Raw genomic sequence first — 288,358 nt, 5'->3', positions numbered from 1 at the left:
AATCAATCCTGTATATAGAACAGTTACACTGAAGTTTAAATTAAGCTCACACATTCAATTATTAGCTATTAGTACTTACTTATATATTATGATAGGGAGCTAATAAGTATCTTCATGGCCCATCATTTCAATCCCTAAACTACTAACACAGACTACAAAAGGTACAAACACAGGAACAGAACAGTCTTGATATGTGTACCCTGTTGTACACTACATTTTATTTGATCGGTGCTCACTCCTTGCAGTTTTCTTATATACATATTACCTACATTCTGTACTATGCTGATAATCTTTTTCTATGTATCCGAGTTAAATATGAATCAGAGAACAAGGAAACTATTTTGTTAGGCCCAAACAGCAGTAGCTGATACAAATATGGGGGGAACACCAAAAGAATAATGTGGGATATTTCCCACCTTCTATAGTACATTACCCACTTCCATGACTTCGTTTAATTCAGGAGTTAACTACAATAGTTCTGCCTGTAGTACAACTGAGAGCAATATCATGTGGCATGTGCGGGAAGGTTTATTCATTTGTAACCACCTAATTAGAAGTTTTGGCAGCAGAGAGGTAGCAAATCGTAATAACATTTCTGTAATAGCCCCTGTCCCTGGGATAGAGCATACCTAAAATCCCCTCTATGTTATAATCAACAAGGAGCAGACACTGACTGGTTAACTTACTGGAGCAATTTCCTGAGCAAGCAGTATCCTTCGGTTGCTGAACCTCTTTTAGCAATGTTTGATGCACACGAGGTGCACATTGATTTTGAATGTTGAGACCTATTTATTTCCATTTGTTTCAATGACCTATTGGCTGAACATCACTGCTTTGTGGAAATCAACCCATTTTATTTTCCCTTCTTTAAGGGTAGAGAACATGGCCATGCGACTGGAAGAAGTAAATGAGCGAGAGCACTGCATGAAGGCTTCTCTGCAGACTGTTGACATCAGGCTTGCTCAGCTGGAAGATATGATAGGACGAATGGTGACAGCCTTAGAAAAACTGACTGGCATAGAGAGAGGTGAGACAACCAAGATACGATCCAGGACCTCATCTGACTGTACAGATGCAGCCTACATTGTGAGGCAGAGTAGCTTCAATAGTCAGGAAGGAAATACTTACAAGCTTCAAGAGAGCATAGATCCTACAGGAGAGGAGTCCATGTCCCCAACATCTCCTACAATCACACCCCGCATGCGAAGCCACTCTTTCTATGCAACAAATATGAAGGACAAGTGTGGGTTGGAAAAGTTTGAAAGCATTTTTAAGGAAAGGTCTCCAAGCCTGCACCGGGCTAGCAGTTCCCACTCGATAGCAAAAGAAGGAAAGGTTCCCTTAGCCCCTACCAGCACTTTGTCAATTGCCCCAGACTCCAGAAGGCCTTCGTCTTGTATAGACATCTATGTTTCTGCGATGGATGAGATGCATTCTGACACAGAGCCTCTTGACAGCTCCATAAATATTCTTGGTACTGTAGATGCAGCCCTACAGGCTCACATAGCCTCTTCCATTTTAGCTAACAGTGCGTATATTAGCAGTACACCTAGTGAAAAGATTTCTGGCAGGAGTCTTGATTATGAGGAAACATCTGGAATAGAAACAAGAGCATTTTCTTCAGACTATTCACAAATCACAGATTGCCAAATCCCCTGGGATTCGGACCCTCCCTTGTACCACACTTTAGAACGATCCAAAAGCAGTCGTTATCTGGCTACAACTCCGTTCATTCTGGAGGAAACACCAATTGTGAAATCTCACAGTTTTATGTTCTCACCATCTCGAAGCTACTTCAGCAGTCTTGGCGTCCCAGTCAAAACAGCAGAGTACACAAGTATTACAGACTGCATAGACACAAGGTGTGTGAGCGCTCCCCAGACCATCGCAGAGAGGGCCAGTTTTCCTGGAAGCCTTGGGGGCAAGGTGGAAGACTTGGGATGCTGCCACCCAGAGAGAGAAGCAGAACTAAGCCACCCAAGCTCTGATCATGAAGATATTGAGTCCAAAGACAAGAAGGGAATCCCCTTATCTCCTCAAGATGGCAATGCCACAAGAACTCTGACCAACAGCATCCCACTTCCAAAAATAGAGAGGGCCAACAGCTACTCTGCAGAGGAGTCCAACATGCTGTATGCACAGCACACACGGAAGAGCTATTCAATCAGTGATAAACTTGACAGACAGCGAAATGCAACGAGCCTGCGGAACCCCTTCCAGAGGAGCAAGTCCTCGAGGCCAGAGAGCAAAGGAGACAACATGTCTATGAGGAGACTATCGAGAACAGGAGCCTTCCGTAGCTTTGAAAGCAAGCACAGTTAGGCCCAGACAAAGCTTGCAGGCAGGATCATCTGCTCTCCAGTCCATTTTCCTTAGAAGAATTAACACACCTCATATCATTCCATGTCAACTCCAGTTGGCATCAGCCACCGGTCAAGGGAGCACATTTGTCAGTCTCAGCAGCTCCTGCTGAGCTACTGCATCTTGACCCAGTTGACATTTGCACTTAAGGAAAAAAGGAGGGATGAAATATTTATGAACACCTCAGTAAACAACAAGAAAAAAAAAAAGCCCCCTTTATGAAGTCTCAAGTAATAACTGAGTTCAGAAATCTGCCTTTTACTAGAAGACATCCTAAGATCTATTATTCACAAGTTTTTAGGACACAGGAATTAACTGGCAAAAAGAGATGTACAAATTAGATGTTCTAAACTTCAATCATGACTTCCTTTTCATCTGTTTCACCATTGTGATGACTGATGAAAAGCATTTGTTATTTCTGTAGGAACTGGCAGCAAATAAACCTAGTCTCCCAAATACCTTACTTCCCTCCTCTTGTGTAAATGAAGAAAGATGAACAAGATAACAACCATAAAGTTCACTTGTCTCTTTTTGCATCAACTTATAGTGTCACAAAAAAAAATAATAATAAAAATAAAAATTAAAAAAAAAAATCAGAAAGGGAACAGAAATACCTTTTGTAGTGCAACTTAAATGGAGGAAGAATTTATGTTAAAATATCAGGTGATTTCCTGTATAAAATAGGCATTCTAGATTCTAGGACAGCTGAGCAAGCTTAGGATGAATGTAATTAAGCGGAATAGCATATATTTATTTTTTTACCACATTTGTCATCAATATGTTGTCTCATTAAATCAAAGGATGTGATGGAACAGTAAGAATGGGGTGATCAGAGCAGAGCACAGCAATACTGTCAGGTTCTCACTGCTCTGTTTAATTAATTGTACAGACTGGAGAGGTTTACCCATGCGGTTGCCACCAGGCTCTTCTTGCTGTTCCATTTGAGCTGCCAATTTCTCTCACCTAAAACTATACACTTTTTTTTCTTTTTTTTTTTAATGATGACGTTGCTGTATTCGAACATTTCAAACTATATAAAATTTATCAAGATTTACCTGGTCTAAATCCAGATTAACCAAATTAGGCTGAGGTTGCTTAAATGAAAGCATTCTTGGCAGAATACTGTAAAACACTAAAAGGTATGTAGTACATGTTTTTAAGATAAGTTAAAGAACCAGAATGAAACCGGAATTGTCTGTTAACAACAAATTACATCAGTTGCAAGTATGCTTCCACTGTTCACTGTTCAGCAACATATTACACAACACGCATTTTAGTGGGAGAAAGCATATTTGATCTGTAATACAGTTGTGGGTTTTGTTTAAAGACAATAGACTCCACTGACCTCACTCACATACTTTCTAAGGGTCCACAGTATCAACAGGAATTTCAAACTTATTAAGAAAAGATATCACTGTGGTCAGAGGAGAAAGGGTGTGCAGAAGACAGGAAAATGTTAGCAAAGCATAAAAAGCAACTGGACTAAATTTCACATCCTCTATGAAGGGACTTTTAAGCTTGACAAGAGTGAACCTAGTGCTATTAAAAATTAAAACATCTCTACAATGACCAACATCTGTGTAGAATCAGGTCCTTTTTGTTATTAAATAAGAGCACATGCAAGTGGGGTACATGCTTCCCATTTATTTAAATGGGAATTATCTTCCAAACCTCTAAGGCAGCTTTGAAAATGTAGGCTGACATTTTCTCACTAGGATCTCGCACTGGGAGACACTAAGGATCGTGTGAGAGTAAAGTCTGTAAGGCAACAAATGCAGACATAAAAATAATCATCTGGCTCAAGACGAGGCAAAGAAGGTGAATACCTTTAGGTACTGAGTCACTGCGTTGGAAAGTTCATTACATAGAGAACTGCAACATGAGAACTGCTAAGCACAATGTGTTTCGTGCTTCCTGCACCAATGTGTTCCTTTCTTTATCCTATTTGACCAAGCTTTCAGTGAGCTAAACTCCACCAAGACACCATGTTTATGCAATTGCCTTGCAGTCCATGTGCAGCATTATGGTCACATGGCAACACCAAGAAAGGTCAGAAACCTTTCTGTGCATTATGAAGCATGCTTGTAATAGGCTGATTGTTGAACAACAGCAAAAAGCCCAGGGACAAAGGAACTTGTGTTTAACAATCTGCTTCAAATGTGCCAACTTTTGTTAGCAGCCTTTTACTAAGGCTTCTCCAAATCTATCTGTCCTTGATGAGTATAGGGGGATCTTCTTGCTCTGTTTTCTTTGTTACTTTTACGAATGTCTTCTAAAACTATTCGTGGACTCTTCCACCTCCACCATATTTCTGGCCTACTCTAGAGGAACTTCAAATTCATTAGAAATTTGTCAACAGTGATTAGTTCGAGGCATAGGGCTCTCCTCTGGGGTAGATTTTATCGCTTAGTTTGTCAGGGTAAAGGAATTTGCCAAACCCAGAAGCTGTATAAACATTTAAGATACAGCACTTTATTGATCTGGAACACACATTCCAGGTAAAAGGAAACAGGACACTTTATTTACCTCTTAAAATTTGCCATTATATATAAAATGTAAATTCAGATGTTAAAAGTGTGATTGCAAGATGTCAGAACACTTCTTTTCCTGAATGTTTCCCATTTATTCTACAACGTGGTTTCTATAGAATATATTATGATGGATGTTATGTTATTTCATCGTCATCTCTTTTTTATGTATTGCATCAAACTTCTCCTTTCTGAATTTGGTGGTAAGACACCCATTTCTTGCAATGGGACCAGATTGCCCCCTCCCAATGTACTATGACCATTTAGTGACAGTAAAAGTCTTATCATCCATCATCATGTACCTATAGCTTGTGCCATATGACATATTCTGTATCAAGGGATAGCGCTTATGAATTATATATCTACACATATATACATATCTCCCATGTATAAACCAGTATAGTTGTGACATGTGATAATATTAGTGAACGTTACAGGACAATTTTAATATCACATTATAAGGTCTTGTTTGTAAATCTGTAACATTCAATAAAATAGCACATGTTGCATCAAGCATTAAGTTCCACTATCCAGTTATTAGCATACATATGGAATATGCATTTCTGGTCACAGTGTGTGAGTTAGGTATATTTCACACATTTCTCTGTATAGCTCCACTTAAATGTCTGTATGAGCTGATGTGTAAACCTCTAATGAGCCACTGTGGGTTGTTACAGGTGAGCTGTGGTAGTGTGAAAGATGAACTGGCATGTTATGCAAAAGATTATAAGATGAATGAACTTTAATAATATTTTGAAACTCAACTGAACTTAGTTGTTTGTTTACATATGCTGGCCAACTGAGGAAGCAGTGTACAGTATTTTATAAATATTTTCCTATAGTAATCTGTTCTGTTGTTACCAGTTTAAGTGATGCTATTCTACAGTTGGGGTATACACTTGTCCTAGGTATTGGATTATAGCACATTATTCTTTCACAATAATCGTGTGGTATGACTGAAATGGTTTCTCTTCCTTACAGTCCAGTCTTTTTTTGTGTCAACGAAAATGCATGCATTGTTCCATGAGTTTCTTTGGACTGCTATGAAACTTAACATTTTGCTATTGCCTGCCTGTAAAGACGAATCCAGTTAGGAATGAATTCAAGCTTTTGGATGTTTACATTATTTCCATTATGTTTGATCTTTAGCAAAGTAAGTGACTTTTTTATTATTTTTAAATGACAATTGTATTTTATGAAATTGAAATATTCAACACAAAATGCGAACCTACAGCAGTCCTCAGACATTTGGCTCTCTTTTTTGGAAGAGATAAGGTGCTACATTATTGTTCTTAGCACAAGTGCCAGTTAATAAATGGCAGTGTGGGGATAATTTAAAAATATAATGAACACCCAAAATATCCATTCATGCACATAAGAAAAGCCCTCTGGGTTCCAAATATAGACCGCTTTTTTTCATTTTCCATTTATAGATTTTTGGTAAAAAAAAAAAAAATGATTTGTACCTTTTGTGGAATGGATAGCCTTTTGTCAGGGGATAAATATCTTAGTTAGGTATATTTTTTGTAAGAGAAGAAAATGATTTGTTTCCTAGAAACTGTCAGCATGTGGAAAATGCAACTACACATTTAACTACTAAAAAAATGTGCTGGTAGCAGCACACAGCCTTAGTCCAATGACTGCAGTCGGAACAAACAAGTATCTTTGTCCTGGGAACAGAATTTATCAAAGGTATTAGTTTAGAGTGAGCCAGTGAAACAAAATTACCTATAAACTCATGGTGCAAATTTTTAAAACAAGCATAAATGTCTTGTTATGTTGCTCAGGTTATACAGTTAAGAGGATTTGATAATCACCAGAAGGGAAAATGTGAGCTTGTCATTCCTGGATTTCCCTAGGAATACTTAGGTAGTTGTGAGTCTCCCCCCTGCTTCAAAATAATAGTATATTTGCATTTTTGCACAAATATTCACAATTGTTTCAAAAAAGACAACATTTTCAGTTCTGTTAAATGATGTCATGTATAGATCACCTTCTTCAAAAGAAATAGGAAAGCTTTATAGCATTAATTTTCCCTCATCCACTTTAAACAACAGCATAGTCCAAACTGGGCAGAAGTAAAGCATTGAGGTGTCTGCTTATATAAGGAAACACTGCATTACTCTGGATGGTATTCACTGGCCTTGCCACACTTTTGCATAGAAACGCTAGTGCTGAATGTGGAGGGACCAACTGTCTGCACCCCAGTAAGAGTTATGCAGGTTTATAGCTAATCACAGGGTGAACACTATAGGTAATATGATTTTCTCTTCTGCAATATTGACTACAGTTATGGTCTTATCACTGCTGATGCAAATCTGATGAAAAAAAAAATTCTAAGGAGTTACTCTGACATTTGTCAGAGAATGGACTTATTCTGCTATCTCTATATTACTTTGAGTCATGGCACAGCTTATCCTAAGTCATCATCAGGTGGCCAGTCTAATGACTGAGCCATTGAGCCAGAGCAGTTGTGAAAGTCTCTAACCTATTAATTTTTGCTATATGCTTTCAGATCTATCATAGAGCCACAGAGTACTTATTTCAAAAAAAAGGGATTAAGAAAAATGTTTGATTATGAAATTGCTGCTGTTTCTGCTGCAGGGAAGTGATAAGTCTTGTTTATTGTAGTATTTGGTAGGGAGGGGGAAGGGGGCAGAAGTGGGAATTGGCTGTGAAATACAATTTTATGCCTTCACAAGAGTAAATTATATTAAAGTTATATTCTTCTTCCACCACTGCAGTTGTTGTACATGAGGAGAGTCTATATGCTGCTACTGCTGTCTGGAACAGTGTTTGCAATATACTATACTAATAGCTATTTAATCGTTTATTATTTGGGTTATCATTTGTAAGTGTATAACAATCATTTATAAAGGGAGAAAAAATGATTAAAATGTCATTTTAAACAAATTCCTACTAATATGAAGCTTTTCAAGTATGATTTGTCTAAATGTATATCACTAGGGAAAATGGTATTTTCCAAAGGTCTACTGGATTCACAATGCACTTTTAGACTGTGTTTAGATATGTAATAAAAAGCAGAAGTTGGCAATTACTACAGTAGAACTTTCTGAAATTTCTGTAACAATTGTTTTGCAATAAAAGAAAAGACGTAGTTCAAAACATCTGTACTTACTGGTACATTTATTCATGGTCATTTACTTCAGAGCAATAAAACAGCAGTGTGATGGAAACTGCTTTTCTCTAAGACCTCCCAATGCTCTAGTTCTAACTTAACAGCTTTAAAAAAAAGAAAAAAAAAATGGTTTGCTGCCTTGCACACGGACACTTTGAATGTTCTAAGTTACTTCTACCTCTGAGATGGGCTGTCATTCAGGTATCCCTTCTCCTGGTCATTATCAGACCCAAGTTTGAACCCAGACAGACAGACATCTTGATGTCTTTGTTGAAAAGAAGTGATAGTTTCTTTTATTTACAGCTACCACTTCAGCAAGTTGGGAGATGTAAGTATTGATTGCAGGTCCACTCTAAGTTGCTTCCACACAGTCATGAAGAAACACACTCATTTGTATGGCACACTACCCAGATGGGTGGCATCATTGGCTCTTGTAGCTAAAGAAGGTTCATTGAAAACAACAGAAACCAAGGAAGCCACAAGTACCCATGACCTCCTCTGAACTTGTATCTCAGCTTCTTCAAGAAAGAAGTCATTACCTCTGTCTTCATGCTGCTCTACAACCAGCCCTGGTATTTCTTCACAAAAATGCTGGAAAAAAGAGGCACTCACACAAAGTAAGTCAAGGTCAGGATCTGCTCCTTCGGCAAGTGACTCTTCACTGGGATAATATGTATTTTAACTAAACGCAAAAGAGACACAGGAAACAAATATCCCATTGAACACAAATGTATCAGATACTCAGGGTAGTTCTGCACAAATCAGTCACACTTCAGGAGGGGAATGGTTCAGAAAGGTGTTCTTTATTTCAGATTTCTCAGAAGGAAATGATAAATTCCTTAATCAGATTTTATCTAATCCTTTCTCCTAGAGTGCCATTCAGTAAAGACTGTAGGAGCTTTGAAGCCTTACACACACACATATGCACACAGATCTGTGCAAGACAGTTTCTTTCCAGGTAACACTATGCACCTGGTCCCTCCTGAGATTTTTCACAGGAAAAACCTTCATCTGAATTCAGACAGTTAGTATATGCCTGTAGAAAGTGATGACTTGATTTTAAAGCCCACAAGCCGCACTCTTATTGCTTATAGGGCAGTGGTCTGGTATCTTTTACTCTAGTTAACACATAATGGCAAAGAACTCCATTTGAAGTTGACCGTGACATTCAACCCTGATTTGTTATCCTCACAACTGAATACAGCAAAAACTTAGGGTATAGAAATGCTTCTACATCTTCACAGTCTTTGCATATCAACCTCAAATTTGACCCTGTTTATATTTCTGGAACAACAATGAAAAGAATTATAAAATTCCAAAATTTTGTGATTATGAAATTTTCAAATAATTGATTGCAGCATGAGTAGTTGCAGAATTTTATGAAACAATAATGACAATTAGTATCTAAGGGAAGGTTACTGTAGTATGGTCGTGCAAAATAACAATAGCAGCCCATGAACAGACATCCAACTGCAAATACAGGCAACTGCTGCAGAGAGCTAAGGGTGGGTTGAGATCTATGAAAAAAATGGCCTTTGCTAGTGTGCATTTCAAAACAAGAAGTTTGACAGCTATTCAGACAGATAGAGAAACTGATACCTTAGACAGAGATAGAGATACCTTAGATAAAGAGCCTACCACCTTCAAAAACTTATTTTTTTTGCCACACCTTTCCTTATAACATAAACGGATAGCCAAATGTTAAACAGTCTCATGCACATCATTGAAGCAGCTGTGAAAGACACAGAATTATCCTCACAAAATATTCTGGTGATTTTGGTTCTCAGTGTGTAAAGCTAGAATTTTTTTATAACAACCTCGGGAAAAAAAAAAAAAAAAAAAAACATGCTGAGGTTCTGAAACATTAGCTGAAAATGTTAACAAATAATCTACTTTTCCTTTATTTGAAAGATTACAAAAATTCAACTGCCAAGCACTATCTGTTAATGAAAATTTTGAAATTTAATATACATCTTTTGCCAAAAATCAAATCTTCTGGAAATATCAGTAAAAATAGTAAATATGGTTGAATTAAAAAAAAAAAAACAAAAAAACAGTCCTTAAAAATAGGAGTCACACTCAAACTTGAGTTCTAACCCACAGCTGCTGAACTACAGTAACTGTATTATTATCTAGGGGCAGGAGAAAGGAAACAGTCTACTTAACAGAAAATATGAACAATGAACTCTAAAATTCACATCAGTCATGCTATGTAGCTAGAACCTGCTTCTTCCCATAGAGGATGTTTCAGGAACTACACATTATCTCTGAAAATAGTAATAGGGTTAGTTCATGAGTAACCCATTTCTACAATGCTATTTTACTAATACTGTAGTATGTTCATCAGAGAATCATAACTTAGGCATATAACTTAGAGCTACAATGATTAATTTGTGCTTATTACTGAATGAACAGTCCCCTTCTCAGTGGGGCTGTTGAGTGGCTTTTGATAAATATCTGAAAAGACGTTCTGTCTGTTTGCTCCAGTCTTATCTAAGGGATGGTGAATAGCTGCCCTGTTGCAGGAGCGGGCCAAAGATTAAGAAAATGTGACCTGTTTCCCAGTTCCCATGAAGTTCATTTTCTTCCTGAAGCATTTTGGCTTTCTAACCAGAACAGACTGCCTTCATCTCCACCCCAGACAGACAGGAGTGGCAGCAGACATCTTGGAAAGGGCATCACAATGTAATTCCCTTTCTCTTTCCCTTTCCTTTTCCTCACTATGTAGAGCCATAGCTAGGGTCTTCATTACCACTGCAGTCCTTTAAACATTTATCCCTAACTTTTATATGCTTGCTTGATTTATCAATAAGTCTAGAAAATAAACTAAGACTACCTTAGTCCAAACAATCCCTTCTAAAATATCTGGGTCTTTTCAGGCCATAAGGCACAGTGGACATTGATGGGAAAACAAGTTCTTCTCAATAACAGCAGCTGATGCTACTCACTGGCCACTGATTAAAAAAAAAAAAAAAAAAAAAAAAAAAATTAATCTATGTCTCAATTTTGTTTGAGACAGTGGAGGAAACAGTGCTGTGCAGCACCTGAGCAGTTTCAGCATGGGGCCTTAGTTCTAGGCTAAGTAGAGGTTGGAAACCAGAGGATTTTCTGTGCTCCTGTTCTCTCCTGTTCCTTCCCTTCTGAGATGTGGTGGAACTACATCAGTAAGTGAACTATAACATACAGGTCCATGCTAGGTAAGTCTTAACAAATAATTTTAGTCCAAAATGAAGGTCAAGGGTGTGATTAAAAAACTAAACAAAACAACAAAAAAAAAGTACTTTAACAGTACAAATCCTATAGCAAACAGACAAACAAGCAAATAAAATAAAAATCAAGTGCAGAGCAACAACTTATGGATCAAAAAGGGCTCAATATGAAGCAGACACTGAAGATTCAGTTTTACTGAGAAGTTAGTTCTGGGTGCACCAGGAAGTTAGCCATGCATTTTTTCAGTTCAGATGAGGTTGCACAGAATAATTATACACTAAAAAACTATTAATTAAAAAATGAAGACAACCAACATGAAGAGTTACTGTACTGTTGAAATTTGGCACTGGAATTTCTTTTTTACATGAACATTTTCCAGAGTGTACACTACGATAGAAAATATTGTACAGCATGTATTATTTGTTTAAACTGTCCTAATAATGTTTTCATGTTGCAGAAATGGCTAAGACTTTTGCCTGGCCTTTATTAAAATATATATATATATATATATCCGTTTCTTTCTCTGCTGGTGGAGTTAACACCATAATCAAAATGTTATATTTTATCATGTTTTAAGAGAAACGCTGGTTCGACACAAATGAGGCAAAGCACTTGCAGCGGAGGCTGAGGTGCAGATGGAAATGAGCAGCCCGGTTGTGAGGAAGGTCAGTGTTATGCAGTGCCGTGCAAGAACCAGGTCCCACACCCCGATGGCTACGGGACACTCGGAGGTGACCACTACACCTCGTAACGAGGTGTTAAGGGCAAGCAGGTCCAGCTGACTCGCCAGTTTACCCTCCTATGCTGAGTAGAGCCTAGGATCCAAGTTGCATTAACAGCAACATGTCATGTGAAGTACTGCTGTCTGCAAATCTGGATAGCTTCCTAATTCGAAAGGGGCAAATTGGCTTGCTCCACCTGTGTCTAAAGTTATGTACACTGGAAGCTAGCAGCCTTCAAGAGCAGGATGGAGGAAAGCGTGTGTCCTGCATGGTAAAGCACAGGCACTCACAGCATTTCAAACCTTTCTCCGCTGGTTTTTCCCCCCTCCCAAGACGCGAGGGTCCCTGCTCGCCGCACCGTCCCGACAGCGGCTCTGGGACACGGTGACATTTCTGTCCCAGTGGCCGCTGGATGTCACTGTTTCTTATCCGAGAGGCACCCACGCTGACAGCATTTCTGTGACTCGAAATAAGGGAACTGAGGGCCTTAGGGACAAAGGAAAGAGCGAGATTCACAGCTTGCCCCAGGACAGCCGCTTGAAGCATCCCTTATTGAAGGCCCAGGTGGTGCAGGAGCCACGGGGGACCAGCAGTGGCCAGGCAGGCCCCGGCTGTAACCAAAACTGACCAAGCCACCCTGAACTTTGGTTGGCATGTACTACCAATTAGGACTGTGAACACGGGTAGGTTGAAGTGGGAAGCCCTCTGAAATAAATCCTTGGGGCTCTGTTGTAGGTAGACCTGGCACTATGCTAACAAGTGGTTTTTGGAGGAAGAAGCAGAGTGCCTGATCTATTTGTGTTACCCATGCTCATCACAATTTCTCTAAGTCCAACATGAAAAGAATTGCATAAATAGCATAACTCCTTATGTGGAAAGTATCTGCAGTTTGAAACTTAATCATATATGGGGATGGTAATATTATTTCTTATAAATGGAAATGTCAGGCAACTTTAGTCATGTTTTAATTGTTCAGAATGTTGCTAAACATTGTAATTGTTAAGATTGAAGTTTTCTGGTATGATTCCTGGTTGGAGGTAAAGGTAACCAGGGAAACAAATGAAAAACAAACAAACAACAAAAAACTTACTCATACTAAACACAAACAAATGAAAAAATAAACAATCAAAAAAAAATCTGAATTTTGCATGTATACTTTAAAATCAATGAGTAACAATGTGGGTTTTTTTTATTACTATTATTTTTCATTTTATTTTATTTTAACAGATATAACCTACAGATATTTTGTACCCATGCAGAACTGATGACGACTTACTTACACCTGCAGCACTGGGATATTGGATGCCTTTTTGGAACCAGCCACCAAAAGCAGAAACAGGAGGATTCTCACTACAATTCTTTATTAAATTATTTCCCATAACAGAGTTCTGCACAGCAGACACTGGAGAGTATGATATATAAAAAAAAAAAAAAAAATCACATAATAGTACACCACTTTAGACACAAAACCTTCCATGACAAAAACCTGCTCTGGCTTTACAGTGGGCCTGGGCGCAGAAAGCCTGGAGAGAGGAAGGTTGTCTGTGTGAAGAGCTTTTTCCATTAAGGGGCTTTTGCACATCTATCAAGGTGAGGAGCATCAGAAAGTCAACTGTATTGTACTGACCACACACCAGGCAACTGGCTGCTATCTTAGACTGTGGCACACTGTCTTTGGGAGTTGTTAATCAGAAAACAACATTCCTGAAGAACTTCAAGATGATGTGATAATTATTGTGTCCTTCTCATTTTCTGAATTTTTGGATTGGTTTGTTTGTGTGCCATGGGGCTGATCACACAGGACAGATAGAAATCAGTGGGAACCCTCTGAACATGCAGAGGACTCTATAACAACAAATCTCCTGAAAAATCAGGTCCCTAATTAGAACCTCAGTCCCCCTGACAGAGCAATTCTGCATCTGTCCTTCTGTTCCCTTAGACAAGTAGGAAAAAATGTGTTCATGCTATGTTCACCCTTCGCTACCAAGAACACTTCTTTTTGCAATATTCATACAGGAAAATTGGGTACAATCTCTCCTCTAAGTCCTCTCAACAGACAAATCCTAATCTCCCACCTCCCCAGGGAGCAGTTAATGACTTTTCCATCTGTGAGTATTCCTGGGCAAACCACCCTCAGCCAGGAGACTGTTTGAAGCTGCTCATTGAGCCATAGGGCTCCAAAGCCCAGAGCAAAGCTAGGTTAAGAGCAAAGCTAGGTTAAGGCATTCCCCCAGTGCAGTTTGAAGAGTGTCAGGCAGAGAAAGGATCATAAAATGTGGGAAATCTTTCAAAGTTCAGAGTGCTTTTTATATGCTGTATAATAGAAGGGGACACTGATGACATAACCAGCTGTTTCTCTTGCTCCCTGTTTTATTAGGCATGTTCTGAGTTGACCTATTTTAAGCCTCCTGGGCTTGGAGAGCAAAAGAAAAAGGCAGAGAGAGGGGGAAACCTGTTTAATGATTCCAAAAGAGGTTTCATACATCAGCTAAGCCCACGGCTGTTTGGCAAAATCATGCGTAGAAAGTACAGGGTATGTATCTCCCAAGGGACTATGGGAAAATGTGGGCCATTAGAAACTTTAAGCACCTACTGCATTAGGCAGGAGCTGAGCAGATCTATCGATCTAGCTTCAAGTGGCCATACCATTATGCTGTTTTGGTGATCTGGTGCTAAGCCACCATATCCTTGTTTCACATCCGCCAACAGAAATATCACACAGGGGAAAGCACTGGAAATTGTGAAAAATAACATTAAAGATATTAATCCCCTACTGTGGCAATGTCACAACTTCAGTCAGTCAATTAATCTGGAACTTAGGATGGATCTTCTGCTACCTTCTTTCTACTCCTTCCTATTTAATGTAGTGCAAAAGCTGATACAGAGGAAATCCAATGACTGCCGCCTTCACACAAGCGTCTCAAAGTGTCTCAGCAATCACAAGACTCCCAGGTTTGTTTCTCTCAGGGCTCTGAACAGCATAGGACCACCTATACCACAACTGCTATTGCACTAAAAATTAAAAAAAAAAAAATAACAACAACAACAACAACAATAATAATAAAGTAAGACTACCCATGATTTTAAAAATATATATACCTTGGCAATCTCTGCCTGGTCTGTTCTTCTGAAACCTCTGAAGCCAGATCTAAGCTCTACCCACTCCATCTCAAAAAATAAAAAATAAACAGTACTAAATGAACATTCAGAAATATTAAGCAACCTCTGTTACATTGCTGTGAACCAGCTCATGTTCCCACTGTGGTAAGTAGAGCAGCCATAGCTCAATGGAAATGGGAGCAGAGTGAGCATGTCCAAGCCAGGAGTAACTATGTGTATATGAATAATAAATAAACCTTGCTGAAAGTGACCACCTGACAGGAATGTAAAGATCGAAAGGAGTATTTTTACTACTCAAATAAAACAAAACTTTGAGAAATAAACTTATCATTAAATAAAGAAAAAGTCATGGAGCGAAAGGAACATCAGTGTTCATGTTTTCTGAACAGAGCATCAAAAATGCAAACACACGGAGAAACAGATACTGAGAAGACTGAAGTCTCACATTGGCTAAGCCCAAACTGGTCAACTGCCTTCTCCATTGAAGCAACCAAGTTACCCAGACTGCATGCTTAAATGACTAGAAGCAAAACTTGATACAACAAATGAAACCACCCTGAGCCAGCAATACATAGTGTGATGGGTGGTGATGGCTCTCTGCTCCAAGTAAAGGAGTGTCTAAAATCACGTGAGTAATAGCTGCCTCAAATTTTGCCTTAATAGGATGTATCAGCCTTACATTTCTTATGTCTTTCTACAGAAAATAAAATAAAAATATTTATTTCTGCCCACTTGTCATATATGCTGGTTGTTCATAAACCCTGTAGGCTGCAATGATTCATCAGAATTTACATAGTAGCTGCATGAAAGGTTTTTTATCCCTTCTTCAATAACACAGGGCAACTTAACAGCTCTGAATTTCTGTGTAAAAGCTATTGTTAAGAGTATCAGGCCAAAACACTGCCCTAGCTGCCAGCACTACAGTCCTAGTAATCAGGGCTGTAAGAAACGGATTTATAATTGGCTTTTATTCCTGTTACAGCAGCACGCTCCAGAAACATACTACTTTTGCTGCCATTAGTATTGATAGCCACCTTTCCAAACCTCCTAAAGCCTACCTGTGCACAAAAATGGTAGTGATTCATAGCAAATGATTAGTCAGAGCTGCAATCAATGAAAAGTTAAGGACATAAGCCCCCTTCATTCAGCATTTCCATGTGATTTCCCCAGCCCAGTCTTGGAAATAAAAGAACTAGAACACTTACCCATTGACACCTGCTATCCCATGGCTGCTGCACACACAGATAGCACAGAGAGTCAGACTGCACTTGGTGAGGCCACCTCTGATGCAGGGGTGAACTCAGCCTGCCAGCTGCCACCTTTTCTCGTGGCAGCTTTGGGTGACACAGGAGCTGGGGCAGGCTTCGGGTGAAATTGCAGCTATAGCTGTGCACCACACACTGCAATAATTTCAGCTAGCTGTAGCAATGGTTAAGTACAAGAGAAGCCATGATTATCTACCATCTTCCAACAAGGACAAGCTGAATCATCCCAGACCAATGGTTCACCTGCTAGCAGCGGGCACTGCGTGGTACAAGGAGGTACTAAATTGTGATTAAGCAAGCTTCGGGGCTTCAACAGGTGAGGTGCTGAGGAGTTCACAGGCCATTTGCTATAAACCGAATGGTTATTGTTGTTGTAAATGAGGGCATAACAAATGCCACAGTTGGCTTTCAGAGGGGCAGTGCCGTTAAAATATATACATAAAAATCTTCCAAACCAAAGGCCCAAGGCAGAAATAGCAATCTGTAACAAAAGAGTTAAGTACTTGTTAAAGAGGAAATTTGAATAAACCCTAATTTAAAGGTACTCCCTGAGAGCAATACACTAACTTGCAGTTGCAATTGGAGTCCCACGGCTTCAGGTACCTGTCTGTGGGTACAGGCAATCCTTGCAGCTGGCTTCCCACCATGTTGTTGATTAAGATGCATTCACTTCTTCCAGAGCCACTAATGTGCACCACCACTTGTGGCATCACAGGGCCTCATTAAGCAGATTGCTGATTATCTTTTTTTGGCATAGATTTACTTGGATTTTGATGCACAGGAGTACAATTGTGCTGAGTGAGTGCTTCACAGGCCACTGACAGTGCCCTAACTGTTGTCATCTGCACCAGTGTCTGGTCCATGTACGGTCCTGTGAGTTTTCTGAGCTATGTACCTTTTTCTGTACAGACTGTAGATTATGAACACCAGCTGAAAGGGTCATGCCACTCACAGATCCCGCCGTTCTTCCCTGCAATTTTCTGGTCAAATATTCTGCAGTGCCCCCAACCCAGACCTTCTCTCTCTCCTGTAAAAGCACTGACACATCCATGTACTTCTGCAGGCACCTTAACTGCTTTTGTAGAAGAAAAAAATATATAAACAATCAAACAAAAAAGATTTGAATAATGTCATAAAATTGATCATACATCTTGAAAACTTTCACTTTATTTTTTCAAAAAAGCACTGGAAAATGGGCAAATAACTAAAAGACAGGAAGAGCAATGCCCTATATAGTCTTACAAGAAAAAAGAAATCTCAAACAAGCTTTACATGATTGTAACATTTGAGGTCCGTATTTTTCAATAATACAATAAATGATCTTGATGAAATTCACATCTGTTAGTGAACATGATGTTGTATTAGTCTTCTCAGATCTACTATCTGCTTGAACTATCTGTCAAATATTTAGAAAATGCTTTCTTTGTTTTTGATTATTCACCAGCAGTTCTTTCTCTCTGACCAGATAATAAGAGACCAGGACATTTTAGGTACTCTGACAAACTGGAGTATATCTAAATCCTTTTTTGGGGGGAAATTATTTCTTGTACACATGAATTTGAAGCATGTCTTGTAAAGAGTTTGCAATTAGCACTTGAACCACTGCTTCAATTAAGGCTTCAAGGAAAATTCACTTCTTAGTACACTTGAAACACACAGGTATTTAGGTGGCAGGAAAAAGCCAGTCTTCTCCCCACTCAAGTCTAGACAATAAGAAGATAATATTTCTACTTCTATTTAATCAGTCTGTGACTCAGGATCAAACATTCAAAGATGTTTAGCACCTAAATATGTTTAGCACAAAGATGTTTAGTACCTTCATGGGTGCTTTAATATCAGAATAATTAAAGAGCTGAGCTTTGCTCCTTCAGCCAGTATTTTTGTAATTTAGTTATCAAAGTTATTTAAAAGGGTCACACACTCACCAAAGTTACTTAAATTGTAAGCAGATATTTATTGACATTCGTCAGCTATCCGTCTAGCTCACTATGGGGTCTGCACAACAAGCCTGTTTCAATACAAGCAGGTCACTGGTTCCTGCACAACTCTCAGGTCTCTTAAAATTCTAACTGGTAAAATGAACACTATAATTTCTTTCATTATATTTTGAAGGTACAGGGAACTCTAGTAACAATCCTCAGTTTCTTTATATCCTATAATAAAAAGCAGGATTAATGTTGCAAAGCCCTAAAATCTTAACAAAATAAAGGTCATCTATGCATTCTCTTTCTGCACAAAGTGATAAATTTATTTACATATTCAAATACTATTGTATTCTTCCTCCCCAGGATTGGTTTAAATTGGTGAGCATCTACGTTGTTTTCTCATCAATCCATGCCTTATGCTCCTACTTTTTAAGATCAACTTTCAATTTCATTTTGGGGGTTTCTGTAATAGTCGTTGCTAAATTAACAAATGTTTTTACATATTTATGAATTAATTTATTTCTGCAATAACTCTGACGTGACTAAGTGTCGATAATCTCAGTTTACAAAACGGTTTGTAATGGTGGAAACTCAATTTGAAAAATTTGCCATCTAACATGTTTTATACTGAACGTTATCCATTTGAGATAATCTTGATAGATTTTTTACAGCTGTGAGCATACGCTGCCTTCGAAAATAGCCTCAGGTCAGGTATCTGGAAAATGAGAGACATTTAGTGGCAGTCAGAATTCTAATTGAAATAACTTAACCAAAATCCATTAGAACTTTGTGGCAAAAGTGGTGACAAAGCCCCGTCCTTCAGTGAACATTTCTCCTTCATATTTTCTTTTCTATTCCTTCATGGCAATGACCATTGACTTGAAGCTTTCCACTGGGAAGTATTTTGTGACAGAAAATACCATAATTTAGGATGCAGAAAAGCTACGGAAGCCAAAACAATCCTTCTTCAACAGCCCACCTAAAACCAGAAAATTTTCCTCCCTGTCTGAGCATACTGACATCTGCCTGCTCAGCTGCCAAGGCTGAGCTCCCCCTCTGCCTCCTCCACCTCTTTGTGAAGCAGGCAAAGGAAGAGAGGATTCACAGTCCCCTACCTAATGGCACCAGGGCTGAAAGGGCTTTGTCATCATCAGTGTGTGCCTGCAGGAAGAATCAAAATTAAACTCAGGCAACCAGCAAGCCAAAATACTATTTCTGTTCCTTGGTAACTAAATTATTTATTAAAAAAAAAAAAAAAGAAAGATAAAAAAAAAAAGATAACAGATAACTGATAAGTCTCATTCCCATTTGAGAAGAAATTTTTTTTCAAAAAAAATAATAATAATAAAAAAACACCAAAGTACAAATATATTTTTCCATGTATAAGGGGTTGTTAGATACTAATTGTCTTTCTACACACTTTGGAAAGAAACAAAATCTGATTCCTACAGAAAAAAAAAATATATTTATTCCTTTGTACCACACACCTTTTTATTGATTATTCATCCCCAAAGAAATTCCATCCTGTGCACTGAGTAAAAATTCTGTGGATAGGATGGTATGTAGTCGTATAATTACAGACTGCTGAACACACAAGCCTCAGGGGTCTAATTGAGGTTGAATGGGCACCTGCAAAGGCAACCTTTCTCAACTTCTGAATGTGCAACTTCCAAAGATTAATATTAGCAGCTTGGGACCTTAAACTGTTTGCAGTTTTCCTAAAAGAAAAGAACAACCCACCCATTCTGCCCCACCAGGTACTCCTCGTGTATTTGTACTAGACCATAGTGGAGCTGGAGCTTCTAATGTGGCAGCTCTGTGCTTGAACTGAAGGAGTGAGGGGTGGCAGCCGGTGTCACCCACAGGGCTGGCAGCCAGGAGCACAGGGACTAAGTCATTCCCATTCCCCAGCCAGCCACAGAGGGGGTGCCCGCTCCCCACCAACAGTGTCCCAGTGCTTGCCCCAGGGCAGCTCCCAGCCTACCACTTCCCGCCCCTGCGCACCATACATCCTTGTCCCTGTGTCTTCCCTCTCAGATGCCAGAGATGGCCTGACAGCTGAAAGATGGTTTCCTCAGCAAAAATACTGTTTCTGAGCTTCTAGCAGTTTACATGAATTGCTAAATAGTGAAGGCTCTCCATGATGCCAAAAATATGAAAGGGAATATGCCTAAGAGGTCTCTTGTCTACCTTTAACTTCACAAGAGTTATATTTCATTTCTCTTCAGTGGTACTAATCCTGACTTACTAGGTTAAAAAAGACAAGAATTAGACCGGCATTTAACTTATGCAATACACAGACTCCATAAGGTGATTGATAACTCAAAATTTAGTTTTTGAACTATTATAATTAATTTTTAAGACTCAGTAACTCCTGAATGCCCCTTTACCCTTGCACTGCTGTGAAAGACCCACGTAAAAGCTAACACACTACCCTGAGGAAAAAGTCAAAGGGAAATTAATCTACATGCTACACCTTACACAGAAATGTTAACAAAGCAGCACAGCTGCTTGAGCAGCTGAAAGAGTCTTGTCTTTTATCTGCAGAAATATGGAAAAGTGTGTCAGAAGGAAAATCTGACTTTCAAGTTGTTTGTGACCTCTTTAATTTATGACCTGGTTTAAAATAATAGCCTGTACTGAAAGCATCTGATCTTATCCATCAGCAGAACGGGGGGCTGCACATTCCTCCAGGTTACTGCTCTGCAAAATTATGAACTTCAGTAAAAAGCACCACAGTGGGTATGGAGAGAGTTTAACTCTAACCTTCAAGCAATCCACAACCTCACAGACTCCAAAATCCAAATGGCCACAGTGGGCAACTATCTGTTGAACTGAGAAAAATTTGACTCACTGCCAACACAAGCTCTCAGCAGTGACTAACAGTGACTAATAGAGGACAGGAATATATGTTGTGGATGTAGCTAATACACTTTACTCTAGATAACACGTTTGTTTTTTATTTCATAGAATCACAAAATCATAGAATCATTTAGGTTGGAAAAGACCTTCAAAATCATGAAGTCCAACCAGCCACCTGACCTACCAGGTCATAGAATCACAGAATGGTTTGGGCTGAAAGGGACCTTAAAGGTCATCCAGTCCCACCCCCTGCCATGGGCAGGGACACCTCCCACCAGACCAGGCTGCCCAAAGCCCCATGCAGCCTGGCCTGAAATACGTCCAGGGATGGGGCATCCACAGCTTCTCTGGGCAACCTGTTCTAGTGCCTTTGCACCCTGTGAGTGGAGAGGCATTTCTTGTGAATATCTCATGTAAACCTACACTCTTTTAGTTTAAAGCTATTACCCCTTGTCCTATCACTACACTCCATCAGTCAACAATATCCCTTAGTGCCGTGTCCATATGTCTCTTAAATACCTCCAGGAATGAGGAATCCACCACTGCTCTGGGCAGCCCATTCCAATGTTTGACCACACTCTCCATGAAAAAAATCCTCCTAATGTCCAAGCTAAACCTCTGCCATTGCAACCTGAGATTTTCCTTACATCCTGTCACTTGTCATGTGAGAAAAGAGACCAAGTCTTCTTGCTGGGACCTCCTTTCAGGTAGTTGTATAGAGCAAAGAGGTGTCCCTTCAGGCCCCTCTTCTCCAGACTGAAAAATAAACATTTCCCTCAGTCACTCATAAGTTCCATCTTCTAGTTCCATCATGAGTTCTGTTTTCGGTTCTTTTCTGCACATACTCACACAACTCAATATCCTTCTTGCAGTGAGGGGCGCAAAACTGAGCACAATATTTGTGGTGCAGTCTCACCAGTGCCAGGTACAAGAGAACAACCATTTCCCTAGTCCTGCTGGCCACCCTATCCCTGATGCAGGTCAGGATGCTGTTGGTTTTCTTGTCCACCTGGGCACCCAGCTGGCTCACACTCAGCCAGCTCTCAGCCAGTGCCCCCAGGTCTTTTTCTGCCAGGCAGCTTTCTGGCCACTCTTCCCCAGGCTTAAACTGCTGCTCAGGGTTGTTATGACCCAAGTGCAGGACCCATCACTTAACCCTATTGACTGATCTCTGGCTGGACACGGCCCAGCAATCCAGCCTATCCAGATCCCTCTGCAAAACCTTCCTGCCTTCAAGCAGGTCAACATTCCTGCACAACTTGGTGTCATCCGCAAACTTACTGAGGGTGCACTTGATCCCCTCATCCAGCTAATTGATAAAAATGTTAAAAGGAACTGGGCCCTTTACCGAGCCCTGGGGAATGGCACTGCTGGCCAGCTGCCAGCTGAGTTGAACTCCATTCTCTATGACTGTTTGAGCCCACCACTTCTTCACCCAGCAAACTGTACACCTGCCCAAGCCCTGAAGAGGCTGTTTCTCCAGGAGAGCACTGTAGGAAATGACGCCAAACACTTTACTAAAATCCAGGTAAGCAACATCCACAGCCTTTCCCTCATCTACTAAGCAGGGGAGGGGGTTGTCATAAAAGTGGGTTGGTGAGCACTTCTGCCAGCTCCTTCAGTACCTTTGGATAAATCCCATCTGGCTTCATAGGCTTACGAATGTTCAAGTAATGTAGTTGGTCACTTACAGTTTTCCATTGGATTATAGGAGTTTCATCCTGCTCCATGTCACTGCTGTACATCTCTGGGGGATGTTTACCCTGAGAACAATTGTCCTTACTAATAAAGACCAAGGCATTACCAATAAAAACTGAAATGCCCCTGCCTGTCCTCTGTTTCTCCAGTCAGTCAAAAAGCCAGCCTACCTCACATGCTGCCTTTTATCCCTGGGAAGGACTCCACCAGAAATCTTGCAAAGCCCTGTGCAAGGCTAAATGCCCACAGAAAACTCAGCCAGCTGGGTTGCTGGTGGGGTGGTATGGTGCTGTCAGGTTGCTTCCTTGTACTTGTCTCCTTGTTTCCTACCCACCCTTGTAATATAAGCTCCCAGCCACCTCAGGCTCCCAGATGCTGTGCTAGTGCAAGCACAGAGCAACCACAGCAGCTGCATCCAGCAAGGTAGCAAAAAGCAGCTGGGGACACAGCTGCACTGCTCCCAGAGAGGGCTCTACCAGCGGTGTAAGTCCCTGCAGTGCTTATTATCCATAGCTGTGTGAATGACTTTGTATCTTGTTTTTGTCTTCATGTGGTATTTAAATAGGCAAGGATTTCTATTCTCCCTGTTTGTCAGCCCTCAGAGGAGCTTAGTACAGACTGTCCTGTTTGAGTGATACAGGAGAAACTTGGGAATCTAAAAGGGAAACCTTAACAGCAACAGGAAAAACAAAACAAAATAAAACAAAACAAAACAAACAAGCAAAAAAAATCAAAGTTAGGATAGATCCATCTGTTCTTTTTCAGGCATACTTTGTCACTCGTTCAGTTTACTGAGTATATCTGTTTCATAGAAGAGTTTTCTCTATCATAGGGCAAGACTGTTAAGGAGGTCTTAATGACTTTTCTTTGTTCTTAAAAAAAAAATACAAAATTAGCTTTATTTTCAAGGACAAACTTCCTTTTATCTGCAACTGCAAATAATTATAAACTTATTGGACAGCACAATTCAGCAGAAATGAAGAAAAATGGACAGTCACTCTTCTACCTTCTATTCAAAACTTCTGTGAGATTGCCAGAAAAATGTCTTTGAAACTTCTTCCACCTACGATCACTGAAAAAGCAGGACACAAATCTAGTAGCCAGACTTGTAAACTATCACTACTTTAACATCTGGCTTGGCCAAATTAAATCTAAAATAAATAAATAAATAAATAAAACTACTTCTTTGTGATCTACAACCAAAAGAGAAGAAAAATAGCTCCAGGTGATTAGAAAATTATTATTTTACACATATGGCTCTGCTAAACAAGTCAAAGATTATAACCACCCTAAGTCAATCATCTTTAGTTCAAAGTTCACTCGACATTGCAGATCCATGGTATGGCTTGTGGAAATTCATAAGCTGACTAACTCTTAGCCAGGAATTTCAAAATTAGGCATCTAAATTCATATTCAGACATTTGAGTGAGTTTCCTGAATTTCAACACCCGTACCACCACCACCAGTATCAGTTCCTACTGACTGTTGCAGCCTCTTCTCAGGATGAAGAACTTGTCACAAGAAAATTCTGCTTTGCCAGACTTGTTAAGTCTGGTTTCATGTACATTTCACAGAATATACGTTATATATTCAACAAACCTGGCAGAGAAGAAAAATGTCCTTATACTTGTATCCAGGAGTTTCAGAAAAAATCATGATGATACATGTATTCATATGGAAACATTTATGTCAGAATGTCTGCCAAGAAAATGTTACATACTAAGGTTTTTTAGAGTAAAATTTGAACTTTTAGGCCATCAATGATACCAACAGAAGCCTACTTAGCTGTTTTATCAAAAAAAAAAATTGCTAATTTAACATTTAAATACAAATACAACCATTCAAATATAGGGTTACAACCTCCGATATTTTAGTGTTATTGATTTGTCACTTCAAATATGTGTAACATTTTGAAAAGCAATAAATGTATGTCAGGTAATTCAACACAAAATTTCAGAAAAACAGCCTTTTCTCTGGTACATATCCAGATACCTTCATTACTAAATACACATATATTCCTAAAATACTCATCTATACTCAAATCACAGACTACATTCCCAATATGAGTCATATCCTCTGCATGTGAAAAAGCTACCCAAAAGTAGGCCCACCTCCAACTCAACTCCTTTTAAACAAGCAAAAATCAAAGCACTCCTTTTTGGCATCCAGATCATCCAGGGATGGGATGCCCTCAGCATCCAATGGTTTTCTCCTTCTACCAGAAACTTCTGCAACCATTCCCATTTTACCACCATGGCCTGCAAAACCTCTCCACAACACACCATTGTAATACATCCTGAGATAGCAATGGGGTCTGTTTGCCTTCCCACTCTGGACTAGAAAGACGTTTTGTTCAATGTATTTGCCTTTTCAATGAGCTCTTACCACTTTCATTCAACTAAATGAAAGCCACTTAACTACACAGAGAAATCAAATTCCATCCTACCAAAATCAAAGTTAGCCTTGCAGATTTCCACCAAACTGAATCTCAAATCAGACGTTTATTTTCTAAGTCCGTAGATAGCAAAAACCCACCACAGTAGGTATTCTTAAAGCACTTTGAGCTAAAAAGCTTCAGATCTCACAGGTAAAACCTTTGATCTCAACAGTTAAAAACACAGTCCAGAAGCTTGGAGTGCAGCAGAATCCAGAATTTCTATGTGTGGTCTAGCCTTTTTCTCCTACCCTAGGCACTAAACCCAGGTTTGAATGTATTTGGGGATCAGAACTTGAACCCTATTTTTGACTGTCCTTCTCCAGATGTAATTTGGTCTTAGGTACATTTGTGTATCATGCTTCCTCAGGGCGAACTGTAATTCTGCTTGGCCTCCTGAGAAGGGAGGGAGGGAGGGAGGGAGGGAGGGAGGGAGGGAGGGAAGAAGCAAGGAAGGAAGGAAGGAAGGAAGGAAGGAAGGAAGGAAGGAAGGGAGGGAGGGAGGGAGGGAGGGAGGGAGGCAGCCTAGGCCTGACATGACAAACAGTAACAGATTAACAGATTTAAACTAAAAGAGGGTAGATTTAGATTAGACATTAGAAAGAAATTCTTTTTCTTGAAGGTGGTGAGGCAGTGGCACAGGCTGCCCAGAGAAGCTGTGGATGCCCCATCCCTGGAGGTGTTCAAGGCCAGGCTGGACGGGGTTTTGAGCAACCTGTTCTGGTGGGAGGTGTCCCTGCCTGTTTCCTGGGAGGCTGGAACAGGGTGATCTTTAAGGTCCCTTCCAGCCTAAACCATTCTCTAATTCTATGGTTCTATGTTAAAGTCGTCAGTTATAGGTTCTCAAAAGTATACCTGCATATAGATATAGAGATAGGGATGTTTTCCACATATATATGAAAAAACCTAGGTGCACATAGATGTGTATGTGTACAGGCACATGTATTTAACATCCTAATACACGTATTACAATATAATACATGCATTCCCTATTACTGACATGAAATTTCACACTGTTAGGTCTTGATGAATCTTGATTCTTTGGCTTATCCAACTGTAGTGGGTTTACGTGGCAAGGTTTTGGTAGCAGGGGGCCATAGGGGTGGCTTCTGTGAGAAGGATCTAGAAGGTGCCCCATGTTAGGTAAGGGCCCCACTGCTGACCAGAGCTGAGCCAATAAGCAATGTTGTTTTGCGCCTCTGTAACAGCATATTTAAGACGGGAAAAAAAAAGGCTGCGCCACACAGCAGCTGGGAGAGTGAGAGGACTGAGGAACAGCCTTGCAGGCGCCAAGGTCAGTGAAGAAGGAGGGGGAGAGGTGCTCCAGGCGCCGGAGCAGAAGTCCCCTGCGGCCTGTGGTGAGGACCATGGTGAAGCAGGCTGTCCCCCTGCATCCCATGGAGTACCATGGTGGAGCAGGGTTCTACGCTGCAGCCCGTGGAGGAGACCACGGTGGAGCAGGTGGACCTGCACCGACGGAGACTGCGGCCTGTGGAAGACCCCTGCCGGAGCAGATTCCAGGCCAGACCTGTAGCCTGTGGAGAGGAGACCACGGAGGAGCAGGTGACCTGGCAGGAGCTGCTGCCCGTGGGGGATCCAGGTTGGAGCAGTTTGCTCCTGAGGGATGGACCCTGTGGTACGGACCCATATCTGGAGCAGTTCTTGAAGAGCTGCTGCCTGTGGGCAGCCCATGCAATATCAGTTCAGCAAGGACTGCATCCCGTGGGAGGGACCCCACAGCACAGGGCACGAGAGTGACCGATAAGGAGTGGCAGAGAAGCAGTGCTATAGACTGACCATAACCCCCATTCCCCCTTCCCCTGCGCCACTCGGGGGGAGGAGGTGGAAGAGGGTGGATGGGGGGAAGGTGCTTTTGGTTTCTTTCCTTTGTTTCTGACTTCTCTAGCTTGTTAGTAATTAGCAATAAATCTTACTGTCTCCCTATGCTGAGTCTGTTTTGCCCATCACGATAATTACTGTGCAATTTCCCTGTCCTTATCTCAACCCTTGAGCCCTTTTCATTATATTTTCTCCCTGTTCTTCTTTGAGGAGGGGGAGTGAGAGAATGGTTGTGGTGGAGCTCGGCCACCCACCCAATTAAAACCACGACAGCAACCACAACCCAAGGTGGAGGGGGAGGAGTTGTAGACAGCTATCAGGCTCTGACTTGGGCCTACAGCAGACAAGCTTGCAAAGGATGAAAAAGCCAGGAAAGGCCAGGAAAAGCAGAGAAGCACTCAGTTACTGATTGAAGTGCTGGAACCCCACAAGGAGGGAGGCAGGAGCTGACAGAACAGAGCTATGCTGGTGGAGGAAGGACGTGGTGCTCTCGTCGTCAAGTGGCATCAAAGCAGGCTGCACTGTGTGCATTCCTCCAGGATTCCCAGTATCTGAGTTCACCCTGACCACAATGCCGCTGTCTGGGGACTGCTGACAATATACATCTGCTTCCTCTCCAGACATAGATGAAAGACTGTAAAAAAATTAAAAAAAAATAAAAAATTATTACCTTTTCATTATTTTACATCTGTGAACCTGTAGATAGAGACAGAAGGCAAGAGCAAACATTGTTCATCTAGACTTTTCCACAGTTTTCATTGCTTTCTGGTTATTTTTTTATCTATGCTCTAATACATGGAGGGCAGCATCACCCTCCACCTCCCTGGCTGCTCTGGAGAGCATCAGTTGTCATCACCATAATGATGACTAACTCCAAGTCTTCTGTCAGATTGTCTGCCTTGTGCTGACTGACAGCAGCACAGTGACTGAGGAAGTGCTCATCCCACCTGGCTGGAGGTCCTGCCTGTAGAAAAAGTAATAGGCTATTGTGAACTGTCATTATCAAATGAATTGACGATAATGCCCTCCACTCCTCATCTTGCATGGTAACATTAGTTCACAGTCAACAGTGGAGCTATTCTTTTTTTGTGTCAACTCAGTAATGCACAGTAATGCACCAAAAACAACTGAAAATGGAGAAAAATAAGTTTTCTGCAACTTCCAAACTGGAAAAGAACATGACAAAATTGCTGGAAATGGTCATAACACTTTCCGTTATTGCCCGATAAGGTGGTACTGAAAGAAAATGATTCAGAATTAAATCTTCCACACTGCTGCATGCTGCAAGCCCAGAGCTTTTGGAGACCTATAATCTGTTCCCATGGGTGTGCAGAGAAAATTGCAAACTGCTGGAAGGGATTATTCAAAAAATAGTGGTGACTCCTGCCACCCATGCACAAGAATTCACTTGCAGAAGGTACATTGCCTTTGAAACAGTCACATGCCGGGTCACCCCAATGAATAAGGCTAAGTCTTCTGAATTTCAACTGCTATCAAATGGATTAATTAGGGATTAAATTAGTTTGTAGTGTAGCCAATGGCCAGGTCAAAGCAAAATTATTGTGACAAATGGCCATGGTTCTGTGAAGATTATTAGGCCTTTGCAGGTTTTGTGGAAACTGAGATTCTAAGAGGAAAGCACTGAAACACCAAGTCCATGCAATTGTCCTTGCTTCTGTGTGCACAGAAGCTCATGAAGGCAGACCAGAAGTGTAAAGAAACATACCATCCCATCTCCCAGTACAGAAGTGATCACAGTCTCCCTGATGGAAAAAAAAAAAAAAAAAAAAAGACCTCATTGCAAGTAGTAGAAGTACAAAGAACGTAATGAAACAAATGTTTTGCAAGGGCATGACCCTGTTTTCATAAACTACAAAGAGGCACCAATAAAAAATAAATAAATAAATAAATAAAAGTTAAAAAGATGCAGCTAGTGGGAAAATCTTGAAGTCTAAAATAATAATAATAATAACAGTTCTTAATGAATTCTACAGCAGACAGAGTTAAAGTGGAACTTCCTGCAGAGCAGTGTCTCCAAACACAATGTAACTACAGTCCAGATTACCAAGGACACACGTCACATAATGTTAGAATATAAAAGCCAGCTTGTTTCACAAAGTGGTGTAAAAAGCTAAAAAAAAAAAAAGTAGTCTTTTAGTCTTTGTGCCAAGTCCATAGCTCTGTTATGCACGCTGACCTGCTCTGTAACATACGGAAAGCCAGGAAGCTTTCATAGGAGCCAGGGAGCAGTGTCAGGAGATAGGCAGATAAGCTGAATTAGCAACCAGTAAATAGATAGGTGTGTTTTAAACCATACTTTTTTGTGTGTGTGCGGGGCTTGCATTCAACACTGTGTAGTAACGGGAACCCAAATTTATGGCCTGTAGCCCAATGTGTCTCACCAAAGAGCCTCATTCATCCTACGGATTTGTTCCAGGTTGGTCACTTCAAACACACATGAGACAGGGGAAAAAAAGGCTGACCTACCTCTGTTAGCCATATCTCCAGTTCCTCTCCTTCCCACACCCCACGGTCTGTGGGCTCGGTCAGGTCACTGTCCTAATCTGGACAAAAAATAACTCAGAAAAGAGCACTTCTTAGACAGATCAACTCCCTGATCCAAGTTGTTGTGGTTTAACCTGGTCGGCCCCTAAACACCACACAGCCGTTCGCTCACCCTCCCCCCTCCCTCTCTGGGTTGGGGGAGAGAAACGGGAAAGTGAAGCCTGTGAGTTGAGATAAAGACAGTTTATTAAGACATAATAATAATAATAATAATAATAATAATAATAATAATAATGGTAATAGTACTACTAATAATAATGTGCACAAAACAAGTGATGCACAGTGCAATTGCTCACCACCCGCTGACCGATACCCAGCCTATCCCCGAGCAGCCGGCCCCCCACCCCGGCCAGCCACCCCTATATATTGTTTAGCATGACGTCAGATGGTATGGAATACCCCTTTGGCCATTTTGGGCCAGCTGTCCTGGGTCTGTCCCCTCCCAGCTCCTGCTGCACCCCCAGCCTGCTCGCTGGCAGGACAGAGAGAGAAGCTGAAAAGTCCTAGGCTTGGTGTAAGCACTGCTCTGCATCAATTAAAACATCAGCATGTTATCAGCGCTCTTCTCATCCTAATCCAAAACATAGCACCCTACCAGCTACTAGCAGGAAAATTAACTCTGTCCTAACTGAAACCAGGACACAAGTCACCGCTGAGCTGCACAGATGCTAGTGCTGTAGCTGACGGGGGAAAAGACCGTTGTGTTTTGGGAACATCCGGCACACGGATCAGTTACAGGTGACCACCATCACAAAAAGCTCAAGAGGTCTCCTGCAAAGTATACCCATCCACTTCCCTCCCTGTGAAACCACTCTGCTCTGCTGCCCAGTAACAACTGCCCACAGCTGTCCGTCATCCTGGTCCACAGCCTGAGCAGAGCAGCTCACCCCCATTTCACAGAAAGGAAGTGACCTTGGATTACTTTTGCATGGGTCTTGGATAGCTACATCACAGCAGCCTGGCAAAGCACAGTGGGAGAGGGCTAATGTAGCTCTGAAGTGCTGCAGATAAGATAAAATGCACCAGGCTGTGAAGCAGCCACATTAACTGCCAAGGAGCAGAGCAGTGTTAGGTGCTAGCACCTGAGAAAATAAGAAGGAAGGGCAGTTTTGAGATGAGACAAGAGAAAGAGAGGGAAAAGAGTATCATGGGGACATGGGACAAGGACATGTTTCCTGTGGAGGAAAGAGAACAAGTAAGACATAATGCCTCCACCCTGCCTACCCTTCTTCTGACCCATGGGCTGCACCAGCTGCCAATGCACTGCTGGGGAGCAGATGGCAAAGGGCACAGTGCAGACCAAAATGGGGCTGCGGGTTCACCAATTTTTGGAGCTATGCTTTGAGTATGTGCTACCTGGGAAGTTGTTCTTGCACTGTCAGGGGGCATCTTCCAGGAGGCAGCCTACCCAAGTTTCAGAGGGGGCATGGTATAGCTTTCCTTGCAATACACAGGGAATTAACTTCAAAGTGAGACTGGAGGGGACTTTTTTGCACGTTTCCACATCTGAGAGTTAAGATTACCTTATGTTTTGGGGAAAAAAAGTTATAGCTCGCTGGGGTTGAACAGCAAACCACAAAAGGGTGCATCATCTAGCTATTGAGCAGGCTACAAAAAATATTCTTAAAGGATTTGATGAGGTGCTTAATGGAGTGGAACACACCACGGATATAACACATTGTAGTGATATAAATCCCAGTTTGCTGCCAAAAAAAATATATGCAGATGGTATCTAGTCAGTACTGAGAAATAAATTAGAAGCTAGTTAAACTGGACTAGGTGGTGAGATTAGCTACTGCGAAGAACACAGACATTGAGTGAGCGGGTTAACTCTGTGATCTCCATATGAAAGAAAATTAGAGAAAGGCAGAAAGTCTCTCAGAAGCAATGAATGTGTGAGATTTGCATGAAATACAAGAAATTATACAAAGGAGCTAACAAAGTCTCCTGAGATTCCTGATTCATTTTGATCCAAGATTGGCACGGGGCTGGCTGCACTAAACAAGAAGAATGCCCAAGTGTGCTGCTAATCCAGTCACTCCTTTCAACAATCCTTTTATAAGGACAGCCCGTGGCAGTGCAGTCCCTGGAGCACACCAGTGACAGCAAGGCTCTTCAGGGTGCTGGCGTGCTCACCTGTTGCAGGCTGAAACTCCTCGATTTATTTATTCCTCTACACCTTCCTTTCACGGGCTCCTTTGGTCCCAGCAGCCCCCCGCAGCCTGGCCTGAGAACTGGACCACAGTGACACAAAACTTCTGAGAGACACCGGCTTTGAAGGTGTACTCTCAAAAAAAAAAAAAAATAGTCGTCTGTGGGGGTGAGGTGAGGTGTCCGTCAAACCTTTGGCCTCTTCTCTCTCAGGTGGAGCCAGACACACTTTCAATTTCCTTTGGGAAAGGAACTAAAGTGTGGCATTCAGGGCAGGGGGAGAGGTGCAGCAAAGCAAAGGGACGTGCTCGTTTAACAATGACATACAGTCAAAGAAACAATAGTGCCATAAATCTATTTCTGTGAATGTGGGTTTGCCTTGTCTTTTTTTTACATCTTTCCTCAAAGTATATTTATTTATTGATGCTGATTGGCTTTGTTTGTTTTTTTGCTTGTTTTGGTGGTGGTGGTGGTTTTTTTTAACTTAAAAAAAAAAAAAAAAAAAACTAAATACTTAAGATGAAACAAACCCTTTGGGAACTTCCTCCCTTCCACCCCTCTTGCTTTTTTTAAAACTGGTTCCCCCTCCCTTCCTCCCCCCCTGCTCCCCCCCCCCCCCCAGCCGTATATCTGCGTGGTTCCTGAAACAAAGTGGGCTGGAGAAGTTCAACCTCAGTTCACGGGAGGGAACATTCTGTACTCTGCACAACAGTCAGGGCTGCTGTAAAACAAGATCAACAACATGATCTCAGCCGCGGCGCTACGAGAGGGACATTGGCAATATCTGAGCCATCCAGCGATCGCTCCGTGTACAGACAACACATGCTCGAGCGCTCAGGCACATGCATGTGGAGCAGGGATCGAGCCCGGTGGATTCCTCCATATTCCAGCCCAGGGTGCAAATAGATTATTTTTACCCTCGATCAGAAATGGTGGGGGGGGATCCTTCACTTCTACACCACACCCCCCCCACTGGGTTTAATTATAGCAAAAGCATTTCCAAGGAAACCAGCCTGCCCGTCCCACTTCTCAGCTCCCTCAAACATGACTTGGCCGGGGAATGGAGAAAGTGTATGTGTGTGTCACCAGCACCCGGACCCCTGGACGGCAGCCCCGATCTGCTCCTGGCTTCACCTTGGCGCTGGCTTTGAGGGAACTCAGAGGATAAACTGGGAGCACCTCCTGCCCTGCCAGGCTGTGGGTTGGGGCAGCAAGCAGAGCCCTCGCCGCCAGGCCTCCTCCCGGCCACGAGGAGTGCGACCTCCTCATCTCCCAGCCTGCAGCTGGTTAACAGGATCTGTAACAGGAATGCACACGTATCTGGCTGGAATTGGAGGAGTAAAGGAGAGTGTAGGCTTGGGGATGTTTTCAGCTGTGTGCTGATGTCCTCCGCTGACCTGTATATGTAAATCACAGTGATTCATTACTTCAGCAGTCACTGGATCATGTTATGCTTTAAATATAGAAAAGTAAGAATTGTACTATACCCTCATCATCTAATCTGGCTTTTTCTCCTTTTTCTGAAGAAATACAGAGGTGGGAGAAGCTGCAAAGGCCAGAAGCATTCTACGTACATAACAGCCTTGAGGCTTATTCTTGCATAATCACTTGTAATGAATCCTGGGTCTGAAAAAAAAAAAAAAAAAAAAACACTAACAAATCCCAAATACACTTTTTTCTGACAGCTGGTTCCTAGCACAAGGGCACAGCAGTGAAATGAAACCCGAGGTCACTCGTGAAGGCTGAGATGGAGGAAAGGCCCTGAAGAGGGAACGTTTTTTCTTTCCTAGAATGGAGAGAACAACCTGAGGGTAAAGTTTCCTGAGAGCGGAAGGCAGCCAAGGAGGAACCCCAGGGGTCTGCAGTGCCTCTGGGGGCCCAGTGCCATGCCACAGGCTGAGAGCATTGGGGCACGGGGCGCTGGAGCAGTGGTGCTGGGTGCCTCCAGCCAGCTGGGCGGTACAAGGGGCTCTTCATCTTGGACGGAGGACAGGGCGCTCTGCCAGACATCGTTGTCTCCAGATTTACCATAGGCTTACCAGAGTTGTTGGTAGGTTAAAATAAATAAATAAATAAATAAATAAATATTAATAATAAAAATAAATTAAAATTAAAAAAAAAAAGCATGCGTTACTCATTCTTAATATTTCTTTCCCTAAAAAACATGCATGTCCGGTCCAAACCTGTCATTTCTTCATTTTTCTCCTCCAGGACTGAACCTCTGGCTTATTGGTGCAGGGGTTTCAGAAAGGGTAGGGAAAAACTATGAAATGAATCATGAAATTCACAGCCAAAAGAAAATATACAAAGTCCAACTCAAGCATTGGCATTCTCATTTAGTGAACAGGCCTTGGACATTTTTACCATTTTATTGTACGTACATTATTTTTACATTGTGCTATTTTTATAACTGTCATGCTGAAAGCTGAAAACAACTGGATTCCCACAAATCAAGAGAGAAGTTTATAAGGAAACACATAGTTTACTATTTTCTGCAAAGCTGCAGAATTTTTGCATAACCTCCAGAGCAAATTCCTGCCATCTTTTGTATGTTCATTCCATGTTTCATCTGATATCATTATTTATTTTAAACTGTCGCCCTTTCTTCCCCTCGCTGACTGTCATCTGTCTCCACAAATTTCTGCAAATATACTAAAGTTCTTTGATCATTTTAAGACAGAAAAATATTCCCCCTCAACTCGTCCATGCTTCCCTCCTCAGCTGAATGGATTAAAGTCTCTATGCATATTGCCACTGCATTAGTATCCAGTTTTTCATAATTAATCTCCGGGTGTAACCATGTCTTTATTTCAGCTTCAAAGGAATGATTTCACAAGTGTTTTTTTTCTGTATCTTTTATTATTCACAGTTAATATGCTGCCCCAATTCTGCAGATGCTTGTGAAATACAAGAACGGTTTTCTAAATATTTATTATGTGTAGGAAAAAAAAAAAGGCAATGAACGTGAAAGACAAGTACCTTCTCTTAAAATACTTTAAATTGTCAGTTTCACATAAAATAAATCGAAGAGACTGATACTTACCATACTACAGCAAACCCTCTTCATCATGTATGTGTGCACACAATACACACGCACACGTGTTTTCCATGAACCTGCACAGTGGCTGGGATATCCTTAGCAGTGCTGCAAACAGAAAATAAATTGGTAGCCTACAGTAGACAAAGAAGGTCTCTGCATTTCATCATTTTTATTTTCTAATTCTGGCTTTCATTTTCGATGGTTCCTAAAACATTTGATATGCTGTATATTCCACTGTTGTTTCCTACAATTCTCATGTTGAGCTTTGAAGGCACAGGCAAAGCTGTTGCACGTTTGGCTCTCACCCTGAAATGCAGCTGGAACTGTTTCCCAACCTAGAAACTGCAAGGTGTGAATATACATGTAACTCAACAACCCAACTGCAAAGCAGGGAGGCGATGATAGCGTGGCATAGTAAATGAAAGGGAGTGTATGAGGCTGAATCACAGAGAAAGCTAAAAGTGAGCAAGGGTGTTTGAACTTGTTGTAGCTTGAAACAGCAAATCAGTGGAGAAACCCATGAACAAACTGAATTTTCCAGAAGTATGCTTGCACTGCCATGCACTGAATGGACTGGAGTAGAAGATAAAGGTAGAAGAAAGGCGAAAAAATTGGTGGTCACCCACAAAGCAACATTAGGACTTGTGTCGAAGCATTAGCAATAAAAGCAAATGTTGAGACTGGAGAACGCCCAGTCCTTTTCTCTATGAGGTGCGGACAAATGTTGCAACTCACCCTTCATCTGACAAACGAAAACTGGGAGAATATCTTCTTCTCGAGCATCTTATGTTGTAGGTATTTTATTTCCAGTCTTCCACCCATAAATCTCTGCTTAAGTAAATTATCCTTGGGCTTGCCTTTCCTGCTGGTGGGGTATAATCCTCCATTTTCCCTATGCTCATGGCTGAGCTCCCAGACACCAGATCCCTTCTTTTGGCAGTCTGTTACCATAGAGACAAATCAAAAGAAATATATAAGCATCTATCATGTCACAGTGCTAGAGAACACCCCTTGCCAACATCAGCATAAAGGAAAGGTATGGCTGTTATTCTCCCCAGTATAGATGCATGCCGTCATAACAGGTACTCCAAACATCCTCTGTTGATCTGCGTTTTCCAACAGGGACAGATGCAGCTGCAGTGGTGAAAGGGGAGGCCATGCAACAGTACGGTCTTTAAAGATGGAAATCAATCAGAGTCAACATGGTAGGGAAGACTGCAGGGATGCACAAGTACCATCTGGTAACACAGGAGCACGTGTTGTACTGGCCAGTGCTAATTAGGGGTTCAAGTTAGGTTTAAAGCCCTCTTAAAGTCAATGGCTTGGCCAGCTCTTTCTCTCACGACATAGATGCTGAGCTACACGGTGTTAATAAGCAGTTTACTGAGATCTTTTATCAGTAAATCTGCCCTCACACCCACTATTCAGGATCTTTCCCCATTATGAACAAATGCTCCCTCAGGACAACTACTTCTCTTCTTCCAGTTTTTATAGTCTAAGGACATCCTCCTCTTGGAATAAAAACTCTGAGAAATAGGTCTTGAGCAATTTATGTAAGTTATGATTATTTTTACCTCAATATTCATACTGTAGACAGGAAACAAATATTTGACAATCATCTGGAGCTGGTAAACATATCCAAATACTAACACACTCCAGTATTTATATATATAAATATATATATATTATTTTTATATATATATTTACATATATATTTATATATATTATATTTATATATATATTTATGTATATATATAAATATTTGGAAGAAATAATTTGCTATAAGGGTGGTGAGGCACAGGAACAGGTTGCCCAGAGAATTTGTGGATGCCCCATCCCTGGAAGCGTTCAGGGCTGGATTGGCCTTGCTCAGCAATTTCCTTGATCCTTAGAAGCTGTAGGAATTTGTTCAGCTGCATACTAAAAATATGGCAGGAGTTAGCTTTGACTTGTTCTATTCTGTTTCAGGGAGATCCACATGCTAGCCACAGGAGTAGAAGTAAGCATGTGAATGCTGCCACAGCAGCTACAGACTCCCCTTGCTGTTTTGCAATGACTGTGCCAGAATAGCTTGCAGTCAAAGTTTTATGAATGGCAGAAAGGTGTGAGGACAGGCACACATTTGCACTTGTGTGCTTGTGCATATGTCTGTGTACACATGCAGAAATATGACATACAGGTCAGAAACATTCAGCTGTTTTTAACCCTCCTGTTAGCACCATCTATTCCCAGCCATATAAACTGGCATTTCCATTTCCTCACCTCTTCGGCTACAGACTAGAACTGCATTTGCCCCAGGAGAACGAAAACTCTGGTCATATCAAAGATTTAATAAATAAATAAATAAAACAGATAAATAAATAAATAAAAGATGAGAAGTGAAGTAGAAATATTTGAGTATTGGAGACAGCTCTAAATTTTTTCATAAGGTGTGCTATATTCGGTCTGTCTGAGCAGACAGGAAGCTTATCGGCTACACTGCCTGTAGATAAGTAGACTGTTATCAATAAAACTTTGTGGTTTTGTCTGGGAGATGTTTATGGGAGGGGTACCTTGTAATTAAGCTTTTTTTTTTCCTCCCAGCTCTCTGCAATGTGAATCCCAAACTCAGCACTTCCTGCACAACCAAAAGCAAAATAGGTTATCAGTGTGTCAGATTTTGTCAGTATGTCTCTGTTACATATTTATTAAAGATCTATAAATACACAGTTATGTGGAAAAGTTATATGTTTCACAATCATAGTAACCATATGCAAATAGTTAAAATATTTGGTGACTCAGGTATCAGGTCACAGGCATTTTATCTCAGCTATTTATAATATTCTCAAGCCAATTCTTTATCATTTCCAACCCCACTGTAAGCAGTAACAGAGAACAGGGTTTCTGTTCATCAGCCAACATCCATACACTTTAGGTGTGGATGAAACAAAGATAAAGCACTAATTATTTTTTGTTTTCTTTTCCAAGTATAAATCCCTTGCTAGGGAAGAGCAACACTTTTACATAGTTGTAACACTTGTTTGACAGTAACAAATGGCAGTTTATAGTGGTAGCTATCTGCACAAAGCTTCACGCATATCAAACACCCCAGTCTTCTCCAGGAACAGTGAAGACTCATTGTTGCTGCTACTGGTTTCACAGTTTCATCAAGAGCTTCATTATCAGGCTGATGGCTTAAAAAGGAGTGGTAAAATGAAGCGGGATGGATGTACGTGTACCACACTGTAGGCATAGGCTGAGAACACATGGGGCGGAGAGGGGGAAATGACCAAACACACAAACACACACACACACCAAAAACAAACAAACAAAAAAAAAGAAACAGAAAAAAAAAAAGAAAAAAAAAAGGAAAAAAATAAAAGAGCATGAGCATCAGAAGGTTGGGAGTTAAAAGTTGCTCTCTCCCTTGCCAAAGGCAGCCTGTTAGCACTGCAGAACCAGCCATATGCACACATCAGGAAAGAGAAGTGTTAAAACAATTTGAGCATCAAAATTGCATGCAATTTTTCAGTAAAAAGTGTCTTCTAGCAATACCAGTTTGATGAGTTCAATGGGGCTGATCAGCAATCAAACAAAATACTTTCAGAGAATACACACGCCCTTTAGAAAAATAACTTGAATAATTCAAAAAGTTGCATTGTTCCTTATTGTTCAGAATAAAACTATTTGGAATTAGAAATCTGTAGATTTAGGAAATGTTGTTCAGCTGTCATTGAAGAAGAACTGTCCATACAAGGCAGCTAAAAAGTTGCCATCATCAAAGAAAGATTGGATAATTGAAATCTCCTGTTCAAAATCCAGTATAAACAGTTACTCTCTGAATGTATTACTGCAACTGCATAAAAGGCATTCCTCAGTTCTTGCCCTACGTTTCTGTGTTGCTTGAAAATTGACTTTTCTTCATTGCTGTGAAGAAGTAACTACTTTCAGCAAGGGATGAAATGAAGATTCCCTTGTCTGGCTCTGGAATTATTAGGAGATTCCTCAGGAGGGCACCATACAAAATGAATATCATGATCATCTCATAGTTCTTTCCTATCGTGCATTTTGTTAGCAAATAAAAATATCTGCCTGCAACAGCAGAGGACTGACACTTTTAACTCCATACATCAGCCCCCTACCAGCACTAACTACTACTGCCAACTACACTCACCCAGGATGTAATGGAGTTCATCACATCATGGGTTACTTCACTTTGAGTGACTATCTCTTGGACACTAGAATAAAGTAACTCAAGAAGATCACTTTCTGCTGACACTATAATTTACTGCATGTTTTCAAAGAGAAATAAGAAAATTGATATTAAATTGATGTATTACTTCTGAAGGTTACATTAATTTCTTATTTTGATAGATCAATTAGCATCACAGAAGCACAGAATGGTGAGGTTGGAAGGGACCTCTGGAGGTCATCTGGTCCAACCCACCTGCTGAGCAGGATCACCTAAAACACAAGATGGCCTCCAGGCAGGTTTTTTAGTATCTCCAGAGAAGGAAACTCCACAGCCTCTCTGGGCAAACTGTTCCAGTGCTCTGTCACCCTCACAGCAAAGAAGTGACCCTCATATTCATCCGGAGCCTCCTGTGCTTCAGTTTGTGCCCATTGCTTCTCGTCCCGTTGCTGGGCATCAACCAAAAGAGTCCGGTCCCATCACTTTGACAACTTCCCTTAAAATATTTGTATACATTGATAAGATCCCCTCTCAGACTCCTCTTCTACAGGCTGGACAGTCCCGTCTCTCTCAGCCTTTTCTCAAAAAAGAGATGTTCCTGTCCCCTCATTATCTTTACAGCCCTCCACTGGACTCTCTCCAGTACGTCCATGTCCCTCCTGTACTGGGAGCCCAGAAGTGGACATAGTACTCCATGTGTAGTCTCACCATGGCTGAGTAGAGTGGAATCAGTCAGTGAAACAAAACGTTTGTGATAAATAAATTAATCTGGGGGAGTTCCATGCCTACTGGCCTCTTTCAGCAAGTGTAAGGTTTTATTTTATTTATTGATTACATTAGGAATGTCCTGGTAGCTGACAGAATACCTCAGGAGTTTAATCTGGAGAAGTATACCCCTTTTTCTATTTTCCTAGGAGACTTTTTCACTGTACGCTCTTTCTGGGGAAAATAAAGAAATAAATAAAGAATGATGTTTATTACTTGCATCACCTAAAAATAAATTGCACTGCAAATCCATTGTGCAACACTGAAGAAAAGGATGAAAACATGAGATACTTGGCATGTTAAGTCAATTCAAAGTATTGTACCACATTTTTACAATGCTACAAATCATCCTGGACAGCACTGAAAACACCAGCCACTCACAGTGCAGTAGGACAAACAACCTATGGGAAGATATCAAGTGATCAGCAGACATGGTGACTACAGAAAAACTGCCAGGAATGTACATGGCAGGCTTTAAGAGAACTCTTGAGCGAGCTGTTCCCAAAGGGAGGACATGAACCATCACTAAGAGGATCTGCATTCCCGCAAACCTAGAGGACCAGAGGGCACTGTATATGTGATAATCCAGATAAGACAGGTAGTGTTTGTCATTGTTCCGGTGTTCACCACTGGTAGGAAGAGAAATATTGTCTTGAACTGGTGTCATGCTTTATCAGAGTGTTTCTACATTTTTTACATTCTTGCAGGACAGATTACTCCACTGTGAAATAATATTATCTATTAAATGTAGCAATCACTTTGAAACTATCGGACTGAGACAGAAGATCATTATAATAACAAAATGCCTTTTTGTTTGTTTGTTTTGTTTTAAATCATCTCTACAAGAACAGTGGATTGGAATCCTCTAAAAAATAAGGCTTTTATCTCAACATAGTAAGTACTACAAAATAAGGATGCTCTGTTATCTCCTATATACAAATTTCTCAATGGCAACTACTTATGCTCAGGGTCTCTAACAATTCTGTAAGATAAAACACAGTTTTAATCTGTTGGAAAGAATGAATCCTTTCTATATCCACTCTGTCCCCAATACTTACTTCATAAAGTGCATTTATTTTATAAGCTAAAAGGGGAAGAAGGTAATTAGGGAAATTCCAGCTGCTACCTTCAGCAACTTGAGCAGCAGATTAAATTAGCTCTCAGATTGTGTCCTTATTGGCACCTGCTGAGTATTATTGTTCTCTGTGGACCTTCTCTGTACAGCAGATTGAAAGTCAGCAAACCCTAATACATAAAAAAGGAAGAAAAGTCTTAGTGTTGGTCTTTTTTACACACACTGATGGGAATTCAAAGTTACAATTCCCAATCACTTTTTTGTCATCGGAAATAGGGGCTGCAATAGAAGAAGATAGGCACTGAAATCAACAGCTGTGATTCTTAATAAGCACAGAGAGTAGGCTTCTCAAAGTTGTACATCCATGTAAATCTCCTGCCTAGAATAGTCAGTTGACTCCTGGGAGGAAAAATCAAGATTTATTCATTTCTGCAGAAATACCAGAACTTCTGTTGTCACTTAATAGCCATTGCTGCTTTGAGAGAAATAGAGTAGTAAATATTTTGTTTGTTTTGTTGATGAAATGTGTGCTGAAATTCTCAAAACAGCTGCTGGTGTAAACATTAATAGGCAAATTGAATTTCAGTCCACCGTCTTGCACAAAAAACAGTGTGATGGATACTAAAAGGAACATCATAGTTATTTAATGTCTTTTGCACAGGTAAATGTTTACCGACATTAACCTTCATCATTTGATCTTATACTGAATTCCAGGCAGGACGAGTTATGGATCTGAATGAAGCTCCTGACAGATCCAGCATTGTGAGCAATAAGTTCCTTGTACATGCAACTGCTGGGGGTAGCTTAACACCCACTGCATACCACCAAGTACCACTTGCTGTACGCAGATGACTACTTAATTAGTAAGCTAGGTCATTTAGATTAATATTTATAAAGAACTTCATGCGAAATGCTGGCAGCAGCTAAGTGATAATTTTATTGTAATTCTCTTGCAAGCAGTGGAAACGTGCTTAAATGTCTTTGGGCTTTCGGGTGCTGGTAGTCAAACGAGACAGACAAAATGTATGTTTTCATTATAATCCATCAGAAAACATTCGATATTTTCAATTCAGTGTTACCAGTTCTGGCTGGTGTGACTTCTGATGTCACTAGCTAAACTAACTAATCTAACTAAACTAAACTAGCTAAATATATATGGACTTCTGACTCGCACACATTCGTGACAGGAGGTTCTCAGTCAAGTTGAAACATAAAAAGGTGAGGGGAGCTCCAAAAATTAAGAAAGCCTAAATAATAGATTTCTTCTCTCTCTCTACCCAACTCCTTCAAACAACAAGAAAGGGTATTTCATGCTAGCTTTACATTTGCAGCAGCAGTAGATGGTCCTTGGTCAGCATCAGTGAGGAAATAAGAACTTAATCACAGCGAAGGTTGGCTGAGTAGACAAGGCCAGCAGATGGCCTTGGTACTGGGAGCACTGTGTGATTAGTCCTAAAAGGTTCCCTTACTGCTGTCTTGTTGCCTCACCTGAAAAATAATCCTCTGCAGCCTTTACACTCTTTGATTTTGAGTGTCAGTAGCATTAACTGAACAGCGTAAAGTTACCCAAAATTGGCATTTTGACTGCTACACTCATTCTAAGATTTGTTCTCTTTTGTATCCTAAGGAAGAAGTAGAAAAGATGGTTTAGAGTCAGCTAGATTGACCTAAGGGTGGCCTGGCTACCCTTCAGAGTAGCAAAAGTTACTTGAAATGCCGAACAGCGTGTAACTAAACTCAGAGTCCTGCACTCTGACTTTCTCATGGAGTTCAGAGCCCTTAGCATGATACGTCATCTCTCTGACTCAGTATTGCTATTTGTACCAAAAAAAAAAAAAGGAAAAAAGTAGTACTCACCTTAATGCTCTATTATGAGTGCTAATTACTGTTCTTACTAGATTTCAAACAAGTGAAATGCACAGAAATAGTTGCACAGCTATAAAAATATCTACGTTAAAGAGGAGGAACACACACTCATAAGAGAATCATGTCCTTTCCCACTTTCTCGCCTCAGAAATCAAAGACCTATTAGATCATCTGTCTCTCCAAGTTCTTTTAATGCAAGCTCAGTCAACTAGCTTTCCTTACAAGTTATAATTAAATCCAACTAACTGATAACTCTGTTCATCTCTTTTCCTGTATCTGTACAGTTTTTTTCTCTACACATTGAACTACACAAATCTGCAGTGCTGCCGTGCACGACAATCCACCATGGTGAAGTCGCAGACACAAAAACCTATGTATTTGAGCATGGAGCTTGTTACATTTGTGAAGTCAGAAGTCTTCCGGTGTTGGAGGCACTCATATTTGAGAAAATTAGGTGGAAATTATTTGACAGCTCTGGAAAAAAAAAAAAAATCTCTCTGCTGTGTGCATCAGTGTAACTGCAGTGACAACTTTCTCAGCCCTGAACCTTTGCTTTGACAAGAGCCTGCTTTGCGAATGACTGAGGCAGCGGTGATGCATCATGTGACAATATCTATGCACTTTTCATAGACGTGTGGGGGTTGGAGCTCTGAGGTGGGCACTTCAGGCTCTGTACATCATGTGAAAGAGGAACTGTACATCTCAGGCTGTGCTACAAAGCCTTGCTCTAGTGCTGCTTGTGCTACGGAGCAGAAATTAGGCAGCTAAGTCAGCAGAGTGAACATGACCTAATATCCCCTTTAACCCAGCAGGATTTACCAGCTTATATTCAGCACTGTGACGACTGCCCACACCGGAGCTGACTTGCAGTCAGCCATCTCAGAATCAAGGGCAGGGCATGATTTTGTCTGCCCTGCAACAGTAGCCTTGGAGAGGCTCTCAGAGCAACCAGTGCGCCGAGCAGAGCAACCAAGAAGAAAATTAGCCTCTAGCCACGGTTTTCTCCAGAAATTAGGAATCTCACCCAGCTAAACTGGGGACAGGCTTTGCCCAGCACGCAGTTTACAACCAGCCCCCCCACCCTGATGTGCTCTGAGGCTGTGGCTGACCCCAGCAGCTAAGGGAGCTGCTGTTTCCTGAGGGGATTCACATCCGCAGTTCCCACCTTGAAACCCAGTGCTCAGGCGCCTGGGCAGGGCTGGGTAAGGCGGTCTCCACCCTTCCTTATAAAACCCATCGACTGTGTATGTGAACCTCGTCGTCAGGACCTTGACTTGGGATTGGGCAAGGCCTGAACTCGAGGCTCTGCTCTCAGGGCTCCTGGGCATTTTGCAATCAAACGTGAAGTTGTCACAGCGCCTCCAACCTGCATATGGCCAGAGGCCTGGAAAATGTTTGAAGAAGGATGTCAAACTCTTTCCCAGGCCACTGCTACGGGCAGCATGTTTCGCCTGGAAGGTTTGATACAGCTGCCTTGGTGTTCTTAGCAGGGTCTGAAATCTAGGCAGATGTACAAAACAAAAGTTTATGTCTCGGGGTGTGCACGAGAGCAGAGTATTGGGGAAAATCAAGAGAAGTTAGGGTTTAAGCTCTCTTGGCACTAGAAACCACCAGGCCTTTGCAAATTCGAATTGGAGTAAAATCCAAGCGTCCGTATGCTTCTCTAGGTGCCTAAAACCTCATTTGACTCTCTAAATAAATAAATAAATAACACTACCTATGCTGATCTTCCACACACTTCAGAATAATTCAGTCAAGTCTCTAAAGTTGATTTTAAAGTAAAACTGACTAAAAGAGATTTTGCCTAAAACTCAGTAGAGGTTAACTTTAAAACAGTGGCATAAAAAGAAAGAGTGTGACCACGAAAGTAAATGGGTGACTTAAGTACAAAAGCATTTGTCAGTCTAAACTAACAATCCAATATTTCCTCCAGTTTAGGGCTATAATAGCATTTTTCACATTCTGGGGAAAATGTAACTGTTGAGATAACCTTAATGAGTAAGACAATGTTCTTAACTGATTACTACTAAAAAAAAGCTTGTGTTGGTACAACAAGACCACAAAACAGGATCTTCTGGCATATGTTTTTTTAGAATATAACTTTTTGAGGCAAAACTTTCTGGAATGGGATATCTTGTTTTAGAAAAACAAAGGGACTAAGAGGTTGGGCTTAGGGCACCAGAAACCTTTTTAGTCTCTCCCTTGTGATTAGAGATGATTTCTGATAATGTGGGACATATGTGCAAGCACAGGCACATTCGTTTTGCATTTCTCTTGAAGATTGTGAGTTGATATCTGAAAGACTGTGTCGTAAGTAAATCCTGAAAGCTGACAAAGCAGTAGGGGAATGAGCCGTAGAACACTGCAGAGCCCACCAGACCCTTCCACTGGTACAAGTGAACACATGGGGATCAGTATAAGGACGTTACTCAGCAGTAGTCAAAATTGTGAAAGGAAATTAACGTGTTCAGACTCTTTGCTTTACCTGTCATGTGTTCCCAGACACCAGCTCTGAACCTGCACGGACTGGCCCATACACCGCTGAGGCCCCGGCATGAGAGAGACACGGACCTGTGAAGGCAGGCCCAGAGGAGGGCCACGAGGATGGTAAGAGGTCTGGAGCACCTCTCCTGTGGAGACAGGCAGAGGGAGTCGGGGTTGTTCAGCCTGCAGAAGAGAAGGCTCTGAGGAGACCTTACAGCAGCCTTCTGGTATCTACAGGAAAGAGGGAGAAAGGCTTTTTTACCAGGGCCTGTAGTGACGATGGCTTTAAACTAAAAGGGAGTATATTTTGACTGGATATAAGGAAGAAACTCTTTACTGTGAAGGTGGTGAGGCACTGAAACAGAGAAGCTGTGGATGCCCCATCCCTGGACGTATTTCAGGCCAGGCTGGATGGGGCTTTGGGCAGCCTGGTCTGGTGGGAGGTGTCCCTGCCCATGGGAGGGGGTTGGGACTGGGTGGTCCTTAAGGGTCCTTCCAGCCCAAACCGTTCTGAGATCCTACCCAACTATCAGATCCCAGAAGCACAGAATGGTTAGGGCTGGAAGGGACCTCTGGAGGTCACCTGCTCCAACGCCCTCCTCAAGCAGGTTGCCCAGGACCACATCCAGAAGGCTCTTAAAGGTCTCCACGAAGGGAGCCTGCACAGCCTCTGTGGGCAGCCTGTGGCAGTGCCCGGTCACCCGCACAGCAAAGTGATGTTTAGTCAGAACCTCTCATGGTCCAGTCTGTGCCCACTGCCTCTTGTCCTGGCGCTGGGCACTATCAGAAAGAGCCTGGATGCATCTTCCCTACACCCTCCCTTGAGATACCTATACTGACTTAGATCTCTCTGAGCATCTTTTGTCCAGGCTGAACAGTCCCAGCTCTCGGCTTCTCCTCACAGGAGAGGTGCTCCAGGCTCTGCAGAACCTTCACAGCCCTTTGCCGGACTCTCTGCAGTGTCCCTCTTGTACCGGGGAGCCCAGAACTGGACACAGCGCTCCAGGTGAGGCCTCACCAGGGCCGTGCAGAGGGGAAAGGGAAAGGTCACCTCCCTTGGCCTGCTGGCACCATTCCTCCTAACGCAGCCCAGGGTGTCGCTGGCCTTCTTTGCTGCAGCAGCACGTTGCTGGCGCACGTTCAGCCTGGTGTCCAGCAGGACCACCAGAGCCCTTTCTGCAGAGCTGCTTTCTGGGTCTTTGTTTTGTCCGGAAGGAATTTCTGCTGGGGATGAATTAAACATCCTAAGGAAACCTCTCACCACTGAACTGTGTGATGCCACCAGCAGCGGCAATTACAACATTACTGTAAATTTATTTACAAGTACTCCTGCCGTCACTGCACCCGGCGTGGCTTCCCAACGCCACGGTTCGGAAAGCTCCGGATCCAGCCCGCGCCGATGCCTCAGGACTCCCGCTGCTGGAGGGAGGCACTGCAGCCACAGCAGCACGGCAGTGGGAGACTGCAACAGATCCTCGCTTCCCGAGGAGAGTCAGCCGGGGAGAAAAACACACACGGCTTCGGCTCCAACCGTAATGCTGCAGAAGCCTCACGTAAGCCCAGACAAGCCTCCCAAACACGCATTTCGTTCCCGATACAAAACACCACTCACGGGGACGGAAAGGAGACAAATCTCCGCACGTAGCTGGAAACCCAGCGTTACACTGGAAAACGCCTGAAAAGTGATTTTGATCCCCGGGATAAGGGAGCACGGGCACTGCCCAGCCTGCCTCCCTGCTTCCCCCCCCCGACCCCCAGAGCCCCCTTGGACGAGCAGCGCTGCCCCGTAGGACGTACCCCGTGAGAAGGCACCCGCGCTGCAGGCTGGTCGAGAATTAATGGTCTGGGGAGCCGTGCATGCGCCAGGGCCACCGGTGGTGGCTCTGCCCACACCGGGTGCAGGGGCAGCCCTGGCAGCCTGGCGGCGCTGGGCGAGGCCGGGGCAGCGGGAATCGAACCCGCGGCCCCCGGAGCGGCCGGGACGGGGCGGGCAGGGGGGAGCCGGGGCGCGGGGGTGCGGAGCCCGGGGGGTCCGGGGGGCCCGGGGGGGTCGCCCCCAGCACACACCCGCAGACACCCGCACACACACCCGCACACGGAGCCGTGCGGGCGCGGGGGCGGACACGTTAGCGGAGGCGGCCGCGCTGCCTGTGACATCGCGGGGGAGGGCGTGAGATGGAGGCGGCGGGCGGGGGGACGGGGGAGGGAAGGGGGGGGGGGAGGGAAGGGAGGGGGGGAGCGGCGGAGGGCATCTGAGGTGAGGCGGGGAGGGGCCGGCGGGACGCCCCTCCCCCCGGGGGCGGTGTGGGGGGGAGGGGAAGGAGGGGAGGGGGCTGAGCACCCCCACCACGGCTCCCGCCCTCCTGGTGCCGGGATCTGGGCGCGCCCCCACGAAAAAAAAATAAAAAATAAAAAAAAAAAGAAAGGAAAAAAATGAAACGAAATGGAATAAAATGAAAGAAAGTAAAATGAAATAAAGCAAAATGAAAAAAGGAAATGAAATGAAATGAAATGAAATGAAATGAAATGAAATAAAATAAAATAAAATAAAATAAAATAAAATAAAATAAAATAAAATAAAATAGTGAAATGTAATAAATAAAATAAAATGAAATAAAGTGAAATGAAATGAAATAAAATGAAATAAAATAAAAAATATAAATAGATATATTATATATAATATATGTAATATTATATTATTATATATTATAATATATATATATATAAATAGAACACTGACTCGCAGACGTATGTAATGAAAAATCGTAAAATTTACGGAAAAGATCCCCCTCCCCCCCCCCCCCGGGTGCGGGACGATGACAAAGGACTGCGCTGGCGGGGGCGCCCCCGGCCGCAGCCCGGCCGCCACATGTCACACGCGCGTGTCCCGCGTGCACGCCCCGCGCCCTGCACGCGCCCCGACCCCGAACCCCAGACCCCAAAACCCGGCGGGACGGGGCTGGGCGCGGGGAGGGGGCAGGGGGGAGCACACAGCGGGGGGCACGGGGCCGGGGCCCCCGTCGGGGCTGGGGGGCTGGGGGCGGGGGGCGGGGGCGGCCCCGATGTAGGGCAGGCGGCGGGGCTGCGGTGCCGGAGCGCGATGTTCCCGCAGCGCGGGGATTTCTGAGAACTGGGGCTGTGTCCTCGGCTGAACCCGGCGCGCCGCCTCCCCCGCCCGCCGCCGAGCCTTAAAGCGGCGATGCCGCCGCCGCGCCGCACGTACGCCTGCAGCCCGCAGTGCGCAGCGGGGCCGGCGGCGGAGGAGCCGGGAGAGGGGCTCCGGGCGGCCGCAGCGGGAGCGGGGCGGCCGGAGGGGCGAGGAGGGCCGGCAGGGCCCGAGCTGTCCTCGCCCCGTGCTGCGTGTTGTGCCCCGGCTGGCTGCGTGCCCAGCCCCCCTCAGCACCACCACCACCAACACCGTCGTCACCAGTACCATCATCACCAGTACCATCATCACCAGTACCATCACCGTCACCACCGTAACCGCCGTCATCACCATCATCACCAGTACCATCATCACCAGTACCATCATCACCAGTACCATCACCGTCACCACCGTAACCGCCGTCATCACCATCATCACCAGTACCATCATCACCAGTACCATCATCACCAGTACCATCACCGTCACCACCGTAACTGCCGTCATCACCATCATCACCAGTACCATCATCACCAGTACCATCATCACCAGTACCATCATCACCAGTACCATCACCGTCACCACCGTAACCGCCGTCATCACCGTCATCACCAGTACCATCGTCACCACAGCCACCATCACCACCATCCATCATCGCCACCACCGTCACCATTACTACCACCACCACCATCACCATCACCACCACGACCACCAGTACCATCATCACTACCACTACCATCACCACCACCATTAATATCAGCATCATCACCACCACCACCATCACCGTCACCACCATCACCACTACCACTGTCATCACCGTCACCACTACCACCACCACCACCTGTACCATCACTACTACCACTGTCATCACCAACACCATCATCATCACCACCATCACCACCACCGTCATCACCAGTACCACCATCACCACCGTCACCACCGTCACCACCAGCATCACCACCATCACCACCTCCGCCACCGCCATCACCAGTACCACCCCCCCCCCGTTACCGTCATCTCCGACATCACCACCCTCCTCCCCAGCCTCACCATCACCATCACCCCCCCCCACCACCATTACACCAAGCGTTTCATCGCCCTGCCCGGGGCGCGCTCAGCCACCGGCGCTTCCCGCTCAGCACCATCCCGCAGATGCCCGTCCCTGCCGCTAACACGGGACCTGCGAGGCCCCACCACCGTACGGCAGCAGGGACGAGACCACCGCCGGGCGCTGCCCCGGTGCCGCCCGGCAGAACGGGCCGGGGCCGGGGCCGGGCTGGGCCCGCTTGGTGCGGCCCTGGGGGGGGCAGCGCCGTGCCCGGCCCCGACGGGGCGCACGGGAGGGGGGCGTGGCGGGGGCGTGGCCACCGGGCGGCTTCCCCGCGCGCCGCGCGCCCCCTCGCAGCCCGCCTGCGATTGGCGGAGGGCCGCGCAGTGACGTCAGCCGGCTCACTTCCCATTGGCCGCCCGGTTGCTGGGACGGCCGGGCTCCCGGCCGGCCGCTCCACCCGCCCGGCTCCGCGCCGGGGGCGCCATCGCCGCTTTAAGGCGGCGCGGCGGGGCGCGCGGGCTCGCACGCGGCAGGCGCAGGCGGCGCGGCGATTGGCGGGCGGGCCGGCGGGCGGGCACGCCCCCTGCCAAAAGGCGCCCGCGAGCGGCGGGGCGGGGAGGGGCCGGGCCGGGGCGGGGGCGGGGGCGGGGGCGGGGGCGGGGGGGGAGAAGGTAAACACGGCGTCCGGCCCTGCCCGCTGACCAATCGGGGGGGCGGGCGGGGGGCTCCGAACCTGACGTGATGGGACGCGGCGCGGCCGTTCCCCGGCACGAGCGTGCGGGGCGCGGGGCGGGCGGCGCCAGGCGGGCGCTCTGCTCTCGGCTCCCCCCGCGCAGCCCCGGCCCCGCCGGCCCTGCCGGGCCGCCGCCGCCGCCGCCGCTCCCTTCTGCCGCCGCCGCCCGCCCCCCGCCCCGCCGCCCTGTCCCGCTCGGCGCAGGACGCCCCGCCCCCGGCGCCCGACGGCGGGCAGCGGCGGGGAGCGGCGCCGGGAGCAGCGGCTGAGGGCCCCGGGCCCCCCGCGGGGCGCGGCCGCGGCATGTCGGCCGTGGCCTACGTGGACTTCGTGGCGGCGCAGTGCCTCGTGTCCATCTCCAACCGCGCCGCCGCCGCCGGGAGCAGCGCCGGGAGCGGCAGCGGCGGCGGCGCCGGCAGCGGCGGCGGCGCCGGCAGCGGGGCCGCCCCGCGGCTGAAGGCGGCGGGCGAGGGGGAGGCGGGCGCCCGGGACCCGCGGGACGCCTGGCAGGACTACTGCGCCCTGCTGGCCATCGCCAAGAGCCTGCTGGAGCTGAACAAGTACCGGCCGCTGCCCGCCCCCTCGGTCTGCAGCGACAGCCTCGAGAGCCCCGACGACGACGCGGGCTCCGACAGCGACGCGGCCACCGAGCCGGGCTCCAGCCCGCCCCGCAGCCCCGCGCCCGGGCCGCCCCCGCGGGCGGCAGCCTCCGCCGCCGCCTCCGCCGCCGCCGGCAAGGGGAAGCTGTCGGCCGAGAAGCGGCACAAGTGCCCGTACAGCGGCTGCGGCAAGGTGTACGGCAAGTCCTCCCACCTGAAGGCGCACTACCGGGTGCACACAGGTCAGCCGCGCCGGGCGGGGCGGCCGCGGGGAGCCGCGTGTCCTCGGGTGAACCCTGCCGGCAGCGCCGCGCCGCCTCCCGCCCCGCCCCCCGCCCCCGCCCGCCCCTTTCCGCCCGCTCCTTTCTTCCCTCATTTATTTTTATTTATTATTTTATTTTATTTTTTTATTTTGATCTCACGCCGACCCCTCCCCGGGCAGCACCGCGGGCAGGGGTCCCCGCGGAGGAGAACGTGGGGGGGGGGGGGGGGGGGGGGGGGGCGTGACACCCCCCCCAGGCGGGTCTGCGGCAGCGGGGGACAGGGACCGGGGGTGTGGGGAAATGGGTGTGGGGACCCGGGGGCTTTGGGAAATGGGGTGCCCGGGGGTCGCAGCGAAGCCCCGCCGGGGGGCGGCCCCGCTCCCGCAGCGCCCCGCGCCCGGCCGGTGCCCTTGGCACGCCCCCGCCGGGGATGCGGGGAGGGGGCGGGGAGGCACCGGGGACACCCGGTACCGGGGGGCAGGCGGGGTCCGCGGGTGTCGTCCCGGCGGAGCGGTCCCATCCCGGCTCGTCCCCCCGCCGCCGTCGGGAACGGGCGCCCCGGGTGCCCCGGAGGGTGTGTCGGGGCGGCAGCCCGGCCGTAAGGCGTATCTGCCGCGGCCGTGGTCGTGGTCGGTCGTGGGCTTTTTTTTTAAAAAAAATATATATATATATATATCATTTTTCGGTGTTCTTCAGCCCTTCGGTGCGAGGGGCTGAGTTCAGCACACAGCACCGCGTGTCCGAGCCGCGGCTGGAGGCAGGGCGCAGCGCGCCGGGCTGCCCGAAAGCCGCTCCCCGTGGACGGGAGGGAGGCAGAGAGGGTCGGGGGAAGAAGCCCCTCGGCGGGGCTTATCTCGGTGCTTCGCACGGGTCTGTCTGGTCCTTTTCCGGACTGGCCTGAAGCACAAAGCGAACCTGCCCCCGAAGGGAGGGACGCGCCGCGAGGCAGGGCGAGGCGAACCCGGGCGCTGGGCGAGCTCCGGCTCGGCTCTGCCTCGGTGGGACGGGACCTGGGGCTGGCCGCCTGCCCCTGTCCCTGCCCCTGCCCCGCCGGTGTGGACCTGCCGGCGTCGGGAGGGGGATTGCCGCGGGCGGCTCGGCCGCCGAGCCCTGCCGTAAGGCGGTCCTGGCTGTGTCGGTGAGCCCGGAAAGGAGGCGGCCCGCGGTGCCCCGTGCCCGACCCCGGGACCTGTGCCAGGGCTTGCTGAGTTGTCAGCTCGGGGATTGAGCTCCGGTGCTCTTTCGGAGGCTGGATGTAACCGACGCCTCGCAAAAATTTGGCTCGCGAGTGACAAACGAAATGGGCTAGTACCGGTTCCACCTACTACCCAGCGCTCAGGTACCCACCCCGATCCGAAATAGACGTCGGCCGGGGTAGCGTTCTGGGTGCCGACGTGCAAATTAACGTACAGCACAGCCCACACGGCTTGCGGTAAGCGGCAGCGTTACAACAGGTACCTCTGGGGCGCGGGGGGCCTGAGCTCCGGGCGCGAGACGCCTGACTCGGGCACGCGAACGTGCCGCCGTGGTAGCCCTGTGTGATTAAGGGCACTGCAAACATGCAGCGGTAATAAACTTTCAGAGCTTCCTAATGTGAGCAGTTAATTGGAGCTAACCGAAATGCTGAATGATACCGCTAATGCTAATTATCGTTATAGATGGCAGAACAATTCCTTAGCAACAGTGGGGCTTGATTGGATCGCCAGAGTTATTCATAGCGGTGTTTTTGCAGAGCACTAATACTCCCTCCTTCCTCAGTACCGTTTTCTTCCCTTTTTGTATCAAGTTATTTCTGTCATTTCTGAGCCTTTTGAATCACTTCCATCGGGCAACCAAACTGCTTTCTTGCTGCTTTGCAGCCCTTGGTCGAAGTACGTGCACAGCCACTGGTAGAGGCTTCCTGGTCTTCAGTTGTTAATACTTACCCCTCAATCTCTTGATCTCGACTTACTGTTTCTGTTCGCACCCACGAGCGTGCTTGTGGCAACACCTGCCTGTACTCGTGGATACTCACTAAGCGGGTTGGAAAGCGCTGGTCTGTGTTGTGTAATGCTGGAACCTAAAAGCTCATTGGAACAACTTTGGTAAGCTAATGGAAAGTGAGACATGAAATACCAAATGAAGGTGGAAGAGCAGAAGACCAAAGACTTGATGCCCAGAGGTTGGAGGTCTGGATCTTATTAATCACACTTTAAACTTGCTGGTTCAGAGGCACCCCCACATCAGAAACGAAAAGTATCCATCTTTGTTTTCTTGAAGTTCGGGCCCTTGAGTGTAGTTCAGTTTCCAGAAGACCCAGGTTGGCCATCCATCAGAAGTTGCTTGCCGTGCTGACTTTAACAAGGAAGTCTGCTGACGGCACCGTGCATCCTACCTAGGTCGCCGAAACGAAGAAATTACCGAATTGCCTTGCCTGTCTCATCACTGCTATGCAAAAATAGCTTGGAAGTTGTTACTTAAATTCCGAGGTCCTGAGCAGGAGCGCTGGTCCAGCTGAGTGTTTTGTGCAGGCCGCCTCCAGCAGCAGCTCTGAGGTGCATGGCACTTCATGTAGAAAAGCGTGGTGGTGTCCCTGCCAGCTCACAAGCCAAAGCTGTTTGTCAGGAAGGCAGGTGGAGGAGTAGATCTACAAAGTGACCTTACCTTGGTCCCTGAAGTATCCATCCCGTCCCTCCTGGGACAGTGCTGTGGGAGCATGGGACATGCAAACTCAGCTGAAGTTTGCATGCAGTGGCAGGGATTACAGGAGCGTTGTCTCCGCATGAGAGGGGGTATGACCACGCCTTGCAGGTGTTCCTTTGGGGGCCTCCAGAGCAGAGGAAAAGGCCCAGGCTCATCGTCAAGACGTGAACAAGACCAGAGCCCTGGAAGCAATGCAGAGGCCAGGAGAAAACAGACGTCTGTGCCACACAAGAAAGCAATGAATAGCAGCAGATAGACAGAAGGTTACCTTGAAAATTCAGGGTCTTCTCGGAATAGCTTGATTCAGAGGTTTGGTTATGGTTGGTAATGTGCAGCATTATTATGAGCCTCAAAAATGAAGGGAGGCAGTAGGAAGCTTAGCGGAGAAGGATGTGAAGGGAGCCTTTCCTTGGGCAATGGGGAAAGGCAGGCGAGAGCAAACAAGCCACCTCGGTCAGAAGGGCAGGGCAGGGAGCGTGGAGCAAAGAGCGAGATACTGAAAGGCAGAAGCAGAAAAACTGTCAGGAGAAGCTTAATTTAAGGAACATACGTTTGCTTACAGCGTGAATGCAACCAGTTAAAGGGCTTGTGGCTGCCGAGAACAGGCCCTCCTGGTTAGGAGCAGAGAGGGTACCATGAAGCTGGTTCATGCGGTGCCTCTTACGGGACCCACGGGAGTTCACTTGCCTGGGGAGGTGAATCCCAAACGCTTCTCAACATTTGGTGTCGTGGTTTGAAGAGAAATTCACGTTTACACCAGTTGCCTCTAATGAAGAGGTTAGGCACTCAAAAACCAGCAGTCGTGCGTGAAGTCCTGCCTTGCCAGCCAGGCTTTTTGTCCAGCTTTTCCACCGTGGAGACCAGGTCCGAACCACACAAAGAGTTTCCTGACATCAGGCAGTTGGTAGACCCCGGAGCTCCCCTGGCTCTTGGCTCTAGTGGAGATTCAGCAGCAGGTTGTGGGCAGAGGCGTGGGGCCATGGGTCGGCGTTTGGCAAAGCGAAGCTCAGGAGCTGTCCTGGTAGAAAGGGGAGATGAGCGCTGCAGCTGCCTCGTGCTGCGATCTGGATGCGATGGTGTCGATCCAGCCCCCGTATCAGCTTGGTTTTGACTGTGCTGCTTTGTTAGTTGTGTTCTAGATTATCGCTAGCTTGACAGACTGTACGGATGATGATAGGTTGACAATCCTCTGCCTGCCGAGCGCTTTTTTGGGTGTTTTATGGGAGCATAATCTGAAATTCAGCATTTTAAGCCCCTCTTTCCCAGCTCATGCAATGTCACGTTGCCAGTTCCTTTTAAAAAAAGACTGAAGAGCAGGAAAGTGGAGCCAGCAGGACACTTTTGCCAAAACCAGACCTCCATCTGAAACCCCCGTTCTCAAGGGTTCACAAAATGTGTAAATTGCTAGAGCTCTGCTAGGCAGACTTCCAGGTCTTGGAGAAACATGACTGTACTGACTGGAAGCTCTGCCAGCCGAGTAAGGTAGGCATAGATCCTCAAGATTAAGTTCAATGTTTGCTCAGTTGTTTTTATTTTCCCAGTTTTAAAAATACAAACACTTAGCAAGCGCGTGTGTCACGGTGTGAAAGCACCCCAGAAAGGTGTTTACGGGTTACATCAAACCAAAAGTGAAGATTTAAAGATGTGTAGGACAGAAGCAGTGAGCAGGACGGGACTCCCGTTTCTGGAGGGATGTGTTGGGAAGGCAGCTCTGCCGGGTTGTGCGCACTGTTGCTGTGCACGCTGTGGCATTGACGGCCCTGCGGTAGGTGTCAGCTGCTTCTGTTAGCTTGCACGTCTCGCAGTCCTGGCGGCGTGGATCCGTGTGGGAACAACCATTCCCCACCGTGGGCGGCCGTGCTTCTGCACCGTGCTGTCGTTCCTCGCCTCGCCGAGCCCCCAGGCCCGTGGCTGGAGGAGCAGGGAGGAGGCAGGCAAAGGCCGAAAGGCCGGACTGATGGCAAGGCAGCTTCCAGTAACGTGCATTTGTGATGCGTAGTTCGTCGTCCAGCGTCGAGCAAGGGCGAACAGCCGGGGAATGCTGGCTATAAATGCCTCAACCTGAGGGAAGAGTCAGCTGAATTATTGGCTAATAAATTCACACTAGATTAATGAGAATTACCTTCCCGAATGCATGTGAAGACGAGACCAGTGACACGCTCGGTTTAGTCAGGGTGTGCGCTAAGCACAGTGGCTGTGTGCATTGCCGGCCTCCAGCACTGCCCTCAGCAGCACGCGAGCAGTTTGGAAAGGCAGCCACTACAAAACTTCCCTCCCACGTGTCTCCGGAGAGCAGTGAGCGAGACGGGCTCGTGTCCACCTGGCCCCGACAGACCCTACAGACAGGTTGGCCGTGGGTGCTTTGGTCCAGCCCCGCAGACGGTTGCAGCGCTGGTCTCTGAAGAGCCAGGTCGCCCGGTGGAGGCCAAAGAGAGTCCTTCGTCTGCCACCTGAGGGCACGGGGAGAGGCAGGGAGCCCCAGCTGTGCGCGGGGCCCTCATGCCAGGATGCCAGTAATTGGTGCCCGGCTGGAGAGGGGGGCTCCTCCAGGGCACAAACCTCCTCCTGACGCAAAGTGCCCGTGCCAAGCTGTTCCTTTCTGTGCTAGGGGGGAGGAGCGGGGAAAGTCCACAGTACTGCGGTATCCAGCAGCTCGGTAGCTGAGGGAATGGCTGTGGTCACTGGAAGACACGTTCCCAGGTCCCCGCTCTGCTGGCGTTCGGAGAGAGGCCGCTCTGACTGGGGAGAGTTTCTGCTCCTTCCTCTGTCAGAGCTGTTCCCCCTTAGCAAGTACTTAATCGCCCCGACAGGACAGCAGCCCAAGTCCAGTGCTCTGCAATCCCAGCTAAGTGCCCTGAGCACCAGAGCAGGAGTTGGTCTCCCTCCATTGCTCAGTTAATGTTTAAGTATTACTGTGAGATGCAGGAAGTTCAAATGGAGGTAAGACAGAAAAGGGTAAGAGTCAGAAGCTTATTCCAAGTACCCAGGAGTCTACTGCTGAGGACACTCCTGTCGGCTATGAGAAGTGTGTGTTTAACTCTCTGGTGAGACCTGAAGAGGTCTCTCACATCCCAGGTACCCTCCCTGACTGACAGATACAAGGAGGCACAATCGCAGAAAGCAAGACTTGTAGGAAGGGGGTGCTGGCAGGGAGGCTGCAGGGGCGTACCCCTTACACCTGGTGCTGTTATCAGGTGTATCGGTGGCAGGCCTGCCTCTTGCTGGGCTGTAGGCACGAGCTAGGGCGCTCAGCAGTGGTGGGTTTTAGCAGGTGGTTTTGCATCTGCTCTTTTGAAAGAGACTCAGGCACCTGCAGATACAAGCAGTTGTTGAGTGGTGGTTTTGAGGATGTCACAGCAGTGTAAAAACATGCTGAAAGCAGCATTTTAACACCCGAATTGTCCTGTGGTGTGCAGTCCTGGTGCACTCCTTGGTGCAACCCCTCTGTCCATCGTCTATCCTGTAGGCAGCGTCTGATCTTCTTGCCAGACTGGCTGGCCATGGTCGAAGTGTTCCAGGAACCCTTGTTCTGCACCTAGTGTCCTCTCTGCTGGACTTGCTCTGTGCTGTTTCTCACCAGCATCTCTACCCTGTGATTGCCCTGTGTTTTAACACTCCAGTTCTGGAATACCCGTCTTGGAAAAGCAAAAAGGCAGTTTGAAAGTCTGTCAGCCCAGAATTGGGAGTACAGATGTCTGTAAGAGCCATCTTCATCAGAACACTTTGCGAGAGGACACTTGGTCAGAATCCAGTGTCTCACTGGAAATTGCTCCTTCAGGTACGTGGGGCAAGCAATGACACTCGAGGAAAAAAGAGGCCTGAAATACAGCTGTCTTGTGGCAAAAAGGAGAGACTGCCCTTACTGTTTTTTTTTTTTCCTGCAATAAGCTGGACCATGTTCTTGACACTTATTCTTCTACAGGACCTGTGGTACTTCAGGAGACACTGAGACACTCAGGAGTGGTGGCTGAGTGGGGTCACAGAAGAGGGTTGTGGAGAGAAGCGTTATCGTTGTTGTATCTGAGTCAAGAATTGATGTTCAGGACCAGATCTTCCCAGGGTACCAAGATTGCTTTGGAAAGTTCAAGCTCCAGCAGCCACAGGGGTTCAGGAGTATCTCAGAAGATGAAAGTATAGATTTTTTTTTTTTTTTAATTTGAATCATAAGGAGTTGATCATGCCCACTGAAGCTGTGGGAATGCTTTTTTTTTTTTCCCCTATTTTTTCTTCTGCCTTCCTGCAAATGGCAGTCCTGTTTTCCTAAGTAGTTTTGCTCTTGCCTGATGGAAAAAAGAAAAATCATTCTTTGAGCTTTCCTTGTTTGTGTGCTTTCCCTTCTCAGTCTTTCCCTCCTCATCTCTGACGGGACGGGTCAGCCCTGCTGTCATGCCGTATGGCTGGGCTTTTGGGCTGGTGCCACAGGCAGAGGTGGGTGTTGCTGTGGCAGGAGATGTTGGCTAGCCGTGCCATGTCCTGTGGCCAGAGAGAGAGTGGGAGTCAAGCACAGGCACCACATCCCAAAAGTCGAACTTGGACCCATTCTTCAGTTTTGGTACGTTAGTGTAGGTGCTGCTTTGAATAGCTGGCAGAGCAGTCCTACCATGTTCCCAGTGGTCTCCTCTTTAATATGCAGGTCAGTCAGGGGTGTCTAATTAGCTGTCCATTCCTGCAGGTGTAGCTACAGTCCATTTGGCTTTCTAATTAATATGTGAAGCAGTATCATCATCATTATTTGATGGCAAACTGTTCTGTGTTCGCTAGCGTAGATCCCAGGCTCTACTCATGGCTGCATCTAACTTCATTTCTGTCAGCCAGAAAAACAATACAAGGCCAGCAAAGCGTTCATCTTGGCCAGACTTCCATCCACACCAACAGCAGTCTCTGAGTGTCTTCCATAAAGTCAGTGCTCAAAGCGATTTAGTAATTCTCTTAAAATTAGTACTTCATCACAGAAACTCAGTTTGCTCCGCTTCTAGGACATGCCCTGTTAAAAGCCAAGAGAATAGCTCAAGTGTATGACAATCAACTTTGTCTTCAGCTTTGTCAAAAAAACACAGCACTTTTTTTTTCCCCTGGGACAAAAAAGACACTCCAGACCTTCTCTATCACTCGTTTGCCTGAATGAAGTCATCTTTTCTAAAGCCAATACAAACTGCAGCTCCTAATCTCAGTCATCCATCCACATCTAAATCAGCACTTTTAGTGAGAAGGCAAACAACAAGTCAGGATACCAGTACCTATCTGCCCTGTTAATGAGTCTGCTAATGCCCGCTCCATGTTCTTTCTTTCAGAAACTCTTCCTGTACAAGACTACCATGTGGGAAAATCTGGAATGTCTCTGGGCAGGGCAAAAAGCTAAATAGTTTTCCATCTAGTCAGAATAAAATGGAAAAAGAATAACGTTGAGTTGCCTCGGGTTTTACAAATCAGCCTAGATAGAGAGTTTAAACTCTCAAAAAGAAGTGAACCACATGCAGTGGAGAGTGGGGAGGATGAACGGAGAGAGAAGACTGGGTGAAGCAAGAGAGCACAGTTTGAAAGGATCTGCAACGGCCTTCACATTTATGTGGGATTTAAAGCAAGTCAGGGCTCAGGAGCAGGGAAGGCCTGTGAACAGCCAACATCAGCTTGTGCTGTTGCGCCATCTCAGTGTAAACTGTGCCTCCCGCTGCACTTGGTGTCAAACAGGACAAAGAACGGGAATTCTGCAGATGAGTCGATTCCTGTAAACCAGTTTGTTTCAGTGGTTAAATCTGTAAGCTGCCATGGATATGTCTGGTGAAGAGAATTATTTACACTTTTTATCTCTGCGGTCAGATTCTATTGCACACAGTTTTAATGTCTTGTGATCCATCAATGGCCTTTCCTTCACCGATTGATAGAAATTCCCTCTCAGGCATGTCTTAAAATCAAAGTAGCATACTGCCACCAAAGGCAGCAGTGCATAATAGCACCCTGTTTTAATGGTTCGTTTTGCTCATTTCAAGCCTTGGCGATACTGCTCCCAAAACTAAGGGGGAAAAATCATATGGAAAAAATACTTCTGGCTTGCTTAGACATGGCACAGAAAGGGATGTCCTCAGGTGGAGGCAGCACTATGGGCATCACAGCTCTGTGTTGTGACAGCACGCCTCTGCACTTGTGTGCTCCTCTGCTGCTTTAAGAAATAGCATGTCAAATATAACCAGCAACTGCAAGGTCCAGCTCTGCTGAGTGCACTGTCATCGCGTGCCATCAGGCATCTCTGTGTTGCCTAAAAACCCTTCCAAATTTGTGCTCCACCACTGTGCTGCATCTGTTCAGTTGGTCGCTGAAGCACCATCTCTCTGGGCTCATGCAATGGGTTATGGCTTTGTAACCGAGGAGAACAGATCTTCAGGCTCGGAGACAAACACCCAGGGCCTGGAGAAGTCTCTCTCTTCCCCCTCGTCTCTCTGCTCTTTGAGTTTTAACACTTCCTGGTGTCACGGATTATGCCTGGCCTACTTTCTTTTTTTTTTTTTTTTTTCATGTGTGCGTTTCCAAAGCGTTTGTGACAGCCTCCTGGAGCTCGTACCGCTGAGGTGATGAGATCACTTTCCATCGCTGTACTCGGTGGCAGAAGGTGGCCTGCTGTGGGTTCCCATTCTCGCATGCTTCAGGAAGTGTGACAGTCTGTGTCCTTTGGTGACAGCCCCTGCGCACAGCACCCTGAGCACCAAGCATGCCTCCACCGGGCAAGGCCCTGCGGCCTTCAGGCCTCCATGGCTGGGGTTTTCTGCAGGGAAGCTGTTTCCCCCTGCTCCCTGGGGGGCAATGATCTTGTCTGGGCACTGCAGTGCTGCGAACCGATGTGAGGGATCCCGGGTGAGTGCTGCCTCAGCCCATAGCCTCGTGGATGCCTCGCACCTCAACCGTTTCCCCACGGCAGGTGAAGTGGTTGTGCCGGGCAGTGATGGCGGAGGTCACACCGCTCCCCGTGTGTTTCAGGAGGAACCAGAAAGCAGGCTCTGTTTTTAATTCCCTTCTGCGAGTATTGAAAATAAAACACTGCTTTCGAGCAACTGGTTTGCATACTACAGTGCCTAACAAGTAGACACTGAGCACCAAAGGTCCATGTTACCCAGCCTAGGTACTCAGTCTCTCTCTTGGTCTCTATGAGTTAGGCACTTTGGCAGGCTGAAGAGCTGTCCCGAGGCAGATGATGGGAATGCAGCTTCTGGGGAAGGGTCAAGATGCCTGAGCTGCCTCCAGTGCTCTGGATGGAGCTATATATGAGATGCCTCCACACATGCATGATGTACAGCACTTCTCCCACGTCCCCTAGGGATCTGGAAAGCTTTCTGCACCTCCCACTGCTGCCTGCTTCATGAAGCCGTGACAGAAACCATGAGATAGACAGCAAAAGAGTAGTACCAGTGAAATGCTTGCCTGGGAGGCCGAGTGCAGGCACTGGGCAGAGCAAAGGCAGATGAGATCTGTGAGACCATCACATGGCGCCTGCTGGTGCTGCACTGCCTCGTAGCTATGGCCATGGCCCTCGTGCACGTGTGAGTGAATGCACAGCTTTAGTTTCATTCACAAAGGCAGTGGTTGTTCAGAAAGGCTTCCAGCCATGTTTAAAGGAATACAGCAGGAAGTCTGTACTTAAAATAATAAAATAAAGCTCCATGGGTCAGGATAGCTTGCAGCTCTGTCTCCGCCGGGTTAACATGCAGGTACGGCTGGCATTGTGCTACTTTTGCTTTCTCCTTCCCTGACCAAGGGCAAGCACCGCCGCCAGGTGAGGAGAGAAAACGTGCAAGAAGCAGTTGTGCTGTGGCTGGCCTGGCCTCAGAGGCTGCTTTGATGCATGCGGTCTTGCTCATCTGCCTAAAATTGAACCAAAAGCTTGTCAGTATGGGACAGAGCAGTCTGCCTGGCAAGGAGCACCACATAATAGGAAGCTTAAGCCATTACAGTGTCTGCTTTATTTCGGAGACTTTCACTAGGCCTTCAGGGCTGGTTGTGTGGCATAATCTCAGCACATCTGTCCCGCTGTCATCCTCCTTGGTGTGGCGTCTCTTGGATGCCAGCAGACTAGCCCCCTGGCCCCCGCCTCACACCCCCATTCTCCTCCCAAGAGCTCTGCTGCACTTTCTGCTCATGGTCGTCTTCCTGGCTGCTGGACTGTTCATCCCAGTCTTCAGTCTTTTGTCCAGGCTGCTGTGTCTGGGGAGTTTTCCAAGGCACACTTCCTTGTAAATAACTCCTTTTCTTGCAATCTGCAAATGTTAAGTGAGCTTGTGTGTTGTGCCAAATTGCACCGTACCAGGAAGTACCGGAGCTCTTGAATTTCTTTCCAACTCTTCCAAGCTGGAAATCTCCTGGGATAGTTTCTGTATTTCATGGTTGACTATAAATAGCTGTCACATAGCTGTCATTTATATTCCCTTCAGGAGGCTCTTGAGAAAAGGAATTAAGGCATCAAATGGCTCTGGTACATGATGTATCCTGAGCTTTTTTGATTTCCTTCTGTGACATGGAGTAGTCAGCTTTGCAGGTTGGGCGGTACTGGGCCCGTGGCTGTGCGCGAGGTCCAGGCAGCCCGCAGGGCTGAGCCGCAGGGATCTGGGGTGCCAGGAGGATGATGGTATCATTTGCTCCTCACACCCTTGGTTTTAAAACAAAGGTGTTCTAGGTTAAGGCATTTGGTTTGGCTCTTCACCACCACAGCAAACGTTTCTACTGATAGAGCTGCAAATAACACCACAGTTTTCCTGTCCTCAGATTGGACATGTAGGAGATTGAGGGGAGACCACCACCTGCTGGGGCAGCCCAGGGGAAGGGAGGAGGGGGGGGGGCAGAGGACCTCTGCCGGCAGGCACAGCCTTTCTGCTCTGCAGATTTGCAGCCCCAAGGCTGCAGTGCTCTCCCAGTTCTCTACCCCCTCTCGTCCCTTCCCAGGCAGGTAGTACTTCTTGTAGGTGAGGTTTTTTTTGGCTGCTTTTCTAATGGTTGTGGACGATTTTATCCAGTAGAATGGAAGCGCCAGAGGAGTAATAATGGTGTACTCCTCTCAAACTACCATAGTGCGTTTGACATAAAAAGTGTGGAGGCACGGGCAGGGCTCATCCACTGGGGTCGTGTAAGGCTTGGTGCGGTTGGAGGGTTTTTTGGCATGAGGGTGGTGAGGCTGAAACCTGCCAAGCGAGTCGGCAGCGGCTCGGCAGACCCCGGCGCCCTGGCATAAAGCAAGAGCCATGTCCCTTCGGCAGCACGCTGCCCCCCTCCCTAAACACGTTGTTGTCCTTTCCTCCCCGCAGGCGAGCGTCCGTTCCCCTGCACGTGGCCCGACTGCCTTAAAAAGTTCTCCCGCTCCGACGAGCTGACCCGGCACTACCGCACCCACACCGGCGAGAAGCAGTTTCGGTGCCCTCTCTGCGAGAAGCGCTTCATGCGGAGCGACCACCTGACGAAGCATGCCCGCCGCCACACCGAGTTTCACCCCAGCATGATCAAGCGATCCAAAAAGTCCAGCTCTGGCTCCTTGTGAATGCAGGGCCGGCCCGGGGAGCGGAGCAGGGGGTGCAAGGTGCGTCCGGCAACTGGGGATCAAGCATTTGTAGCCGGTGTTCAGAACATAAGCACCTTGTGCTTCCCACTCACGCTCTCCCCCTCGCTGGGAGCAGCCGTCTTGATGAAGGGGATTCCGGGCAGAAGGACGGGACCGCCGCCTTCTGCCATTCGGCGCATTGAGACTGGCGAACGTACGTCTCACGGGATGGTCCGGCCAGTGACACCACCGTAGCGTGACTCTGAGGTCTTTGTGATTGCTGTGTCATGAACATGTTTTGTTGAACAATGTAATGCTGCTTGTGTTTTAGAGTCTGTCGAGTAAAACCACTTTCCGAGTCACATAAGTAATTCTCAGATATAAAATCCATAGCACATTGTAGAAGTGGGTTTACTTCTATATTTCAGAATGATCCTTCATTTAAAAAGACTGTTAAGAGAAACATTACATGTTACTAATAGCATCTGATTGATACACTGAAATAAGGTGAATTTATACTCAAGAAGACCCATTAAAGCAAACGGGTCTTTTTAATTTTTCTTTGTATTAACTATACTTTTGAATATAAGCTGCACTTTTCCAGTAAAAACATGTATAATTCAAGCAGATACTTAAAGCAAAAAACACCAACACAACCACTCAGTCATTTTCTGACCATATGTGTATTTAGCTCTGTTATTCAGTTACCTGGAAAAATACAAGTCAGCCTACAAAACGTGGCGGGGGGGACGAGGGCAGAAACATACGTCTCTCAATTGATCTATATTTTCATTTGTCAATAAATACAGTACTGTACTAGAGAAATGCCAGTAACAGTTCGTTATTCTGCTGTGTTTTGTTTGACTGGATGGATTACAGCAGCTACCATCTTTATAAACTGCTGACATATATATATTATAAACTTTTTTACAAGTTTTTTCTCTTCATACACTTGCCTTAAAGATTTATTCTCTTCATACACGTGCCTAACTCCTGCCACATCCAATGGGAGTTCCGTGTGCTTATGGAGAGAGTAGACCTTTCCTTAAGAGCGCTAATGGAAACAGTTAAATTTATTGTAAAGAGCACTTCAGAAGGGCTCCCGTATCTCTTGATCACTGTTTCTGTAGAGTATGAGGGAAAACCATGAGCTAATTGGAAATACAACACACAAGGTGTGTCACAATATTCCTTCTGGCATCAGCTTCCCTAAGTACCTTGCAGTCATACCTGTGTCATGCATGACACACCAAATACCGATCAAGGCAATATTATGTTTAACTTAAAGCTATGTTTTGCTCTCTAAAAGGAGCAAAAAGATGACTGAAGTTGAACTTCCAAGTCATGGTCATTATGTATTTCATCTTTTTTCACGTTAAAACCATGCACCATACCAGGTTATCAGTGATTTTTTTTTCCCTTCCTAGCTACCTATAAGGGGATAATTATGTTTACACATTTCTTCCAGAAGCATTCTTCTGCTGTTCTGTTTTTACTCTTTCCTCCAGAAGAGGAAGGGGAGGTGCAGCCCTGCTCTAGAGACCTAGGGCCCAATTCATCTCAGGAGTAATCACACTGAAATCCGAAGTGTTTCCACTGCAGATGAATTTAGGTCATCCTGTAAAATTCTGTACATAAAGATCCTGTTAGTACAGCTGCAGTTACCGTATCTTATTGTTTTAACTGATAAAAAGCTTGCTTCCTAGAAACAAATGTTAAAAAAAAAAATGAGCTCAGAGAGTAGAGTATTTTCTTCTACAGTTGTATAAGGCTTTCAGCATTAGAAATCAGTTTGCATATAGTGTTTTTACCTGTGTAGTTCTTGATAAATTCTGTCTATGTGAAGAGAACTGCTTTTAAGGCATTAGGGATATTGAGCAGTCTGTGGAGTAAAAAGGGATGTGTTTTCTTCAGTGAAGACATCAGGAAACCAAGCACACTTTCTACCTCCGTTTCAGCTTTGTGAAACTTTTATTTTAGAAACCAAACTTTAATTTCTGGTGTTCAAATTGAGTTCCTAACAAAAAATAGGTAGCCTCAGTATTTCTACTGATATAGAAATACAGAAATTGTTCCGCTTACCAGTACTGTTAATGCTGCCTTGTTAAGCAGGGTTAGGGCCACGTGTAGCCCAGTGAGAGTCAACGGAGCATGCATATTCATCTTCCTTCTTCTCTGTGAAGATCACAGTAACCTTTTTGAGTCTGTCCTACAGTCTGGATTGTTGCCATTTTGTAGGACAAATGCAGTACTGGGAATAGTAAGGCCTGGTCCTGTGAAGTACAAAACACCCTCACGTGCTGTCAACCACAATGGGAAGCCACAGTTGATAAGCAGCTCCTAAATCAATAGATAAATGGTTTGGTCACAGCTACTGGGATTAACCTACATGTGGAAGCAAATGGCCAGATTCATGGATCCCAGCTTCAATACTTGGGGTAGAATGCGCATCTATCATCATTAATTCTTCTATTTCTAAAAGAATTAACAGGCAGGGAGTTACCTTGGTCCACGGAACAAAGGGACATATAAACTCATGTCGTTATCACTGGTGACAAGATCTTGTTTCTGAAAAAAACCTTCCTAAGCCGTAACCAATTTACTCTAATGTATGCTGTATTTCAGCATAGGACAGACGGGACTAATGTGATTCTTTAACCACTAACAGAATACGTGGGGAATGATCAGGTTTAGAGATTTCGGTTTATTGTATTGATCATTTGGGTATTTTAGTTTTTCTTCTAGTAAAAGCAAACAACGGATCTAATACATGAAACAAACTCTAGGTTAGTTTTCTGCATCTTCAAGTTAAGTTTCAAAGAGTGCTGCAAATGTTGGAAAAGGAAAAATCGGGTTCTCTAATACCGTTCATACTTGTTGTACTATTTTGGAAATATTTAATAGTGCTGAAGTTAGGACAGCTCCTCTCCTTGGTTAAGAAAGCCCATTACTGTAGTGAAGTCACGGCTTTAAAGGTATAGCTATACATATTTCAACATACTACTTTTTCAAAACAGTTTCTCATAACCTTTATGACAGATCTGTTTTCAGTTTGCAGACGGACTTAGTTCAACATACACCAGACTGGACACATTCTTCAAAATGCTGTTTTACAGATTCATGATCTGTAACACTGTAAGATACAAACTTCCAACAGTTTAATCGGTTTTATTTTTGTACAGTATTCGTATCCTTTATAAGTTATTTTGCTGTCCTGTTTTGTAAATCATATGAAATTGTAAAAAAAAGAAAAGGAAAAAAAAAGTAGGCATAGATGTTTTTGTACATATGTATATATATATTGTCAAAATAAAAAAAATGAGTTAAAAAAACAAAGGTTGTTTTGAATGATTGGAGTCAAAGAGTGATCATGTAAACCAATCAATATAAACCAACCAAGTAATCATCCAGTTTAGATAATTATTTTAAAAAATTCTGCTGCACACAGTGAAATCCCTGAGCTAAGCGGCATATGGACTAGTTTCAAAGGTCCCGGCTTTGCTTGTCATTATTAAGCATAGGTCTTGTTTCTGTACTTTTCCCCAGTATTTTCAGAGAGATTCCTTCTCCCACTACTGCAGCGACAGAGACAGCTTGCGGTGGAGAAAGAGGGTCCCTGCACGCATTTGCCGCAGCACCTACGAGGTTTCCCACTGCTCAGTAGCTTTTGAGCTCAGACTGGTGTTCTCCCTTGCACCACACAGCTGCTCCGTGAGCTAACGATGCTGCAGCCTGTACACCCAGCGCCACTGCCTTGAGACTTCCAAAGGTCTGTGGGAGTTCACTGAGGCAAGGAAATAAAAACACCATAGCCGTGCAGCCTCCAACGGCCGGAAAGGCAAGGAGCCCTCCACCAAAACACTCATTGATGTTTACAGTCAGGACTAGCAAGAAGCAACTCCTTACACAAACTAACTTAACTTGGTGCGTGAGCACTTAAACCTGGCACCTGGGAACCACACTAGGGTGTAACTGCAAGATGGGTCCCTGGAACCAAGGGAACATGTAACCTGTGGCACCGTGGGCAGAGACAGAGGGGTAGATGTGTGCCCTCTGCATCTAGAACTAAAATCGCAGGCACATTTGGCTTCGATACTGCATTGGAACTTTCTGTCCTTGGCTGGACAGCCAAAAGACAAGCACAACAAACTCACCACAGTTTTCTTTTTTTAGTTTGTCATTGCTTCTAGGAATAAAGGACAGAGGGCTCATTCCCCTGAGCTTATTCCACTGCATTCCCATCATAAAGGATGTTCCATGTGTTTTTTAGTCTTCACCTTAAAGTATTTAATATTTGCCCTTGGTGCTCTAGTTGGAAAAGCTACCAAAATCTTCCAAGTGTAGACAATGCCATAGCCTGAGGAGCACGTTTCCAACTGTTGAGATCTAGTACACTATACAGAATAGTCTTTCCAGGAATGATGTAAATCTTGGCTGGAATAGGCAAGGTATGCAAAGACTGGAAGCGCCTCCATGGATGCTGACTGTAAGATTTCAGCAGTGACATGTGGAAGTGTGACCCTGAACACAGCCCAACTGAATCGTAGAGTACAATTATTTCTACAAGGAGAATTTTTACTACTTTCTGCTGAAGAGAGAAGAAAGGAAACATGCCATTCAGTATCATGGAAGTCCAGTTAAATGTCTGCAGAGTGGTTCAGAAAAGGTTCACATGCAACCTGCCTGCTAGGGTGACCAGGCTGACTTTCTTCTCCGTGGGAGTCTAAAACAATGTTGTTCGGCACTCACTCATTCAGGGCTAAGGAGTCAGGCAGGTTTCCTTTCTGCATCAGACCTCCGTGAGAGCCGCTATTTCCTCAAGGGCTTTTGCTTTGGAAGCAAAATCTCTTCCAGCTTGAGCTCCTCACACCTGCCAGCCACATCTGACAAATTACATCAACAACAACGCAAAGTTGCCATTGTCAGAACAATGTACTTACTTACCAAAGCCCTCTTTAATGGACTGCCTTAAATAAGCAAGGGAAGCTTTCCCAATGACAAGAATTTTGCAATTACAGTGTTTTCAGTGTCATGTTGTCCTCAACTGAGAAATCACGTCCCTTAAATTATCTCCCCAAGCACTTCCACAGGTAGTACAGAACTCTTCTCATTTCAACCAGGGATCTTCTTGACTGGCATCAGTTCTAATCCATAACAAACCCTTTTTTTCTGTATCATTATACACTTTTCCCACTTTATACATCTGTATATGGAGCCCATGTATTTCTTTAAGGGTGAGAGTGAGCAGAGCGTCCCTGCTGCATTCAGCTTGCATTTGTGAAGTTGCTGTTTTTCTAACCAGCCTGTTGCCCTCAGTTTACAACTAATTTACAACTGATAAACATCCTATTGCTTTCCACATCAAAAGCCATCCATCCCTCTTTCAGTATTGTCTGCTACCATTTAGGTGATACCCTGTTAATGAAATCAACACCTAGAAGACTGCACTGCTGAACAGAAGGTACAAAGGTAATGGAGTATATACGCCACAGGACTACAAAAAGCATCTAGTAGATGAGATCAACTTACCATCCCAACATCCAAAAAAAGCCCCGTAGGAATTCAGAAGGCACAGAAAAAGAAAGCGAAGTGCACAGACAGTAACAGAGCCCTCCTAACACTCTGCTGAAAAGGAGCAAAAAATTGTCTTAGTCTTTCCAAATGGCCTTTTCTTCTTCTGGCTAATGGGCAGAGGTTGGAAAGACATCAGGTGAAGTTCCAGGAGAGATAAGAAGGAGGAAGGTGTAAGTTAACCCAGTTCCCTGCAGAAACAACATTCAACATTTTGTATTCTTCTGCTGTTAACCACTGCTTCGGTGGTTTCTGACAGTGTTTCCAAGCAAAAAACACTTCAGAGAACCCAAGAAAAGGTGTGCATAACTCCTCTGTCAAGAAACACAGGGCCAGGGAAAACCACAATTATGTTATTAGCCTATGCAATGTTGATGGTAAATCACTGCATCCATTTTACTGAACCACAGAAAGACAATCTTACCTAGAAGCAAAGCTACATTCAGCTTCTACATTCAATGAATCATTTTTCACAGGGCTATCATTTTTCAACTGCTATACTTCAACTGGGAAAGCCTTACTGTAAACTCGTTCAAGCTGAAATAAAAGGAGATTCTCTCAATATAACATACTATGATAGTTTTTCATGAGAACAGCGATTTAAGGCATACTGAAGCTTGGGGAACTGTATGCACTCTGGAGCCTGTACCACTTTCATTACACCGACATCAAACCAGTGCATTACATACAGCAGAGAGTATTTTAAACACAAGGAGAATTCTGAACATAAAAATCCTTCATGAACAGCACAATCAGACTCAGAAGCAGACAGAAAGTGGATCCACATAGGGGCCCACAGGAAACCATTGCATCATTGGCTTTTTACCTAAGCAGACCTGTAAATATCATTGCAGCAGCACAGAGTGGGACTGATACTGTTTATGGTACCTGAGAGCAAGTCCCTTTCCATGCTCTCTACTGATCATCTGCTTTGGATTTACCCCGTGTTCTCAGTTTGTAATTCTTGGCGATCGAGGAGGGAGGAAAAGGAGAAACACACACACAAAAAAGAAAAAACAAAATATTTTGTCATCCATGAAGATAATACACAGACAAACTACTACTAATAGAGTGCAGTCACAATCAAGCAGCACAACTTTTTAAAGCTTTAGTTAGCAACTGGTGAAGGAGGGGAACTAGTTGACATGTGGAAGGTCGCCTCACAGAATTTCTTCCTGGAATCCCGTTTGTTCCTTGACTCTTCTTATGACCCCAGAGGACAGTAATTGCTCTTCAGTTGAAAACACTAGTTCTCCAGTTCTCCCAAAGACACCTGCCTCTTTTATGCTACCTATTGCATAGTGCTGTATGTCAAGTATCTGCTAAATAATATTGAGTTTAGATTTGCTCCTGCTCTAGCTTGTTTCCTCTGCTTGCCTTTCCCTCACTAATATCCTTATTTTCACCAGTCTTTTCTTTCTTAGATGATTTCTCCACAGATGTCTAATAATATGCCTTCCCTCTTTAAATTATTTGGTTCTGATTACTTTGAAGCATATATTCACTTTGAGCCATCCATACTGCATGTTACCTGTATCGTCATCTGCTCTGTTCTTTTCCAAAGTTCCTGCATTTCCTTGATATCTTCTGCAACCATCTTCTCAGTTAGCATCTGTTCCTTTCTCCTTGCTTCTACCAAAGCCAACTTTGCCCACTGCCATGCATAGTTACTTATCCTCAACAAAGTTACTTCTGTAATTCTTTTTCGGCTTACTTGCAATGTTCTCATCTTCATGCTTCACAAAAGACTGTCAGTTCTCAAACAGGTGTCTTGCTTTTCTCCAAGTATGCACTGGAAATATATGCCAAGATTTGATGTAGCTCCAGATGCAACAGTTGATGCAAACCATTTGCGATACTAAAATCTAGCCAATGACACATATAATGTCATCGTTTGGGACTAACATACACTGTCAACAAAACATTGGATTTAATGGAGACAAGTGATCAACAGAAGCGATACCAGACAACTAGAAAATTACTTTGGGAGCAACTGTGTAGCAGAATAGTGAAGAAAAGCTGGTGAATTTGGTGGAAACCAGAGAGATGGGAATGGCTGGGGATCATGCTGATGGGAAAGGGCTAAGCCACAAGAGATGATGGCTGGCAGGCTGCTATAGTGCTGGTTATCACCTTTTCAGCCTTCTGCCTCTGTTCTTCCTTCTTGCCATTATTTTTCCACATTTTCCCTGCTGGGTTTCAATATTGCTACAGTGGCACCTGAAAAAAAAATTCAGCAGCTAAACACATTTGTTTCTTGAACCCATCTCCTCTCTCCATTTACCAATTCAGCCTTGCCAATGACTAGCATGTTAGTAAATGACTTGCCAATGACTAACATGGAAGTAAAATGAAATTTAAGTTCAGTAACTACTCCTAAATCACCCCATGCCTACAAAACCAACTTTTATCCAGGCTGTGCAAGATATGCAAAGGACAGGTAGATAAATGAGCCACACAGGAGAAACTTGATTTTTAGCACACGTAATCTATGAATGCAATGGAAGAGAAATATTCCTGCTATTTCCCAATGTTCAGGCTGGGACAAGGGATTTTTCTTAGAACAGAGATGGATTTAATTCTCTTCCCCATCTCCTTCCTCCCCAGATTATGATGTACTGAATCCTGGCTTTAATCTGGTTTAGCAAGGCATTGGGAAAATGCTTCTGTAACAAAAAGTTCTAGGAAAACTTATTTTGGACATTATGTTTCTGTGAGTCAGAACCTAAGAGAGTAATTTTGGCTCAGAGTTATTTACAGTGAAGCTGGACTGCCAAGGTTCCCCCCTTGCTGTGATGTAGGCTCTCCCTAGACACCTCCCATCAGGTATTGTGCCAGTCAGACCAGATGAAACTACAGAGCACCTTTCAAGAATCAGGCCAACTAAAGCCAGAGGAGAAGACAGGGAACTGATGCACAGAACATCAAAACTTCCATAAAATTACAAAATATTTTGATGTATTTACTGGGATACTGCTGAGTCAATATAGCCCTTCAGTTCAGTGTGGTGCTCCTTTCCCAGCACAGGCACTGTTAAACACAGTGGATGCAGTGACAAGAGTGGGAATTTGCTTTGTCTGGGAATCGCATTAGCCACTCCCTGGGAACAGCCACAGAACCCCTGCTCAGCTTAGCAAACAGTGAGTATCTTTAACTACAGATCTACCTCCCCCATTTCCTTCCCCCCAACATTAATCAAACACTAAGCATGGGAATGCATCAACACTATGACATCTTCACGTCATGCACATGTTTGTAAAAATAAAACAATATATTTCACAACTTACACATCTGCTTGCTCTAACACTTTGCTTTCAAGAAGACAAAGGAATGGCACAGGAATTAGTCAAGGAAGGTGAAAATTAAGACATACTACTAAGAGATGCTCACATAATTAACATGCCTTGCTAAGGGAACAAACAAGAAACTGCAGGCTCATGGAGGAAACCCAAGTCAATTTCCACAAACAAGAAGAAGCAGTGTTTGAAGATAGCCCAGAAGCTTCTAGGAATGGCGCATCAGCCAGAGAACATAGTAACTACAGAGGGCACTTGGCATAAACCATAAACAAGAGCCTCCCATAGAGTTAATTACAAGTAGTGTTAATTCTGAATAAAGTTAGCTATCAGGCCTAGAGCAGATGTATATTCTGGCCTCTAGTGAGCACCTGCCATACTTGTCAGTAAGCACGCTGCAACACAGACCAGTTCTGTGTCTCTCACCACGTCTCACTAACTCCAGAGACCATAGAATAGAAGTTCTCAGATAGCAACAGCCTTAACACATTTAATTTTTCTTCCAATAAAAACAAGTTTCAAGAAAGCACTGTAGTTACGCAAGGGTCCCTCTACGTTCTTGTCTGCTACTCCATTCAGCTACACAATCGTTCCTAGTTAACAACAACATACATGCACAAGTGACAATTTCAGTCAGGAAATACAGTACTAAAAGCTGATTCATAGAAGCTTTTCATTATTTTGTTTCTCAAAATTGTTTTATTTCTCCCAGCAAGTTACAATTTCCACGCCACTTCTCTTTATCTCGATACTTGAGCAGACACAAATGCCAGACTGGTAAAGATCCTTTTCCATAATCATCCACATAGTCTTCAGCTGGACTAAACAACAGGAAGGAGTACAAATTTTTGGAGAAAGCCCATTTTATACTTCAGCTGAAAGGACCATTTAGTGACTTTCCATTTCTACATTTTTGAGATACTGTCTAGTCATCAGGAAAAGCTAGATACTACATGTATATTTAACCTACACTCCTACCCATCTCCTCTTCCTCAGTTATACTGAAATTAATTTTACCTATTTTTATAGCAAGAGGGCCTGAGGAACTGAATAGCAGCAAAGCAAGAACAGCAAAAAAGCTGACAGCAATGAAGCTTATACATACATATACATACAATATACTTAGACAGCCCAATACATAGGTAAGGAATGCTAACAAAGGCTATTGCTACCCTAAATCACTTAGTGTGGATTAGCATCCAGTCCAAAAAACATTTTGATAAGCCAGAGGAGCTCTGTACATGGACAAGGATGCAGCCGTCACATGAAGAAGCAGGGTACCAAGTGGAACATGTGTATGGGAGGCACACAGCCTCTACAGCCTGTTTGCAAATGACACTGGCTATACTGTACGTATATACAAATACGTTTTATAGGTCTTTTTTAAAGCCTTTAGCTAGCAGAGCTCCTGGATAACGATGCTCTATTGGTCAGTAACATGACAGTATTGTATGGTTTTGCTGCTTGTTACAATGTCTGGACAAAAGCAGTATGAACGACAGTGTCGTATTAGGACTGTAGCCAGATAATGTCGAAACTAGAACCTCTGGTCAGTAGTGACACATATCTAAGGAAGAAGCAAACACACAAGCCTGTCATTCTCTTCACTTTTGCAGTGAGGCAGGCACATATCCAGAAAGTGGGATTTTTGAGACAGATCTGAAGTAACATTCTCTTGAAGGAAGTTAGATTTGCATTTCATACTTCACTTAGCCTGAAACATGAGAAAGGAACACAACTCTAGGAAGAAAACCCATGAACTTCTACGATGACAACATTAAGAATTGATAATCAGTGTTGTCTAGCCACAGATGAACCAAAGTCCTAACTCGTGTGCATGTAAGTAGTTTCATCTAATCAAACATTGAAAAACAAATTGCACTTTTCATATAGCAATCCTCACAGGATAAATGGAAGATATTTACATTTAATAATAATAGTAATTAAAAAAATAACCTTAAAAGTTTGGGGTTAGGAGAAACCAAGCATTCTGAAGATCAAAGAATACATTTAAATCTTAAATCTTTAGATCTTAAAATAAAGTGGACATATAGGCCTTATAGCCTCAATTAAGTCAAGGATACTCCACCAGCCCACTCAATATCTGGACTAGAGCCTGAGTTTCCACACTTGTTTACTACTTCTGTCAAATATTTTTGTAAGGACACTAATCCTCCTGGAGCTAATTCCAGGAACTCATTTCACAGTAGGAGCTTCACTGATCAACAGCAGCCAGTCTTTTGGCCAGTGATGTAGGAGTATGCAGTTCTTCCCTTAAAGACTCCTTTATTCAAAAGTAAGAATTACTTACTTTTAATACATGAAACCCTTCATATTCTAGCTTAAGTTTTGCAGCGGGTAACTTTATTTCTAACATCTTATTCTCATGTAAAAAGCCTGACATCGATTTCACTGGTGAAGTTTGCTGGGCAGGATGCCGTTAAGAAAAACTCCCACTCAAATAAAGCGGACACTGAATTATGTCTTAAGTTCTATTGAGGGCTACTCTCCCACTGAAAAAGAGGATACTGTACATTTTCAGATGTTGTCTTGGGACTCTTACTTTTATGTACATTTTAGATAACAATCATAGTTTCCATTTCTTTACAGATCACACTCTTCACAATTCAGTGTTAAATTTATTTTTTAATACTTATCTAAATAGCCAGGACTTTATTTTAGGTATTCAATGGTCTATTGATAATATCTACTTAACTATTAAAGAGCTGTATTCAACATTCTATTGATAACATCTACTTTCAAATATTTAACAGCTATAGAGAAAACTCCACTAATGAATTTTAAAGCTATGTGTTAAAAAGCTATTATGTGTACTATCACTCCAACGCAGCTAAAGACTTGTAAAAAGCCTCCTGGTCACCTATGACCAAAAATATATCCAGTTTTACTTTAAAAAGTTAGACATTGCTTAGCTTTACCTCTGCAAGATAACTATCTCATTGTTTAATTATTAAAGTTAACACCTGGCTCTCTGTCACAGCCTCCATGCCATAGAAAAATAAAGATCTTATCCTTCCAGGAAAACAAAATGGAACACTGGCTAAAAAATAATCACAATAATAAAGTGTATTACTATAATTATAATATATTCCTTATATCAAATTCAGGTATGTTTTCACAAAACAAAAAAACAATACACAGCCACTTACAAACCGCTCTCTTCCTATACATCTTCTGCTTCATTAAAAAAGTTTTCCTTTCAATAGGAAAAGTTTGGAGAACAGTCTTAACTGTGTTAGGGGAACACAGTTTAATAAAAGCAAACTCCAGGTTTAGAAAAAACCAGACTTTGGTTTAATCCAATATAACCTAGAAGAATTAACTGTATTTTTGATGTAATATTACTGATAAAACAGCAAAATACAAGAAACTCCCTTTTTATTTAAAGATATTATTTAGAAAAAGTAGGTTCTTTGAAGAAATAAACTATTACAAAAGACTTGAAAAAAAACATGCACTTCAAATCCATTGTGTTTTTACACAAGCTTTAAGAATCAAAGCTCTCAATCATCGATTTTTTTTTACAGGTTCTCATCTTTCACAATTTCTGTGAGTCTTGAAAGCCTGATGTTCCAAAATATTCTACAAGAATTATATATTTCATATATACATGTACATACGTATATATGTATCTGTATGTATTTATATATGTGTATCACTGTTCATCCATCCTCCCAAGTCGCCGCCGCTGCCTACAGAAAGACTTTAAGTTCCATTTGTTTGCTTCCAACATATAAGGTCCATTGTAGACAAACAACACTGTCATCTTGTCATTATAAGTGAGATTCTGTAGGAGCTGCGGAAAAAACACAAAACCCAAAGTCAAAATTGCTAGAAAAGATGATGTTGCCCGTTATCTAAAAGAAGTTAAGAAGGTTAACATCAAGCCTTAGACCTTGAAAGGTCAATACTGCAGGATCAATTTCATAACCTTTCTGGCAGATGGTGTGTAATTTGTTCCCAGATGCCCCCAAAGAGAATGTATTCATCCTTCAGGTAGTTTCCATGTTTCGCTATTCTTACTATGACAAAGTGTTTCTTCGTGCCTAATCTATACCTTCTTGCTGCAAATGACATCATAACTATTTTGCCCAATCCACTACAGGCAGAGAATATTGGTTGCTTTTGCTTTTTTTCTGCCAGGGCTAAGCAGAGCAGGAGGGGAGAATTACTTGGGGACAGTTATTACAGATTATCTCTCTCTTCAGCCTCACACTCCTCCGAGCTAAGCAATTTCCATTACTTGGAACTCAAAACTTTCAACACTTTTTACAAGTTAGTGACATCTTCTGAAATATCTCCAGCCAGTGTTCTGTTTTTTTGATGTGTAGCAACCAAAGCTGGACACCTACCATAGTTCAACTTTTGTCAGTGACAAGCCCAGGAGACTGACAGACTTCCTACATCTTACAAGCTGTAAGGCTGTCTTCAGCACTAAGGGTAACTTTTAGCAATTAACTTATAACTCAACTCGTCACCCACAGTAATTCCTCTCTCCAAAGTAATTTATACCTTAGACCAGATACTGTTGTTAATTATTTAAATCACAAGTCCAATGTTTATGTGTGCTGAAGTACATCCTGTTTTCAAATACAATTATCTAATCTAAGATTATTTGGAATTCTAATCTTGCTCTCCAGCAGACACACGTTCACTCCCTGTATGGTGGTTATTTGTATCAAAAAAATGCTGCTTTTCAAACCCGGGACTCACTTCTGAGGAATGCATTCAGTTCATCTACTCATTCTGACAGTGAATCACAACTACTCAGAAAAAAACTTCTGTAAACAACTCTACTGCATATTAATCTATGTCCCTTCTCTTCCGTAGTTCTCATAAAAAATAGCTGGAAAAGGTGTAAACATACTGAAACACATTGAAAAAAACAAGACTATTTTTCCTGTGTACAACAGATACACATAAAAATAACACAGCTTTGTATGGTAATTCATCATTTTTTTTAGTATGACATTAAGTACTTACTTTCTATGAAGTAATTATATATAGCTTAGGCTCAGGAACTGCAGGTAAGCCACTGAAAGTGCTGGTGCAGATTCCAGCCTTCTCCTCAGCCTGTTCTGCACAGCCTTTTAATCATCCTTGGATGAGGCCCATCTGAACCACCTTGTTTGCTAAAATCTTTACATGAAGTGCTATTTCAGTACTATTCTTTGCAGTAGGCCACTACAACTTTACCATGTTAACTGTGTGCACGGTTAACTCCTACTTGTGGAGGATCTTTCTGGAAAAAGTTATTAGATTATGCAAAAAAAAAGGTATTATCTTCAGTCAGTTCTTCATAAAGCCATCTCTTGCTGCTGAATAGGGGTCCAACATATTCCTTGATCTTCCTCTTATCAAGAGTATTAAATGGTTATTTTATTTTTATTTTTTTTTAAAGCCTGTGAAGCTTCTTACTACTTGTTTCTTGTTTTTGCTCTGATTTGTCTGTCTGGCTCTCCACACCCAATTTTCCTCCTTACCAATTAAAGCACTGATTTGACAGCAACCACAACCCTTAAAAGAGACTCTGAACTCCTAGACAGTCATCTTCTAAGGCCCCATTTTGGATATTTTCAATACCCAAATGACTCTATTGTTTCTTAAAAGTAGGAAAAAGGAAAGAAAAGCAGAGCTGGTGATAAGGAGACAAATCACAAAGAGACGAAAGTTGACAGATATACAAAACAAGACAAAAATAACAAAGAAGAAATAATGAAACTGTGTGGAGGTAAGTAAACTGCAGCATCAGAAGGAATAATCGCAAGCATCACCTTCCTGCTTTCAGTCAGGTAAATGCTGTAAGTGGCTTTTCACAGGTCTTTCAACTGCTCTTTAAAGAAAAGTATAGCACATACCACCAGATTTTCTACATTGCAGTAGTAAAGTAGGAGATGTAAGAAAAGTGATACCGTAAAGCATACAAGTAATGATCATTTGCCTCCTTGGTGTACAAATAATTTTTTGTGGTTCTAGCTGTCTTGCATCAAGTTGAATGTAACATCAACCTCCATTAAAGGTGCAGCTGAACTGCCACCCAACTTACTAGTCCCTTCAAGCTACATCATCCAAACTCACTAAGTCAACTAAATTTTTTGTTGTTGTTGTTTTAACATACTACATGCATGATTATGCACTGGCAACTCCTGACTGAAAAATCCTCTTGAAGCCATTCTCCATGGAACACAGCACTGACCCCTTTCTAAGCTTATAAGCCTCTAACAATCAACTTCTTGACAGTTTTCTTCCATTCCCTTGAGACTCCTCTAGTTCTTCCTATGCCAGCAAAACTAGCCTCTTCCACAATGGTTACTTGATGTGTTTGGAAATTGTCTCTGCTATAGTTACAATTCTTTGTGAGATAGAGTCATTACATTTGATAGCCTTGTTATATTGTATACCTATCCACTGGTCCTTAACTTGCAACTCTTCCACACAAGCCACAATTCCAGAATGCATTTAAAATGGCATAAGCCTTGGTATAGGTTGTATTAATTCCTGGTAGGACCATCCTTACGATAGGCAAATTATGTTTCAGTTATCCATTTAATACTATGGTCTGGCATAAAACAAGTCAGACTTAAGTTATATTGTGCTTACAGGGATTCCACCACAGAAAACTCAACTGGCGTTCACAGAAACTTTCATTTTTCAGCCACATACCTTCGGTGTAATAAGGAAGTACTGAGATGTGCTTTCTTTACAAGCAGTTTTCACAACCATTTCAAAAACTCTTCTCTCATTCACTGGATCCATTCCCTAAGAGAAAAAAAAAAAGGCTGTATTCTCCACGATTTCATTAGCTTCTATATAATACGTGATTATTTACTGCACTAGATCCTTACCTGATTTATTTCATCTACAACCCTAAAAGGACATCTGTTGAGTTCCTGTAGAGCCATCAGGTACAACATAGTTGAAACGCTTTTCTCACCTCCACTCTGATGATAGGGAGTCAGTTCTTGAAGTCCAGTGCTGCTATGAAATTTAACTCTTATGCGAATCCCATACTTGTCGTACTCTTCCTATAAAAGTCAGTATCTGTTAAATTCAGCTGCTCTGTATTACAGCTTATTTGACAATGACATGCAAATGAAATGTGAAATGTTCTACAAGAGTTTACAAACAGCACAAATTCAGCTTAATATCGATATATTCTTTCTGCTTCATACAGTTTCTTTAACTTACATTTATTCTTGCTAGAGAGTTCTTCTACACAACTCTCACAACTCTGTCACTAAACAAGTGATTTGTTCATTTCCGAATTGCTTGTAAGAAAGACTTCGTGCACAATAAGGACACAGACAAGAAAAAAATAGTCTTTGCTTGAAAAAGGAGAAATCAATGACCCTATAAATTCCATTTTTAAAGAAAAATAAAACATCAGGGTGCATGATGCTATCTACCTAAACAGTGAGGTGAAAACCTATAGCCACACATGTACGTATTTGGCTATGACCCCATCTAATGTTGTCCAAGTGCAAGCAGTGTAAGTAAATCCATCCAAATCTCTGCTCCAAAGTAAGATGGGAAGCTATTTTTCCTCCACTAGCAGACTGAGATACAAAGCCCCCAACAAAATGCACCATGACAGAAACTTCCCTTTCATTCACAGTCCAGAAAACAACACGAGGCTTCTGACTGGCATCTTCAAGAGAAAATTGACCCCTGTCAACAGTTTGAGTTAATGAGACATGGGTGTGGGGGATAACACATGGTTCAAAAGAAGGCCCATCCAATTAAATCTATTCATGATTTGAGGAAAAAATATCTTTGGGAGTACCTGCTAATCTTTCAGAAGTGAAAAGCAGTTGAAAGCAGTTTTCACCTGCTAATCTTCAGAGATCCCCACTGCAGAAAGTCTACAATGACTGCTTATGAAGTCTACTTATGTAGACTGTTCAGTCTACATAAGGCATGTTCCTTATCTGTACCTATCACATTAACAAGGCCTACAGGGAACATTCAAAAGTTTCAGGAATTTGAGTTCTAAGAGGTCTACCTGTATTCACTATGGAAGCATAAATTCTGTACCTGGAAGTCACCGACTCCTGTTCTCATAATAGTACACAGCAGTGATGCTTAAAGTAGAAAAAAGGAGTGGAGGTGACTCACTAATGGTTACTTGCGGAATACATCTAGTATTAGAAAAGACAGGTGAGGTAAAGAGACAATGAGGAGCCCTTCTCACAGAAGCCAGCACACGCCAGATTGGTTTAGATCACCACATACCACAGATATCAAAAGGCATACAGAACCTAAGTGACCCAGCAGAGAAGAGTCACATTGTAGGGCTGGCTTCTGTGAAGCATAAGATCTAAAAACTGCTAAGAAGGAAACCACACCCTCTTAAAACTTAATCTTAAAACTGTCTTAATGAACTTGAAGCCTGTAGGAACAATGTTTAGCTTCTTTGATACCTTCAGATTTTGCTTTAGGATACATAATGCATAGATGAGATAGCATCTAACATTTGAGAGGATTTATTGTTTACACGCTAATCTGCTAAATCTGAACAACAACAACAGCTTTTGGTGTTCTTGGTGTTTTACTGTATCTGCAGGCCGACAAGCATCTTCAGGACTGAGATTGAGATGTGTAAGTTATACTGGTATTTACTTTCATGTACTACGAATCTCTGGTGCTGCTGGCGTACCGATACTGTAGAAACATGGAACTGTGAGGCTGAGGTCAACCCATATGTACTTTGGGAGAGACTGAAGGTGACTTGGCATAGCTGCATACCCACAACTGCAGTAGTGCAAGCTTTTTCCAATTTTCCAATTTTCCAATTTTTGGAGACAGGTCACCTTTCTTACCCTCCATGTTTTTTCCCCTGCTGGCAATCAGTTGGCACTTCAAAGACAAACTGAAGCCCTGCCTTGAGGAAGAGTGCTATGTGACTGACAGACATGCTGGAACAAAGCAATACTTACTGCAACAACTCAAACCATTTACAAATTCTTTTTCATTACCATTCCAATCTCTCCCACTATGGATGGAAGAATGGAAGAATGGAAGAGATGGAAGAAATCTCTTCTCTAGCATTTAATGCAGCCTAGCAGAAGAGTAATTAGCTTCTCTTTTCTTTTTCATTACCATTCCAATCTCTCCCACTATGGATGGAAGAATGGAAGAATGGAAGAGATGGAAGAAATCTCTTCTCTAGCATTTAATGCAGCCTAGCAGAAGAGTAATTAGCTTCTCAGATTTGCAGATTGTACTTCCAATAGCTATGCCTGAGAGTCAGGAACGTAAGCGGGTAAATCAAGGGGCATAATTTCAAAACACTCAAATGCCGCTGCACTGACCTTCCTGAAGGTAGTATTTTGCTAAGGAGAGCTAATATGAGGCTCTCCTAATCAGTGGAGATAACAGCACTATTGCTTAGATGGTCTTGCTCCATCTTAGAAGGATTTGGTACTTGACTATCAGGAGCAATCTCAACAGACCCACAGTCTTACTTGCTTAGGATCAAGACCTGTTATCACAGTGGAGGGAAAAATATGCGTAAGTGCACAATTTAGTTCCTGTTTGTTCTCTAACAGATACTTACAGAGCTTTTGCTGTACTCTTTGGAAAGTAACTGAGCTTCCTGTAGAACATCAAGAACACAACCATTTGAAGAAAGGAGAAATAAAAACCAAGACCTAAGGTCTCCAAGGCCCACTATATTTTCAGATGCACTGGCACAGGCTGAAAGTAGGATGGGGAAGTGTACAAGGTTCATTTTGGAGGCTTTGCTAGCCTGTAAGATCAGCCCTCCACTGCTTTACCGTTTTTCTGTGTACTCTCTCCCAACTTAGTTTTACACAAAAGACAGTATTTGCGTAATAGATTTGACTCTGAAATCAAAAGCCCATGTTTTAATGTCCTACTGTTTCTTAATACTAGTTTCTACGTTAACGTTTTAATGCACTGTTCATGTAAAGAGCTTTCCCTGTTACTATTCTGTCCCCAGTAATAACTACCACTTAAAATATTTTAAAAGCTGCTTGAGTAATTTACAGAAAAAAAAAACCTGTCAGCTATCAGTGCTATGGAACGTACGCATTACTTAAAAGTCTTCAAGATCATCATTACGGATGATCAGTTTAAAACAAAATAACCAACTTCTCTTCAGCCCACTGTGTAGAGCATCATTCCCCAAGGCACTACTGGTAATTCCCTCAGAGGTAAACTCTTCTTGTAACCGTTACTAGTGGTGTAACAGGCACGTTCAAGTGATTGCTACTGCCCCAGAACAGCCAAAATGCCAACAGACTTGACTAGAAACTACAGGTAAAACCAAATTATTACAATATTAATAGCAGCTTTTAGCTACTAAATGGTAATAAAACAGCACAAATTACTCAAAAAAAGGTAGAACTAAACCACTAACGTAACAAATGTGAATTACAGCTAAAGTAAACACAATGCTTCTAACTGTGCCTTGTAACAGGAAAAAATCAGAACTAAAATGCACACTTTCATCTAATACAAGAAAAAGAAGGAAACATGGACAATGATTTGAAATTTCAGATCATGATTCACTCAAGCAGTTGCTGCTTCTCTTGAAGAGTATTGCTCTGGCAGAAAGAGTAAGCATTTCCAAAAATGTAAAGTCTAAAAGGGCATTCCCAAAATCAATCTTTCATGAAAAGATGAAAAACAGCAATTTAGTGTTAGAAGAAGTTGAGTAGTTTATTCAGTTATAAGAAGCTTCCAAAAGTCAATGAGTTAAACTCCTATGCAACTGGACAAAGGCTCATTTTCCTTTAGTCAAACCAATCAGGCAGTTCTAGCACAAAGTGTATGCAACAGTTACAAAAATGAAGAACTTCTAATGAACATCTTTCCTACAATCCAAATGACAATTTGTTATTTTATCTATACCAATATATAAGATGTATGAAGACATGAATTCAATATTCTATATGAAAACTAAGTCATACCTCATTTTCCACATGAAGATCAACTTCACCAACACACTGCATAGAGCTAAAGAAGTTACTGAACTTCTCATTAATTTTCTCAATCAGGCTTTTCAAAGGGTTTAGCCACCTCTCTTTGATCTAGAAGTAGAAACATCCATGTAAAATTATTTTTAGTAAGCAAATTTTTCTTCAGAGATAGCAATTAGCATTAAAAATATGTAATTCTAGAAGCTACTACTTCACTTTACACTCAAGAGAACTTAGAATGTTACCGTTTATTTTTGTACGTGTTCTGTTCTAATGAAGATATTCTGAAACAGAAATACTAATTTCAGCTATTACCTGTGAAATGTTTCGCTTATAGTTATCCAATTCCTTTTTCTTTTCCTCTAGATCTTCCTTCAGTTGTTGTATTTCATGAGTTTGCTTACTGTACTCTTCAACAATCTGCCAGAATAAAAAAAAAGCAGTCACCAACCACGTTTCACAATTCTAACCTTGATTGTGAAAATATCACACTATACTGATCCTGTTCAAATACTATTTTTAGGATTATTGCACTGTACACTAAACAAAACCTGTTTCTAGCTTTAAGGCAGAAAAACTGAAGTATTTCTTATTTCAGGTTACGACAACTTTTTTTTCTTTAAAAGGCACAGAACACACTGTTCTTTTGGAAGAACCTACTTAAAATTCTAATAGATGCAGAATCTGGCATTTACAGAACATTGTTCCTGCTGTCTAGCTTATTATACCAAGAGATCTAGTACAGAGTGGGAAGCAAGTACAATACGGGTGGAGGGGGAGGAAAGGAGGGCGTAGAGAAAGCAGTGAACATACCGAAGCATTCAGGCCTGTGAAACAGGAGGCCCTGGATTTCTCTTCATTCAGAAGAGCATCTATTTCCTCCAATGTGTTCGGAATAGTCTGAAAAGCCTACAAGAGAAAAGATGCATGTGTTTTACAGCAATGCTAATGAAGAACTCAAGTTTGCTGAAAAGAAATCCAATAAGCCAGAAAATGCTTACTTTTATTCAGGATGTCACATGTTCAAAATTTAACACAGCAACATTCCTTCACAAGCTATCCAGGACAGAGAACTCTGCCTACAGTGATACTACAGATACATAAGCAATTGCTCTGTGCTTTCCTATTCTGTGTAGGTACAGATACTCAGACATGGCGTAAGCCAGGGCTATTCTAGTTAAGCCATATAAATACTTCTAGACTTTAGGAAGATTTCCAGGTAGGTAAGAAGATAGCCCAGATTTCAATATTTTTGTGTTACTCCATTAAAACAAGAAATTAGAAGAATATAGCCTTGAATTACTTTTACAAATACAAATATATGCATTTCAATTGAAATTTCAGATCAAGTTTTCTGTCCCCTATGCACAGAACTGACAGTGAGGGGATATCCCGTCTTTTATAATCTAAATACTGAAAGGTGCTTTTAAAGGTTAAATGACAAGATGCGAGCCAATTCTAAAAGAAATAGAAATGATCCTTTGCTAGTACCCTTACAGTATTAAATTTAAATATTCTTTGCTGGAAGAATTAGAATGGTATGTGGATCATCCAAAATTTAAGAGAAATAGGGAGATTTATTTTTGTACATACAGTTTGAAATTCTTTTGGAAGATGCTGATCCGGACTCATTTTGCACATCTGTCGAGCTTTTCTCAGCAATTCCCTGCAGTTTTCCGTAAGAACCCGCTTTTTCTCATCCAGCTCACGAAAATTTTGCTATTAGAAAAGATATTCAAAATACACATCTTTTTTACTTTAAATTTCCTATTGCTTTCCATTATGGTCTCTGATTTTGCATTACACTTCACTGACTCCTTAAGAATGTGCTGAACATCTAAATGTTACAAATCATTTTCACACAGTTGAACTTCAGTTCCAACCAGAGTTGACAAGAGCATATAAGCAACAAATGACATCCGAATCAAGGAATGTAGGTGAAATCATACTACTTAATGACAGAAAACTCATCATTTTCAACACACAGAACTCCTTCCGCCTTTCTGTTCAATGTCAACAAATGTCAAAGTAAACTGATCGAAAGCATGCTTTAGTAATACCACTAAATTTATTTTTTTCCTGTAGATGTAGACTTTTGTAGGTTCAACATATGTCTAAAACCAGACAATTTTACAGCAAATTTGCTATAAGGCAAAACACGAGTACTGCGAGCCTTATTTGTTATTAGCTCCCATTTAACTGTATTTATCTACATGGTAGAGATTATCTGAAATTGTACAGTGTAAACTTTGTAATTACAATCAGAAGTTCTCCTTTGCTGTTTTACATTCTACCTCCTGTCATACAGTTTGCAAAATATAAAACAGGAACATCCACAATTTTTAAACCAACACTGAAAAAAAAAGTGAAAAACAGCTTCTGCTGTTGAACAGCTGTCTTGAAACTAAACTCCTTGGAATTCACTACAGGTAAATGGACAGCCAAGTCCTACGACTTTTGTAATGCAATTCTCCCACAACAGTAGTTATCTTTCAGGACAGTGCTTTATGAACGTGTCATATTTTCTGTATTGTATTTTATCTCAAAACAGCAGAATCCAGGCAAAAAAACTTGGAGAGATAAAAGTTTCACCGACCTCCCTCTGCACATGCAGCCTAGGCCTCAGGCCTGCCACTTCAATACATGGAGCAGGACAAGCTTGGGAGTAACTGCTTGTTAGTGATGCTCAGGTGAGTACTCAGATGCAGAAAGCTAGGAGCTGCCAACAACTCGGAAGTGAAAAGGAGTAGGTACCATGAGACTGGAACTTTACTCCGAGTTGTTTTACCATGCCTTTACTCAGTGACTGACTACACATGCAATGTACCTTTTAATAGGCAGTTACACTGTGGGCACGCACCATTTTCACTTTTTTAGAGACACAAAATCCTAACTTAAAAATCCATATGTATACAATATTTTGCTTCAGAACTTACTTCTAACAGTTTACAGATTCACAGATTTCTCTAGGTTGGAAGAGACCTCAAGATCATCGAGTCCAACCTCCGACCTAACACTAAGTACTCCACTAAACCATATCCCTAAGCTCTACATCTAAACTTCTTTTAAAGACCTCCAGGGATGGTGACTCAACCACCTCCCTGGGCAGCCCGTTCCAATGCTTAATAACCCTTTCGGTAAAGAAGTACTTCCTAACATCCAACCTAAAACTCCCCTGTCGCAACTTTAGCCCATTCCCCCTCGTCCTGTCACTAGGCACGTGGGAGAATAGACCAACCCCCACCTCTCTACAGCCTCCTTTAAGGTAACTGTAGAGAGCGATAAGGTCGCCCCTGAGCCTCCTCTTCTCCAGGCTGAACAAGCCCAGCTCCCTCAGCCGCTCCTCGTAAGACTTGTTCTCCAGACCCCTCACCAGCTTGGTCGCCCTTCTCTGGACTCGCTCGAGCACGTCCATGTCCTTCCTGTAGCGAGGGGCCCAAAACTGAACACAGTACTCGAGGTGCGGCCTCACCAGAGCCGAGTACAGGGGCACAATCACTTCCCTCGACCTGCTGGCCACACTGCTTCTTATACAGGCCAGGATGCTGTTGGCCTTCTTGGCCACCTGAGCACACTGCTGGCTCATATTCAGCCGACTATCCACCAATACTCCCAGGTCCTTCTCGGCCAGGCAGCTTTCCAGCCACTCATCTCCCAGCCTGTAGCTCTGCTTGGGGTTGTTGCAGCCCAGGTGCAGGACCCGGCACTTGGCCTTGTTGAACTTCATACAGTTGACCTCAGCCCATCGCTCCAGCCTATCCGGATCCTCCTACAGAGCCTTCCTGCCCTCGAGCAGATCGACACACGCACTTAGCTTGGTGTCATCTGCAAACTTACTGAGGGTGCACTGGACGCCCTCATCCAGATCATCGATAAAGATATTAAAGAGGACCGGCCCCAGTACCGAGCCCTGGGGGACTCCACTAGTGACCGGCCTCCAACCAGATTTGACTCCATTCACCACAACTCTCTGGGCCCGGCCATCCAGCCAGTTTCTAACCCAGCGAAGCGTACGCCAGTCCAAGCCCCGAGCAGCCAGTTTCTTGAGGAGAATGTTGTGGGGAACGGTGTCAAAAGCCTTACTGAGGTCAAGGTAGACCACGTCCACAGCCTTTCCCTCATCCACCAAGCGCGTCACTTGGTCATAGAAGGAGATCAGGTTCGTCAAGCAGGACCTGCCTTTCATAAACCCATGCTGACTGGGCCTGATCGCCTGCTTGCCCTGCAAGTGCCGCGTGATGACCCTCAAGATAATCTGCTCCATGAGCTTCCCCGGCACTGAGGTCAAACTGACAGGCCTATAGTTCCCCGGGTCTGCCCTCCGGCCCTTCTTATAGATGGGCGTCACATTGGCTAGCCGCCAGTCAACCGGGACCTCCCCCGATAGCCAGGACTGCCGATAAATGATGGAAAGCGGCTCGGCCAGCTCCTCCGCCAGTTCTCTCAGTACCCTCGGGTGGATCCCATCCGGCCCCATCGACTTGCGCACATCCAAGCTCCGTAGCAGGTCGCCAACCATTTCCTCATGGATAGCGAAGGCCACATCCTGCTCCCCATCCCCTTCCACCAGCTCAGGGCACTGGGTGTCCGGAGAACAACCGGTATTGCCGCTAAAGACTGAGGCAAAGGCGGCATTAAGCACCTCAGCCTTTTCCTCATCCTTAGTAACTAGGTTCCCCCTCGCATCCAGTAAAGGATGGAGATTCTCCCTAGTCCTCCGTTTCGCGTTGATGTATTTGTAAAAGGATTTTTTGTTGTCTTTAACGGCAGTAGCCAGATTGAGCTCCAGATGAGCTTTGGCCTTTCTAATTTTCTCCCTGCACAGCCTCGCTACATCCTTGTAGTCCTCCTCAGTGGCCCGCCCTTTTTTCCAAAGATTATAAACCCTCTTTTTTCTGCTAAGCTCCAGCCGCAACTCTCTGTTGAGCCAGGCCGGTCTTCTTCCACGCCGGCTCATCTTTGGGCACGTGGGGACGGACCGCTCCTGTGCCATCACGATTTCCTTCTTGAGGAGCGCCCAGCCTTCCTGGACTCCTCTGCCCTTCAGAACCTCCTCCCAAGGGACTCGGCCAACCAGCGTCCTGAGCAGCTCAAAGTCAGCCCTCCGGAAGTCCAAGACAGCAGTTTTACTGGTCCCCTTCCTGGCCTCGCCAAGAATAGAGAACTCTACCATTTCGTGGTCACTCTGTCCCAGACAGCTTCCGACCACCACATCTCCCACCAGTCCTTCTCTGTTTGTGAAGAGAAGGTCTAGCGGGGCACCACCCCTGGTAGGTTCACTGACCAGCTGCGTCAGGAAGCTATCTCCCACGCTCTCCAGAAACCTCCTAGACTGCTTTCTCTGTGCCATTACGGTACGTTGGTACGTTTAATTTTATTCCTAAAATTTGGAGTGCTTTATCTCCCCAGCTTTTATTGTTTTGTGTTTTAGCTAAATATGGGAGCCCTCCAGTGGCAAAAAAAATGACATGTTCATCTGGAGATTATACAGTTGGAAGTTTATTCCTTATTTTTAAAATACAGGATACAGCCACTGTGTTAAAGTTTTCAGAAAGGTTAAAAAAAAGCACCACTTTCCTCCCACTTCTGTAAAGTCCATGCTAGAGAATGAGGGAAATGTCACACAGGCAAAAAGGGCTGGCATTGGAGCTACACTGATAAACCAAGGATAAGTGGAGGATGGCCCTCATTTTGGTCACAGCCAATATCTTATGTCTTCTGAACTAACACAAACAAAACTGTACACCACAACACTTATTTTCCATTACATACCTGCATGTGACCTGTAATACACTCAAAGAAATATTTTAGGAACATTTTAGAAGTTTCTGAATTAAAACTAGCCCATATCTTTGGCCCTAGAAATTTAAAAGCCAACTGACTTCATCTGAAATGTGTTTGACCTCTTAATAATGAAAGCAAAGGATCCAGTGAAAGGATCCACAAGCTGTGCTTTATTACACAGAAAACATCAATTTCATACTCAAGCATTTGATCATTCGCAGAGACAAAGTCAGTTCTGAAAAAATCTGAAGTGAGGAATCTCAGTTTTCAATTGCACATATTGCTCCCACTTGAAATCCTGCAGAGCTACATGAAACAAGATTTTGAGTTGAACTCTACGCACTGAAAATCTGAAATATATTCAACATTGAACAGGCCTAATTGAAGTCTGAGGCAAGTAAGTTTTTACAGGGCGTGAAAAGGAAAACATGTTTAGGCAGAAGAAAACCTTGACATTCAACAGAAAGACCGGAAAGCAACAGACATGTGGTTATGAAGCTAGAATAAAAGCAATGACAGCTCATCAGGAAGGCAAGTCTCAATTTTTGTTCAGTTTTGCCAGCTTGTTGTCATAGGCCTATGCTAAATCTAAGTTAAATAATAAAAAAAAAAACACAAGCATTGAATCCTGCTCCCTCCTATATACTCAGAAGTGCACTGCAATGTAAAGGTTCCTGTCCACTTTTGGAAGGTGCCTCAACAAAACCCATGTAAAAATATAACTAAGTAGAAAGAATTACTACTTTGAACAGAGAGGCTACCTTGAAAGACAATGTAGCCCAGACAAAGCTTCAAATTTGCTTCAGCCAACAGCATACCAACGTGGAAAGAACTGTATCCTGGTCCTTCAGGAAAATACCACACTAGCGCAGGGCTGTGATTACAACTTATTGAAAGGCATTTACCAAGCAGCAGAACCCACTTACATTCTGTGTTTTGTATTGTGTTGCACTTACCAGTAATGCAATTGGTTTTGTGAAAAATGAGAAGCTGGTTAAAGAAAACAGTCACCAGCACCCAATGTTTTCTCATGCAGTAGTGTTTGAACACATGCCTGGTGACAGTACTTAATTATTTAAAGTTTGCAAATTTATACACAGGAAAACAGAACTTGCATTTTCTTAAAACTTGGCTTAAGGAACAAATGCTGCAATGTACATACTGAGTACTAATACCAATTATTTAAATTTACACCAAATGAACCTAAAAAGTTAGCAAGCTATCAAAGCAAGTCAATTTGCAACACTCTTTCTAACAATCACCATAAACATGCAGGCAACTATGCCAACTATTTAATAAGCAGATGGAGCTAACAATTCTCCCTAATGTTCAATATAGGTCACAAAACACAGATTTGCTTCTTAGTCTCATTAAATAGATTAAATACAACAAGTTGTTAAACTAACACCAAGGTTCCCACTTGAACTACAGTAACAAAATAAATGCCCCAGAAATCTGTTGCTGCTAACTTGATTTGTTCAAAAACATGTACTGTTTTGGCCTTTACACCTAAGTGGTTAAAAAGACACCCATTAAGCAACAAACATGCTGCTCTCTCCATGGTATTCCAGTGTCAAGCCCTCACAAAAGGAACATATGTGATCTTCTAGATGTAATGGGGGGGAGGGGGGGGTTGTGCTTTCTTCAAATCTTAATCAGATATTTACTTATATATTACAGAGACTCAAAATTGCTTGGGAGATAAACACCATAAATAAGTGCTAAGTTTCACAGTTTCTTTGGCTGATACCCACCATTTCAATTTTAATAAATGCATTATAATCAGCACATGACCTAAGAAAGCGTCTGATGATCAAATAGAGAATTAATAGCATTTAAATTTAAAAGCATAAAAAGCATTTAAAAGCATAACATTTAAATTTCAATTTAGTTTCACTTCCCAGATTTTGTTCAACATACTTATTTCTATTTCTGTTTGGGTCCCTACTTTTTGCAGGTTTATTTTATAAAAACATAAAGCAAATGTTAGCAAGACTTCTACACAGTGTTGTGATGGCATCCTCAAGGACAGCTTTGGAGCAAGACTACCTTAATGCAGAATTGATGTAGAAAAAACATCACAGCCAGCCACTAAGACATTAGAGTGAAGCAGACAGAAAATGAGAAAAAAACAGTGTGCACAACATACATAGCTCACAATGCAATACAAGAAAGAGAACCTTTTAAAAAAAAGGGGGGCTGAAGATTTAATTGAAAGCACGTGGGGATGCTTGGCTTTGAACTTCTCTGTAAGAGAAAACTTACGATGTATTTGAATCCTCAAAGTTTTCCTCCAGAGCAGTTACATTTTTTCAAGTTCTAATACAGAGATTACTGATTTTAGGGTTTTGTTACTGTTGTGTTTTAATGTTCCTAAAATCAAGTAAAGCAACCATCAAAAATACAAGCTCTGATACAGCATTTCCTCTACTTAATTGGCTGAATATAATGCAGTAACAATGACTAAGGGAACCTCAACTGACCCAACCACCTTTTCACTAAGAAAGGAAGCAATTTTCGTTTAACTAAGAATTACCAGAATGTTCATCTTACACGTCCCGTATATTTATCTGACCAGACACCTACCTATGCACCAACCCAAAGCTAATCTCTAAAGGGTGAAAAAGATGGGGACAGACAGAACAAAAAATATTAAATAAATTTACCAGTGATGACACAGACTGTTCCCATATGGTTCATGGATTTGTAAAACATTCTTACTACTTACTGAGCTCCAGCGATGTAGCAATTTGCATTGGATTTTCATAGTCTAAATAACACCTGCATTGCATGAGAGGCCTGATGCAACCCGTGACTTTCCAAGCAACATACTGGACTTGTCTCCGCTTTCCAGACACTTTTTGCTCAAGTTCTCTTTTTTCTAATTGTCCTGCAAGTGATGATACCTATACCTCCAAGCAGTTTTCTAAATATATCCCAAGGTCATTTTTTCTAAAAGTGCTTTCAAAAAACAAATGAAAATCATTCACCTTTTGAATTGTTTTCCAACTTAACTGCAATTAATTTGTCTATCAACCTGAATTAGCATTAAACTACTGTTCACCTGAGTCTCTCGAGATAAGGAACAAACCTACCATCCTGCAGTTTTAGTTTTTTTCTCTAGTATGTTGAAAAATTGTGTTTACTAAACAAATACACAAACTGACCTCTAAACACTAATCCACTAGAAAGAACCACATCCTCTGTAAGAGTACTCTTTCCTGGGGAACCAGTTCCTCAAACTTTTTTTAAACCAGAATACAGCATAGCTGCCTAATACGATTAATCAAAGGACGAGTTATCACCTCTTCTCTGTCCACCAAGAGGCATTTAATTACAGTATGAGAAAGTCAGTTATGAAAGAAAGCTTAAAGTAGCTCTGCTGGACCCTAACACAGTTCTTTCTTGACTCTGCTCCTACCATGTGGATTGAGTACTGTTCTCTATGATAGGCTCAGAAGAAAGAGAACAGTTCCAAAAAACAGCTAGGCTTTTTTACCCTGGCTAAGCATTAAAGTTAAAAGATTGAGGGAGGACATGATGACTGTTTATCATGTTTTCATGGCAGTTTAAACATCTTAATTGAAGAAGGAAAACCTCCTTTTCAGCTTTAAATGAAGATGCTGAAGTAATGAATCAAACCACTGAAATCAAGGCTAAGTATTTAACAATATTAATGCCCATTCCTAAAGAATGACACAGAAGCATGCTCTTCTACCTTATAAAGGCTTCCATAGAAGATATTTTCACAGTAGATATCCAATCATTCATAGAAATAGTTACCTCTGAAGCTCTTAGCTGCATACTTGCTGCTTTATACTCTGATTCTAGTCTGTTCTTCTCAGCATCCACCGCAGTGCTCTGAAGAACCAAATCTGTTTTGAGGATGTTCAGTGATACACAATGCTGCATAGGAAAACAGAAAATGTCTTTTTTTAACCTCCCCAGGAGAAACTCAAAAATAATATAATTACTATCAAGCTTCAGAAACCATGCATTTTTTTTTTTAGTGATAGCATACAATCCCGTACTGTGTTCACCTTTTTGAAACAGTTATTTTTCAGATTTAATACAAAAAAGAAAGGTGACTTTTTGGTGACTCAAACTCTTCAAGGCGGAGTCCACCCACATTTTTAATCTGTAGGCATACAGATATCACTTGCAACTAAACAATTTTATACCAAAAAAGCATATACTGTCTCCCTACACCACGTACTTCCATACGAAGTGCCAGAAAAGGTAAAGCCATCTCAATTCTTTCTCAGAGACAAAATCCAACAGGTGGATTTTGACGGATTTCACGCGTCATACCCAGAGATAGAAAGAAAATCAAGAAATAAGCACGTAAAATACATGCCTCTCTCACTGGCAACGCAAGAGTGAGTGAATGCGAAGTACGTGGCAGGAACTGTGACATTCTCCCTTCATGTTCTTTTACCCATGAATATAAGGACATGGTCTTCACACAATCAAAATCTACTAAGTATCATAAAAGCTCTGGATGCCCCTCGGTTAGTACAGTAATCATTTAGAAGGGGTCCTTGAGCGTCGTAACTTGAACAAATGCACAAGTATAGATGGAGGCTCTGTTTTGGAAGTTTTATAACAGACTTTAGTGAGCCCCACTCTCTGGTTAGGCAACTTTGACATTAAAATGATCATTTCTGTAAGTGAGCTAGCCTTGGAAATGGTCTGGAAGACTTCAAAATCACCAACCTTTTCTTGCCTATGTAAAGAATAGCTTCAACCCTGAAAGTATAAAGCACTGAGAACCCAGGCTCAACTTTTTTTAAAAAAAATAATCAGCATATTAGAAAGGACCCCCCTCTCTTAAGGTAAGGGCACACGGAGTTCCCACTGCAGACCTATGGGACCTGCAGGATGAATATTTCAGTGTTAGCTTCCAAACGTAATAGTGAGCCAATATATGAGATCTTTACTACTTGTCATTTCAACACAAAGTTTCTACAGTGTGAACTTATTCTATGTCTAAGTTTCCTTGTTTCCAATCCACTTAAATACTTTTTAAATTATCAGATAAGCCAACTGAAAAGAGAGTTTTAATTAAAGATGATGAAAAATAGAAGTCTATTCAAGACAACAGCACAAGAGAACTATATGCAAAATTTAAGCCAGAATTTGAAACAGTGGAACAACTCTGTTTCTGTCAACTGGTTGTAAAGAATTGACTTGCTCCAGGTCTACTCTGCCTTGTATATTTCTATAATTACACATGCAGACTATCACTCTTGTTGACTGCTCCATATAACCCGCAGAACCTCTTTAAAAAACAGCTCATAGTGCTACCATGCAAACACAAAAATCCCACAAACATTTTAAATTTCCTTCTGTGGCAGAAGTGAGTATGCTGTAAACATAAGAATAAAAAAAACTTTTGTCACCTTAAAAGCCTACAGCTAGCACAACTACAAAAACTATGGAACAAAACTGAAAGATGCCCATAAACTTGGAAGCATGCATGAAGTTTGGTTTGGGAATGAACAGAAATGCCTGGGTTTCAATAATTTTAATAAACCATATGCCGAAACATTTTTCTTGAAACAGAGCATTTTAATCTCTTCTGTAGGCGCTAGCACATATTTCCTAGAGCACACAAGCTGTAAAGATTAGGCTGATACACAAAATGATACAAAAATGCCTTTTGTGGTCAATAACTAGTTCAAGCAAATACCATCCATTCTGCCCTACACCCTGGTATACTAGGAAATAATACAGTATGTGTCAAATACAGTTTCTCATACCAGGGAAAAGAGACAATACACTCCTTCAGACAGGTTTTACAGCAGTCAATAAATTACTTCAATTGCCTTTACAACAGCAAAACCCTTGTACAGTTTACATACTGGGAAATGGGCAATAAACATAAAAGTGTCAAAACCCTTTTAACATGGCAGATGTTTTCTGCCATTCTTTGGCATTTTCAAAGTTGCTATGGCTAGCTGACTGAAAAAGATGCTCTCTCAGACACTCCAATCATTGCTGTCCAGGGCTATCAAACAAACAATCCATTTGGAATTTTTTTTTTAAATAAATAAATACCATCAACTGAAGAGTACTGAAATCGTCATCATTTCAGAGGGAATATTCAATTCTTTTCAGGAGTAAGCAAGAAAACATTTCAACATTAGAAAGACATGGCAAAAGAATACCATACAAGATCAAAGTTGTAGCCAGAATGGCACCATTTCTTGCCAAGTGCAAAGCCACAAGCAGATTCCCTTAGAACTAGAAGTAATTGTTTCTTGCTCCTGAGTTATTCAGGAAACAAACTAATGTAATTCACCTTCTGGCAATTCCTGTTATTCAGGCTTACAAGGTAAGTAACAATGTAAAGTAACAATTAAACACACAGGGTTTACTTTTTTTAAATTTTGAACTCAAAAAAAACCAAAAACAATTAACTCATGACACTAGAGCCTGAGAGTACTTTCCTGATTCTAGCCCTCCTTCACAGTCATGCGTCCTTACAGTTTCAAGACAGTTTTTTCATATGGGTAAAGGAAGAGTTCACATTTTCCTTAGTTTTAGCAGTAAGGCAGACTTTTAGCAGACTAATGACTATTCTTTTTTCAATAAAAACAACAATCTAAAAAAGTAGTTTATTAACTACGTGGAAGAAACAGCTCACATGAACAAGCAGTATTCTGAAAAAGCATAGACTGAAATGATTACGCAGTTCGTTCCTGTATTTAGTGAATCAGTCCACACAAGACTTGTCACCAACAAATAAACAGGTACAAGTTCATTAAAGCTTTAAAAGAAGTTTATCTTCAAGTAAGGTAGCTTGTAACCATTTACAGTAACGCATCCAAATGTTGCATAACTCCTTCTTACGTGAATTAGAATCTTCACACTGGTGGATCATATATCATGAAAAAACACGTACCTTTATGAGATGCATTAATTCAGAAACAAGTCTTGCTTTCTGAATATTTATTTCTTTGATCTTTACATTTGCCTGTTGAGATTCCTCTTCTAGGTTGATAGCATCTTGTTCCAGCTGTTTTATACTATGGGAGGAACCAATACATGATTAATCCTAATTAAAATAAATTGCAGAAAAATACCAGAAATCTTAATCTTGTATGTAATAAACCAGCAGAAAGCAAGAATAGGAATTCGCATTTCTAAACATTCCAAACACATTAGACGCATTCCCTATACATGAACTTTATACCTAAGAAACTCAGAACACAAAAACTTTCATAATCAGAGAAACTCAGATTTAAGTTATTAAGGGCATCTCTCAGCAACCATATGGTTTCTATAAATTTCAGACTTAAAAAAAATGTCAGTGCAAGGATGACATTCTTCCTCTGCTACTACTTGCTCACAATGACACAGCATACAAGAGTTAGAGGTTTACTTAATTCTTTCTACACATACTAGTAAGTAAAAACTGCACCCTCAGCTTTCTGCACTTACTGCAGAAAATTAGAATTTTCACTCATTTTAAATACCCAAACTGCATAATTATGAAGAACTTCAAGTGAAATAATCATGCTGTTCAGATAGCTGCAGGGCTCCAAATGGAGACATTCAGAAAAAGGCCAAACACATCAAGACAATAATCCAGAAAACTACAAACCAGTCTTCTCACTTTGATCCCTGGGAAAATGCTGGAGCAAAGTCCCCTTCAAAAACACTCCTGGCAGCATGAGAAGGTTATCAAGAACAGTCAACAAACACTAAACACTAACCAAGGGTATATACCTGATTGTCTTCTATGATGAAATGACCATATTTTGGATGACAGGAGATGAAGGGAATGTCATTTATCTCAATCTAGGCACACTTTCTGTTAGGCTGTATAATAAAAGCTCACCTGCACACCCACAAAGGAGTACAGAGAGATGATGGTAGACGGGGGAAGCTCAAATAATGCCCTATCTTGGCTACTCCCAGGCCCATCATAGAAGTCTTTCATCTGCCTATCAAAGGCCCATCTCCACAAGCCCCAAGGATCGAAGAGACACCCCAGCTGGCATGAACCCAAATTAAAGATGAGGAGGAAAGGATATCCTGTTCCAGGACAGCCTCAACCCCAATGTCCAGGTGCGAAAACCCATCAGGATGAGTCAATGTCTGAGCACTCCCTTGACTGTGACAAGTTCATGCCTATGGTTATGGCGCACATCATATGGTGCAGCAGAAAGTGTTTCACAGTTGCACAGGACTTATTAGGGGATATCGAGGGGAGAAACTGAAGGCAGGGAAAGCAATGGATCTAAGTGACTTGGGGAGGATGAAGTGTGGAAAAATAGAGGGATATGGGCACCAAGGGGCCAGTTACACATGAACAGTTGGCTGGTTGATACACTTGCACAGTCATGTCCCAATTGCCCACTCAGCACAGTCTGCTCTTTCTTATCATTAAATTCCACTTGTCACTTTTCCTCGGTTGAGGGACTATTTGTTTGGCATTCACATGTGCATATGGGGACCTAAGTGCAAGCAGCTACTGTCAGGATCACAAGTCAGAGGACCTGATCATCTGTGGTGCCAGCAGCTATGGAGACCAGAGTGCATGGACTTTAATACCAGCCACAGGTGTAGCACCACAGGTTGGGGGCCCACAAGTTCATGGTGCTAGCACCTGGCACATAAGCGAGCATTTGGTCCTTAGCGAAGATCCAGCCAGACTCGCTGGCAACTAGGTGAAGTGGCCGGGGAGTCAAGGCCAGCTGCCAGAGAGACCATGGGGCCAGGCGTCTCCAGTGGTAAAACCCGCACTTACATGTGCAGATCTAAGGATGAGATGACACAAATGTTGATAAGCTTCTAACCAAATTAATAAGGTCTACAACGAAATGACTAGCCTCATGGATGAAGGGAGAGCAGTGGTTATTGTCTACCTGGACTTGAGTAAGGCCTTTGACCTGCTGGCAGTACCTTGCCTAAGGCAGCCAAGAATACTGTTAACCTTCTTGGCAAGGGCACACTGCTGGCCAGCAAAATCCTTCCCTGGCATATGCTGCTCAGTACTGGCCTCCATGTATCTATGCTATGTGCCCTCCTCACTGCCCCAAGGATCTTAAAGCTGCCTTTGCCTTTCATACTACCAACAAGTCTCTTCTGGTGTGCCAAGGTAAGTGCTACCAAGCGAGAAGGCTATGGCAATCTCTAAGTAAATGAATGCATGCAATGACTTCTCACTGGAATCCCATTATTAATTATTTAGGATATTGTTATATGGCTTCTCAACTATCTTAATCCTTATTTCTAAGCACCCTCTTGATCTTGATTATGACCTATATCTGACGCTTAAGTACTTTTTTAATATTAAAAGCACGCTTCAGTAAGTGGAAGACAATATACATTCGTTATTAAAATTGTTCTCATTTCACACATAACACAATTTGTTTCCTACCTATCATACTTCACAGCAATTTTTGATTCCAACTGTCTCCTTCTGTTTCCTCTCTCCAAGAGCTCCTTCTTCTGTTGCCTGAGCTCATTGTCTCTGCGTTCCAGATGTTTCTGTCTCTCAAACAATGTTGTCAACTGCGTATCTAATGACTGTAACTTGCAATTGATACCCTGAAATAAGAGAAAACACATTAGCATTCTTGTTATAAACGTACCATACTAACACATGGAAGCAGGCTACACTTATTGCACAATAAAATGGGTAGCAGTTCACATCATACACAATCTGAAAACAAATTCCTACCTGCTGCTGTTTTTCCAGCTGCTGTCTTTCATCTGTATCCACCGAATTAGTGAGAAACTGGGCTGCTCTCAAACACACATTAGTAGAGAAGGTTAGGTTTGTATAAGCAGATACTTTAACAGTGTATTTTTCTTCTGCTGTGTACAGTTGCCTAAGTTTGGTTTCTTGTATGACCTAAAGAATGAAAAATATTCATTGGACAAAAATGTTAATTAAAGCAAATGTTTTTCAGAGCAAGCAAGGAATAAACTAGATGAAATCCAGAGTAAAGAATGTCAGCTTATGCAAAATTCTGATTTGCTAACAAGTTTTTGCAAAAATCTGATGTAATATTTAATGCATCATTATACTTGTAATTCATAACAGTCAGCAAAGAACTTTTAAGATCATACAGCCTATGCTACCATAAACAATCAAACAGCTTCCAATTATTCTGATGGATAAGTTACTTCTAACCCTATTAGGTGCTTTTATGGATTTCTCTAACAATATTACAAAAACGGGCTTTGGTGAAACCTATTAACATTTGCACTTGTGCATTTGTTCATTGTACCATAAATGAGCATTGTACTAGGTGTAAATGCATGCAAACATAGCCTGTGTACCTAACAACTAAAAGCCCTAAAAAATGAATAGAGGAAACCATAAGGTGACCTGTAAAGCATGAACTTCAGTTAAGCAAGGATATTTGTAGGAAAAAACTATGGGGGATAAAAATACTTGAATAACTGTTTTTAAATGACTCGTGTCAAACAGGGTATTATAAATAACCAAATGTTTACCATAACACAAGGTGACACAGTACTTCAAAAGAATGTAGAGTGCCCAGTAAACCAAGAGCAAAAAGAGACTTCATAAGACAAAAATAAATTTGACTAATGCTACTTTCAGATTATATACAAAGCACCTCCAATGTTGTTTTCACTTGGCTCCAGGACACTGCAAACTGTTTTTATTTTGCTTTACAGCTTATACCATGGTTGATGACATTTCCAGCATAGTCCTCTTCCACATGTTCAGCTCTATAAAAATTGGTCTCCTTTTAAACTAAAACTTTCTGAGAAGTATAAAATACAATGTTGAAACACTGTATTTCTCAATCAAAAGTAGTAAAAGCAGAATAAAACTTCACACAGCTTGACTGAGAAAATGCCATGTGCAACACATTCCGAATATTAGCTTACCTTTCCTGCTGTATCAGTGATTTCACACTTGCTCGCTAAGCTGAGGAAAGGACAGAGTACCTAAACCAAGTAATTCTGAATGGTCTACCTAATGTAACTCTCAGACCTGTTACATAGGTACCTGCTTCATCAGGTAATAAATGGAAAACAGTGGAAGAAGTGACATTCTAAATAGGAAATTCTAAATAGGAAATGCTTAGAAAAAGCATGAAGAGAAAGGTGTTTTTTTTTTTTATCTAGGTCTCCCTCTACTTTTAGTTTCTTCCTCATTCTTAGCGCTTGAGAAACAAAAAAAGACAGGAAGGAGCAACAGCTATCCCAACAAAACAGGTAGGAATTGTTCTCTATTTAAAGAGACTGTTCCCTGAGACTTAAAAATACAACTTTCGCTGTTCTCAGAGAGCCCAAGTAATTCCTTTTCCACTTCGAGAGTTCATTCTTTATACAAGATAGAAAACAGGAGTCCAGCATGGACAGATAAGTGAATAAGGATTAAAGTTGAAAACAGTCACGTATGTTACCCATTACAATCCAGTAATTATGAGCTTGGAAGACTATGTAAGAGTAAGGTAGGGAAATTACTCTGAATCTGAAGGCTTTTTATCTTATTTATCATATCAATTCTGACTGAAGTTGCACAGCTGTGGCAGCCAGAACCTGAACATCAGATGTAGAAGAAGTAAGAAAGAAGCATCTTCCTAATCATTGCTTTAAAACCCCATTGCAAGGGTGGAAGGGGAAGAGGTCAGGCCAAACCACAACTCTCCGCCCACCCACCCATTTTCTTTCCAGGTCAGGTCTGTTATGTACTATTAACTGATTAGAATTTTGCCCACAATATTTCAGACACTTAAAGTAGAAGTTATTATAATAAGAACAACTTCATATAACTGACTTGGAACAACACCCAGGTGGAGGACATTGAGCTTTCTGCAAAGTAATGCAGTAAGCTTATTGGATTTGTTAAAGTGTCTTGCAGTATCATGAACTGTTCTCGCTTGTGAACTCCAAATAAAAGGACAACACATTTTTTGTTATACCCACATTAGCTTGCCAAAGAATTCCTGAAGTAAAACTCTTGGTTGACAGGTGTGTTTGTGCTATTTAGTACATCTCACCTTTCCGATCATGTTTCTGGTCTTCTCTGTTCCCACAGGGACATCATGAATACGATACTGGGAGCAAAGATAACTCATCACAGGAAGTGGAGCATCAAACAACTCTCGTAAATATGAAAAAAATCCATATTGACTAAAGAGGAGAAAAAAAGCAAGCATCACTAAAAAGAATTAAAAGCAAGCTGAATTTACTAAAGGGTCAGAAAAGTCCCAATAATCCCAAATTGAATTGGTAAGAATTTTATTTGCATGGAAAAACCATAATACATAGCAATGACACCAAAACACTACATTTAAAACCCTTCCCCACTGATATCATCTGATACGTACTGTAATTCTTCAATAGGTCTTGAAGGTAAGTTTCCAGCACATGATACAGCAGGTGCACACACAGCATTCACTCTTAATTTCTGATGATCACGTATCTAAATATAGATTAGATTACATTATTTGGTTAAAAAGAACAGAAAAATTTGCTATGTGAAGACCATATATTATTCTTAAGAAGGATTTCACTAACTCAGAATTATTTTAAACTACTTAAACCTATGAAAGAACCTACAAAAATCTCCTCCTGTTCAAGAATGACTATGATCTCCAAAAGCTTATTTTTATATGTAAAAATACTACACATTATTTATAATAAAATCATTCAAATCCAGCGCCATGTGCTGAATCTTAATAGCTAAGCTAGGTGGTAGTCTGTATAGATGTACTAAGACAGACCCCTCTTTCAGGCTGCATGGCCGTTTTGCACAGAATGGCAGATCGCTGGCCACAGAGGCTCTGATCTTAATAGGGCAGAAAAGATTTGAGTATACACACGAAAGATAAGTTTAGCTACCTAAAGCAGCCCGGAACTTCAGACAAAAACAGCTCACATAAAAATGACTAGCTTCTGAGAAGAGCCAATAGGTCTTCAAAAACTGCAGAGTAGTTTGTCATTAATCAAACTATTCTGTGCAGAGTAGCTAGGAAGCACTATGACAGTTAGTGTCCTGTCTTGTGATTTTTTTTTTCCTCCTACGTCATCCGTCTGGCTCTCAATGGGCACAATTTCCCCACGGCTCCAGGAAAGAGCAGCATTAGAAAAATAATATGCCTGATTTGTTGCTTGGACCACTATCTTCAAGAAAGATATTCTCTTGCCATTTTAGTCAGGAGGCACTGGAAATACTTGGTACTTAATTATCAGCTTCCTGCTCTTGTCATTTCCTTGTATCAGTACTTTTTCGCCTCTTCAGTGATTATTACATTGTCAAGGAAGACAAAAGCTTTTTCTAAAGAGAAACATTTTCCTAATATTTCTGCATCCCTCCGGTTGGTATAGGTTTTGAAAAACATCTTACTTATTACTTAATCTAGATTACATATGAATTTTTGAATATTCTGTATTAGCTACTGCAGTGATCTTATCAATGTTTAATAACTCAGACTCAGTACCTTCCTGCAATCCTAAACCCCTCTATTAATTTGAAAGAAAAACTAATCAAACTTTATACCATGCTTTCTTTCCCAACTTAGGTCTGTAGGAGAATGCTCCTAATGAAAGGGGCTACTGCAACCAGCAGCAAAGGTGGACGGACGGATGTCTACTAGCCAACATGGCACAAACACACAGCAAGTGGATGCCTTTTCCAAAAAAGGTTCCAGATGTTGAGTTTAATCATGCTTGGAAGAGCAGAAAAAGCCTCATGCCTCTCATCATGGGCATATTCCAAACTAGCTGAAGCATCCAGATGCTTTCAAGGATGCTTCAAGTACAATAAATACAGATTGTACTTCTATGCAGCTAACACAAAAAGAGTAGTAGACTCCAAAGTATGTCTCCTAATTATTATTCAATCAACTTTTAAAATTACTGCCTACTTGCCTCCACAAGAAACACTTCCATATCTTCTTGACTCTCAAAAACGAAAGCCTTCATGTCATTGGCCGAAATGTGATTTTCAATATATTTAGCGTGTCTAGTGTCTTTCAAATTGATCTGCTCACATATGAAAAAAATCAGAAAAGGTAATGATAAGAGACTGTTTTAATACAATTGAACTTAACAACCCTTCCCACCCAAGCACTCAGATGATATCTAAGCCTACAGTTAATGAAAACAAAGAAAATATTTAAATATCTTGAAAGCATATTCCTGATCTTTCTGCAATCAATTTTCTCTGGATGGAACCTACACTATCTCACATCATTGTGTTTAGTTTTGAGCATTCCTGGAGTTGCCACTGTCTCTAACACACTGCCTTCCTCTTCTCTCCAGCTAATAATTGCAGCCACCACCATTTCTTGTCTGGTGGCTCTGCTCCAGCACTAGTAAAGATATCATATTGGTTAGAAGCAACTAGGCTAACAAGTCAAATACAGAGAACTCCATGCTTCACAAATTATTCACATGCAGTTCTCTTTGACAAATATGAATAAAGAATTGTGAAGCCCCAGAAAGACAAAGATTGTCTTTGAATTCTTAAATAAAAAAGTTAAAAAATAATTTAAAGAAGATAAAATATGAATGAATCTTTTAATATCTGAATAAAATGTTAATATTAGAATTCTGCAGTAACTCACCAGTATTTAAGACGTTATATCCGTGATAAATGAAGACAAAATTACACAGAACCACACAATTTAATAACCTCAAGACAGCCAAAGGCTGGATAAACTTACTAGCAATTTGAAAACTAAAATTTATAAGTAAATGAGACTAATTTACAATACAAGTTCAGACATTAGTGGATGTTATAGATATATATAATGAGGCCTTAAAGTAAAAGCAAAGGCCATCATATTAACGTATCTGCAAAATTGATTTGATGTGATCTTACAGAAAGAATTGGAATATCTGGTAGTAAGAGAAAATACTAGGAGTAGGCTTTTCCTGTGCTTGTAGCTGGTTGTGCAGAGCACACCACAAAACATCTGAGGAGCACAGTGATATGGTGAAATATTTGCTGAGCAGATTGTGCTTTAAGGGGGAGCACTCAGTTGCAACTAGCACTATATTTTTAGGAAGCCACTTAAACCTAAGTAATTAGATATACTTTTGAGGAAATCTGCAGCACGCACCTTAAGAAAGAACTTCTTACTGGGGAGGGAGAGGGAAGGTGTGACCTCATCTTACTCAAAATTAAGTATCATTACACTACATAAGGAACGAAAAATACACAGAGTTCACCATACCAATACATACTGCATGCAATTGGCGGCTAATTTTAAGGTGTCTTGAAAGTTCTGAACTAATTCTCAAAGTCTTGCAAGCATAAATAGAAATTTAATTGTTTAGTGATATAGATGTAAATTTTCTTACCACAAGCATAATGGGCTCACAAACTGTTCTTTTAAACTTGTCTTTGTTCTTTCTTAGCCACATAAGGGCAGAGTGTGTATCTTGAGATTTCCCTTTAAGAGTCTCTTCTTTCATACTCATTATATTATTAAGCTGTCCAATGCGATCAATTATTCCTGTGATTTAAGACAGTTTCTTAAACAGAGTCCATAGTAAGAATACATTACAATCAGTATTTTCCAATATTTATTGACTATGTTACCACAGGTATAGGGCTAATGGGAGAATATAAGAATTCAGAGTTTCTATTCCCACATTCAAAATCCCACTTACTTATTCTAAAGGAATTTTAATTACTCAAACTTAGACTCTAGAATAAAATGATAATTATCCAAAGCATAATGAAATGTGTTAGTATTTATTCATATTAAAGAACATAAGAATTTAGTCCTAAAAGTATCTCTCTTCAATTCATGTTCTACTGTTATATTTAGAACCAGTAATACCCCAAGAGGAAAGAAACAGTGGGACTAGCAACACGAAATTTCTGAGCGATATTTCATGTTTGCAGAAAAATGAACATGTGACAGTAGACTGTGTAGGAAAGCATTTGGTACTGAAGAGAAGCAGAGGTTGAATACCTTCTACGCCTCTTGAAATAAAATAGATAGCCTCTCTTCCTCTAGGTCACTTGGTCTTTCCCCAGGACACTTTAAAGTAATTTACTGAAATTAACATTAGCTGAAGTTCATCCAAAAAGGACAAACCAGCATCAATAGCTAATATACTGCCATAGAGATCATTTTAAGCAATACATCTTCAAAACAAGCTTTTCCCCCCCTTCATCCTCCAAGTACACACTTCCATTTACAAACAAAACTGGCAAACCAGTTTCTTTACTCAAGGACCAAGGGAAACTAACTTCTTGTAAGAGTAGTTTTAATGTCAATTGCTACTTTTGAATTTAAGTGTTCTTATTTTTAAAGATGGTTTTGTTACTTTTAATAAAACAGTCAAGAGGGCTACTAAAGTAGCTATCTACAACGTTGAGGCTTGAGGTAAACGTCTCAAATTATTTTACTATAGCAGGACAACAAGCAGATGCTGTAGGAACAGTCTTAAAATTACATCAACAAAGAAAAACAAGTAACTTACTTTTCTTTTCCCGTTCTTGGTTATTTTTCTCTGTTGTTACATCACTAATATCGCTCTCAATGTTTGCCCTTTCTCCTTGTAAATGTTTCAGTTCCGTATTAACAGCATCAATTTGTGGCTGAAGATTCTCACAGTCGTTCACTGTACTGAGTTCATCGTTCCATTCCTCTATCATCTTATGAGCACTTATTATTTTCTTCCGTCTATCCATTTCTTCATCTTTTTTCATTCTGAAAGCTTGATTAATTTCTTCAATCTAAGAATTTTGAATATTTTCAACATTAAGAGAGCTTAGTACGCAGTATTATGACAAATAACTAGTATATCACTGAGACAGGTATTAAATAGAGATGTAACCATGCACTAAAACTGTATGTTCTAGTTCCAATAGCCCTATGACAATTTAAAAGCTGAAAAGATTTTGTTAAGATTTAAGAAAATTTAATCTAAACTAAAATCAAAATTTTAAATCATTTTTGAAGTTCCTTTATTTCTACAAAAGCAGAAGCTTAAAGCATAATATCTTTAACATATTTGAAGGCTAGTCTAGGTTACATAAAGCCTACATCACAAAACACAGTGTGCAACTTGAATTCTGCGCCTTGATATGTAACTTAGAAATTTCTTGACAGACTACTTAGGTGAAGAACAGCAATTCTTTGCAACAGATTTTTGCAGCATCTTCTTTAAAAATGCTGGATGTATGCATTTAGTTAACAGAAGCAATAACCAAAGCCTCTTACAGAGTATTTGAGGGAGTTTTTAATACTGTGTGCATTACTGTACTACCAAGTCTGTAACTTTTCAAGAAAAGCCTGTAAAATATTGCACATATACATACAGTCCATTCTAAAAGTTCATTGCATCAAGGTAACTGATTTTATGTATCGCACAACTGTCTAATAGCAATATGTGTTCGAGTAATAGGCATTTGATTCTCAGGAGATTCTGTTCTGCCCAGAAGGCGCAAAGATTCATTGTATACTACAAGTGAAGTATAAAAATGCTGCTAGTGCTTGCAGAAAAGTCTCCCTGACCTCTGACTGAAGAGTAGACAAAAAAAAGTTTTACTGCAGAATTTACGGAGTAGAATTCTACCCGTACATAGGATGTGCCACAGCCAGTACCAAATTAATGTATTAAACAAAAAAACACCAAAAAAATCAAACATCAAGACTTACTTGCTTATCTTTCATCTCCAAAGCATCTTTCTTTTGTTTACATTTTTGAGAAGCCTCCTTGATTTCACCAGCCTGCATTCAACAACATATTTAAATTAGATAGTAATAAAATGTGGAATAAATCCTTAGTTATGTATATACTTAAAATTCCTTCAAGTTTGACTGATTTTTACAGATCAAGCTATAAGTGAATTTTTATGACTGACAAAGACAAGCTCATCATCTTATTATTACTCTTAATTCTATCTGTAACAGATCCGTTTTCAGCAATTTTTACAGAACTGAACATAATCTGTTCACAATCACTAAAGATCAGCTATGGATCTGCAAACTCAGGCACAACAGAGGAAGCATCCTAACCTAACCTTAATTAAAATAACTCCACCTTTGATTTAAACAAACAAAAAAAGTTACATTCAGACCCTTAAACTGAAAAAGGTTGCTGTCTTTTTTTCCAAATCGACTTTATAAATCAAAGTTTCTACTTAGAGACAAATTTACAGTAGGGAAGGCTTAAATCCTTAGGCACAGGACAGCAAAAACCATTTATCATAGCCATCCTGCTTCTGAAGTGCATTGCGCTAAAGCTATATTCTACACAGCTGAGAAATTGTTGACTAATGAATAGGATAGGAAGGGACTTACAAGGATCATAAGGTCCAACTGCCGGACTACTTCAGGGCTAAACAAAAGTTAGAGCACATAAACGATAGCACTGTCCAAATACCTCTTGAACACTGACAAGCATGGGACATCAACCACCTCTTTAGGAAGCCTGTTCCAGTGTTTGACCACCCTCAAAGTAAATAACTTTTTCCTAACATCCAGTCTGAACGTCCCCTGGTGCAGCTTTGTGCCATTCCCACATGTTCTGTCACTGGTTATCAGGGAGAAGAGACCAGCACCTCCCTCTCCACTTCCCATCATCAGAAGTTGTGGACAGCAATGAGGTTGCCTCTCATCTTTCTTTTCTCCAGACCAGGAAAGCTAAGAGTCCTCAACCTCCCCTCACAGGACATGCCTTCCAGCCCTCTTACTAGCTGTGCTGCCCTCCTCTGAGGCTTTCAAGGACCTTAACATCCTTTCTGTATTGTGGAGCCCAGAACAGCACACAATACTCAAGGTAAGGCTGTACCAACACTAAATATAGTGGGAGAATCATCATTTTTGACCTAGTGGCTATGTTGTGTTTAAGGTACCCCACAATGTAGTTTGCCCTCCTGGCTGCCAGGGCACACTGCTGGCTCACGTTGAGCCCACTGTCGACCAGCAGCCCCAGATCATGCTGTGCTGCTCTCCCACCACTCGCCTCCCAGTCTGTACTTGTGACAGGTGTTACTCCAGTCCAGGTGCTGCACCCAGCATTCACCTTTGTAGTATTTCATGCCATTGCTGATTGTGCAGTACTCCAACATATCCAGATCCCACTGTAAGGCCTGTTGTTCCTCCAGGGAGCCAACAGCACCTCACAGTTTACTACCACCAGAAAACATTCTAAGGATACATTCACCTCCTGCATCCGGATCACTGATAAGAATGCTGGACATGACTGGCCCCAGAACTGAGCCCTGGGGAACACCACTAGTGACTGGCTGAGAGCAGCCTCATTCACTACAGCCTTTTGAACTCTGACATTCAGTCAATTCATCACCAGTGTGGCATGAACCTGTTCAACTCACGGTTGGACCATTTTTCCAGAAGAATGCTGTGAGGAATAGTATCAAAGGCCTTACTAAAATCCAGGAAGATTACACCCACCCCCTTCCCTTCATCCACCAACTGAATGACCTTACCATAGAAGGAGATCAAATTACTAGGTAGGGCTTTCCTTTCATGAACCCATTTTGTCTACACCCAATAATAGCTTTGTTCTTTATATGCCTTTCAATGACACCCAGGCCAATCTTCTTCATAACTCTTCCAGGGACTGAGGTTAGACTAACAAGCCTGTAAGTTTCCTGGGCCTTCTCTCACGCCCTTCTTGTAGATGGGTATAACAGTGGCTAGCTTCCAGTCAGCAGGGACCTCCCCAGACTCTCAAGACCTTTTATAAACTGTTGACAGGGGTCCAGCTATAACACCTACTAATATCCTTCAGTACTTTGAGGTGAATCCTGTCATGCCCCATGGACTTAGGAACATCCAGCTGATACAGGCACCATTGCCTCTACTCTTTGTCTATTCCCAGATTCCAGAGAGCTTTAGAACAATACAGGTTGGTAGGAACTCCTGGAAGTCAAGTCACCCTGTGCAATCCCTTGCTCAAAGCAGGTCTTACTAAACCGTGTTACTAAGGCACATGTCCACTTGAGTCCTGAAAGCCTCCAATGACAACAGACTTAGTTACTTATTTGGACAATCTCTTTCACCATCCCCCAACCCCCCAAACCTTCCCGAATTTCAAATTGTCTCTGTTACTTGTCATAGCAAGAGGAATAGGAGCAGTGAAGGCCCATTTGTCTCAAGAGGCTACCTAGGAAGTGCAATGAGAGGAGAAGAAATGAACTTAGCAACCTTCAGACTCCTCACGTTACCTCATTGCCACATCACAAGTCTTGAGTTGTGGTGTGGCTAAAATTAACAGGTTTAAAAGATTCTCAGTTGGAAAAAGTTAGAAAAAGCTACTAATTGCAAGTTGCATAATCAAATAGAATTATGATTATACAGAGGAAGCGTGCTGTGCTTTCTGTACAAATTCAACTCCTTCCCTAAACCAAAAAGGCTGAAGGATGGGAAGCCTGTGGGTAAATTCCAGTGCAGACAGGGAAATAAAAACAGCACTCCAGCTGGAAGAAATTTCTTCCTACAAAATAAATCACACTGAAAAGCTAAGATGCACAGAGAACAGGAAATAAAATTGTGCAGATTCTTTTCCATCTCACAACATGAAAGGTGAACACAACTTAAAGGCCTTGACTCTGCAGTTGTTTGCGCAGAGACAAGATGGAACACTGCACCTTGGTCCTGCAGTTGACCGCAATACAGTACTGACTCCATGGTGCTGTCTGAAAACACCTCAGGCAGGCACTACGAAGAAGAAAACCTTTCCTGGGAAATTGATGCAAAATGTTCACAGAAAAATTTTGAAGTGTCTCAAAGTCAGGAGAGTATTAAAGAACTGGAATCCAGTTTTTCAATTATCATTACATGTTCAGTTATCATATATTTATATGTACTAACTTACTGAATAGATTAACAACTATCATCTTCTTTAAAGTTTTTGCGGTACAACCAAAAAACTCTGCTTTATACTACAAAATACTACCCAAATTGCATTGCATAATCCACACTTTTCAAAGGTCCAAGAGCCTGGAGCAGAAACTATTCTAGTATTCTCTCACACAATTTTATCAATCTCTTCCTCCAAAATGGGCAGATTTATTTTCTTCAGAATCTGCACATCCCACCCACCCTAAGCACAAAATTTTACTCACACTTCTTAATCTAACCAAAAACTTACAAGGGTTTTAACACAGAAACAACAGAAATAGTCATGCACTCTCTGGGTACTTTAATTTCTTTCCAGATTTAGCACTGCCTTTACTTTCATACTACGGGAAATCTGTAACACCATGACCAGCTTTCTGCCAACAAAATGCGAACAAAACATACCGAAGAGGGATTTTTGCTCTCACATGCCTATCTTCAAGCCAAGAGTAAGATCCCAAGAAGTAGTCAGGATTACAGTTATTTGATAACAAAAATAAGCCTGGACCAAAGGGCCTGGACATAGTCACATTCTTACAGGTCTGTGTCTGAAAGAGTCAACTTCAAACACTAAACTGCTTTCCCTTAATGCCCAACTAAATGTTTACTTAAAAACAAACAGACAAAAAACTTCTACACAAATAAAGTTATACTGCTTTCATAATAAAATCACTCAACTCATGCCGGCTGATAGTATAATTATCCCTGAAATACTCAAATTCTTGCATCTATAAGGACTAAATTTTAAGCTATAATGAATTCAAGCACTGTCTTTAAAGAAGTGAAGAGTTTCTGAAGAACTAGCAATTGAAGTAATTTGAAGGTATGTGCTTAAAGCCATTGAGGTTTTGCCTTGGGTTAAAACTAGTGACAGCACTGGCAGCACACACCCTCTTTCAAAAGAAACTAGAAAGCAATATTAGAATATCTCAGTAAGTCCTCTATAGATAATTTACTTCAAATGTCACATCTCTCCTTCTTTGCATCTTTTTGGCTTCTGGAATTCTGTAGAACAAAATGCACCTAATACATTCTCTGAGCCCAAAAGAAGTGTGACTTCAGAATAAAGCTAACCTTGTGAATGTGTAGTATATAGCACTCCACAGGTTTATATTCAGTAGAAACAAGTTGATTCAAGACTTAGTCAATCAAGAGTATGAGTTAATCAGGTAGCACATTCCCCCAGTTCCACTTTTACAGTTCTGTAGTGAACAGCCTATGTAAGAACACTCTTTGCAAGTTAAAGCTAAAATGTTCACTATTTTTCCACAGGCTTCTGATACAAACAGAGCGTAACTTCTAAATGAGTATAGACCAATACCTCTAGGAACTGTGGAAGCAGCAGTTTGCAGCAGAACTCCTTCTTGTTCTAAACATATATATATATAAGCATTAGTATAACATTAGTTAAAAATGAGATACGACTAAAACATAACACAATAATACTAAGCCATGAAAACAAAGCACAAAGGCCCTTTCCACATTATGAAAATCAATTGAAGCTTCCAGCCATCAACTTTCCTCTAAGGAAGACCACCTACTTTTTAAAAACAAAAAACAACAGCAACGAACAATAAAAAAAAGCCACACCCAAAATCACCACTTCAATGAAACCAACTTTAAGAAGTTTGTGTATTTTTTATAACAGTATAATAAACTCTTGCAGCACTGTAGAGCTCAGAATCCAAGTCTGGCTACAACTGTTCTTAGTAAGATTTTTGAGAAGTGGTACTGGTGTGAACAACAATCTGTTTTTTGCTTGGTTGCGATTTTGGGGTTTTTCATTTGTTTTGTCTTTCAGAGAAAGCACATGGAGAGTGTAGTAACTCACAGTGCACTAAATGATATACAAGTAAAGTTTCAGGCTGATTCTACAAGCTGCATCATGATAGCAGTGTCACAGGTACCTTCACACCAAGTTATCTGATTTGAATTAGTTATCTTGAAATAGAACTCACTACAGTAAATATTCTCATGTTATCAGATAACTTTGATTATTCATCAAAAAATTTTTACAGCCTATGCATACAATGACTCCTGCAGTCTGAACAGTACATGATAGTTAAGTCCTGCAGGGAATTACAGTACCTTTATTGACATTTTCCACACCTGTAGAGAGAACAGCTATTCAAAGCCAGATACCAAGCTGTAAAGCATAGGCAGGCTACCCATTTAAATTCTTCAATGCATAATGTTCACAACTGATGGAGGATTACTGCATACTAAAAAGTAAATATATAAATACGCTACTTACAAAAGTAGATTAAACATTAGAAAAAACCCCTTAGGCCAGAAAAGTTGCAAATTAGCTTAAATTAACCACACAAACTGACCACATTTTCTTAAGATACTCAGTTCGCAAATTGTCCAACTTGGTGTAAGTTTTGCAAAGAAACTACAGAACAGATGAAAACACAGGACTAATTTAATGCTGTTACCTAACTTCAGGAAACGGTAACATGATAACTCTGAAGATACCAAGTGTTCCTGCTCACCTAATACAAAGACAGTGGACTTTCAGAGTGGCTACTTAAGGTTTATTAAGAAACACAATCCTTAAGTTTTATTGCTTTTAGTGGAACACCAATGTGCAGAACTCAGTGAGAACCAAGGGCAAGAGAACTTCAGAAAAACTTCTAAAACATATTACGGTACATTAGAAAGAAAGATGATACTCTTACACTTTGCAAATCTGAACAAAGAACACCTGAATATTATAACTGAACTTAAATTACCTACCATACATCTTATTTTCCTATCCAGACTCTTAAAAGATCCTTCAATTTCTTCCATTTTTTTCATCAGTGGAGACTGCATTTCTTTCAGATTCTTCAGTTCTTCCCTAGCCTGGTCTCGGATTTGTTTCACTTCCTCGTGCTGCTTACGAACAGTTTCATATTCCTTGGAAAAGTTGCAAGTAAAATAATTAAAGACTTCTGTCTTCCTTTCCAGTATTTTATACTGCTTTAACATTTTATGTAATTGAACACAGGTTTTAAGAGAAAAATCTCATTCAGAAACTAGTATTAGCGTGACTACTTAAGTAATCCTCCTGTTATTACCATGAGCAGAAGATACAGAGATCATTCAATCCCCACTGAACAGGGCACACATTCAGTGGTTCTCAAGTAACAGACAATGGAAGTAGAAGAAGATATGACCAACAACTTTGCCTTTAAACCCATCTTGGATCAGCGTGGAAAAAGTAATTTAGCCCCTTCTGTCTATACTTTGAGCATTAATTAGGCAGAAGTCCTCAAGCTAAGGAGCAAGAAACCACGGAAAACTTCAGGAGAAAGAAAAGGAAGAAGTTACACGGATCAGAGCTAGGAACAGCTATAACACTGAAGTAAACTGAAGGGGAGAAGGGAAGAACAAAACTTTTGGGAAGAAAAAAAAACACACGCATATAAATCCTCCACCATACACTACAATAACAAGTCAGTATCTATGGAGCCCTGAATTATTCCAAGCTTTAAAACAACACAAAACCAACAAAAAAAAGGGATGGCCTGCAAGCTCCACCCATTTTGCGCTATCAACCCAGTACAGGGGTAAACATAACAAGGCTTTGGTAGCAGGAGATGGGGGGGAGGGCTGTAGAAACCTGCAGACACCAAAATGTGTGCAGAAAGAGGACAGGAGGTGCAGCAGAGCAGCAGTTCCCCTGCGGCCTGTGAAGGGAGAGGCCCCTGGTGGAGCAGGCTGTCCCTCTGCAGCCCATGGGTCCCACACGGAGCAGATCTCCACGCTGCAGCCCATGGAGGAGCCCCCGCTGGAGCAGGTGGAGGTGGCCTGGAGGAGGCTGCGGCCCATGGAGAGCCCCCGGGCCGGAGCTGCAGCCCGTGGAGAGGAGCCCACGCGGGAGCAGGGGGTCTGGGGGGAGCTGCCACCCATGCTGGAGCAGTCAATTCCTGAAGGACTGACCTGATGGTACAGACCCATATTGGATTGGTTATTGAAGAACTGCAGCCTGTGGGAAGCCCACATAAAATCAATTCAGGAAGGACAGCATGCTGTGGGAGGGACACCAGGCTGGAGCAGGGAAGACAGTGAGGCGGAAGGAGTGGCAGAGACAAGGTGTTAAGTACTGACCACAACCCCCATTTCCCTGAGCTGCTCAGGAAGAGAGAGGAAAAGTATTTTTAGTTTGCTTGTAGTTTCTCACTGCTCTCATCTGTTAGCAACAGGCAATAAATTACATTAATCTCTCTACACTGAGTTTGCTTTGCCTGTGATGGTGAGTGATCTCCCTGTTCTTATCTCAACCCATGAGCCTTTTTTTCACCATATTTTCTTCCCCTGTCGTTTTTAGGAGGAGTGAGAGAGCTGTGTGATTGAGTTAGCTGCCCATCAGTGTGAAACCAACACAACCACTTTTTCCTAGTTAGTAATTTAATCACCACACTTGTAAACATAAAAAAAATAATCACAAATATATCTATTTAGGCAACTGTCAAAATTCTTTCTTTATAATATCTTTTCTTATAAAGCAGAAAAGCATTTGAAGAAAGATACAATAATCCAATTTAAGATTAAGAAATCCCTTCAACACGACATAGTTTTAGTATTGCAGTTGTAAAAAAAAAAAACAAAACATGTCAGGTAAGAGAAACACTAAAAATAAAATTAAAACTTACCACCCAAGGTCTTTTTCTCTCAAGCATCTCAATTAGGTCTAGATGGCGCTTGCGTTCATGGTATCTCTCGACATCTTGTTTGTACCGTTCAACCCTCTGTTTCATTTTCTCCAATGAGTTAGTTTTGTCTTTGCACAAATTCTGTAAGAATAAACATTTCATAATTTACAGCATCTACTCTATGAAAACACTTTTCAGAAATTATCCATACTTGGACCCCTTGCTACAAGATGGACATCGAGGTACTAGAGCGTGTCCAAAGGAGGGCAACAAAGCTGCTAAAGGGTCTACAAGGGTCAACAAGTTTTACAAGGAGCAGCTGAGGGAGTTGGGGTTGTTTAGCGTGCAGAAGAGGAGGCTCAGGGGAAACCTTATCGTGCTCTACAGTTACCTTACAGAAGGCTATAGCAAGGTGGGGGTTGGTCTCTCCTTCTCCTAAGCACCAAGTGGTTTGACAAGAGGAAAAGGCCTTAAGTTGCACCAGGGTAGGTCTAGGTTGGATATTAGGAAAAATTTCTTCGCTGAAAGGGCTGTGAAGCATTGGAACGGGCTGCCCAGGGAAATGGTTGAGTCACCATCCCTGGAGGTCTTCGAAAACCGTGTAGATGTGGTGCTTAGGGACGTGGTTTAATGGTAGATTTGGCAGTGCCAGGTTAAAGGCTGCACCATCTAAAGATGATCTTAGAGGTCTTTTCCAACCTAAATGATTCCATGATTCTACAAATAACTATGCAGAAATTTAACATTACAGAGGACATTTTAGTACAGCAGTAATTACAGAAGTGGTTCTGGTTCTTAATCCAATCAGAAGAGCTGTCCAGCGTTTTCAAGTAACTATATCACACACTTTGCTGTTTAAATTCAGTTTGTTTTCACAGAATCTTAACATGAATAAAACCTTTTAAAATAAATAAAAATAATAATTTCATCCCTACAGTTCATGGACTGATTAATCTAGAAGTTTCTAAACAACCATGACTGATTTTGCTAAATACAAGTTGTAAAAATACTTCTGAAAGGTCTTGTACAGATCTGTAACAGAAATATTAAGGTTGGTATTTGAATGTAGTACGTATGAATGGAAATGCATGCGTTTGCACAAATATAAGAAACAGCAGAACAAAGAATTAAAATGGCCTGCACTGATAACAACAGTCACTGTTCCCAGAACAGTGCTCCCAAGACACCATTGCCAGCAGTAACATCTCTGTAGAGATTACAAAGCCGGCCCACTAGCAAGTTCATAGCACAGGTGAGCGTCAGGGAAAGATCCTGCACGCTAACATAAGGACAAGGTTGCAGCATACTGCTTACAATTATTTTCTTTTCTGTTAGTATGTGGCTATTCCAAACCAGGAAAAAGAAGTAACAGGCAAAAATCTCATCCATAATTTATAGAAAGCAAGGGAACACCTCCTAACAGTTGACAACTCTTAAAGGGCAAAAAAAGATATGTTCAGATAGCAGTTACTGCCAGTGAAGAATCACAGGAAAGTTATGAGGATGTGATAGAAGGCATCTGTTGTACTGTGTCCAGAACACTTGCACCCATGTGTCTTAGTGCTTGCAAGCTGGAGAATGAATGAGATCTGAGAGAAGATATGTGCTACTGGGCAAAATCTACTTACCACAACTTCATAAACAAACAAGTGTGTAAGAACTCACATAAAATTTTATTATGTAAATTCTCTGTCTGTACAATGTGCATGTTTACCTCTAGTTCTCTTTCTTTTTCTCTGAAGTTTTTCAGTTCACAGTGATATTTGTACATTTCTGGAGGACCAATGGATTTTTCAGTGGCTTCAAGCAATTCAACCTTACTCAGTCTTGCAAATTCTCCAACTCTGTCCTATAAAATAAAGGAGTTTTAACAATACAGTTTTAGTTGGAATAGTGTAGGACAGTAATACTGGATTTAAATAGTCTCACAAACATCACCTGACATACCGTTCTTTGATAGTTCTGACATAATTAAGCATAGGACAATCACCTCTGGAAAAGGCAACCCAACTCTCTTTAATATTTGTAAAATTTCATACAAGGTTTCCCTGGAGCTGTTCTGGCATGATTTGAGCTTAAACCTTAGCTCTTGGCTTTTTCAGCAGCTCTTGAGGGTATCTGTTGAGGACAGAGGTTAGTTCATTGTTTCTGAATTGGCTATCATTCTTCTGAATGAACCAGCTCAGTTCAGAGAATTTACTTTTTTCAGCCTTTCTTCATGAATGCACTTCTCCTTGAAGAGGATAATAAATGCATGACTGGCTAGGCTCATGATCCCCATGAGCTGGAAAGGTCTTCAGAAACAACCTACCAACAAATTTGTTTTTAAGGGTGTAACTGTGACCCAACATAGCTATCTGCACAGAAACCCTAACCTTCCCAAGCATGGATTCGGCTATCAAAGCAGCATCTGGCATTAATTAGTCTTCTCCTTCCTTCATGAGCTATTTTCCATCAGGATAATCTTATTTTTTTACAAAATTTAATTCTGTATACCTTTAAGTCCTACCTTACGCTCAAGAAACTGTTTGAGCCACTGGAGTTGATAAGAAGGCTCTAGCAGTAGTCTCTGTTGCAACTACAAGGTAATTTAATAGGGCTACTTCCTGGATCTCAGAGAAAGAAATCCAGATAACTCTTCGCCTTCGCTTGCCAATTACAGGATCTAGTGATGAGGAACTGACTGGATATAACTAAAAAGCACATGCAGACAATGACTGGGGAAGGCAGGGATGCAGGAACCATGGATGCAGGAACCATACCTAAAGGCATAGAGATGGTGCTAGATCTCAAAACCTTATTTATCTAAATTTCCCTACAGATTTGTTGCAGCATTAGTGGCAGGACAGAGAGATAATACTGATAGCATTGCTACCCAAACAACATCAGCAGCTTCCCTTTCAGTCTCAACAGACAGCATGTACAAAACTGTCCAGTTAAGAAACCCTAAAGGCCACAAAGTTCCTTTCTTCTTTCAACATCCCACCAGTATGGCTACATTCCCACACTCATCCTTTGTGTGGTCCCATTAAATTGCTGAAATGACGCAGGATTTGGAAATAAACTACAAAACCCTCTCACTGAAACTGCAATACCTCTCAAAATTCTTTCATACCTGAGGAAGAAACTGGCACAAATTGTCCACCTGGATGTTTAAGGCTGCGATCTGTTCCTCTACTGTTTTCAGAGTTGCTGGTTTTCTGTTGATAAACCATGCTGATGTGTTGTTCACCACTTGAATTTCACGTGTGATAATGATATTGTCAGGTGTCTTAGACCTGATTAACAAAAAAAGTATTTACGTTTTTTGAGAGCATACAAGGGTCACCAGATGTCAGAATAAATTCGTTACCATGTTAAAAACTTATTTGATACTTAAATATTTAAAAACTGAACAGCAGAGACAGATTCACATTGTTTCACATAATGTACAATATTTTAATGATGAATGAACCCCACCATGTCTCCTGTGCAACACTGATAACATCACAAATATCTGCAAATCTTAACTCAGAGGTAGCTATTTATATATATATGCTATATTCTTGCTGAATGCATGAATCATTTAAAAGTTGTTACACATGAAGGAGTTTATATATAAAAGTATTTTTAATTTGAAAGAGTAAGCTTTAAACTTGGTATGCAGGAGCTGTACCAGCAACAAGTTCTTAAAGTTAAAAATATTCATGTACAGAACTCAATAAGAACTCAATCAGTAAGCTGTGTATACATATTCCACCTGAAAATACGAACAACATCATACTGAGTGAAAAATAATAATTTCTTTTTCTGCTTTTAAAGAACAGTAAAAACACATCAATTGCCCACAATTTACTTTATATACAATTTGATCAAGGTGGCCAACTTTTATACAAATTAAGGATCTAAATCATTTTATTAGCTCTACATTCTATCTAGTTTAGGCACAGATCAGGTTAAGGCTTATCAAGACAACCTGTGCTATGGCACTGCTATCGCAGTTTCAAGTTAAGATCTCTACCCAAAAGCAGCTACTGAGGAACTCTGTAAGGATAGTTTCTCTTTAGTTTAGCACTAAATACTGGAACCATGTAGTATTAACCCTGTAACCGTAAAATAAATGCAAATTACTAACCTAATTTTACAGACTAACTCCAAATGGTATTTCAGTTTCTCTGTCTTGTATAAGCTTACCTAGAAGACTTTATTACCCAGAGTTAGTCAGATCTACATTTTTTTTCCCTTCAGTAACATTTGCAGTAAGAAAGCAGAGGAACCCCTCACGTCAGGGGTATCAGTACAAGAAAGCAAAGACAGAACTTTTTTTTTTAGTTTAGACTCTGACTTTTTTTTTTTTATCCTTTTTAAATATACACAATCTTTTTCCATGTATTCTTTTTGCACCAAGACAAGGTAAAACACTTCAGAAAGTGAAATCAGTGATTTCAGTGATTTTGAGTGATTTTTTAAAAACTTAAAATTGTGAAGTTCTGGGGAAACAACAACAACGAAGAAAAAACAGATCAGCAGCTTAAAGAAAGATCTCTGTACACTCCGTACAGATTTTGTTCTACAGTTTTGTGAGCAACTGTGTGGGGAAATAATCCAATTAAAAATGAATAAGAAGATATAATTTTACTACTTACAGTTCAATTTCTACCACACCTTTCAGGCACCCCTGCTTTACAAAAAGACTAACCTACAAAATGAATTACAGAAATTATTATTGCAAAATAACTCTGTATTAAGATGTCATCTCTTACAAAAATACATATTTGTATTATAGAGTTGCAGTAATTGTGTATTTTATTGAAAACTGACAACAACAAAATATTATTTTATCTGTCTACTATCCCGCAATAAAGGAAGATGGTATTAACTCCCTCATTAACTAGCAGCATTAGAACTTCCTCCACAGATTAACAGTTCCTCATCAATTTTACCTTAAAAGTTCGTACTCATTGGATAATAGTATATTAGCATGAAAATACCATCCAGGCAATTTCCATACTTAAGATTTTCTCAAGACAGAGCTGTAATCACAGAATATGTAGTGATCATTTAGGTAACCAGATTTACAGCTCCAAAGAACTACCGAAATATGTTCCACCTAATCAGAATATCCATGGAAATAAAAGCAAAAGCTTAAAAAAAAAAAAGAGACTACACAAATACACTTCCTCGTATAATAACACTATATAATCTTTTGGGAACAAAAAACAATAGATGCAATGAAAAAAAACTATTGGCACAACCCAAAATCATTTAAGTCATTACATTAAGTCATTAATGGCTGCATGCCCCTATAAAAACTCTGTCACATCAAGAATATGTTATTTCTGTGGCTAGCATTTTCCTACGCAGCATCTAGTCTACTCCAGGTTCTTGTACAATTCAGGTGTTTCCATTTAATAATTCAGCCAAAACAGTGTAGTTAAGGAGTAGTTAAGGAGTAGTTAAGGAGTAGTTAAGGAGTAGTTAAGGAGTAGTTAAGGAGTAGTTAAGGAGTAGTTAAGGAGTAGTTAAGGAGTAGTTAAGGAGTAGTTAAGGAGTAGTTAAGGAGTAGTTAAGGAGTAGTTAAGGAGTAGTTAAGGAGTAGTTAAGGAGTAGTTAAGGAGTAGTTAAGGAGTAGTTAAGGAGTAGTTAAGGAGTAGTTAAGGAGTAGTTAAGGAGTAGTTAAGGAGTAGTTAAGGAGTAGTTAAGGAGTAGTTAAGGAGTAGTTAAGGAGTAGTTAAGGAGTAGTTAAGGAGTAGTTAAGGAGTAGTTAAGGAGTAGTTAAGGAGTAGTTAAGGAGTAGTTAAGGAGTAGTTAAGGAGTAGTTAAGGAGTAGTTAAGGAGTAGTTAAGGAGTAGTTAAGGAGTAGTTAAGGAGTAGTTAAGGAGTAGTTAAGGAGTAGTTAAGGAGTAGTTAAGGAGTAGTTAAGGAGTAGTTAAGGAGTAGTTAAGGAGTAGTTAAGGAGTAGTTAAGGAGTAGTTAAGGAGTAGTTAAGGAGTAGTTAAGGAGTAGTTAAGGAGTAGTTAAGGAGTAGTTAAGGAGTAGTTAAGGAGTAGTTAAGGAGTAGTTAAGGAGTAGTTAAGGAGTAGTTAAGGAGTAGTTAAGGAGTAGTTAAGGAGTAGTTAAGGAGTAGTTAAGGAGTAGTTAAGGAGTAGTTAAGGAGTAGTTAAGGAGTAGTTAAGGAGTAGTTAAGGAGTAGTTAAGGAGTAGTTAAGGAGTAGTTAAGGAGTAGTTAAGGAGTAGTTAAGGAGTAGTTAAGGAGTAGTTAAGGAGTAGTTAAGGAGTAGTTAAGGAGTAGTTAAGGAGTAGTTAAGGAGTAGTTAAGGAGTAGTTAAGGAGTAGTTAAGGAGTAGTTAAGGAGTAGTTAAGGAGTAGTTAAGGAGTAGTTAAGGAGTAGTTAAGGAGTAGTTAAGGAGTAGTTAAGGAGTAGTTAAGGAGTAGTTAAGGAGTAGTTAAGGAGTAGTTAAGGAGTAGTTAAGGAGTAGTTAAGGAGTAGTTAAGGAGTAGTTAAGGAGTAGTTAAGGAGTAGTTAAGGAGTAGTTAAGGAGTAGTTAAGGAGTAGTTAAGGAGTAGTTAAGGAGTAGTTAAGGAGTAGTTAAGGAGTAGTTAAGGAGTAGTTAAGGAGTAGTTAAGGAGTAGTTAAGGAGTAGTTAAGGAGTAGTTAAGGAGTAGTTAAGGAGTAGTTAAGGAGTAGTTAAGGAGTAGTTAAGGAGTAGTTAAGGAGTAGTTAAGTATGGCCACCACTTTGACAAAAGCCTTTGTCCCTGAAGCAGGCTATTCTACAATTCCCACACCTTATATTCTTACAAAAGAAAGCAAATCAAGAAAAACTTCATCCATCCCTCCCCCTGGACAAGGCTCTCAATAAAATTCACATTAAACATGAGAATTAAGGAAGTTTATAGTCACCTTGTCAGCTCGCCCTATGAAGGAAGGTTTTCCAGCCAGTCCCAGACAGATGGCACAAACAATGCTTGACTTTCCTGTTCCATTAGCACCTACAATCATGTTCAAGTTGGGGCCTGGATGTACTTCACAGATGTCGTAAGTTCTGGAAAACACAGTATTTTCTTGAACACCATACACAGTAAGTCACCTCAAAACCACTTTTTGACTATACTAAATATGACAGATTATGATTTTATCAAATCTAGACTCATTCCTCAACCATTACCATCAACCATTAAACCTCGAGAGTGAAAACTGGCACTCCATTAAAACACTTGGGAATAAGTTCCTACCTGCCAGAGCATTTACAACAGCATTCTTCACAGCAAATGGTTATAAAGAATGAAATCCAGACAAACATACAAAAAGAAAAAAGACAATTCCTATTGACTTTGCTAGGGCTCCATATTGTCTGACATTAAAACCAACCACACACAAACAAAAGAGACCACAGTGAGTCCAGTCAAGCCTGTCGAATTTGATGCCAGTTGCCGCCTGCACTGCAGTCAAAGGAGATTCAAGTCGAAACCATATGATGCAAAGAGGTTTTGAGCTCTGCAAGAAGCCTGTGGATTCCGTGGTACCTCGTATCGATAGGCTGGACATCGCGCACTAGCGTGTTACTTACAAGAACCTGAGACGTCAGCCGGGAATCAGTGATTTATACTTTTTAACCCGTATCAGACACTAGCTTTCAGCATGTGCATACAGCACGCTTAGTAATAGCAAGCGCAGAAGAAATACCAAGGCCTAGCATGTAAATTCAGGCAAACTAATAACATTGGCATAACCCGAAACACCGTATGTTTATAATAAACCCCACTGTTCGTTGTTTTGTCCACACACTGCACCATGCAGAGAGGGAGTTGGTGGGCACTAACACCAAAAAAATAAGTCTTAACAATAGGACAAATCGTGTGCTACTGGAGAAGAACGTATTTGAGTGCCTAATCCTGAGACTTAAAACAAAGGTGTTTTAGGTTCGTTGGCGCGGGATTTATGCTAACCAAAGCTGCCCGCTGCCTGCAAGGCTGACGAGAACCTCTCAGCACACTAGCCGCAAGAAAACGAACTGAAAGCTTCTACCGGTAGCACAACAGCTCCCCCCCAAAAAATATACATATATTAAATATATACACATGTATTATATATATATATACTATATATCGCCAAGGGGCGAGGAGAGCCCAAAGCCCAGGCAGCGGGCCGGGATCAAGGCGCCGCCTTCCCAGACGCGGAGCCTCCCGCCACCGTCCCCTCACGGCTCAACGGCCGGCCCAACGGCCCCCCCGCAGCCGCTAACCGCCGCGGGAGGCGGTGAACCCTCCGCCCCCGACCTCTGTCGCCGCTCTGTCGCGACAGCCGGGCGGGCGGCGCGCGCCCGGCGCCCACTCACAGGAAGTTCTCCATTAAGATCCTGACGATGGAGCCCTCCATGAAGCGGGACCGCTGCCTGGCGGCCCGCGGCGTTCCGGCGGAGCCCAGCTGCGAGGCGCCCGCGTCCCAGCCCGCGCGCACCGCCACCGCCGCCATCTTGGGACGCGGCCCCGCGCGCCGCGCGTCCCTTGTCGGGCAGGGAACGGGAGCCGGGACTGTCGCCCTGGGGCAACGGGAGCGCTCATTGGCGGGGTAAGCCGCCGCGAGGCCTCTTATTGGTCCGCAGCGCGCCGGGTTGGTGCCTATTGGCTGGGAGGGAACGGGGCGGTACAAGGGGGGCCCTTCCCTGAGTGCTTTCGCATTCAGAGGGGAGGAGGCGGGGCGATGGTAAGCCCCGCCCACCCGCGCTGCCCGCGCTTTCCCGCCGCGCGCCCGCAAGATGGCGGCACAGCCGGAGGGCCGAGGGGCAGCCTCAGCTCGGGGGGGGGCCGGTGGGCTTTGGCAGGCAGCAGGGTGGCCGCTCAGCGCCGCTGGAGGGCGGAGACAAAATAAAATAAAAAATAAAAAATAAAATAAATAAAATAAAATAAAAAATAAAATAAAAAATAAATAAAAATTAAAAATTAAAAAATATAAAAATAAAAATAAAATAAAAACTAAAATAAAATAAAAAACTAAAATAAAATAAATAAAATAAAAATAATATTTTATTTTTTATAATAAAATAAAAATAAAAATAATTAAAAATATAAAAATAAAAAATAAAAAAAATAAAAGTAAAAAATGAAATGAAAATTTAAAAAAATAAATAAAAATAAAAATAAAAATAAAATAAAAATAAAATAAAACTTGTGCTCATGTGGAACTGGGCAGACAAATCAGAGCACCGATACACGGGTTGTCAGTGAAGCTGACCTGCCTAGGATGAGGGGGAGCGACTTGGCAACCCGCAGGACTCTCCGTCAGGTTCATATCCAGAAGGGCCGGTGTACAAGCACAACGAACAGCAGCACACGCTAGTAATATGCCATGTGGCTGGGGAAGGACAACAAAATTGAGAATATTTCTGTGCCATTCATAAGATTTGTGATAATCAATAGCTTTGTGATTCTGTGTAACAGTGTAAAAAGAGTTGTAAACCTGTAACACTGTTATATTTCCTTATTATATTATTTGTTGATTTATTAATTTCTGGTAATGTTCTGTATAATAAATACTGCCTCTTAAATCAGTTACGTCTTGAGCTCGCAGTCTAGCGGGGTAGAGTTGGACCCAGGAATGAGCAGTTAAGGCTGAAAGAGAAGGAGGCATAAGAATAAAGAACAATTTCAGCATAACTCCTGTCAGATTCTGCTGAAGAGATCTGCTTTTCCCAAAGTTTGTCACGGAGCATTTTCAAGGGTCTGATGAGCGTGGATGCTAGTAAGAGCTAGAAAAAAAGAGACTCTGAAGGCCACAAGGTAGACAGTGCTCGGGGCTAAGAGTTCTTGAAAGAACAGAGGGAAGATTTAAGGGCCAATACAGAACGTCAGAGCAGTGAGCTGGAACACAGTACTCAGTGGTGAGAAGTATATGCAGTTAGCTAGCAATGAGAGCAAAATGCTGATGATATTCACAAAGATCATGTGCAAGCTGGAAAAAAAAGGGCATTGGGTGGGTGGGAGTGGCGCAGGAGATGGACAGGAAAAGGGCAGAGAAAACATGCAGGGATATGGGGATAAAAGAGCAAGGAGATGAATACAGACCAGAGTGACATAAAGGAATATTTAAGGTTTCTTCATTCATTCCTAAGTAACTAAGAAACTTGGAATAACAAACTGATGGTTTCTTGCTTTGCTTTGTTTTGTTTTGTTTTTCCAAAGGAAATGTTAAGATTAAGTAAAATTTACATCTCATGTCTAGTGTTTGTCTGAGGGAGGATGAGACTGTTTCAAAGTGTGAAGGGTAGAAGATTCTGACAGTGTGCCATGTTGCATGAAAAGTGTGCTGTCCTTTGTCCTTAGCATTTTACCCTACATGGTAGTCCTTTTGGAGCAGTGGGTCTCTTGAGTGCTGGTACTCACACTTATGAGCTGTGTTCAGATCTAGACTGATAAAATACCAGGTCTTTTAGTGCTTAGCTTGAGCTGTCCAACTGAAGCTTCATGACTGCAAGCTTGGATTTACGTTAGGTTTATGTTGATGTGATAAAATATTCGTCCAGAGTACAGTTTTGTATATGTTGGTATAAAGCTAGAATAACAGTGATATTTTATGTTGTTATTCTGGATTTCTATTGGTGCAACTGAGATGAGAATTTGGTTCTCTTTTCAGAAGGATAATCGCAAAATGTCAACTAATGGAAAATATTTAAAGAATAAAAAGAGTATTAAACACGAGGACATTAAAAGGCCTTTTCCTCTGCTCTCAAGTTCAGTTCCACAGCAGCACAAAGCTATGTTTAGAGCAAATATGAGCCTTTTAGTGTCTGAGGTGTTATAGTTGCTTTTGAAGGCTTTCTTTTCATAGTTGTTCTATGGACTGTGCCATCACTGTGCTCAAAGCAATTACTTGTAGGTTCTCCAATCACTTTTGAAGAAATTTTCAGACAGTGAATAGGCCTAGTGCAGAACAGACTCAGAACTGCTCTTTGCCATGCTGTGATCCCTGTACAGCTACTGCCACAGTGAGAGGGGAACAAACAGCACACAAAAACATGGATCCTGGGCAGAAATTAGGAGCACAGGGAGTTTCCTAATTGAGAGGAGCTGATGGAATGTTTTTTATATCACCATAAAACCGAAGTTTGCCAGTAGAGAAAATTTAGTACATCTTTCCTGTTTGTCAGGTGCTTTACAACCCTTCTTTTCAAGGGAGTAGTCTGAGAATTTGCTATTCTATGGACTGATATTCACTAGGCACTAAAGTAATTCAAAGCCACCTTTCAAATCCTCCCTCTGTCCTTCAGTTTTTACAGAAGCAGAAGTGAGTGGAAAGGTGCTGTTGTTCCCTAGTGGAGGAATTTTTAGAGTTTTTATTTGCAGTCAGGATAGTGCTTCACACCTCAGGGATAAATGTTACCCTCAGTGATACCAACAAAATCATCGTACCAGTGAGGTTCCTAGAGAACTACTATGAGCAGAATAGAGTAATTTGCTTATGTTCTTGTCCATATCAGTCTAAATCTGATTACTTTGGTGGAATGAAGCCAAGCTGCATAATGTTGTTAGAGATAGGAGTACAATGGCTATATCTTGTGCTTCATTTCAGTTATAGAGAAGTCCCACCAAATGTATGGAGAAGCACCAAGCATGGTGGTTTTAACCACTTAATTTTCACCTGTTTTCTGTTTAAATAATTTGATCTGCATTTGGTTTATACCAAAATGTAAGCTTTACAGAACAACTGTAAAACTGTATTAACCCTTAGGAAAGAGCCCATTGATGCTGGTTGATTTTTTTTTCAAACTATAATAGCAAGAATGATGTTTGGTAACCAGCAGGTAGCTAGGATAGGCAGTTAACATGTCAGTTCCTTGGGGCTCTTTCTCAGTCTCTAGGAAATAATAAACTGCCTATGTCAGTCAATAAGTAAACATAGATGTTATTACTGAATGTATTTAATTGAACAACCTCTTTAATTGTTTGTGCCACCAAAATGAAAAACCTAACAGTGATGCAAAGGGTTAGATCTTTGTTTTTTTCTAAATGTACAGCTGAATGTAACAGGGTGAAGCCAATATAAAGCATTCATAGAATCATTAAGGTTGGAAAAGACCTCAAAGATCATCTGGTCCAACCGTCCCCCTACCACCAATGTCACGCACTAAACCATATCCCTAAGCACCATGTCCAACTTTTCCTTAAACACCCCCAGGTACGGTGACACCACCACCTCTCCGAGCAACCTGTTCCAATGCCTGACTGCTCTTTCTGAAAAGAAATATCTCCTAATTTCCAACCTAAGCCTCCCGTGATGCAACATGAGGTCATTCCCTCTAGTCTTATTACTAGTTACCTGTGAGAAGAGGCTGATAACCATCTCCCCTCACCTTCCTTTCAGGTAGCTGTAGAGAGCAATAAGGTCTCCCCTGAGCCTCCTCTTCTCCAGACCAAACAACCCCAGTTCCCTCAGCTGCTCCTCACAGGACTTGTGCTTCAGACCCTTCACCAGCTTCGTAGCCCTTCTCTGGACACGCTCCAGGGCCTCAATGTCCTTCTTGTAGTGAGGGGCCCAAAACTGAACACAGTACTCGAGGTGCGGCCTCACCAGAGCAGAGCACAGGGGAAAATCACCTCCCAAGTCCTGCTGGCTACACTGTTTTATAAAAGCCAGGATGCCTTTGGACTTCTTGACGACCCGGGCACACTGCCAGCTTATGTTCAGGTGAGCATTGACCAACACCCCCAGATGCTTTTCCTCTGCACAGCTTTCCAGCCACTCTGCCCCAAGCCTGTAGCACTGCATGGGGTTGTTGTGACCAACGTGCAGGACCCAGCACTTAGCCATGTTGAACCTCATCCCGTTGGCCTCTGCCCATCGATCCAACTTGTCCAGGTCCCTCTGCAGGGCCTCCCTACCCTCTGGCAGATTGACACTTCCCCCCAGCTTGGTGTCATCTGCAAACTTCCTGAGGGTGCACTCAATTCCCTCATCCAAATCATCAATAAAGATATTAAAGACTATGGGCCCCAACACTGACCCCTGGGGAACAGCACTTGTGTCCAGTTACCAGCTGAAGAAAGCTCCATTCACCACGACTCTCCGGGCCCGGCTATCCAGCCAGCTGGCAACCACATCGGCCAGCTCCCTCAGCACCCTTGGGTGGATCCCATCTGGCCCCATGGACTTTTGACAGTGGACGTGGAGCAGCAGGACTCTAACTGTTTCCACCTGAATCGTGGGGGATTTATCCTGCTCCCCATCCCAGACTTCTATATCAGGAGGCTGAATACCCTGAGAACAACGTGAAACCTGATCTAGCATGTCCCAGGTGCTGTTGATTCTTAGAGCCCGTTAGAAATGCTGCATCCTTTGTTCTGAAAGTATCAAAGGCTGTTCCTATTTTTCAGGGCTCACATCTTGCAGAAACTGCTTGAATGTTGTGGCCGTAAGAATCACCTGTATGAGTCAATACTGGTGCTTCCTTCTGCTTTCTGTCAGATGTCTTACATGATGTGACCCATTTTCTTCATATTCAAATTAATGAATGTAGGCTGTTATATTAGGTTCAGTTGTTTCTCATTTTACCAATAACTAGAGTCTGAAGCAGACAATTTTCAAAGTTATATTTTATTAGGAAGTTTTAATAGTTTCAAAACAAAACCTTAAACACAAACACATTAAAAAAATCCTAAAAATTAACAAGTTGTGTGAATTCAGTATCTTATCAATATAATTGCAAGGCATTTGTGGTTGGGTAAAGTGTAAGTACATTCTCTGTGCGCGTACAAACGAATTTATTTAGAAAAGAAGATTTGTATGCCAGAAAACATATGGTTTCAAAGGGTTTTGTTTCATGTAGTTCAAAATGGCAATAGGTTACACTGAATTATACTGGAATACTAAAGGTGAGCTTATTATTGGTAAGGATGACAAAGATATTTGTTATAGTAAAAGAATACAAAAACACAAAATATTGCCTGCAAAGTGTTAGAGTTTCCCAGAAGGAATTGTCTCATTAATAATTGCACTTAACCTGTAGGATATTAGTAGTATCTAATACAATTATCTTTATTACTTAAAAATATTTATAATTTCCTTAACAAAAATCCATTCTGTACCCAACACAAAACATTCACTGAATGCAGATTTAAGATAACACAATATTGGGTTTTAATTGTGTACCTTTACTTTCCCCTTTTTACCTATATACCAGACAGATTTACACACAAAAATAAAGCACTAAAATACTGTGTTGAACGATCTGTGCAAAATGAGAAGCATTTATATAATAATTGATACCTCATGCAGAAGAGAAAAAAATAACAACAACAACAACAAAAAACAGTCTAAGAAGCCCTGAGTCAATAATTTCATTGCAAAGGCGAGGAACATGAGTGCTCTGAGTTCTTCCCATACATTGTTGCATATCCAAACCAGTCCAGTATTTACTTAAAACACATTTAAAATAGGCAGTTTGTGCAGTTCCTCATGTAAAAACATTCTATGCACTCCATTCCTTTCAGCAGACTGTATTGTATTTAATACTCAATTTCATTTAAGCTGTCGGGATAGCCTGATGAGAATTGAATTTCTTCCACTTCTAGAATAAAAAAAAAAGGGGGGGAGAGAAATACTGTAATTTTTTTTATTTTTATCATACATAAAAAGACATAACAGAGAGTATAATTATCTTGTTGGATTTAAATGGAACTGCCATACAGCTAAAAGTGCTGTAAGATTTTTACTGGTATGAATTCTGAAGGATGGTCTCACATCTTAGTAAAAACTAGAAATTCTGCACTAACACAGCAGCATGATATTAAATGAAGATCCATCCATTGGGGATTCAAGGGAAGACATATCACCTGTATAAGTACAAAAAATACTATGTGACTTGCTAGATGTCTCCTAGGAAAAGTAAAGTTTAAACTTACCTAAACAGGGTCCTGCTTGGAAAAGAATATCATCAATAGCCATGTCACTTCTTATCGACACCCCACGGATTGCTTCAAAAATAATCTGTAAAGATAAGACATAGCTTTTCATGGATCCCATGCCTCAAAAGAAGAGCTGAAAAAGAAAACCAACCATGCAGTCTATTCAAGGATCCAGTGTGTCCTGAAAGCCTGCTTCTTGGAAAAAAAAAAAAGTTTTATACTCCATCACTGGATTGATTTCTTTGGTCAGAGAATTTGGAGATGTATTCTGCTGAAGGGAACAGATTTGCTTTCACAATTTATATGACATTGCTGTGTTATAGACCACTGGTAAGTTTACTCCAATGATTTAGTGTGTCTATCTTGCTTTTTGGCCTAAATATATTACCAGGTGTTGCCCAAGTGAAGCAAGACTTGAGGAGAAAAAAAAAAATACAGTATTCTGTTGTGGTCTTACTGATGAAGCTAAACTTGCTTTTCAGTAAAAGTTATTTTTTTTAAATTAATTTCCAGAGTCTTAAGGCAAAGTGAAAAAAATAAATACATCTTTGGTTAGTGATCATTGCAGTTTTCTAGCCAGTGCTGTTTCAGTCAATAGCAGTTTAGCTTTCTCTTTGACAGAAACAGAAGCAGGCTTTGGCTCTGGCAATACTGAGATTCTCACACTGTTGAAATCAAAGGCAGAGCTCTAAATTTGCATCGTTCCTTGCCTTTTTTGCCACCTCAGAAAGATCAGCCTGCAAGATGCAGGTTTTTTTATCACAGCTTATTGATAATATCAAAATTAGACAAGGCTTTAGACAGCAGAAGGAAAAAAAATGCACAAGTGACCTAAATAAAAACTACCACTACTTGCAAGAAGTAATGAGAAAATAGAATTTAAATAACTTAAAAAATAATAATTTTGAATTAATGAATTCATGAACTATGTTCAACTGACTTTACCGGGTGGGTTGCTGAACACTGGAAGAGGCTTCCTGGAGAGGTGGTTGATGCCCCATGCCTGTCAGAATTCAAGAGGCACTTGAGTAATGCCCTCAATACTATGCTTAACTTTTGGTTAGCCCTGATGTGGTCTAGAGGATCTCTGAAGGTCCCTTCCAACTGAACTATTCTATTCTATTCTATTCTATTCTATTCTATTCTATTCTATTCTATTCTATTCTATTCTATTCTATTCTATTCTATTCTATTCTATTCTATTCTATTCTATTCTATTCTATTCTATTCTATTCTAAATTCCATTCCATCCCATTTGTAATAAATTATGCATTACTTCAGCTTGTTCAGATGTCCATTTAGTGCTGCGTGTATTTTTTTATGCAACCCAAAACTTGGCTTCTAGCACATATTCAGCTTAATCACCATTTTGACTGCACTGTGTTTGTTTTTTCTTACCTGGTAGGTTCTATCACTTTCATATTCTATCAGTGCCCTTAGCCATGAGATGCTTTGTTCCCCTGTCCTCCTCCATAACGGAATCTCTTCATCATCACCTTCTTTTTTCAGATAAACACTTAATAATCCAGTCCCAGCTCCATACATGTGATAGAAAAATGTCAAGCACTGTTTTCCAGAGACCCCTCTTAGTGATCTTGAAATTAGGTATGCTCTCTGTCCATAGACCATGTCGGATGCCTCTATGTACATGTAGTATCCTTAAAAAGACATAAAATTATTAGCAAAATAAAATACATTCTCTCGATCTGTTCATTATGCTCAACATGCTCACTATATACAAACCTATGACTGAAACTCTTGATAAGGAATATTTCATTGTAAATGACATATTTGTTTTTTATATTTGTAAACTGCAGTATTAGTGATATTATAATAGCTGTGTATTGTTATTGTAATGTTTGTGAATGCTAATATAGGAACACTTTAAAAAAAATATGTATATCTGATGAAATACATAATAGAAAGCAATGCAAAGTAAGAAAAAAGAATGACATTTATTCTTAAATCAGGAATGCACTCTGACTCTGACTCTGGTCTATTTGCAGATCTGGAAAGACGGTTGCACGTACATCTGAGGGTACAGCTTAGGCTATGTTTAGAGCCACTACTATTAACAAAGCAAATGAACTAAAGTACCTCTTTTAAATCACATATGACATCATTGACATTTCTGTTCTGTGACACAAGTGAGGAAAACAAGATTATCTAGAATCCATCAATGAACAAGAGATTGTCATGAACTCAGATCTGTGGAAAAATCAGTCATTAACTAGTGGTGGAAAAATTATTTCCCCCACCTCCCTGAGATCCATCATTTAGAGATTTCCAACTGGAGTAAGCGCTATCAGAAGACTGAGAAACATCCCCACATCCCATCTGCTGCACATATCAGCTGTTTTGTGCTGTGAAACATACGTCCCACGAGCAGGTGGTGATCCAGCAGCCCCTGATACAGTCCCATCGCTCCCTGTTTGTCGTGTTGGAGTGGGAAAGCTGCCCTTCTGCCACTGTGAGTACAGGAAGTGAGATGGTTTCCAGGAGAGTGAGGGGATTTCTGAGGATCAGTGAGGCAGGAGAAAGCCCGAGAGCAGCCAGAGCAGCTGGTAGATGTGTCTCTCAGGACATTCAAAGCCCTATTACCTAAACAAACCCATGCTGAAGTCATCCTCTCTAGCCAGGGATGCAGTTTGGTGGTCTACAGCACTAAAGAGAAAGAGTGATATAAGGATGATTATCTACAGCTGCAGATCTGTAAAGGAAAGATCATTTGGTGCAGTCTGTTGGAGAATTCCGGAGGCTTTTTATTCCAAATCTAGTGCAAGTGACTGCAAGAATTTTGTATTCACTATGCTTGAAAGTTACTTCAGTTAAACATCAAAACCTACAGCTTACACTGCAGCATAATAAAGTAACTTGCCTTTAGCTTTTAGGCCTGAATCATATTATAAATTTATTGGAAAGATTAGATCAGCTCTTGATTTTGTGAATTCAAATCCACATTACTTCTCAACACACTTTGCTGCAAACAGATGTGTGTTACCAGGAATAAATATTTACATTGCTGTAAACATATTTTCCTGTCACAGGCCAGGCTTAAAGGATTCTCTTGCTCCACCAGAAACACAAACTGTCAGTCTCAGATCTCAGAATACTTAGCAAAGTACATAAACTGAAAATGGATCTGAAGACAGTTTGTCTTAGAAATTAAGAAACACATGCTAAAATTCCATTCCTTTTCTTTGGCAAGAAACTCTTTTAAGCGTTACTTCTATGAGGAGAGGGATATTGTCCTTGGAAACATGAGAATCAAAAAACTGAGTATTTGAAAGAGGAAAAAAATGATATTACCTAGGGAATGTTCACAGGGAAAAAAAAAAAGGCAGCAAATAAACCTGAATGTTGAATCTTACTATACAATTGAGCTTAGTTTCTTACCAAAATAATCTGCATTTTTAGTGTGATGTACTCCTTTTAGATTTTATTATGGAGAAGAGTCTGGCAGATAGTACAGAGAGAGCCTACAGATGCCTCTCCAATATTGTCACCCACATTTCAAAAAACCCCTCTCAAATAAACTTTAAAAAACACTAGGAAAAATCCTCACTTATTTCAAGGCTGGTTATCCTACACCTAGTTGATGCAGAAAAACTGGACAATAAGGGTAACAAAGAGACAATTTGTCATCTAGTTAACTTCCTAAATATAAGTTTTTCAAATATTGCATTTACACCTCTTCTTTACTTCTAAATAGAAAATGGACAAGAATTTAAATTATCCCTTTTGAAAATCATTCCACAGCACAAAGGTATCATTATTGGGAAAAAGTTCTTGATTTGTACATAGACTAAATTTTTTATTTGCATAACTTAGCTGATAGAGCTGGTCAGAATTTGCTCAGGTTTGTAAGAAATGCTTCTTGTTTTTTATTTCAGAACATGTAAGAGGAATTTCAAGCTTTAAAACTCCCTTATCTCTGAAGGCTATTAATATTTCTACCTAGAATCTGCACCTTTTAGAACTGACAGTGGAAGAAAGTAATTTCTTTGCAGCCTGATATTTCGTTCTTAAATGAAATATTCCAATCTGCACTCTCAATTTCATGTGCAGGATTTTGGCCGTACAGTCCCACACACCACAAATTTGTCTTTGCAACTAATCTCCAAGCTCTGGATGCAGCTATTCCATAAATTTTACTAAGGAATAAGAAATAAACTTTTTGCTGAATGTGCATAAAGCCATGCTTTTAGATAAAGTGATCAGAAACTGAGCAAAACATGTATTTCCTTAGCTAGAAAGAAAATCCTTTTCCACAATATGTTGAATTAAGCTTGCACAGAGCAAGATTTCATATGCACAGCTGGAATAACTATGCTTGATAATGCTTAATGTAGTTTATACTCAATCACAGTTGACATACAATAATAGTGAATAATAATAATAGTTTTTGGTGAGCCTTTTAAACAGGTCAACTGCTTTAATGATCCAGCTAAAAATTTTAGCAGACTGCATTGGATTGCTACCGTGTGTAAGCCAGCTTGTCTGCAAATGACTTTGTTGAATGGCTTGTTGAATGAATACTGTCCCTTGTGAATGAGGGCAAATCTAAAGGCACCAAAAATATTTTTAAACCCATATAGGCATTTAAAGTTCACAAGCCCTAGGGCAGTTTCATTTGTTATACCGGAGTCAGTGGAATTGATGTGGAGGTCTTCTGTAGGAACCCAAGTGCCCAACACAGCAATGCAATTCATCATTTCCAAAAGTCAGTAGATACTATGGTTGGGAGAGTTGCAGGGGGGGTGCAATTTGGATGCAGTTTTGTGTGAGCCGATTCATGGTAATGGGAGCCCCACTCACCTACATCCTTCATGGAATAAAATGGCACAAGTGGCATGATGGAACAGATTTTCAAGGTAAAAGGTCTGCAGGACTGCTTTTGTATTATTCATGTTTTGTTCTAAGTTCAAATAGGAAGTTGTTTATGTGGAAGAACTGAGCTCCCACCCATTTGCATTTTTGTTTTAGGGAATATTTGCAGAATCTAAGGGCTTGGGAGAGGGCTTTTCTGCAGGGCCCAGGGAGTCACCCTGTCCTTTTTCTCCCAAGGGAATGGGCTACTCTGGGATGTGAAGATTGGATTCTTCACTTGGCCCGCACACAATTTTGATTAAACACCACATTCTCAAAATATTGGTGGTTCCCTAAGAAACTTACTTACTTCATTTGATTAGTAATTGTTCTGAACAGGAGAGTAACAAATTTTTCTGTGTTCTAGGTTATCATGTCAAAGTATTTTGATTAACTCTTAATAACTGTTCTGAAAGTTCAATGTGAAGATTAACTCACCTACCCCGGTAGTGTGGTCTCCTTTTGGTCCAGTGTAAGAGGTGGGAGTTGGGCCCCTTCTCCTGTGCCAACTTCCACGACCTCTCTTCTTCTGGGTAAACATACACTCATCTTTTTCAAAAGTACACTTTCCAGGAGAGGGTGGCAATAGATCTATAATGAGATGTCATTGTTTAAAACTGTAAATATATTAGACAGATGTATAGAGAGATTACACAAACAATACATTGCATATGTTCACCTGCTGAGATCATTTATATCTACCTAGCAACACTTATGGCTGTCACAAGCCTGTAAAATTTAGCTTAAAACTGAAGTACATGATTTCATTTCATTTTCTTCACAACTTTGAGAAAATCTGTGCCTTAGTCTAGCTCACTAGCATCTACTAACATTCTTTAAAACATCTCGTATAGTTTATTGTAGTTCTGACTCCGCAAAGGGCTCTACCAGCCTCGTATTCTTCACTACTGTAGCACCCAAGGAAGTTTAATGAGCTCCAGCACGTGCAACATGCATATTAATAGATCCTGTCAAATATTGGTGTCTTCATGATCTGAAATGAAATACCACATTTAGCTCTCCTGTGTTGCCTTGGCATCTGATTCCACTATCACATACAACAGACTTGCTACAATTTGAGTTTTTACGACAGGAGTAGACACCATAGAAATGTGTTCACCTTTTAAAAAGGAGGAAGCCTTTGAGCATCTCTCACTCAGGAGCTGATTTTCTGCTGCCATCAGTGACAATAGTCACTGTATGATTATATGACCAAAGTCAAGTCATAGTCCTAGTATGACTATACATTCAAATACCAGTTCTTCACCCTTCATTCATTTACAAACCCCTTAAGAACTACAGAGAGGCAAAATCAGCAACTTTTGGAAATACTTTAGAAAAATGGCAATTTGCTTTATATGTGTGACTTGTCTCTCTCTGTTCAGTAATGGCTAGCTGCCTGAATGCATGAAATCCAGCCTGAAGAAGTCATAAAATACTTATTATTACATGGCAATATAAATGGCATGGTAAATCTGCCTCATCACCATTTCAAAGGCATGGTTTTGTTCCAAAAAATAATGGGATTATAGATCATGCCTGTCTTATGAGAATGGCTTCCAAATTAAGATACAATCATTACACTGTCAAACCTCAAAAAGCCCCAGAAGAGAGAGTTTGGGTGAGTTCAGAGAGGTTAGCCTGTGCATGTCAGAGTGTAAAGTCTCAGAAACACTGAATTCCTCCCACTATGGGAGGGAGAGTTAGGCTTGTCTTATCTGTGTACATTTCAGAGCTGCAGCTCAGATAAGGGACTGTATCTTGGCCTCACACAACTGTACTTCTGGACAAAAAGAACAATGCTGTGTTTTGAAAATGTTGCTTTTGAGTCTATCCCCGGTTCTTTTATAAATGGGTGTGCCCCACAAGTAATGAGCCCTGATACACAACCGTACTGAAGTCAGTGAAGTTAATTAGGAGTTAGCCAGTACCCCTGAGAACAAAACCTGGTCCTCACTCTATGTATGATACTCCAAAAATAGGATTAATGCAATACATATTGGAAAAAGAAAATACACCACAGTGGAACGAAGTCAGCTGCTGGAAAGGTTTGGAAAATGAAGGTATAAGATGTGCCCTTATTAAAAAGGGAACGGGGGGTAGCAGCTGTTGAACAACAAATACACATGGTCTTACCAGCAGACTGGCAGCTTCCCAGGCTCAGAGTTATATCATCCAGTGCCACAAGTCCACAGTCCCAGAAGCTTTTGCACCAACTCACAAAGACAACCTGCAATATATGAAGGAAGTTTCATATATCTCCAACAAAAGCTGGCAATGCTACGAGCCTGAAATTTTAGATTTTTCCAACTACGCTACTGATTTAACATCTACAGTACAGAAATGATGAATTAACTTTGATTTGGCACATACTAATACTGCCAATGACTGACATTTAAATCCAGTGGGTTTTAGATGTTTTCATTAAATAGAAAGTGTTTTCTCATTTTTATAGGCAAATGATGTATCTCTGTATGTAGCTGCCATTTTACTAGGAAAGTGTATTTTTTAGTGCATGTCAAAGGATGACTCACTAAAGTTGTTTTTTGTTTTTGTTTTTTTACTTCACCAACAAAACAACACTAAGAGTTAAGTGTCCTCAGCCAACCCATCCTTACAACCAGGAAGTTTTATCTATGAAAAAATAAATTTCAAAGAGTAGTGCAGTGTGATGGCCAACAGGAATGGCCCAGGCAAAGTGCAAGCAAAGAACAAGGGAAAGATGAAACTACTGCATAAAATGGGCTTCTTCAGAAATGATGCAAGGCCATGATGTCATAAGGCAGGAGACTGAAAATGCTAGGCGTCATTCACAGTGTTTATCTGGCTTTTAAGAACATTAAGAACAGAGCCCAAGGTGTTTTATTTGACTACACATTAATTCTGCCATGGAAAATCCAAGTCACTCTCAGGATGGCAAAATAAAATACAAAGAAACCACTGAAACCGTAAGATTCCCAGCTGCTGTCCCAAGGTTGACACAGAGCTGTTTGAATTACACAAGACACAATAAGGTTTATTTTGTGAAAATATACTGCTGACAGTTTTCTATGCGTTAACTACTGCAAACAACTGTCTGTCCATTCAGGTTATGACCATGATTTGTGTGGAGCTTTTGAAAACAATTCTTTTGTGATGAGGTCTGAGCTAGTGACTAGTGACAGGTAAATATCACTTCTAAAACTTAATATTCTGGAACAACTGTAAACACCTTGGTTACATATTTGAGGTTGAATGCTGATTGAGAGTTTCATGCTGATAGAAAAAGATTTTTAAGAGTACTTAATGCACTATCTGTTATATCCTCTATTACCAGTGACAGGAACATCTTCAATGTAGTCATTATACAGTAATTTTCTAGATTGTTTTGCTTAGTTGTATTTATTTATCTATCTGCTTATAAAACAGCCTTTTAAGAATGTGTGGGTTATGCTGCCCAGCATGGAGCAATTTTCAAAACCATTTTACATTCCAATCATCCATACCATTCATTCCAAACCATTTTACATACCAATCCTGGTAACAGGGATTATCAATCTTGCAAAATTTTAGAGGTACAGACTTGTCAGTGGCCTCTTCATAGCACGCACAGGTGCTCAGTGTAGAGTAGCCTAAGAGTGGTCTTAGATGTTTTTCTGTAGAGCTGCTATCTCAGTCTTAAGGTTTACCAGGGCAAAAATTGTTTCCTAATTTGTATGGCCATTCTCAAGAAACAGATGCAATTTTTTTAAAAAGTGGTAGCATTTCTTGGAATAAAGAATACAATAAATACTGACGTTGAGTGGACGTCATTCCCTGTATTTTTAATAAATGCATTCTGGTGAACATTTGTAATAAACTAAAGACATATTATAGTTCTAAAACCAAGAATATTCAGAAAACCACACATGAAAGGGTGAGGTCAGTTCTCGTTTGTGAAACAACATTTCCGCACTGTGGAATCATGTTCTAAGCAATGTTTTCCGATTGACATCACTGGGACCAAGATCAAGTTCTTTATTCTTAAATTGCAATAATTTGTTCCATACAAGGTATGCAATTACCCATTGGATCCTGCAGAAAGCACTACATTTTAAAAGCATCACAACAATGTAAGATGGTCTGACAAAGGCCATTGAACAAGTTTCCTTTCTGCAAAGGATCGACCTGTTTCTGTGACACTTGTAAACTCGTTCAGTTTTGTCATCTGCAGCTTTAGCATTACTGATTCTCTGCTTGCTTTTTGTGGTACTGGGTGACATATTGTCATGAGCAGACTTTATAATTGCACGGGGTGGGGGAGGTGGGGGGGGGGTGCTCCAGTATGCAGAATTTCCAATATGAGCTATAGCATTATATACTGTAATTGTTCATTTTCCTCTTGGCTTATTTTGTTATGTTCTTGATTTACTTTAAGCAATGGGGTAGAAGATATTTTTCTTCACAGGTCATCTATTCACTCTTCTTTTGTCCTAAATGTCCCATTTTTTGTCTTATATATGACTATTTTGGGGTATTTGAACTTTACTTACCAAAATTACATCAATTTGGATTGCACTCAGCCAGTATTTTTCACCCTATGTCAGAACTCAATCCTTTCTACATTCTCGACAGCCCTAGTGTCTCATGGTGCTTTACATTTGCTCTTGTTTTGAATGAAAATATTTCCTAGGTCAATTGTTCCAAAAGAAATTTTTATGAAGTTATCTCATGCCTTGGAGAAGAAAACAGCGGGATCTTTGTGCTCAGCTCACACTTTTTTTCAAAAACCATGACAAATGAACAATATGCTAATTGTTTCAAACTAGGTAACAAATCTTTCTGGACTAGCATGCTATCTTGCAGGCTAAATTAAAAACATCGTGAAATGCAGGCAGTTCTACTGAAACTGCCTGAATACTGAAAAATAAAACGTATTTTTCTCTCATGTCTCTTTTTCAATAAACAGACATAGCCAGAGCATTAGTTTCCTTCCATATCATTGCCCTGATTTCTGGAGGATGATTTGTTTATTTTCCAGTGCTTAATCAATGCTCCTGGCCTGCAGCCTCAAAGATAAGAGTGAGCAGGTCTTATCATTTATCCTAGATTATATATATCAGCAATGAGTAACACCAAATGAGAACTGGTAGATTTCACTTCTCCTATAACCTGCTATTGGGTTGTGCCTCAGACATTGAGTCAAGTGGAACGGACTTCTCATCCTTACCTCTCTGCACCTCTACGAGTTGATGTGAGCTGAATGTATGCATATGAAGTGTGTATCAGTGTGTATCTGCTTTTGAAGGAGAGAGGAGTAGGACATGAGAAGTACAGAGAGAGGAATAGGGAAGTTTGTAAACAGCAGCTTGAGGGTAGTGGATTGAAAACAGAAAACAGGAGAAAAGGATAGAAGATGTCCCTAGATCCCTAAGGGTCCAGTGCATTTTCTTTCCTGCTTGTTTATCCCAGAAAGTATAGCTGTTGCTCAATTAAAGAGCAGGAGCAGCTAAAAATAATAATAATTTTTTTTTTAAAAAAAAGGGGACAACAGCCAAATCTGGTGTCTCAACAGCAGGCTATGCCTCTGCAGCAAATTAATTTACCTGACTTTATCTCACTGAATATTACTATGTTTAATCTATGTACTGTATATCTGCCTCGACTCAAAACTCATTCTGGCAGTTAGACGCATATTTAAGACAAATATTTTTGAAAACCCTTCCTGTCCAAGGCCAAACGGGTTGCAGAAACAAACAATGAAAGAGAAACATACTAAGAGAACAAGATGAGGCCACAGGCTTCAATATTTATTGTAGTTATTGCTACATCTATATTCAATGGATTGCACTGTCTAGTAGAGAATACTGCCTGCATAGTGATGTATATAGGACACTGATATCATGCACTGTCCTCCAGATCCTTCCTAGATTTCCAGTAATGTTCTATTATAGCTCTATTTCAATGAAATTGGTTCCTTGGCTCTTTTTGTTAGAGGCAAAGGTTCTTGCTTTTAGGCTGAAGAGTCTTCAGATGGTGTGGCACAGTAATATCACAATATTAAGTACACAGAACAAAAGTAGAGAAAAAAAAAAAAGAATATCAATTAAGTACCAAATTTAATTGTGTAATATTTAATGCAACATATTCCCTTGCTTAGCTACTGTGAAGTTGCAGGCCACTTAGGAAAAACTTTCTAATGCATTCTGAGTAAGTTTCACAGTTGTTTACAATATATAATTTCCATAACTGTATATCAAACACCACAGACAGCAAGGTACACATTTTGCAAGTATTAATGCTACAGTTTACAGACCCTAATATTGTTATTTCCAGTGACTGTTCTTTAAGACGTTTTTTGTTTTAGACGTCAGAGAAGGTAGGACAGAGAAGGGTCAACATATAAAATGCAGCTAATTCAAACAAAATAATCAACCTTTATTTGACACAAGTAAGAGATTTTCAGAGCAGCAGTTGAGGACCAGGACGTCAGCCCTCCTTCACCCGGTACCTAGCTGGAAAACTGTATCCTTCCATACTGTTGACTTGGCCATGGTGATACAGGTTTTTATGGTATTCAAGACAACATTAGTCATTTACCAGTGACTTTTGTGGACAAGTGGGAGACACACTTTTATCAGTAGTAAAGAGAAATCTCAGAATTAATTAATTTAATTAATACAGGCTTTAAAAGACTACTCATTTCATTGAGCATTTTGAGGAAAAAGTGAGAAGGTCCAAGAACACTCATACCAAGCCCTAGGATGGTGGAGAGTGGGGTGATAATGGATGTTTAGGGAAAACAGTACAAGAAACAAATCAACCATAAAGGAATTTGTCTCCTACTGTAACATGCTCAGCTCCTGGAGATCTGAAGAATTTGCTGAACTGGAGGTCACACCTATACCACCCTGTTTACTGGTCACTGCAATGTCTATTTTGCATGAATTTGCCCAATCCTTTCTGAAATGCAGGTATACTACTAGCCTCCACGGCATCCTGTGGCAAGGGACTTCATTGTCTAGTTGTTCCTGAAAAAGTCCTTCCTTTTGTTTTTTGTTTTTGTTTTTGTTTTTTTAAACAAATATTGAAGTGCAACACTCAGTCTATTTCACTTTCTCACAACTGTAACTAAAATTAGTTATGGCAAAGGGCTGAAAACAAACAGATGAACTCATAGAAAGAGGATGAGAAAAAAAAAAAGACATTAAAGAAAAGCACACTGAAGAGGAAGAAAAATAGACTGAAAGAATAAAAGCTGAGGAAGTGCTGCCACAACTGCTCTGAGGAAAGTAGGGTAGATGGGTTATGATGCCAGCTACCCTCTTGAGGATTTCTATCTTAACTCTTTGGGTGGTATTCAGACACTACAGTGGTGGATAGCATCATACAAATCTGTATGAACGGAGGAAAAACAACATGAGATTTTTGCTTTATAAAATCAGGGGATCAGAATGGTGAATCAATCCAGCAGAAATAAACAGAACTGATGTGAGCAGACCAAACGGCACTCAAACCTTTATTTTAATCTAGGCATTAGGGATTTATTCCATAGTTTCATAGAAGCAAAATCTTTCCATGGTTGCTTATGCACACATAAATGCACACAAGCACACACACACAATATTAAAAAGAAAACTCATGTTCCATGGTGCATGTGAGCATCTCCAAGTTACACATGGCATAAGCAAATTGGTCTTTCAGTTAGCACTGACCTTTCCCTGCCGTGTATTAGCCTGGTAGATCAGATTCAGTTCATTCAGTGAGATGGAAAGAATCTACATATTTCAGAGTCAGATTTTTACACTGTCCTTAAAGATACTTATACAATAAGACAAGGAGGGTTTCATTTATTTTAATAAATGATAGGACAATCTTATTTTGTATTATCTGTCTCACATTTATTTGCTGGATATAGAGAGTATAAACATACTTTTTACGTGTAGGACTATAGGTGCATACACTCACTTAAACAGAGTGTCTCAAATGCAGAGGGAAAAATTGGAATTTAAATTTCCTGCCTTCTCACTAGCTTCATATAAAATATATATTTGCAGTATTTACATATATAAATATGCAAATATATGTATATATGTATTATTATATAAAAGTATATATAAATATAAACATTTATGACTTACTCAGTTGGATCATACCCACCTAACCTTTTCAAAGTGGTATTTTGAAAGTGTAATATAAAAGCCTGTTGGCCAGCTTCAAATTTCCTGCTCAAAGAACTCAAGCCAACACTCTATGCCAGACTGAAGTTAGCTAATTCCAAAAGAACTTGCAAAAACCATTACACGAACCAAAGGGTGAAAGTCTGAGACTTTTTACTGGCCTGACACACACAAAAAAAAAATACATTATCGAAATTAAAACTTATCAGATGGATTTTAAAGTATTGTTTTCAAAGCTTTGAGTGTAATATTCATAGTGAGAAGAAAGATGAAAGACATATACATTCAAGTATTTTAGAAAAATTGTCTTCTGGCTGCAAAATCTTTATGACCTCCAGGACTCTCCAGCCAAAGGAACATAACGTCTGCCTTGCTGACCTAGCGGGCCATTAAGGAGCAGCCAGGAGACTGTTTGCTCTTTCCACAGACACTGAGCCAACCTACAAGTCACCAGTAACCAAGAACTTAATCAGCCAAACTACTGTGCATGCCTACAGCTTCTTATCATTTATATCCCAATTTGATGCACCTCAGAAAACAATGTGATAGTTACATCAACCATCCCAGAGAAAATGCCGTAGCTCCACCTTATTTTAGGAACACCTCGCTCCATTAAAAGACTGTATTTTCACTTGTTTATAACATTGCCAAGTTGCAATGATTTTAGCTCAGACTTTCCATTCTGGGTGCTTGCTTAAAACTTCCAAAACAGTTCCATCGTTTCCAAGAACAGGGCTAGGAAAAAAGGCATTATTTTGCCCCTATTTTAAAAATTCTTTGAAAAGCTTGGTCACTCCGAGACTTTGGAGTAGGACAATGAAATGTTTCTGGGTTTGGTCTTTGTACCAGAATTGTGCTTTTTGTCAATTCATTACTTTTTGAAAACCTAAAATTTGTAAGAACTTGTACAGGCAGGGGAAAGAGAGTGGGACATGGACAGGATCTGAGGGACTGACTGGAGCTGAGGAGCCAGAAGTAAGATGGGGAATATGAGTGGGGTGTTGCTGCCTACAGGGCAGGACAGAAAAGACAAAGATGCACCCATGAGGCACCAAGAGACACGAGTACAGGTTAGAGGAGACAGGACAAGAGATATCGAGCTTCACTGAGCAGATAAGGGCCTTGGATTCACCATCTCTCCCTCCAGAACCTGCAGTGTAATCCCTGAGCTGCTGTCTCACACCACTCCTTACAGTCAGGCAAGTGTGCTCTGATGCACTTCGACCAGCTGCCTATACTGAAGATGGCAAATGACTATCCCTTGCCAGCTATTTCATTAGGTCCTTGGCAGATATCTTTACAGATATCTAAGTGAATGCTTACATAATGCCACACCATGCTCTTTCACTTCCTTCTGCCAGCTTTCAAAAAAAAAAAAAAGGAAACAACATAATTAAGCATGAAATGACTTTTTAAAGTATTTAAGTGGAAGAGATGGGCATGAGATTGCAAGGAAAAGACAGAATCAGGCTCACTGTGCAACTTAATTCAAGCATATTTGTGAATATTACAAGCAGACAACCCATAACTACACCAGTTTTTCACCCTCACCTTATGGCAAGAAAGCACACACTTAAACTTTGGCATAATTTGTATTTTTCACGTGATCTTCTCAGCCTTAAAATAATATACTGATACGTTTTCCTACGTATATTTCATGCATGTACTTTTTCATGCATATAGTTTTTCATGCATATTTGCCTCTGCTTCAGAACATTGCCCATTGTCTTCCATGTACTAATTGTCTAACGAAGACTTAATAAACTAATCATAAATATACATATGCAACCATCATGGAAACCATAAAACAGTCAATCCATTATACAAAGTTCAAGACATTACAGCTTGTTCATGATTGATTATGTACCAATGGCCTCTATTACATATTTAAAGCTGCAACTTAATCCCTATTCTAAATCTAATTTAATCTTCCAAGCCAGGAAAAAAAAAAATTGTAAGGTAATAGGTTTCAATCAATGTTAAGGCTTACTCCTCCCCCAAATACATAGTTACTTGGCTAAGGGATGTCTGAATTGTGAAATGCTGAACACAGTAGTCTTCGAAAGCCTAATAAATCTCACTTTTTGTGATATTTAAAGAATGCAAACTCAACAAGGACATTTTGCAACTTGTTTCTATGGAAAAGAGGGCCTTCTCACCGCAAGACCTAAAGTGGTACAGTCAGTACAACAGCAGGAAGGGAAGCCATCCAAAAGGACCTGCACAAGCTTGATAAGTGGGCCCACGTGAACCTAATGAAGCTCAAGTCCACGTGCAAGGTGCTGCACCTGGGTCAGGGCAATCCCAGACATGAGCACAGACTGGGAGAAGAACTCACTGAGAGCAGCCCTGCAGAGAAGGACCTGGGGGTTCTTTTGGATGAAAAGCTCGACACGAGCCAGCAGTGTGTGCTTGCAGCCCAGCAGGCCAACTGCGTCCTGGGCTGCATCAGCAGAGGGGTGGGCAGCAGGGGAGGGAGGTGATTGTCCCACTCTGCTCTGCCCTCGTGAGGCCCCACCCGGAGTACTGCGTCCAGGTCTGGGGCTCCCAGCACAAGAAGGACATGGGGCTGTTAGAGTGGGTCCAGAGGAGGGCCACAAAGATGCTCAGAGGGCTGGAGCACCTCTCCTGTGAAGAAAGGCTGAGAGAGCTGGGGCTGTTCAGCCTCAGAAGAGAAGGCTCCAGGGAGACCTCATTGAAGCTGTTCAGTACTTAAAGGGGGCTTATAAAAAAAAGGAGGGCAACTTTTTCCTCAGGCAGATAGCGATAGGACAAGGGGGAATGGTTTTAAACTAAAAGAGGGGAGATTTAGATTAGAGGTTAGGAGGAAACTTTTCACTCAAAGGTTGGTGAGGCACTGGAGCAGGTTGCCCACAGAAGCTGTGGATGCCCCATCCCTGGAGGTGTTCAAAGCCAAGCTGGGGCTTTGAGCAACATGATCTTGTTGGCATTGTCCCTGCCCATGGCAGGGGACTTGGAACTGGATGAACTTAATGTCCCTTCCTACCCAAGCCATTCTGTGATTCTATGAAACCACTGAAGGTTTTTGAGAATTGTCAGAGGCCAACTTAACCCCCCTTCTGCAGAGCACAGGGTTCGTAGAGCCCCTTTAAGCTCAGAAACAGAAATTATATTCCCTTGACTTCTCTCCTGTACCACTCTCCCCATCTATTACTGCCCACAGGCAGACTGGTAGCTACAGACGTGAAAGCTGAATTTCAAGAAAAGTTTTACAAGCTTTCCATCCTAGGCAAGCTTCTTTACAAGTTTTTTAGATACACTAATTTCTAGGAAAACATAAAAATAGTTCTTCATAAATCCACACTGGAAGAGATTTTCCATGCAAATGTCAGACGCTAAAAAAAAAAAACTGCCACCTCTGCGGCTATAAAACCATTTGTAAGCAGTCATGTTGAGCTGTCATCACTACTCATACATTGTGTTACACTGCTCAAGCTACTGAGCCTTTTTAGAAGTAATAAAAATATATGGAAACAGGAGATGGCAAAAGTATATTATAAACTTGCCTTTTTGACCAGTATCTTTTCATGTTTTAAGAAAAAGAAATATATTTTTCTGCAAATATTTTGGGTTGATATAAGAGAGCTTTCTATTGCTCACTTGCTTGGCAGTAATAAAATTCAGAAATTGCTTCTTTCTGTACGAGTTGAAAGGACATTAGAAATTAATGTAAGTCTTATGTGTAAAAAATATAGACATAAGATTTTTTTATTATTATTTAACATATGTCTAGAGAAAACTACCCAACAATTAGGACTGAAATTTTCTGTGTATATTTCCTTTTTAACACATTCTAGCAACTTTTCTTTTTACAGTGCATTTACTTCCAGACAAAACTTATTTTTTTTTTTTTTTCCCCCCAAGGAGTTAAACTAAATAATTCCTGTCATTTCAAAAATTACTTTATTGTGGGGAAAAATGCTTAAGATGCTTATCTGTAATTTAGAAATACTTTTATTTGAAGAGGTACTAATCACAGAATCACAGAATGGCTGAGGTTGGAAGGGACCTCTGAAGATCATCTAGTCCAACCCCCTTGCTGAGCAGGATCACCTGGAGCACATTGCACAGGATGGCATCCAGGTGGGTTTTGAATATCTCCAGAGGAGGAGACTCCACAACCTCTCTGGGCAACCTGTGCCAGTGCTCTGTCACTCTCACAGTAAAGAAGTGCCCCCTCATATTCAGCTAGAACTTCCTGTGCTTCAAGCAGCTAACAAAAGCTTTCATTCATAAGCAATATAGCATTATCACATTCTGTAAAAAAAAAAAAAAAAAAGCTGGATTTATCTCAGTGTCCTCAGGTAGTGATCTATCTGGTCCTCCTCTGATGACTCAGAGATAGTAAAAAAACATTACAGAAATCGGGATAACTGCAGAAGTAGCTCCTATGCAAACTTGAGCAAGTCACCTGAGAAAAGCAAGTCTTTGTAAGAAGAGTGGAGATGAGGAATAATAGGAGTTTGAAGACTTATTCAGGAGCTGATATGAAATATATCATTATTAACGTGGTGAGCTATTAAAATGACCTCTCCAACCAGACACTGCAAATACTTTATTGCTCTAAATTACACTGACTTCTGGTTTTATATTTTAACCTACTAGCTTGCTTTAGGAAAGTAGGATCAACGCCCCATTTTGACCAGAACTTTGACTGTCACTGAGTTTTTTAAATAATTACAATCTGTAATTCACTAAGGTAATTGGAATCACACAGGAAATAAACAAACAGAAATATATAAACATATAGAGCACTGAGAAACCAACATACAACGAGCTGTCGTTCCATGTCCTCCAGTGAACTCTCTGTGAATACTGTGGCTGTGCGTCAGGGCACCACCCTGTGCCCCATGCAAAGCCCCTTTACTGGGGCTCACTTGAGAGCTAGAGTGCAAAGAAGGCTCCTCCCCACTCTACTGCCCAGGGACCTTTATTTCACTTTGCAGGTATGGCTCACTCAGGATTAGTCACGGGATAAGAGAGCTCCCTGAAAGGAAAAGGCAAGGAAAACCTCCATCTATAACTCTGCAGATGTGAAGAGCTGGCTCTTACCTTGCAAGGCATAGGCTTTTTGAAGGAGATTTCAGCTTGAGTCCAAACTCCCTTTGGAGAGTCCAACACAGACCAGATTTTCTCTTGAACCACGTGATTCTCCTCAAAAATATAAACAGTGAGGGTGCCGCTCATTTTGAAAAAACCATACAAGGCATAATAAAAACGTAGGCAAAACTGCAGGTTTCCTGGCAGGGTTGGGCCGTACAGTCGTCCAATGTACCCAGGCTGTGATGTAAACTTGGTGTTTGCCAGCAAGTAATAACCTGCAAGACATTGCAATTATTGAGTATTTCCAATAGACAATTAGCACAGCTTATTTGCTATTAAAGCAGCTTCCATTACTGCAGCAGACTTCGGATGTAAAAGCAAATTCTACTGGCAGGAAACAGGTATTGAAAGGAAATAAGATTTTTTCTAAAAACATCCCTGCTATTTCAAACTAAACTGGCACACAGCTAAGTTACTAGAAATAAGTACTCTTCAAATACACATGGAAATATTCTCTGGCCTGCTGGAACCCTCACTATTTCAAAGGTACTGTTCTGAGAACACAGAATGAGGAATGGGGCACCAAGCACATTATTCCCCGCAATGAGTATGAAAGAGATGAAGCTTTAGCACACACAAGTAATAACCACAAATATTCTACATAAGGGGATGTGTGAGAAGCACTACATCAGTGCAAAAGACATTTTCAGAGCTTATTAGCAGGCCTTTCACTATGTGGTTTCACTATGCAAAATTTGACATTTTTCCTTAAAAATGCCAACTGCCCTATGCCTGGAAGAGCTAAGATCCCCATCTCTCCTCTATATGAAAAGCAATTCATTGAGCTACTATCATATTTGCTTGCATGTTTTTGTGGAGTCATGTCGTTAGTGACTGCAGATCAGTGCAGCCTGGTGACAGTACTCTGATTTATGTCCCTGTGTGGCCATTCAACATGACATTGCCCCTGCACACGCAGGGCCACGCACAGTCTGAGTCCCAGCTAGGGCTCAGCAGCCTGCACTGATCTTTCACAGCAGGGATTTACAGCGAGGCAGTCTAACCAGTGTGCCAATGATGTTATCTAACTGAGTGAAAATTTATGCAACAGGTTAAGCTTTATGCAGTTTGATTCTTCTAGGGAAAAGTTTTGATTTACCAAACCCAGTAGTGTGATCTCCTACTCTATACACATTGCGCTTCACTTTCACTCTGCTCCATCCTGGGCCATCCTTGTGATCCTGGTAAAAATTACACAGATCTTCCTCAAAATTGCAGCTTGCCTCTGCAGGATTGAAGGAAATTCCTAAAAGATAAATGCATATGTTCTGTTAGGAAAAGTGCAGTATAGCAAGCACAGGCATTTGAAGCACAAGTATGTCAAAGTATACTGTTTCATCTTTCTTTGCATTACAGAAGACAAGAACATATAAAGATGTTACACATACACGATGCAAAGTCACACTAACATCAAGCTATCAATTTTCTATCACAAGTGGATGTTATTATTATTAGCATCAACAACTTCATTGACCAAAACTTCTTTTTTTAAAAAAAAAAAAAAGGAAATAACTTACCGCTGTAATATACACCTCTGTGTTTGAATACAAGAAAAATGAAGATCTCTTGCTTGTTAAAAACCTCTCTACTCAAAATAATTTCAGATGGAAATGGGAAATAAGTCTGATGAGTAACCAGCAGTTAAATGTATTTCAACAAAATAACAAGCAAATGATTGGCATTCATTTGTCAAAAATCAGAATTGAGGCAGAAAATACTACAAAATATCACATAGCTCACTCCATGTAATCCCTCTTGAAGCTTACAATGGGAAACACAGATAAGCACACAGTTCCTATCCATGGCATGCTGCAAACTTAAATCAGTATTTTTGTTGCAAAACAAAGCAAAAATAGAACAAGCATTGAGGAGTTAATGAAACAACTATATTTACTAAGTGAAGTGTGGTGGATTTATAACATATATATAATATAAAAATATAATATATAAATGGCATAACATAACATGCAGTGCAGGTAAAGCTAGCAGAGACTTAAAGCAGATAAAAAAGGGAAAAAAAATCTCTTCTCACTCAGACACTTTAAAACACTAGCCAAAAATTCAAACTTGTGGCCAAAAAGAATGGATGGGCTCAGTGGGAAACCACTAATCTACTTTTGACTATAGCTTAGCACTAGCAGTAGAAGGCAAGCAACCAGTACACAGTGAATTAAGAGGCTGCATTCACAGATGACAAAGTCCTTGGTGCCACATGCCTCTTCAGCAGAGGTCATGTGGACCTAGCTGATTTCTGCTGCTGTCAGAACCTAATAAAATCTGAAAGATGTGACTGTATCTGAGACAAATGATACCACCCAGAACAGTGGAGACAGGAAGGCAAGGCTCCTGTTTTGGTTCTGAAGAACACCTCAGAACATGTGGCATGGTGGAAGATATTCCCTGCGCTGGCAAACATGGAAAGCCCAGGACATTTGCTTCCTCATATCTTGGGAAACCCCTCTCTCTTTCTGAGGCAGGTCTGCATGTGGTAACTTGTTTTAGCACTGGGGAGATGCAAATTCAGCATTCAGTCCAGCAAAGTGGTTGCATATACCTGAGGCAAGGTAACTGGAAAGGAAGCGTTAGGGATTGGTTTCTAGATCAACTGATCAAGTGCATGGCCTTAGTCTTTATCTGCCTTACACTGCTGTTTTGTCACTAGGAGGAAGAAAAGCCCAATGGCATTGCTCAGCTAAGGAGGCAGCATCTTCACATCACTACAAAATATTGCAAGTACTGACACAGGCACGTCAAAGGGACAGAGCAAAGGGAGAAAATAAGGATGGTAGATAGCAATAAGAACTCATACCTGTCTGATTGCTGCAGTAAGACGGAGAGAAGGCAATGTCATCAAGGGCAACATAACCTCCCTTGGCACTATTGAAAGCAACTTCAAATACTACCTGGAAATAATAATTATTTGTTATTCATTTACCATCTACACAACAATGATTTTGTTGCACACCGTCATATTACAGAATTCTGACCAGATCTCCCAGACAGACTTCATGCACCTCAGATAGAACTACAGGTGTTGGGACAAATTGAATTATATCACTTACTCATTATATAAATCCAGGTCTGGCCCTTGCACCAGATCTTTGTCCATTTAAGGTCAAGGAAAAATCAAGGAGAACAGAGCTTTTCTGCTGCTTTATGAAACATTTTAAAGATGAAGTCAGGCTACTCTGTGGATAGTATTCCAAGCTAGTATTCAGGGTTATCACCTTTTATTGACCATAACTCCAATGCTGCCTCATTATGACTGTATCTAGCATCTATCTTAATCAAGAGCTAGAACAAAACTGCGTGGATTGTCCTGCATGAATTGTTGTTGTCACATTAACTTTTCACTAAACATCCTCAGACACTGAAACCTATGCCTTGGAATCAGCTGGCAAGGAAGTTTTCCTTTTAAAAATTCAGTTAAGAACCAGAAAAGCTATCTTTGTATTTTGTTTACAAGAAAATCAAACAGTGTGTGTACTTTGGCACTCCCAAGGGAAATTGTTTCCTCTAGTAAGTGGAGGACAGTCCATAACTCTTGAGGAAGTGTGCTAAAATTTATCTGAAGTATCAAAGCACTGAGATACAGGAAAACTTTGAGAAAAGGCCTGAATCACAAGACAACCCCAGGGACAAAACAAGGATATAAGGACAAATGCTTCCAGATTGAGATTCTCTCCACTGATAGCAATGTCTGTGATGTGTTGCCTACAGATGGGAGCCAAACTAGAAGAGCTGTGTAAGAAACCTGAAACATTTCCTTAAGCCGGATGAAAAAAGAGAAGGATCCTCATGAAGCAACTGAAAAAAATATATGCAAAGTTTAATCTTATTTCTGTAAAATTATATCTTAAATAACGAGAACGATGGATTACATAAAAATTCCTGGAGCAGAATAAACACATAGTTTTCCCAGTATCTTGTTTTCAGCAGAGGTCACCTACAGAAAGAACTGTATACGATGACAAGCATCCACTTCTTCTGTCACACCTCATTCCCAATGGTTTCTTTTCTTCCATGTATTTGTCTAATCAGCTTTTGAATCAGCACAGTAATGGTATCTACAGTGTGTTGTGGAATTGATTTCTACAATTTAGACGTGCTATGTATGAAAAAAATCCCCCCTTTAGTTTATTTTTGGAACAACAATCTAAATTATGAGAAGCAGTGAACAGTCAAACTTTTCTGTGTCATGATTTTTATAAACTTCTACCGTATTCTACTTTAGTCATGTTTTTTGAAGGCTGAGAACTCTTACTTTCTTCATGTAAATTGGTTATCCCCATCTCCCTCTTGTTATTCTAAGGATATTCATTGCTAACTGAAAGGATTGGAGTTGTGAACTCTCCTGAAGGCAGGGATAACCTGAGCATTAATTCATTTAGTAGTATGACATCCCATGGTTTGCTGTATATTCCTATAAAATAACTTCCAGCATTCCAGGTGGCCAGTAAGAAGTGAGGTAATGTTTTCATAAAACCAACCACACTAACTCCAAGGTCTAAGTGATCATTAACGAATTTACAGCCAGTGATGCTGTAGCGGCCACGAAATAATGGCGCCAGGTATGTGAGAGGAGTGAGGGAGGAAGGCAAGTAGCAGGGCCAGGCCCTGGGCTTCAGCAGAGCAGATTTTGGCTCATTCAGGTACTGATAGGTGGGATGCCACTGGAGGCAGCTCTGAAGGGTAAACGAGCCCAGGAAAGCTGCTCTGCCTTTGATTGTTTTGTTGTTTTTTTTTTTACATACACACACACTGACACATTAAGACAGTTCCTCTAGTAAAGAAAGGCTGTAGTGTAGGAATTCCTTCACAGGACACACCTGCAAAAGATGCATTTGTTTTTTCTGCTGTGGTTCAGTATTCATGCCCTTCCTATATTTCACCTTGGTTGGACCACCAGATACTTAAACATATTTTCAACTTCCAGTGTTGCTAAAGGCTTTGTAGTTCATTTCACTGATGTAGAATGACATTCCCACGCATTCTTTTCTGCCCGCCAGAGCATGTGGTCTCTTCTGTTTTTCCCATTTGCACACAACTCCTGTTTTTTGAAGATTTTTTTAAAATCTTCTCTCTTCACTTCATTGGTTAATCACTCCAATTTTCTGACCCTTTTAATCTTTTTTCTTTATATATAATTTGTTCTTAGCTTCAAATATGGTGTTTTAAAATTATGACCATTACATCAGCAAACGTTATACATCTTCTTCTGTTCCTATTGTTCTGGGTTGAAGTGTACTTTGCTATCAGATCTCATCTCATTTCCCATACCATTTGAAGTCTGACTGTTTCAACAGATGACTTGGTCACTGACATTACTGTGTATGAACCAAATATGTAACATTTAATAAAAATTAGCTTTACCCCTAATATTTTCTGAAAATCTGTATGTTTACACTGAATTGATGAATAAATTATGTAGAGTTAAAGCAAATACAGTTGACTCTGGCTTCTCTGTAATCTTAGTATTATATATCTATATATCTATAGCATATACAGACATAGGAATATCTGTGCTATATATATAAATACATATGCATAATGTGTATAATATATATATTATATGTAAGTATATATAATATGCATAAATAGCCCACTGTTTATTCCAAACTTCTTAGATATTTATATAAGTATTATATATACTATATATAAAATATATACATATACACACACACTGTTTATTCCAGTCTTCTAAGGTATTTGTTTTTCAGTAAACATTAGGGAATAAAAAAATCTGCTTCTTTCTGTAATTTGGTCATTAATTATAACTACCATAGAGAGCTAGCTTTCACATCTAAGGGCTATTGCACTATTAAGACCCAAGTTTGGACTCTGTCTCATAAAAGCAAAAACAGATTATATAAGGCAGATAAAACATTTAGAACATTTTTAAAAGTTTTTCTTCTACAGTGTGAGGCATGCATAATTTTATGATACTCAGCATCTTCAAAAACAAATTATCAATTCACAGAAATATGGGACTGAAAGGACAATGACATTATTTGGTAGGAACCAAAAGATCTCACATTAGTAGGACTCTACAACCTCCCATGACAATCGCTTCAAGCAGTTAACCACCTGACTTCATCTTTATTGAAAAACAGCAGTATGAAAAGTGATTTTTCCTTGACCTTTATACAGTGGACTAAGGAAAAAACAAAGGGAAAGACAGATCAGGAGCATCGTTACTAGCATCTTTCAGATACTGGAAGGCCACTGGAATGTTCCCAACTTGGTCTGAGTCAGCACTGATGTCTGACGAAACCTGCAATTCATATCTGGACTGTATAGGAATGATTGTTTTACCTCCATGGGGTACGGTGCGCTAAAGTCAACCTCTGCTAACTCCCAGCCTGCAGACAAGGCACTGTCTGTTTTCCAGATCTCTTCATAAAAGCCATTCATATCTCTCAAGTAAAGGGTAAAAACAATGCTGCTCTCCTGCTTAAGTTGATAATAAAAAGATAAGCAGCCGGACATTGGGGCTGTGGTCTTTGGTGAGATTAGCTGCGCCACTTCCTGAAAATGTTTGACGTAAACAGAGTCCACATACATGTAGTGACCTAAAAGTATAAAAGAAACGTGGCATGAGGACACCCTTTAATGGACACCACTTAAAACAAGTTGCAAGAGGTGGGCAGGGACAAGGTATGTATCACTGTGGCTTGGAAAACGAGTAATTCAAATATATATTTTTTTCTCCCTTCATTCTATGTACAGCCCAAAGTTGTTTGGCTGATACCACGGGCAAAACAGCTCAGCTCTTTCTTAAGTCTTTAATCAAAACCTTCACATCAAAGAAAGTAATAAACTCTCTGAATTTTGAGATTCATTCATAAATGGAAAAAAAAAAGTTACAACTGAGCAAATTCTCTGCCTCTCAACAGCTTGGTATGGTATTTAGTTTATCCAAGTGCAGCTTTTACTGAGGTAAACTAAGTAAATGAACAAGAATATGAGCTGTGTGTTTCCTCACAGGTTTTATTCAGCACATCATTCATTTAAAGTAACAAATGAATTGGAAAAAAACCTTGTAATTCTGCACATTTCACTGCCTGTATAAAGCTGTTTGATCTACCTAAAACTTGGTTTCTAAATGTTTTATATTTACTGAATGGATTGTTATTATTTTTTTCCACAAAATCCTTAAAAAAATACTTTTAAGAAAGATTCTTTAACAGAAATACGCAATGCAGATGAGTAAACACCCTTCCCCTCAACAGACAATATGATATACTAGGCAGGATTTTCAAAGGGAACACATTCTCAGACTGCGATTTTGGGAGAGCTATCTTAATATAAGCAGGATATGTGCACGTTCATGAATATCCTGTGCAATTGTAGTTTTTCCTTTTCTACAGTCAAGAACACAGGATCAAACAGTACCCATTGATCAATGGAAAAATGGTTCTTCACATGAAGAAAACTCATAGGAGAATGAAGTGCTAATTGGCAGGATGCTTCAGCCTGGACATTGCAATCTCTGACGTTAGGTTTGTATCTGCTTCTATATACACAACTACAGCCAATTATCTAACAGTGTTCTCAGTCCTGGATATTTCACTTCTCGTTTCACTCCAGTGGAACAAGGGGAAAGGGTTCCCTTGGCTGTGGGTCTCCTCCAGCTTGCCCACTGTCAGGGGACTGGTAACACTGCAGTGGAACTTGCCTGAGAAGTTCTGGGCTTCATTTTCTTCTGCAATTTCCATATATCAATTAAAGTTTTCCTTACAAATGGCTGCTGTATCTTCATAACACACTTCTTGCAAAATGAAAGTTCTTCTGTGAACTTTTGGTTCTTGGAGTCTTCTCAGTCAATGGTCATCAGTGAGGGTTTGGTGTGAACAAGAAATAGTGTGGCTACGAGAAAACAGATCACTCCTAGCTGCCAGCTTTTGCTGTCTCATACAGTACTTTCTAATACGTAGAACCACTGTCTACAGTGTTTGAAGTTGTGGCAAGTTCAACTTCCATCAAAATTTTACCAGTATTTAAGTGACTTGGGGTTACGCAGGGCTAGGCTGACACTCTGTACTCAACTCACACAATTGTGAAATAAAATAAAAAGGCACAGCGGCATGAGTTAAGGAAAGAGTACCGACCCCACTTTTCAGGATGCAATTCCTTGCACCATCAAAAACTCCACATTGTCTGAGATGCACGTTGTGTTGCAGCAAGCCAGATCTCTTGAATCATCTGCTATGGTATTTTATACAACAAAAACTACTTCAAAGACTAAGATATCCACTAGACTTTCTCCACGATGATTTAAAGTGTTCTCTCAGCAAGGTGGCCAGAACAAGTATTTCACATAGGGACAGTGCTAAAAAAAAAAAAAAACTTTAAGCCAGTGTGCTGGACAGCACTAACGGCATCCCATTTGACTGAAAGAAACACCACTCCTAAACCCTGTGCAATTTAAAATGAGATTTCCCAAACATGTTTCAATCCCTTAGCTTTCCTACTCACTTCCAATGGCCACTGAGAAGAAAATCCCTGCCAGATGCACAGGCCAGTGGTACCAGTTTTTGACATACTGTGGCCCATACTTTTATACAAGCCACCGTAAGACGGATTCTCCCTCCCTCCCCTGCACCATACAAAATTTTATCACAGAACATCCTGAGTGGGAAGAGACCCACGAGGATCATCAAGTACAGCTCCAGGCTCCACACAGAACCATGCAAAAACCAGACCATGTGTCTAAGAGTGTTGTCCAAAGGCTTCTTGAACTCCAGCAGGCTCGGTGCCATGACCACTGCACTGGGGAGCCTGTCCCAGTGCCTGACAGCCCTCTGGGTGCAGAACCTTTCCCTAACACCCAGCCTGACCCTCCCCTGTCCCAGCTCCATGCCATTCCCTCGGGTCCTGTCGCTGTCCCCAGAGAGCAGAGCTCAGCGCCTGCCCCTCCGCTCCCCTCGTGAGGGAGCTGCAGGCCGCCATGAGGCCTCCCCTCAGCCTGCTCTGCTCTGGGCTGAGCAAACCAAGGGACCTCAGCTGCTCCTCATATCTCTTCCCCTCCAAACCCTTCACTATCTTTGTAGCCCTCCTTTGGACACTCTCTGATAGCTTTATGTTGCTCTCATATTGTGTCACCTAAAACTGTACACAGCCCTTGAGGTGAGGCTGCACCAGCGCAGCGCAGAGCAGGACAGTCCCTTCCCTCGACCAGCTGGCAGTGCTGTGCCTGATGCACCCCAGGGTACAGTTGGGCCTTTTGGCTGCCAGGGCACTCTGCTGGCCCATGTTCAACTTGCCACCAACCAGAACCCCCAGATCCCTTTCCGTGGGGCTGCTCTCCAGCCTCCCGTTCCCTAATCTGTATGTATAGCCAGGATTGCCTCATCCCAGATGCACAATTCAGCACTTGGTCTTGTTAAATTACATGCAGTTGTTGATTACCTCTGGTCTGTCAAGATCTCCCTGCAATTCCTTTCTACCCTAGAGGGAATCAACAGCTCCTCCTAATTTAGCGTCATCTGCAAACTTACTTAGAATGCATTTGAGTTATGCGTCCAGATTATTTATGAAAACATTGAAGAGAACTGGCCCTAAAATGGAGCCCTGGGGAACCCCACTAGTGATTAGTTGCCAGCCTGATGTAGCCCCATGCACTATAACCCTTTCAGCCTGATCCATCAGCCAGTTGTTCACCCATCACATTATGTATTTGTCTAGCTGTATGCTAGACATTTGGTCCAGAAGCATACTGTGAGAAACAGTACTGAAATCTTTGCTGAAATCCAAAATATTACTTACTGACTTCCCTTGGTCAGCTAGATGGGTAACCTTGTCATAAAAGAAAATTACGTTTGTTAAAAAGGACTTTCCCCTCATGAACCCATGTTGTGTAAAAATAATGACTATACTGTCTTTCAAGTGATTTTCAGTACTCCCAGAATAATCTTCTCCATCATTTTAACAGGCACTGAAGTGAGACTGACAGACCGGTAATTACCAGGTCTTCTTTCTTACCCTTCTTGAAAACTGGGACAACATTTGCCAGCTTTCAGTGGACTGGGATCTCTCCAGACCCCCATGACCATTACAAAAATAATTGGGAGAGGTCTCACAATGACCTCAGGCAGATCTCTGAGTATCCTGGGATGAATAGAGCCCTATAGACTTCAGGGCATTCAGCTGGAGCATCCAGCTCCTTCTCCTTATTTTGAAGCAGAGAGAAAGGCATAGCAACCATATTATAAAGCATATGGGAAATTTTGTGTGACCTTCTGCAAGTTCTCTCCATCTCTTTCTGACCTCTATTTACACATAAGTCATTCTTTCTTCCCCCACCTAATGCCAGGATAAAAGAAATAACATATAAGTATACATAAACAGTATAAGAGTCTTATATGAATCCACTATATTTCTGTTTTACATTTGTTGCTTACCCAATTCACTGTTAAGTGTGTGGTCTTTGGGAAGGATGGACTGGGAATTGCGAATGTTTCCTCCACCAACAAACCAGTTCACATTGGGGTTCCAGCGGTTCACAAAGCCACAAAGATGATTTTCTTCAAAGTCACACTCTACAATTGCAAACACCGGTTCAATGCACACATTTTCACTACAGAAACTAAAAGAAAGGCTAAGCATTGGGCTTGTTTTACATATGGTAGTGCAGAGAATACCTACATTTATAAAACTGGACGCATTGCGTAACAGCTTATAACAAATAAAAGCAAACTAAGGCACAGTTCCTGATCACTGCTATCCTCATTTCTGTCCTGATTAGTCCAATCTCTCTGTTCATTACATCTGCTGTAATTCAGAACCAAATACAATAGATTTACAATATACCACCTTCTGTACTGAAGAGTTGGAGCAGAACACCGACTTGCAAAGCAGGGATGGCTGGAAGTAAAACAGGATTTCCTAGTGGTGATAAAGTTGCTTTGTTTCTTTTACAGAGCCAAAGGTTTTTAACTGTTTGGTTGGGCTCCACCAGAGCTTCCCAGAAATGGAAAGGTCTCCCAGCATCCCAGCCACTGACACTTTTTTTAACTTAGCAGGTTTTGGCAAATGTCATGAGGAAATAACAATGAGTGTAAATATTGACACTCTGTGGCCTTAAAGGTGCCTCTGTAAGGAAATGTGAGGCAGCAGACAGCAGACATAATGTTGCAGCTCTTATGCTTAATGTTTGCAGAAGTCTATTGTTGTGAAAATATAACACTTGGTCCTGTTCAAACAATAAATAGTTTAAGAACAGAATGGGTTACTGAAATTCCATATGAATTTATGTGAAATGTGTGTATATACTAGAGAGATAGGTAAATACATACACGTTTTAGTGTGCACAGTCTTAAATTAAAAACAATGAAATATCTGTATCAAATGTGACAGTCAGCTTTTCATTAAGAGAATACCCCTTGCCTTCTTCATAAACTAGAATCTTTAACTCAGTTTTAAAACAGCCAATGAGGCATTTTGTTCTATGCAGAGAATATGAAAGCTGAGCAGACAGTACTTACCAATGCAATACCCAGGAGTTATTTTAATTTCAAAGATCGCTATACTGGCAGATTTATCTTGTCCCATTTCACCTTCTAGTACAATCTGCACAATATAAATCAAATTGTAGACTTTAGGATGTCAGAATGACCATTATCAACTTAAACATTTAAACCAGATAAACAGGTGAACTAACAGAACATATGTAGGGACCTCATCACTCTTACAGTCAGCAGAGGTACTTTTGCTGAAAGGCTTGACGGAATTATTAAAGACAGTTAATACCCTTCTCTGTGGAAAAAAAGGCACATGGAAAGACAATGAAATGAGGTCAAAATAGCCTGCATTTCATATCATCATTGCAAATAGATGGCTTTATATTCCTCGTCTTTGGCTATACAGGAATTTACTGTGAGAGACACATCATAAGAGGATTCGGGTAGAAATACTCTCCCCTAAGCTTCTGATCCTTGCTTCTTCCAGAAGGGCACAGAGGACAGCAATGAGAGAGCACATCTGCAGAACTAAGGCCTGGCAGGTCACGTATCTCCCATGAGACAACTGCAGCTATGTCAGGCTGCCAAGAAGTATCTTTGCTGCTTTGGTTCAGTCAGCTGTGCTTTCCAGTGAGACAGCTGATGCCTTTGCTTCGAAGAGTATTAACTGCCTGACTCAAAACAGCATTAATCACTGATTTTATGGATAGAAGGGGACAAGTGACTCACATGCTGCTAGCCCACATCAGTTTTAACCCAGAGATTTTAGAAGAAGCACTCAGCATCCCATCAGTATGGAGCGCATTTCTCTTCTGTCCAGGAAGTGTATACAGAAGACCACATATTCCATGGAGTCAGAATAGGAAGAGTAAGGCCAAGAGTGGAAATGCTTGAGAATTAATCCATACACCATAATGCATACACAAGAAAGCTTGTGGTATCTTCCGAAATTGGGCTTACCTTGTACTTCTTTGTGCTGTTTGTTAAATCTAAACTAGCTATGAGCCAGCTATCTGAAGGCTCCTTGGCTGACCACATCAAACGATCAAAGCTCTCTCCTTCTTGCCTTAGATACAGGTTGAGCCTGGCATGATCAGATGAAGTCCCTGAAGTAGTTGCTATCTGATAAATCAGTCTGATGCAGCTCCACTCTTCAGAATATAGGTCAGGACTGAAAAGCACTGCTTTCTCACCCTCATAAGATGTGTCCACAGAAATGTAATGTCCTAGGAACAAAGACAGACACACATCAGAATTTTTATTTAAGTATTGCCCTCCAAAACAGGTAGCTGTAGACAAACCATTTGATTAGACACTCTTAAGCAGCAAAACCAACAGGTACAACTATATTGATTCAAAAACAGTGGTCAATGTAAAGTTACATTCAAATGTATCAAATGTCAATGGGAGTATTTCAAAATTAATCTCCAGATGGATATTTTAGGAGCAGGGCCTAAAATATCAGTTCCTCTATAAAAACAAATGAAAGGAAGTGATGAAAGGCTAAAAAGGCACAAAGAGGCTAAAATATGCCAAAGAAACAATATGTAGGAAAAGTTGACAATGATAAATAAATCACAGTAGAATGGATGCCTGTTCATAGAGAGTTTGTTAACACATCAAAACCAAGATCAGCAGTGTGCAATGGCATACAGTAATCATAGGAAGCTGGAAAACAGTGCCAGAAATAAGTGAAACAGAGAGAGAAACAGAATTTCAAGGGGAAAAAAAAAAAAAAAAAAGGAAGAGGAAGGGAAGGAGAAGAGAAGGGGAAGGGAAGGAGAAGAAAGCTAGGACATGTATAGCTAGAACATTATCCCAGAGATGATCTGAAAAACAATCCTCCTAACCTCACAGAAATGTATATCAGATAAATCAGAACTGATACCAGTTCTTAACAGCTACACTGCATGCAAGAGTTGCAAGACCTCTTGAGGACTGTGTCATGCCAGTCCTTCACACAGCAGGGCATCACACCTACACTCTTTTCTCTCCTTAAGGCATATATTTCTTCAATTTTATTTTACTTGACCACAGAGACCATTTTTGGTTCCTACATATGTGTAAGCATTTGCTTAACTTACACACACGAAGAATTAGAGTGATGTGGTACATATTGTTTGCCTTTGAGGCACACCCTCCTCTCATGAATCCTGCCTGAACCCTCCAACTCAACAAAACCACCCTGGGGTTTCTTCCTAGGAGCTCTCCTATTGCCTCTCAGATTCACAAGGTATTTTCTCTGTTGTGAAAAAAATCGTAAGCATGGACAGTCACCACCCCGCAAGGCAAACTGCAGGCACAGATTTGGTCTATGCAGTTCCCAAAGTCCTCTCCCCACTGCACTCACGAAGATGCCAGGAGCTCTGACAACCCCTGGTTCCTTGAGCAGTGTATGCTACAGCATCCCACTTTATCTGCTCCCTCTCTTACTTGAGGACACTGCATAGGAAATGACCTAACGCTTTGTACTGTGCATTTTTGTTTAGCAGATGTAAGATAAATGATCGCTACTTACTTATGGGATAAATGTAGCCCTAAGCAGTATAAGGGGCTGTGTGGACACAGAAAAGCTGCATTTTCTTTCCCTTTTTAGGTAATGGAATGTTTATTTTTGCCTCTTACCAGAACTTCTTCTTATATCTGCTGTGCCTGGTTTTAGTCTCTTGAAGGAAAACACAAAATCACTGGTCAAGTGCAAGTAACTCATTACTGCAACAGCATATCAAAGAAAAAATAAATAAATAAATACATATTTAGAAATAGGCACCTAATGCGCCTTCCGAATACTTCATCTGCCACTAACTGCAATCTGAGTGTATAAAACATCCGCCTGCACACAGCTATCAAGTTAGTCCACAAAAGATTTATTTGCATTTATTTGCTGGCATGATCTAGTCCAGGACATGCATGCTTTTTCATGAGGGTGGATGATACAGGGAGATCACTAAGGCTCTACCAGAAGTCAAATGCTTCTCACACGACACTTGTTTTACATTGATTTAAGTGGCATTATCCGATTCAGACACAAAATCTGTGTTTTTAAGCTAGTCTGAATTTGGATCATTTTGCCTGCAAAGAAACCTGTAATTCAGAATCCATGCCTGGCAATTTCAGTTTAGATTTCAACCCTATTTTTGTCTAGACATCATGAGAAACCCCACAGGAAACAGAACATTCTTATAATATTCACCTTTTTTTCAGAAATAAATTAGTGTTGACATAGAAAAACATTCCCATGAATACCTCAAATTACCAGCTGTGAGGTTCAAATGGCTGCCTGGCTTTAAGGCTTAATTATAAGTAGACTTATGTTCTTCTACAGAAGTAGTCATTTCAAAAAAAAAAAGAAAACCTCTTAAAGTTTCCAGTCAGGATTGGTCTGAACCCCCACTGATATGAAAGTAAAGATCATTAACTCTTTTTAATCAGAATCTCTTGGCTCTTTTTGTTTTAAAGATTATTTTAACTTATTGATTAAAGTCTCCAGAAAAAGTGTTCTCACCCCCAATTTACTAATCCTTTTAGCCTGTTCTGGAAAGATCAGAGTGTGATTGGCTCCACTGAAATCAATGGGACCACTGATAGAGAATTTTAAGTGTATGTTAAAATGCTTTGCTAATGAGGATCAGAGAGCCTGGCACTTTGCAGAATCAAGCACAGAAAATGCTAATGGTAAACTTCTTACAAATGAATGCTGCCATTGACTAAGTGGCCTTTAAACTAAATTGTGTTTCAATAATAGCAACGATGTGCCGTTGCTGCAGAAGGAAAGGTCTCACAATGCAGACCTCAAGAACTGACACAGAGCGATTGTGAGAGCAAATCAATGCAAAGAGAGGGCTCCTTGGAGTAAAGAAGCAGATAACTTTCCACACTTGTCTGTGGGAGTAACAGAAGGATATTTAGCAGTCTACGGAGAACTCGATGAATGCACACTGATGTACTCAGAAATCTCATTAAAAATGCAACATGCAGCTTCATTTGCAGCATGTCATAATGGATTTGTGGTTTTGTTTTCCTCAAAATCCTCCTCCTTCCAATCACCTACAGTCACTTAGTTGAATTCACTCAGGAGTTGTCAGAAGAGGGCTACTTTTCAAAACCACAGAAAGTCACAAAATGCTGGGAAAAGTCTGATGACGCAGAAACACAAACATATGATTTCTTGCAATTTCTGTCAATGACTTGCTTAGGGGGTAGATACAGCCCTAATCAGTATAAGTAGTTATGTAAATACAGGAAAGCTGCACTTGCTTTCCTAGTTTATGGAATGGCTTTTTTTTTTTTTTGTCGTTATGGTAAAGACACCTTACAAGCTATTTTACAGGTGACAACAGACAGGGACGGCTACCTACGTTTAACTGCTGGCAGTTAGCAATTACCTGGTGATGGCAAACATGTACAGCTGAGAGAAGAGTTGGGAGAAAGGGGACTCTCGGATGTATTTCTCTGGTGATGCACTCACTGTTCCAGCTGGCAAGTAATGCACTTTTCAACCCAGGTTTCTGTAGTGACTGCTTACCTACTGTGTAACTTGTCTGCTTTCTGCCTGGCAGCTGAATCAAACTCTGTACAGGACCAAGCATGTGCTCATTTTACATTTCTGCTTGTCCAAGCAAAATATTGAGCCCCGGGGGGGCTTAGGACCCAATACTGCAAACCCATCCTCAGTGTGACTATGCATTGCAACTGTAAGACTTGCAAAATGAGACCTTTAAAATCTTTCTGTGTGCAAGTCTCTGATCTTGATGCTGTAATAAGTAGTTCCTTACAAAATCTCTCAATTACAGTTGGTTATATTGTAACTCTATGAATCATTCACTCAGATTTTCCTAATCTATATTTAACCTTTTATTTATTTATTTACTTACTTACTTACTAAATGGCCATCTCTACATCAGTCAGCAGCAATTATATCAATGGCTTGTGGGGGGTTGGTGCGAGACCAACAATACTACTTTTTCCCCCAGTTCAGTAAGGAAATGACAGTGATTGCTCTCCCTGTAAATAACACAAACAAGGCACAAAGCCAGACACTGGCTAATAAACTAAACCAAATCCCATTAAGAAAAAAAAAGGAGGGGGGGTGGAACTAAAATCACCAGCTAGCTTTTCACATTTAGAAGCAAAACCACAGAAATTTTACACCCTTCATGGGGCTTATGTCTGACACAGCTGTTTGCTCAGTTCAGCAACAGTGAAGCTTTACAAGAAAAATGTATATAAACAGCAAGTTCCAAGAGAAACATTATTAAGGAAAATATGAAGCAGAAAAAGTCTGGAAATTTGCATTTGATTAGACACTTATTTATAGACAAAATTTGCAAGAAATGCCAGTTATGTTTGGATTTCCTCTGTACTTTCCCTATCGAAACAGAAAAGAATATTACCAGGGATTCTTACAACAAAAACTGATACTTCTTTGGAATATCAGTGTCTGGATTTTGGGGAGTGCCTTTAGGGTGTTTTGCTTGTTTGTTTGTTGTTGCTGTTTTTTTTTTTATATTCTACTCCAAGAAAAAAAAAAAAGGAAGCAAAACAGTTTGTTTTTTAGGACCTATTATTCCTTACTATATCACCAGGAAAATTGGTTAAAAATATTAATCATAAAAACATAAATTATACTAATGATAATTTTGCAAATTAAGTTTGTAATTGGAGGCTATCCTTGGGTGCAGATTATGTTTAGATGATTGTTCAGACTTTGAGGTAAGAACACAGAAATTCTCCCATATATTTGAATGAAATTTTGGTTGAAAAGGAGAAGGCTTGTGGATATTGGATACAAAAGCCTCAGACTAAACACACTGCTTTTGGGTCAATTCCTTGTCGATATAAAGGAAACTTTTCAACTAACATGGGCATTTTTTGCTGACCTGGCAGTTGTCTTGAAAAACAGAAGCATGTGGATCATTGTTAAATTTGTTTAACCTATGAAAAGCTGAGATTTTCTGAAGAAAACTTTTCCTCTCCCCAGGAAGAGTTACCATGCATTTTGGTAAGGCTCTTTGGAGAAAAGTGGAAGAGAGGAGCTTTTCAATTTTTTTTAGGTAGTGTCTTGGGAAAGCAAAAAATGGCATGAGCAAGTGAGCTTTCAATAGGAGGAAAAACTTTTCTTCTGCAATCCTATGAAAAAAGTCAAAGAAACCTCCAGACTGATCAAGCACACAAAAGCCTTGGTCAGGGTGTTACCCTACAGCAGTCTCCAGTGAGCAAGGCCTCTCGCGTGACCAGCATTGCTGGGCAGTGTCAGCAGCAGTTCAACACAGGCTGCTGCAGAAAGCAGCACTGCTCACCATCGCTGCCCAGCCAGGGGAGGAGGAGGAGGAGGAGAAGGAGAAGGTGAAGGAGGAAGAGGAGGTCTGTCCATCTGTCTCATGTCCCTGGCCTTGGCCACAGCAGTCAGATGAGGCAGAGCAGCAGCAGGGGCAGTGCTTGACCAATTCTTCTTGGTCCCCAGAGGATTTGCACAGCAGTTTCTGGCCCAGGTGGACAAAAGCTCACACAGCGTGCACCGGGCAGAGCAGCAAAGCCAGCCCATGTTCACAAAGGTATAAGTTCAGTCCCAAAATGTCTGAAACATCTGTGATTAAAGCTAATTGACAAGGCAGAACATAACCGGTATTTCCATTCCTGCTAAGCCACAGTGGAGTTCATTTCTGGTAAGCTGTTAGATTCGCACCAGAAGAAATGCACTGTTCCACTGGGACCTATTGCTGTAGGAAAAAACTTTTTGGTCTTTAAACATCCTTGTCTCATCTGCGGTTTCTTAAAAGCAGCTCTGTGAAAACAGCTGAGGGAAAGAGATGCAGGAGGTGGTCTGTGTTTGCTGTCTGCAGTGACTGATGTCCAGCATTCACCACAAAACTGGACAACATAGGCTGTACTCATGCACAGCTGCTGTCAGGGGATTCCCCCTCTTGTGTGTCCGTAGGGGCACCTTAAGACTAAGGCTGCTGCTTTCCTGCAGCAACCTGTGGTCCTGCCTGGCCACTGGCACCCCTCTTGTTGCTCATCAGGGAGGACACTTGAGGAGGACCCCCTTAAATTTACCTCTGTACTATTCCACTTCTTCAGGAGGAACTATGGAGTTTCCAGGCAAATTTTACACAAAACAAGAGCATTTTGTAGGAAAGCACAACCTGGGGTTATAAGCAGACAGGTAGCTCTTCCCAGCAGCCACACACCTTCCTCCACTGCACCAACAACCCTGATGGCAGGAGCCCTGGCAGCAGGAGCTGCCCCCGGCAGCTGTCTCCAGGCACGAGCTCATTCTGCTTTACAGACTGAATCTGTCTCTGGGAAGAGAAACTGATTACTGGGACCTTTGGTGGTCAAGGGTACCAAAGCAGTCAGAGAAATGGTGTGTTCAACCCAGGGGAAAGAAGTTTCTGAAGGCTTGTTACTGACGCTGTTTCCATGCAGAGGGCTTGGAGAGGGGGAAAGGGGCTAACTACCAGCCCCTTATCCTGCACTGTCCTTTGCTTCTCCAGAAAGTGCACAAAGGCAGCTGTTAGTGAGCCTGTCATAAAAGGTCAGAGTAGTACAATGGCCCTGAAGCCCTCTGTGCTTTTGGGATCTGGTCACAGCTACTACCATACTGGCAATGCCTTCTCATCTTGATCCATCAGCATGGCTGCGAGCTCCTGGCAGGGGTTCAGCTTGTGCTGCTGTTTTCTGTTTTTAATTTAGAGCAGTTGCTCCACTACAGTAGTCTCACTGGGGATGCTTTAACTGCAAGAGTTTTTGGCCACAGATGGGTTGTCTCCTCACCCTCCCTCTTCGAGTCCCAAGATCCTGACATCATGTACCAATTACACCAGATTTTCTGTTTGTTCCAAGCACAACCATGTAGGCTTGTTTTCTCTCACAGTGACCTCACAGACGCTTATACACTTTAAGTATTCTTTCTGCTTGTTCCAAACACAACCATGTAGTCTTGTGAACAATCCACCAATTCCAGTGAGCAATTGTTCAAACCGCTCACATCTCCCTTTCACATTGTACGTTATATCATTTTGACACCTCTTTAACTGCTGACATAAAGAGTCCCAGATTATAGTCTAGTATTTCTGCCTTTACTTGCAACAGCTCTTTCAAAAGAGCTGTGTGATTCTTATTAGCTGGTACACTTGAGCAGAACACAAGTAAGATTTAGGTACAAGATACTCTGCTGTGAATTTCCAAACTGTAAAGAATTATTTTAGAAAAGCCTTTCCTTTATTCTTTGGCACCCTAAACCGGTTTCCATTGTTCCATAGGTAATATCAGAGATAAGAACCAGGTAAAGCAGAAATCATCAGGCATGTGTTTGCTGACAGCGCTCATCTCCCTCATTACGAGTTCCGCCCCTTTCATCCATCATGTTTCCCCAGGATCAAACACAGAGGAAAGCGCTGCAACAGCTCCTTTAGCCCAGCTGTTTCTTCTGGCAGAGCGTAGTGCGGTGCTGCCTTCCTTCAGAAAAAGAGGATGAAATCTTGCTCCTACAGTATTCCCTTGAGTTATGCTGCTTATTTACGTTGTTGATGTGTGCCATGGATGCTTTGGGGTGTGCCCATGGCATATCACTAGCTCTGCTCTGTGTTAAGCACTGCCCACAGCCAACTGACTGACCCCCAGTCCACGCTGCAGTGGCTCCTTTTTGAAGGAAAAGCCATCAGATTTGCAGCCCAGACCAAGCTGTTGGCTCATAGCCCACAGGGCAAGCAACAGGACGACAGCAGTGGCCCAGGAAGAGAGAGGACGAGCAAGCCTCGGGGCTGGAGCCTGTCAGAGAGCAGAGCAGGGCCTGCCCAGGCTGGCTTGGATATTGTGGGGTCAGGGTGAGCAGTGGGGTCCCAGGCCAGGCCACGTCACATCACTGCCCCTGGGGAAAGGAAAAAACCCATCCGGCAGCCTCCTGGAGTGTGTCTGCAAACCACAGGGGTGCGCTCAGTAAGAGATTATAAAAGCAAAGCTTTTCTACTGCACAGATCTGCGCTCTCAGCATCTGCCAAATCACTTGGCCTACTACATTACCCCAAAAAATAGCTCATCTGCCTAAATACTTGCCTGTTTCTCCCAGCTACATCAGATCAACTAATAAAATGTAACCTTTGCCCACAGCCTTGTACCTCCAAGAGAAGTTGTAAATGTGCTCGGCCTAGACAAATTACATTTACTCTGATGTTCACCCAGGCGCTTGCTTTTGCAAAGACTGAAATATTATTTAGTTTTGAAATATTTGAAATATTTGTTTGGTCTCACTGGCTTCAAAAGTTGAACTCCTGTGAGTTCAGTTTCCTGCTTTCTGTAAGCTTAGTGTTTTTATAGTTCTTGTGTATTCCAGGATCATTAGGACAACTGGCAGGCTCCTAGTGGAGTGATCATTGCTCTCACATCAAAACACACAAACAGTACTACTAACAGACCAGGTTTGTATCTAGATCCAGGCCTTGAAATAGCTGGCTACAGGAACTGCCTAAAGGTATGCTAATCAGATCCCGATGGGTGCTAACAGTAAACTGGTAGAAGGGTGCCCAAGCAAGCCAGCCTAGCTACACCATCACTTTTGAAAAGCTGCTGACAGTCACTGGCTCCTGACTTGTTTATTGTTGGCAGCCCCTTAGTTGCTGCCATGTTTACTCAATGGCTACTCTCGAGTAATCCACTCTAAGTGAGAAAGCAGCCTCAGTGACTCATTTTCTGTCTCAGCAAGACTCATCCTGGACTGGGAGCATATAACAGTGAAGATTCAGCATCTGCAACCACAAAACCTGCAGCCAAGGAACATATCTATTGACCTTGAACATAACAAACACCAGGACCACTGCTAATACTTCCTGAAGCTCTGCAAAACTGCATCCAGTGGTTATCCACTTCAAAGATCAATATCTGGGGCTTCAGTTTACCAGGGATGCATCTATTCCTACAGTCCTGTACACAAATCCTGTCTGGCAGTCAGCTGGTTGCAGTTGAGGATGTTTGTGAATGTGTACAGACTGACTGAGCCAAAATCCACAAAATCAGAGAACGAGAGTTTTCAAGGGATTATCAAAATAGCTTCAGGTTAGATAACTGTGATCCCTAGAGCACACGCACATTTTACATAAATGGAAACTAGTTGTACAGTTAATCCTGAAATACACATTTGCCATTTGAACTTTAACTATAACCTGCTGTACAATTACATTCATTGGGTATCAAATCCCCTATGTCCAGAGATGTTTAACAATATATTTTTCATTCAAATATAGTGCATGGGGGTTCTGGTCACAATCCTGCTCCTGCAAGGGAGCTCCTTTCCAAGAACTTGAGCAATGGCTTCTAGCTGAGTACCCTGAAACAGAAACTGTTAAAACTGGGAAAATTAAGCTAGAGGTGGATTTAATAGCCCAGGAAGACTGGAATTCAACCTGTCAGTGCTACTGCAATCTTTGGTTGGTTTTGGTTTTTTTTGGTTGGTTGGTTGTTGGTTTTTTTTTGTTTGTTTGGTTGGTTTGGTTTGGTTTTGAGTTTGTTTTGGTTTTGTTTGTTTGTTTGTATGTATGTTTGTTTGTTTTTTCCTCTTCAATTATTACTCTCTATTCCTTTTTGTTAAGGGAATGGCTTTAAAAATACGAAACACTACACATCAAAAGGCATGACTGAAAGCTTGCCATGTTTTTTTTCCAGAAACTTGGATGCATTTATGAACCCCAGAATGACTTTCCAAATTTTACAGGGATTATAGACAATAGTACATTTATAAATTCCCTGTTGGTCTCAAAATTCAGAGGATCCCAGAACATTTTCCAGGATGGTGTGGTCCTCTGTGGCAGGGGCTGGTGCACTATGACTCCCTCCCTTTTGCCTCTGTGGTTCCAGTACCACTAGAAGGAGACTCAGTCAGAGAGTTTTGGCTCCCAGTGAGACTTTTGGATTATCCAGAATCACATTCATAAGCATCAGTTGGTATCAAAATCAAAAGAAACTTCCTTGTGTAAACTCCAGTATGAAGGGAACAGGAAGAAAATGGATGCCAATGAATGTTCAGGAATTTAGGAGATTAAGAAAACAGAGCCAGTGTTTTGCTTTCCACAAGGTATCTAATTACTGACCCTAGCCAATAAGGGTTTGCTACATTTTTTTGTTTCTTGTGCTTTGTATTTTAATTAAAACAGCTAATCAAATTCTTCATTGGGACTGCATCCAACTGAGTGAATCACCTGATATCTGAAGTCCTCTCAGGCCACCAGTGATCATGCAGAATCCGCACAGGACCCTGCCATCTGTCTGACCCCCTCCACTCCTCACACATTTGTCATGTCATGGTGGCCCCTGTGCTTCCTCTCACTCGGTGATGACCAAGAAGTGAATTCTTTCCACCAGTCCCTTCTCACGCTCCCCCAGCTGCCCAGGGGCACCTGTCATCACAGATGCTCAGGCTTTATTCTTGACAGAGGCCCCAAATATTTCCCTTTCTTTCTAGATGACTTTGGAAGTGAAATGATGAAACTTTTGATGAATTTTAGCACATGCTTACTGCAACTTCATTCCATGAATAGCCAGTATTAATTATTCTGAGGCACTTGTTTGCAAGGGTATTTAGCATATGTCATTTGAGCTGTAATACACATTTATCAAGACAGAAATAACACTTGAGAGATATACTGGTCATTGGAAAAAAATCAGTCTGGTCCTGCCAGTTCACAACACCATTTCCTTCAGGATAGCCTCACTGAATCTTATTTTGCAGCAAAAGTGAGTAAAAGTTTGGCAAAACTTTCCAAAGTATTGGAGTATATGGGTCCTCGTTAGAATTTTATTTTCCTCTAGCAGACAATTAAAGCTATTAGGCCTCATTCTACCTACTCGACACCTTAAGTATCCTAGGGCGGTCACACAGATTAGTGAAGTTGAGGTGATCCATAAAACACTATTCAGGTGACCCTACCTTGGTGCACCTAGGCTACCAAACCTCACTAGACACTGAGCACCACTCACAGGGAAAAGTTCTCTTGCATGTGTGCACCTGATTTATAGCTCAAAACATAATAAAAGAACCCTGACTGGCTCCCACAGATCCAACCCTGCATCCACCCACCCTGGTAGAACCTGACTGTGGTCACAGATGGACACCTGAGAAAGAATTAAGTGCAAAACAAGCTTATTTAGATACTTCTGCCTGTGCCCTCCCAGTCTCGGCCACTTTTTAGTTCGGAAGACTTGCTGAGCTGGTTGTGGTATCAACTGTATCAACAGATGAGTCTCTGCTCAACTTAGCAGCATGTGCTCTGTACACATTCTAAATCAAAATAAACCGTGTATATAATAAACTCTACAGAAATTATTTTGCTCTATGTGCCAAACTTTGTGTGGTCTTTTTAAAAGCAGCCCATAGTCTAGTTTTACTAAGAAAGCCAATTTCTGAGTGTTGTATTTGCCATAAAATGTAGTTCAGAAGTCACTTGAGACAAGGAGAATATTGGAATATTTGAAGGTGTTAGAAAAGTTCATAAGCAAATGCAAATAAACACATTCATCACCAGTCCCAACACATTTTCTGTATTTTTTACGATCTCCCCAGGAACAGTGAATTCTGTACTGGAAAAGTATTTTATGCAAACAGAATACATTTTGGGGGAAAATGAAGCCAAGAGCTAGCATCTGGCACATGCGAGTGCTCCAATACATTGCTTTCTGCTCTTGACAACGCCGGCTGGAGCTCTAGTGTGTCTGGCTGGTCACTGACAGTGACTCACTCCTTTGTTTCTGATGTCAAGAAACAGATTTTCAAGTCTCAAACTGTCCCAGCAGCTGATCCCAAAAGGGAAAGAGATTTTGCCTGTTGCCCTGCAGAGTCGGAAACTTGTGCTGCCTGCAGAGAAAGCTCATTGTTTATTGTAGAATTTTGAAGCTGTGCTTGCCTAAGAAGTATCAATGGGAATCTTGGGGATTATGGAGGCAATTTACTAATTATTAAATGTTAACAAGTGATGAGACTAACTCCATAATTTTCATTTCAGGTTCAACTTCACATATACGGAAAACCCTGCTGCAGGCCATCTCTCAAAAGTGAAGGTGTGGAATTGTCTTTTCCAGTCACTGTTCCAAGCTATAAACCCAAATAACATTGACAGCTGCTCCACAACTCACATACAAGAAATATTTGTCAACATGTTATCAACTTCCTTACACTGTGCCCAGACTCTTTCTTTACTGTGGAGCAAGAGAAAAGACCATTTCCACAGCACAGTGGGGGTGAAATTCCCACTTTTTCTGCTCCTTCTCCAAACCTCAAAAACTCAGATTAAACTAGGCCACAAGAACAGCTGCTTGCCAAGTTTTATCTTGGAAAACAAGGAAAATATTTATGGCTGTTGGGAACTTGGAAAAAAAAAAAGACAACTTTTCAATGTGTGATACTGAAGTAACCCCAAGTACTGAGCCAGAATTCGTATAACTGGAGTGTTCTGAAAGAGGAAAACACAAGGTCTCACACACCAGCCTTCAAAGTCTGGTCTCTAACACTACCAAGAGGCTGATCTAAGCTGACCTAGTATATGGCAGCGATCTAGGGCCAAAACTCTTCACATTCAGAATTTAGGTAGATGTTATTTCATAAGACTACTGCAAATACGCACTTTTTTTTTCAGTTAAAAAGTGTTAATGAAGGGGGGAAATGAATAAGGTACATTATGTAAATAGTTAACTAACTTTTCTGTAGTGCACACTAGATTTTTAAGAAGGAAAAAATGTACAAAATGTTTTAGAGAGCAATGGATACAGCATGCAACACACACACACATACAAGCAGGGCTATTCATATACATGGCTATTTCCTTGCTTTTAAAAGTGTTCTACTTTCTTTTCCACAGAAATTTATTTTCATAGGATTTTAAAAATCTGCTTGAAAAAAAGAAAAAAAAAAGGAATTAGAGTTTGCAATACCTTTACATTTTGCAAATAAAGGAATTGTTTCCTTGTTATGGCTCAGACTCTTTGTATCAGAGAAAAGCAAAGTATAGGACTATTAACAGTCAGGAAACTGGCCTCAAGGAATACCCATGGTTGTCCTTGCAACCCTCTGGGGAGGAAAATGGCTCTGCTTTCCAGCTGTTCTCAGGAAAATGCAGACTGGTTCCAACAGGGGAAGCATACAAGGAATATTAAACCTGCCTTCCTCCTCTACATCTCTGTGCCACGTGAAACCCAGTTAGGAGAGAATTAAACTCGCAGTGCCTCACTGAAAACAAATCTAACTGTGTAACTTAGCATCCACACAGCTATGTCATGACAGAATAAACATGTAGGTACTTCTTTGTATCTCCCTGCGTAAGTACCTCAGTAATATACGAGGGCTTAATTTCTGTATCAGTTACAAGAGCAGAAAGGTAAAGGTATCAACTCAAAGTTTTGTTTATCACTGCCCAAGGGACTGCTGATGGACCACTGGATAGGAACTATTAGCACAAGCTAAATTACCTCTTGCATTAAGCTGTGTCCGCCTGCCACTGGGTGCCATAAGAAAATAATATATGGCAAAGAGGTCTGCAAATATGCAGGTCAGTGGCAGATGGAAGGCAGGCAGCTAACAAAATGCTCTGCACCTCTGTATAGATCTCTTGGCATTTAGCACTTTTTCTTTGGCATGGAGGAAATGTGTCACAAGAAGCTGCTGGCAATCCCGTATGGACAGGAAAGGAGTCCTTCAGTGCAGGATCTGAGGCAGACATGCATTCCCTGCTGACTAATTCTCGTGGTTGCCACAACTGATGATGGCACTCCCCAGTAGGCACACAACTACAGAAGACAGTGAGAGAGTTTGCTGTTGCTGGTGTGATCTGCACAAATGCAGCTTCTCCCATCAGGGCAATTACCTTCTTTACTGGTTTGCTGAATCCCCAGGAGACAGAAAATTCTTCACATCTAAATTTCCTGTTTCTTCTAGGCACATTTTCCCTCTGAAATGTATATCCTTTCTTTTCAGGAAAAAAAAAAAAAGGGACAATAAAATAGTTTAGAAAATCCTCCTTATTGAAAAACAAATATGGAGCACTTTTTAAAAGATAATAGCCCGCCTTTTGGGAGTGCAAGATTGAGTTTCTGGCTACATCACTTGAGATTAACCAAACCGGGCACACTTTGACACTGGTTGCTTACTATTATCATTTATTTCTCTTGTAGAAGCAATGATGAAGAAGATTCCATCGCTTGAATTTTCAAATAAAATCAAACCTCACCTTTCTGAATGCCCTTCCACAACAGCTCAGGCAGAGATAGCCACTAGAACTCATCATCAGGATGGCCTTTTAATAAACATTAATTGAAAAGGTGAAGTATACTCTCTGCTCCAGGAAAGCCAAAACTTTGATATCAGTTTGTATATTGTGCATTGGCACAAGCGCTGCCGTAAAATTACAATTGTTGGCAGCAACACACGGAAACCCGGGCAACAAACCATGCAAACAGACAATAATCTGAGTAACGAAGTATGTAAACAAACACAAAGCGATTTCCACTTCAACCAAGCTGTACTTATCAGACAGACCTGTTTTACTGCACTTCTGTGCCAGCTGTGAAAGAAAAAAGGTGGCATAACTGAGTACAAAAACATAAAATTCAGAGGCTATTCAAGGTAAGTTAAACATTTATTATGATATTCATAACTAGCCAGCCTTAGTTAACCTCTGAAAATTGTCAGATATTGAGTACAATCTTTGATGTTAACTATAAACTTAGTTGCACAGTAAGCTGCTAGAGCAGGGGAAAATAGCAATTAATATAGAGTACTTCACTACAGTCGGCATTTCAAAATCAATTAATTTAATTAATGCTAGTTAAAAACTCAAAATATGTGTGGCCACTGTAAACAACCACAAGGTCAGCTATTAGGAGTAATACTTATGTCATCAATTTGACCAGGGAATGAGTTCACATACTTAACTCCAGAATAGCGGTCTGGAGTTCAACATCCCATTTCAAGCTCATTTCTGATGGTTGCAGAAGATGTCACAGAGTGGATCCATCCTCTCCCTGCCCTCAGATTATTGCTCTTTGGCTCTGTGTGCTTGCAGACACCAGGCTATATTATAAACTAAAGATGGTGGGCAGCAGATGCAACTGGACTGGACTTGACATTTCATAGCTTATAAAATTCTCTCAACTTTCTGGTAAAATTTTAAGTTTTGTCCTTTGGCAACTCACATCCACAAAATGTTGAAGGAGCTAAAGGAATTGTAAAGCAGAGCCATGGCTGTAGATTAAGTTTAAAAACTTCATGGTGGATACCAATTCCTATTTGACCTGAACTTCTTCTTCAGCGTCCCTCTCAATGTATTTACTATAATCTAAACATCTAACACATTCAAGACTTGGGACAATGCCTGTCGCTCTAGACCCTCATCAGTGCCCCTGCAGGGCTGTATTTCTTGTGGCTTTCAGGTAGCCCAACGGATAACAGTGACCATAGGAGCACTAATGGAAACCCTACAGCAGGTTTCCCATATACATCACATAACCCCCTCAGCAACACGTGAGTAGAATCACCAGTAAAATGTACAGGGAGAACTGACTTCACCCAGACCCACCATACAGGTACAGCTTGCAAGTATATCTTTGCAGAAGATCTGACAGGCTGCCTTCTTCCATCAGCCTAGAGAAAAGCATTATTATAAGCACCATTCAGATGACCACCTTCCCCTCTCAGGGAGTTTCTTGTTCAATATGGGTCATACAGATGCTGTACAAACTAGGATGGTACAAGCACCAAATTAGGAAAGGCCTCAAGAGGGAACTTCATCTAGTGCAGTTGTCCAGCAGGCAGCAATACCATTTTCCATCAAGTTTCAAAGATTTAGTTTTGTTTTCTTTCCATAGAACAATTTGAATATTTTCAAACCATGGACTTAGTCTGAAACTTCCACTGCTCTGGGCTTCCACAGCTTAAGCTCTTCCTTTGTCTTGCACTTTCTCCCTCTCTTACAAGTAGGAAATTTCTCTCAAGAATAGTGGATTAACTTGCGAGTTGACTAATGGCACAGCACTGAATAACTAACAGAAAATTCAAAATGATCCATCATAAAGAAATAACACAAAAACTAAACAAGTCTGGAAAGGCTATCAGAAGATCTAGCTGACCCAGCACAGGAGGAGATTATTGGGATTCCTCTGCTAGTTAAGGGCGATTGATCATTTTAACTATTTTTGGCTTCAACACCCATCAGCTGTGAAGTCTACTCCAAATTCGTGAGTGTGTTTTCATACAAAAACAAACACTGATTGCAACTCTTTGCTTCTTACCTACATGTGGTGGTCCAAGCTACACATACCACTCATCTTATTTCCATATATGACAACTTTGCTGTGCAAAGTTCTCTCTTCTTTTTCAAACAAACTACAGTTACTGCCCTAATAACTCTCCAGTTTGACACTTAGTTTAAAATAAGCAGTAGAAGTGGCTATATTTAGAGAACAATCTGGTATTGATATAAATCCTCTCATGTTTCCACTTAAGTACACAAGGATATTATTGGCTAGGAAAGAAATCCCTCTGCAAAAGGCCTCACAAGAATTAAAATTCAAAGCAATGACTAAATAGGATCTAGTTAAGATTCATGCATTTAAACTCCTGCTGCATGTTACTAAACATCAACTAATCTTATACAAAGCAAAAGCTTACATCAGCATTGCCTCGCTATAGCTATATGTATGCATATTTCGTATGTTACAAGTCATCCTACTTGAAATACTAAAGCAACAGCTTAAAATGAAGCTTTCATACAGTTATATATAAGTTTTCAAGGATGCATATGAAGACATTAATAACTGGATTTCTAACAGTAAGTACTGCGATGATGAATATGCAACTGCACATTCAGATGCAAGCCAGTATACTGACACAGACCTGTAATTAGACATTCCTCACACTGACAGAGTTTATCATTTTATATGCCCTGGACCTTTTCTTGTCTCCAAGACATATCTCTAGTGGATAAAGATCAAGTGAACTGTTTTTTTCTTGAATATATTTATTGTTGCTATGTTAAGTATACTTTAAAAATCTGTGAACCTAGATGCTTGTATTCCCACTTTGCATTTGTGTATGTGTATGCACACTAGCACTCAAGGCACCCTTTTCCTCCCCTTATGAAGACTTAGGAATTTAAACAACCAGAGATGAGTTTTACACTTAGGAAGACTGTAACCATAAATCTTCTGCTTACTGGGTGGGCTCAAATTTGTTCACAGCAATAGAATTATATTGTTGCCCAAGCCATGTCCCAAAGCCTGAGCAGTACTAAAAGCTCCACATTTTCTTGCTGCCTGTTTTGAATATCTTCCCCACTGAATTCTTAAGGAGAGCACCAAATTACAGGGCTCTAGAATAGAAAATCATAGAGTCACAGAGTCATAGAACAGTTTGGGTAGGAAGGGACGTTAAAGACCACCCAGTTCCAATCCCCTGCCATGGGCAAGGACACCTCCCACCAGACCAAGTTGCCCAAAGCTCCACCCAGCCTGGCCTTGAACACCTCCAGGGATGGGGCATCCACAGCTTCTCTGGGCAACCTGTTCCACCGCCTCACCACCCTCACAGTAAAGAACGTCTTCATTATCACTGGAGCCTTCTCTTCTCCAGGCTGAACAACCCCAACTCCTTTAGCCTGTCTTCACAGGAGAGGTGCTCCAGCCCCTTGATCATCCTCATGGCCCACCCACTCCAACAAGTCTATGTCTTTCTTATGCTGGGGCCTCAGAGCTGAATGCAGTACTACACATGGGGTCCCCAATGACACTTAGTGTAAAGTAGAGGCAAGAGATAAATTTCCCAGCATTATCCCAGCTCTGGTACAAATTTCCACTCTTTTTCTGCTGTAATCATGCAGAACAAAACTGCCTACCACCTGACGCTTGGGCACTCAGCTATGGTTTTTCTTGGATGAAATGGATGTCTCAGTCTCTAGGACACTAAGTTAGTGAAGCACGGCTTGAGGCTTTTGTCTTTAAGCCCCTCTGGTTTTCTGGTTTGAGTCCCTACTTAAAAATTTAAAATTTTTGTGACTGCTTGACATAAGTGTGTACATGTTTAAGGCAGGAAATATACTTTCTGTATGCTTGGCATCCGGCATGTGGGGGAAGGAGAAAAGAACAGACTCGCTAAGAGCAAAAACAGTGATAAATAATGATAATAAATAAATACTGATAATGCAAATTAGCTTGGGGATAGATGGCCAAGGAAAATAAAGGCCTCTATTTCCAGAGCAGATGCAAGACAGACAGCACAGACAGCTACATCTGCTTCATCACTTGCTTGAACCTATGCTCATCTGCTGGGAGCAACCCATAGCTCCTACCCACCCATTCATCTGCCTCCCTGCTGTATCCACTAAACATAGATGCCAATTAATGTCCAGGGACGTAGTGCCAGCACCAAGCCTGTCGGAGTTTAAGAAGCGTTTGGACTGTGCTCTCAGTCATATGGTCTGAATTCTGATTTTTTCTGTCATGTGTCCTTAAATGAACTCAGCTCACTTTTACTAAACAGCTATGAGATGGCACTTTCAGTCAAGGTGTTTCATTTGCAGAAAGATCTACAAAGGCCGATTATATGCAACAGAAGTATTTTGCTAAACCTTCCTCAGCATAACAACTATGTCTAAAAGAGTACACAACAAAGACCAAGAAGTCTTCAAATGGAAATTACTAAAAAGTAGGAAATGATGAAGAACAGACCCTTCTGCAAAATGCAGCAGAATGCTGCATTTAGCTTATCTGTTTCCCATGAAATCTTGCAGTCATGCATTAGAGAAACTCAGCTACATGATAATCAATCCTGAAAAATACCAATAAGGAAAAAATTATCCACATCCTGTTAGTAACAATTGAGAGATCTCTTATCCAACAGGGTACCTGGAAAGAACTTTAATTCTCTCTCTCAAATGAGGTTGCAGACTTTATACACATGTACATATACTCTGTTTAATTCTTACCTTTAAAAGTACCAGAAATTCTCACATTCCCTGATGTGTATGGAGTTCTCTGCACACAAAACATGACTACAGATGGGCTTTTCTTATCTTTCACTTGAAAAAGTGAAGATACCACAGAGTCACAGAATGATAAAGGCTGGCAGGGATCTCTGTTGCCCAGGACCATGTCCAGGTGGCTTTTGAAGATCTCCAAGGAGGGAAAATGCAGTCTCTCTGGGAAACCTGTTCCAGTCCTCAGTCACCTGCATAGTAAAGTGTTTCCTGATGTTGACATGAAAGCGCATGTTTCAGTTTATGTCCATTGTGTGCTGTCCATGGGCACCACTAGAAAGTACCTGGCTCCGTCTTCTAGGCAGTCTCCCTTCATGTATTTCTATACACTAAAAAGGTCTGCCCTGAGCCTTCACTTCTCCAGGCTGAACAGTCGCGTATCTCTCAGCCTTTCCTCATACGAGAGATGCTCCAGTACCTTCATCAACTTTGTGGCCCATCATTGGAGTCTCTCCAGTATGTCCATGTCTCTCTTGTGGTGGGGAGCCCAGAACTGGGTGCAGTACTCCAGCCATGGCCTCACCAGTGCTGAGGAGATTATTTCCCTCAACATCCTGGCAGCGTTCCTCCTAATGCTGCCCAAAATACCACTGGCTTTTTTTGCCACAAGAACACACTGCTGGCTCATGGCCAACTTGATACAGCAGGATCCCCAGGCTCTTTTCTGCAAAGTTGTCTTCCAGCTTGTCAGTAGTGACATGCACTGGTGCCTGGGGTTGTTCCTCCGCATGTGCATGAAGTTCCCCTTATGGAACCTCATGAGATTCTTGTCAGCCCATTTCTCCAGACTGTTGAGGTCCCTGTGGAAGGTATCACAACCCTCTCACATATCAGCCACTGCTCCCAGTTTTGTGTCACCAGCACACTTGTTGAGGGTGCACTCTAACTCATCATCTAGATCATTAATGAAGCCAATAGAGTTAGTCGCAGTATTGATCCCTCAGCTATAGCTCTAGTTACTGGCCTCCAGATGGACATTGTGCCACTGACCACCACCCTCTGAGCTTGGCCATTCAGCCAGTTTTCAATCCACCTTACTGTCTGCTCATCACCCAACCCATACTTCATCGGCTTCTCTGTGAAGAACTCCTCTGTGAAGAACTGTGAAGATACTTAAAGTCAAACAACAACAGCGACAAAACAAAAAAATAAAAACCAGAGAACTTCCAGGTGCAAAAATATGCAGTATGTGCTAAAAGTATTCAAAAAGTTTCAAATTAAGACTGGAAGCCCTCTTTCCCTGTTCTTCAGTTTCTCATTGCATAGAATGCCACAGCCTCAGCAGCTAAGTTTCCAGTTAATTCATCATCAAAAGAAGCTGGGACTTCATATTTCTAAACTGGTTACAACTAAAGTGCCTTAGTACACCAAGACAGAAATCATTTTTCTCCACTTTGAAAACAGTTGTGAAGTATGCCTTTGGCCGTTTCTACTGTTCACCTGCGGCACACATCCAGTGAACGAGCAGCCATGCCACAAGGCAGATCTACTTCTACATCCCCCACACCTTGGCTGCAGCTCTTGTTGCTTTCCCCGTAATATAGAATTATTGAATCACAGAAATCATTCAGGTTGGAAAAAGACCTCTAAGATCAAGTCCAACCTTTAACCTAGCACTGCCAAGTCTACCACTAAACCATGTCCCTAAGCACTACATCTATATATCTTTTGAATACCTCCAAGGATGGTGATTCAACTATATCCCTAAAGCAACTACACCTCTAAGAATATAGTCTTGCAAATATCAACAGCACTAAAAACAATAATAGTAATCTCTGTTGCCTCAGAGAGAGTTTTAAATACAGAACACAATGATTATTTCTACCCTCCCTTATGAGAGGGTACATTTCTTTAACAGAAAATGAAGCAGATTTTCCTGCTGTCTTTTCCTATTGTATTTTCCTCCATTCAGATTTTCTAGATTAGCCCTTAGCACCCAACTCTGTATTTATGCATATTCTCTACAGTACGTATCTGAACTTCAGCAAACCAAGATATTTCTGAAACAGAAAAAGCATATCAACAGCAGCTCAAAAATCCAAATGCTAGCCAAAGTTTTCTGGCTGGGATGATGTTATACCCAGTCATAGCAATAAAGCTGTGCCATCCAAGATCTGCCAACATCTGAAACAGGAAACAGAGTCAGGGAAAAGTCAGAATGTTATTTATAACTCCCCGAGAAAGTCAGCATTATTGATTTCCAAAGAAAATATGCCACAAACCTTATCATTCTTTTACAATATATACATATATAAAGAAAGGAAAAAATAAGGCAGAACTCATGGGTTTTAAATCTGACAGGCTCAGGCACATTCTCTCTCCTGAGGGGAGGAGATTCCTGTGAGGTTTAGTGGTATGGCACAATAGCCACATAAACAGAGAAAAATATCTATTGTCCACTCAGACTTTCCACAATATTTCTCAAACATATCTTAACCCCATCCCATGCAATGAAGAGTTTGTGTTCCTCCTGTTATAGCTCCTGGGTCTACGGTTTCCTTCCACCCTGCTATTCTCAGATTATGCCCAGAAGAACTGATGACTTCTCTGCAACACACTGGAAAATAATTAGAGTACTTCAGTTTATCACAGCACAAAAAAAACATGAAATATGTTCCCAAAGGACTTCCCAGAGCTCCCAATACCCATGAAGATTTTAACTCAGTAGTGACTTTGTTTTATGGCTATCTATATGAATATGAGACTAGCCTGGATTCTCATAGCCAGGCACCAACCTCATCATCTACCTCAGGAGTGAAGAGAGAGCCATAAAATCCCAATGGCATCCTTTCCATATTTCACAGCCCCCTATTCCAAACAGTATTCATCCTGCCTGCTGACAACAACCTTATTCAGTGGGTTTCTCAAATCATGCTCATGATAGCTACTGAAATGAAAATAAAACAAAAAACAACAAAAACAACAACAAAAACTCTACATGTTCCAGGCTGGAAGATAAACAGCTCAGCAACTGTAAAATGGGCCTATGAAAGAAGACACATTCTCATTGCAAGATCTACTAGTGAATCAGAGAGTGACACTGGAAAGTTTAGTTTATCCATCTCTACATCTGATGTAGAGATGACTAAGTGTTCATCATGACTAAGTGCTCTTAAAAGCTTTTTGAAGCACTTAGAGCTTTATTGAAGTGTTTACATAGTTAATCTAAATTTTGTTCTTAGATGCAGTGTATTAAAACATGATCTTTAGAGTTATTATCAGAAAACAATGAAATACCCTGCTTATTCATAGAGCGAGTAGGAGGACTGTCTGGCCTCCTTGCCTTCTAGACATGACTTTTTACCACAAATACATCTCCTTCAAAACTGAATATGATATCATTCACACTGTGACACCGTTGTCACACAGAAGTTTGCTTTGACCTCTGTCCAACCTGAGTGCTAGACAAGGCAGCAGTCATACCCTCAAATCAGTTTTGGTCAATTGTTGTGATGTAACAGCAAAAAATTAAGAATCGGTGGAGAATGACTTCCTTTGAAAACTACATCTCACTATGGGTTTCTGTACAACAGATGTAATCTGCCCTTTTCTGAAGCTCTTCCAACACTTTTAATACGAAATATTGTTTCAGGTCCAGCAAATGTGAAGAAACACCTGCAGTCATAATAGATTCTCTTTAAGTATTTTAACTGTTTGCTAATTAAAAACTGGGAAGTCTGTGTTTTCTAAAAGACTTTGATTTCAAATGGAAATCTAATTACTATGATTCATGGATCTTTTCATACTAGGACTTGTAAGCTTTTCAGAACAGACCAACATGTTAGCAACATGCAGCTCACACTTTATCAGAGAATACATCTATTTGAAACAGCTTCCAAAGTACACCAACACAATTACCCAAATTACAGGAGTTGTCTAATAAGCTGACCTTGAGCCATGTCTGCCAAAAGAAAATGTGTTGCAGGAACAGCTATATAGTCTAGGGAGAAATAATCTGTTTATCAAAGAGCATTTTTAAGGTGGCATGCACTATATTGTTACATAATATTTTAGGAATCTTTGGCTTTATTATCATTCAAGAAAGAGCTATAATAATCAGACTTGAATCTTTGGCTGACTGGAACCATGGGGAGATACAGGGCAAATGATGATCACTCTCTTAAATGAGAGTAATAAAATATGTTCAAATGATACAGAGGCTTCAAAGCAATCAAAGCATTGTATGAAGTTACATGGATGACTACACTGCCCTTTTATCTGGCCTTCTGTTACACTACTGTTACAAAGTTATATTAAGACAATGAAAACTGAAAGATTAAAGGAAAATATCCATTTTTAAGCATATATTCTTCAGATGTGACCTTCTTGAGAAGGTTTGACCTTGTCTGATAGATTTAATCAGTCATCCAAATAGCATTGCCTGTACTGCTCTTGCAAATGGTGGCTGAGGATGAAAAATCTCAGAATATAATACTACAGAACTGCAAAAAAAGGATGAAAAGTAGAAAGGAAGGCAGACAGGAAGGCAGGCGAGAAGGAAGGAAGGGGGGATGAAGGCAGGAAGGGAGGAAGGAAGGCAGGAAGGAGGGAAGGAGGGAAGGCAGGAAGGAGGGAAGGCAGAAAAGCAGGAAGGCAGGAAGGCAGGAAGGCAGGAAGGAAGGAAAGAAGGAAGGGGAACAAGACAAGTAACTGTCACTTCATTTGGCTTATTTTTTCAACAAGTTTTTAAAGTTTCCCACTCAATATCATTCTGTATATGACTATTAGAACATTTTCAGGATGATTCTGTTACAATTCTGCACAGAATCTAAACCATACAGAAAGTGAACAAGTTTTTTTTTGTTCCTAGTAGAAATGCTTCTGAAAAATCTGTGGTAATCCTTCCATGCAAGTACAAATTTTTTTCCTCACTCACTACAGATCTTGACCCTTGTTGACTTCATAATTTATTGTGGAATTTGAGAGTTCTGAAAATACTTCCCCTTCTGTCCAAAAAATGAACTGGCAAATGGTTGGCTTTCCTCTTCTTTTTCAAGATAATTACCTATGTAGAGTAATAAGCTCAATGACCACAAAGCGGTTTATACTGCCTGTCAGCAGTTTCACTGATTGCCTGTATATAAAAACTCATGCCATGCATGCAGCCTGAAATTGCAAGAAAGAAACTTTAGTTAAAATTGTTTAAATCTTACATTTTTTCAAAAAACTGAAAACATTTCTAGCTGTTTTCAGCAAATGATTTTACAGATTTGTGCATGTATTTTGTCAGTTTCAACAATATGTACAAGGTCAATATCCATCCAGTTTCACAGAATCTCAGAATTGTAGGGGACCTCAGGAGATCATCAGGTCCAACCCCCCTGCCAAAGCAGGTTCCCTAGAACAGGTTGTCCAGGCAGGTGTCCAGACAGGCCTTGAATATCTCCAGAGAAGGAGACTCCACAACCTCCCTGGGCAGCCTGTTCCAGTGCTCCATCACCCTCACTGTGAAGAAGTTCTTTCGCATGTTGGTGTGGAACTTCCTGTGATCCATTTTGTAGCCATTGCCTCTTGTCCTGTCCCCACAAACCACTGAAAAGAGGTTGGCCAAATCCCTCTGTCTCCCACACTTACAATATTTGTAAACATTGATAAGATATCCTCTCAGTCTTCTCAAGGCTGAACAGACCCAGGTCTCGTAGCCTTTCCTCATAGGGAAGATGCTCCAGGCTCCGTATTATCTTTGTGGCCCTCCGCTGGACTCTCTCCAGGAGATCCCTGTCTTTTTTGTACCGGGGAGCCCAGAACGGGACACAATACTCCAGCTGTGGCCTCACCAGGTCTGAGCAGTGGGGGAGGATCACCTCCCATGACCTGCTGGCAACACTCTTCTGAATGCAGCCCAGGATACCGCTGGCCTCCTTGGCCACCAGGGCACACTGCTGGCTCATGGTCAACGTGTCGTCCACCAGGACCCACAGGTCCTTCTATTTCCTATCCAGTTTATTACAGAAGCTGAAAATATATTGTTTAAATATTCTTAAAACATATTATATTATATATATAATTATTATATATATATTAATAAATTGACATTGTATTTTATTAATATATTTAATTAATATAGTAAGATCTAATATTGCTAGTAATGGAGAACAAAAACACACAAAGGTAGATGAATTTCCTATTACTGGTCTCTATCCTTCCCCATCAGTCAGCCACAGCAGCTGTGACTTCAGGCAGGAAGTCATGCCTCACACTCCAATGTTCAAATGAGACAAGCCCAGATCCTGCAGCCTCTCGAACAGACTCTGGGCATGGTCACCTTGCCTACACACACAAGCTGCAGTGGTGTGACACTGGTCTCTCTGGGCAGGTTGTGCAACCGACACACACACTTGCATTGTAACTTAAAGCTAGCCCAGGTAACGTCTGAATGAGCTGGTCTTATATGGATTGGCTGCTGGTTTATGTTGCTGCATTGGTGGTAGAGAACCATACAAGTTGTCCCATCCTAGTAGTGAATTACAAACCTTCTTACTCAAAGGGAATCAGTTTTCCTCTGGGTTGCATGCCAATTATTTTTTGACAGAGTTGCTTTGACCTACATCACCTCTCCTAAACATTCTTTTGACCTCATCCAGTTTTTTGTCTCTCTTTTTTTTTCCAAATTCTAGTGGTATATTTTACCTATTTTCAGTTGTTTCCAAGCTAATTAAAGTCTAGCCCATTGTCAGCAGTTGCAGGTATATTCATTAAACAAGATTTTTTTAACAGCTGTCCTCCCTCTCTTGTCCTCCACAGCTCGGTGTAAAATACACTAAAATAGTTCGTTGATTCTCTAAGTGCTGAATCACTAACAGCTGTAAGCGAAAATACACTTCTGAAGACATTTCTGTCCTGTGGAGGAGGAGGAATGCTTTGAAACTCATCTCTCATGCAGTGATTCACTGATAACAACTTAGGATTTGTTTGTTCTCCCATGAAAATGGAAAGCCAAAACTTATCAAAAGTCTCATGCACAGCCAGCTGATGATGAAGACCTCCATGAATGTGAAGTACACTTGGCCATCTTTTTCCACAAGATGATCAAAAAGCATACTAATAACCCTTATTTGGACATAGTCCAACATAAATGCTATTACTCAGAAGCCAAGGACAGGAAGCTATACCTGGGCGAGCAAAATGTCCTATTCATGTCTGAAGACAAGGGTGAGGCTGGAACAAGGCTGAATCCTACTCATATATAGTACTATTAATCTGCTGTTGACAGACTGAGCAAGAGATAGGACAAAAAAAAAAGAGAGAGAGAGAGCTGTTAAGAGAAGAATAGCAGCTGAGCAGTCAAAGTGAAACGCACAGGAAACACAGCACCAAAGGTAAAGGAGAAATAAGAAGAATGGGAGAGTCTGAATGTCGCAGAAGTATGTGAAAGTGTCCTCTTTTTTTTCCCTCAGCAGTGACTGGAAAGGAGAGTTGTCACTCAAAATGCAATTATTTTGGCCATAAAGACAAACATTTAAATTATCAGGTCAAGGGAAAACAGACCATGTGCCAGGCCTTCGGGCTTCTCCGCTCTGCAAAGTGGCATTCAGTGAAGAGATGCCCAGGCTACAAAAATGGGGGACCCAAAACAACAAGCTCACATGGCAGGGTGGATTCACCAGCTGAAAACCTTGCCAGTGAGCTAGCATATGGTATGCCATCCTGGTGCTGCTGCAGCTAGGTACAAGCTGGTGCAAGTCTCCCTAAATTACCCTACTTTACTCCCAGTTACACAGTTATCGTGAACTTGTCTCATCTGAGGATTGCATAAAGGCAGAGATATTACAGAGACACCTTAACATTTCATACTGCCCCATGTAGAGGAAAGTACTGCAGGTAGATGTAAAGAAAACTGAGACTACTGACGTGCCAATGTATCTGCCAGTGGGTTTGTCGCTGAGCAAGAGGTAGCACATATCAGACATGAACTGTGTTTGCTGTGCAGCAACATCTAGGACCACTACTAATGACCTGTTTCATTACTCCATGTGTTACATCCAAACGATGTGGCATTCAGGATAACAGAGCTCAGGTCAGAAAAGGTCAGTTTTAAGTCATATGGCACAGCTGTGAATGCAAGCTATTTAAATGGTATGCGTGCCGTGTTTAGATTAGAGATTCTGTACGCTGCTGCTCTCGTGCCTGGGTTACTTGACGCCCTGGAAGAGTGGTCTGCCGCTTGAAATTATTTTCCATCTCAAAACCATTTTAAAGTGTATCTAAATGACAAGTACGTCCCAAAAGATAGTGTCAGTTTCCTGACACTGTTGCTCAAGATGTTGCTAGCTAACCTGCTTACTGTAAACCATTACCTGACTGATGCTCATTTAAAGTATATCACAGAAACAGAGCCTTGGACTGGTGCAGCAAAATGCAGGCATAATTTATGGAGAAGAAAACCAGGCAATTTTTAAATATGTTGTAATTTATTACATCCCTTTTCTGAATGAAAACTTTTCTTTTAGGGATGGGACCCCTTTGGAGTACCACAGAAAGAGAAAATGTTATTCTAAAACTCTGAAGTGCATGTTATTAAAAATATATCCATGGAAACATGAGATTTGAAGTAATTTACACTTCCAGAATTTAAAAAGGAAAGCAACACACGTTATTTAGAGCAGTCAATGAGCCTAAGAGATGAATTATGGCTATATCAACTACCAGTCACAGCCTCAGCAGCTCAGTGCCGCATAGCTCACTATACATCAACAGTGAAAGTTGTTTGACAACACTGCACAGAAGAGCAATGGTGATAAGGAGACAACTGTACAAAAACTACTGACACTACTACTAAAATAGCTCCAGGTCCACTGCAGCTGGCAGCGCATGGGCACATTTAACAAAGATCACATGCTTTTCAGAGCACTTTGCTGGGATAAAAAGGCTCTCTTCCCTGTAGTTTGCAGGGGTAACAGACACATTTCTTACCTAACGCTTAAATCTAGGCAAACAGATGTAGCACAACAAACCCTCTGAGGGCAAATTTGAGCTGACAGCCCAAATACACATTAATTCTTGCACTATTAAAATGGTCCCCATTAAAATAAAGGACGATTGAGAACAAAACATACCCACAGACACAGGTACACAAAATACTGCACAGCTATTCTTGGTAAAAATATAAACAGACCATCCAGAGTCACAAAAGTGATGTGCCGTGGTTATTGTGTCTAATGAAACTTATTTACAATATTGCCGTGAGCAGGATGTTCTTACAGTCAGGTTATGGCTTGCTCTGCGCTGGACAGAGGTGGGACAAAAGTAAAAAAGGCCCAGCCCAGCCCTGCAGAATGGCTGGGACAGGCTGGAGACCGTGTTTCCTGCTCCCATTTCAAGCAGCTTTACTTACTACTCTGCTCTGGTTTATTGCCTATTACATATGTTATCTTTGTTTTAAAGCACAATAAAAGAAAGTAGTCTTATGCTTGGTAAAGAGGATCATTACATTTACAAAAGACATGTGCATTATGAAATAGTACCTGATCTGGTTAAACAAAATCTCAAGATCATTTGATGAGATCCTACCTCATGAAGCTTTACACTATGCATTAAAATTAACTATGTCTTTCCCTCACAACTCATCTCTAATTCTGACACATCCACTGCTGACACAGAAGTAAGTGTCTGTGGAAGCTGGCCACTACGCTTCTGCAAAGCTCTGTGCCCCAGCATAACTGGGCACAAACTCATTCTAAATTTACCCATGGATGTTTGTGGTGAGTGGCATGGTATTCCAGCTGTCCTAAAATAGCACAGTGGTGATGAATACAGATCTGCTTTCTAAGTTTCTCATCACTTAATTGACTCCAACGAGTTTTTTCACTGTCTTATACATAGTTTTTATTATTGTTATTATTTATTTTTTTTTTGATACATAAACTTCCTGTTCAGAGGACCCATGAATTAAGAAATATTTATTCTAGAATGGGATCATACCTACTTCTCTGAAGCTAAAGTGGACCATTGACATCTTGGTTTATCTATGCTACTAAGTGACGTAAAGTCTTCAGAGTTTATTGTTCCATCCATCATACTTGCACACATTCATCTTCTGCTCATCAGGTTTCAGATGCATGCTCTACATGATGCAGCCCTTTTCCAGAGCAGCCACATCACATGCTTCTTGTGTAGCTGGTATCCTACAAACACCTCCCTCATGAAGCACACCATGTTTGCATGGGATTTCCCCATTCTTCCCACAATGTACACTGAAAGCAGAACTAGCACATTAGGAAACATGCTGCCACAAGCATGATGCTATATTTACCCAGCCTGGGCTCTGGACCTCAGCTGGGCATGCCTCTCAGTCATAGGTAAGATTGCAAGAAATCTGTATCCTCAGCTATTTCTAATTTTTTACATTTTCCTTTGCGCAGTGATTGTCTGCTAAAAACTTTTACCATTCTAAAATGTGAATACTGGAGAGGTTGGCAGATGACTGACTCAAAAAGCTAACGCCTAAAGACAGTATCTTGGTGGTCAGACTTGAAGGCCCTTTTCCTGAATTCAGAGCCACATGAAGAGAGCATGAGCTTACAGAGGGTTTCAGTGAAGCAGAAGTTTATAGGAACACAGATCCATTGGACAGATATTAAGGGAAGATGTCCTAATCATTTCTTGTGTAGCTGGTATCCTACAAACACCCCCTTTGTTAGGGCCCAATTCAGCAGTTCTGAGTAAAGCAGAAGAGCTATCCATTTTAGCATTGAACATTTTTGTTTTGATTTTCTTTTTTCACTTACACAAAAATGGACCCTTAAAAGTCAGTCAACTACAGGTGTCAAAGCTTCAGCTAAAAAAAAAAAAAAAAAAAAAACCTTTCCAATTATATAAACTATACTATTAAACAAACAAAGGTCTCTTTCCCCATTACTACCAGAATACTAAAGAGAAGCCAGAGATATTTATAAAAAAACTAGTCCAACCTTAGAAACCTGCTGGTTTTAGTGGGAATGCACAGCTGTAAACAAAAGCAAAATTCAGCCTCCTACTTCCTACCTGTGCCTGGCTGTTCAGAAGATACTGGCTTCCTTGGCAACAGGGCAAAAAACTTTCAAGTATGGAGTGGAAATTTCTGGGCAGGATTTTAGTTATATTTACATCATCTTGACAGTTTGGCACAGGACCACACTACTGAGAGATTTATAAGATGAAAGAATTTACACTGCAAGTCAGATAATCCCTAGAAGAGATTTGCTCTGTATATAACTATATTCCAAATCATATTTTAAAATTATAAAACAATTTTGAAGCAATGCGAGGAGACGTGGAACAATTCAAAGCTAAGCTGCCACTCCTATCCTCAACTTCCTCTGTTGTACCAGCAGATTGCCACACGCACATACACTGACCTGCAAATACCAGAGCCTGGCACTACAAAAGAAGCACAATTTTACTAAGTAAAAGAGTAAAAGAGACTTGGTTTGCACACCTGCCACATAGATCTGCATCGTTTAGATTTACAGTTATGTGAATGCATTTCCAAAGAGGATAACACTTTGTGTGCCAAACGTTTGCATGGAATGACATACTATGATTAAATATCAGACTGCAGAAAAAGGGTTTATAATGGAAACACTGACAGTATACCGATTAGGAGTGCTGGTATGCCACATGTCCTCCCAGAGCATGACAGTTCAGTTATATCTCTCTGAAAAACAAGATCTACAGTGACAGAAGCTTAGCAGTAGTATTAGCCTCTGGTATGCTGATGGTCAAACGCAAGAAGCAAACTACAACAACCAAAGTACGGTTCTGCAGGCCAAAAAATGCCGGCTGTTGATGATCCAAACCTCTGACAAAATTTCCCTGTTTTCTGAAGCACTGTAGCATGAATGGGCACAACACTGTGCTCACTTATCTCTGTAGATACTGCTCCCAGCGTCCCACAGCCCCATGGAGCTGAACCAGTACCCTGACCGTGTGGCTTCCCATTAATCATGAGCGGTGCTGCTGCCGAGCCGGGTGGCTTGAACGGGCATGAGGTTAACAGGCACAGCAGGGAAAGCAGAGATGGGCACTAAATTTTCAGTAGTATCCTCAAAAGTGCAGGAAAACCTACATATCTTTAAATAAATGAGAAGACAAGAATTATTTTAACGGGAAATTGAGACATCTTCACAGCCTGTTCTCAGTTGGCACTCTCTGGGCATTCCCAAACACTAATGACTAATGATTAGGGTGACTTGCTTTGCGTATGTGGGAACTTTAAAAAAAAAAAAAAGGCACAAAAAAAGCTCATTATAAACTGAGTGACAAGTAGAATGACCAGTCTGGACCATCCTGCTTTGAATGGCGCACTGACAAGGAGTGATGGAGGGTGTCAACCTCTTTGGTACCTGTACTCACCTCTACGTTATTCTTGGTGCTTGCTTTGGAGCTTAGGAACGTTTGAAGCCCATAGTTCCTTTTACTGTGTGAATGCAACTTTCACTTTATGTATGACATTATGGCCATAAAATAATCAAAAGCAATTAAAAAAAAAAACAACAATGCCCAGTTATAACAACATTGTGTTTATATTTGTTTATCTTGTTTGCTCACATTGGTTCTGTCAAAAGTAGGAGCCTACACTAAAAACTTACCAGGTAAGAGCTACAGTTGCAAGGAAATTCTGAATATCACCTGAAATTTGTTCCTTTGAATGGCAGGCAGTCTCAATAAAGTCTAATACAACTTGAAATGGTAATGCATGTTTCCTATTGAACTGTAGGTACCATAAAGTGGATTAAAGCCTTAATACAGTAAAGATACTCTTCATGCAGGTTGTCTTTTGCCCTGAAAATGCACCCACTTCTACAGCAGAGCCCAAGATACACTTAGGGAAAAAGCAGTGCTGCTCAGCAGGAATTTGACAGATGTGTGGGGTTTGGAGGTGGCAGGGTTTTGTGTTGTGTTTTGTTTTGTTTTGTTTTGTGGTGGTTTTTTTTTTGGTCTTTGATAAGCCTCCTATTCCCGACAGGGACCGAGAGCCGAGGCAGGGCTGTTTCAGAGGCATCCCGCGGAGAGCGGCGGCGGAACCTGCGCGGGGCGGCGCGCACCTCCCCGGGGCGCACGGCGACACGGGGCGAGCGGGAGCGCGCACGGGGGCGAGCGGGGACCCGGGGCTTCCCCGGGGGGGCTTCTCGGCTCCGGCCCCGGCAGCGGGATGCCGGCAGCGCCCCGAGGGGGAGGTCAGCGTGCCGGGGTGCCGGCGGCGCCCTTACCTTCGCCGTGCAGCGCCCAGGGCAGATGCGCGAAGTCCCACTCGTATCCGCAGGCGCTGTCCTCAAAGGCGCACGACCCGGGCGAGAGCAGGGCGGCCCCCGCCAGCCGCAGAGCTGCAAAGGGACAAAGCCAGCCCCGGTCACGGCACGGCCGGCTCGGGGGTTGGGGGGGCTCGGGCTCCGCTCCTCCCCGCCCCCCCCCCCCCCCCCCCCCCCCGCGGGCAGCGCCCCCCAGACCCCCGCCCGGCCGCCGCTTACCGTGCGCGGCGAGGAGGCAGAGCCGCAGCATCTTCGGCGCCGGGGGAGCCGGGGCTGGCGGCGGCGGCGGGGCGGGAGCGCGGCGGGGCGGGGAACGAGCGGGGCGGCGGCGGGACCCAGCCCCGGATCGGGGCGGGGGGGGCTCGGGTCGTGTCGGGGACGGGGGCGCCGCAGCCCCCGGGGGCGACCCGCTGGGTGGGAGCGAGCTCCGAGGCGGGGGGGGGCGGTCCCGGTTTTCGGGCGCCGCGAGCGGAGCCCGGCTGTGCCTCGCTTTCCTCCCCCGCCGGGTATTTATGCCGCTCGGTGCGGTGCCCCCTCGCACCCGTCTGCGGAGGACAAAGCGGCTCCCACCCCCTGTGCCGCCCCGGCCCGCCCTGCCCCTCTGCTGCCCCGCAGGGCTGGCCGCCCCTTCTGGTACCCCGCTCCTCTGGGACCTCCGCCTCTGGGCTGTCCCCGTCGGGGAAAAGTTTCCTCCTCGCCGCCACCCCGAATTTCCCCTCTCTGGCGTCCGCCCCGCGGCTCTCACCTGCACCCGGGCACGCACCGCTGGGCACGGGAACGGCGCAGGGCACACACACACACGGGGCTTTTCTTCAGCCCTCGTGGAAAATGCGCTGTCTGCACTGCAGCCTGCACAGGCTGCTTCAGTTACGTGGCTTTTACTTTTCTTATTGTTGGCAAATTCCGGCGTGCAACGCCAGTTTTAAAAGGCTCCTAGCAAAGGCACACAAACCCGGTAAAAATATCTCTTGCAACCGGTGATCCCTAAATGCATCCCTAAATAACTGTCATGTAGCCTCTAATACACTTGTCATAAAACCATTCCTGAATCCCATGCGGTATCTAGAACCTTTCCCCTTAAACTGACAGGGGCACTGCCTCCCTGTAACCGTGCTAACAGCCTCGGTGGTGATATCTTGCACAATCGCTCCAGCCCTCACACAGTTCATGCCTGGTCTGAGAAGGGTTTTGGCTGACAGACTTTTTTGTTATTATTATTTGTAATATCAGATTACCCACATACGTAGTCTACCTCTTGAATAATCCCTCTCAAATGTGTTCTGTTTTAAAGGCGTGCTTTTGTACCCAGAAGAACAGACTTTGTGCTCTCATGGGTAGGACACGCCTGCTTGCTTTGGGGAATGGCAGAGAAAGGTTCATGGCCCATTTCATAACAAACATAATGATACTCAATATTTTTTGTGCATGCAAGATGCAGGTATCTAACTTTCAGTCCTTCCATTGTAAGGGGACTGGAGCAGCACCTTGGGGATAACCATTCACAGTTTAATTTTGATATTGCTGGGTATTAATTAGTGCAATCCCTTCAGTTTCCCACAGACAATTTAATAGTGCCTGCATCCCTCATTCATTTGTTCACACAGTGGAACTCTCAGGTGTTTTTTTTGCTCAACTAGCTGGGTAACACAGCATTTCCTGCACAATTCACCTTCCAAAAACTCTTTGTCCCCTTTCCTTTCCTTTCCTGTAGGGGCCAGGACGGTGGCAGCGCCCTGGGTTCCTCTGCTGTGACATTTACCTGTACGCTTTGTGGTATTCACAGTATTTCTGTAACACTGCATTCACAGTTGTTTGTTTAGCTTTGCCTAGAAGCCAAAGATATAAACTTTCTCCATCCCTTCAATCATGTTTCTCTGCCAGACAGAGGCCGTGTGTGTGCAGACCTGAGCGCCCACAATAAAATCAGGAAGTTGTAATTTCCAGTGAAACACTTCCCACCTGAGCAGCAACCCAGCCACAGAGTGTGGAAGTGGTCTGTCCGGAAACAGACTGTGAATGCCCACACAAACATGTTCTCTGCTCCTCCCAGGGACACATGCCAGGCCTCCCTGGAAACGCTGTGAAATGAAAATCGTTGTCAAAAATATCTGGCACAGGCTTCTTCCAGAATGCTTCATCTCAGGTAGTAGAAAAACCTTCCCACTTTGAAATTCACTCAATTCATGTGGGTCTTTAATAAAACCATTGGTCTTGACCAGAACAGGTAATCTCTTTTTTTTAATATACATATCTTTTTATTTTATTTTTTTCTCTTTGACCTGTGGTTTCCAGATCAAGGAGCCTTCCAGCTTCTCCTAGTTCCTATTTCAGGGAAAGTACAGGAGTATAAGCAACTCAGAAGAGAGGGCTCCCCCAGCTCTGCTCTGAATTTTGGTGAAAGCTGCATTATCCCCTTGAAAAAGTTCACAAAATCTTCCTCTATTTTCAGGGTTCCCCATTCCATCTCCTCCTTCAAGGGATGAAGCCTTGATGAGATCCAGGACTTGGACCATTCTAACTCAATTTATGCCCTGCTTTTAGCATCTTTTGTATTTTCAGGTTTGTTTTTATACATTTCAGGCTCCTTGGGTAGTTTCTTGCAGCATGGTCTTCATCAGACTCCAGGCACGAGCTGATCTTTTCTCAGGGATTTGACAAATCCCAAAAGTGGCCCTTCAGGCACAAGATCATCATAAACATGATGTGTTTTCTGTCTTCCTTTACATTCTCCATCTAAAAACCTAACATTCCCATAATTCATCCTTTTTGCTGTGTGCAGAACATCAAAACTTCTTAGACAAATTAAGTGCTTCAGAACCAAGTGCTTCAGAAACGTCAGCTTTCTTTATTTCTTTTATTTTCAAGGCTCTGTTCTTCATGCATGTATAATTAAGGACTCTTTTCCTTGTTTTCATGGTGTTCCCTCTTTCCTATAACTTCCACCTGCCCCAATCCCTATTTTCTATTTCTTAGTCTATTTTTATTCCTGATAGTCTAGACAAAAGACCCTGTTAGGATGTAGAGAAATCCTTTTGGTTCCATGCTTTCCATCTTCCATGAATTAGATTTTTGTCTGAAAAATAAGTACAGGTAGAGATAGGTCTAAAGCTGCCAGTTTTTGCAGCAAGTTAGCTCCTCCAGAGTTGAAATGGTGCCTGTGTAGGTGAAATGAGTTGAAATGGTGCCAGCTTTTTCAGTCATCTCTTTTTCTCTTGTGCCTTATCATCTCTACCTTGGTGTGAGCCAAGCCCCACAAACACACGAACTTAAAAGCAAGGAGTTTATAGGCTAAAATCTAAATGAAACAATAACAACAACAAAAAAGAAACAAATTCCACAAGACAAAATGTAGCACCTTACAACTTTTTCCAGCTGGCTGGAAAAATTATGTGGCTTCTCATCAGAATTAAGTCTATAGGACTACAGCAAAATGGTCGTTTGTTCAGAAATATAACTAACTAATCACAAAAATGAAACTGTCAAAGATTTTTCACAGTATTATATACAAAGATTTTTTTTCCTATTTTTAACAAAAGGAAGCACCACGTTTCTTTAGCCTTTTTACATTTTTGATCTGTTACAGCTGCCAGTTGTATAACAGTGATGTCTCACTTGAGATGACCAAAGCATTTTCCGACTGCTGCAGGAAAAACAAAACCTGACACACTGCATGCCATTACGTTTTGTTATAAGGCAGCAGCAACAGATTCAAAATGACTTCTCAAGGGATAAACACAGAAACTCCATGCTTGAAGTAAGAAAATTGAAAGAAATACCTTGCTTATTGTGATTATTTTGTTCTTCCTCTGTTCCAGCACTGTTGTTGCCAGTTTCCTATAACACTAATTGTTCAGTTAAGACTGACTATTTTCTCTCAGTTGTAACCATTGCAAGTGCTACAACAAAGATCAGTTACCTAGGTTTGACCGTGACACAGCTCTCTTCCCAAATCTCCATTAGCTCTCCTCTCTCCTCCTGTTAAACATAAACTGCAGGTTTTCATTTTCAAAGCCTTTCATAGTCTCCTTCTCCCAGAAAGATTTTTCCTCCACTTTGACATCAGCTTCTACACCCTCTCACATGTAAGAAGGTCTCCATAATCATCCACATTGTTTCTTGTTTATACTTCTTCACGTTCCTCCTTAAAAGATGGTTGTTTTTTTGTTTTGTTTTGTTTTGTTCTGTTTTTTTGTTTTTTTGTTTTTTTTGGTTTTTTTTTCTGTGAGACCTATAAAAGATTGACAACAGGAAACTGTTGTGCTGAGACCAACATAAGTCGTGCAGGGTAGTTGCATTATATTTACTGTCTCTGTCTCTGTTTATCTACCATCCCTTTTCTTAGGCAGAAAACATTTGGGAGAGGCAAAGATTTTTTTTCAGGGTGCAGTTTAATAGAGGTACTGATCTTTGATGATGTTTCCCAATCGTTATGGTAACACTCAAACAACAAGAAATAACAAAGAAATCAGGATCACTTCATTTGTTACATTGCAAGTACTGAAATTCTACATTGTTTGTCCATCCAACCTGTAGACAAAGCAAACTTTGCAAATCTTACTAGTGGCATACAAAAATGTTTAATATACTGACTTGCATTTTAATAGCACTCTCTTGCCTTCTCTGTAAGACCCTACCTAGGATTTATCTAGACAAAGCCATACACAATTCTGATTTAGGTTTCACTCCTGGGCCAAACTCTCATAACCAAAATCTTCAGAGATTTGAATGATCCCATTTCTGGCATATCTGCTGCAAAGTGTCTTTGACAGATGGCTGACTGATATCTCTGTCTAATCTTTTAGAATAAATGGATTTATTCTTGATTCAAAGAGCACCAAGCTCAAGCAAGACAAATGGTTCTCTCAGCATACATTTTAACAAAATATTCTGAAGCCAGATAAACACACCTAACATGAATTAACTGCAATATCAAGTCAGCTGGTTAGCTAAATGTCTCCAACGGCTTTGAAAGATGCCCATATTTAAACTTTATATACATATAGAACCGTGTATAGTGCATTATGCAGTATACACCAATTTTGAGGAGCTCATTGCCCGAATAGGCAGCTGATGCTGGTGACTCATCACTATCAGTACTCACCAAGAGCTTCTCACCTGATTTCCCCACCAGTCTTGCAGATGGTGTGGCTCTTATCAGGAATAGCAGAGCCACACTTCCCACAGCTCTTCAGCCACCAAAGTTTATGTCCCCCTGTATTAAACTGGTTATTAATCTGGCAACTCCAGTTTGCTGCAAGCTCTCAGGAGCCTGGGAAGTATCAGGAGAAGTGTGTGATGGCAGTGGTGGGTGTGGACGGGCTGTTCTGAAGGGCAAAGGGAGAAGGTGAGCAGAAATGTAAATAGGGATTTTTATTCGGAAGGCAAAGGGATATGTGGTAGATACAGATTTTGTGGAGTGATTTGAGAAAATATTTAAAGCAATGAGAGCAATGGTTAGGTCAGATATTTTGGGGGGGGGGGTTAAATTAGATTTACAGATTAATTTAGAGGACTTGGAGGAGAACGATAGAGAATTTCTGCAAGTCTAGTTAAGTGAAATAGTGACAGGTAAAATGCATCAAAATCTAGCATCAAAATCTAGCCAAGGGTCTTAAGAAAGTCAATATTAAAATGACATAAAAATTCCTGAAACTGGTGCAAACCCTCAGAGTGTCCCATTGGGCTTTTACTTCCAAGAAATGTGTGGAAGAGGACAGAATATTTTCCTCTATAATGAATTCGTAAAAGCAGTTTGCACCTTATTAACTCAGATTTCCTGAAGTCCCACCCTGTCCTCTCCTGCTGCTAAATGAATTAGGTTGCCCTCTTCATGTCAGGGAGGAGTGTAATCCTGTATATGTTAACCAGACTCCCTCACAAGTGAGAACAAATATCAGAAGTGCCATTAATCATTATATATGAGTGCTTGAGGTGTACAGAAGCCCTCTACAATGGCAGGGTTTAATTCCTTTGGCACTTCCCCAGCTCACTCCTCACCAGCTTGCAAAGGGTCAGGCAGGCCACATTTGTGCTTGTTGCATTTTAAGACAGGGAATGCAGAAACACACAATAAGGCAGAAGGCCAATTACATCTTGGTAAATCATATTATTAAGTGAGCTCGCTTTAAGGGCTAATTTAATTCACAGGCCTCAATTTGCCTTACTTTAATTTGACTCCTTTTGTACTTCCAGATTAACACCAGAGGAGCAGAAGGACGAAGATTACATTCTAAGCTTTTCCATATTTTCTGCACCCCTAGCTATAGATACTCTCCTCCGCAGTGTTTGTTTTGAAATCCTGGAAAATACACTTTGTAAAAAGATCTCACCAAATGCCCAGGCACATCCAAACTTTCCACTGGATCTCAGACATTGGACACCGGTACTGTTTTGAGTTGGAACAGGATATCAGGGCTGGACAAGGAAATGAGGTCTTGTCAAGCAGTTCAGTGTTCATATTTCAGTCTCCTCACACACATGTGTTACTGTTATTAATATGCTCTAATGTACTATAATCACACATGGCACTTCGCAAGCCAAATTAGACAGAAAGCCTGGCATCTACTTCCTTTCATATTTATCTTCAGTGTGAAAAATGCCAGTAGTTTGAGCTGAGGTCATCTAATCCAATTATGCCACGACAATTAAACTGTGTAACTGCTGTGGTGTATCTGCAATGCCTTGTGCCCATTGTCCCCAGTGCTCCACAGTGCAAATTGGTTCTGATCTGGCTTATGAGCCAGTTTCTGCAACTGCTGTCTTCTCCCTTCTCTGGAAGAACCTCATGCCGTAGGAATATTTCCTCTGGTTTTCACTGGGTTTCTCACAGGCTAAGGCACAACTCCACATAAGGGTCTAGGTCTGTCTTTGTTAGGATGTGACTGCAATGTACCACAGGGCAGCTTGAACAGAGCCGTGCGGTCATACCCAGTTCAGTGTCGATATCTGGCTTATTGCAGCCCTTGCATACAGCACACTTCTTGTTCCAGGGGCTTAGTCCTGGTTAGCCCCTATGGGCAGAGCTATGTCATAAATCAAGCAGAAAGTGCTCAAAGTTTTGCTTCTCTGTGAAGGCAATTCACTACGTAGATGCAGTAAGATGAATAAGGAATCCCCTTTTGTGCTGCTTAGTAAGTGATGACACATAGTGGGGATAGTGACTAATGGGAGTATACATATGCAATATTTTTCTGGGGGATTTAATTCCTAACAGAAAACCAAAATGAGGTTGGGCAGAGGGTACTAGTATCCAGTGACCGTGCTGGTTATTTCTGCTGCCGTAGAGCATATGTGCCATTTGGGGAAGTAGAAAGATGAGCAGGAAAATGTCCTGACAGTTTTATTTGATTTTTCTGATTGCTGTGATGTTGCACTACTGGCAACAAACTGCAACTTCCAACTGAAGCAGTGGGGAAAGCTCCTGCCACTGCCATCTGTAGTATGAGCCATATGCATACATCAGAACAGCAGATACATCTCCATGCTTTTTAGAATAGCTTAGAGAGGATTTTTTTTCTTCTGTTCTGTTGGACTGGTTCTGTGTAAAGTTTTGGAGGGCTCTGCTCTGAGCAGCCTGGTATGGTTTAGTACTAACAAAGTACATGTTTTTGGCAAGTTGTTCTGGAATATTGTGTCTTCATTCAGTATATTTACTCTTCCCTGTTGCTTCCAGTGATTAATGCCCCAAAATCTCATGCAGAGACCACGGAGCTGCTGCTACTTGGTTTGCTGGAGGTTGGTAACTGGTCTTATTGAGTAGAGTAACAGAGGCACCTGAGGTTTTTAAGGACCTTGTGGTCGATCTGGTGCTGATTCATCAGCAAGCACTTCTGGGACTCAGCACAGGAACTGTCCTGTGGCTGAGCTCAGCAAGATCAGCTGGTCCTGAAGCTGGTCATGCAGAACCATGAGAACAGACCAGAGGGGATCGTCCTGCTGTGTGTATGGAGTCAGCATCAATCTGCACTGCTGTATTTAGGTAGGTATTTAGCTAGCCACTGAATTGAGCAATTAAAAAAATAATAATAAAATTAAATTAACAATTCTTCAGTTTGCAGGTTGTCAATAGTATGGAAAAGAACAGGAGGCCAGTCTCAGAAAAGGTAAGCCTGGGCATGAGGTCACAGAACACTAAAGCAGGCTCTTCCTTTGTGGGTGACAATGAAAAGACTCCAGGATCCCTCTGTCACATTAGAAGCAGCAACCTACTTTATTATGATTGTTAGTGTTTAATACATTTCCTAGGCCTTATTTAATTCCCTGTAAAGGAAAGCCAGCTGCTATAAGTAAGCAGGCTCTAGCTGCACATCACCATGATTTCATGAAGAGGAGTAAAAGAAACAGTCAAGAATGACATCTTCATGTGAAGTTATAAAACAAACTAAATCCCAGTGATTTGTTTCTCTGTTTGTAAAAACTCTACTGGCACCAGCAAACTTCAACTTTCTTCGCAGAAGAAAAAAAAAAAACAAAAACAAAAAACAACACATATACTGGAGAAATAAACTGAGCATAAAAAGCTCAGTTTTACAGCTAATTAACTTTTTATAATAGCTATCAGGTCTTCTGTCTGTTTTTTTAAACCAGTGGGTTAGCAGATATCCTACAGTCCTTAAACATCAGCTACGAGCCTTGCTAGTGGTCTGGTAGCCAACTGTTGGCCTCTGAAGGCCGAGGGCATTGAAAATGACTTTCAGCTGCTAACTGTCCTTTTCCATCAACACAAAGAGTGCCAGCCACTGTGACTTCTCAGCTGGTAAAAATGGTCAGGTGGAGGGGTCTGAAGAGGATATCCATGCTTGATACATGCCAGAGGATACATTTTTCCAAGAATTACTTCTCTACCTTCATGCCTTGGGGCTTGTGACTCACTTGTGGAAGAGAGGAAGCCAGTAGGTACAGGACAGAAGGAGTGCAAAGTGAGATGGGCAACCTCGTGGTTGTAGTTACTGCAGATAATCCTGCTGGAAACCATCCTTTCCACACACACACACGTCTGAAGGAGTTTCCTCACATAAATCAAAGGTACTTTGCCTGTAGACAGAAGATATCACAGGAGAAGATTTGGCTTCACAGGGCAAAGAGTGGACCTTATGTGGTGCAGCTCTCCTGCTGCTCTGCTAAAGATAATTAATCATGAAATAATATTATCCATTTTCCATATCCGAAGTTGGTTTTGGTTCTGGTCAAAACCACATAGTAACATTAAAAACAACCAGTTCACCAGGTGTTTGGTTTTATGGACTCAGGCCAGAAGTTGGTGAGTCTTGATTAGAAGAGCACGTGTTCTAGACTATTCTGTTTTCTTTAGGCCGATCAAGTCTTGTTATCACCCTCTTCTATACCTGGCTTCTCCATAAGCCCTGTGGAATTTACAAATGTCAGTCTGAGCTACAACCTTGTGGTTAGACAAGCTGATTAGGCTGTTGCAAAGTTTATTGCTATATACAAAGCAAAATCTACTACGACAAACATACAGAGTAGCCTAACTCCCTCTCCCACACTAGAAATCCATTAAGTCTCATCATCCATTATCAGTTCCATTATTTTATTTTATTTATTTTATTTATTTTATTTTATTTTATTTTATTTTATTTTATTTTATTTTATTTTATTTTATTTTATTTTATTTTATTTTATTTTATTTTATTTTATTTTATTTTATTTTATTTTATTTATTTTATTATTTTATTTTTTCCATACAGGGGCAGTGTTTGGCCAGTGCTAGTCAAAGACCAAGAGCCCCCCTGTTCCAGAGGCTGGCGAATAGAACTGTTTTGAGGTAAGCACGATGATTTTGTTATTAACTTTAAGACAGGAACACAAAGAATGGAAAATACTAATGGGATTTCTAAAGAGGATATGGGGCTCCAGTAAACAGAAGGAGAAAAAACATAAATCAAATTCCTAAAACCTTCCTTCTAGTGCATTATCCATTCACTTCAGTGAAAATATCTCTGAGATAGGATGTGGTATATATTGTTCTGTGTATAACTCCAAGTACATCTTTTTTTAAATGGATTTGCTTTCAGATAAATGAACAAAAGCAAAACATTGGCTTAATTCAGTTTAAAGAGTTTGAAAGTGCATAGGAGCAAAGTTTCCCCTAATTCTAACCCAACAGCTGTCTTCCAGCTTTTCATCTTTCCCTGCTCTCAGCCCTGGCTGGGGCCAGAGACAACACAAAATTAGAAAGTGAACTCTGTTTTTTGAATCATTCAATAACATTTTGAATGTGTCTTCTGATTTATATTCTTCAAGTACCAATATACTTCTATGGTGAATCATATCTTTGAACCCCTTTAAGGTTAGGTATGTTACTGAATGGTATCTCAGCTATTCAAACAAGAACAATAATAAACACTTCCATTAAAGCTGTACTCTAAGAGTCAAATTATTGAAGGTCATTCACAACCTGCCTGGATGCCATCCTGTGCAATGTGCTCTGGGTGATCCTGCTCAGCAGGGGGTTGGACTAGGTGATCTTCAAAGGTCCCTTCCAACCCCTGCCAATTCTGTGATTCTGATTCTGCGAGATTAAAAGAAACTCTTTGCTGCTTAAGGTCAGCGATCAGGGTAACGATGGTTTCATCACCCTTTTCCAGCTGGGTGTGTTTGATATGCACACTGTTGCAGCATAACATTAGGGTTGGAGCTAGGGAAGCCAGTATATTTTTGGTTGGAGTAAATCTATCTCCACCCAAAGAACTGCAGGAAGATGTGCTCAGGATGGAGCAGTAGCTCATCACACATTTTGAACTAGGAAGGTTTATCACCTACTCTGCAGAAGAGCAGGGTTAAGATTAGGCTTAGGGCTAGGGAATTTAAAAAACCTTGGAGCTGAAATGCCAACAACATCCTGCTCAGCCCAGAGAGCTGGAATGACAGCTGGACTCAGAACAGGCATGTAGCTCAGTCTACATCTGGAGTCAGGAACTGGTCGTATATCCTGCAAGGAAAGCTGAGCTGTAATGTCAGGGGTAAAGTTAGGTGGCTGAGTGCCACTGTATGATCCTTGGAGTGATGTGTAATTAAAGAAAATAAACTATTCTTTCCAATAGTCTACATGTAGTCTACTCTGAGAATTTAAAAAATTCTAAAAAAAAAAAAAGGTATTTTTTGTTTAAATTACATATAAATTAAATTATTCACATGCCATTATTGTCTTTGGACATTACAGAATGAATCAGGTGAGAGACAATGAGTATTTTGTAAGAGTCCAGAATGAACAAAATACTATGAACAGAATTCTCTGCTAATTTGTATCAGATGCTACACTATAGGTGTAAATGAAAGCAAAATTACCCCCCTTAACAGCTAAATAACATGATCAATCATTTATAGATAAGTAAACTCTTAAATCTTATATGATTTATAAATAAGTACCTCTTACTTGTAGACATGAACAAACCAAGAAGCCACTGACAATTTCAGAAAACCTTTTGAATGGATGAAGTCTCTTTTCCTTATTGTTTATGTTCCTATCACAATCCATAGTTAAGATTTCTTTGAGATACCAGCTGTAAAAGAAGCTGGAGAATGCCCACGTGCTCAAATGCAACTTCATCATCCAGAGGACTGCATAATGGAAAAAAATGGAGGTTGCCATGGTAAAATATTATTTGTGTACAAATAAATGCCCTGCGGTCAGTTTCTCCCTCAGATGACAGTGCTTTTGCAGAACTTGGAAGAAAACAGAGGAGAAAGCCAAATATGAGGAGATGTGCAGAAATGGAAAATGGAAAAAAAAAAAAAAAAGGAAATGAGACAGAAGAAAAGGATGATTTGTTCAATACTGTTTAAAACCTTTAGATCCTATTTTTTCAGACTTTTTGATGTCTGAAATAATCCTTTGACATCTGCATAATCCTTACATTGCTGTAACGTAGCTTCCCAAGGACTTCTTCATAAGGCTGTCACTGGAGTAACAAATCTGCCTGGCGGGGGCAAAGTAACTGCCCAAAACAGTGCAGAAATCCTGCAAGGGAGGGTTGCCACGTTCATGAGCCTCCAGCAGATGTTCAGGAACTTTGTACAGCTCAGTAGCTCAGCTCCTGTGTCAGTAGTCTTCTGCTTCCTGAGTCAGCAAAGCTTTGGCAGATACGATGTCTGTGCTGTATCCTTGGATTTTGGAGTCCTAGAGCTGGGAGGTACTGCACTCACCTGGCTGCCAGGCTAAGATTTTGTGTGGCTTGAAGTAATCTGTCTCTTACCTGGGTATCTCCTCCTGCTTTTCCCAGAGCATTCTCTTTGCCAGCTCTAGCACCAACTCTCCTTTTGAAATATACTGAGCAGAGCGAGGACATATGTAAAAAGGGAAGACATGGTCTTAGCAACAACTGTTACAAATGCAATATCGAATAGTAAGTGTATGAGAGAAAAGCACAAAATAAAGCATATAGCACTTTTCCAAGGGGGCTATGGCTGAAGTTTTACAAATTCATGTCAAAGCGAATAATAGTCTATCTGACTGCAACAGGAAAGGAATACTTACTTACTCTGGAGATCATTGATTATGACCAAAAAAAATAAAAATAAAAAAGTGCAGCTTCACTTCTGCAAACATTATGAATGAGGCAGCTCCAGCTGCTCCCTGGTTTCTAGTTTGATGCATACCATCAATGTACAGAACACAAGGTAAATTTACACCTAAAGCTGTACAGGCAAGTATTGCCACGGGGTTCCCCCCCACCTGTTCAAGTTACATGCCAGCATTTCAACAGATTGCATACAACAAAGAAAAATCTCTGTAATGTATCGCTTACTTTGATTACAGGTCACAACTTGCTACTTACCTAACGAAAAACCTGAATGGCAGCACAGCAGTGCTCCTGCACAACCCACCGACACTGACATTCTGCTAGCTCCACCAGGAAAGCTACCCCTTTGTTTTCGTGCTGCAGTGATTTGTTTTGATCTGTGAATTTTGCAGCACTGAAGCAGCACCAAAAGATCTTTAAGAAGGCAGCTGTTTCAATGGCATGAGAAGGGGAATTCATGGAATAAGAAAGGAGAGGGAAAAAAGAGGTGGTTAGTTATTGTTTGGAATAATCCATTTCATTTCTCAGCAAGAAGAAAGCATGCTAGTGAACGCAGATGTTTATATTTTCATCTCTGTTTAAACATTGAAGGCCTGATTGGGGCTTTATGTCCAAGTTTTGTACTTCAGCACAGTTATTCCTGATTACCCCGCTGTTGGTGTGAGGAGAGTGAGGATCCTCAGCTTGAGACATTGTATAGTCCAAGATGAGTGGGCTATAATCCAAATAACAGCTGTAAATATCTTAAACCTTAGAGGTATAGTTTAAAAATCTGCAAGGATAAAATTGCATTCCTTAGGTTAAAATATTTTTTCCCCAGGAATTACTTAGATGCAACTGTCGGACATTATGAATTCTCACTATTTCTGACTCACACTGATCAAATCTAAACAAAAAAAAGACAGCCAAAAAAAAATCTAGAAACTTTAGAGGCTCTCCTTCCTGTTTTTAAAGCTAGCAAACAGATGAGGTTATTTCTTCTAAACTTCTTCACTCGGACAAAAAAAGCAAAGCCAAAATTACACCCCTTCTTGTGGCTGCGGCTTGCACTGTCAGCTGGTTTGATCGACGTCTGCAAACAATCTGTGCCTGCACGCTGGGCATCTCACTCCAGGCCAAAACGATCAGATGTGCAGGGAGCGCTCTTTGCACCAAACGCTGCATTTTGTTTTCCTTTTGTGGCAAACACGTTTCAGTTGCCAGCAAGATGACAGCTCTGTGGCTTCCTTGCAGCCATGGAGAGACAAAAGCAGCAATGGTTACAGTCTATAGTAAGGTCCAAAGGGGAAAGTGACTAATAATGACACTGGGTATGATATTGCCACAAGAGTGTGTTGTCATGGACTGAGTCCTATGGTTGGCTTACAAAGTATGTTTATTTCTCTTTGAATTGTGCTCTGCTCTGATTAGGACTATCCCATTCTTTATTTCCAGCATCATGACAAGATGGATTCAGCATCTGGCAAGCTGCCAGATTCCGTATTTCCATTAGTTTCTAGACATGAATTGTTTCCTGATCTTCTTCTGAGACATGCTGTGTGCTTCACTAAACTTCGTGCCTAGCCGGCAGGCTCTTTATCTTGTTTCCCCTGTATCACCCCATGGCTAAAGCTCACTCACAGATTTATGGTTATGATGTGCCATTTTCTGTTACCAGCAAGGGAACAAACCAGAATAAATGATGACTTATAAAGTTATAGTTGGATCAACAAGAGCTGGTCTTCAGCAGAGATCCAGAGCAGGGGTCCCACTCAGATTTGACATAGCTACCATTTCATCAGCTTCTCCAACATGACTGTGGGCCATCTACTGCTTGTACATGCTCCACCTTTGCCAAACACTGGAGCACTTAATTCTTTGTCCAGACCCAGCTGTATGAAAAGGGAGAACTGGGCTCTGTTAGCATAAATACAGCGCAGTAATCTTCATCTCATAATTAACTCTCCATTGACTTCCTTTGTACAGATGTGGCCTTATCTAAGAGTCTGGAAAAGGTCACCCTCAGTGACCAGTGGCTGATTGGTCCTAACAGCGTGAATCGATGGTGCACATCACTCCAAGTTGTATGACGGCTGACTGTCACCCAAATCACCCTCCACAGATCAGAGAATCCATGGGGTGAAAGGGCCGTAGCAGTGTTCCCACTGTTCAGGTGTGACACGCTGGAGAAGACAGCAAGCAGGAGCCTGTACTGCTGCTGCTTGTGCTGCACTGTGCACAGAAAGCAAAAGAAAGGAAAGCCAGCTTGTGGGTCATCAGCATTAAATTTATCTCTCGCATACCAGGCCTTCTGTCAGAGCAGAATCAATATTAAATCCCGTTTCGTTCCTCCTTCATGTCTTCTACCTGCCTTTTGTGGCTGTGGCTGCAGATAGACCCCATTCAGCCACAGGTGGAAGCAGTACGTGCTGAAGCACTTTAGGTCAGGCCTCTCAGACTATCCCAGCAGAAGCTTTCCCAGGCAGAAGGGGAGGAGCACGTGCTGGGAAAGCTCATTAGAGTATGGTAGCCATTACATAGAAAATAGTTGAAATAGAAAATAGCATGAGGTGAATCTTTTTTTTTTTTTTTTGGCAAATTATTCTTTTAATATGTCCTGGTTCCAGTTAGGACAGAGTTAATTTTCCCTCCTAGTAGCTGGTAGGGTGCTATGTTTTGGATTAGAATGAGAAGAGTGCTGATAACATGCTGATGTTTTAATTGTTGCAGAGCAGTGTTTACACCAGGCCAAGGACTTTTCAGCTTCTCTCTCTGTTCTGCCAGCGAGCAGGCTGGGGGTGCAGCAGGAGCTGGGAGGGGACAGACCCAGGACAGCTGACCCAAACTGGCCAAAGGGGTATTCCATACCATCTGACATCATGCTAAACAATATATAGGGGTGGCTGGCTGGGGTGGGGGGCCGGCTGCTCGGGGATAGGCTGGGCATCGGTCAGCGGGTGGTGAGCAATTGCATTGTGCATCACTTGTTTTCTTACACATTATTATTGTTAATACTATTATCATTATCACTATTATTATTATTATTGTTATTATTATATTCCTGTCTTAATAAACTGTCTTTATCTCAACTCACAGGCTTCACTTTCCCGTTTCTCTCCCCCATCCCAGAGAGGGAGGGGGGAGGGTGAGCGAACGGCTGTGTGGTGTTTAGCTGCCAGCCGGGTTAAACCACAACAAATAAATAAAAATTTGCTGGCCAAGCACTTGTGTCTTTGCAAAAACAACTAGGTATTGTGGGCATCACTAACCTTCCAAGTTTGGTGACTTCCAAGCTGGGTTTTTAGTGTTGTCCTGGGAAATGAAGTATCTCAGCTCATCCTTCTGGTCTGAACCGGGATCATCCATGCCCTGGAGGAATGCCTTAGCCACTGGGACGTGGAGTATTTTGGATCTAAGCACCTCTCATTCTGTTGCCTCTCCTCACAGGTTAAGATCTCCAGCCCTTGGCTATCTTCATCCCTCTCTGCTGTACTAGCTCCAGTTTACTGGTGTCTGTCCTGGGGGAGATACAATCAGACACAGCATGATGGACGTGGTCAAACAAGAGCTGAGTAAAGGGACACTATGCTCCAGGAGGTGGGGTCTTCCCTCATTTCCAGTGACATTTAAGAGTCATCCAAGGGAAGGTCTTTGTTCAAGACCATGGACTGGGTTCAAAAACTTTTGGATTTGACCTTCAGGATTTGAACTTCAGCCTGAACTTCAGGATTTGTCACTTCTGGGTTACTGCACACAGATAGGGTGTGGACACTTCCTCCTCCTCTGTTTTGCTAATCCAGCCTTCTGTTTCTGCTTTTCCTGTGTTTGTATAAAAATACCCCAAAGCAAAGATATTAAATTTTGATCAAATCAGTAATCTTATTCAGTTAAAAAAAAAAATCAAATCAAATCAAATAAAGAACAAGTTCTCCATTTTGGGAGTGCGGGAAGTGGGTGGGAGAGGTCATTAAAAAAATGCAACCCATGGGACCTCTGTTTGCCAGCTCTGTGGAAAAGTGTTTGGTGACTGGAGACCTTGCTAAATAGACTGTGAAGCTCTGTAAGACCCCCTGAAAATCCTTTCTGATTTTCAGAAAACAGTAGTAGAGCTAATTTCCATCACCCTTCAAGTTCCTCCTCCTGTTCTCTCCATCTGTGGCAGCAGTCTCTGCGAGAGCCTGGAGTGCACCTTGCTGTACACTTGCAAAGCAGTTCCCATACCTCTCACATACCCTGTCGTGCACCTGCTTCACACTCAAAATGAGTACTTACACTGTATAACTTAGTGCCTTTCATTAAACAATGGAGTAATTGGAACCCACTGTGCTAAAGTTCCTGCCAAATTAGTCAGGAAGCATCATGTAGCAACTCATGAATTTCCCAAAATTTCCTTTAATCAAATTATTACAAAGAACTTCAAATAGCTATGTTAAACAACTGTGTCTTGCAGCTGATGTTGCTATAATCTTAAACAGATCACCCTTTAAAATTTGTTAATCAATTAGGTTTCCTCCTTGCAACTTCTTTATGAATAAGCTTTTTGAAAGCTTGCTGTGAAGTCTGTTTTGGAATATATTATGATTTTGATGGCAGATTCATATCACAGAATCACAGAAGTTGGCAGGCACCTCTGGAGGTTATCTACTCCAGCCACTCAAGCAGGGTCAACTACAGCAGGCTGGCCAGGATGGTGTCCAGTTGCGTTTTGAATAACTCCAAGAACTGAGACTGCACAGTCTGTCTAGGCTACTTGCTCCAGTGTTTAGACATCCAAACAACAAAAAGGGTCTTTTTCTTCTGTTTAAGTGGAATTTCCCATGTTTCTGCTCACATCCATTTCCTCTTGTCTTATCGCTGACCAACATCAGAAGTCTGACACGGATTTCTTTACTCCTCCCATCAGGTAGTCATGCATACTGAAGCCCACCATCTTAGTTACTGCAGCCAGGCTGCTCCTAACTTCCACACTCCTGACCTTATTTTCTTTGGAAATATGAGGTGCAGCAGAGCTCCTCCCCTCCCTGGTTCCACAGTCTCTCTGTGTTGCCATCAGTGTGGTCCAGAAAGCTCCTGGATTCCCCATGCCCTGTGGTGTTGACCCCCCAGCAGATATCAAGTGGTTGGAGTCCCACATGATGACCAGGGCCTGCAAAAGCGATGCTTCTTCCAGGCATCTGAGGGAGTCCTCATCTGCTTTTTTTTCCTGAGCATATGTTCTACAGCAGAAACCAGCCCGCAGCATCACTCATTTGTGTCTGATGTCCCAAGGTACAGCTCCACACTTTCCTGCTGCTCTCTTGTATAAGGGGAAACTCCATCTCTTCACACACCTGGCTGCCTGTCATAATGACCCTGTATCCGTGCATCGCAGCACTCCAGACGTGAGCTCACTCAGTACATCCCTGCAACTGCAATGATACCATTGCCCTGCAGCTACACACAGACCTCTAACTCCTCCTGTCTTATCCCCATGCTGCAGTGGATTATTAAATGGTAAAGCTGAAAAAAAAAATCTCATTTTGTGAAAAACATGAAAAAAAATCTTGTGAAAAAATTTCTTGTGAAAAAAATCTCATTTTAAACTCCTTATTATTTATTCTTATTATTTATTATTATTTAAAATCCTTGTTATTTACAAGCCTTCAAGAAATAAAATATCATAACCAACAAGCAAACAGCTGTGATTTTCCCCCAGCTTAATTCAAAGACTTCTGGAAGCACTAGGCATTGTACAGAAAGAGGTCTGCTCGCACAGGCAGGTGAGGGGGACAGAAGAGGAAGATGAGACTGGCTGCAGAAGTGAAGACATCCAAGCATGTGCTGCAGCTATTTTTTGTAAAGTGCAATCACATGTAGCAGCCTCACTTTCCCTTGTGTTATTAATTGGCACATTGTGATGTTTGTAAAGAAGATTGGCTTTTGAAGAGATACAAAAACTGAGATATTTCTGCCCTGATGGAAAAGATGCAGCTTGCAAGAGAAACCTGCGCCACAACGGCAGCAACTGTGGGCAAAAGCAGATGGAGAATAACCCCGATTGGCATTGTTCCCTACATAGATCCAGCAGAAGTTTATTCTAGATAACCACAGGGGCCAATCAACAATGCCAGGTTTCAAAAAATCAGCAGGCCTTGGTTATCTCTGTAGTGTACCAGCCTCATGTTTGCAGCCACCTAATCCGTCAGAGCTTTTGCAATCAACCTCAACTGCCAGTGCTGTTTGCTATTGTATTTGCTATTATACAGCATCATTCCATTTCCTGGTACTCCATTAATTTTGTACTTCATACAGCTATGTTATTCACTTCAAAAACTGTCTTATGTTCTTTAATAATATATTATGATGCTACTTAAAATTTGGGAATGGCAGTTACAGACAGCTCTATAACCAAAAAGGCAATCTATAAACAAAATGCCAGTGACTGGTTTGTTTCATTGGAGATCCTGGAAAGCGGGTATGCACAACAATATATAATGTATTTTATTAATTCTTATTCAGCAAAGCCCCAATACAGAAGCTAGAAAGAAAGCCAGCATCTAAAGAATGAATGTTATCTTTTTTTTTTTTCTTTTCTTTTTTCCATATCCAATATTGAGGTCAACTCCCACGTTTAGATAAGTGTGTTCAACATTCAGAACAAGTGCATTTTACTTTGCAGTTTTGCATACATTCAGAATGCCAAAACCTAGCAAATTCTAAGCTAAAGGTGTCTGGTCTTAACTGCAGCTAATGTTTCTGTGACTGAAGTTAAAACCAGCAGGAGAATCATCAGGTATATATATAACCCATATATTTTTATGGCTATGTAGCATGTGTTTAAGTGGGTAGAAAATGTTCAGGTAGAGATTTTCTCTCCCGCTAGGCCAACTGGTACAGTTGAAAAACTTAAATTTTTATTGTCCTGCCTGTGTCCTTAGACCACCTTAGCTACAGCACTGTTGCTCTAGATCATCTTGTGGATGCAGAGTTAGAATAGACATTAGAGCACAGGGAAAAGTCAGCACTTTCAAATTTCAGGGATTCCTATTGATATTATCTCTGCCTTGGATTATCATGGACTGATAATTTTTATTTGTGGTTTAAGATTTGAACAGCCTCTAGATGGCATGTGACCAAGTGTGACAGATGGAAAAAAAAAAAAAAAAAAGTCTTCCGAGCCTTTTTAACGCTGCAGTTTAATAAAAACACTCATACAGCAAATGATATTTTCCTGTTTTCAGTAACAAACTGAGCTCACTATCAGAAAGGCAGCCTGTGGCCTTTTTCCAGGAGCTTCCTTACACATAAAGGACTGCTAATACAGCCACTAAATTCTTGGAATCTGAAAAAGATATTGGTTATCTCTAAGTAGCTTCAGAGGCACGCATTGCATTACCTTATTATTGCAGGCATATCTGTGAATTTGAAAACACTTGATACCCTGTTACTTTGTTATATAAGTAAATATGGCTTATTTTGAAACCGCTTAGGGTGTTTGGTGTCTCTGTATCCAATTATTTTAGTACTATCTCTAGGAGAGTAAATCACCCACTGCTAGAGGAAGTGATATGGCACTTGTGTTAGCCTTGTTTTCTCTTTACGTTAGGTACATCCATTTAAGGGATTATTTCAATAGCCTCTTTGTATTTCATAGTTACTCTTCCAATAATGAAATTATTTGTAAAAAAGAGGTTTAAATAAGTGAGGAATTGTTGTTGTTGCTGCTTTTTAATTTTTATTAAGTTTACATTTTGTGGACAACACCATTTTCATTTGCACTGATGAAAACAAAGATCCTTACAAATTTATGAGGTCCTAACTCCTCAAGAAAACTAACTTATATGCAAAAACAAAACAAAACAAACAGAAAAAGGGATTTAGGGCACACCACACATTGCAAAAGACTTTTGGGTTTTAAAACATTTAATGTTCGTGTATCTGAGGGCAAGCACCAAGGGCCTGAAGATTAAACCCCAAAAGGTATTTTGGGTGGCCACCTCCTGTCTGTGCCCTCTGCATGCCTGTGTGCCCCTGGCCCCATTGCTCTGGGGACAGTGCCTGCCTGGCCCCATGTCTCTTTTTCTTGTCCCACACCTCTCTGCCTGGTATGGTATAGCCATCGTGTCACATGCACATGGAGCAACACCTTGCACTGCTCCACCTTGGTGGGCAAAGCCACTGGCCATGTCGCTTTCACAAGCACACCAGAACTTCCCTTATTCCGGCTTGCAGCAGGCAGCCAAACAGCCACATGAGTCAACCAGCAAGAAGGGAAGCAGGGCTGGAGCAAGGACCACAGAAACTGTCTGGTAAGGAATTAATCACTTTATTTTCTTACATAAGTTGTTGGGCCCTGACAGCACGGAGTGACAGGGGCTCAACAGCGTGAGGTGCTGGAGGTGAAGAGGAGTCCCTGTACATCCCTGCTCAACGGGAAGTCTTCAGAAAGGACAGGGCAGGAGTGCAAGCGAGAAGAGCAACAACAAACAAACAAACAAAAAACAGCAGAAACAACAGAAAAAGAATGGTTTCAGTGTAATCAAAACACCACAGGAACTAATTCCATTTAAAAATAAAAGGCTTGGATTAACTACTCATGCTTCTATATGTCATCTTACCTCCATGCACAATTATCTGCCTGTTAGATGGCTGAAGGCTATGTGCTCAACCTGACCAGGAATAACACAGCCCATTCCTGCTGTTAACACAGGCGTAGAAAATGTCACAACGGGACCTGTTTTTGCATCAAAGTCTCAACACACTGGATTCTCCTTCCCTAAAATCAGACACTTTCAAGTCACGGACTGAATATGCATCATGAATTCCTGTTGTGTTATGTGTATGTATATTAAAGGAGACACCATGGTAATCATTCGACACAGTAATCAGCACTGTAAACACTTGCAGACTTTGGTCTGTAGAGTCTGTAGAATCAGAGACAAAATATGCCAAAGGAAGGAGTGAGTTAAAGTAAAAGTGAACTGTGTTTAATGGTGTAATGCCATGCAAAGATACTGACAAGTCTGAGCTGAGCTGAACTGAAAAGATCATGGCTAGCTTAGTATTTGGCATGGATGTGGCAGCAGTAAAGTGAAATGGTTATGAAAAGCTACAGTGAGTATGCAAAGTGAGTTTATTTCTACTGAGACAAGCTGTCTCATTTTGAAGAAGCCAGAAATTCAATGGAAAAGACATGTGCAAATCTATGCCAAAAGGTATGCCATGATCAACAAAGTCTTCCTGCCTGGAGTCCTCAGGTTCAGTGTTGCCAGGAGATTTTCATTATTGCTGCAGACAGCTTCACACACAACACGAGTGTGAAAACAGCAGCTGCTCTTTCCTCCAAGCTCTTGGGGAAATTTGGTACCCTTTGGAACATAAGATCATTTTTGTATTAAAGGCATTATGCAAAAAAAAAACAAAAACAAAAACAAAAAAAAAACCATAGCACAATTCTTCATTGAAATCATTTATGCCTAAGACCTACCTACTCTAGTTTTCTTCAAACAGAGGAATTCCCAATCAACCAGCAGAGCAGAGACTTACGTGGAGAGAAAACGTGAAAGCATCTGGTTTAAGGACAGACATATAGCATGTGAGTCTTCATAAATGTTTATAAATGTAAACCACATACAGATTCTAATTCTGATCTCCCATATACTTATGAAAACTAGGAGAAAGCCTTCCCGAGCCAGTGTAACTACTTTTCATGAGGAAATCCGGGAGAATTTAAGAAGGAAGTACAAGTAGAGTGGTGTAAAACAGCTGGTGAACATAAGGGCTGTCGAATTTAGACCACAAACTCATTACAGCAGGAATTGCTTCTTTGTTTGTGGCTGGTGTCTTATTCCTTAATTGCCAGTGTTATTACCAAATGCGAGTAGAACTGAAAGCTCTGATTTTTGCTAATTCAAAGCAGAAATAAACCGTATGAGTCCCTTAGAATTGGAAACTGAATTTTATGAGCCTAAGTAACAGAAACCCTATTACAACATGTCAAGCACTAGTGAGTCAGTCACATTTAACTTTGCTATGGTCATACATTGCGTCCAATGCTATATTTTTACATAATATCCTGCTTTTGAAAATGTTATTAGTCATTCACGTATCTCTGTGTATAATTTTATGAAGATTCAAAGACTCTTGATGAGCATAAATGAGAAATACATCAGTGTTTCAATAAGCATACTTTGAAAATGTTGGCACAGGAAGAATTAAGTAGTCATCCTACTTCAGTCTGTCTTACAGTGATATATTTCCTTGCCTCTGTTTGTAATGCTCTCTGAATGTTATTAACTAAGTCTTTCCACAGTTCCAGTGTGGCAAAACATCACATCAAATGCCGTAAGTGGAAAATGAAGGTCATAAAAGGCCAGAGAATAATAGAATATCAATTCGTATTTGATTTCTGTATTAGCCACAAAGAAAATGGTAAAATGACAAAACAAAACAGGATCAGATCTTGATTTCAAAAACTGATGATTCATTTTAATTTAAAAAATACATGTGATTAGTGATTGAGCTATGCACCTACTGAAGGAAGAAACAGACTTTCTGTATCTGCTAATGGAAACAGGTGAAGGACTTCGGTCACCTAGAAATGCTGCAAACTGAAAAGATGTACAACCACAAAAACTACACGAGAAACAAAGAAAACATTAATTTATATTGTGCTTTATCATGTCTTTGTTCACCGCTATTTGACACTAGAGAGAGAAAAGCAGTCCCAACTGCACCAAAAAGTTTGTTAGCCACTAGTACATCTAAACACAATGTTGTGGTTTAACCCAGCTGGCAGCTAAACACCACACAGCCGTTCGCTCACCCTCCCCCCTCCCTCTCTGGGATGGGGGAGAGAAACGGGAAAGTGAAGCCTGTGAGTTGAGATAAAGACAGTTTATTAAGACAGGAATATAATAATAACAATAATAATAATAATAGTGATAATGGTAATAGTATTAACAATAATAATGTGTAAGAAAACAAGTGATGCACAATGCAATTGCTCACCACCCGCTGACCGATGCCCAGCCTATCCCCGAGCAGCTGGCCCCCCACCCCGGCCAGCCACCCCTATATATTGTTTAGCATGATGTCAGATGGTATGGAATACCCCTTTGGCCAGTTTGGGTCAGCTGTCCTGGGTCTGTCCCCTGCCAGCTCCTGCTGCACCCCCAGCCTGCTCGCTGGCAGGACAGAGCGAGAAGCCGAAAAGTCCTTGGCCTGGTGTAAACACTGCTCTGCAACAATTAAAACATCAGCATGTTATCAGCGCTCTTCTCATCCTAATCCAAAACATAGCACCCTACCAGCTACTAGGAGGAAAATTAACTCCATCCTAACTGAAACCAGGACACACAATAATAAAGATTTGTTATTATTATTATTTTTCCCTCTGGCATCCAGTGGAGGTGTTTCTTAAACAAAAGCTGCCAGGACCTCTTAACAGCTCATTGAGTTGTTTGCCACATTTCTGATGGAAAAACTGGTCAAGAGTTTAGGAAGAAACAGTTGTGGGGGGAAAATTGTAAAGTGTGAATGCCCATTAAGAAACCACACTTTCTTTTCAGATCAACCATACTTTGCCAACAGACCCAGATGGCCACATCTCTTTCTCTCTGTTCAGCAAAACTATGCAAAGGAAGAACCTGGCTCAGTATGCTATTTCTTCTGTATCACAAAATCTGTCTGGGTCATGAGTAATGGAATCAGCGAACAACCCAGAGGCTATTTGTTTTGAAAACACTGTTAAATGCTGTCTTCATTTTTTAAAGAATTTTACCAAACTGAAAGTGCACCTCTCACTATAAATCACAAGCAGCAGCATTAACATCATCAGAGCTACATCATGAAAAAATCGCACAAGATCAGAATTAGATCCAGTAAATTTAAGCTAATGACTACCTCAGGGCCAAACAGAGACTTATGCAATTGGTACAAAGACACTGAAAATGACAAAAAAAAAAAAAAAGAGATCCTACCATAGACATCTGTGATTAAAAATGATGCTTTGAGCAGCATGCTTTGAGAATTGTCTCCAAAGAAGGATTAAAAGGATGAATAGGGAAATTTATCCATGATTATTTTGAAAGACATCTTAACTCACCTCATCCTTAACATCACAGCAGAAAATAAAGGTTTCTAGTTTCAAACCAGCATTTTTGAAATACATTAATATGTGAATAGGTTATTTTCTTTACAACTGTCTACTTCCATTTCTAAACAGGTTTGAGCTTCAAAATTTCTAATATACCTTAAAACAACAACAACAAAAACATAACACAGAATAAAATTTCTCCTCCTTTCTCTGTATAGATTTATATTCACATTCACATTCAGAGTTTCGCTTCAGCTGAAGGCAAAGCAGCCTCTAGCTCAGTGGTATGCAGACTTAAACCCAGTTCCTGTTCCTATGCACAGTGCCTTAAATTTTCTTTGTGACCAAAGCTGTTCTGGAGGTAAGGGGTTGAATTCCAGTTCAATCCAATCAACAAATGATAGCAAACCCCTGTGAAATCAAGGCAGGCAGAATAACACAAACACACACCACAACAGGTCTTTTAGTCAGAAGCACTAATCTGTCCAAAAAGCAGCCTTGCATATTTTTCCCTTGGCTTCCAATCAGTTTGAGGACAGCTGCAGCAGCAATTAACCACTTCTGACACGCGTGTCTTCAGGGGAACCACATATTTGCAGCAGGAACCTCTGTCCTCCTCTGCCTTAACCAGCTGCTACTGACTGGGGAGCTCCGGCACCCCGCTACATTCAGGCGGTGTCCCGAAGGCAGAGTTTTAATTTTTTGAGTTTTTGCATCTGGTAAGCTTTCCTGCGTTAAAAGAATCTGCAGGGTGTCTGCAGCTGAGGGCAACTTGCACTCAAACTATCCATTTGTAGAGAGTGACTATGCCAGCTTCAGACGTAGATTTAACATTGTGGGTTTTGCAAGCCTTTGAAGCTAACCCCAGAACAATTGTCAGCATTTATAGTGGTGATTTCTAACATGCCACTGGGGATTGCTTCATAATCACAAAGAAAAGAAAAAGAACCACAAAAGCAAAAGCCCTGCCAGAAAAGTAGACTAAATCAGGCAGATGGTTAATATTAACTGAAAGGACATCCAGATTTGTGATTTTCTTTTTCCTTAACAGCAATATCAACAAACAAGTTAAGAAAGCTCCTAATATTCCTTCAATTAACCACTGAAACACTTAATCTTGTAATCTGTAGGAGATTTCTCAGCACCAGCTTTGCCGGTCGTACCAACAGTGCAAGTGGGTTCCAGAGATTTCTTCTTTTTAAATAAGCAAAATTTTTATACCCACTAAAGATACAGGCAACCCGTGTTCTCCGTCTTTGATCATTTTTCAGATGAAGAATACTTTTAGGCATTAACCTTATACCAGAGGACATGGATTATCTGTTCCTCTGTGATTTACATACAGCTGCACGAGAAAAGGAGCGAGGCAGTCCAAGCAGTAACTAAAACAACCGCTCCAGTGTTCAGAGAAACCACTAAACTCTCTTGTCACAGAACATATCTTAGGAGAAAATTGCAAAAGGCCTATTTTTCTACCCCAGATAAAAAGTGAAGAGAGCAAAGGAAAGGAGGATTCAGCTATGGACCTGACTGTCTACTATAATTATGTTATAAAAATAAGAATGTGGTTCTCCCCTACAACCCAAAAACAGACCAAAGATGTTACCCCATCCCCCTACTCAGGGTCACACCAAGGCAGATCTAAAGGAGACTTACTTCTAAACTTAGCAAGACCTCTGCCACAGCTATGACTGCGTCTCCTGTCCCTGGCGACTGCTTTGGGAACAGAACCACAGCCTCTAGGTCGGTTTGGTGAGGAATGGCTTTTATCCAGCCTGCTCAGGGCTGGCAGCTTATGGACCAGCACAACTGCCTCCAGAACACAACGCTGGCCTGAGCCTGCCCTGCTCCATCCCTGTGGTCCCAATCATAACTATTACTTTCTGGTGACTTCTTAGTTCAAAGTACAAAACCAAAAGACCATGTGCACACCCTGCCACTGCTGAATTACTGAAACATCACACTAGTGATGTGGTGTCCACATCCTAGCAGAGCACGCAAATGCATGCACTAACCTCCTGGGACTGCATGTGCTAAGACATGTGCCCCATCTCAGAACAAACTAGCATATGTACATCCTGAATGATGAACCACAGGATAAGGTCCCTGCTGCAAAGCAGGCAGTATGATAAACTGCTTTTGTTTCTCCCATACTAGTGAACACTCTAACCAACCAACCAAACAAACAAACAAACAAACAAATAAACAAACAAAAAAACCCACTAGAATTTGTGGCCACTAGGCTGTTATCTCCAGGGATCCAGGGATAGGAGCCATGTATCCATCTTCTTGGGTGGCTTCCACAGTCATATACTATAATCAGGTTCAATTATGGAATTATTTCCTACAAAAGCAACCACTTCTCATGGTTTATTCAGCCTTTTGGGCCAGTACATGAGACAACTCAGATTCCTGTGTCGCGGGCAGAAAAGAAACTTGCAGAAGAAATGGGAGAAGTTTTAGGCAGATAGGATTTCTTGGAAATTCTTTCTACATATAGTAGGTCACAACATAGGCAAAACGTGTCATCAGAAAGTTATTACTAGGCCAAGAGCAACCCTCTGAAAGTCTTTGGACCATTTATGTGAAAAACTTTCAAAATATCTTAAGGTAACACTTAAACACCAGATCAAACAAGTACATAGATAAACAAAAGAAGAGGGAAAACCCTTTATTTTTTTCATACAAGAAGCTTTGCCTATGCAGCAGATGGAGATACAGTCTCCTACTGTTCAAACCAGTAAAGCATCCCAGAAGTTACAGCTTCATAAAATACCACTTCGCTGGAGTCACACGTTCATCTCCATGCAACAGCCCAGTATAAACCATCAGGTGCCTGGGAGGTGCAGAACCCCTGGTGCCTCAGCCTCAGCAGGGCAGGGGGATGCACTGTAGGCCCATGGACCACCAGACAGAAGAATTTTTTCTTGCTGGGTTTCTTTGTCAAAGTCTGAATTACAACAGTGCATTAAGATGACAGGTCCATGCTGAAATGGTCAATGTCTGTAAGAACACCTCACCCACGTGATAAATTACTTCAGCAAAAGAGAGGCAGCCAGGCTACACTTTTTTTCCTACTCAGATGCTGGTCTCTGTAGTTCTGGTCTATTCTACATGCCATGAAGGGCACAGCCCCAGTATAATCACAGCAGGAAAGGCTTGCTCCCATGCAAGACCCCATTGATGCTCTTTCTGCATGGAGCAGCAGGAAGGCGCGTTCTCCACACCAGCATCTCATAGGAAACATGCCCTGCTGAGTCAGCCGTCCCAGTATTCACCAGGAGAGACATTCACGCTGATTCATACTAATTGATACAGCTGTGAAAAATACCAGATATCAGGATTTTGAAATCTTTATTTGCCACTATTTCCAGATGTCAGAGTAATTGTTATCTTAGACACTAGTGGTATCTGAGATGCCTGCAGCAAGGTTATGGTGACCCACATAAACACTCTCTGCTCACATTCCTGTGGTCCAGGGCTCTAGATGAGTTCTATTAGCAGATAATTCCTAGATTTAGTAAAAGTTTATTTGTTTCTAATTGTACTTGAAACTCTAGCTAAAGTATCTTCAAGACCTTGACAAACTCAGGCATGAACCAGTAAGCCATAAGAACAATTAAGTGTTCTTCGCTGACATACCACACTTCATTTTGAAGAAACATTTTTACAGCTTGTTCCTTTGTTCAAGTTTTCCCTGCACACTTAAAGCTATTCTTCAGTTGTTTTAAAAAGAAGGTTACTGCAGTAACAACCACTTCAGTTCGACTCTTCCCTGAACTATTGGGGGGAGGTGGGAGGGGAATAATGGAGACTCAAAAGGGGTAAATCACCACTGTAGTGTTTTGATCTGCACCATTTGTGTCATATAACACAAACGTAGCTTAACAGCTACAGCATATCCCTTTAAGAGAAAAGCTTTGGCTTTCAAATCACAATGCTTTCTAGAGTAAGAAGTAACAAGGAGCAGCACTGGGATTTCCTGTCTGCAAAATGCCCAGATTGAACAAACTCAGTTTACAAATGCACGATGTTTAGCTACCTACCCACCTCATACATCTGTGAGGGTTCTTTCTGCCTTGTGTGCCATTGCCACAAACACTTCAATTTCAACACAAAATGAAACACACAATAGGAATCGTCCAGTAGAACAGAAGAGAAGGGTAAGAATGGACACAGAGGTGGCTTTCAGAAGTTCTGTCTGCCTAGGGCTCTTCTGGAAAGGCTATTGCTGCATGTGCTATCAGTGTAACATGGGAGTCAGGGTGAAAAAGTCCCTCTACACCTTCTTCATGAGCTGCAAAGAGCAAAGAATGGAGTAGGAGACAATAACACTTTTGGTTAGAAACATTATTTGTGTCCTCTTAGCTGCATTCAGAGTGGTGGAACTGCTATTATTAATATTTTCCAGTTTAATAGGAATTGCTCCAACTCTTCATATTCATTAGCCTAAGAGCAAAATAAATGTTAAACCAGATTACAGCTTAAGCAAATAACTGAATTTTTAGTGTTTATTTTTAGTGAAAAGCTGCAGCTAGGGTAAGAATCTATTTGCAACATTTTTCCACTTTTTTAACTAAAAAAAAAAAAAGTCATAGCTAACACATGAGTCTAAAATGAGAATTTGGCCCTACTTCAATATCCAAATTTAGAACTTGTCCTCTATATGAGGATAGCTTGGATAAAACAGTAAATTTTTGAAAAATGTTATAATTACTTGTATATAGTTAGAGACAGAGCTAAATTTTGTGTAAAGATAACTTGTAATTTTAGCAGCAAAATTCCTTTTTGCACTTTCTTGTTCCCATATAAAAATTCTTCTTTTGAGTTCCTTCAGTTTACATAACTATGCTCTTTGGACTTTTTCTCAGCTGAAATACAAAAAAATCATTTGACTGTCATTGAAAATTTGCAAACAGACCACTGTTTTTCCCTTTAGAACTCTACATGTTTTTTTTTTTTTTCTAGCGGGGAAAAAAGAGAAAAGAGTGTGTGAGGTCAGCAAAAGCACTGAAAATTTAAAATAGTGAGAATGGTAAACTGAAATTTGAAACGAAAAGAGAGAGAGAGACTGTGTCCAAATAATAGTTGAAATTCATATTCATTTTTAAATCTGTCCACTGGAAAAAAAAAAAAAAATCAAGTCTGAGCCATTACTACCTCATGGAAAATGCCGAAGTCATCAAAACCACACTTTGCTGGGGTGCATTGGTAGGTAATGTATTGAAGAAAAAAGAAGCATTGTGCAACTATTATAAGATGCCTCAAAATCTGTGAGGACCACACCACCAACAAAGCGAATAAGAGGCAGCCTGGACTCACTCCAACAGGTCCGTGTCATTCTTACGCTGGGATCCCCAGAGCTGAGCACAGTACTCCAGGTGGGGTCTCACAAGAATGTACAGACGGGAAGAATCACCTCCCTCAATCCGTCAGCTTCCCTTCTTTTGATATAGCCCGGGATACCATTGGCTTTCTTTTTGGGCTGCAAACACACATTTCTGGCTTGTGTTGAGATTTTCATCCAACAGTATCCCCGCCCCACCTCGGTCCTTCTCTGCAGGGCTGCTCTCTATCTATGCTCCACCCAACCTGTATTCATGTTTAGGATTTCCCTGACCCAGATGCAGGACCTTGCACTTGGCCTTGTTGAAGTCCATGAGGTTCACACAGGCCCACCCCTCAAGCCTGTCCAGGTCCCTCTGGATGGCAACCCTTTCGTCCAGCTTGTCGACTGCACCACAGAGCTTGGTGTCATCAGCAAACTTACTGAGGGTGCACTCAATCCCACTGTCCATGTCATTGACAAAGATGCTAAACAGTGCCGGTCCCAGTACAGACCTGAGGTACACCACTCCTCACTGGTCTCCATCTGGACATTGAACCATTAACCACAACTCTTTGAGTGCAACCATTCAGCCAATTCCTTACCCACCAAACTGTTCACCCATCAAATCCATGCTTCTCCAATTTAGAGACAAGGACATCATGAGGGACAGTGTCAAATGCACAAGTCTGGGTAGATATCAGTTGGTCTTCACTTATCCACCAATGTTATTTCCCCATTGTAGAAGGACAACAAATTTGTCAGTCAAGATATGCCCTTAGTGAAACCATCTCCGTTTTCTATGCCTTGGAAGAGGTTTTGAAAATATGAAATGTTACTGCATGGAAAAAAATAAAACAAACAACAAAACAAAACACCTTTGCCCAGAGGCAAACACTCTAAAACCTTCTAGATAAAAGGAGTTCATATACAGATATTCATGTAACAGTTAACCTACAGAAGCAAAATATGTATCTGTGATTTCCCCTTTTTAGGCAACAACCACTCAAAGAAAGGATACCTAGCAGCTTTCTTGCAGCTGAGAACTTCCATTGGGACTTATCTTTATTGCTCTGTACAACTACCTGAAAGGAAGGTGTGGGGAGATGGGGGTCAGCCTCTTCTCGCAGATAACTAGTGATAGGACTAGAGGGAATGGCCTCAAGTTGCACCAGAGGAGGTTTAGGTTAGAAATTAGGAGACATTTCTTCTCAGAGAGAGTGGTAAGGCATTGGAATCGGTTGCCCAGGCAGTTGGTGGTGCCACCATCCCTCCGGGTGTTTAAGGAAAGGTTGGACCTGGTGCTTAGGGACATGGTTTAGTGGGTGACATTGGTAGTAGGGTGATGGTTGGACCAGATGAACTTGAAGGTCTCTTCCAACCTTAATGATTCTATGATTCTATGATCTTCAAGTAACCAACATGTAGGAATTGTGTGTCACTAACAGCTAATAGGTTATCCTGTGTCTCCACATTTCACTCCTAAATTGAACTCGAAAGCAGCATTATGTTCTCACAGTATGGCTAGTGATTGTGATACTCCAATTCAGACAGCACAGCCAAGCTACTTGTGCCTTTTCAGCCCCTCCCTTAGCATACCTATATATTATAAATTAAAATACCCCTTATTGCTCTCTGTGACTGGAACTGCAGTGAAGCATTAGTTCTAAAGCCTAGTGGTTGCTGTAAATAACATCCGACTTTGTAATTCTCAGAGAACCAGAGCCAGAGCCTACAAATTTTCCTAGGAAAAAGGAAAATGACAAAAAGGCCTCTGACTCTCTTTTCCCCAGCATCAGTCCATAATTACATTATTCCTTTCTACCCAGTTAGTAGGGTGACAGCTCAGAGAAATCCCTAAAGCCATACTTTAGTTTCGGAAAAGTTACAAGATCAAGTTCAACCATCATTCCCTTTTCCAGGGCAGGAGAAAACAAACAAATATACAAACCGCTTTAGACCAGAAGATTTCTCTTCAGCCATTCCCAATTTCACAGGATTGAGTAAGACCATTTGCCAACTCTTTGTTCTAAACAAGGAGGAGAAAGACTGGCTTATGGCTTCCTGGCAATATAGTCACAAGTGAATCAATTACATCAAGTTTTAAGTGAAATGTTGCAAGTAAAATTCCCTTAATCACAAACAGAAGAAAAATGATAGCAAGCCTAAGAAGTCTTCATTCTTCTTTGCCACCCTATTCTGTCCCTCTCCTCCCATTTAAAAAGAAAGATTTTCTAAACTAGGAATAGGGACAAAGGTATCTACAGATGTAGATAAGGCCTGATGCAAATACTCCAAGAGATTTTGTTAATGAATAAATCCTAAGGCTCAACAGAGACACCTTTCAAAAAAGGCTCAAAATAGACCTTTCAAGATCACGCTATGGTAACATTTACTATTTGTTATCTTAGGCCCTCGTCTGTGGGGATAAAACCCCACTTTTCAAGTCAAGGAGGGGCTTTCCTTGACTGAGAGCAAGGTCCTGAGGTGCACTCAGGAATACAGTGCATTCAATAAAGTGCTTTCCTTAAGAATTTTTATAATTTTGTGACTATTAGACCAAAAAGGTGACAGCTAAGTGGTCTTTTAGGATAGGCTGCTACAGGCAGTGATCAAAAATTAAAGAAAGTGTGAGACTTGGGTTATCTAGTTCTTTTTTGAAACACCTGATTCACTGAATCAAATATGATCACAAGTAACACATACTGCTTGTGATAAATCTGTTCTCATGGCAATAGTAAATGACCCATATAGAAGCACAGCTGACCAGAACTGAGAAACTAAATAATTTACTGTGCACTAGATTAAAAATGAAATATTTCAGAAAATTCAGTGCAGGTGAACCTCTTTAAATGACAGTTAATTATAATTCATTAGCCTTTACTTTGCTTAATTTTTATGCCTATTACATGTCCATTTATCATATCATCAACAATTGTATCATCAACAATTTCATCATCTGTCATTACTAAAACAGTAACTGAAAGATCAAAAAACTGACAATTTATATGCTAGCATGAATATTCTGATGTGATTAAGCTCTAAATACATGGAAGAGAAATTAAGCCCATGAAGTAACAATGGTAGGAAATCTGCAACTACTGTACCCATAGCAACTTAGCCTTCATTGACAACCAAGAGGAAGATTTAAATAATTATATACCAATCCTTTGCAATATTCTCTCAAAACTACCAATCTATTTTTATCTCTCAACTTTGATCTTCAAGGAAGACATATGAAAAGATGCGGCTGTTAAACAAATTCATTCTGCTGAAACAAAACACACTGATTCAGGCAAGACACTTTTATTTTATGATCTTTTACAATCTTTCCAAACCTCATCCATCCTCTGCTGACTTCTCTGTTTTACAGATGCTAATTATAGATTTCTTTTGCTCCAAGAGGAATAACAGACTTCAGCTCTCTCCCTCATGGCACTCCATGTTTCCAAAATTTTCTGCTCACTTTACATTTTTCACGGAAATCCAGCCACCTGATTAATATAATTAGTAACTCAATTTCATCACCTTCATAATGAAATAAAGATTATGTAAAACTGCAGTCACAAGGAATACCTGTCCCTGAAGTACCATGGTCATCAATAGGTTTAAAGAAATGTTGCAAACACACCATATGTGCTATTCTAAATTATTTTAGCTAGGATTTTGCTACATCTTTGTTAGACCAGATGTGTCTGAAAACTTTATTTTGCTCCCTAAATACGTTATGCAATTCTGCAAAAGCTAAAATCTACTCTTTTTAAATTTTGCTATTATGAAAGTTGACTCAAGAAAGAGATAGCATGCTTAAATTACCTGCTCTAATTAACAGCAAATAACACCTGAATTACCTGTTCTAATTAGAGACACAATCTGTATACAATCATCATTTCCCATTTGTCCTTAGATCACTACAGCTAAAACGCTTTCATTAAAAGAGCCATCATTCTCTTAAATATAATCACAGCCTTGATGACACCTCTTTAGCTATGAATTGCCAAAGTGAACAACTAAGTCAGCATTTTCAAAAGCACTGTCATGATATGCAGTTAATCCCACTGAAGCCTTTATAGGAGATCAATTTACTTTAAAGGAAAAATAAGGCCAATACCGAAAACTCTGAAATATCTTTGCCTTTCATAACTAAGTCCCAATGAAATCAAAAGAGTTAGGCAGGTAGGAACTTTCAGGAGGTGAAAATGAGTAGTTAACATATTTCTTCCTTCTGCTCTATATCATTCTTGAGCAATGACTATGTAAGATCTGGCTCTCAAGTGGCCATTCATCTTTTTGAAAGAGGTTATTTTACACAAGAACAGAAACATCAGCTGTCTCTCCTAGTGTGTTCGGTTCATCACTATGAATTATGAATGGTAGTTCCATTCACAGGGTGCTCCAACAGAATTAGGATATTGCATCTCTGTGAACGAAGAAAGGGAGGGACGGGAAGAATGAGAAAAGCACACGGCTTTTCCCCCATGTTGTACTTGACATGCAATATAGGCATTATGCACACTCAGTTTTACACATTTTCTCCTTTTCTATACTGCTGGCAAGGCAGACTGTAACCAGCTTAAAACTTTACAAAATGATCTAAAAAACAGGATACAGCACTGAAAGTAGTGTTTGCCACAATGAGTCAAATGTAAGTATAACAGGAGCTATTTATGAAAATACGAATGGCTTATTACATAAGGCCCCAGAGCATCCTCTGAGTCCAGATGTAGCTTTGCATCCAGATTCCATAGAACTTTTGTTTTCTCACTTTTCTGGATCCAACCCCCCAAAGAAAGATTAATATATATATATATATATATATATAACATATATTCTGTATCTAAGAGTTTATTTTCAAGGTATGACCATGACAAATATATGACAGTTTACATTCTTCAGTTTTCCTGAGATAATAATTTATTGTTCATCTGGAGGTATAAAACAGTTAAGTATGTGTCTATGCTAATTTACCAAGACTTGCTTTCTTCTATATCTAGAAGAATATTTTAGAGCAATAGTTGCAAGGTTTTGTCAGTACTTTGTTTAGTCTCCAAAAAGTTGTCAACAGAAGCTGTTACACATTTTATCAATAACCTCTAGTTGATCTATGAAAAATAATGTATAGTTCAAACACCATCAGTTTTGCTTACATAGAGAGACAGTAAAAGAAGTATGAAAATAAGTGAGGATAAAGCAAAGAGTGTTCCATCTATTCTTGCTTTATTTTTTCTTTCAGTAACAATTCCTTTTTATAGCTGGGCTAGTTATAAAGCATAGTAAATACCATGAGAAGGATATACACCATGCACAAATTTACCAAGTGTGACTACCATTGTAATTCAACTGTAAGAAATTCCAAACTAATAAGATGTTTAAAATTAAATCTAATTCTCTCTCTCTTTTTTTTTTGACAGTTACATAAGCAATGGAAGAAAATATTTCATACAAGGGGTATGTCTAAAGGTAACTGGACAGACAGCATGCAGCAACAGAAATGACTAAAAATCTTCCACTTAATGTGTTACACTCTTTTTGTGAAAACTTAAATCAAGTGTCTATGCTTAGAAGAACTCTAGCAACTCAGTACAATCACATACAGAGCTCTCTAGGTTTCATCTAATTGCATTGCTTCACTGTAGCTTCATACACAAAATACTGCAATAAAAAAAGAACTGAACAAAAAGAAAAAGTAAAAGAAAGAAAACCCAAGAGATTAAAAGAAGCAAAAACAAGACGGCTATGCAGTTTTACAAAAATGCATTTTGAAAATTCTTTCCTAATAAGATTTGTGGCTGCCCTGCAGCTGGAGAAACCTAACAAGACATTTTCTTGCTGGGTTTTACAGATGGATGTGGCCACACATAGCCTAGACTCGTGGGTATCCATTTAGGTTAAAACAGCAACCATTCACGGGTTTTGTAACATTTTCTACAGTTCTCTGTAGTTTTCTAATGATGGGACATTCAAGGTTGACTATATTCTAATTAACAAGACCATGAAATGTTGACATTTTCATTCATTGACATTTACTCAAATGAGACCATTTTTTTATTTATGTCTGCAGATCCTCAACTAAGATAGATCTTTGCAACTCTGCTGAGTTCAGTGAAATAATTTCTGTGCCATTTGAAGATACTGTATCAATATGTCATAACATTTTTAAGAGATAGCCATCAATGCTCTTATCAAATATGTATCCCTCAAATTTAACTCAGTGGTATAAATATAATTCCCAAAGGAATATTTAACCAATTTGGGGTTTAACTCTGAAGAAGTGAAAAAAGAAACACAGAACAGTTGAGGTGGGCAGGGACCTCTGGAAGACATCTGGTCCAACTACCTACTCAAGCAAGGGCTACCTAGAGCAAGCTGCCCACAACCATGTTTTGAAGAACTTCAAGGAGGAAAAATCCACAATCTCTCTGGGTGTGGAATCCACAACCTCTGCAACCTGCACCGGTTCTTGGTTGCCTCCACAGTGAAGTGTTTCCTTATGCTCAGATGGAACCTATTGTGTTCCAGTTTGTGCCCATTGTTTCTTGCCTTGTCACTGGGCACCATTACCAAAAGCCTGGCTCCATCATCTCAACAGTTTCTCTTCGGGTATTTATATATGTTGATAAGATCCTCTCTGAGCCTTCTCTTCCCCAGGCTGAACAGTCCCAGCTCTCTCAGCCTTCCTTCACAGGGGAGATGTTCCAGTCCCTTCATCATCTTCATGCTCTTTACTGGACTCTGCCCAGCAGCTCCTTGTCTTTCTTGTACTGGGGAGCTGGACCCAGTACTCCAAGTGTGGCCTTACCGGCACACTACATCAAGCTTTAAAAGTTTGAGACTTTGTTTATAAGGCAGTGCACAAGTACATTTGAACAACTAGGCCAAGACAGTGCAAAACATTTGCCACTTAGACTTTCAAATGAACACCAACAAGACACTTACTGGCCTCATGTCAATACCTGGAGTACACTTGATTGGACATAAACCATACTTTACGGTTAGTAGATGTTTGTATGAAATAAGAACGCAGCGCTGGAGAAACTTTCCTCCCTCTCCTCACAATTATCAGACAAAACTCTTGATGTGGTTTGCTGGATTCACTTTCCCAGTTGTACATTCTCTTGTGAGTTGTAGAAGATCTGTAATTCCACATAGATTTAGTCTTGCTTATCTATTTTTGATTTGACAGTTAGCTTACCACAAGATGAGGAAACCTAAACAACTGAAATGCTCAAAGGGGTAAGAGAAAAAGTGCAGTTAGATAGAAAGTACGTCTGGGCTACTACTGAGAACAAGATCAAGTATCTGACCTTCTTAATTAATGTCAGACTCTTTGCTTCTGGTGGTATTAGGTCAACAAAATGTATTTACCACCATTTGCTGTACTAGAGGGAAGTGCTTTAAACAAGAGTATGCAAGAGCCTGGACAGTCTAAAAAATATCCTCCCATATTTCTCTACTGAACAATCACATAGGAGAGGACAAGAGGGACAGTTCTTATTTTGCTCAGTGTTTCAATGACATGGGGAATCACTGGTCATTCATTTCTTTGTGCACACAGGAAACAATGCAATCACACTCATTACAGCATGTTTCACTATTTAAAAAATCTCTGAATAGTGATCCTATCCACTAAGAATAATTTTAATTTCTATTTCCCAGCTATAGAGATGATCTAGTTGAAGAATTGTGTGAAAACACATTGTCTGTGGAAGGTTTATCACAAACACCCAAAAGAAGTCCAATGGTACTTTCTCTCCTCCATTTCTACAGCTGTGTTGGATTTATTATCCATTGCTACTCACCTGGAAATCAATGAATACACGAAACTCAGTATAATTAAGCTGATTAAGTTTTCTATGCTTGTGGGAAAGTGGGTGGTGATAAGTCTATTCCATTAGCTACAGTCTTTGGGGACATTTAATTATTTGTTACTAAAAATATTATAAGTGACTTTTGCCAAAATCACCCTTCTTTCTAACTTGTTTTATCACTATTTCTGTTAGCATGATGATCAACAACAAATTTATTTTTCAGAGAGTTGCCCGTACATCATTTATCAGTGGCAAATTAGCAGTCCCTGAGAAAGCAGCATGCATTTTTAGAAGCAAACATTAGTGTTCTTTGGAAGAGAAATGACATTCAGATGCAACATCAAGATGCATTTGAGCAATGTTACTAACTGTTTCCTGGCCTGGATTTATTTAAGCATGAATTATTTGGAGGTGATGGGGAAGTGGGAAAGGAAAGAAGGAAGAAGAAGAAGAAGGTAAAGTGTTAGAGGTAAGTCACCAACTTGACGTTAGCGGCAGTAGAGGATTGTCCAGTGTAGATACCTGAACTGTGCAAATGAGTTTCAAAAAAAAAAAAAAAAAAAAACACTTTCAAAATTCAGTAGATTGAGCAACACCCTTTAGATTGAGAACCACTTAAATGACTCATTTTAGCAAGACATATATATATATATATATACTGACTCACCAGTAGTGCCTTAAAGAGGCTTATATTACCTACATCAGTGATACCATGAAGTCACAACCCTGCATACAAATGGTCTCATTTGGGTAAGGAGCAATCACATGAGTGATGCCCCTGCTCTTCGGAGTGGGGTATCCCAAACATCGGCAAAACATTCAGAACGACACTTCTGGATATGTGGAATAGAACAAAATGTTAAAAAATAGTCTTAGAGTTAACTAATTACTTCTGAGGATTTAAAATGTATGCATGTATTTAAAATGTATTTTAAATGTATATAACGTTCCATTAAAAGTTTAAATGATACTGCATACAAAATGCCCCCAACAAAGTTGCCCCCGAACAAGTTAGAAATCCCAGCTTTTCTGCAAAGTGTTAAACAGTCATAACTGTATGCATTAACTACTTCAAAGTTAAGACAGTGCTTTCAGACTTAAAGACTGTAACCATTAATTTATTTATTTTTTTTTTAATTATAGCTGTATTTTCATACTCTTGTAGTAGTATACAGCAGTACCTCTTTCAGACTAGCAGAAGTTTTTGGCAGTATTATAGGCAGTCATGCAGGCACACTTCAATATTATGTTATTTGAACATTCAATAAGTTATGCAAAAAGTACACTGACAGAAGTTTACCAAAATGGGATATATTATTTCAAGGTGAAAGATCCCACTTTTATTTGTTAAATGCAGTATAAGGTACTAAGACATCTCTGACAAGAGTTGCACTAGAGCATCTGATTGTTGAAGCCCAGTTATGAAATTTGGGTTTTCCTCAAACTATATCTGCAAAAAAAACATTGAAGGCAGATGTAACAAAGAAGTGAAATAAGTACACGGACCCTCTCTGCAAGCTACATCTCGTGCTCTAGCACCTCAGTTTTCAGTTAAACTGCTTTTCTATTTTGTACCTATGCTTTTTAGCATAAGTATCTGAGGGAATCAGTTTGAACATCAACATGATTTTACAGCTTTTTGCTAGTCGTGGAAGTGAAATTTATACATGCTGATGACCAAATACAGATGAAAAAGCAGTTCTGTGTTGAACTTTTCTGTAATACTTAACTCTCCCCCCCCCCAAAAAAAAAAAAATCAGCACAGTATCTGCCACCATACATATCCCTAATGTTCCTTACCTGAAGGAAGGAAAATTAAAACCATGATTATTTTCAATGGATCATGATGACATCCTGAGAAACAACTCCAGTGCCTGTCACGTGCAGTCCTGTCGCCCTGAATTATTAGCAATAAAGTATTAGTGCTCCCCCTTGTGTCCGAGTACAGACTTACTGTGTTCAGAAGTGATTCTCTCGTAGTCGTTATATCAAATAATTTTGTAGCAGCCACGGTTAAACTCATATGAAAAACATATGAAGTGCAAGCAGTTTCTACCATAAACTCTCTTCGGTTTTTGTTGTTGTTGTTTGTTTTGTTTTTGTTTTTGTTTTCCCTCAGACTATATGAAAACCGCATTTAGCACTTTCAGGGCAAGATCTGAGTTTTGAGTGACTGCTTATGAAAATAAGCAGAGAGGAGTTACTCTGAAAACTGCAATCTCATAATATAGTTAAGCTGAAGTTTTAAAAGGTTTGAAAAATTTGGGTAAGAACTAAAATACATCGGTTTTCTACAGTTGCAGTAAGAACAGCTGCCCTCAGTGGAACACAGGCACATAATTTCTTCTTTTTCTTGTTTAGAAATGGCAGCATGTTACTGAAATTTAACAAAGGAATGCCACTTATATACTATCTCTGTTTGAGCTGGACTTGAGCAAGATTTAACCTCTCCCTTCTGCAAAGAATGCTAAATACTTTTTCTGTGAGTCAAACGATTTCATATGAAACTGGGCGTTGTCAGCCCTACCTGAGAAATGAAATCAAAACAATTGTGCCACAATCTCAAGTAATGATTAAACAAAACAAAAGAGTTCTTTCACAACATTTTACCACCACTCACACTTTAAAGCATATTTTCTTAGCATACAGGAATAGGAAGATGCTTGATGCGAAGTTTTGCCATGAAGAACAACAATGTATTAATATAATCAACTGATATTCTATATTTCAGACAAATAAATTTAAATAAGGCTAACACGATTCCATAATCCTGTAGTTTAAATGCTAGTCTTCAGTAAAGAATGATAGTGCTGCTAGATCAGTAGAGTGATTTTAAGCAGCAATTTAAAGCTTTTTTTTTTAATTGTAAAAACTCTTCGCATCAAGTAGCACTAGCTGTGTTTTGTGTTCATTTCATGCAAATGTAGTCTAATATGGAATCCAACACTTTAAAAGCTCTCACACCTATTGTAGATTTACTGATACTCTTTGTATTCATCAAAAATTACTGTTCTATATGACAGCTATACATTTAAAGTGAACATATGCAAAAGCATGCCGTTAAATGATATTAGTGCAAAACAGTAAACAGGTCAGGATCTATTCTCACATGTAGCTGAATTTAGTTTGCACCCATCTGAGTGGAAATGGAAATTGGTTTTCTGCAGGCAAAGTGGAGGATGGGTTATGAAATCCCAAAGTACATGGAACTGTAATCTGTTCTCCTTGATTTTATTCTAACGTGTGCTTGTCAGTTTGGGGCAGTGGGAGGGAAGATTTGCTAGAAAATGCTTCAGAGATGGTCCAGGCCTGACATTTTTTATGCTAACATATTTCAGATATAAGAATATTTCTAAAAACATCATCACACAATACAACCTTGTTGGCAACTGAATAATGATAAATAGTTTATTTAAAGATGTCCGACAAAAACCCAAAACATATAGATGATTATACAGAATCAAAACACATTTTAATTCACATGTGATGCGCTGAAGTATTTTGGTTTGATTATTAAAAGGGTAGCTAATTGAACTGTACCAGCTTTTGATGCTTAGTTCACCAAGCTTAGGAGATTCCACAGAGTAACCTGGATCAAAAAAACCAGGAACTACTCTTAGGATGTTGTCTTGGAAACTGCCCCATAACCAACTGCAGTTTCTTGGAGGTTGATTTCTATACAAATTTGTTTATCTAAAAAAGTGTTTAGGATAATGGTGTTTTCTCTCTCTCCATACTATATTTTCTGGGTAGAGAAACCTGCTTGGACAGCATAGAGCAATGTAGACCTCTTCTTCATTTTGTTCTACTGGCGTTTATATGTGTCAACAGGTTGTTATAAATGAAGATACAACTCAATCTGAATTTAGTAATATTTATAAAAGGCAAGCAAACAGCGCTGGGTGCGCAGGGAGTCTGCACTCTACCAACACACACACACAACCATCCAACTTTCTACATATATAGAACATTGCTTTTACATATTCATAAGAAACCCGAGTACGCCTATACATATGTATGACCTATCCCCGCTTCCTATTATAATTATTTCATCCAGACAGCTGGGGCGGCTTTGACTGGCTCCCTCTTCTTCTGCGCATGCTCTGCCCTCCACAAGGTTCCCGAAAGTAACAAAATGTGATCGACGCCAACCCATGCGAGGCCATCTTTTCCCGCGTTTCGGTAACCCTTGAAACCACACTAATAATATGATTATCATATAACATTAAAAAACAAATTTTAACAGTTTACTCAGTGTTTTTCACTGTTCTATATCAGTAACTGCTACTTCTTTATTGGTGACATAACTTCATTATAAGTGTGTTACATCCCATATTGAGGACAGGCTCCCTTCTTATACCATTCGCCCCACAGCAGTGCTTTTCCACTCACTCTTCATTGGTCAACTTTGCCCGGCAACCAGCAAACCCCCAGCAACTTCCATGCCTTAAGGGTGGGAGAACAAGCAACCCAGTCGGCAAGGTGTCTCCTGAATCACCCTTCTTTGTTCCCTCTAAACTCTTTACATTCCTGATGGCCTCATCGTTAAGAGTCTGATGTTATCACCAGCCAACCATGGGGCTTGTCGACCCCCATGGCCACACTCCCACATCTCCCCCTTTATTAACGTCAACAATCTTCTAGATACAAATTATTACTCCATATATCACAATCCCTCCTCTTCTTTTGAATGTCATTAATTCCTGTCTTGGCTTCGAATTTGGCCAAGGCCAATTGAATCTCCGTTGGTTTTAGGGTCTGATTATGAGCCTTTACAACCATAAGAGAGTCTCTGTCTTCTTGAGGACTTTCCACCAGGATTGTGGTAAACTGCATTCCTTGGATTATTCTCCATACAAGGAGTGTAATACACAGAATTAAGCACAGGATTGTTAGTAGTCCCAGGAACAACCCTCCAATTATAATTCCCAGTCTTTCTCCTCGAGCAAGGAGTAATAGGAAGAAACTGGGCCTAATTGTTCCCAATATGCATGATACCGTCCAATTTTTAGTTAATTTAGTATACACTAGCTCACCACAGATCCAATAATACCTATCGGGCGCCGGCCACCCATTTGGTATTTGGTTACCGTCTGTCCAATTTTTCAGGTTTCCCGGCATTTCTTGAGGACTTCCCCAGGAGGTCCAATTTAATATTGTCTTATTCCATTCATATCCTCCTTCATAGACTAAATCCCCTACTGATTGTTTCCCATTCTGGTTTTGCCAGCAGGTTCACCCAATTATGCTTGTTTGTAATACCCATTGTGTCATTCTATTACCCTTTGCCGGTTTCCAAATTTCTGGGTCCGAAATGTTTGCTTCCATCGACTCCCAAGGCCAGCATTCCCCTTGATTAGTTCCTCCACAGACTAAACAGTTCGTTACATTCAATGCCTCCACAATATTCTCTGCAAGATTTACAAACAAGTTTTTAGCAATGGTTGGAATCTCATATTTAGCTCCCGTTTCAATTTCATGGTAAAATGACTGGAATAATAATCGCTTTGTGGCAGATTCCCTAGCTCTTTCGATAACCCTTGTATCTATGATAGCCCCAGGATCTTTTCCCTTTCCTCCAATTGCAATTCCACATTGGGTTTCTTTCCTCTGCTTTAACTCACCCGGGTTATAAATAGTAAGGTTCACTGGATTACAGTCTCTTGAACTACATTCTTTCTTTATTTCTCCCTTTTTAAGATAGGCCTTTAATCCAGTGCACAAAGGAGGTTCCTTCTGCCATGTACCCCAAAATACACAGCTCCAGTCCCCGGGCACATGCCCACAGAAATAATGACTTTCGTTGACCTCTCCACCACTACTGATACCTGGAAAACACCATGTCAACCTCGTCCTATTTTTTGGACATATATTTTTCTTGTTCACTGTAATATTTCACCCAACTCATTGTTCCACAGGGTGTATAATAATCGTCACTAGCAGCATCACACACATCAAATTCAATTGATAATGGCTTACTAAAACTTGTGGTGATGCGACTTTTCCCAATTAACCATCCTCCTTCGTTATTAGTTCTTACCTCTATCCACCATTGATAGGGGACCTCTTTGGGATCATAACAGGCTATCTATTACTTTCATTACATCGAGCATACTCTGTTTGGTTTACATAGCATGGGTTTAATTCATCCCCTTTACAGGCATGGATAGTATGATATACTAGTGTTCGTTCCTGAATTCTTCCTCTCCGGGTGTTAATACATTCACTACAATTCTGAGAATGTCCCTGGACCAATAGCATTATGCATGTAATTAGGAGAGGTCCGGTAAAGGCCATGCTACCCGGCGGTTATTACCCTAAGGGGTTGCAGCCCTTGGTAAACCTTCTTGAGCCGCGGTACTGGTCCCTTCTCCGGTCTTGACCTCTCCCTGATGCCTCTTAGGAAATGGTCCAGGCTTACACACCCGATGGCTCTCCTACTTGTGTTCAACTTTTCCACGAGTTAGCAGGGGCTCGATTCAAAGTAGATAACCAATCCTCTAGGTATATTTCCCACCTATTATTTTAAATTTTCGGGACCAGGGTAATTCAAGATGTTTCAGGTATTACACATACTATCTTACCTCTACCAGAGGTGGCACTACCCCTACGGGGTTTTGGGATCCCCAAATCCTTCTATTAGGGCGTTTATATGAGTTTCCAATGATCGCTAATATTCTAATCAATACAAGTTTTAATATACATACAATTAGCATCCAAAGGGTAGCTATGCCCCGATACACTTCAAATTCTTTTAAGCTTAACTTTCAGATCTCCAGGAGTAGACTCAACCTTCCAGGTTCCTGTTACAGGTCCCCAAAAGATATAGCCCCTGACACCCCTAGTCTTCCTTAAACATTTTTTCATCCTGTTTCTTTTTTCTACAATTCCTCTGAAGATGTCCCTTTTTGCCACAATAGTAACAGATAGGGATTCTGTCTTGTCCTTTCCGTTTGTCCTTCGGTTCTCTTTCACCCTGCTTTTTCCCTGATCCTTCCCTGCTTTCCCGTCCACTTGGTTTTTGACTTTCCCTTATCGCTGCCACAAAAATCTTTGCTTTTGCCTTCTGTTTTTCCTCATCTCTCCTCACATAGACCTTCTGCGCTTCCCTCAATAATTCTTCTAATCCTTTTTCCTGCCAATCATCAAGTTTTTCCAATTTCTTTCAGATGTCTTCCCAGGATTTTGCTACAAACTGGGTTCTCAACAGCGCCCCTCCTACAGGGGAATCAGGATCTATCCCTGAGTACATCTGAAGGCTTCTTCTCAGCCTTTCTAACCATTCAGTTGGAGATTCGTCTCTATGCTGATACTTGTTAAAAGCTTTATTTATATTTTGTCCCCTTGGAACTGATTCCATTATCCCTTGTGTCATTATGGTCCTAAGATCCCTCATATTTTGCCTCCCCTGAGCAGACTGATGATCCCAGTTAGGGTTGGTATTTGGCCATTTCACATCCCCCGGAGCGCCTTCCTGATTTTGTCTTTCCCACAGTCTCATTCCTGCTTGCCTGATCATTCCTCTTTCCTCCGTAGTGAAGAGGATCCCTAATATGGACTGCATTTCTTCCCAGGTATACGTGTTCGGACCTAAGAACTGGTCTAATCTTTCGGCAACTCCTAAAGGGTCATCCAAAAGGCTTCCCATTTCCTTCTTAAAATTTCTTACATCTGACGTGTTCAAAGGAACTGCCACAAACCCTGTTCCCCCCTGGTTCCCTCCAAGGGGTACCTCCCTCAAAGGGTTGAATATTTGGGTTGGGGGAAATGAGTTTGAGGCTCCCATCCATAGAGCCGCATAATCAGTTTCTTCTTGGTTAAAAGGCTCCTTAGAGTTAACATAGAGGTTCAATGCCTGACATACCCAATCCTCAAAGGATCCGAAAACTGGCCAAAAAACATGTGGCCTTAAAGGTTCCTTTGGCCATTTTATCATACAAAATTGAGCCATTTTCTCTTTATCTTTTCCTTTCCTCAATTCCCAATCATCCCAATATTTTAACATTATCCCTAATGGGCTTTCTGGTGGAATGTCCAGGCTGTTTGAGCCTCTCAGGTCTGAGAGTCTACTTTTCTCCTGACGCATCCTGGAACCTTCAAAGAAGTTCCGAACCCCTAGAACCCTTAAAAAGGTTCCGAATCCCTGGAACCCTTAAAGAGGTTCCAAATCCCTGGCTGTGCCTGTGTCTAGAGGTGTCTTGCAACTGGCTGACCCACCCACGAATTCTTCAAGCAATCGCTTCGGTCCTTCACCGGCCGAGTCCCTCACGGGAGATCGGAACCACGGTTAGAAGACCTCCACACTCGCTTCGGAACTAAGTTCCGTCTCAGTCACGCCCTTACACACAGTCACACAGCCGAATCCCACCCCAACCGAACGGTATACTCACAAATCCCCTTCGTTCGGGTCTTCGCGCGCAGAATTACGGGTCACGGAAGGAGAGCTCCTGGTTCTTTACTTGCCTCTTATGTTCAAAATCTTGTTGGACTCTAGCGCCGCTATCGGCAAGGGCCACTAGGTGGGGCGCCTCCCTTTACCGGTCGCAGATCCAAAGTACAAGAAGATCACGTCGGGTTCACCAATTTGTTAAAAATGAAGATACAACTCAATCTGAATTTAGTAATATTTATAAAAGGCAAGTAAACAGCGCTGGGTGCGCGGGGAGTCTGCGCTCTACCAACACGCACACGCGACCGTCCAACTTTCTACCTATATAGAACATTACTTTTACATATTCATAAGAAACCCGAGTACGCCTATACATATGTATGACCTATCCCGCTTCCTATTATAATTATTCCGTCCAGACCGCAGGTGCGGCTTCGACCGGCTCCCTCTTCTTCTGAGCATGCTCTGCCCTCCACAAGGTTCATCATCGTTAAGGGTATGATGTTATCATCAACCAACCGTGGGGCTTGTCGACCCCCAAGGCCACACTCCCACATCTCCCCCTTCTTCATTAACATCAACAATCTTCTTGACACGAATTATTACTCCATATATCACAAGGTCCAACCCAGAAAGTACACAACAGTGTTTGCTGTACTTGAAAACCCTTGTTTTCTGTATGACATGATTATTCACAGATTTAATACATTTTTAGCCTTATATATAAAGAGGAAAAGGTACTTAGTTGAATGAAAGTGAATGTGGATTTAACCTTCTCAATGAAAACTGCACATTCAAGTGTATGTCTGCTAAATAAACTGAACCTAAAGGCCGCAAGATGCATGTTTCTTTAATCAAAGTTACAAGCATGTTACAGATGTGCACACTGAAATTTCTGAGCTATAACAAAAGAGAAGGAGCAATTTCTTACAGCACTTGTCTTTCCTTCTGTTATATAAGAAGACCATCACAAATTCTTTGAATCCAAAGGAGTCTTATTTACATCCTAGTCTTCGGGGTCAACCTCTTCATGCCTTAAAAAAAAAAAAAAAAAAAAAAAAGTACAACTCACATTTTTTGGAAAGACAATGTGAAGCATTCTCCACTTTCAGAACCAAGAAATCTTATATTTAATCCTGTTGTCTTACTCCCTCTCCTGCTATTACCTTTAGTTCAGATGAGGTTTGCAGTTGCATCTCATTGCACTTGAAAGATGATAAATAATCTTTCTGCTTCGTCTTTAGAGAAAACAAAACATTTAGTGACCATACTAAACAGGATTTTGCACATTAGTGGAAGAATCATCAAATCTATTTCCTTATCACTAAACTAACACAGAACTAAACAGCAACAAAGCTAGCTAAAACGTATGCAGTCATAGCATATTGCCAGAACTAAGTCCTTTTTTATCTACATTAATGTTCACGTAGAAGAGTTTCTCTCTAGCAATATGCTTTAAACATTCTCCAGATTAATGATTACCATTAAGTGAGGTGCAGCACACAGCAGCCTCCTCCAGCTGCTCTGGCCCAGAACCATTCCTGCCTGCTGCTGGGGCCCAGCCCCATGACTGTGGACTCGCACACTCATCCCTCAGGCTCACCATATCTGCAAGTCCCCCTGGGCATACCAGCACACCCCTGAGGCCCCACTACTTGCTGACTGGTCCAGCTTAAAGTGTGCTGGCGAATTCCCCAGGCTGGGGAAGATGCATGCGCTCGGCACCCCACCAGAAGCACCAGGCCCGCGGGCTGTAACCTGTGGCCCTGCTCCAGCCAGTGGTGCAGAGCCCCCTCACTCACCTTGCTCACTGGTTTGGGAATGTAAACCCACCTTGCCCCATGGCTGGGGGTAGGGAACCCCACTCGCCCTGGTAGCTGGCACCACAGTCTGTAGGGCACCTGCACCCCTGGCCTGACTCCAGCAGCTGGCACTGGCGTCACTTGCACACACACAGGTCCCACCAGGAGCTGGCATGCAGTCTTTCGGCATGCACACCCACAGGATAGAGTGCAAATATGCAGAGAGAAAAGATTTAATGAGGAAACATAAGACAAATTCTGGTGAAAAGGCACAGCCAGACAAGTGCGCTGAGCAGCCCTGTTTCACACATGACCGTCCCTTTTATACCCTTTTCTACTTACTCTCCTTCTACATACTCTTACCTTCTCATATTCACCACCTCAAAGCGACCTATCTAAGAATCCCTAATAATATGATTCTGAATGTCAGTCATCAACAGCACTGTGAAATATAACTGAAAAAGATGCAAACTGCAAGATGCAGCAGCTGGAGCTGTCAAAAATGATGACAAATTCCAAGAATCCATTTTTTCTTCCCAGTCTCCAAAAGAAAAGCATGGCATCATTCATTCATTCACACTTTGTGGGTATCTTGCCATCAGCTTAATTAAAACTGTAATTTCACTGCTTAGAATACAGAGGAACAAACAAGTCCCTGATTCAAAGAAAACTTCAGTCTTGATATCAGCTCCCTATTTCTAGAAATCCATGTTAATAAATTCATAATGCAATATGGCATTCTAAGTTGCAAGTACAGGACTGAGTATTGCAGAATCTGAAGGCTTCGGAGGTGAGAGCTGATATTCTCAATAGCCATGTGCTTATAAGGGTTTTTGCATTATCTAGCCTGATTGAAGTGTTTGAGACTTGCATTCATCACCCTTAAACGAAATTGGTTGTTCTTTTCTGTCAGATCAATATGCTTCAAAAGCTTAAAAGGGAAACCTTGGCCTGTAGGGAGGAGAGAGGGGGACTTAAATAAATGAATAAATAAATAAATAATCATGTTATAAACTTTATTTGTAATCACTGACAAGCATGTTCCTGAACCACAAGTATTTAGTTTGCATAGAACATAGTTTTCTTCCACTCTTGAGCATTTGATCTGAACAGCATTATCTGACTTCTGAGAGCTGTGGATTCACAAGTTTAACCCTCAAAGTTAAAAAAGGATCTTTCACCCGGAACAGGAGAGGTGGTCCACATATTTGTGGACCTCACAAGGTCTTCAACCTATTTGGTAACTGCATTAGAGGTCAAATTTCATTTTAATATTGCAGTTATTTTGGACATTTTATTAAAACAGTTCAAGAAGCCAAATCAAATGAAGTATTCTGTGCCTAAAAGACAATATTCTGAGTACTGTGTCCAGTTTGGGGGTCCAGAGAATAAGTAAGACATTGAAATACTGCAGAGAGACCAGTAGAGACCATCAAGCTAGTCAAGGACCTGGAACAAGTGTTGTGTGAGCAGAAGCTGTGAGAGCTGAGTTTATTCAACAATAAGGAGAAAAATCTACCAGGCAGCCCTACTACTGTCTTTAAGTACCTAACAGGAGGGTATCAAGAAAATGGAGTAAAGCTCATCTTGGAAGAGCACCATGGTAGGATGGGAAGTAAAGGACAAAGGAAGATTAGGGAAAATGCTATTAATTGGGGCAGAGGGTCTGGTGACAAAGAACAGAGACAAGAATGATGAACTCAATGTCCTCTTTGCCTTGGACTTGCCCTCAGAAATCCCAGGCCCCAGGGGCCTATAAGAAAGTCTGGAGCAAGAAAGAAGACCTTTGTGGAAGAGGGTCAGTTTAAGGAGCTTTTAAATGGATTCAACATACTCAAGTCCATGGGTCCTGACAGGATGCACCCATGAAAGCTGAGCGAGCTGACCCTTGTCATCGTAAGATTAATCTTAGTTATCTTTGAAAGGTCACGAGAACTGGGAGAGACTCCTGTGGCCTAGAAGAGAACTAGTGTCACTTATGCCTTGAAGGAGGTCAAGAAAGAGGACCCAAAAAAGTAGACTGGTCAGCCTCAGCTCAATCACAAGAAAACTGACAGGGCAAATAATTCTGGAAACTATTTCCAAAGATATAAAGGGCAGGAAGGTGACTGGGAGCAATCGGGATGGATTCACAGAGGGCAAATCCTGCCTGACCAACATGATAACCTTCAAAATTAGATGAGTGGGTTTGTAGGGCACAAAGATGATTAGGGGACTGGAGCATCTCTCAGATGAGAAGAGGCTGAGAAAGCTGAGACTGTTCAGCCTGAAGAACAACCCCCCTGAGCAAGGAAGTAGACTAGGTAATCTCCAGAGGTCCCTTCCAAACTAAAATTGTGACGCCACAATTCTAAGTGCTCATCCTCCTGTACTCCTGCATGCATAATGGGGTTTTTCTGAATAAAATATTACACAAGATTTCAAGAATTGTGCCTTGGCCTTCGTGGTTTCAATAAATAATATTTGTCTTCATATTTTTCCTTAGGTCACCTAAGATGCTGTTGTTATTCATGCTTTGTTAGATGCATCTATCACTCTGAAACACACCCAAACCTAGAAACATAAGAGCAGACAGTGAAATTCCAGAAGCATTTCCATTTATTACTTTGTTTAAGTGGTGTTAAAAAAGTGCCAGAAAAGAAGTCTTGTGACAATTCCCTAATAACAGCAGATAAACATCCCCACTCGCTTCTCTCATTGGGTCACCTGATTTCCACCTGCTAAGAGCAGAGCTTTTATCCTGAAATCAGTCTGGTATCCCAGATAATGAGATACTTGATAACTTTGGACAGTCACATCAGTCACTTCTGTAAACACAAAAGCCCTAGCATATTCATGTTAAATATTTACAAATGCTACTTTCTCTGAACTTGCATAACTTTACTGCTGACTGACATGTCACAATGAATTGTTAACTTGCAGTATCATGACATTAATAATTCAGAAATTCCTGAACTCTGACATCAAAAATCATAGTGAGACACGAGAATTTATTCTTCACATGCTTTGTCTAATTTGCAAATTCTCCTTTGTGTACAGGAGAACCTGAACTGCTGTTTTACAGCCATCCTTATGAAAGAAGAGCAAAGTTGTTTGTGTTTAAAAACAAATTAAAAATGTATTTAACAAAGGTAGGATTGAGGAACTCAGCTGCATGCAGAACCTCACTTTTAATTCTGTGTGTCTGATGACATTGCAACTGATCTAGAGAATGTCAATAACATTAGTTAAATTTCACCCAAATTAATTTTACCCATTAATTAAATTTCACTCCACCAAAAAAAAAGGTAAACAGGTAAAGTTACCAAACTGTTCATTAATGATCCATTCCTAGCTATGCTTTCACTTTTTTCTTTTTAAATGGCTTTAACAAAAGCAAAGCAAAACAAACCAGAAACACTGCATGAGCTTTTAACAGTGCAAAGGATGTCTGACAACTTTGCTAATGACTTGGGTGAACAAGAACTGTTTTTTGCCCACCAAAATTTATATAAATAGGTACACACACTGACTTACCAGAAGGGGACAAAAAGCTAGGAGTGGAGGATGATGCGAAGTTTCACATTTCAGAAATTGTGTGCAACTAAAAACAGCCAGTATCCAATAATGGACACAACGTAACCTCAATGGTATAACCTTTCTTGTTCCTCCCAGCAAATACTAAACTGCTAACCTTCCTGAAAATGAGAAATCAGAGACTACAGCTCACATATGCAGAGACGTCAAAGAATTTATATGGGTTCAAGGGAAGACTTGAGAATTTTTTAGTGAGATCTTTTGAGGGTTACTTAGAAAACAAATCAGGGAGGAGCAGCTGGTACTCCTGGAAGACTGTGTTGTCATACAGAGGGACCTGGACAGGCTGGAGGGATGGGCTGAGAGGAACCTCATGAAGTTCAACAAGGGCAAGTGCAGGGTCCTGCACCTGGGCAGGAGCAACCTGAAGCACCAGTACAGGCTGGGGGCTGACCTGCCGGAGAGCAGCTCTGCAGAGAGGGACCTGGGAGTCCTGGTGGAGAGCCGGCTGACCATGAGCCAGCAATGTGCCCTTGTGGCCAAGAAGGCCAGCGGTATCCTGGGCTGCATTCAGAAGAGTGTTGCCAGCAGGTCAAAGGAGGTGATCCTCCCCCTCTACTCAGCCCTGGTGTGGCCACAGCTGGAGTATTGTGTCCAGTTCTGGGCTCCCCAGTACAAGAGGGACATGGAGCTACTGGAGGGAGTTCAGAGGAGGGCTACTAAAAGGATGAAGGGACTGGAGCACCTGTTGTACAAGGACAGGCTGAGAGAGCTGGGCCTGTTTAGCTTGGAGAAGAGAAGGCTGAGAGGGGATCTTATCAATGTCTACAAATATCTGAAGGTAGGGTGTCGAGAGGATGGGGCCAGACTTTTTTCAGTGGTGCCCAGCAATGGGATGAGAAGCAAGAGGCACAAACTGAAACACACGAAGTTCCATCTGAATATGACGGGTTTACTGTGAAGGTGACAGAGCACTGCAACAGGCTGTGTAGTCTCTCTCCCTGCAGATATTCAAAACCCACCTGGACATCATCTTGTGCAATGTGCTCTAGGTGATGGTGCTTGAACAGGGAGGTTGGACTGGATGACCTCCAGAGGTCTCTTCCAACCTCAACCATTCTGTGATTCTGTGATGCTGTGACTTTTTGATTAGTCTTCCCTGGGTATCCAGTTGTGTCCTCTGAGCAGTGACATACTATTGGAACTAGTCTGAACCACCAGAGTCACTTGTGTGTCTTGAAGATTTCCAGCTTTGTGGGGCAAAAACATGATTTAGTCTCATCACTGGAGAGGCTTAAGTCATATTCCTACTTACTACCCACAACAACAACTCCAGCTCCCCATAAAAGGTAGAAGAGGTAAACAATTTCAGAGAATAATCGATCTCATCATGTCAATACTTTAACTGTTGGAGGAGGGTACTGACTTGTGAACAGTATTTCTAAGAAAAAAGAAAAAAATAATAATAATAATGCCACAGGTTTCCAGCACATGCTCCAGAGACATTAATCACCAGCAAAATCCCATCTTAATCAGCAACATGACCCTTGTCAACACAGCAATGCAAACACCTTGTCATGTTTCAGGGGCAGGGCTGTATCATCTGATCTTTCATTTTCAAGCACAACAGGAAAAAAAGAGAAGATAAACTGATGGGTATATTCTGAATCTATGGTAACTTTATTCTTTTTTCACAGTCTGGATGTGAGACAGCATGTGTTTGCACTGAATCACGTAACTAAAAGCATTCACCCATAATTTTCATTTTATTAAAGCCAGAAAACATAGCCTTTCAAAATCTAAAAAAAAATCAAAAGCTTTCAAAATCTACAGCCTTGCGAAAGGGCTTCTGGAAAAACATTCTGGTCTCTGTCAATATTAATTGGGCGGAACTCATCCATGGGAAGTATTTCAATCAAGAAACTCAGCTCGTACTTTCTTGTTAGCAGCAGGGTTCCCTAGGTAACTCTAAGAGCATTCAGCCATTAAAATAAAGATAGAAATAGAAAAATATCAGAAGAAAATAAAGCAGGGTATCAGGTTCAAAAAGTCAAAGAAGTTCTCATTCTTTCCAATCTTTCAGAAAAGTTTTAATAAACAAGGTTCCTGATCACATAGTGAATCCATGATATTGTAAGTTAAAAACAATAACAACAACAAAAAAGTTTTCTACATACTAGTTAGCTGAATTGTCATTAAAAGCATTAACAACTGAAATTCACATATAGTCAGAATACAGATATTTATTCTTGATACGATAACAGATTATGATTTGAAATACTGATGTTCAAACAAGGATACTAGGCCAGAATGCAATGCAAGACAACACCAAGAAACAAAATGTTGAAAGCAATGCTGTACCCATTACACTTGGGGATAATACACCAGGCCATTCTCCAGTGAATGTATGATTGTCATATACATGAAAACTGACAGAAGTGTCCTTAGTTAGCCTTTTTTAACTTAAATTTTCCTTGTGGTATGTGCATTAAAGGAACCAACTATATATATCTGTGACTTATTGGAAGTTTGGTCTCAGTAGACAGCACCATTTTAAATACTATACAACAGAAATAAGAAAAATATTTAATAAATAAGAAGAGGTAAAATTTAAGGATTAGATTAAGCAGAGCAAAATATTTGAATTTGGGAAGATGAAAGAAAAAGGTGTTTCCTTTGGAATATATCTAGCCAGTTCTCTGAATGCTTATGTCCTCCCATATATTTACCATTAAGAAGGACTGCAACTGGAAAAAAATAATGCAACAGCTGAAAAATAAATTAAGAAAGAAGGTGAGTTGACTGCTAGTACCAGTTTGGACTAACAGAACAAATTAAGTGGCATTGGTATAGGCTAGCATTAGGGTTTGTGAGTAAGGCAAGGATTCAGACTGACAATAGTTAATACATAAATTCAGAATAAAAAGTCCAGTTAAGCTAGTTGCTGCTGTTACCATCATTCAGTGGGCTATGGTAATACACGGTTCAACTATGAGGGAAAATTATATACTATGTGAGCAAAACCTGTGGGGCTAGCCTGGTGTCTTGACAGCTTGTACCAAAACAGATCACTACACCTACATTTAACTTAAGATGCAATCATCACAGGAAGACAAGGAATAGCAAAACGTTCATGAGATAAGCTGACAGTTGCAAGAAGCATGAGTCACCAGGACATTATAAATGTTGCTGTCAGTTTGCCTCACATCTTAAGACCACTGGCAATATGACTATTGTTTGTGTTTATATGGTGAGGGGGCAGTCACATTGGTTCAGAGAAAGGTCAGAGCTGTAATCTGCATTATGCGTTGTGCTAGATGAAGCCTGTAAGCTAGCTTTTTTCAGTCACAACTGTAATACACAAGAGTGAGAGCAACTGATGAGCATCCTGACGGATGGACCCCGTGGTACGGAGCCGTGTGGGAGCAGTGCTTGAAGAGCTGCTGCCTGTGGGCAGCCCCCGCAGGCTCAGTTCGGGCAGGACGGCATCCCGTGGGAGGGACCCCGCGTGGAGCAGGGGCAGGGAGGGACCGTGAGGGAGCAGGAGAGACAAAGCGTTTGGGACTGACCGCAGCCCCCATTCCCCATTCCCCAGCACTGCTTGGGGGGAGGAGGTAGAAGAGGGTGGATGAGGAGAAGGTATTTTTAGTTTGCTTTATTTTCTTGTTTCTCCCTGTTCTAGTCTGCTAGTGAGAGGCGATAAATTTTATTAATTTCCCTATGCTGCGTCTGTTTTGCCCATGATGATAATTGTTGAGTGATCTCCCTGTCCTTATCTCAACCCTTAAGCACTTTCCATCATATCTTCTTCCCCTGTTCCTTTGAGGAGGAGGAGTGAGAGAGTGGTTGTAGTGGAGTTTAGCTGCCCAGCTGGGTACAACCACCACAGTCACAGAGGTGGATTGAGGTAAAAAACTTGGAAGGCTCTTAAATCACAGAATCACAGAATGTTTGGGGTTGGAAGAGACCTATGGAGGCCATATGATTCCTTGCCCCTGCTCAGGCAGGGACACCTCAAGCAGGCTTCCCAGGCCTATGTCCAGGCAGCTTTTGAAGATCTCCAAGGAGGGAGACTCCACAGCCTCTCTGGGCAGCCTGTGCCAGTGCTCCACCACCTGCACAGTGAAGTGCTTTCTGATGTTCAGAGGGAACCTCCTGTGTTCTACTTGGTGCCCTTTACTTCTTGTCCTGGCACTGGGCACCACTGAAAAGAGCCTGGCTCTGTCTTCTTCGCACCCAGTGTGAATCCCAGTGTGAATACGGGCCCTCATTACTGTGTAATGAGCAAACTGAGTACAGTTGTTGGGGATACATAGAACCTGAAGAGTTTTTGAAAACTGACATGACAGACTAACTTCTTTGAATGGACATGGCCAGTGTACTTAAGACTTTAGCCATTATCAACAGCAGTGTGTAAAGTGCCATCTGACCAATGGTAAGATTTCAGGCAACTTGTATACGTTATTCAATGTGTAATGGTGAAGTAGAAATAAATTTTGAAATAATTTGGTATCTGACAGGCCTGAAACGTTAGCCATGGCTTGCTGTCTGATAACACACATTCTATAAGAAACAGTTATAACAATTATTACTTTTTTTTTTTTTTTCCTTCGGAAGAGGAAAAAAAGTAACAAACATAACAACAAAAAGCAGTTCTTATTACAAGGTATCTTCAGAGTTTGAGAAGGACAGATGTAAGGGGAAGAAAAGCATGTGTTACAATCATTTCTAAATATATCTGTGAGAAAGCATCCCTGCTATCTTTCCCTTCACACCTTGAATCCTCACGCTGAAGTCAAGGTGTTACTCGCCTGTACCAGCTGCTTTGTGGTCAGAATCCTAGCACCAGTCTGAAGGTGTGAATAAAAATTAAAAAATAAATAAAATAAATAAATAAATAAATAAAAAAAAAAAAACAAATATTCTGTTTGCAGTATTTACACCTACAGAGGTTCTATTAACACAAGCTGAAGATATTATAGACATATCACAAGAAGGGCATATACATGCTTTGTTTGCTTGAAGAGAAAGCAGAACAACAGCTGTACACAACAGGGTTAGTGTTTTATCCAGGCAGACACTTCCCACTCCTACACATGCGCGCCACCTCACCTGCAAGCACTCGAACTTCACTTTATCCTGTGTGGTCAGCAACTCCTTGTGCACAACCAGTGACATACGACAGTTTTGGGGAGAAAACAAGATACCCATATCAAGTTATGCTCAGCTTTCCTCTTTAAAGAGAGGCTACTAGATCTCTGCTGTTCATTCTGGGCCCTGGAAGCCATGACCAAGGCAAAAAGCCAGCCCTAGTTTTTCGGTTACTTACTGATGTTTTGGACACAGACTTCCACAAATGAATACCTTTGACAGCCACCCAAGCACCCTTAACTCTCCCAATAAGAATAAGCCCTTTCAACTGAGGGTAGCCAGAGCACCCTGAAAGTAACAGCTGAAGAAGCACTGCCAGAGTGGTGCCTGTCAGAGGGGTGCCTGAGGGGGCCGGGGCAGGAGAGAGCAGCAAGGCCACACGGAGCCCTCTCGCATCCCCACAGCAGATGGCTGTAATCCTCACATTTATTTGCTGAGGATAGTGGCAAAATCTTTCATATAGTTGCCATTTTTAAAATTACTGCACAAGGTTATACCTTTAGTTTATAACACCTAAGAGAAATAACATATCACACAAATAATGTACGTATCATTTTAATCACAAAGTAGTTTCAAACATTCAAAAACATATATCTCATAATTAAACAGTAGTATACCCAATTAATGTTATACAAAAATATTAAATAAAGAATAGATTAGAAAGCTTATTAAAATGTCAGTTTTTCCAATTTTTTGGTGTTTCTATTAACACAGTGTATCACCTTCCTTCTCCCTCCACCAAGAGTAAGTGCTAAACAACTCTGTCCTTGTATAGAACCAAACACTATTCTTAGTAACTGTGGTAAGTCTATAGGTGTTAGATGATGAAATGGAACTAGCACAAATTATTTTGCATTTCTGAAGCGTTCTGCTCCTCTGTGACCTCTTTCTATGTCACCAAAATGAAGTATTTCCTCCGTTCTTGTCAGTATAGACATAATGCTTTTCTTCTTTCTTAGGTACCAAAGTCCATCTTTCAGATTTCTATGTTATAGTCTATAATATCTTTTATAGAATAGGAGATTTTTTTTTTGAGTAAGAAAATCTATTCAGTCTAATAAAAAATGCATACTAAATCACTGTAAAAAGTAAATTTTTGTACTTTGTTTTTGCATGCAGTCCTTATCCAGCAGTCCACTACACACACATTGACATCAGTAAGGAATTTCTTCCTTGTCCCTTCAGTTTCCAGATGAAGGCTCCAAGTCTCTTCAGTTTAAACCAGTCAAGCCCACCTGCCACTGATTTACATACTTTCACTTATTGCAAGACTGTTGTGAAGAATAGTAATATTACGTATTAAAATATGTAAATATACAACAAAGTGAAATCAGGAAGTCACAGAATTCCATTCTCTATCATCTGTATCCTAAACAGAAATTAATGCTTTTACATATAAAAATTAGTGCTCTTACATATAAGGAAATATTCTGAGACTGACTTCTGACTTTCCCTAAAAAATAAGAAAACATTCTCAAAAGCAGTCAAATGTGGCCTCTGGCAGTAAGGAAGAATGTTTCAAGATGATCTAGGCACAAGATAATACATGCTCATTTATAAAACCAAGCAATCATCTCACCTTCATGCTACAATAGGAGGGAAAACAAAAAAAAATAGTCATATATATTACTTGTCTGCATCAGTCCTTAAAAATCATAAGTAAAATCATGATGAAAGCAGAGGTAGGCTGTACAGTTATCTAGGTAGAGAAACACTTTCAACATGAGTTTGCTGATATGGAAAACTATATAAAGATATCTCATCTTTGTCTTAGCTAACATTGGACTAACGGTATGTATAATAGTACACACCCAGCACTAAAACAATTGTTATTCCTTCACAGAACTTAAAACAAATAAATCACATTTAAAAAGAGGAAAAATGTGGTTACAGACTTATCTTAATTGATTCTGTTGATTGCGCGTGATTAGCTGATTCAAGTGTATATTTGAATCAATTGCCACCATTTTGCAGCAGACAGGGTAGGTGTACTCAAACCACTTGGCAGCACACATATATATATACAAGTGCTGCTGGAACAGCTCCAGATTAAAAGTAGATCTAAGTGAAAATAAATGCAGTTTGATTTTCAGAAAAAAAAAAAAAAACATCACTTGGCATATTAGAAACACTTTCATCGCATTAAATATGTATTAATAAAACACAAGTATATGTTTTAGCAATTTAACATTTCCTGCCTAAGGTTACTCTAGAATTAAAATCAATTTAGCTTCAACTGTTACATGGATTAATATTATTCAACAAAAGAGAGTAGACAGTTTAGTATGCATGAGCACCTTTTCTTGGCACTTCAAATACATTTAATTTAGTAAGAATGGGGAAAAAATTAATGTGGAGAAACACAGAAAACCTAATAGCCTCAATTTAATTTCATTAAATCAAAATTATAGAAAGTATGGGATGTTTCTGAGAAACCTTTTATTCAGATTTTTCTGCACATTTCAGTGTGAGGTTTGCTCCCCTTTTCTAGCCATTCCTTTTCTCTTTCATCCAGCTGAGGGCCATGTCTGCACTGTCCCTCTACGATGCCATTTCAACTAGCCCACTGATACATTGATCACATTATGAACTGAGCCACACCACAGTTCTTACAGTGTTTAAGAAACCATTATAATAAAACACAATTTATTGTAGCTGAAGAATTATATTGGCATATTAAATTTTGACTCAGCAATAACTTAGGACAAATTTTTCATACGAATTATCTGGTTTTGTTGCAAGGAAGAAGCAATTGACAATATCTGAGTCCACTGTAACACAGTTACAATCTGACCTCCAGTGTAAACTAATAACTAGCTAATGTAAGAGAACAACGAACAACAAACTTTCTCCACATATATTACAAAGAAAGTAATACTTTTTATTATTTCTCAGGCACTGCACTAGGTTGTTTTATGTTTTGTTGTTTTTGCTTTCTTTTCTTTTGTTTTGAATCTAAAAATATGTATTTTTAAAAGGAAAATCCATGTAATTTTTAGAAATTCTGTTGTGGGGTCTAAAATTTCCAACTGTCAGTATCACATCATAAACTGATATTTTAAGATTTTGGTCAAAAATGTTACAATGTGTTAAATTAAAAAAATAATAAAAAAAGAATTAGTCACTTATCAAAGTTGATATTTCAGGTTGCACATCAGTAATCTCTTTTTGGTCATTAACTGTTTGTCTGCCAACTTTTGCGATGCTCTACAAAAAGCTCCTTTCTCCATAAAAGGAGAGTTCAGGTGTGTCTTGCATTTATAAGCTATTTCAATAGCTAGAACCTATTTTGTTTCCAAGTCCAAGAATGAGAATGCTTAGAACTGTTCAGAGTGACCATGTCCATCCATGTGACAAGTTCCTGAATGCTTAGGATTAAAAACCAACATCATCTTTGCAGAAAAATGAAATTAAGGTTATCCATTTCAAACAAGTAAAGCAGGAAAGCTAGGAAAAAACAGTCAAACAAAAACAAGGCAGGCATAAACCCAAATAAAACATGCAATGTGACTTTAACAGCCTTTATTAACCCATAAAAACTGCTTCTTTCCCATGTAGTTTCTCTAACATGTGCTGCTTCATTCAGCACCAGAACTCTGTTGGTGGAACAAGAAAATGACGCTACATTCTAAAGAAGGTATTTGCCCTTACAGATGTCAGCTTCACAAAGTTTTCCATTTGAGAGATTTTTCCAAAATTGTTTCCTATCCGTATTGCTATAACAGATAATGATGTAATCTCCTGCCTCTGTAACCTCTCCTTTTATCAAGGCTGAGAAGACTACTCAAATGATAAGTGTCCTGAAGCACACTGCTGGATATATTTGAAAATGAGGGGCGGGGGGAAGGAAAAAAAAAAAAAAAAAAAAAGGATGTAAGGAAAAAAAAAGTGAGAACATACACTGTTTCAGTATTAACAAACAATTACATTACCAAGATTCAGAAATATACAGGAATGTTGAGGGACATTTTCAATCAAAAATAATGTCAGGCACTGAGAACTAAGTATATTTCCTGTGTTACTATTAAAATGGAGAAGGACTTTTTATCAGGGAATGAAGTGATAATAGGAGGGGTAATGGCTTTAAACTAAAAGACAGGAGATTTAGATTAGATATTAGGAAGAAATTCTTCACTGTGAGGGTGGTGAGGCACTGGCACAGGCTGCCCAGAGAAGCTGTGGATGCCCCATCCCTGGAAGTGTTCAAGGCCACGTTGGATGGGGCTTTGGGCAACCTGTTCTAGCAGGCAGCATCCCCACTAGATCATGCCCAGGTGATCTTCAAAGTCCATTGCAACCCAGCCCATTTCGAGATTCATCCTATGATTCTAAATCCTTCAAAATAAAACAATTGAAAAAAAAAAAAATCCCGGGAAACTGGATCATCCTTGTTCACAAGTTGTTTTTTTTTTTTTTTTTAATGTTTGCAGTTTTCTCAGCTCAGACAGAGAAAATTTAATTTAAATCTATATTATCTCTTTGCATATTACCATTTTCTCTTTCACACGTTTGACTGGAAGGCCTGAGTTTCAAAAGCTGTAAGGGAAATAACAGTTTTAAATAGTGAATAAAGTGGGCTAATCACTGAAAACCTGATTTAACAAGACATAATTTTAAGCAATACAGCATCCACTAGTAGTACATCACCCAAAACGGACATAAGCAAGTGTATGTCAAACCAAGGGGACTTCCCAAACAGGCTGGTACACCACCTCTGTTAATCTCCGTTCAAGTAGTGCCAGAGAGAGTAACTGGCAGGCTTGTCAGGGAACGATGGACAGGGTTGAGGAGCAAAGTGCCTGGGGTGATGTGACAGGAGAGAATCCCCCAAATCAACAAAATAGGGTTCACCTCCAGCATTTGCACGTACTTAAGTGCCCACAATGCACCATTACGGAGAAATCCTCAGGGCAGTTTGTGGGAGATCAGGATGGTGCAAGCTAGCAATCTGCGTGCAGCTGCAAGGCTAGGGTCTTTCTGGGACCACAGAGATGTGGTGGGATGGCTCCCATGGTGAGGGCTACAGTGAAGGGACACAGGCTCTTCAGGAGAGACAGGTTGGGAAGATGAGGAGGTAGAGTTGCCCTTTCTCGTGAGAGGAAGAATACTACAGCAGGCTTAAAGAGACATCCATAAAAACTTAAAATATTATTTCAGGGAGTATGTGGAAAGAAACATAAAACATAGTAAGCTATCTTTCAGCAATTGCTGCAGAAGATGTCTCTGACATTCATTTTAGCTTTTAACCCTGCACTTCCATCAGTGTCTTGCGTCGCTTGGGGTTCCCTGCACTCCTCAGCATCCGTATTTGTCACATCCAAACATATATGGTACTATTTAACTACTGAAAAAACAAGCATCAGCATGAAACATATGTCTGCTTTAGGTAAAGATTAACTTATTTACAAACCCAGCAAAAACCTGGCAACCTGAGCATGTGAGAACACATTCAGTGTTTCTCTAGGGGACATCCACCTTCCTCTTCTACACATTTCCTTGACAGAGCTCCTTTTCTACACAGAGTCTTTCCCTCCTCTTTTTTGCCCTGGAGAAGGGCATACACTGCCAGGGCCTCCTGGCGGTGGTGCAGACGATGGTGAGGACGGAGCAAGCTTGAAAACGAGAGAGAACTTAAATAACGCACAGCTAGCGTTTTGTAAAACGGCTTGTTGGGGAGCAAGGCATTATTTTTCAAACAATGAAATACCGCAGCTAAGGCATTTTTCGCACAACCATCGGACACCTCAGTTATGTTTCAGTTACAATCTGTTCTTCGCGCTTCGTGCCCTCGGCCGAAAAGGACGCGGCCACGGACCCGCCGCCGGCGCCTCAGCGGCCGGGGCCGAGCCGAGCCGGGCCCCTCAGGGCGGCGCCGGCCCCTCCGCCGCCACCGGCCGCCGGGGGGCGCCGAGCCGGGGCCGCCCCAGCCGCACGGAGGCCCCGCGTTGCCGGCCGACCCGGAAGAGCTCGGCTCGGCTCGGCACGGCCCGGCACGGCCCGGCTCGGCTCGGCTGGGCTCGGCGGCGGAGGCGGAAGATGGCCGAGTCGCCGGAGGAGGTGGCGGTGCTGGTGCAGCGGGTGGTGAAGGACATCCGCAACGCCTTCGCGCGGAACCCGCACATGTGAGCGGCGCCGCCGGGCCGGGAGCGGGCACGGGGACGGGGCTGGGGACGGCGACGGGGCCGCGGAGGGTCCGGAGCTGCCCTCCCGGCTCCGGGGGAGCCGCAGCGGCTGCCTGTGGCCGGGCTGCCCGGGGAGGGCCGGGTGTGCTCAGCGGGCGGTTCTCGGCACGGCGGGGCCGGCGCTGCGAGCCCGGCTCGTGCGGAGCCAGCCCCGAGCCCCCGGTTGAGGTGGTGGCAGCCCCGAGCCCCCGGCCGAGGTGCCTCTCCCACCCCGGCTTCCCCTCCCGTCCTTTGTTTCGAGACACACGGCGTGTAAGGGGAGCGACTTTCTGCCCGGCCAGCCTCCATGTTAGCTACGGCAAGTGAGACAGCAGATCGCGGGGAGCAGCTTTGTGACTCCGACGTGTGTGTCAAGAAAGGGCTGCAGTCCCTGGGGTGGCGGCCTGGTAGTCTGCCCCAGAAAATGGCATGCCGAGCAGTTACTTAGGAGCCCTGCGTGTGCTTTTTTAATTTGCTCGAGGGAGAGGATCAGGACGAGCATCCTCACGCTTCTCTAAAAGTAGCTAACCACTTGGGTAGGTGGCCAGGTTTTAAAATACAGCATATGGGTGCTGCCTAAAAAAGAACTGCGTTTTGCCATGGAGTTTCATTTTTAGGTTGTGAGCCGTAATATGCTGTAAACAGACAGTATTTGTGAATGAACGCTGTGAGCCTTTCTAGTCCCTACTCGTTCTCCAAAATTCTTTAGCGATGGCAAACTCAGAGACCGTGTTTTGGAAGAATATGCTGCTGTTGCTGTTTTCTTTCATACAATCCAGGGGGTGAAAGTAGGTTATAAGAGTCATGTGCGCCAAGACCGATGCGCTGTGTCGTGCTTGGAGTGAGGAAGCACGGGCTGGTGTACCGCTCACCTGAGGTGGAGCAGGGGGAATTCAGCCGGCCAGGCTTCTGGGCCACAGCGCCCGTGTGGATAAAACAGGCTCCAGGCCCTTGGCTCCAGGCCTTCTGCCTCTGGAGCAGCGGGTTGCAGCCCCGATGGTCAGGCGTCCTCATAGGTCTGACACCCTGCCTTCCTCCTGTGGGCCAGGACGTTCGTGATCCTTTGCAGTCCCTGTCAGACATTATCGTCTTCAACTGAGTGTCCCGTTTGTGTCACAGATCCAGTTTTGAATTCTTTAAATCTGGCTGCACAGAAAATAAGTGGCTTGCCCAGTGCACAGTGTTCGTTTAGGACCTCATACTTTTGTCCCCGACTCTAATCGCTATTACAGCATTTGTTGTCCCATGTCTTTGACTCTTTGTTCACTTGCCCCCGTTGCTTCTGTTGGAATGGATGCTTTGTTCTGGCAGGCTCCCCATTTTCTAGGGTTTAAAGGGGGCGTTGTCTCTGGTCAACAATAAAAGCATGTAAAAAATCAATTTTGGGCTAACTAGAACATTGTTCTTTCTCTTTTATTTATTTGTTTTGAATTAGATTTGGAGCAAGCTTGCATAAGGCTGTGAAGTTTACTGGAAGATACTTTTACCCAGTCCCTACAAGCACAGGTTCCAATAAAATCATTGGCATGAGTTGTCCCACTGGAACTGGTGGATTGCCAACACTGAACAGATCAGTGCATGTCTTCTTTTTGAACTTTGCTTTTCTGTGCACGTGAGGTCAAACAGAATATAAGATTCGCTTGTCAAAAAAGTACGTGAGTTTTATGGGTGTAATTGGAAAGCTGAACTCTTAGATGGTAGCCCAACATTTGTGTGTGAAATCAGAGGATGCTTTCTAGTTTGCTGATAATGATTTATATCACTTTAGCTCAGATCACTTTTTCTGTCTCAATTCACTACGTTCTTACTGTGTTTGTTTAAACAACACGCTTCGCTTTATTAGATTTGAAACTCTAAATCAAGGCATCTTTCGGTATGATTGCAAATTTCTCTGCTGGGGGCTGAGAAAGACACTTGCTTTGTTAAGTCCTTGCTGATACGAAATTTGTCTTGCTGCTGACAGAGCTCAGCAGATGGTTGCACCTAACTTCTCCAGTCTCGATGCAGGTTGAAGAAGCTCTGTAATGACTGAGGCCTTCAGTGACAACCTCAGTTAAATCATTCACTGAGTTCTAGCAGCTTCCATTGTGTGTTTTAGGAATGTGAGTTACTGTGATACATTGATAACCCGTAAATCCAAAGGTAGTTCATGCGTTTTTTGGAGCATGACCGTAGTACTTGCTTTTAGGAAAATAAATCCATGCACACCAAAAAAAAAATCATAAAATTCAACAGACAATAATGGAAAACCAGGGAATCTAGGGAGTGAAATATTACTTTCACAGTAGGTGGTGCTTCAGGTGCTAGCAAAGAACAGCAGCCCTCGATTGCTGTTTCCTTCAGTGTTGTGAGCAGCTTGTATCTTGACCTAAATGTGTGCATCCTCCGTCCTGCAGCTGGTTTGTGCAGTCATGTCAATATGACCGAGCTGTGCCCACGCCTGGGCCGGATCGATGGCTGCATTCATCAGGGGTAAGTGCCAGGTCCTGCTCTGGGGTCACAGCAACCCCAGAAGGAGCTGATGGTTGGTTCTTTTCCAACCTGGATGATCCTGGATGATCCTACAGTTCTGTGACCGGAGGCTGTCTGCAGAAGATTAAGGGTATTTCAGTCATTTACTTTTACAAGCGCTAATTGGGTGACTGGTGCCTGCGCGTGAGTCCTGCTGCAGAAGCGTTTTTTGGGGTGTGCGATGGAGCAAAGGCTGCAGGTGTTCTCAAGCAGTATCTGTTGGACTGACAAAATGAACGGCCTGCCCTGTTACTTGCTCCTTTTGCGGACCAGGGGGGCCTTCAGGAGCAGCCAGCTGGAATAGGTGGTGGTTTGTATGAATTGTTTTGGCCGTAAGTTAGGCACCCTGTTGTGGATAAGTCTGTTCTTCTGGTATTTTAAAGTATAAATTCTGTTCCTTCTCAGGAACTGAAAGCCACATATGGTTTCTGAATCACCCAGGTCATCAGAAGCAATACCAGGGTGTTGTAGACAACATCTCTACCAGATGACAAGTCCTGGTTTGCGTCTTGGGAAAAATGAGCAGTTACCAGACACACCATTTCTTGTGTTGCATTGTATCTTCACAATTTTCGTTGTGCCATGGTATGGCCCCCTGCCTCTTGGCTTGCTGAGCATGACCCCAGAGTTGGGGTGTTTGGCTTGTCAGCTCCATGCAAACCTTACCTATCTGTCATCGTGGCATCTTCAACGTAGTGTTGTGAAATTTAGCTTTCCCAAATCAGACCTTTTTTGCTTGGTAAGAACAGAAGGTGTGGGTGTGTGGTTCTCTTTGTTTTTTGTTTTTGTTTTTTCCCCTTGCTGTTTACCTTTGGTGTACTGTCTATAGGCATCAGCTGGCAAACTTTATTGGTTATTCACAGAATTAATTAGCAAAGCTGCAGGTAACTATCTTTCTTGTAGCTGAGGCCCTGTGTGTCCCAGTATGCAAGGCCAGGCAAAGTTTGGCCAAGGACTAGGTTTAAGATTCATAAATGAAATGGAGCCAGCAGGAAGTACCAACTTCAGTCTATAAGGCACCTTCTTGAAAGCAGCAGTCTGGAATGACGTTGTAGGTCTAATCTGACTAGCTTTGTGAAAAGCTTAACTTGTTTTTTCAGTGGAGCAGCAAGCATGAAAATCTTCCTTTTGATATTTACTGCTTGCAGTGTAGTGGGTAGTAAAATATAGTTTTCCTCTTCTGTTCCCAGGTGACAAGAGATGGGTAGGGGACCTGGCTGTGCGTTTGGAGACAGAGCCAAGCTATTTGGGGATGTCTTCCCTCAGGTTGCTTGTGCTCTTTGTGGCTTGTTGCAGTCTGACAGAATAAATCAGTTTTCTGAAAAAGCAGATATACTTGCTCTTTAACAAGCACGTGGTGTCACTTTTGCTTTTAGACACTGAACTAAATCAGTGCATTCAGATTATCTAGTAACAAAATTAGTTTAAGGTAACTGAGTTAAGGTTACAGGGTCGGAGCGTATCTGTAGGCCTTGTACTGAGAAATTTTAAGGTGGTTCTGAAAACTACAGCAGTTTTTTTTTCCTGTCTGAGACCTGAGGAGCTCCCTTCTCAGCAACAGACATTTTTCTGTGAAACAGGGCATAATGGTGAAATCGTTCATAATAGCAAGTATAAAATAATGTTGCTTTCGGTCCAGGTGAGTGTGAAAAATTGACAGTCTGTTTGTTTTTAAGAAGCTGTTAAAGCCACTCTTCCAACACCCATGTATGCTAAAAGCTGAGGAAAAAGGGAAAAAAATGTTGCCCCTTGAAACCAAAAAGCTTTTAGATACTGCAGCTGTGTTTGCTGGTATGAATTTTTGTGGCCATGTTTTATTTATTTGACTTTTTTTTTTCTAGAGGCTTGGTTAATGTTGGTAATGTGAAAATACAAAGCAGGGACCTTGCCCATTCAAGATTTTTGGGAAAATCTAGTGTAGCTTTTCTGAGTGTGTTCAGAAAAGTGAGAATCACCAGAAGGAATCTTCCTAGATAGCATTTTAAAGATTTTGAATTCGTTCTTGTTCATGCAGTCATGGTTATTACATTGAGGCTGTTCAGCATGTCTTAAAATGTCCCTGTTTTTCTGTTGCTACAGCACTGGGGAGCTAAAATAAAATTTTGTAGAGGCTCTTAACCAAAACCACAGCTAGCTTTTATATTGTGTCTAAATAAATTTTGTGGTGATAAAATATGTTTAGGCTTTTTTTCTCTCCCCCCTCAACTTAAATCTTTATTCGCACTTTAAAACATGTTTGAATAATTTATTTACTGAGTTAATTTGCTACATAATTGTGCAGAGGTTGTCTTTCTCAAAACACATTTTATCATACCTGAAGTCTAGGAAGAAACAGGAGGGTGAGTTGAGAATAATGAGCACAGACCTCTGCAACGTCAGGGAAAAAGGTGATGAATGGGCAGGAAGCACTGCTTTTTGAGAAAAATAATTGGCAAATACTGGAACTAAGTTTAATTATATTTCTTTCTGTATTTTTTTTTTAAGAGATGAAATTGGATTAATACCCTGTCCTGAAGCCAGATATAACCGGAGCCCTATAGTCCTGGTAGAAAACAAGCTTGGTGTGGAGAGCTGGTGTGTCAAGTTTCTTTTGCCATATGTCCACAATAAACTTCTACTCTACAGACAAAGAAAACAATGGCTGAACAAAGATGGTAAGTTACCCAGTTGGAGAATAGTATCTTACCTGATTCTTAACACACATTTTTTATTTACCTTTTTTGGACACTACACTGCCCCTTCTTGAAGGCAGTTTAACCTGTTCTGAAAGAACTGAGTGCAGCTCTCAGGCTTTATGTTGTGCTTCATGGCGACACGAACGAGTTGTATTGTTGCTTGGTTGAAAATGCAAATCCTTCCTCTCTTGCCACACTGGAAGGTTTAGAGAGAAGTGAGTTACTCCCATTTCTGTGTATAGAAGGAATTATGCCCTGAGACAGAAGGGCAGTTATGGAGATGTGTGGATTTAAAGAAAGAAGTGCAATATTTTTTGGACTTAGGGGTACCAGGAATCCTGTGTCCAAACAACTTGGTAATTGTAAAACTCTATTCCGTTTTTCTTTTTTTGTTGTTGTTGTTCTGTTTTTTAATATGTTTTACTTTCATGAAAAGTACTTTTGTATGTATTGTCTATTTTGAATGTAGTGTTTTTTTTCTTTTTTTTTTTTAAGAATTATAAACAAGTGTGACATGGGATATACGACTCTTTACAAAGTAACTTATTTTGTTTAAAACAAGAATGAAAAAGGGTGACTGTAGTTTAGGAAACTAATTTTTCTGCTTATGGCTTAAGATCTCTTCTAAATGGCAGACAGCTTAAAAATTTTTCTTCCTGTATGCTTCTCTCAGTTGGATTCAAATTTACTGGCACACTGCTCATTTTAGGCAGGTTCTTGTGCTTTCTTGTGGTGACACCGTCTGTCTGGTGCATTCCTGTCTGTCCAGCAGGAATGGCAAGGGTGTTCTGACTGTTCAGAAAGCGTTCCTGCTTTCCTCACAGTTGAAGCATCTCAGAATCTCTTCTCTCAAAACACAGGTCATAAAGTTATGCATCAGAAAATACTGGACCACTGTGAAGTTTAGATAAGTGCCTGTTTGTCTATTGAATCTTGTTTGATTTTCTTCCTTTGAAGAGTAACTCTCTTCTCCTTTGTTTCTTTAATTATGAAAGCCAATGTCACATGTTTGAGAAGAGATGACCAACGGTATTTTTACGTCTTCTGAGTAACTCCTGTAAAACATAATCAGGACCTCACCTTGTTAGTAGCATGCTTAGAAGCAATGTACAGCTTACAGCATTTAGCATGCTGTACCCTTAAAAGAGTCTCACATATGATAGGAAATTCTAGTGGAAACTGAACTGCAGTGGTGGAGGAAATGAAGGCAGAAGTCTTTCCCAGACAGACCTACATAATTGTTTTTAACATAGGTTAAGCAGGCATACTATATCAAGAGACGTTACCTTTTCTATATTTTCTTGAAATGTAATATCCTCAAGGATTTGCCTCTGAATTCTTTTTTCGTAAATAAGACTTCATAGTGAGAATTTGGCAAGGTAGTTGTTTTCTTTTGAATGTAGCAGAAGTATAGATTTATTGCTGCTGCAAACTCAATTGCGTATTCTCTCAATATTTGTAATAAACAGTGATTGCAAATACAGTCTCCTGTTACCTCTTCTGTATTGTTTGAATTACCATAAGCCATTTTAGATAGAACGAAGAAGAAGAACAGGGTCCTGATTAAGGTGTATGATTTTGTTGGTAATAGAAGATGAAATATACATTTATCTAATGAATATTGCTGAATATGTGTTACATTTGCGATGTACTGTGCCTGGGCTGCGCTTGGAAGGGACAAAATATATGTGCAAAGATAGCATGAGTGAATGCACCAATTCATGATGAGGAGTAAGGAGGAGGACTAAAAGAATGCGAAATTGCAAGACATCTAGATAACTGGGGCCCCTCGGACCCTGGGAACTGGATCAAACCAACCTTATGGTTTGGACTGAGACCAAGGGCTCAGAGAGCATGCGTAAGAAGAAAAGGTAAAAAAAGTTCAACTCTGATGAAGACATCTTACTTCATCCCAACAACCACCCGGACGACCACCAGAGAGTGATAGCAAGTGCAGAAGGACTGATAAGATAATTAGCATATGAAGCGGGGCTAGGTGGAGCTAGGAAATGAATATGCATAGATGTGTTGTAAAACTTAATGCATATGTAATATTTTAGGAGATAAAAGAGAACTGAGTGAACAAATTGGAGGAAGGTAGATTTGGGCAGGCATGCCCCTAACTTCCATCACCTCATAAAAGCACCTTCATATAATCACTTTGTAGATTATGTGTCTTCATGAATGCTAACAATTTCATCTGATATTCTTCTGGCAGGATCCTAGAAGAAGCCAGTTCTTTATAATCAGTCCTTAATAACTTTCTGAGAGATTTTTAATTTCATCATGGCTTCTTTTGAAAGCTTGAAGGTTTCTTGGGATCCAGGATCAAGAGTACTTCTTGCTATTGTTCTAGTTTAGAAGTCCCAATTTCATAATATGTTTTTATCGTTTCTCCAAATTGTTTTAATATATGTATGTAATTATTTGTGTATGACAACAAGACAGTTGTCTGAAATTGTTACACATTTTCTCTTTATGCAGAGTATCATTGTGCATATTCCCAGAATATCCTTACTTCCCATAAACCTGCATTTCCACTTCTATAACAGTGGAATTTTTTCTTCTTCTAAATTCTTCTAATTTCTTTCCTTCTAAAACAGTGGAATCCTTTTTTCTTCTGAAAAGCGCATTAGTGTGATACACGTACAAAAATAAAAATCTGGATACAGTCATATTTGCAAAGAAAACAAGCTAAAAATATAGAGTCATTCTTTTCCTCTTGCATCTGGGGAAACTTTTAATGTACAGAATGATACCTATTTTGTGAGCATCTGTGATGCTGTATTTTGATTAAAACGTATCCAGCAGAAAGTGCTTTTAAAATTTTAAATAAAAGACATGTTTATTTTTGTTATTGACACAAAGAAAACTATCTGGCAACTACTACCTATGTGTGCCAGATCTCTCACATGACGTTGCATGGAAAAACTCAGAGGTTACTAAAATTGTGTCATTTGAAATCTCTGGCTCAGAATTCCTATTTCGTGAAATCTACATGTGCTGTTACAGAAAACGTCAAAGTAAATTGGACTGAAAGAAATGGTTATTGCTTGGAGATTTTCCTTTTGTATGCTTCTTTCCTGTGATTATGTTCAGGATACAGTGATTTTTTTATTTTTTTTTCAAACACTTCTATAAAACAGACAAAATGGTAGATAAGCTAGTGCTTAAATTGTGTATGTCTTGGTGCTGTTTCAAGCCTTGGGCAATACCAGAATAGTCACATTAATGGGAAATCATGACTGTAGGACAAACAAACTATATTCTTCTACGTGGAGTTATGTAGTCTTTGAAAATGGTTTCTAAAAAGAATTTGAAAGATCGATACAGGCTGTAATAAATTTCATTTAACATATCCTATCTGTCATAGACTATATAATGATGGTATCTAGTAATTACTGAAACAATTAATAAAATTCAGCAGTCAAAAGTTCAGATTTTTTAATGTCTAAGTTCAGCAGCTCTGTGTTGTCTATAATGATGTTCTTTGTCACAGTACTCTTGTTTCTCTCCATTTCATCTTATCCTGCATTTTGCAGTCCCATTTACCTTTCACTTCTGTAGCTAATACCTTTTCCTCCTATAGCAAATAAAAAAGGTCCTGAAGGCAGATCTCCTTTATTATTGCGCAGTCCTGGTGCCTTGATGCTTTTGTGATTGAGCAGAAGCATTGGACCCTTTAGAAACAGCCTGCAGACTTGTTTGCAAAGTGATAAGCAGCTGAAAATGAAATGCATGATAAGTGTCAGTCAACCTAGATTTGGTGGTTGAAACTCTTCACAATATGTTTTAAAAATTGTACTAAGCCAGCAATTTGCTGGCAGTTTAGTTTAAATATAAGAAAGCAAGACTAAGATGGGTGTGGCTCTCTCGTCTAGGGGAAAAGCAAATACTAGAATTTTGTGTGGGGTTCCTTCTTTTGTGTTTGTGTTGTTGTTTTTAACGAACACCAGTTGGAGAGAAGGTTGGTTGAATGGGGTAGCAATGCAGTTACTTAAATAAAGGAGAATCATTTTCTGAGAATCATTGGTTTGTGTTTAGCAGCTAAGGTGGTAATTGCTGGATTTGTTCCTTCAAGAAACTCTCAATTACCCTATAGTAGGTATGTGAATTTGACATAAAGAAGATTTATGTTACCTTGCATAACATAGTGAGAAGTGATTATTAGCTGTTGGCCCGTTGCATTTTGAAAGGCAGGAAGTTTTCTATGTTTGTATTGTTTATGACTTGAGGTAATAATAACAGAATAATTAGTGTTTAATTGTGTTTATTGATGACACGTACAATCTGTAGACTTCCGTAAAAGGTAGAATAACTGCTAATATATTAAGAAGGTTAAATGGAAAGTGTAAATGAAACAACCACAGCTCACAATTTTACTTTATATTTCTTCTTACACATCTGCTTTTGATTTGCTGAGTGTTGCCAATGTGACTTTTTGAGTGTACAATTAAAACCATAACCAGCAAAACACTTACTAGGTGTTAAATTTTACATATGTGAGTAATCCTGAATATTTTATTGTGGACACCTGCAATTTATCCGTGTAAAATTAAATAGGTGTTAAATAGGTGTTGAAGTACTTTACTGTCTCAGAGGTTGAATAAGTCAAAGAAAAAGCTGTGTATGTTTAGGCATCATATTAAGAAAAGTGTTTGCACATCTTAGATGCGTTTCATACCCCAGCAACAAACAGGTCTTTAAACAAAAAATTTTAATTAAGAGAAAAAAAAAATGCAAAAAAAAAAGAAACCTGAAAAAAACAATTCAGCTTAATTCTTTGAGGTAATTTTTAAAATATCACCGTAACAGCTCAGTTAAAAATTGTCACAGTGCACTAAAGAGGACTTTTTTTTTTTGCTTGCATAACATATAGATATACAAATATCTGTATATATATATAACTTATATATAATATATATATAAATATATAACATAACTATAGGTAGGAGCATCATGAGGAGCACAGATTTGCTCTGTCAGACATAAGTGAACAAGTAGGTATGCAGTTATAAACAAACATATTCTACTTTTTCACACAGTTAAATAACAACTGACCTCTCTGAGAAACATCTTGGTTAAAATATAAATTAAGTAATTTTCCTGTCCATCTCTGAGAGCATATGATGTGTTTGAATCTGTCTATCTAGTTATTTATATCTCTATATAGATATATCTGTGTATCTATCTATCCATATGTCTGTATACCATCTATCTAGTTAGATAGACAGGTAGCAGTCAGAAATTCCCAGCTGCAGACTTCTTAGATAAGAGTAGGTAACAATATAGAAGTCCATTATTTCAAATAGCCAAAAGGGAAGATATGGCTGATTTTGCTCCCTCTTAAATTGTCATTTTTTCTGGAATGAGATATAGCAGTGTTTTGCAGAGGCAGGCATCCACAGATACAGCAGCCATGGGAGGAGAGAAATTAAGGACAGTTGGGGGCGAAGGGATTTCAGAGAGATCACTGCTCTTTGTGAACCATTGCTAATTTTTGTGTTTTTTTCCTATACTCATTTTAGAGCTGATAGATATCACGTGTACGCTGCTGCTACTGAACCCAGACTTCACCACAGCTTGGAACGTGAGGTAGGTTGCCCTGAGCAAATGACATAAGAAAGACCTGGGCCTTAATATGCAAGTCAGCCATAAGGTCTGCTTTAAGTGGTAATTAATGACACAGCAACAGCTTATCAGCTAAGGAGTGCTGAAGGAATGTTGAACATCTCTTTTATCCTGTATGCCTCACAGATAATTTCATACTGGTTTTGGTTTTTGTTTTTTTCATGCAGACAAAGTTTACGTTGCTGCATGTGAATACAGGAGTTAGGTTTTTTTTTTTTTTTGGATAGAAGTCCCATTTAAACTGCCACTTCTCTTTTTGTCCATCGCTTGAGGCAGGCTTCAACTGAGTTGTAAACCTGAGATGGACATACCCTTTTTGCTGAATCACATAGCGCCCAACAGACGTTTGCTGTCTGATTTCATTGTTCCCATTTTACCATTCGTTCAGTATTATACCTGAGTCCTTCTGAGCTAACTGTTCAATTTACTACCATTACCAGTGCAGCTCATCAAAGCCGAATAGCCCTTAATAGATATATACTGCAAGAGAAGGGGAGGAAGTTGTATTCATAGCGTTGTGAAGCAGATCATTTTGTGTAAATCCTGCAGGTGGGGAATATTCTTCTGCATCCCAGGTAAGATATGACGCAGTCTAAAAGGAATAGTTTAAGAGTGGTTAGAGGGCTGGCAGGAAGTTGTTAATGTCCAGGAGGGCTCTTGTTTAAAACAAAAAAAAAAAACAAAACCAAAAACACTCTTTGTAGTTAAACAAAGTAGTAGTTTAATTTCAGTAGGAAAAAAATGAACAAAATGACCTAGAAAAGCGATGGCTGTGGGTTGCTGTCAGCCCTATATATTACAAATTCAGATTTTTTTTTTTTATTGATGATTCAGTTCTGAAGGATTCTGCTGGGATCTGTAACTCTCTAGCATCTTGGGTGTAAGAAAGGCAGGTGGAAGTGGTAGCAAAGGGCTTAGTGTCTTGAAAATGTATACCCCCAAGTAGCTTTCAAGTAACAAAATGGAATTATCAGCATGTATAAACACTAGAGCTATTAGAGTAATGTAATCTTGTATATAAAACTGAATTCAGGTTTTTGCTTTGTCTTTTTTTTTTTGATGCAAATGTGTCCATCCTTAACAGTCTGTGCATTTTTTTTCTGCCTGATAGCTGAAAGAGTTTGTTTGTACATACATGAGAGGGGTAGTTTAAAATTGCAAATAGAATAACAATGTTAAGGAATGTAGATGAAGATCATCTCTTTTATGGCCTTTATGGTTTACCACAGTGTGCAAAAAACTTGAGAGGATGTCTGTGCTCCCCTAATTTTTCGTGCGGTGGCCTGGTTAGTGGTTTGTCTTTGAAGCACTGTGTCACATTCGGAGAGAAGCTGATGTCATACCAGCCATTCAGTAGCTCAGGAATTTGCCTCTGAGTGCCCTAGATGAGGTTTTGATGTGCTGAATATAAACCTTCCTTGGTTTAGGCTGCTGCTGGGCATTGGCCCTTTCAAAGGGTAGATGCTTGATGGCAAAACCCAAGCCAAAGCACAACACTTCAGCCTCCCTACTATGCTGTGTAATTCCTATTTCAGCATGCTACAGATCAAGGCAGACAGACATGGATGATATATGCAGTCACAGAGTAGAAGACAGGCTATGTTCTGCACAGATACCGGAGATAAATTTGTACTGTGGATTATTGTAAGCTGGGAACTAATTGTGTGGGACTTGCACTCTGCTTGCAGAACATGATGGATCAGCCGTGGGATGATTGTTTTCATCTTGCAGAGGATGTTTTTTGTGCCAGATTCATCGTATGCTCTTGACACACAAATTCCCTGTTTTATTTGGAGAGGAAAAAAAGCATCATAGATTCGGAGAAGCCTAAAATAAAAAGAATAAGAGTTATTTACTGAATAGCAGCCCATTCCGCAGAGTACTTTGTGTACAATCTAATAACTTTATCATTTTAGGCTGAGATAATCCATGTTTCTTACATTGTATTCTCTGCTGAGAGCTTCAGAAGTAGTGATTGACCCAACAGTGTTGAGTGTGGAGAGAATGTGGTTGTTTGAGAGTAGGAAAAGGAAATCTCTTCCTTGGAGAGGAGACAGGACTTCTCAGAACAAGAAGAGAAGTGGTGATATGGAAGGCTAATGAGTATTTGAGCTCAAATGACCACCATAGAAAGTTGCAAGTCATTAGTGAAGGACAGGAGAACATAAAACTTTAAATATGCTATCTGCTAGGAACAGGTAATATAATATGTCTGTCTTGACTTTGGAGCTATTCTAAACAGTGTAATGTGCCTGCACAGGTTAGTCTTTTATTTATTTATTAGATTTATTCATTATTAGAAGAAACTGGGAAGCTACAGAATGGCAGAGCCTATAACCTAAGCAGGGAGAACTGATCAAGAGCCAATTGTGTGGTGTAGGAGTGCATGGTAAAGAATAGGAGATGTGTCATTTCTTAGAACTTATAGGGAAATTCCTGTCATACAGAATGAGCAAAGAGGCATTTGCAGTTACTAATCATAACTTATTTTATGTTTTTAGAAGTTGAAAAATCTTTCAAGCTACTATGACCAAAATCGTTATGTAAGTTATTACGAAGGAAATCGTCATAGGCATCATTGTTGTTGATATCATTGCTTACATGTATGATTGATCAAATGTCAAAAGGCATCAGATAACAAGAAGCTCTGAAAGTTCAAATATTTTCCCATGAGATATCAGTGACTTCAAAGATGTCATTAAAACATGAGACAAGTGAAGAGCATTTCAGTTTATCCCTTACAGGAGTTAGAATTCTGAAGGTTGAAGAACTAACAATGGTTCATGTGGCAAAACGTGAGCTGGAAGTTGTATATCCTAAATGTGACATTTGCTTAAAGAGACTGAAAGAGGTTTATTTGGAGTTTATAATACCTTAGTCATACGTATGGTTGAAGTCCCTTACTTATGAATGAGGGTATCTATTGAATGTAAATCTGTGAAACTAAAAACTGTTTTTCTACCACAGCAGAAAAATTAAATCTTGCCTGTGATGTTCCTCAACTTTGTAAAACTCAAAACAAATTTAAGAGTAAATACTTTTGAGCCTATTTATTTACAGTTAAAACTTTAGGATAGAAAGGGCAATTTCCCCATGAGGAGTCTATATACTGGGAGGTTGCTGTCCTGGTAATCCATAACTAATCTAAACCTGTACATGTTGCTTTTTTTTTTTTTAAGTGCTGGACTGATCTAGACTGCTCTTTCTCTGTCTATATACATGTTTTTTTACCAAAATGTCGCCTTTTGCATAGCAATAATAGACCAGTTCTTCCACCTGCCAGAGTGTTGCCATTCTATGTTATGTTTCACACCACAGAGATGTTTTGCTTGGTATGTAGGAGTTGTTTTCATAGTGTATTTCTTTCCCATCCCACCACTTCTTTTTTTTCTTTTCCTATGCCCTTCACCGACTAGCACTCCTCTTGTTTAACCTGGTGCCATGCATATGATTGTGGTAAACAACACGTCGTTTAAAAACAAACAAATGAACTAAAAGCCAAAATTGCTACAGCTTTATGCATGCTGAGATCCTGGAAGAGGCATGTTTCCTGAAATCAAATGGTAATTTTGGATCTTACCGTATCTTAACTTCAAAGCAGCTATCTAATAAGTAGATTGGAGAATAGGAGATGGAGGCTAATGTTCTTGGAGTGACAGGGTGATGTCTACACCTGTCACCCAGTGACAGGGTGATGTCTACAAACATGCTTGAGAGGGGCAGGAAGAGTTGTAAATCTGGAAAGGCAAACAGGGTGTGGAGCAGGGAATTCTGTGCAAAGATGGCAAAAGGTAAAATACAGACTTTCACTCTGCTATGTCTGTATAGAGGGTGCTCTGGGAAGGCTTTTGTTAGCTGAACAGTAAGTTTTGTTAGGGCAAATCCTTTTTTTTTTTTTTTTTTAACCAGAAGGCGTTTTACATATGAGTAAATGTAGTAATTTCTGCCTTTCTGGTAAGTTTGAAAAATACTTTACACACACAGAATATTTCTCCCTTCCTTCTAAATTTAGGAATCAGTGATACTGTACCTTGAGACATACTTAAAAATTGCGTGTGAAAATAAAATGGGGGGGGGGGAAGCTGTATGGAAGAGTGACTGTATTTTCAGATATACAGAATAATCTAAAGGCCTACTTTCAAGAAAGATATTTCATCATATATGTAACTCTATTGGCAGTCCTTGAATCAAAAAAAAAAGAAGCAACTTATGTTATTAAGACTCTTTTAGAGTGTGCGGATAAAAGCAACATTACTGTTAACAGGCATTACATGTAGCACAAACTCCTTGGCTTTCTGATCAGTAATAGAAAATGTGGTAGAGGCCACACTCAAAAATACAGTTGATTCAGTGGTTTTTGGTGGTGGTTGTTGTTAGAATTGAGAACCAACAGATTGAATGTATTAAAGTTCTTTGATTTGGATTTATTTTGTTGGGCCTGGCTGAATAGTGGTGCCTGTATATAGTAAGCGGAATGGGTCAATCCACCAAAGCCTTTTAATTTGACAGTGAAATTGTACTTTAATGCAAACAAAATGCCATGCTGTTTGTTATTGGGATTTGTGTTTTGTTTTCAGGTTACATCTTTTATTCATACAAATTTATTTTATCTTTTGTAGGAAAGAATTAATACTATCTGGCACTTTAAATCCACTTAAAGATTTGCATCTTGGAAAACTGGCGTTAACCAAGTTTCCAAAGAGTCCAGAAACATGGATTCATAGGTTTGTTTCCCTTGCCTTCTGTTGCTACCCCAAACTTAAACATTCTTCCTAGGTGTTTTTTGTTTTGTTTTGTTTTTTCTTCTGTGATTGGGTTAAGCAGAGTGCTAGATGTAAGAGGACAACTAGAAATACAGCAGATTCTTTGAGCCAGTCACTGTAAAATTCAGTGCTTTAGCTTTTGAAGATGCTTCCCTCATTCTACACTTAGAACTACAATCATATGCAATATGATATACACAAAATATACAATCATATGCCAATATATGGCATATTTTTAATGAGCTTTGGAGATGGGATCATTTTTTTCCTAAGGGTTTATCATGTCTTGCAGCACCTATAATTCTCATCCTGAGAATTTTGTTTCCATCAGTAGTAACTATTTGAGCACTGTGGGTTACTGTCCCCTAGCCCCCCAGCCTATAACTCTATTGTTTGTCTACAGACACTTTGGAAAGAGAAGAATCTATAAAAGCTAATCTCTGTAACTGAAGGTGTCTTCCTTTCCATTTCTTTTCTAGTCTTTTTTGGTTTGGTGAATATGTTTTTATCATTTCTAATTTACGCAATGCCATTAAATCACCTATGCTAAATATTAAGACACCAGACCACATTTTTGAAAAATGTAACTCCAGAATTACTGAAACACAGAGCTAACCATTTTAGTCATGACTGAGTGTATGTAAAATTCCTGTAGCACAGCTGAGTGAAGTATAGACACATTGCTCAATTTTGTGATAAAATTTCTTGGTATGTGTGTTATTTTTTTTTTTTTTACATTTTTATTCATCCTTTTACAAACAATTTTCAAGAGATTTGAATGGAAAACATTAGAAAGCAGTTCATAATGTTTGCATTTCACATGCCCAGTATTGAGACAACCGTGAAGTTAATATCCTATGAGGGGATTCATATTCTATCAAAAACATATACAAGTTTCAGTCTTAAAAGTAACATGGATTTTGGGATGAGGGAGTTGTTGGTAAACTCTTTTTTTTGAGTGGATGTGCTCAAAATTCTTGAAGTTTACACAGAATGCAATACATGGAATATTACTAGGTGTTACTTACTTTATAGGGTATTATTACCTCACTTAGTTTCTGTTAATTTCTTAGTGGTATTGATTTAGCAACAACATTAATGAGTTTCTGCAGTGTTGATTTTTAATTTTGTTACCCTTCAATGGCTTTTCAGCATCTTCATTCTAACTACTCATGCTGCTTGATTGCTTTGTTTGAAGCAAAAGGACTAGATGGATATAATGGAAGAACACCCCGCAGTTTGTCATGGTTTAGCCCTTCCTCTGTGGTAGCTAGCAGTGGAAAACTAATTTTAGCATGTAACTAGTGCTGAGCTTGGTGCCATACATATCGTTATGAGGACCAACATACTTTTATGAAACTAGTCAGAAGTTTGACTACAAGCTAAGTTGTAAGGTTCTTAGTATTTATTTACATCTTAGAATTAATGAAAATGTCTGTCTCTAATGCAATCATAAATTAGGAATATTTTTATTAGTATTATAATTTGTTGTTCTTTCTTGTGTTTGCTCAGAATAAAAAAGTAGTTTCAAGAATGATTGAGATTTTCCCATTTCTTGCATATCTGGTGACTGAAGTTAAAAAATAGTAGATGGTAATGTTTAGATTACAGTTGTTCATATTGTCTTCCAATAGTTTAAATCTTGTTTAAAATAACTAAGAAAAAGGCACAGTTTAAATAAATACAAATGAATAAGAATGTTATAAACATTCTTCAAACGAGACAAAAAGAAAACGGATTACTCTTTTTTCTGAGTATTATGTTTTTTACAGCTGCTATTTTATGTATGATGGAACTGCAAAGGAGAATTCTCAATTTATTTATTTTTTTTAGCTGACACTGTCATGAAGTAATTATTAATTGCTTTTGTGACTGATGTGAGTCAGTACAAAATAGAAAAAATCCACTGCACAAACTGAAATGTGTCCAGCTTTCCAGACCACTCATTTCCACGTGGTCTCATTGGCATTCTCTTGACGCTGCTGCATGAATATCTGCCATCATTTTCAGTTCTCTGTAGAGACTGCAAATGTACGTTTTCTGTAGCATTGAGGACACCTCTCAAAATACAGTCGTCATCTAAAAATACTACTAAAGCCAGTCCAAAATAAAATTGAAAAGCCATTTAGGAATCTGTATGTGTCTCAGTGACTTCAGATCAAATATGTTTTATTCAATAGTAAAGACATTTGTTTCAGTTAAGCCCATAGCCACTGAAACCTTCAGTCTTTTGCATTTTCTTTCTGCTAGTGATGTACAAAAACTGATTTTGCTTGCAATGTACAGTACTGAGAAGTGTAAAAGATGCACAAGAAGCACAATTAATATCTTTATTGAGTCACATTTTTCTGCCTAATTTTTTAAACTTTATTTTAGTGCTATACGAGCCTCTGAAAGGAACTCATGAGAAACCATATGCAGACCTTGAATTGTTTTCCTTATTTGCTGTTTCTTTTTGTTTTCTTCCGGTAAGTAGCCATGGCTACTTACAGTAAGCAAACAGACAAATACAGCTAAAGTTAAATTATATTGGAATATGATCATAAAGTCATAGTTCTCAGTATGGGAGCAGTTCAGGTGGTTGTGTTTGCTACGTTTTCTTATTCAGCCTCTAATTACAGCATAATTCAGATAATAGAAATTTCAGAAAAGCTTGATTGATTTATATAAATGCAAAAAAAATGTTTTTCTCTAAAAATTGGTCTCTCGTCATTAACACTGTACATCGTTTAACCAGACGATGGGTGCTGCAACATCTAATTCAGGAAAACTCCTTGCCCACTCTTGTGAATAAAGGAAACTTGGGAGCAGCACCTGTGGAGAGAATTCATCGACTAGTGCAGGAGGAAATGAATGTCTGCTCTGAAGCTGCTGGGAGATACCCAAGTAACTACAATGCCTGGTCCCATCGCATCTGGGTTTTACAGCATGTGGGAAAGCTGACTGTCAAGGTATAACGCAATAGTGAATAAAGTCTTAAATTTCCTTGTTTAAAAAAAAGAACTGTTTTGCCAAGCAGATCCTCTGACATGGGTGCATAGTGTCATATTAAGTGAGTATAGACAGCTAAGCATGTTCTTAAAAAACAGGCAAAACACTGCAATACATACTGGTTTGCATTTTTCTTGCCAGCATAGTCAAGTTATGCTCTGCAGAAAGAACAGATTTTTCCTGTACATGTACAGGAAAAATTTTCCATGTACAACGTTCTGTTCGTTTGTTGGTATTTAGTGTTGGTGAACACGTAGAGGATAGGTAGGACTACGTGAGCTAAAACAAAGAAGGAACAAAAAATGTTTCATAACACTAATCTTGAATTTCCTAATAGAAAAAAAGACAACACACGATGGATATTATTTTGATAGTGTAACATGATGTCTTATTTTCCTACACTTACTCTCCTTCTCTGTCAGGTCAGAATATTGATGTATTGAGTTAAGACAGCAGAAATTACAGAGAACGCATAGTAGTTCCAATAGCTAGTTTCTTCAACTCCAACAGCATCTTTTGGCAGCCATGCTTTTGGCATCTTATCAGGCCATTCCAGCTCCAGCAGTCTTATGTGGTGGTGAATATTTGATAGCACATGGTAGTATTTAAAACTTTGAGACCTATGGAAAATTGAATTAATTCAATGTGACACAATCTAAAATTATATGGGTGGTTTTGTAATATTGTGGTTCCTAAAATGACAGGTGAATTGACTGTGAATTGTAGGCAGATACAGTGACACATCATTTGCATTTCTAACAGCACTCACAGTATTTTACTGTAAATCTGTAGCAGAAGTAAGGGAGGAATTTAGAGAAGGAGGTTGAGTCTGTAGAGCTCTTACTGTTAAGTCTTATGGGCCAGCTATTGCTAGCAGTGGATGTTGTTTTGCTTGTTTCCTGTTAATTGTCACCTGAGAAAATTTAAAAATAGCTGTGTCAGATCAGTAGTAGGTAGCAAGTATGTTCCAGGCTCCTTGAGGGAGACAACACAGAATTTATTCATCTACCAAGTAAGATGTGAAAAGATAGGTACGGAAAAATCAGTGATACAGGATTGGGATAGCCTGGAGGTTAGAAATTAAGGTTAAAGAAATAATAGGAAATAGGCACTTTCACGTAAATCTTTGATAGCTTTTTTAAAAGCTTGGGGGAGAAGGAGGCAAAAAATGGTAGCACTATTAATTAAGACTCAGTAATTTTATACTTTAGTTGACAGTAGTTCAAAGATTGGGTTAAAACCTTAAATGTTTTTTGCACCTGCTTTTCCTTAATAATTAAAATAAACACAGATAGTTGCATCTTGCTAGAGTTCTTCTCAGAGTTGGAATTTTTGTGGTGGTTTTATTCATTGGCAGTTGTCAATGTTTTCTGTGACAAGTCACAAGTGTGCCAGTGCAGGAAAATGCTTAAATCTGTTAGATCACTCCCAACTCTGTTTGCCTTGGCAGCCATCCCAGTTTCCCTATTGGTCTTTTCTTTAGCCTTGTTACTAAGGTAGTGATAGTTTTCTCTGGTTTTGCCCAACTGGCTTTCATAGCCTTTGGCAAAATTTCACCAGGGCTGCTGATCGTCTAAGTGGGTTTAACCCATTGAGAAAATCTCCATATTGAATCTAGGTATTTTTCATGGCAACACTGATGCACTCTTCAGAGACAACACTCTTTAGATGGCCTAGCATTAGATGTTTCAGATGCAAGAAAAGTAGGAAAGTGTGGAACAAGAAAGATACAAAGAATCTTGAGATAAAATTTGTATCTATGTAGATTTAAAAGGTAGAGTTAGAAAGTGATTATTTGCAAGATGTGTCATGAGAGGGGGAAAAAAAGGAACAGTAAAAGTGGATGTTACAGAATTTTACAATATAAATGTGTTTTTTTCTTGCTTGAGGTTTCATTTTGTATGTTCAGCCAGTTGTGTGCTTAAGAATGATAAATTTCATTGAGATTTGAGGCTGAAACTGTGCTGAAAAAACAGCAGATAAAACAGATATTGTGGTTCTTTAGCCATTTAGTTCTTGCAAGATTGCCTCAAGTTAGAGGTCACTGTTTTATTTAGTGCCGTATTTCTGCTATGATGAAAACTTTGCCAGTAGTATTAGGTTATTCTTAATGCAGTGTACAAGAAAATAGATTCCCAGAAATATAATGTATATGTTGTATTATCACTGAAATAATACTTTGCAAAACCAATTTATCATTTATGAATTTATGTTGGCTAACTTTGGAGGTTTTGGGGGCTGGAGGCTGTTTGGTGCTTTTTTTCTTTTTTACCTTTGGTTTTGTAAACCTAATGATTCTGCAGACAAACTCAATTCAAGCTCAGGAAAAAATATATGAAATGCTAGAGAGGAAAGTTTGAAACTCTAAGAAGATTTTGTCACAAAATATGGATGTTTCTTTATTCTTGCACTAGACGTTAAAAATACTGTTTTGTTTGAATATAGAAATCTCAGTTCGTTTTTTCTGCAGAACTTGAACCATAGTAGCAAGTTTACAGTGTATTTGAATAGTCTTCATTAATATTCATTACAGATCTTTCAAGAACAGATTGTTCCAAGCCCATCTTATCTTTCTGGTATTGGAATACATAACTCAGAAAAGGAGGAGAAAGCTTGACTTCAGTTTTTTCCCTTGACAGTGCAATTAGCTAATGGGGAAAAACATTAACTCCAAGCACCTAGTAATAGATGAGTGTGTAATTAGTTGGAGAACAAGTGTAAGAGAATAGTATCAGTATAGTCTGTTAAAATTCAAACCCATCATGGTGCATTAGTGTGCAAGGACAAAAATAGGATATTATTCAGGAACTGTGGACAAATTTTAATTTTCCTTAGACAGAAATAATCAACTTCGTAATTAGAGGGTGGAGAGTGACTGTTCAGGTAAAAAAAAAAAAAAAAGGTAAATGAAAAATACACAAAATAATTTTTTCCTGTAGTCATCCCCAGTAAGGCCTTGGATTTTCCTTAGATGACTGGAACTTCAAAAATGCCTGTCTTTTGTGTGAGAGGACATTGGCATATTTATGTGGTTGTCGTTAGGAAGTTTTTTCCCCAGACACAGTCCCTTTTCATTTCCCCAGTGTACCAGACCAAGGAGGAAGTTTTGAGTTGCATTTTATGGTTGGTAAGCACATTAAAAAAGAAAGAGGGTCAGGGAGGGTGTAAGAGGGAGTGCAAACCCAGAGGTCGAGGCAAAGGTCGGCATGTGCGTCCTGTTCTGGAGCAGGGTGCCAATTCCATTGTACTCGGCTTACCCTATATGATAAAAGAGGTTTTCAAGAATGGAGGGGGAGGTGTTTTCATGTTATTTCCAAAGAATGGCAAAGGAGTTGCTCTGTTTGGTGTTGAAGTGGAGAAAATTGAGTTGTTAAGAAAAATTCCCAGCTAAAATTCATCTGGGAGAGAAAAAAAAACACCTCCAGTTGTTTGAAGCATCTTCCACTGTTACTCTGATGTTCCTGGAAGAGACACCCTTAGTTTTGTTGTAGATCTCAAGAGGTTTAATAGAGCTCTTCAGTCTTGCTTTTCTGAACAAGATTTTCTGTTTCAGATAAGGAATGATGCTAGGGATCATTCTGTTTACTCTGCTTTATTTGAGGAATTAAAATATTCAATTATAATGTTCCTTGGTATCTTTGTAGCTCATGAACGTGTCAGTTAAATTAATCAGATTAACCTGAGATATAAGCTCTTCATAATGTGCCTAGTATCAGTTGCAGCTGAATGAAGGCTGGTCTGATTTTTCTGATTTCACTATTAAACCTTATGTTGTTTTTAATAGGATATTACATTTTTAATGTTCAGAAATTTAGATCAGTTAAGTTCGGTTCAGCTGAACAGAGAGAAATTAATCAAGTTTCAAGTGGAGAACTGGGAATGGGGACTATTAGCCCCCTTAAGAATTCCAAGCCTGGAATAGAATCCAAACCTTTATAGAATCATAGAATATCCCGAGTTGGAAGGGGCCCAAGAGGATCTAACTGCTGGCCTCACACAGGACCACCCAAAACTCAGTCCATGTATCTCAGGGCATTGTCCAAAGGCTTCTTGAACTCCGGCAGGCTCAGTGCTGTGCCCACTGCCCTGGGGAGCCTGTCCCAGTGCCTGACAGCCCTCTGGGTGCAGAACCTTTCCCTAACCCCCAGCCTGACCCTCCCCTGTCCCAGCTCCATGCCGTTCCCTCGGGTCCTGTCGCTGTCCCCAGAGAGCAGAGCTCAGCGCCTGCCCCTCCGCTCCCCTCGTGAGGGAGCTGCAGGCCGCCATGAGGCCTCCCCTCAGCCTGCTCTGCTCTGGGCTGAGCAAACCAAGGGACCTCAGTCACTTCTCATACGTCTTGTCTTCCAGACCCTTCACCATCTTTGTAGCCATCCTTTGGAGGCGCTCTGATAGTTTTCTGTCCTTCTCATACTGTGGCGCCCAAAACTGCAGACAGATCAATGTGTGGCCACACCAGCGCAGAGCAGAGCAGGACCATCCCTTCCCTCGACCAGCTGGCAGTGCTGCGCCTGATGCACCCCACGGTACAGTTGGCCCTTTCGTTTGCCAGGGCACTCTGCTGGCCCATGTTCAACTTGCCACCAACCAGAACCCCCAGATCCCTTTCCGTGGGGCTGCTCTCCAGCCTCTCTGTACGTCCAACCAGGGCTGCTCCATCCCAGGTGCAGAATCTGCCACTTGCTCTTGGAAAACTTCAAATTGTTGGTGATTGCCCAGCCCTCTAATTAGTCAAGATCTCTTTGCAAGGCCTGTCCACCCTGGAGGGATTCAACACCTCCTCCTAATTCCATATCACCTGCAAACTTTGATGGTATGTATTTGAGTCCTATCTGCCAGTCATTTATGAAAACACTGAAGAGAACTGGCCCCAGAACGGAGCCCTGGGGAACCCTACTAGTGCCCGTCTGCCAGCCTGATGTAGCCCCATGCACTCCAACCCTTTCAGCCCCACCTGTCAGCCAGTTGTCCACTCATGGTATTATATTCTTGTCTAGCTGTATGCTGGACATTTAGACCCGAAGCATACTGTGAGAAACAGGACTGAAATCTTTGCTGAAATCCAAAATACTACATTTCCTGACTTCCCTTGGTCAACTAGGTGGGTAACCTTATCATAAAAGGAAATTACATTAATTAAACAGGACTTTCCCCTCATAAGCCCGTGTTGGGTTCACTGCACTACAGTGACTACATTGTCTTTGAAGTGTTTTTCAGTAACTCCCAGAATAATCTTCTCCCATCGTTTTACCAGCCACTGAAGTGAGATTGACAGGCTGGTAATTACCAGGGTTTTCTTCCCCACCTCAGTGGACTTTGAGGGGACTGGGACCTCTCCAGATTCCCAAGACTATTAAAAAAGTAATTGAGAGAGGTCTCATGATGACATCTGCCATCTCTCTAAGTACCCTGGGATGAATCCCATTGGATCTCATAGAGTTATATGCATCCATGTGGAGTAGCAAATCCCACACAAGTTGGGGTGGGCTGGAAGTTTATCATTAATACAGTTGTGATCCTCCAGCTCAGGGCTCAGGGGATCTCAGGGCCCATCACTGGTGTTGAAGACAGAGATGAAGAAGGCATTAAATGTCTCTGTTTTGCTTATGTCTCTATTTGTGAGGTTACCATCGTCATCAAGTAATGGACCTTATCAGTGCTATTATTTAAAAGTGCATTTCAGTTTGCTGATTTATAAGGTGCAGCTGGTCTGTCTTTTCCAGACCTACCTCAGGTAGAAGGTGATATTTGCATTGTTTGTATTTGCTCTCTTGTCTTTTAGAATAGGTGCACCACAAAAGAGGTGTATTGCTAACTTTGTGCATATCTTTTGTTTTCCTTCTGGGAGGCTGTGCCTCCTGTGCTGCATGAGGAAAAAGACAGACTTGTGCCTATGCAACCTGCTTTGCATCAGTCAGCCCTCTCAAATGGTGGAGGTAGCTTAGAAAGAGTGTTTAAGGCTAGATAAACCAGTAAGGTTATATACAGTTCTTCAAAAGTAAGTGAAAAAGGTACAGCTTTAAGTTCTTTGAGAGTTTAAATTCCAGAGAGGGAGCAATGCAAGGCAAGTATGTAACCATTTCTTCTAGTAAGAGAAAATAAAGTGAAAGAAGTTTTGTCCAGTAGTCAAACTCACCTACCTAGAAATGAAAAAAAGTCCACAAATTAAAATTCTTAGGTGTCAGCTATGTTATAAGAACAATTGCAGTCATTAATTTAAGTTGTTTTGAAAGCCTGTCTGTGACTTCACCAATTAGCTATTTTAAGTCAAGCATCTTAATTATAGACAAATAGTCTTCTATGCCATAAGCTCTAAGATTTAGAACACGTCAGTGGTCAGCATTCTGTTTTGAAAAATTGAAGTGTAAATTACTTTGAATCTTTTTTCCTTTTTTAATCTCAAATACCCATCATTCACTAGGCAAAAATAAAATAATTCTAATGAATAATATCCATGTAGTTTGATGTACCCTCTACCTAGTATTTATTCCTAGCCATTTTGAGGTTTTAACAACTGCTTATTTCTTGTCATAAGAGTTTTGTTGTTGTTGTTTTCTTTTTTGTTGCTGTTTGTTTCTTTGTTTTCCTGATCCTGTGGGTTGCTGTGACACCTATCTTTTCAGAGTTTGAAATAAGTATAATTTCTTTAGGGGAATACCTGTCAGCACACAAGGGAAAAGGTTCTGTGGTTATTTTGTTTTTCTGTGTTTGTTCTTAAATTAAACACATTTTTCTGTGTTTGTTCTTAAACCACACTGACAATAATCTGTGAAAACACTGGAAGAGAGGGTTGCCCTCAACACAGAAGCAATGGTGGTAAATTCCTCTTTTATACTGGTTGATGACTGTTGCTGCTTTTTGTTTCAGATTCTCCTTGATGAACTTACTTCCACTAAATATTGGGTATCCATGCATGTCTCAGACCACAGTGGATTTCATTATCGCCAGTTCTTACTCAAATCCTTGATAAGCAGAACTGTGAATGATGATAATACACTGGTACAAAATCAAATGGTAAATGAGCAAAACCCTAGTCTTCAAAAGGAGGAAGAAGGTGAAGGGGCAGAAGCTGCCTGTGCGGAGGAGCAGAGCGTGGATATCCCCCACTATTTAGAGGAGGAGTTGGATCTCTGCACTGATCTGATTGACACTTACCCAGGGCATGAAACCTTGTGGTGTCACAGGTAAGAGGACTTTGTCGACGGAGTATCTTTCTGATTGTTGGGTTGTTCCTTGCCTGATATTTCCAGACAAGTAGTTTTTCTGATTTTTAAAGGTACCACTCAACAGAAGATTTCTAAGCTACCATGTCTTGAGTCTTTGGAAAACATTCAGGAGAATAATCAAAGCTCTTCAATGGAAAATTTGATTGGGTTAAATTTCTTGTTGGCATAAGCTCTGCCTGTCCGTATAGTTTGTGCAAAAGACGCAAGATGCTATTAGCTGGTCTTATCATACACAAAAGGTATACAGGGCAAAAGATGAAGCAAAAGATGGCTGAAGGATCATCTGCAGAACTTCTGCTTTGCTAGCCATGCGTATATGCCTAACAAGGTAACAGCAGGTTTGCCAAAGTGACACTGAGACTTTTTTTTTATATGCTAGGCAAAATGAATGAATATGTATCATTTTAGTTTTTATCTGCGCTGTGTTAACTAGCAGGCTTGGCTTACTTGGAAAGCACAGTGGCAAAGCTGCACAGGGTGTTTGTGTGCTGTTACAGTAATGAGAGCTAAAGATATATGTGCTGTATGAGTTGATCTGGTACCCTTCCTAAGTACAATATCCCTTATTTTTCTTAAAATCTAAGATCGGTTGTTTACAGGATTGTATTCCTACTGTTTAGTAATAACAGAAGATCATTTGTGGGGTTTGAGGGAGACCAGCTGTTACATACATGCAATTATATGCATGCAACAGTTGCTTTCCGTCGTTAAATTTCTGCTGGTTTCTTCAACAAGTCTTGTCTAGGCTGAACAGAGAGGCTGTGTTGAAATTTCTACAATTTGATAAAGAGTTGGGCTCTCTAACCATGAGATCTGACAAGATATGAGAATCCGTACATGATGCATGTCTGTGAAGTTCCTAGATTAAAATCATTCTGGAGATACAGAAGCTGTCTTTTTGTTCAGCTTTGGCACAGCTACAACACAGGCATGTGTCCCTTTCCATTGCCTGTGCGCTTTATCTTCATTCCTGCATAAAGTTACTTAATGCGCAATGCCTCAGATGAGCTTGTTTTGTACAGTCTGACTGTGACAGCAGATTTTGTGCAGTGACACCTATTTGCAAGGGAAAGAGGTGAACTTTACATGTCCTTTGACGGTGCATGAGGAATGACTTGCTGGATGGTAATGCAAATTTTATTATTGAGATAGGCATAGAAAAGTACAATGGTTCCTTTACAGTCATTCAGCTTGAGGTTATCACACTCTTTCTGCTTTCAATAAGCAGCTTTCCTGTGTGTTTGTGGAGAAATGTGGTGGGGTGGCAAATAAACTGGTTCAAGAGCAAGAGCATATTGTTTTCAGTGTATGACTTTTTTTTTTTCTTTTTCTTTCTTTCTTTTCCTCTGAAGAAGGCGTGTGTTCTACCTTCAGCACCACCTAGGCAATAGACTTCCTCTTGTGAGTGCGGTTGTGTCATCTGTGGACAGCAGTGATGAAGCTTTTCAAAATTCACACCCCTGTCCTGCAACACGTCACATGGCACAAGCTATGGATGTTGATGGTTTGAGTGAATCCAGCAGCAAACAAGGTTATACTCAAGAAACAAAACGGCTGAAGCGTGGTCCTTTGCAGGACTGTATTGGGCCAGAAACAGAATACCGGTTCATTGATAAAGTTTTATCAACTTGCAGAGATGCGGACCAAGCCAGGTTTGCTACTGCTTATAGGAAATGGCTAGTTACTTTTTTAGGTCAGTGAAGGAAGTGTTTAAAGCCTTCAGGGTTGTTCTTTTAGTGCAATATTCTCTTTTCAGACACAAACGCATGTCTTCATTGCAAGCGTTAGCTAACCATGTGTTTCTCACTCTTTTAATGGTCAGTCCTAAAATTGATACTCAGAGTAGAAGTTTGTCACTTTATTTATTAAAGAACTGGCATACCTTTTTACTAAGCAACTACAGTTTGTCGTTCTTTAACCTTTTAAGAAGTCACTCTTTTTCTACCTGTGTGCCAGCTTCCTACCATGCCATTGTCTTATTTTTTAACTTCTGCATTAAGGTGGACTCTGAATCATGTGGCTTTTAAGAAAAAAAAAAAGTCTGCTTTTGAAACAGAGTGTCTGGAAAAAGAATAAGAGGATTTGTCAGTACCAGCTTAACCTGTTTCCAGGTTTTTCCTCTTTACTATACTGGATCGTGCTAAAACTGTATTGGATTCAGACTATATTCAGTGAGTGCTATTACGTTTGTATTAGCTACCTTTGGCAGAACACCAGACTGCAGTGTTTCTTCCTTGAGGAAGTAATGGTGTTGGAGTCATACCTTTTATTATTGTAACTTTTTTCCCCCATTAGTTGTCACAAGTTTGATAAGAAAGTATATGAAATTGAAATTTTGAAAAGCAGATGCATGAAAATTAACTATTTTCTGTCACAAGCACACACACACAGTCAGAGCTATATTTGGAAATATTTTTCATAGAACAGACTTCTTTACCTTCATTTCCTACTTTGTATTTATTTATTTATTTTACCTCAACAATCCAGAATTAATGACACTTGATATACATTTCTGAATGTATTACGTACACTACAGAATATCAGCCTGCTAAGTCACAAATTGATAACTTGTACTTAACCAACACCATACAAATCCAAAAGATGGTGGACTAAAAAGTAATTCTGCTGACTGGTTGTTGAGACTGTACAATTCAAAAAAAGACAGCAGGAGGGAGCTGTCTCTTCACTTTTGTTCTTCTGCAGGGCTTCAGTGGTTTGTTTTGTTTCTGTTTTTTTTTTTTTTTTTTTCCCCTATGGAACCCTCTTTCATTGCACTTCTCCAACCGTAGGACCTCTGTTTACATAACTATAAATTTTAAGGGGATTTGATATACATTTCTGTTCTGGTGGAATTAAACATGAATGGTTTATTTTGTTGTTTCTTTAGGAGTTGTCTATATAAGGGATTTTTAACGGGAGAAATATTGTACAACTGTAGAGGTTTGTACAATGGCAACGTCGCCTCTGTTCCAAACAGAGAATATTCACTGAGGGTATTAGATTTTCAAGCTAGAGTCTTCGCCAAAATTGCTGTATATTTCTCCTGCCCAAAGTGCCTCCTGACTACAATAAGTTTTAAGCTGCTGTTTCTGTTGGGCGGAGAGAGAGAGCACGAACAAGGGACTGAAAGATAGGTAGCCTGCTCAAAAAAGTTATCACCTGAAAAGAAAAAAGGCACTTGAGATGTGGAATTCGAACAGTCCTAAATAATTTGGTGGATAGAGGTTACTCATGCATTTCAGAATAAAAATTGACTTCCTCTGGTCTTAAAGAGGATGTTCATAATCCATTTCAGCCACAAAGTAGCAAACAGAGACATTTCTAAATATGTGCTCTTCCGTTTGTAGTACCTAGATACATCTGACTTAGGCTTGAGGATCTGCATGGCAAAGCTTTGTCTCTGTCAGCGTCTACATCTTCCTCTGTAAAGGCAGGGAGATTATGGCTGTTTGTTTTGAGATGATCTGAGATGCCATCTTGGTTGATGGTTTTAGTTGCAGAATAATGTAGCTGATGTGTGAAAGAGGTGTGGGAATGGCTTGAGAGGGTTATTAGGTCATAAGATGTTTTCTGTGTGACCACTGAAACGTGGGTACATTCAGGTACAAACTAGAGTCAACCCAACTCTAGCAAGAAGCTACACCCATCCTAGAAGATACGATATGTTTTGCGTATGAAAGATACACTAAGGCATGTGCAGTAGCCTGGGTCAGCTTGATTACAGATATCCCATTAACGACTAGTATGAACTTGCAAAGTGTGACATCATCTGGCAGTCTATTAAGGACCATATTTGTGGTCCTTGGTTAGTTAGACAGTAACTTAGTTGCATTTTCTTTGTTTACCTTTGCAAAAATTACCTCCTCATAAGAACAGAAGCAGACAGAAGACTGAGAAGTGGGAGCAGGATAAGAAATGTTTCTGAAACTGTGGGAGGGAAGAAATGCTCCCTTCTTGCACTGGAGTGATTGAGGCTTTTAGAAGAACTTGCAAGATTTATGCCAGACCCTGACTTGAAACCCATAGTACATTTCTTCCAGCCTATAATCTGGAGTCTTGGCTTTCTTGGAGCTAAATCATGGAAGTACTGTGCTATTGAATTTGACAGTCTTCCTGACATAAACGCTTAAGATCAAACAACTGCCCTCAAATGAATCTGTGCAGTTCCTATTTTTGTCAGCAGGAGTTATGCATGCTTGTATGAAGACAAGATTTGGTCCTACATAACTGAATAGAGTTTCATTGTGCTTTTGTGCTTGGAAGATGTTCTGAGAGCTCTGATTAGAGATGGTGCTCATATTTTTATTACTTGCACAGAACACTGGTGACTGTAGAACGAATCCAAAGTGTGAATTTTTAAAACCTATACCTGATGGAAAAATTCCTTTTTTTTTTTTAATCCAATGAGAATTGCTGCTTTTAGAAATGTTTTCAGAATAGACTGCCACACAGAAAAGTAAACAATGGAAATGAATTTGATTGAAACAAGTCATGTTTTCCATTTGGAAAGACATGCAAACAGTAAGCTGACAAAAAAAAAAGGCTTTAATTTTTTTCACTGTAACAATGTAAGTTATAGGGATGAATAAAATAGATAGCTAAATTATTTCTTGTTGTCAGTGTCTTGAAGCCTCCTACATGAAATGAATGAAGAGATACTTCCAGCAAATTGTATTAAACTCACAATGGTATAATGTTCTGGAACTATGATCTTTGGGACACACCTATTTGGCCATTCAATATTAGTTCAGAGTCCCATTTGGGCATGACTTACAGCAAGAAAAGTAGCTCCAGGGCATTGGCAGTTAACATGGATAGAGGTTACTGTGTAAAGATCCTTCAGATAATGCATTTCAGTCACTTTGTATTTCAGAGGTCAGAGCATTTTAATGTTAATCTTCTCTATTTCATGGAGCAAATGTCCAACAGAAACTGCAGAACACAAGGCTCTAACTCTCTATTGTAAGTTCCTTCAGTTATAAAATCAAACCTTGTACATCTTCAAACATCTTCATATAGAATTCAGCATCTTTACTGAACTTATCTTCTACTGTAGTAGGTCACTTGCATTGATGCACGTTCTTTTTGTTCACTGGATTAATCCTTCTAGAAATTTATTTGTGCTAGAAAGAAAGGGTTTTGAGGAACAAATATAATTTGAAACTGCAGAAATTAGAATGGAAGGAATCACGGTTTTAATGGGTTGAATTTGCTGCTGCTACATACATTAGCTATTATTTCACTGGCATTTGGTATCTTGTGTGTTACAGTCACTGGAGCAACATGTGCAGCATTAAAAATAGCTACAATAAACCTGTATAATGTTAATGTTGGAGCACATCACTATAGCTGCTCTGATTAATATTTGTTAATCTACTTAAACCTGCATATTAGAGTTTTGTTGACTTCTTACATTCTTTATACAATCAAATCCTTGTGTCATTTAAATATGGGGAAAAGTAAATAGTTTACACAGTTTAATTAACTTATATAGAACTTATTTTAAGACAAATAAGCAAAGTGATAATATGGTAAGAAAGCTTAGAATCTGTTCTACAATCAAAATTTCTGGCATTTCTAGTTTTGTGCTAGTCCTACTTCACTAGAACATGTAGCTAGTCTTTATGGATAGGATCGAATTTTTTACTAAGTAGATAATTAATTTTTAAGCAGTATTGTCTAATATTGATGAGCAGAAACAAAGGATCTTGGAGAAGCTTGTCTGTCTAGCCAGACTTGGCAAGCATACTTTTTCAGAATAACATAGTACAATGAACAAAATGTGACTACCACAGAATAATTTAAGCAGTGAGTCTTCAGAGATTTGATGGACTGAATTTTTGGACGAGGCTTTTTGCTTTGTTTTGCCTTCAGTGAGGGAGTAATGATCCTTAGATTTTATTTGTATTTGGTAGAAAGTGAACCTTTGCACTCTAGTGTAGGGACAAAAAAAAAACCACAACTGTTGGGTTGTATGTTCTAGAGCAATTCTGGAAATCAAGCAGTGAAGTGAAATGTAGATGTGACTTTTAAATGTATGTTTGTCTTGTATTCATTTGGGGATAAGAGTTCTTTACAATTGGAACTTACTATTTTTTAATGTTAGATATAAGAGGGGATAAATCACCTATTCTCAAATGCACTTAACACTCAAGTTAGTTTCAAAGGAAGGTCAGTGTCCCTGTCTAAGAAAATTTTCCTTCTTTTTTGCCATGTGTTCAGACGTATGTTTCCTTCAGAACTTCTTGTCTATTCTTCCAACCAGCAAAAGAAGAATGTAGCAAAGCATTGGTGAGGTGGCCTCATTTCATGTTTAGATAACTCTGTCTACCTCCCAAAAAGTGCTCTGATTAATGTCCTTAAGGGGAGTTCATCAGGCTCAGTTTTTTTGAAAACCACATGCCAGGCCTAAACCCTCGTTCAGAGGTGAAAAGCTTTATCTATGAAGCCATCTAGTTTCCCCAGAACAGTTTAAGGGTGTGTTGGGAGGGGTGTTGAAGGGAAAAAAAAAAAAAGACAAAGGGTGCGGTGGTAGATGCTTCAGGTTGTAGTTAAATTTGGGAAAACTAGAATTAGCATAAGCTTTCATTAGTCTTTTCCTCTGAAAAAGCGAAGTATTGCTAAAAAAAAAAATGGAGGAAATATGTGCTTCCAAGAAATTTCTTGTAGACAGTTTATGCTTTTCAAGTATAAACCTGACACTTTCTAGTGGCTTTTACTTAGTGTGTAATGTTACTTCTCAGGGCATAGTCAATCATAGTGAATTAGGGTACATTTTTACAGTTTATAATTATTGATTTAAAAATAAAACCTGAATGCTAAACGTGTAGTAACCGGCTTTTGACATTTTTTTGTCTGGTGTAGTGTTTTATATCTACCCACACACTAATACTGTACCTTACCATCTCATCTACATCATATTTTTATTCTGTATCTTAAATTACTGTTGTAGTCTTGCAGGAAGCTCCTGGGAGTTGCTGTGTTTCTTCTCTAAATTTCCTAGTACAATTCAGTAGGCTATTCAGTGTACCGCTGAGTATCTTACATGGGCATAGTTGTAATGATGGTAAGCTTTTTACTCTGTATCTGTGTTGACATGCTACGTATCTCAGTTGTTGTTTTTTTTTAAAACTTGTTAGGAGCCAATATTAGAATTAACAATGCTTTTAGTTGTTGGTAGCTGGCGTATGTTCATTGATGATGTAAATACTCAAAGGTTTGACTAGATGATCTTCCAACCTAAATGATTCTATGATTCTATTCTGAAGAGCGGAACTCTTACCTGAAGTCTAGTTTATTAAGCATCTTTTTCTGCACCATCTTAAACCTGCTGCTAATCCTTCTATATAGGTGGAGGTGGGGAAGAGCCCACAGCAAATAGGAGGCGTGTATTTTGTTCACAGGACATGTTCTGAATAGAATGTAATTATGGTGAAACAAAGAGCTTTTCTTGGATGAGGTATTCCTGTATGTTCCTTTGGGAATTGGTATGTCACTAATACATTATGATTCCCTGAATGAATGGCTGTGTAGAATGAATAGATAAGTTCGGTGTGTTTTTTGTTGTTCTTCTTCTTCTTCTTTCTGTTGTTTGTTTTAAGCAGAGTATAGATTACGTTATTACCTGTTGAAAAGTCACATAAATGATGCAAGGTACCAAAACTTGTTGTTTTTTTTTTATAAGATAAAATATGTTTATACCTACTATGTTAATTCCCTTTTGTTCCAGTTCTTTTTTGAAGCGTCTACATTTAAAACTGGGTAACTATCTTGTAAAATGTGTTTGGGAATGTATTGTTTAACTTCATGTAATAAAAAAT

At 41.0% G+C, this 288,358-nt stretch overlaps 6 protein-coding genes and 1 long non-coding RNA gene across 28 annotated transcripts in view; 4 read left to right on the top strand and 3 right to left on the bottom strand.

The window, feature by feature from the left end:
- The window catches only part of TRPM3 (transient receptor potential cation channel subfamily M member 3), a 488,292-nt gene extending 482,887 nt beyond the window's left edge, over positions 1-5,405 (top strand). For all 8 annotated transcript variants that reach the window (XM_048049695.2, XM_066988522.1, XM_066988523.1 and 5 more), the window contains one exon: positions 873-5,405. In XM_048049695.2, coding sequence (XP_047905652.1) covers positions 873-2,322 — 1,450 coding nt within the window. In that variant the 3' untranslated portion in view covers positions 2,323-5,405. The remainder of the gene's footprint in view (positions 1-872) is intronic.
- A 12,089-nt stretch (positions 5,406-17,494) lies between these two features.
- LOC106044485 (uncharacterized) lies at positions 17,495-47,501 on the bottom strand. 9 transcript variants are annotated; one of them, XM_066988529.1, is made up of 9 exons: positions 47,018-47,492; positions 45,222-45,451; positions 35,595-35,800; positions 34,863-34,964; positions 33,307-33,445; positions 30,068-33,216; positions 29,591-29,667; positions 28,830-28,866; positions 17,495-27,737 (listed from the first exon to the last, which is right to left on the bottom strand). In XM_066988529.1, the coding sequence occupies exons 1-3, from the start codon at positions 47,375-47,377 to the stop codon at positions 35,758-35,760; spliced, it is 633 nt and encodes a 210-aa protein (XP_066844630.1). In that variant the 5' UTR covers positions 47,378-47,492; the 3' UTR covers positions 17,495-27,737; positions 28,830-28,866; positions 29,591-29,667; positions 30,068-33,216; positions 33,307-33,445; positions 34,863-34,964; positions 35,595-35,757. The 9 variants fall into 9 exon arrangements, 6 of the variants coding, with proteins under 6 accessions (XP_066844630.1, XP_066844632.1, XP_066844633.1 ...); XM_066988531.1 differs by having other exon boundaries at positions 29,591-29,662; positions 31,805-33,216; XR_010827859.1 differs by lacking the exon at positions 28,830-28,866 and adding an exon at positions 37,412-37,476 and having other exon boundaries at positions 29,591-33,216; positions 45,222-46,441; positions 47,018-47,422.
- LOC136789080 (uncharacterized) lies at positions 35,860-38,561 on the top strand. Its single transcript, XR_010827860.1, has 3 exons — positions 35,860-35,895; positions 35,982-36,064; positions 37,443-38,561. It is a non-coding gene; the product is annotated as an uncharacterized lncRNA (long non-coding RNA).
- Positions 47,502-50,300: 2,799 nt separating the features above from the next.
- On the top strand, positions 50,301-66,540 carry KLF9 (KLF transcription factor 9). The gene is made up of 2 exons (XM_066988526.1): positions 50,301-50,987; positions 62,975-66,540. The coding sequence occupies exons 1-2, from the start codon at positions 50,450-50,452 to the stop codon at positions 63,202-63,204; spliced, it is 768 nt and encodes a 255-aa protein (XP_066844627.1). The 5' UTR covers positions 50,301-50,449; the 3' UTR covers positions 63,205-66,540.
- A 3,245-nt stretch (positions 66,541-69,785) lies between these two features.
- SMC5 (structural maintenance of chromosomes 5) lies at positions 69,786-123,122 on the bottom strand. Of its 6 annotated transcripts, XR_007158690.2 has the most exons (27): positions 122,605-123,122; positions 121,170-121,311; positions 118,913-118,965; positions 117,403-117,565; positions 116,002-116,136; positions 114,288-114,428; positions 112,387-112,548; positions 110,969-111,016; positions 106,441-106,512; positions 105,260-105,515; positions 104,126-104,280; positions 102,689-102,802; positions 101,146-101,240; positions 100,816-100,948; positions 98,514-98,687; positions 98,211-98,380; positions 95,727-95,850; positions 92,603-92,725; positions 84,629-84,754; positions 83,849-83,944; positions 83,351-83,455; positions 83,027-83,146; positions 78,938-79,117; positions 78,756-78,851; positions 75,713-75,888; positions 70,909-70,995; positions 69,786-70,567 (listed from the first exon to the last, which is right to left on the bottom strand). XR_007158690.2 is itself a non-coding variant. In XM_048049663.2 (26 exons), exons 1-25 carry the CDS (start codon positions 122,739-122,741, stop codon positions 75,748-75,750), a joined length of 3,261 nt encoding a protein of 1,086 aa, XP_047905620.1. In that variant the 5' UTR covers positions 122,742-123,122; the 3' UTR covers positions 69,786-70,995; positions 75,713-75,747. The 6 variants fall into 6 exon arrangements, 5 of the variants coding, with proteins under 5 accessions (XP_047905620.1, XP_047905622.1, XP_047905626.1 ...); XM_048049663.2 differs by having other exon boundaries at positions 69,786-70,995; XM_048049664.2 differs by lacking the exons at positions 69,786-70,567; positions 70,909-70,995 and adding an exon at positions 71,046-73,785.
- A 4,718-nt stretch (positions 123,123-127,840) lies between these two features.
- MAMDC2 (MAM domain containing 2) lies at positions 127,841-192,735 on the bottom strand. 2 transcript variants are annotated; one of them, XM_066988524.1, is made up of 14 exons: positions 192,217-192,598; positions 191,959-192,072; positions 159,720-159,985; positions 158,784-158,868; positions 157,701-157,838; positions 153,613-153,869; positions 150,107-150,200; positions 148,397-148,543; positions 147,247-147,512; positions 136,172-136,265; positions 134,474-134,626; positions 130,565-130,824; positions 129,164-129,248; positions 127,841-128,829 (listed from the first exon to the last, which is right to left on the bottom strand). In XM_066988524.1, exons 1-14 carry the CDS (start codon positions 192,245-192,247, stop codon positions 128,768-128,770), a joined length of 2,052 nt encoding a protein of 683 aa, XP_066844625.1. In that variant the 5' UTR covers positions 192,248-192,598; the 3' UTR covers positions 127,841-128,767. The 2 variants fall into 2 exon arrangements, with proteins under 2 accessions (XP_066844625.1, XP_066844626.1); XM_066988525.1 differs by lacking the exons at positions 127,841-128,829; positions 129,164-129,248 and having other exon boundaries at positions 130,662-130,824; positions 134,478-134,626; positions 192,217-192,735.
- A 61,794-nt stretch (positions 192,736-254,529) lies between these two features.
- Positions 254,530-287,059, top strand: PTAR1 (protein prenyltransferase alpha subunit repeat containing 1). The gene is made up of 7 exons (XM_048049682.2): positions 254,530-254,705; positions 259,740-259,909; positions 265,459-265,525; positions 270,181-270,285; positions 273,062-273,275; positions 280,180-280,496; positions 281,891-287,059. The coding sequence occupies exons 1-7, from the start codon at positions 254,620-254,622 to the stop codon at positions 282,237-282,239; spliced, it is 1,308 nt and encodes a 435-aa protein (XP_047905639.1). The 5' UTR covers positions 254,530-254,619; the 3' UTR covers positions 282,240-287,059.
- Positions 287,060-288,358: the final 1,299 nt, after the last annotated feature.

Source organism: Anser cygnoides, chromosome Z, assembly GCF_040182565.1.
Source record: "Anser cygnoides isolate HZ-2024a breed goose chromosome Z, Taihu_goose_T2T_genome, whole genome shotgun sequence".
In the NCBI taxonomy this organism is placed as follows: domain Eukaryota; kingdom Metazoa; phylum Chordata; class Aves; order Anseriformes; family Anatidae; genus Anser; species Anser cygnoides.
This window is presented reverse-complemented; position numbering and strand designations above follow the sequence as displayed.

Coding starts and splice junctions, on each gene's coding strand:
- LOC106044485 (XM_066988528.1), bottom strand. CDS start 47,377: ATGTCACAGGCAGCGCGGCCGCCTCCGCTAACGTGTCCGCCCCCGCGC. Junction 45,452..47,017: donor CGCGGGTGCCTTCTCACGGG/GTACGTCCTACG, acceptor TCTTTCCTGTAG/ATACCAGAAGGCTGCTGTAA. Junction 35,801..45,221: donor TGTCTGGGAACACATGACAG/GTAAAGCAAAGA, acceptor CTATGGTAACAG/ACTGCCAAAAGAAGGGATCT.
- KLF9 (XM_066988526.1), top strand. CDS start 50,450: ATGTCGGCCGTGGCCTACGTGGACTTCGTGGCGGCGCAGTGCCTCGTG. Junction 50,988..62,974: donor GCACTACCGGGTGCACACAG/GTCAGCCGCGCC, acceptor TCCTCCCCGCAG/GCGAGCGTCCGTTCCCCTGC.
- SMC5 (XM_048049663.2), bottom strand. CDS start 122,741: ATGGCGGCGGTGGCGGTGCGCGCGGGCTGGGACGCGGGCGCCTCGCAG. Junction 102,803..104,125: donor GTGAGCCCATTATGCTTGTG/GTAAGAAAATTT, acceptor ATATGTGAGCAG/ATCAATTTGAAAGACACTAG. Junction 101,241..102,688: donor TGGAAGTGTTTCTTGTGGAG/GCAAGTAGGCAG, acceptor ATCTATATTTAG/ATACGTGATCATCAGAAATT.
- MAMDC2 (XM_066988524.1), bottom strand. CDS start 192,247: ATGCTGCGGCTCTGCCTCCTCGCCGCGCACG. Junction 153,870..157,700: donor CACACTTAACAGTGAATTGG/GTAAGCAACAAA, acceptor TTATACTTTTAG/GTCACTACATGTATGTGGAC. Junction 136,266..147,246: donor AAAAGCCTATGCCTTGCAAG/GTAAGAGCCAGC, acceptor CATATATTGCAG/GTTGTCTTTGTGAGTTGGTG.
- PTAR1 (XM_048049682.2), top strand. CDS start 254,620: ATGGCCGAGTCGCCGGAGGAGGTGGCGGTGCTGGTGCAGCGGGTGGTG. Junction 265,526..270,180: donor ACCACAGCTTGGAACGTGAG/GTAGGTTGCCCT, acceptor TATCTTTTGTAG/GAAAGAATTAATACTATCTG. Junction 270,286..273,061: donor CCAGAAACATGGATTCATAG/GTTTGTTTCCCT, acceptor TCGTTTAACCAG/ACGATGGGTGCTGCAACATC.